Raw genomic sequence first — 261,556 nt, 5'->3', positions numbered from 1 at the left:
CAGTGGTGTTTGTGTCCATGGGGGGAGGGGGTTAGCCAAGAGCTTTTTTTTTATTTAAAAAAGGAGCCAGTACTCATATATATATAGTTGCACTGATTTCTACCAATTCGCTTCTCCCTGTGCAAATCCCCAGTAGGCTGTTTCTGAGGGACCAGTGTGCCTTTCTCTGGCTGAATGGGCTGGTGCATGAGAATCAGAACTTGGGAGAGCCCCCCCACCCAAAAGGTGACTGTACTCAGTACAGGTGAGTACTGTCACACACAAAAAGCCCTGGTTTAGCACATAAACAGTTCATCATGTGGTAGAATCCACCCCATGAAACCATTTAAAACCACATGGCCGGTAAACAGGCCCTAAAGTGCTGATGAATAACTTTGGAATAGAGGTGATTGGAAAGTTAACTAGCCCAAACGTAAGGTTCCCATATGTAGTTAAGCAGAATCTGTTAGCTGTTTTGTTAGGGGCTCTTCACAATGGGCCCAGGTTGCCCCACACAGCAGACCAGAAGATCTAGTGAAGTTAGAGTGGTGATGAAGCCCAGTAGATGGATTGCACTGCCAGTCTTCTTCAGGTCCTTTTTGCTCCGGTCCTGTTCCCCCCATCTTCAGTTTATCAAAAGCTGTAATCCTATGTACATTTAATTGGGAGTATTTGTTGGGAGCCTGGACCTGGCTAGGCCAAACTTGTCAGATCTCAGAGGTTAGGCAGGGTCAGCCCTGGTTAGTACTTGGATGAGAGACCACTAGGGAAGACTGCCGCTGCTATGCAGAGACAGGCAATGGCAGGAACCACCTCTGTTCATCTCTCGCCTTAAGAACACAAGAAAGGCCATGCTGGATAAAACCAAGGCCCATCAAGTCCAGCAGTCTGTTCACACAGTAGCCAACCAGGTGCCTCTAGGAAGCCCACAAACAAGACAACTGCGGCAGCATCCTGCTTGTGTTCCAAAGCTCCTAATATAATAAGCATGCTCCACTGATCCTGGAGAGAATAGGTATGCACCGTGACAAATATCCATTTTGACTAGTAGCCATGAATACCTCTCTCCTCCATGAACATGTCCACTCCCTCTTGAAGCCTTCCAAGTTGGCAGCCATCACCACATCCAGGGGTGATTAAAATCCTTGAAAACTCTTAAGGGGTGGCCATAAGTTGGCTGCAACTTGACTACACTTTCCAGCACCATTCAGTGGGACTTGCTTTTATAGATCAAGCCTGTGAATGGCCACTGTGTGAATGCCGCCTGCTTTAGTCCCTGTAGAACTTCAAAACATGTCATTTTTATTTAGAAATTAAACTTATTTAGTAATTAAACTCTAAAGGCACTCAAGTTACCTTGAAAACAACCCCACAGATGCACTTTTCTCTTACAGTCCTATTATTTTAATGAGGCTAACAATCAGCAAGTGTATGTTAAGCCCAAACATGCGCTATGATCAGTTCGTATTACTCTCACTGTAGAGCACTTTGCAACACCAAGTGGAAACAAGCAGCAGAGTAGGATTCCTGCTCCAGTTGCAACATTAGTACAAAGATGCTATAAAACAGGAATTGCATTAAAAACAAAGCCCAGGTTCACCTGCTACATCTGTACTCAACCATTGCCCTTCATGTTGTTTAACCAAAGAGAATTGGCCATCTGGATCCAGAAGTAGCAAATGTTACATTTCATTGTCATCTGCTTTGAATGAAGAGGTCATGAAACCTCTCCTGAAACAGGTGTCTCTGGATCCAAATGACTGTAGCAACTACTGGCCTGTATCCTACCACCCAAGTAAGCAAAGATTGAAATCTTAAGCTGGAAGAAGTCTTCAAATTTTGCTCATTGGAGTGGTAGAATACAGGCCAGTGTCTGGAAGCTGATAGAAGCTAACCAGCTCCAGTATTTCTTCTGTGAGACAAATTAGATGTACTTTAATCTTGCTTCAGGACTAGTTTTGGAACAGACAAGGTCATACAGTGCAATACAAGGGGGGATAGTTGTAGGACCTCCTGAGTGGCTTGCTGGCCCAAAAATGCAAGCCAAAAAAGAAATAGTTGCAAAACCCCGTTAAACTGCTCGGGGGCTAAGCCTCCCTTTTTGCTGGTGCGAGCCCTTGCGCCAGGGAAACACTGATGGGTGGCTGAGCTAGTGCCCATGCATGGCAATCCTGCATGGCTCCCTGGTGCGGCATTAGTGGCCCTGCACCGGTGTTAGTGCCAATTTAGCTAGCGCAAGTGGCACTAATGCCGGCGCAGGGGTCACACTGGCTCCAAAGACCTTTCAGGATCAGAGGAGCATGCCTATTATCTTGGGTGCTGTGGAACCCAGGCAGGATGGTGCTGCTGCAGTCGTCTTGTTTGGGGGCTTCCTAGAGGCACCTGGTTTGCCACTGTGTGAACAGACTGCTGGACTTGATGGACCTTGGTCTGATCCAGCAGGGCTTTTCTTATGTTCTTATGTTCAACTTCCCCTTCAGGATTGCTCTGCCAGTTGCCCAATTGCATGGGGGACTGTAACTCTGTTCATTCTTCTGGACTATTTAGCCGATAGGTACTGGGTTGCCTACCAGGTGGTGACATCCTATCTGGAGGTGGTGCTGAGAGACACCTGCTGGTATTTGTGCTATCGGTCTACAGGGTTCTATTCCGTCTGCCATGCTTTTGAATGTCTACATGAAACCTCTGAGAGAGGTCACCAGGGGACCTGACGTGAGATGTCACCATTATGTTGGTGACTCCCAGCTTTGTTTCTCTTTTCTGTCCACATCAGGTGGGACAGTAGAGGTTATGAATGAGTTCCTGGACACAGTAATAAGACTGAAGTGCTCTTGGCTGATAATAGTGTCAACCAGGGAGTGAGAAGTCAGCCTGTTTTGGATGAGTTTCAGAGGGTAGCCATGTTGGTCTGTGCTAGTACAGCTGGATTCAAGTTCAGGAACAACTTAGAGACCAACAAGATTTTCAGGATATAAACTTTCGAGAGTCAAAGTTCACTTTGTCAGATCTGCCGAAGAGAGCTTTGACACTCAAAAGCTTACCGTATATACTTGCATATAAGTCGAGTTTTTCAGCCCAAAAAAAGGGCTGAGAAAGCCCAACTCGGCTTATACGTGGGTCAATACAGTACTTAGAAGGGAGGGGGGAACTTACCGCCGCCGCCTGCCCGCGTGCCTTCCCTGCGGCCTGGGAGCGGCCTGTGGGGCCTCCTGCGTGCAGGGAGGGGGCCGCTGCTGCCTGCCTGCATGCCTGGAGCCCGGTCAGGTAAGCCTGCGGGGGGGGGGGGTGCATTTTCCCCTCGGCTTATACGCGGGTGCCTAATTTCCCCCCATTTTTGGGGTGAAATTAGGCACCTCAGCTTATACTCGGGTCGGCTTATACCCGAGTATATATGGTATACCCTGAAAATCTTGTTGGACTCTAAGGTGCTACCGGATTCAAATGTCGCTGTTCTGGATGAGGTTGCTCTTCTCATAATGGAGCAGGTCAATATTTCAAGGATGCGACCAATGAAAGCTCTGGTTTCTTCTCTGGCTCATAGCATCTTTAGCCAGTTTCGATTGGTTCAGCAGCTATGGCTCTTCCTTGAGAGTCATGATCTAGCCACAGTCTACCAACTGAGATATTTGAGAGCCTTGATGTGTGTACCTCTCATTGACCCCAAGGGACAGGGCTCTTTTTGTGGTGACTCCTTGACACCAAAATATCCTGACTGCAAATATTTGCCTGACTGAGATTCTGTTGGAGTTACGGCGCCAGGAAAACGAATTTCCATTTGCTCAAATGTGTTGCTCCAGATCAACACCATTACTGAAAGCATGGATCTTTTATATTAATGCTGTCTAATTTGAATAAGATGTTAACTGGCCTTTTTATTTATTGCTGCTTTTAACTGTATTTATTGCTGTTTTAATTGCTTTGTGAATTATTTTACCCTACCTATTCTTGTGTAACTAGATTATTATTAATAGTGCTGCTTTTTAAAGTTGCTGCTGGTTTATATATATGTGTGTGTGTGTGTGTGTGTGTGTGTGTGTGTGTGTGTGTGTGTATGTATATTGTTATTGCTCTGCCAGTTGCCCTATTGCATGTATATTGTTATTCAGTGCTTCGATTTTTAAAAAAAACAATATGTATATTGTTATTCAGTGCTTTGATTTTTTTTAAAAAACTCCATTGTACGGGACCATGGTTTCTTAGTAAACCACCATAACACTCATTGATTGAGAAAGTGGGATAAAAATATTTTCAATGAACAAATAAATATTTTAACAATCTTGATATTGCAGCATAGGAATTCTCTGCATATTCATATCTACCGCCTTAGTTCTTAAAAGCTTGCTACCTTATCGGATTGGTTGTAAGGATTACCAATTTATGTGAAGTGATTTGAGTACTCAGATGTACAGTTGCTCTTATGTTTGTTTCAAAGGTGTTGGCAGCTTCCAATGGTTTTAGCTGCATTCTATAAATATGTCCCAAACCTGGAGTTTCAGAGCAATGTTATTCCTTCATAATGCTCTGGGGCCAATCCCTGGCACCGGAAGCACAGGTAACTTCGGCTACCCAGCTCTGTGAGCACAAAGGACCAACAGCGGGGATTTTATGTTCGCACTTCAGGCTCCGGGTGAGGAAAACGTTTAATTTCTGTTAATTCGCCGTATAAGCGAATGCTCTTAACATGGAGAAATTGTGCTCTGGAGACGTCTCCGGAATCCTTCGGAAGAGATGAAGTGCGAACATGCAAGGAAACCCCGTAGAAATTGGAGCTGCAAACGCGAAGTGCGGACATGGTCCTTGTTACAGTCTATCACAGAGGAGACTCCAGGAAGGGAACAGAAGGCTTTTCTCAGATGATCTTGCCAATACGTACATTGGGTCTCGCCGGGGGGCCAGCCACCCCTGGGTAAAAAAACATACTCAGACAGAATGTTTGCTAGAGATGGGGGTCAATTAGTTATGACTTCTGTTCCTTCTTCTTTTGAAACTGCATTTTATTAGAAACTGGCAATCCCCTCTTGTGAATATAGCTTTCAGCAGGAACTCACCTGAGATTGATTTATTTACTTTATTTATATCCCAGTTTTCTCCCCAGTGGGGACCCAAAAGCGCCTTCCAACATTCTCCTGTCCGCCATTTTATCTGTCCGACAACCCTGTGAGACAGGTCAGGCCAAGAGTGTATGACTGACCCAAGATCACCCGCCAAATTCCCATGGCAGAATGGGGATTGAATCTTCTTCACTGGGGCTTACTCCCAGGAAATTGTCCTTAAGATTGCTCATAAATCATGGAGAGCCAGCATGGTGTAGTGGTTTGGAGTGGTGGACTCTGATCTGGAGAACCGGGTTTGATTCCCCACTCCTCCACATGAGCGGAGGAGTCTAATCTGGTGAACTGGAATTGTTTCCCCACTCCTCCACATGAAGCCAGCTGGGTGACCTAGTCACAGAGCTCTCTCAGCCCCACCTACCTCACAGGGTATCTGTTGCGGGGAAGGGAAGGGAAGGGAAGGTGATTGTAAGCCAGTTTGATTCTTCCTTAAGTGGTAGAGAAAGTCAACATATAAAAACCAACTCTTCTTCATTGTGGCAGGATCTTATTTTCTAGCCACAGACAGCCTTGGTCTTCGGGTAGAATATAGATAAACCTGTTTTAACAGCTATTTATGGGTGACAATAAAGATTTGTCTAAATATAATTTAGCATTCAGGGCCTCCTGTTTTACTCTGTATGTTCTGCTACCAGAACACAGCTTTTCCCTGCCTGGCATGCATTTGTCCTCTCTACCCTCCACTTAATTCCCATGTTTTATAGCTATTCTGGAGACAGACAGGATTCACAAATGCCCTTAGCACCCTCATAGCAAACTCTTTCAATCTGCATTAAAAAAAATCCAAGGCTTATGATTTCTAAGTGGCCTCAGCAGTGAACCTTTACAAATTACTACTGCAAATGGCAATTTAACATCTGCACATTTCTCCATTAGCTAAATGGGATGTTCAGATCATTTTGCAAGGAGAAAGCCACAACTCTGGAGCAATTGGATCTTGGCACGTGATGGGGGTGGAGTGAGAGGTATCTCAAGGATTCTGTCTGTAGCTCTCAAAGAAGTGTTTGTTCCAAGTGGACCATTTATTAGGGTGGCCAACCTCCAGGTACTAGCTGGAGATCTCCTGCTATTACAACCGATCTCCAGCCGATTAGAGATCAGTTCACCTGGAGAAAGTGGCCGCTTTGGTAATTGGACTCTGTGGCATTGAAGTCTCTCCTCTTCCCAAACCCCGCCATCCTCAGGCCCCACCCCAAAAACCTCCCACCGGTGGTGAAGAGGGACCTGGCAACCCTAACCATTTATCCACCTCTCTCTCTCCATCTGCATGAAAAAGGATGACCCGACTTGGATCTCACAGCAGAGGAAGAGAATTCTGGATGAATTAACTGTTCAGGCAGCAATTGAGGAACGCTGCTGCTGCTGTATATGGAGATCCGGGTGGCCATCCTGCCCCTTTAATAGAGGCTTAACGAGTGGAAATACGCCACTGAAACTTTTTATGGCATGGAGGTCAATAACATCATCTGATAAAGAGCACTCGATTGAGCCTCATTTATTTATTTATTTATTTATTTATAGTCTGCCTTTCTGTCTGGGACTGGAGGCGGATTACACAGGAATGCCAATACAATCAACAGGATGGGACAGCCACCAGACAATGCAACAGGGTTTGGCTTGTAGAAACCTGGAAACCAACCAGAGGTGAAGTGAAGCAAAAGTATTAACAGGTTAAACAAATACAGACCTTACATGGTAGAAACCTACTTACAGCCACAGATAGTACAAATGATACACAGTGGTATGGTCTACAGTCCCTAACATTTTACCCCAGGCATCTTTCTGAACCATATTGTTACAGTGCAGCCCTTTTTCCGGGGAAAAAGTTGTTTTGAATAATTTAATTGAATATTTAATTAAATGAAATAATTAAAGGGTCAGGATATTTTTTTTCTCCTGGTAGTTGGCAATCCTAAGGGAGATGCTGTCAAGAGCTCATAAAGCCAGGATCTCTGAGTGGATCTGACATCCCTATAGGGGAAAGGGATACCAGCAGGCCAAGCCACCCCTTGTCCTCAAAGCTTCTGGTATTCAGAGGTACACTGCCTCCAAACCTGGAGGTTCAATTTTTCTATCATGGCTAATAACTATTGATGGATCTGTCCTCTAGAAATTTGTCTATGGTTGGCAGTTACCTAGAGAAAGACATGTCCTATCCTGTCAAAAGAGGCTTAATGGGTTTTTTTTAACCTATTTACCTCCATGCCTTGAAAAGCTTCAGCTGCCCATTAAGTCTCTATCAAAGGGGGGGTTTCTCTAGGCCTGTTGGCAACCCTTAATGTGTCTATTCCCCCTTGAAAAGCCATCTAAGATTGTGGCCATTACTATGTCTTGTGGCAGTGAGTTCCATAAGTTACTTATGCATTGTGTAAATTCTTGAGCCCAAAATATTTTGGTGCATTTTGGCAGATAACCAGATGGTGTCAATGCACAGTGGTAAAACAGAACAGTAAAGTTATTACCTGGAATGGTAATTTGAAATCTACCGCCAGTAGAGCCAGCCATGGTGATTCCCATCCCCAACACAGTCTGCGGATGAGTGAGTGGATGTAATGTGGAAGAGGAAATTGAAAGCACAGGAGAAGAAAATAAAATTATCCCCCCCCCATCCCTACGAAGAACGTCTGTCAGATTGATGCATGACTGTCTAATTTTAAAGGAAAGAAAGTGGGGTATCATAAAGTATGTTTTTGTGGTTCTTTCATTTGACTGGTACATCAAGGTTACCAACTTGCATGTGGGATTTGGGGATTTCTCAAAGTTACAACTGACTTGCAAACTACAGAGATCAGGTCCCCCAGAGGAAATGACAGCTTGGGAGGGTGGAAAAATAGAACTCCTAGAGTATCATCACATTCCTACTGCGCTCCCTTCTCTCCCCAAACTCTGCCCTCCCTAGGCATGGCTCCAAAATCTCCAGGAATTTTCCAGAGCAGGCAGCCCTAAGGCAAGTTCAGTTCAGGGACCAGGATATTTGAGGGACTGCCTGTTCCTACAAGTACCTGCCTACCAAGTAAAATCTACTTCTGAGGCCCTGTTCTGGTGCTCTGGGTGTCCTTTCTGGTGCCTGCAAAATGGGTGAGCATGAAAGGCAGGGCCTTCTCAGTTGTGGCACCTCAACTGGTGAGCTCCTACAAGAAATCTGTGTGTGTGCGTAAAGTGCCATCAAGTCACAGCTGACTTATGGCAACCCCTTTTGGGGTTTTCATGGCAAGAGACTAACAGAGGTAGTTTGCCAGTGCCTTTCTCTGCACAGCAACCCTGGTATTCCTTGGTGGTCTCCCATCCAAATACTAACCAGCGCCGACCCTGCTTAGCTTCTGAGATCTGATGAGATCAGACTAGCCTGGGTGATCCAGGTCAAAGCACAAGAGATCTACCAGGTCTTAAACCTAGCTAGTTTTGGGCTCCAGATGAAAAACATTTTTATTTTTCCAGATGTTTTCTTGATTTCTGCCTTCCGTGCCTTCCTTTTGCCCTGTCTTGGTTAGCTCTGAAGAAATGCTGCTGGCTTTATTGTACTGCTTGTACCTTGTGCCGTTGGGCTTACAGCCAAATAGATTTTGTGCTGCTTTTAATGTACTGGTTTTTATGTTCATCCTATGCTGCTGCTGGATATTATTTTTGGTCTTTTATGTTCTAGTACCGAATGTTAATTCATGAATGTTAATTACATGAATGTTAATTAATTATTTTTAATTTTATTGACATGAAATTCGCCTCAGGAGTGGAGCGGGGTCTGAATACTTAAGAGAGAGAGTGTGTGTGTGTGTGTGAAAGCACCAAAATTCACTAGTGGCTAGCCTGCCATGTCTTTACTAGGCACTAGAGGGAGACAGGGAGCCACACTGTCTTCTATGAAGGAGCAGAAAGATTCTGCAGTTCTAAGATTGTAGACAGAAAGGAAAACCGTCCGCTGGCTTTTCACCATATTACAGGCATTACAGCCGACCCTACCCTTCGGGGGGGGGGGGGATCCACCATATGTTATCCCCTGAAATTAATTAGTATTTTACAATAACCATCTCTGCAGGAAAAAGAAGTGTGATGCTTTGAATAACAAGTGGGATCATAAATAAATGATGGCAAATCTTATAAAGCTTGGCCTTAAAAGGCTGCTTCTGCTGCCGTCTTCGTTCTGGGTGGGATTACATCTGTTCGGCTCCAGAATGCCTAAATCATCCTGTGAACCAATTAGTGCGTGCTGCAGGCCTTCCTTTGCGCACGCACAGGGTGAAGACGCGCACTCCTGTGCAAAGACACGGTGCAGGTGGAATGTTATAGCAAACAGATGTGCTTAGTCATGGAAGCCTTTTCATGGACTGCGATAATGTTGGTGAGAAAGACAGGCACCCGTGGCGCTGTGGAAGACCAGGCAAGCTTAATAGACAGGTTGGAGGGTTGCCCTCTGGGCAACTTTGGACACTGACTGTAGGGTGTTTCCCACAAGGAAACAGGCTGCTGTGACTGCCAGGAAAGGAGCAACAGTGGGGCTTCCATATGGCAGGTTTCCCTTGTAATTTTCCTGCCCCACGGACCAGGTGGGGTCTGGAGATCTCCCGGAATTACAACTGCTCTCCAGACGACAGAGATCCGTTCCCCGGGAGAAAATGGCTGCTGTGGAGGGAGGCTTCTTTAGTATTATACTCCACTGAGGTCCCTCCTCTCCCCAGACCCCACCCTCTTCAGGCTCCATCCCCAAATCTCCAGGAATATCCCAACCCAGAGTTGCAACCCTACCCCAATGCCCTGGCACCAGCCATTCCCCTTCCTCCAAAGCCCCCAAGGCATTTCCAGTTTTTTAAAACTGGCAATTGGATATTGTTATAATGCGATAACAATCTGCCTGTTGCATTCTCTGATTCCTCAGCTTTCTTTTTTGTTTTTTGTTTTTTAAAGTAAAGTCTAGCCTTTTTTTCTTGTGGAGATCTTGTCCCATTTGTATGGTACATATGCTATTTTATTCCCTCTTTTTCATCCCATCCCTGATGTAATTTGGCCTCTAGCCTATTCTAGGCAGAAGCCCAGTGCTGGCAAAACAGGTAGCAGTCTGAGGATGACTCTACATAAAAACTAGGGCTAAAGTTCAGATAAGTTCCTTTTAAGGTCATAGTGAGAGAAGAATTTTTTTATTATTAAAAGCCCACCACCTGTAAGGCAGTAACATTTTAAAATAAAAAAATGCATGCCAGTAAAAACTACTGAACTTCCATAGTTACCCAAAAGAAAGATGACCTCAAATGTAAGACAATCGCACTAAAAAAAAAGGTTATGTACAAAAATATTGTGATTACCTGTAACTTGTACACAAATGTAAGATGACTCTCAATCAATTGGGGGTGTGTGTAAATAGGCGGTCAGGAGCCCCGTGGCGCAGAGTGGTAAGCTGCAGTACTGTAGGCCAAGCTCTGCTCACGACCTGAGTTCGATCCCGACGGAAGTTGGTTCCAGGTAGCCGGCTCAAGGTTGACTCAGCCTTTCATCCTTCCAAGGTTGGTAAAATGAGTACCCAGCTTGCTGGGGGTAAAGGGAAGATGACTGGGGAAGGCACTGGCAAATCACCCCGTAAACAAAGTCTGCCTAGTAAACGTCAGGATGTGACATCACCCCATGGGTCAGGAATGACCTGGTGCTTGCACAGGGGACCTTTACCTTTACCTTTAAATAGGAGGCATGTTTAAGTGGGAGAGGGATTTGGGGCTTGTTATTTTATCTTTGAGTTGAGCTGGGAATGTTTTAACAATTACTGTAAGCAGCCTTGAACCAAGGGGGGGGGGGAGATAAATATTTTAATGAATTAATAAACAGAGCTACACAGAGATCTTGTTAGCAAAGAGGGTTGTGCTGACAACCTTTGTTCCCAAAGTGTTTCCACCCATCATATTGCCAGTTCACAACTCTGGAGAAGGTTTTAGTTTTATATAGGCAGTAGTCCCTGGTGCCTCCCTGTGATTCTGTTCTCTGGTGCTACGCTTGCTACGGTAAATGTTTTGCTCACCTATTTGGTAAGGGGAAAAAACCTTTTAATGTCTATAATACAGTGATTTCCCCCACCCCCCAGTTTCCTGAAATTTGCCAGGTAGGATCGTTTGGTTGAGACTTTCAATTCCAGTGGGTTTCAATCCCCCAGCCAGCAATAATATTTCCACTGAAACTAATGAAATTGAAAAGCAAATTGAATAACGAAAACAAACGGTTTTATTAATAGTTATTGCAAAATAATCAAGGTTTTAAAATAAAAAGGAGTCAAAAGATGAAAAGGGAATTCTTAATTGTGCACATCTGCCACAGAACATATTTTAATGCCCATTCAGAAGAACAAGTGAGCACACCCAAATGTAAGAGATGATGTCACATGGAACTTGCTAAAACAATCTGAAAAGTTAGAAACATAGAGCTGGAAGGGACTTCAAGGGTCATCTAGTCCAGCCCCCTGCACAATTCAGGAAATTCACAACTATCTTCCCCTCCCCACTCCCCCAGTGACCCCTGCCCTATGCCCAGAAGAAGGCAAGAGGCAGTCGGCATTACCCAGGGCAGGTAAAAAAGAGCCACGAGAACCAAGCACTGACTCATCCCTTCCTGCCCTCCCTCTCGGGATCTGCCTAGGTTCACAGAATCAGCAATGCTGTCAGATGGCCATCTAGCCTCTGCTTAAAAACCTTCAAAGAAGGAGAGCCCACCACCTCCCAAGGAGGCCTGTTCCACTGAGGAACCGCTCTAACTGTCATGAAGTTCTTCCTGATGTTTAGCCAAAAAGTTTTTTGATTTAATTTCAACCTGTTGGTTCTGGTCCAACCTACTGGGGCAACAGAAAACAATTCCACTCCAGCGTGGTGTAGTGGTTAAGAGTGGTGGTTTGGAGCGGTGGAGTCTGATCTGGAGATCTGGGTTTGATCCCCCACTCCTCCACATGAGCGGCGGACACTAATCTGGTGAACCGAGTTTGTTTCCCCACTCCTCCACACGAAGCCAGCCAGGTGACTTTGGGCTAGTCACAGTTGTCTCTGAACTCTCTCAGCCTCACCTACCTTACAGGGTGTCTGTTGTCAGGAGGGGAAGGGAAGGAGATTGTAAGCTAGTTTGATTCTTCCTTAAGTGGTAGAGAAAGTCAGCATATGACAATATGACAATCAACTTTTCTTCTTCTTCTTCCTCTTCCTCCTCCTCCTCCATCCTCTAGATGACACTCCTTCAAATACTTCAAAGAAGTATCGGTCTTTTTTGTAGTATTATAGAAGAAAGTTATCTGCTCAGAGGCAAACGATTTATCACAAAAGATGGACATGAGGAGGTGGGGGGCAGCCAATGGGGGGCTTTCAATCTGAACAAGCCCTCCATATGGGGAGGGGCCATGGCTCAGTAGTAGAGCATCTGCTTGGCATGCAGAAGGTCCCAGGATCAATCCCCGGCATCTCCAGTTAAAGGGACTAGGCAAGTAGGTGATGTGAAATACCTCTACCTGAGACCCTGGAGAGCAACTGCCAGTCTGAGTAGACAATACTGACTTCAATGGACCAAGGGTCTGATTCAGTATAAGGCAGCTTCATGTGTTCACGTGTATAACAAATGGCTACAGTTACATAAAATCTGTGATCTGGCCTTAACGTACCCAATTATCAACTATCCCCATGAAGCTGTTTTTCCTGTGCAGTCATGCCTCTGGATCATTTTTAGCTATTTTGACTTTAAGTTAGCATGAGTATCATTAAATATTTACTCTGAAGAGCAGAGGATCCACCCCCCCCACCCGCAGTTATTTCTTTTCTGCAGTGGGCAGGGCATTACATTCCCCAAACCAATAATTCTACAGCATTACTGAGAAACACTGACAGAAGGCAAATGCTATTACAATTCCGGAGCAAAGCTTCTGCCCTCCTCTGCTTGCACCTAGCTAGTCTGGGAACGGCCTTCCTCCCACTCTTAAAAGTCTGAAGTCATTACACACTAATAGCAAGCTACCCTATCTCCTGTTTAATAGAAAGTCAGCTGCCATCAATGTGCCTGGAGTGCCAGAGCCCTTGTGCCAGCTGTCAGCTCTTGTTGGTCAATATTCTTTTGAACTAAACGTCAAAAAGTTGTATGAGCAGACCACTGTTTATTTACAGATATTTACCACTGCAATAGAAGAGCACTGTGGTGCAGAGTGGTAAGCTGCAGTACTTCAAAAGCTCTGCTCACAACCTGAATTCGATTCTTACAGACGTTGGTTTCAGGTAGCCGGCTCAAGGTTGACTCCACCTTCCATCCTTCCGAGGTTGGTGAAATGAGTAGCCGACTTGCTGGGGGTAAAGTGTAGCTGGGTATGTTTAGCCTGGAGAAGACTGAGAGGTGATATGACAACAATCTTCAAGTACTTGAGGATGGTGCCGAGTTCTTTTCTGTTGCCCCAGAAGGTCGGACCAGAACCAACGGGTTGAAATTAAATCAAAAGAGTTTCCGTCTAGACATTAGGAAGAATTTTCTAACAGTTAGAACGGTTCTTCAGTGGAACAGGCTTCCTCGGGAGGTGATAAGCTCTCCTTCCCTGGAAGTTTTTAAGAAGAGGTTAGATGGCCATCTGTCAGCAATGCTGATTCTATTACCTGAAGCAGATCATGAGAGGGAGGGCATCTTGGCCATCTTCTCGGCATGGAGTAGGGGTCACTGTGTGTGTGTGTGTGTGTGTGTGTGCGGGGGAGGTAGTTGTGAATTTCCTGCATTGTGCAGGGGATTGGACTAGATGACCCTGGTGGTCCCTTCCATCTCTATTATTCTACGACTGGGGAAGGCAATGGCAAACCACCCCGTAAACATAGTCTACCTAGTAATCGTTTGTGATGTGACATCACCCCATGGGTCAGTAACCTTTACCTTTTTACCACTGCAATGGACTACTTTCTCCAGAGCTGAGACTTGGGGTAGATTTATACGTGGCAAAAGAATTCCAGCTGCAATGCTCCCTGACTCTTCGGAGGGAGACAACTGCACGGAGAACCAGAGTGTACTGATCCACCCACCTACAAATACAAGCTTTGCAAGAGGAAAAGCGGGTACCATTGCTATGTGCATATTGCCCTGATTTAAACCCTACCCCCCACCCCCAACACTTTAGGATAAAAATGTGAGAGATCCTTCCAAGAATTCAGATGCCATCTAAATGCCAATCCATTCAAAAAACTACTTATGGCAGCTGGGAAGGGGGATGCGGATTTGCACAAAGAGCTGACTCCGATGGTGCTTTGCAACACTTAAGGGCCATTAGCACGCCAGATTCATCTTCATTAACGACACTAAATACATTGGGCCTCTTTCAACTTTTCCTAAGAAGAAAAACCGCCCTGGCTATGTGTAAACAGCTGCACAATGAAGAAGACTCTGAAATGATATTAAAGAAGAAGAGACACGGGTGTTAAAAAATGTTTTCCTGTAACTTCAATTAGCAGTTCTTCTACTTTTAAAGCAGGGGTGGGGAATGTCAGGCCATTTAAGGCCCACAAAATCATTTGGTCTGGCCCTGGGTCCAGGCAGATCTCTAGCTCAGAAGGATCTAAGACTGGCGATCTGCCACCTCCTGCGGACAGGAATAGCCTCTTTTCAAGGTGGATGTGAGTTTGTTTTGCTGAGAAAAGGAACCTTTTTCCCCCTTCCAGAAGAGTCGTTAGCTATGGAGCTGCTAGGACTGCCCAAGAAACTGTGTTAACCCTTTCCCACCTGGGCCGTGGAGAAATGTATTCCCTCTGTACTACAAGAGGGCTGGGGGTGGAAGTGGCAACGATGGGTTAAAGGGGGCAGAGACCGAATGCTCGGGGGGGGGCAGTTCTTAGCCAGTGTGTCCTCATTTCACCCCTGCAAGCGGAGGTAGCAGGAGCCATCTGTAGAATCCGGCCCCGACCATGCGGAGCAGGAGCAACTCCCGTGTGTGGCTGGACGGCTACACCCGGCTGGTGCAACAGACCATCCTGTGCCACCAGGTGGGCAAGTGTGCCATCAGTTGGATGCCTACCTACTTTCCCGCGCTGGGGGGGGGCATCTGGGGCAGCTGCCTGCTTGGGGCTTGGTCGGTTAATTTTTAAGTTGATAATTTTGTATGGCCCACAAATGACATTATAAATATCCAAATGGCCCTTGGCAGAAAAAAGGTTCCCCACCCGTTTTAAAGTCAGCATTCAAATAGGATTTCTTTGCAGGTTCTCTCTGCAAGCTAACAAGATCCTAGCCTGGGGTAGCATGGCTGAGAAAAAGCATTTGAAATTAATTTGAGCGATGCATTCTTTCACAGTGGCTGCTGTGGCTACAGGGGAGGGGCCGTGGCTCAGTGATAGAGCATCTGCTTGGCATGCAGAAGGTCCCAGGTTCAATCCCCAGCATCTATCAGTTAATTTTCTAACAGTTAGAACGGTTCTTCAGTGGAACAGGCTTCCTCGGGAGGTGATAAGCTCTCCTTCCCTGGAAGTTTTTAAGAAGAGGTTAGATGGCCATCTGTCAGCAATGCTGATTCTATTACCTTAGGCAGTTCATGAGAGGGAGGACATCTTGGCCATCTTCTGGGCATGGAGTAGGCATTACTGGGTGTGTGTGTGGGGGGGAGAGGTAGTTGTGAAATTCCTGCATTGTGCAGGGGGTTGGACTTGATGACCCTGGTGGTCCCTTCCAACTATATGATCTAGAGAGCGGCAAATCCAAGGCAAATCCTCCTATGCACATTGGGCATCCTCCTTAGACAGATGATGAGAGGGAGGGCATCGTGGCCATCTTCTGGGAGGAGGGGGACATCTTCGCCATCTTCTGGTCACTATGTGTGTGGGGGGGGGGAGGTAGTTGTGAATGTCCTGCATTGTGCAGGGGGTTGGACTTGATGGCCCTGGTGGTCCCTCCCAACTCTATGATTCTATGATCTAGAGAGCGGCAAATCCAAGGCAAATCCTCCCATGCACATTGGGCATCCTCCTTAGACAGATGATGAGAGGGAGGGCATCTTGGCCATCTTCTGGTCACTAGGGGTGTGTGTGGGGGGGGAGGTAGTTGTGAATTTCCTGCATTGTGCAGGGGGTTGGACTTGATGGCCCTGGTGGCCCCTCCCAACTCTATGATTCTTATGATCTAGAGAGCGGCAAATCCAAGGCAAATCCTCCCATGCACATTGGGCATTCTCCTTAGACAGATGATGAGAGGGAGGGCATCTTGGCCATCTTCTGGTCACTAGGGGTGTGTGGGGGGGAGGTAGTTGTGAATGTCCTGCATTGTGCAGGGGGTTGGACTCGATGGCCCTGGTGGCCCCTCCCAACTCTATGATTCTATGATCTAGAGAGCGGCAAATCCAAGGCAAATCCTCCCATGCACATTGGGCATCCTCCTTAGACAGATGATGAGAGGGAGGGCATCTTGGCCATCTTCTGGTCACTAGGGGTGTGTGTGGGGGGGAGGTAGTTGTGAATTTCCTGCATTGTGCAGGGGGTTGGACTCGATGGCCCTGGTGGCCCCTCCCAACTCTATGATTCTTATGATCTAGAGAGCGGCAAATCCAAGGCAAATCCTCCCATGCACATTGGGCATCCTCCTTAGACAGATGATGAGAGGGAGGGCATCTTGGCCATCTTCTGGTCACTAGGGGTGTGTGGGGGGGAGGTAGTTGTGAATTTCCTGCATTGTGCAGGGGGTTGGACTCGATGGCCCTGGTGGCCCCTCCCAACTCTATGATTCTTATGATCTAGAGAGCGGCAAATCCAAGGCAAATCCTCCCATGCACATTGGGCATCCTCCTTAGACAGATGATGAGAGGGAGGGCATCTTGGCCATCTTCTGGTCACTAGGGGTGTGTGGGGGGGGAGGTAGTTGTGAATTTCCTGCATTGTGCAGGGGGTTGGACTCGATGGCCCTGGTGGCCCCTCCCAACTCTATGATTCTTATGATCTAGAGAGCGGCAAATCCAAGGCAAATCCTCCCATGCACATTGGGCATCCTCCTTAGACAGATGATGAGAGGGAGGGCATCTTGGCCATCTTCTGGTCACTAGGGGTGTGTGGGGGGGGAGGTAGTTGTGAATTTCCTGCATTGTGCAGGGGGTTGGACTCGATGGCCCTGGTGGCCCCTCCCAACTCTATGATTCTTATGATCTAGAGAGCGGCAAATCCAAGGCAAATCCTCCCATGCACATTGGGCATCCTCCTTAGACAGATGATGAGAGGGAGGGCATCTTGGCCATCTTCTGGTCACTAGGGGTGTGTGGGGGGGGGAGGTAGTTGTGAATTTCCTGCATTGTGCAGGGGGCTGGACTTGATGGCCCTGGTGGTCCCTCCCAACTCTCTGATTCTATAACAAGCGGCCGCTGAAACCCCTTTCCCCTTAACAAGGGCTTCTGCTGCTGCCTCTCCTTTGCAGCCGGGGGGGGGGGGGAAGCAAAGCGTTAACGGCGCCCGTAACGCCGCGTCCGGACTGAAGGTGTCGCGGCGGCTCCCCTGGCCGCCTCCTCGCCTCCAACTTCCCAATCTGCTCCAAGCAAACTCCGGGACCGAATCGCAGGGGGAGGGGGGGGGTCTGAGCCCCAGCGGCTCAGACCGGACTTGTTGATCCCCATTAAGAAGAGACAAGGCGAGGGAAGCGGGGCCTTTGGGCGGCGTCCTCCTCGTGGATCTCGGTCCCCCCTCGCTGCAGATCCCGTTCTCGGCTTGGGTGGCTTGCAAGGTGGGGCTCGGGGAAGGGAAGCGCGGAGACGAGGGCCTCGGAGAAGCCGCTTGCAGCAGCAGGAAGGCGAGCCCGGAGTCCGCGGCGGGTTGCCGGCCGTCGCTTTTCCTGGACGCCCCCCCCCTACCCCCGCCTCGCTCCGGACGCGCACACGCCTTTCCGACGGCGGGGTCCCTGGCCATCGTGGGGGTCGCGTCCCCGGCGGGGTCCCGGCTGGGCGAAGGGAGGATGCCCGCAGCGACGCCCGGCCGCTGAGCTGGCCCTCGCCGTCTGAAGCAGGATGTAGCTCCCCCCGGCCCAGGCTCGCCTCTCCCTCGCAAGCCCGCCGGTGCGTGCTCCGGGGTCTTGGCAAAGGAAGTAAGTGGCCGGATTTGGGGGGAGGGGGGAGGCCGGGCCACCCTCGCCGGCCAGACTTTGCAACCAGCCAGCGCCGGTTCGGTGTGAATGCGCAGGCTTGCTTCGGAGGGGAGGGCAGGATCGCGCCCCAAGGCGATGCTTCGCCCCCCCCCCCGGGATCCGATCCGACCTTCCGCGCTGAGATCCTGGCCGGGGCGGGGGGCGGAAGGAGCCGTCCCCTTCCCCCCGGCTCCTTCCCCAGGGTTTCTTTCCATGCCATCTTGGGCAAGCGAGGCTGCAAAGGGAGCTGTTTCTCTCCGGGCTGCCTTTTGTTGGTTTGTTGTTGCTGCTGTAATGGCGATCCTGTTCATCATTCCGGGGGGGGGGGTTAAAGAAGGCGATTTTTCAAAAAGCCCCCCCCCCCAAAACAACAACAACAACAGTGGAGTGGAGCATTCTGGCTCAGGGAGAGAGCCTGACAAACCTGGAGTTTATATTCTGTGACGCCTCCCCCCCAACCATGAACAGACGGATTGGTGTAGCCTTTCTCATCGGCTTCAATGGAAGCGTCCCCCCCCCCCACTCCAGTGCGTTGCTGGGAATAATTGCCATTATAACTCTGTGCCTCGCCTCCATGATATTCCGTTTCAATGGAGACCTTTATGAGCCCGGAGCTTATTAAAGACACACGCACACTTTCAAAGCCTATCGCCAGTGCAAGCTCTTCTTAGCTTGAACAGGAGTCATCGCAGGCTGTCCCCTTGGCAAAAAGAAAAAGAAAAAAGTACATTCGTAAAATGAATAATAATAACTTTCTTTCCCCCCTTCACCTATTTCAGATCGCTTTCGAAGCCAAAGTTATTTTGAAAACCCTCCGCTTCTTTGATTCAGTTTCCTGTAATACATACACATAACACTGGTGTGTTTTCTTAGGACCACAGAGTTGGAAGGGAGCCGTACAGGCCATCCGGTCCAACCCCCTGATCAATGCAGGGTCAGCCTAAAGCATCCTCGACAAGCGTTTCTCCAGCCGCTTCTTGAAGACGGCGGTGAGGGGGAAGCCCTACCCCCTCTTCCTTCTGTAACACAGCCATCCATCGTAGGCCTATTGATTCATTCATAGATCACCTTGTTAAACGGCCACTGAACTGGCCCCATGTGAACATTAACCTGCCCCTTAGTTTAAATGAGTTTTTGGTGGAGAAAGGGGAAGAGGCTGACGGGTTCAATAAGGCAGCTTGTTTCACCCAGGGCCGTCCCTTGGGAACAACTCTCAGTCCGGCAGGGCAGGAGTTTTTCCTCTCTGAAAATCAGTTCTGGCTTCGCTCCACATTAAGCGGTGTGGAAGGGAAGGCTCTGCGCTCCAAAGTAGGATATGTAATTAGGCGTCCTAATTAGTGTCAGCTTGTGCCCCTGACGTCTTTGAGTTAAATTTATAAACAGGTAGCACATGGGGAGCGTGGATGATGACACCAGCGGAAGCATGCAGATGCTCTGGAGAGACAATAAAGAGGAACACACCCTTTGCTCTTTGAAAGTTCACCATTGACCTTTTAAGGAGGACAGCAAAGGCAGGGGGAAGCCTGGGAAAATGGCACATGAAACAACAAATGACTTGGTATAATAATAATAATTTATTAATACAGTCACTGACCAGCAGAAAAAACAACAACAGCCATAACAGATAACAAGAAAACCACCACAACAGCTACTAAAATGACTTGATATTTTTAGGGCCAAAATATAAAAATGCCACATGGATACTCCAATCCTAAAATGACCTTTCTTGGAAATAAGTCCAGTGGGTTGCAGTTGAGTTTACTTCCAAGGGCTGGTTCCTAGTCTTAATGCCAGTGTAGTTTTCATGCCCATGGGTTGAAAAATGCATGTATAGAGTTGACATCTGGCCTTTTTTATAATTTATAGCGTGTTGCATTTTGGGCACTCGTGCCTTTCCAGTGCGCAATATTGAATGTAAAATGCCACAAGAGAAAGTGTGTGAATGCAAGGCCCCTGTTCTGATTTGCATTCTGGTGAGTATGTACCTGATTTCCCCACTAATGTTCCTGAGGTGCACACCGTTTATAGAAAAGCAATGCAAAGAGCAGTGTTTTGTGTGTGGGGACCTCAGTTATCACTAGAGTGACTCTCAAGCCCCCTCCAACTAAGACATCTGTCTGTGTTTATGCATGAGAGGTGGGTGAAGGGGACAAAGTGGGTAGTTACATACAGTGTCGTTTTTTAAAAGCACCTTAAACCTTGAAAACGTTTTTAAAAAACCATTTTAAATGGGGAAATATTAATGTTTTTTTATGATTGTTCAATGTACTTTACGTGGAGCTCAGTTCAGTTTATTTAGTCATTTGACCAGCAAGCTTTATGTAGAGCTGTTGCTAAGTATCCGTTCAGAAACAGAACTTGTCCCTCGCTCTAAATGAGAGCAGGATTCGAGTCCAGTAGCGCCTTAAAGATCAACAAGATTCCCAAAGTATAAGCTTTCGAGAGTCACAGCTCCCTTTGCCAGATACCATCCAAATAAGAGTTTCTCTTCACAGGAGAGGGTAGAAATGGGGAGAATCTGAAATTTCACATCGGTTTGTGGACAGATAAATCAGTTGAAGGGGGGGCTGCCCACATGAGCTGCCCTTTGCTGCGCCGTAGGTTGGCTAAGCTCAACCAGCCGCTACTGATAACACATGACGTGCAACTACTGGCCCAGGGGCTGGAAACCACGTGCACGAGGGAATCCAATTCAGCACCTTAAGGCATGGACAGCTCAGAGGGTTCCCTCCTGTTTGAATGGGGTCTTCCCACGCATGAGCCTGGCAGGGGTTGCGCAAAGAGCCCTGTTAGCTGTCGCCTCTCCCTCCCACTTCTTTCAACGCGCTGCTCTGTCTGTTCAGTTTCAGCACCACCAAACTGAACAGCGACCTGTGCTCTCGCAGCCCGTCTGCTGCTGCCGCTGCTTCTGCAAGCAGACCGAGACGAGCGATTTTTGTCCGTCTGCCTGATTAATTCCCAAGCCGGCAGCCCTCAAGAAAAGGAAGAAAGAGCCTTGTTTGATTTGTGGAGGCCACCATGGGTTCCGTGGATTCTCTCTCTTGCAGGCATGGAGGAGAAGGATAACAGGTGAAGAGATCCTGTTCAGAAGCTTGATTACCCTGGAAGCTTTCGCCAGCCTGTTACCGCCTTATAGAGACAAGCAATGCCTGCGGGGATGAATAAGAATGGATCTCGATCTACTACCTCTTTGCCTCCAGATCCCATGGAGATTGTCCGGAGCAAGGCCTGCTCCAGAAGGGTCAAGCTTAATGTGGGTGGCTTGGCCCATGAGGTCTTATGGAGAACCTTAGACAGGTTACCACGGACAAGGTTGGGTAAGCTCAGAGATTGCAACACCCACGAATCCCTCATGGATATATGTGATGACTACAACTTGGAGGAGAACGAGTATTTCTTTGACAGGCACCCAGGGGCATTTACTTCCATCTTGAACTTTTACCGCACGGGCAAGCTGCACATGATGGAGGAGATGTGCGCTTTGTCCTTCAGCCAAGAACTGGACTACTGGGGGATCGACGAAATCTACCTGGAGTCCTGCTGCCAGGCGAGGTACCATCAGAAGAAGGAGCAGATGAACGAGGAGCTCAAGAGAGAAGCGGAAACGATGCGCGACAGGGAAGGCGAGGAGTTCGATAACACCTGCTGCGCAGAGAAGAGGAAAAAACTCTGGGACCTTCTGGAGAAGCCCAATTCGTCTGTAGCGGCCAAGGTAATGCCAAACTACAAGTTCTTTTTATCAGTTGTGACTAAGACTTGTGTACGGGAACCAGAATGATGTTTGGAAGATGGGGGTTATGGCTTTTCTGGCTTTTTATTGTATTGATCTGGCTGTTGCCTGTCACTGTAGTGCTTGAGTCTCTACTGCAACAGAAGGGATTATAGGAACCTAATTATGGCTCAGTGCTATGAGGTCTCCAGTTGCTATCTTTTTCTAAATCTCCGTACTAATGGATAGGTATATTTTTAAGGGAAAAGTAAGTGAGACGTATCTTACAATATTTTGTATTCCATACATTTTTAATGACACAACAGTGGAAGATAAGGGATTGCAGCGAATTGAGACTGGAGGGAAAAGTAATAGGGCTGGATATCTTCAGAACAGTTGAAATCTGGCTTTTTACATGTGAGATGTTTACATAACATGTAATGTTATCTTAATTCCTGGACTATGTGGCTGTACCTTTGTCAAATCTCATGGGAAAATACATGGGGTTAATAGATAAGAATAGTTTTGCTAATAGTTTTGTTGCTGTGGTGGCAGATATGTTTGGCCCTTTAATCATTTGAAACTGTCATGCTTTTATTTGGCAATGGTTGTGAATAATAGACTATACAAATATGAAAGATCGATTACTCTCCATTAGGCAAATCTCAGTTATCCAAAGTCCTTCTTCATTCATATTGATATTGTGTGTTTCTCTTCCCTCCCGTCCAGATAGGGCTGATCGATCCCTTGAACATGTGTACCAGATGTTCTGTTTTCTAGAGGCTGGGCACTAGCTTCTGTGGTTATTTTTATTTGTTTTGGGGGGGCGGTTTAGCATTTCTTATTTCCAGCATTAATGTTTGTGTGGCTAATCTGTAAAAAATATTTTTTTGCTTTACATATAGTCCATAATCAGTCTTCTGTCACTATATCTGCAAAGGAAGTACAGATTCTTGGGAGTTTCCACTTTAATGTCCCCAATTTAGGCATTAAGGAAGTTTTGACCACAATGTTCTGAATGCTTCTTAAGAGGATAATAGGCAACCATAGAGTGTGGGACATAGAAGCCAGTCTTGTGCTGACATCTATGTCTGATGGAACTGATGGAAGGTAGCTTTGCTTTGTCCTTCAGACAACAGGTGGATTACTGAGAAACTGAAGTTTTGTGTGGAGTATAGTTGGCTTGGCTCATGATTTGGGTGAAGAGGAGAGAGAGAAAGAACTCCTGCTGCTCTGAGTGGAGGTCAGCATGGAGGCCCCTGGGCTCAGAGGTGGTGCTCGTATTTGCCCCCAGGATGTTGTGGGTTCGGTCCCCAGCCACTCCAGTTAAAAAGGATGTCAGAGAGCACAACTGTGAAAGACTCAAGGAAACCATTGCTAGAACAGACCATACTAGGAAACATGGACCAGAGGCCTAGGGTTGTTCCAGATTTGCAGTTGAAATGCTGTTTCTGCACTGCTCCAACCTGACCATCTAAGACAGTGGTTCCCAACCTTTTTTTGACCAGGGACCACTAGGACTTTTTTGTTCGGTGCAGGGACCCCAAGGTTCAAAATAAAAATTCTGAGAATTTGAAAATAAACTTTAATCATAACTGTTAGTTAAACATTAAACTTAGAATAATATTTGAATATATATTTTTATAATAGAGAACTTTTAATTGAAAATATTAATTTATTATGGGTTTATAACTTTGTTTCGCGGACCTTAATTTAGTTCTTGCGGACCCCTGTTTGGGAACCAGTGATCTAAGAGGTAACCTGCTCTGTTCCAGTAAGCAGAATTTATTTATAAAGTAATGGAAGCATATTTTCAAATAACGTCTTTGTTCCCAGTTCCCTGTATAGGAGTCTTCATATTGGGAGGAAACAAAACACTTGTATCCTGCATTCCCACAAGTTGTATTCCGCATTTCCCAAAAACTAACAATTGTAAATGAGACCATTCATCCGCAGTATAAAATTAAGAACAAAAAAACCCCCCAAAATTGCCATGGACAAGTTGAGGCCATGATGCTGCTATCTAAATGCACAGAGAAATAGAGCTGTTCATTCTTGGAGCCTAAATTATGACAAGCAAACATCCCAGAGGGAGGATATTCTCAAGATGGGGTGTCAGGACAGAAAAATAGGTGAGAGCACACAGAGCTGGTTTTCTGAAGAGGGTCTAAGGCCTTTTATGCAGGGACATTTCCCTGTGGTCACCCCCGCCGACTGCTTTGGGGCTTCCTGTTGATTATGCATGCCTTTTCCGCCCATCAGAGGTCGCCTTGCTCTCCCCGCACGTTATGCCCGCATTTTCCAGATTCTGGCTAAAACAGCAACAGGAAAACACGGGCAAAATGCATGGAAAAGGCATTCATAATCAAAAGGAAGCCACAAAGCAGTTGGCGGCAGTGACCACGGGGAAACGTCCCTGCATAAAAGGCCTAAGTGAATGGGAAGGATCATCTGGGAGGGGGTGGTCCTTCTGATATCCTGGTCCCAAACCATGTGGACAGTTAGAGGTCATGTGAACAAATGAAGCTGCCCACACCGAGTCAAACCATTGGTCCATCTAGCTCAGTAGTGTCTACTCTGATGGCTAGCAGCAGGGCCAGTTCTGTGCCCACAACCAGGACCTCCGCTTACACCTCCCCTCCTACCCACATACCCCTACCTGCCTGTGAATCCTGATGCCAGCCCTGGCTAGCAGCTACTCTGGGGTCACAGACAAAGAAGGACTTTTTCTTAAAACTTTCTGACTGAGATCCCTTAACTGGAGATCCCCAGGGGTTGTGCCTGAGACCTTCCGCATGCACAGGTTGTGCTTTGCCACTGAGCCACAATCCCTTTCCAACCCAAACCCACCTCTTTGAATTGCTCCTGGAAATGTACTGAAAACTGCATCAGTGTCACACTGATGTCCTTTCATTGATGTGTTCTTATACAACTTAGAGCCAAACTAGAATTTACTGTTTACCCAAGTTCACCATGGGGACTTGCAGCCATACTGCTGCTATCAATCTTGGTGGCAACTCCTGAGTAGTAAGTGCAGACAGGCCCAAATCTGATTGGGACTGCAGCGCAGGGGTAGGAATTCCTCTTGCCTTCTTCCTCCACACCATTTTCGGCAGCCGATACGACCCGTAGGCTGCAGAAGTGGGTTTTATTCACTGCATCGGAGGCTGCAAGCACGCACATGCAGCCTCCCAAGTGAGTAAATAATGCCCCCTCCGTGGCCCCCAGATCATTTTGGTTGATAAAAACAGTGTGGAACAGAATCGGGCCAGTCTGCAGTTTTTACACAGGAGTTGCCACAGAGGCTTGTAGCTGCCGGATGGCTGTAAGACTCTATTGGGAACTCATATAAAAAAGTAATGTCTAGTTTGGCCTTTATAGGCAAGGCTGCAGGGTTTGAATTTCTGACACCCAGGTCAAGCTTCTTACCCTACCTTTTGTCCTTAAGTAATGGAAATAGATGAGACAGGTTGTGGGTTTTATAGACAAGGACACTATCTTGAGATACCCTGCTATATAATACTTGTCATTATAACAAGTAGTCTTTATATTTCATTGTGTAAAACCTGGGGTAGGTTTTTTGACATTTAATTTGTGGAACTCTGGCACAGGATGTAATGATGGCTGTTGGCATAGATATCTTTGGGGGGATTCGACAGTTTCATGGAGGATAGGTCAACCAGTGGCTGTTCTCCTGTGTTTGAGGCCATAACAGTTGCTGGGGAAGAGAAACCACTTGCTTTGGCCTGGAAAACAGAACGCCGGGCTAAATGGACCCTTGGTGTGATCTGGCAGGGCTTCTCTTGCGATTATCACATTAGTATTCTGCTTAATCATGACAGGCTCTTCCTCAAAATAATATATAAAGTTTCTTTCGAGTTCTGGGAAGTCATTTCAAAGACTGGGGGAGGGTTGATGTGATGTCTCAGGAAAAGGAACGGCGTGCAGCAGTCAAACAAGAATTGTCATTTTTGGTTTCTTACAAGAGAGGTTCAGGCTGCCTTTTTTAATTATTTCGGATGGAGCAGGACTGAATGTTAATAATTCACAAGGGTAGTTTGGCGCGCAGGCAGGATCCAGCAATGTCGGCCTCTAGCTTTGGCAGTCTGTGGCAGAGACTCAAAATCCATTAGAGGCTGTTGATGTTCATGATTTATTGTATATGAGGATGGGTCATCCTTGCCAAAGAAGTGTCTTTGGTGATTTATCAGTGAAATCCATTCTAAGTTTGTATTCTGAGGAAAACAGCCAGAGTAAATGCATTTAGCAATTGCAGACCTTCCTGTGTTCAGCTGCCACTGTTGGGATTTTTGGTTTGGAAACAGAGACAGGGCTGGAATTTGTCAGTTTTCACATTTCAGTAAATGCACAGACTTGTGTGCTCTTTAACGGCTTCCAAGCAGAACGGTTGCATTTAAGTGGCAGTCCAATCCTATACAGAATTACTCCAGGATTGAAGTTTACCGAAATCAGAACGCTCAGACTAGGATTGTACTCTTTCAGGGCAATCCTGAACAGAGTTGTACCCTTCGAAGGCCATTAAAGTCAGTGATCTTAGAAGGGTGCCACTCTGCTTAGAACGGCAGTGTTAATGTACTAATCTTCTTCTCCAAACGCAGATGTTTGTCTTTCACCTTTTTTTTCCTCTGTGACTGTTAGTAGAACAAGTGACAGAGCACATGCTTTGTATGCTGAAGGTAACAGAGGTTGGTAAAGGCCTTTCTGTGCCCTAGAACCTGCTAGGGGAGCCAGTGTGGTGTAGTGGTTAAGAGCGGTGGTTTGGAGTGGTGGAGTCTGATCTGGAGAACCGGGTTTGATTCCCCACTCCACATGAGCTAATCTGGTGAACTGGATTTGTTTCCCAACTCCTACACATGAAGCCAGCTGGGTGACCTTGGGCAAGTCACCCTCTCTCAGCCCCACCTACCTCCCAGGGTGTCTGTTGTGGGGAGGGGAAGGGAAGGTGATTGTAAGACAGTTTGAGTCTCCTTTAAGTGGTAGAGAGAGTTGGCATATAAAGAACAAACTCTTCTCCTCCTCCTCCTTCTTCTACTACTACTACTGCTACTAACTCAGTGCAAGCAGTATGGCACTTATGGGCCATTTTAATGTATTGTAACCATTCATGAGAAATCACTTCTGCAGTCTAACGGTTACAGTAGGGCAGTATATACTGGGCTATTCTTCATAAGATCACTTTAAATGGGCCACTTACCTGTTAGTACAATTTAATTCTCCTGTTATCAAAATGAATAAACTGGACAGTACAGGTAGAAGCCGGCCAAATGTAAGAACTTCAGAGTGCAATATCCTAGGCAGAGTTACTATAAGCCTGTTGATGTTGGTGGTTTTAGACTGGGCTAACTCTGCATAGGATTGCAATGTCAGGGTCCCATTGGTTTTGGTGGAAACTGAAGTTTCCCCAATGTCTTGAATTTTGCATAGATTTATCTCCCCATCTCCAAAGATGATCATATTTATGTCATCCAGTCATCATGGAAACACTCCAGATTGATTTAATCTATAACAATAAAAGGACCCGTTTGTTTGTTTGCCTGTTTGCCTGTTTGCCTGTGACAGGCATAACTCATCAGAAAGTAAAGCTGTGAGTCTCAAACTCGTCTGATGGTTTCAGGGTGATTGTGAGAGTTGTGGTGCCAAACATAAAGGGTTTCAGAGGACATTGGCCCACATTATTTTTTAGGGAAAAAACCGTTCGCCCCCATAGTATTTTCAGTAGAAGCTTGGGTTCTTTGAGGCACGCACAACACATCAGAAAATGAAGCTAGGCATCTCAAAATTGGTCACCTATTTCAGGATAATGATGGGACTTGCAGTGCCAAAACTGAAGGAACGTTCTGGCACAGGTTAGCTCCCAAACATTGCAATGGAAGCAAAGGTTTACTTACAAGAAGCCAGGATGGGCAGGAAGCACAGACAGGGAGGGTGGAAAATATTCCCTCTGTTACAAAACAAAGGAGGTTTCAAAAATGTCACAGGTTTACCCTGGAAGCACTGGGGACACTCTAGCATGCCTCTCAAAAAACTTGATGATTTCCATAGAGTTTTTTGAGGGACGGGCTAGAGTGTCCCTGTTAATTCCAGGGTAAACCTGGAAGGGACATTATTTCGCCACGCACCATCATGCACGCAGGCAGATTGCCCCCCCCCCTCAGCTGCCCAGCATCCCCATGGCGGCCAGCTGAGGGGCAGCGGTCAGACCTGTTAACTGGCAGGCAATTGCCCGCCATTAACAGGCACCTGGCAACCCTATGGATCTAGCAGACCCAGCTTGCTGGGTAACCTTGGGCAGGTCACACATTCTCAGCGTAACCTACTACACAGGGTTGTTGTGAAGATAAAATGGAGGAGAGGAGAGCAATGTAAACTGCTTTGGGTCCCTGTTGGGAAGAACTGAGGGGATAACAGCGTGGTGTAATGGTTAAGAGCAGTGGACTCTAATCTGAAGAGCCAAGTTTGATTCCCAACCCCTTCACATGAGCGGTGGATGCCAATCTGGTGAACTGGTTTGGTTTCCTCACTCCTACACATGAAGCCAGCTGGGTGACCTTGGGCTAGTCTCTCCGAACTCTCTCAGCCCCACCTACATAGAATCATAGAGTTGGAAGGGACCATATAGGCTATCTAGTCCAACCCCCTGCTCAATGCAGGATCAGCCTAGAGCCGTGTTGGCGAACCTATGGCACGCGTGCCGACACTGGCACGCGTAGCCCTCTCTGCCGGCACGCGCCCGGTCGCCTCCACTCAGCCCCCGGGGAAGCAGCCTTCCTTCCCCTTCCCTTCCCGGGCTGGAGGCGAGGGGTCGAGGCGCGGCTTTGCCTGGCCCCGCGCCACGGGCGGTCCACAGCGACTACGGATTGGGGGCGGGGACAGCAGGCGAGCCGGCAGCAGTCGCCCTCAGGGCCCGCCTGCCCGCCCGCCCGCTGCAAAAGGCCCCTGAAGGCCGGGCCGCCACCTGCGGCGCCTCCCCCTCTCGGCCAAGAGGAGCCGCCGCCGCCCTGGTTCTGCCCAGCGCGCAACCCAGCCGAGGGCCTGTGAAGCGGAGCCGGGGAGCGGGAGCGGCCCGTGCGGTGGGGGGGGGGGGCGTGCTGCGGTGGCGGCCGGCGGGACTTGCGCCCAAGCAGCCCCCGGAGCCTCTGGGAGGAGGAGTAAGAAGGCTCCTGGCCCAGACTGGGCTCCGCTGCAGCTGCCAGAGAAGCGCAGCGCAGCACGGCCCTTTCTGAAGCCGCAGCGTGCAGGAACGCTGCGGCCCCTTTAAACCCCCTCTCGCCATCGGCAAGAGGAGGCGGGAGGCGGGAGGGAGGAAGACGCTTCCCCCAAGCCGGGAAGGCGAAGCGTCCCTGCACGCCGCGCGGCACAGGGGTTGAAACCTCTCTCGGCCGCCGCAGAGGGAGGGAGGGGAGGGGAGGGGGGGGAAGAAGAGGAAAAAGCCAATCGCTCCCTCCCGGGGCCGGAGCATCCACGTGGGAGCCGATCAGGTGGAGGACTTTTGTGGACTTGGGGGTGGGGGGGGGAGAGGTGGGAAAGCTGAAGCCCGGTCGCAGGGAGCCGGCTGTGTGTGTGTGTGTGTGAAGGCTTTTCTCTCTTTTCTTCCTTTTTCAGTCACTCTCCTATTCTTTCTCTCCTCTTTCCCCTTCTCTTTCCCCTTCTCTTTCCCCTTCTCTTTCCCCTTCTCTTTCCCCTTCTCTTTCTCTTTCTCCTTCCCCTTCTCTTTCTCTTTCCCCTTCTCTTTCTCTTTCTCTTTCCCCTTCTCTTTCTCTTTCCCCTTCCCCTTCTCTTTCTCTTTCCCCTTCTCTTTCTCTTTCCCCTTCTCTTTCTCTTTCCCCTTCCCCTTCTCTTTTCCCCTTCCCCTTCTCTTTCTCTTTCTTTCCCCTTCTCTTTCTCTTTCCCCTTCCCCTTCTCTTTCTCTTTCCCCTTCCCCTTCTCTTTCCCCTTCCCCTTCTCTTTCTCTTTCTTTCCCCTTCTCTTTCTCTTTCCCCTTCTCTTTCTCTTTCCCCTTCTCTTTCTCTTTCCCCTTCCCCTTCTCTTTCTCTTTCCCCTTCCCCTTCTCTTTCTCTTTCCCCTTCTCTTTCTCTTTCCCCTTCTCTTTCTCTTTCCCCTTCCCCTTCTCTTTCTCTTTCCCCTTCCCCTTCTCTTTCTCTTTCCCCTTCTCTTTCTCTTTCCCCTTCTCTTTCTCTTTCCCCTTCTCTTTCTCTTTCCCCTTCTCTTTCCCCTTCTCTTTCTCCTTCCCCTTCCCCTTCTCTTTCTCTTTCCCCTTCTCTCTCTCCCTCCCTTTCCCTCTCCCTCCCTCCCCCCTCTCCCTCCCTCTCTCTCCTTTCCATGCTTCCTTTCTGCCTTCTTTCTGTCCTTCATTCTTTCCTTCCTTCCTTCTTTCTGTCCTTCCTTCCTTCCTTCTATCTGTCCTCCTTTCCGTCCTTCTTTCCTTCCTTCTTTCCGTCCTTCTTTCCTTCCTTCTTTCTGTCCTTCATTCCTTCCTTCTTTCTGTCCTTCATTCCTTCCTTTTTTCTGTCCTTTCTTCCCTTCCTTCCTCCTTTCCTTCTTTCTGTCCTTCATTCCTTCCTTCCTTCTTTCTGTCCTTCATTCCTTCCTTCTTTCTGTCCTTCATTCTTTCCTTCCTTCCTTCTTTCCTTGCTTCTTTCCTTCCTTCCTTCTTCCCTTTCTTTCCTTCTTTCTGTCCTTCCTTCCTTCCTTCTTTCCTTCTTTCCTTCCTTCCTTCCTTCTTTCCTTCCTTGCAGATCGACCGCAGGCTGCAAGCTGCGCCCCCCTGGCACCTTGGTTGCCTGGGCCCACCGCTGGCTGCCTTCCCACCTGGGAGGAGGGGGAAGACCTGGGGGAGCTGAGACACCCTCCAAGCCTTCTCTGCATAGCCTCCCCTACGGTTGCCAACCTCCAGGTGGTGGCTGGAGATCTCCTGCTATTACAACTGATCTCCAGCCAATAGAGATCAGTTCCCCTGGAGAAAATGGCCACTTTGGCCATTGGGCTCTATGGCTGTGCAGTCTTCCTCCCCAAACCCCGCCCTCCTCAGGCTTCACCCCCAAAACCTCCCGCCAGTGGTGAAGAGGACCTGTCAACCCTAGCTTCCCCCCACACACACACCAGGAGATCTACGCCCGGTATGGCCCCCGAACGATGTTATAAATATGCAAATGGCCCTTGGCAGAAAAAAGGTTCCCCACCCCTGTTCTAAACTAAAACCTCACTATTCAGGTTAAATTGCCACATTGGCACTCGACGATAAATAAGTGGGTTTTGGGTTGCAGTTTGGGCACTCGGTCTCTAAAAGGTTCGCCATCACTGGCCTAGAGCATCCCTGACAAGTATTTGTCCAGACTCTGCTTAAAGTCTGCCAGTGATAGGGAACTCTCCACCTCCCTAGCTAGCTGATTCCACTGACGAACTGCCTCACAAGGTGTTTGTTGTGGGGAGAGGAAGGGGATTATAAGCTGTTTTGAGACTCCTTTTGGTAGAGAAAATTGGGTATAAAAATCTTCCTCTCTTATAAATCTAATTTTGGCTGCAGTTAGGAAAAAGGGATAATTGCTCTTGCTGTGGCTTCATCAGGTATTGCTGCAACTCTTGCGTCAGGAGGCACAGAGCACTCGTTCAGTGTTCAAACTACTAAGTATTGTGAGCACAGTGAGCTAGGGGCTAGCGAGCAGAGAGAGGGAGCTCTGGTTTACTATGAAAACATATTTGTTAATAATTCAAGTGTCTGTCTTTCTATCACATTTTTCTCTTGCCCTTCCACCCAGGAGCTCAGGTGTAGCATGCAATTTTAATTTATTTGATACATTTGCAGACCACCTTTCTTGCTGAGACGCAGGGTGGGTTACGATATATCAAAGAAATGCCGTTGGACAGCATAAGACATCCAGTGAACAGTGCAGTAGGGCAAGGATTACAAATTTGGAAGACAATGCAATGCAGACACAAACCCCCCCCACACACACACAAATACCTGACATACCGCAAACCATGCGGAAAATGGGTTACAGAAGTGGAAGGCAGAGTAGGGTGGACAGGGAGAAGCTTTTCTCCCTTTCTCATAATACTAGAACGCAGGGCCATCTGCTGAAGCTGGAGGGTGAGAGATTGAAAACTGATAAAAGGAAGTATTTCTTCACACAACACATAGTTAAATTGTGGAACTCCCTGCCCCAGGATGTGGTCATGGCTGCCAATTTGGAAGGCTTTAAGAGGGTAGTGGGCATTTCATGGAGGAGATGGCTACTAGTAAAAATGGATACTAGTCATGATGCATACGTATTCTCTCCAGGATCAGAGGAGCATGCCTATTATATTAGGTGCTTTGGAACATAGGCAGGATAATGCTGCTGCAGTTGTCTTGTTTGTGGGCTTCCTAGAGGCCCCTGGTTGGCAACTGTGTGAACGTACTGCTGGACCTGATAGACCTTGGTCTGATCTAGCATGGCACTTCTTAGGTTCTTAAGGAAAGGCACACAACCAAGATCACAATGCGATAAAAAGTGCAATAGTCTACAATCCTACTCCCTTTATGAAGACTCCAAAACATTCCCTTCTATTATAACCCTATACCCTCCTGAACACTTCTGTTATATACATCTGACAGTATGATAGAACTGTGGGAGCCTTCCTGATCTCCTCAGGCAGGCCAAGCTTTCTTCCCTTCCTCCATTTTAGCCTCGATTAGGCTGAGCAAGAGAGAGTAACTAGGCCGAGGTCATGCGGTGAGCTTCATGTCAGAATGGAGATTCAAAGAAGAGTTGGTTTTTATATGCCGACTTTCTCTACTGCTTAAGGAAGAATCAAACCGGCTTACAATCACCTTCCCCTCCCCACAACAGACACCCTGTGAGTTAGGTGGGGCTGAGAACTCTAAGAGAGCTGTGACTGGCCCAAGGTCACCCAGCTGGCTTCATGTGGAGGAGTTGGGAATCAAACCCGGTCCTCCAGATCAGAGTCCATCACTCCTAACCACCACCCTTAACCACAAACCCAGGACCAGCACTCTAACCACAACACCATCCTGGCTCACCATGTGCTGGGGGAAATAAGAATAAGAGACAAAAGCTCAGAGTTAAGGAATTTGGGAAGTGACTTTCTGCGTGCCTCTTAAACCGCTGGCTCATTTATCCGAGCGCTCTTCTTGTCAGAATGGAAGCCTATGACATTCATTCCCCAGATTGGCTCGCCTCGCCTCGAAGAATTGGATCATGTGACCGGGCCAGGCGGTTGCAAGGAGTTCGGCTCTTCAAAGGGCTGAATATAGATTTGAGACCTTGCTCGGTTGTTACGAGCAAAACAGCTGCGCCTGATTATAATCATTTGGTGAGCACGAATCCGCCAGCCCATTGTATGCAACCGCTTCATAAAGATAATCCTTTGTATGGAGCAGGTGGCGAGGTCTTTATGGCCAAAAGAGCAACTCTGTATTATTATTTTTTGTCTCCTTCTAAGGAAGGGCTCTTTTTTTATATTTTCTCTGCCAGCGATGCATCACGCTCTCCTGGGAAACCCAGTGTCTTACCAAATCACGGAAACGAATACAGGAGTTATATATCCGTCACCAGTGATGTTGGAGCAGTCAGAGGGACTCATAATTGCTTTGGTGACCTAAAAAAATAAAATCTATATGTCTGCGAACTACTGTCATTAAGCCCTCACGAATCCTATTCCAGCATCTTCTTGCATGCCCATTTTTCCTCTCCTCTCCTCTTTCTTTTTTCAAAAAGAGACCAATTCGTTTTTAACCAGAACATGGATTTTGAATGTGAACGAGCCAATGCAGAGTGCCATAATAGGTAAGGTAAAGGTCCCCTGTGCAAGCACCGGGTCATTCCTGACCCATGGGGTGACGTCACATCCCGACGTTTCCAAGGCAGACTTTGTTTGCGGGGTGGTTTGCCAGTGCCTTCCCCAGTCATCTTCCCTTTACCCCCAGCAAGCTGGGTACTCATTTCACCGACCTCGGAAGGATGGAAGGCTGAGTCAACCTCGAGCCGGCTACCTGAAACCAACTTCCGTTGGGATCGAACTCAGGTCGTGAGCAGAGCTTTTGACTGCAGTACTGCAGCTTAACACTCTGCGCCACGGGGCTCCTCATGCAACGTCTTAAATTTCACTGGGTGCCCATAGTACATGCTTAAGAATTCGTGCACTCGCTGCAGGGTGGCACCTTTCAGAGGGGAAAGAGAAGCGCAGCAAGCCCCCTTACTCCTGAGTAGACCACACACTGCCCCCCCTCTGTTGATGCTTTGCTAAGTCCTGCCCAGTGTTTTACTGAATGGCCACGCTGGTGCCTCGTTTCCAGCCCACGAGGCACAGTTGGTAGCCTGCATCCTGGAGTACTAAGCAATGTGAACCAGCTGTGAGTTAAGGGGCTTTGTGGGCTTTTGCTTAAAAGACTGTGTTCCAAATCTAGTTTCTGAGAGAAACAGGAGCATTGGCATGCATGACGCATTTTGGGTTGCAACCATAGATTCCTGTATTATTCTGAAATCTGCTACTGAAATTGGGAGGTGTGGCCACAGAATCACCTGTTCCCTTACCTAGAAGAAAAAGAAGAAGGTTGGTTTATATGTGCCGGTTTCCTCTACCACTTAAGGAAGAATCAAACTGTCTTATGATCACCTTCCTTTCCTCTCCCCACAACAGACACCCTGTGAGGTAGGTGGGGCTGAGAGAGCTCTAAGAGAGCTGTGTCTAGCCCAAGGTCGCACAGCTGGCTTCATGCAGAGGAGTGGGGAAACCAACCCGGTTCACCAGATTAGCATACGCCGCTCATGTGGAGGAGTGGGGAATCAAACCCGGTTCTCCAGATCAGAGTCCACAGCTCCAAACCACCGCTCTTAACCACTACACCGCGCTGGCTCCCCTTCGAATTCATAATTGCACCCTGCCACCGTGGCCATTGTCACACTGCTTGAAGCTGCGAACATGGAAATTGCAGGGATGGTGGGAAAACCAAGGGGAATAGTGGCTCATTCTCCCCCCTCCGTATATAAGGTTGCATGAAGGATACACACACCCCATTCTTGAGGAATCAGAAGTCAGCCTCCTTATATAAGGTTGCATGAAAGATACACCCCCCCCCCAATTCTTGAGGAATCAGAAGTCAGCCGTGATGACGGAAAGCTCAAAACTGGATTTGCATTTGTTAATTGGCCCTCGTTAGAAAAGTAAGCCGAGATGTGTTATCTGGTTTAGCTTAATGGGGCGACTCTGTGTCATAAGCTCAGTATGCCAATATTTGTAATATTCCATTTGCTGGGCCTTTGTATTAAAACAAAAATGGATAGAAACATCTGCACCGCCTGACTCTTATCACATGTGTAGGGTGCTTACCGATGTCTTTAGCAGATCATTGTTTTCTTTCTGCTGGCGAGATGCTCACAGAACTCCGAGATTTTTGAAATGATCCCCCTTGTGTAACCCCCGGGAGACACTTCTTTCAGCTCCGCGCTTCTGCTGGCTTTTCTGGTGCCCCCAATCCTCCTTTCCCCCCTTTGTTTATCTTTGCATAAGCCTCCTTCTGCACATCGGCTCCCTCATTGGCCGTGTCTTTACTTAATCACGCTTGCCTCTGTTGCCCTTGCAGCGTTGGATTGGATTTAGCCAGGATAAAAATTGGCTGCAGGTTGTCAGATTGTCTCCTAAATACCCTCTCTCTTATCTGTAGAGGGATATGGATTTTCCAGTGCAGGTTTCCTCCGAGGTGCTTTGCTGTGGTGATTAAGACTGGCGCGACTTCCTTCCCTGCCTCAATTCGGTTTTGAATATTGAAACTACTCTTCTCCCACAAATGGTCTCCTGTGAATTTTGATCTGAGTCCCACCCCCCATCCCCAGATATTCTCTAAATATTCAGTTGATTACTAAATATTTCCCAGCTCTATGCAGTTGGTATCTGATTCTTTTTCATTAGAACATTTGAGTGGTCCTTAGCATGCAGCTGTGTTTGATTATATCAGATTTTTGATAAGAGTTCATGTCTTAGCGCCTGTCAAAATCAAGGAAATCATGAAAATGGTGATAGACCTAAAGCACCTGTTTTGAATGTCAAGGGGAAATGGTTGCATTTAAAAATCCATCATTCAGGTTCAGAAGGATACCTGCTTCAACATTTGAATGTTTTGAAATGACTACATCCAAAAGCGGGCCTTTAAAATCTCCCTTGTCTAAATAACTTCCAGGGAACTGTATGGTACTGTGGCTCAATGTAGGTTGTCAGGTCCCTATTTGCTACCAGCAGGAGGTTTTTGGGGTGGAGCCTGAGGAGGGTGGGGTCTGGGGAGGGGAGAGACTTCAGTGCCATAGAGTCCAATTGCCATGCGGCCATTTTCTCCAGGTGAACTGATCTCTATCAGCTGGAGATCAGTTGTAATAGCGGGAGATCTCCAGCTAGTACCTGGAGGTTAGCAAACCAAAAACAGCACAAATTAGCTAGACACAAAAATTATGTAGTAGTGGTATTTAATTACATAACCACCACTAATACTATATAGGCAAAAACAACTGATACTGGTTATAGCCTTCAATATACAATGCCAAAAATAAGGCTGGCTGTTATTAACAAGCCTATGTGTTGGTCCCTGAGGAAGGCTTCTACAGCCAAAACAGAAAGATTACCTGGCTTCTGTTGAATTACTACTCTCAAGAAGCATACCTCTAGAAGAAAGGGAGGTGCTGTACCCCCTTTAATGGACTTACTTCTAACGCTGTTACTTGATTGTTTTTTGGCATTGTATATTGAAGGCTATAACCAGTATCAGTTGTTTTTGCCTATATAGTATTAGTGGTGGTTATGTAATTAAATACCACTACTACATAATTTTTGTGTCTAGCTAATTTGTGCTGTTTTTGGTTTGCTAAGTATCGTACAGCATGCTAACCTTTGTTTGCCACAGTACCTGGAGGTTGGCAACCCTACTCAGATGTGACCCCTTTCATGCAGGCCAGGCTGCTGAGCAGGAAAGATTTTCTAGAATGCCTGATCTGGACCCACGAGTAGTAAAACTGAATAATGTACCTGGAGTCATGAACCAGTCCATTACCATTCTGATTTTTATAAGCCTTCTTAAAAACATCCATTAAAAAACACTCCTTCTTTCAAGCTGTGGGCATTTTTAAAAAGCACCTCTTGATATTATATTATTTCTTCTCCTGCTTTTGTCCCAGCCCCACTGACTTGCAGCTGTTCCATACACTAGCACATGAGCTAGCACACCATGCTCTAGGACATTAGCTGTGTGGAGTATATATGCTTCCAAAAGCTTTGTGGCTTGGTTTCACACAGGCCTCAGGCTCATGTGTAAATTTCTCCGTATAGTTAGCTAGGTCCATTTCTGAATCACATTCAATTACTGCCCATGTTGTGATTTGGTAATAAGGTCTGGTGGTTAATGCATTTCCTCATAGTTTGCGGCTTGCTTGCCTGATTGATGTGGTGCCGTTTATTGTTCACATGTTCTTCTTGCATAGTTAGTTTATGGATGTGCCTGGGGCCCCTGATTTAGATGGCTTTAAAACAGAAACCCATGGTGTATTAATGACTATTCTTTGTAATAGCTAAATCTGAAATGAAAATTATTCAGGATATATCGACAGATCCTTCTATAATTTGCATGCCCGCGGATAAGGGCGGGGCTATAGTGTTCCTCGACTCCTCCTCATTTGACAACGAGAACAGAAGGCAATTAAATAATGACAAGTTCTATAAACCTTTAACATCAGATCCTACTTCTAAAGTTATGACTATTGTTCGAACAGTGGTCTTCGAAGGACTAGCTTTGAATTACATTGACAAAGCCACTGCTGACTTTTTGATAGTAAATTTCCCTAGGGTCCCTATCTTTTATTCTCTTCCTAAGATTCACAAAACCTTAATCAATCCACCAGGTCGCCCCATAATATCCGCGATTGGGAGCATTCTAGAACCTATTTCTCGTTTTGTTGACTTTTTCTTGCAACCATTTACCAAGTGCACAAGTTCATATATCAAAGATACTCGGGATTTTATAGGGAAAATAGAAAATCTGCCCATTTCTTCTGAATCAGTGTTTGCCACCTTTGATGTAGCATCTTTCTATACAAACATTCCTCTGGAAAATGTTAGATTCATCATTGAAAAACTATTGGACACCAGGTCAGACACTACAGTTCCTAGTCACGTCCTTCTTTCCTTAATTGATATTATTTTTTAAAACAATTTTTTTAGATACTCAGACTCTTTCTTTCTCCAAATACAAGGAGTGGCAATGGGAGCCGCTTGCGCCCTGTCGGTGGCCAACATCTATATGATCGCATTTGAAAAAGATTGTTTTACTTGTCATAATAAGTTTCAGAACCATGTGGTATCTTATTTTAGGTTCATTGATGATTTGTTTTGTATTCTAGACTCTGCTTCCGTTTATGAAGATTTTTTGAAATGGCTTAATTCTTTAAACCCGCTGTTACAATTTACCGGTCAGATGAATCAACATGCCATTTCTTTTCTTGATGTTTCGGTCTTTAGGACCCAGGGAAACTTATTAGCAGTCAAGCCCCATCGAAAGCCTACCGATGTGGGATCAGGTCTCCATTTTTCTTCGCATCATCCACTTCATTTATGGCAGAATCTACCTTAAGATTGAAAAGGAATGCCACGTTTGAACAAGATTTCATGGACTCAGCTTTGGATCTTAACAATAGATTATGTGCCAGGGGCCAATTAATGTCGCCAATTAATGTCGCCAATTAAAATTACGCATTGGCTAACACCACGCAAGAATATGTTCAAGAACTTTTGAGGCACCGTTAACAAGTCATTACATACAGAAGGGACATTCAGACACGGATCTACTCTTCGCGCTTTGGCAGCATTAACCTCGCAGATACCAACAGGAAGATGTAGCTAAGATTTTGCATAGACACGAGATGAAATTTGTATACTTATTTAAAACGCTAGCCCCCGCTGGTCTTAATAGTGAGTTTGATCTCACGAGTTTCCTTTAAAAAATTGGTTGAGCTTTATGAGTTTTGATGGAAGTCAGCTGGGTTCAGCAGAATTTAATCATGAGCCTCTAGTTTCTCTACCAGTTCTCTGAGACAATTAGGAGCCAGATAGGACGGCTGGTCAATTTTGGTGAGTATTGTTATAGTCTGAGGCTGTATGTATATTATTAGAATTTTCTGTTCCTAGATTTGGTGTTATTGGCATTTATTCTATTTCACAGAGGTCTATGTACCCTTATGAATTGTGTATTTACATTAATTGAGCATCAAAAGAAATATTAAATCAACTGAAGAAGCTTTCACACTGTGAAACGCACACGGATCCGGAAGTGTCGTTTTGGATTTTCATTTGGATTTTCATATAGTTTGGACGCTTAATGTGCATTGAAATTTGGACTTTGGACTTTGCGTTTTGGACTTTGGACCCTGGATCTTGGATTATGAACTTTGAACCTTCAATCTTATTCTAAATATACAATGGAGTAACCAGGTTTAAGAAATTCTTTTTCTGTGCGTTTTCAGTTTGTTTGAAACATTTGTGGAATTTGAGAAATATAATTTATTATTGTATACTTACCTTAGTCTGGTTCTGTGGAAGTTACCACTACTCTATTTTGGACAATATATTTTCTTGATTATGTGCTGTGTACTTGAGCCTGGGTGCTGTATTTCCCCTTAACTAGTGTTGTCTCAGCACATGTAGCAATTTACTGAGCACCTGGAGGTTGGCAGCCCTATTCAGTAGTGGCACCTCACCTGTGGAATGTTCTTCCCCTTGAGGCTCGCCTGGTACCTACTCTACTATCTTTTAGGCACCAGGCCAAAAACATTTCTGTCCACGCAGACTTTTACTTAGCAGGTTGATTTTTTTAAACACCATTTTTATAGTGCTTTTAATGTGGAACTGTTAAATTTATTTTAAGGGTTTCTGTGCGTTATGCTGTAGCTGGGCTTTTAATGATGGATTTTAATTAATAACTCTTAATGTTTTGTATTGTATTGTTATATTTTATTTTATAAGCCTCCTCAGACAGGTTCACTGGACAGGTGATATACGGTAAACATTTGCTAAATAAATAAGGGAAGGCCATCACATTTGAGCAGAAAGGCGGTGTTTATTGACATAGAAAGTAGTCCAGATGCTTTTCTTCCACTGACAAATAATTTAATCCTTCCTCTCTAGCTGAAGAGACATAATGTTTTTTCTTGTGTTGGAGTATTGTGGGAAGGCTGTCATGAAGGAATACTATGCACACTGGACTTGGGTTTTGCAAGAAATATCCTTGAATACAGGGTCTTGTGTTCTGATAAATCTTCCCTGCTGATTGACACTTCAACATGCATAACCTTGTACTTTGTGGTTCTATTTCAATCAGCTGCCTTGGTGTAAATTACTGTGCTGTTTCCCAGTGTCATAAGATGACTTTATGTGAAGACAGTATATGGCAGGTGTATGGCCTTTTGGCTTGGCTTTCATCACTGGGCAATTGCTAGAGAGGCAGTGTGGTGTGGTGGTCAGAGTGTCGGGTTACCATCTGTCACTCTGTCATGGAAGCTCACTGGGTGACCTTGGGCCAGTCCAACATTCTCAGCCTAGCCTACCTCGCAGGGTTGTTGTGAGTATAAAGTGGAGGAGAGCAGAATTATGTGGGCGTGTTTGGGTGCCTGTTGGTTGAGAAAGGCAGGGTATCAATGAAGTAAATAAAAACACCGCCTGACTTAATAAGAAGCAAAGATCCATGATGACTGACTGCATTAGAGATTTTGGCATGTTTAGCCTATCATATGCCCATTTGCTGCCACTGTGGCAACCTCTTTATGCGTATTTTACAATTTGCATGCAACCATTCTGCTTATAGTCAACTGCTGTTCTCACTGCTCCCCCCCTCCCCCCCGTGTTGTGTATGGGGTAATGTAGGCTTGAATAGTGTGTTGTGAGCATAAAACCATAATATCTGTCCTTTAAGCTGCATCTGGCCACAAACATTTTTCCTCCTGTGAATGGGATGGGTGAAAGGCTTGACTGTACAGGCAGTGGGTAAACTGATGGCCACTTTAAAAAGGGGACTTGATTCATTATGTAGGGAATGTCCGCCAATGGCTACCAGCCAAGAAGACTACAGTTAATTCCCAGAGGTGCTAAACCTCTGAATAACAGTACTAGCAGCCAGCACCAGGCGAAGTCCTTGGCTTTTGTGCCCTGTTTGTTGGTACTCCATGGCAACTGGTTGGCCACTGTCTGAAACAGGATAGGGACTAAATGGACCATTGGTCTGGTCTACCACAGTACTTCTTCATATTCTTCTGTGTGAATCAATCCTCAGCATGTGTATACTAAACCAAATGGTGTTAAGTGCCTACAAATCACATTTTTCATGACCTAGGTCTACTGAAAGTAGGCATCTTTGTAAGTATTAACTGTATACTGACAAAAAGCATTTGCCAAGCTGAGCCACTAACATTAGGGTTGTCAAGTCCGGGTTGGGAAATTCCGTGATATTTGGGGGTAGAACCTGGAGAGGGACTTCAGCAGGGTATAACACCAGACAGTCCACCCTACAGAGCAGCCATTTTCTCCAGGGGAACTGACCTCTGCTGTCTGGAGATCAGTTGTAATTCTGGGAGGTCTCCAGGATCTACCTGGAGTTTGGCAACCCTGCATTCCAATTCAGACCTTAATTGGTTCAGCAGGATGGGGAGGGGGAACAGTCTCGTGCTTTCATTTCTATTTCACAGCAATGATCAGAAAATGCAGATGAACTGCACCTCTGTGTTGCACTGCATGAAATGTTATTCTCAGCAGGTAACCATGCACAGAAAATTAATTCCAAGATATGAATCTAAATAACTATGCAGATGACTCTGATCAGCACAGGTGTTTGGAATCCATAATAAAGTGTATCAGTCATGGTTTACAGGATTTCAAAATCTAATTCTGTTTCCTATCCTCTCATTTACCATCTTATATTCTACAGCCAAGTCCGCCAAATCTTTGGATACTTAAATCTGATGACTAGAGCTGTGGACAACTCAGATCTTTCCACAAACCTGAAAAGGGTCCCAAAGTTTCAGAACAATGTGAAATTAAAAAAATAATTGAAGGTTTAAAAACCCAAAAATAATAAAAGGGGCACCTGTAGCTTTAAGCAATGGATTCCCTCAGTGGCTGTTGCTAAGCAACCACACTATTCCAGGCTGGGTTTCTGTGAATAAAAAGGCAGGGGGAAAGGGCAGGCTTCTTTTCCAGGCCTATTTTGGCTTTTGAGGGAAGACTTACTGGGGGCATGCCTGGCAAGGGCCTGGAGATTTTGTAGTGGAGTCTGAGGAGAGCAGGGTTTGAGGAGGGGAGAGGATTCTGCTGAATATAATGCCACACAGTCCACCTCCAAAGCAATCATTTTCTCCAGGGGGACTGATCTCTGAGAGCTCTCCAAGTCCCACCTGGAGGCTAGCAACCCCAGGCCTGGCAGCAACATCTGGGTGACTTGATACCACCTGACTTGCATGACTCAACTAGGCCTTGCTGCTTGCTACTGTTCAACAGCAGCCAGCCACTCTATGAAAGCCAATATGATACAGCAGTCAGTGGAAGCTCACTGGGTGGAAGCTCACTGGGTGATTTTGGACCAGTCACAAACTTTCAGCCTACCTTACAGGATTATTGTGCAGGTAAAAGGGAGGAGAGGAGAATAATATAAGCTGCTTTGGTTTGTCACTGAGGAGAAAGGTGGAGTAAAAATAAAATAGATAAATAATAAATATAGCTGAAGAAGAGAAGCAGATCAAAGGTAGGTTGGTGAATGGCTGAGAAGGAGAGAATGAGGCCAGGAAAGGAGAGATGATGTGGGGGTTGCCAGGAGGAGGGAAAGAGGAAATAGTTTGGGGAGGGGATACAGGGGAAAATGAGATGCTCTCCCACAAATCCTTGAGGGTTTTCGTATCATGCAAGTGGGCCTGGCCCAGCGGCCAGAACCACACAACTGGGCCACAGGTTTCCTAGGTAGAGGCTGTCAGGGTAGGGGGAGAGGGAAAGCTTAAGGCAGAGGAGCAGATAAAGGTAGGTTGGCTGTTGGTCAGGAAGGAGATAAGGGTGCCAACTGGTTAGGAAATTCCTGGAGATTTGGGGGGTTGAGTCTGAGGATGGTGGGATTTGAGGAGGGGAAGAACCTCAGAAGGGATAATGACACAGACTCCACCATCAAAAGCCGCCATTCCCTCCAGGGGAACTAGGGTTGCCAACCTCCAGGCAGGGACTTGAGATGACCTAGAATTAATACTGCTGTTGAGATGACAGAGATCAGTTGACCTGGAGAAAATGGCTGCTTTGGAGGATGGACTCTGTGGCATTATACCCTGCTGAAGTTGCTTCCCTCCCCAAACTCAGCCTCCCAAGGCTCCACCCCCAAATCTCTAGGAATTTCCCAACCAGAATCTTGCAACCCTAAAGGGGAACTGATCTCTGTAGTTGGAAGATCTGTTGTGATTCCAGGAGAGCGCCAGAATTCACCTGGAGGTTGGCAACCCTAGAAGTAGAGAAGGAAGCAGGAAAAGGAGAGGCTAGTGTGGCTGTCATTAAACGGAAAGAGGTAATAGCAGGGGAGGGGGAACTGAGTTGCCTCCTGCAAGTTGTTGTGGGTTCCCACCTGTCCTCTTGGGTTTAGGAAAGCCTGCCCCGTTATATAAATAGGTAAGATGCCAAATAGACACAGCAATTTGTTCCAGTGGCTAAAAATGACACCACCAAAATAAAATGGTTTTGCATGACTGATGCACTGTACCAAGGCACTTAACATATTAATTACTTTGTCAATCAAGTAGTTGATCAGAGATGGATTTGCCACTCTTCAACGTCTTCTAAAAATGCTGGACGAGTTTCAACAACTTTTATTTTGGATGTCATGTTGTATGCACTCTCTCAAATTTGTGGGGGAATTAATCAGCCAATAACATTGTCATTTCCTCCAGTGTGGCTGCAATCCTGCACTCAGTTGGGCTGTTTAAGAGAGCAGGTCTACTTAGAAGCCTCCTATCCAGGTCGGTTCAATGGGGCTTACTTTCAGGAAAGTGTTTTTTTAGGATGGCACTGTAAATCACACTGAAGTCAATTGGATTGAAGCTGTCTAATTGTCTAAAGGATGGTTTTGTTTGGAGGGCCGCCATATTGGCACCTAGAAGTATTGTCACTTTTCCTGTCATGGTGATGTTATGTTTTGCCATGAGAACTATGTCATCTGTGTTGGCCACCGTGAGGGGGAAAGTGACAATATTTCTGTTATGTCAAAAAAAGGTGGGGGAAATTGAATCCCTATCCACCCAAGATATTATGAATCTCTTTTGGAGAGATTGAATTCTCACATGATTACACAGCTAATAGGCCCAAGCTAGGCCTCTTCACGTAGGCAGAATGAGGAGGTACATACAAGCAGAATGAGGTGGTAGAATCACACAAAAGGTAAAAAAAGGTAAAGGTCCCCTGTGCAAGCACCGGGTCATTCCTGACCCATGGGGTGACGTCACATCCTGCCAGTGCCTTCCCCAGTCATCTTCCCTTTACCCCCAGCAAGCTGGGTACTCATTTTACCGATCTCAAAAAGATGGAAGGCTTAGTCAACCTTGAGCCGGCTACCTGAAACCAACTTCCGTCGGGATCGAACTCAGGTCATGAGCAGAGTTTGGACTGCAGTACTGCAGCTTACCACTCTGCGCCACACAGTGATAGAATAAACTCAATAATTTCAAACGGGAGGTGAAGGATACCATTTTGAACTTATTCCTCCATGTACAAACCACCTTGTAAGGGGAAAAAATATAGAAAATCTTGGAGAAAGATTCTACTCATGCCCATTCCCTCTCGTGCTCGTTGGTTTTTTTTTTTTTTTTTTTGCCAGGCATTTGTTTGGGTGGGGGCCCTTCTCAATGGTGATACTCCAACACGCTGCATGCAAATATTCACATGCTGTGAATACTGCAAACCTTTGGGTGAGGTTGTGTGGACGGTTCTTTCCCATCTAAACTGAACTCTTCCTCTAAAAGTGTGCTGATTTGGTGGGGAAAAGCCATGTGGTTATTTCATATGGTTGGATCGTTAGATTTCCTCTGGAGATTAAGTCTGTCAGTACTGCACCTGGCAATCGCGGGAGCTTTAGGGCATGGGGAGCACCACACTAAACTCTAGGAATCCCACCAATCTGTATGATAAAGACCATAGAGACTGGGGAAATTCCTAGAGCATCATGGACGTGGCGACTAGAATTGATGCTGGGTGAGTGGGGGAGAGTCAGTGGGTGCGGGAGGTTGCCCGCTGCAGTGGACAATGTGGTGAGCGTACCAGGGAGAGATGTAGTTGCAAAGCCAGTGTGTGGACAAGAAAACGTGTTCTAGTGTGAGGCTTCCTTGGGCGAAAATGCACGGTCGCTTTAGTCTCCTTTATTCTCTGTTTCAGCTAGGATTCAGCCAGGATCGAACGCACGTTTGGCGAAATGCATGCGTTCGATCCTGGCTGAAACGGGGAATAAAGGAGGCTAAAGCGACCATGCGTTTTCGCCCATTATCTGGAGTGCTTCTTTCATATTCCTAGTCAACCATAAACCTTTGCTATGGATGGGAAATGGCTGCCGTTCATTCTCCATCTTGCCTGTGCCAAGTGGTACATCTGGCTCAGTGATATATTCTGGTGGGTAATATTTTTCCAGGCTTTTCTCAGCACCTGCTGCCTAGGCTCCTTTAACAGCCAATGCCAAGGACAGAAACTGGGGGCTTCTGCATGCAAAGCCTGTTCTATGTCACTGAGCTATAGCCTGTCTGGACTTACCTGGGGCCGGGAGAGATGGCCAGGAATATGCCAGCATAGCCCTAACGTCTTTTGTTCTGCTGGATTTTAATTGTTGTATGCTGCTCTGGAGCCACGCATGGTTGAAAAGAGGGTATTTATTATTAATAATAGTCTAAAATGAGTTTTGCTTGACCTCCCTTTAAAACAGCAAGCCAGGCCAAGTATGGGATCGAACAGTCCTGTATAGCAAGAAAATTGGTGTCTTTGGAGATTTCTAGTTGTGCTGGTTTATATATGCACAAAGACAGGTTTTAGGTAAAATGTGATGGGTGGTTTTGCAGTTCTGTTCCCAGCAGATCTTTGTGCCTGGGCTTGGCTGCAGCCCAGGGGCTTCTGCTTGGGAACGGTAGGCTTTCCCCAAGCATCTGGCGGTGTTCTGCTAGGGAGGAAAAAAAATTTCTCATCAAAGGGAAATGTAACCCTTGCTCACCCTATGGAAAAAAAGAATTGATTTTTTTTTTCATTCTTGTTGAAGCCTTGCATGGGGTACAATTTCGGATTGGAGGGAGGGGGTGGGGCTAAGGGATCGGAAGAGGGCTGCAAGGACCAAGGACCTGCTCCTGAATGGAAATCTAAAGCAGTATTTTAAGAACTTTTGGTGCTTGCTTCTTTATGTACCTCATAATAACTTTGCTATAACAAACCATCTGTCAGCAATGCTGATTCGTGACCTTAGGCAGATCATGAGAGGGAGGGCATCTTGGCCATTTTCTGGGTATGGAGGAGAGGTCACTGGGGGTGTGGGGGGAGGTAGTTGTGAAGTTCCTGCATTGTGCAGGGGGTTGGACTAGATGACCCTGGTAGTCCCTTCCCACTCTATGATTCTATGACAAACCGTATCAAAACAGTTTTAGGAAACAGTTGATTCCCCCCCCCCAATTTAGCACTGGTGCTCCTATTGTATTTATTTATTTACTTCGTGTGGACCCCACCTTTCTCCCCAATGGGGAGCCAAAGCGGCTTCTATTGTTCTCTTCTCCCTTTTATCCTCACAAAACCCCTAAGATGTAGACTAGGCTAAGAGAGAATGACTGGCCCAAGTCACCTAGAAAGCTTCCTTAACAGTGGGGGAATTCAAGCCTGGGTCTCCCAGATCCTAGTCTGACACTCTAGCCACTATACAACACAGTCTCTACGGTGACTGATTCTCCTTGGACAAATTGTAGGATAAAAATGCAATAAATAAAAGATGCTGGTAATTGAACTCAATGGCACCATGAGGGCTGGACTTGGGGTAGGGTTGCCAACGTCCAGGTACTAGCTGGAGATCTTCTGCTGTTAAAACTTCTCTCCAGCTGATAGAGATCAGTGCACCTGGAGAAAATAGCTGCTTTGACCATTGGCATTGAAGTCCCTTGCCTCCCCAAATCCCACCCTTCTCAGGCTCCGCCCCAAAAACCTCTCACCGTTGGTGAAGAGGGACCTGGCAACCCTAACTTGGGGGCAAAAGCCCACTTCCCATTTCACAGGCTCATCAGTAGGGTTGCCAGGTCCCTCTTCGTCACAAGTGGGAGGTTTTTAGGGCAGTGTCTGAGGAGGGGAGGGTTTGGGGGAGGGGAGGGACTTCAATGCCATAGAGTCCAATTGCCAAAGTGGAATTTTCTCCAGGTGAACTGATCTCTATCGGCTGGAGATCAGTAGTAATAGCAGGAGATCTCCAGCTAGTACCTGGAGGTTGGCAACCCTCATCAGGATCCTCTCAAATGTTGGGTGCAACTTGCACACCCCTGAAGGACAGTGGAGTAAATATGCAATGAATCAGGTTTTACCAAGTGTGTTTAGCTGAGGAGACAGTGGGATGAGCTGAGACAAGCTTGCTGAAAGTTTATTCAGTGCTTTGCGTTTGAACTATAGGCTTACCGAGTGTGTGTGTGTTCCGTCAATTCACAGATGACTTATGGCGACCCCTGGTGGGGTTTCCAAGGCAAGAGACTTTCAGAGGTGGTTTGCTATTGCCTGCCTCCGCGTGGGCTTAGACAGTTCTGAGAGAACTGTGACTGGCCCAAGGTCACCCTGCAGGCTTCTTGTGGAGGAGCGGGGAATCAAACCCAGTTCTCCAGATTAGAGTCCGCCACTCGTAACCACTATACCACGCTGGCCCTTAGGTTTACCGAGTAACCGCTTCCAATGGGCAATGTTTAGCCGTTATGCTCACATTCCCGCCGCTGCTGATGTTCATGGCAGAAGAAAAGGTGGGGAGGTGGCGTCTGATGTGGAAGTGACAATACTGGTAGGTTTTTACCATAGAGATGGGAGTTTCCTAGAGTGTCGTCTGGAAGTGACGTCACTTCCAGGTCCGATACAATGATTAGCACATTACCTTTGATACTTTTTGCAGGACAATGATTCAGCTCAACCACCACCCCCTTTCTGACTGTACATTACTCTTCCTACACACTTGACACTGAGAGACACTGTCCTTCAGTGTTACTCCTCTGAAGATGCCTGCCACAGCTGCTGGCGAAACGTCAGGAAAGAAAATACCAAGACCACCGTCACACAGCCCGGATAACCTACAAGAATCAGATACAACCATTGCCAGGCCCAACCACAGAAATCTTCTGGAGGTTGCAAGCAGAGGCCTGGCACCCCTAAAATATCATTGAAAAGGGAGACCCAGAAGACCATTAATTACCTAATGGCACCACTGGGACCTTATGCATGCAGTGTAGTTGCCCTGCCACTAAGCTATGGGTTGAATAGTTGTTCAGTGAGATCTAACATTTCCTGAAAAGTCACTCTACCTGCAGAATGGTGCCTGAAACTAGGGTTCTCCCTGTCTGTATATGTAAAAGAGGACAAATGCCACTTTTGGGGTTTGCAAAAACTGTTGGATCCAGTTGGTTCATAGGGGGTTGTGGAATCCACATGAAATATTCAGTTGGTGGGCTGCAGTAGTGGGAAGGGGACAAAACTGCCCTTGCTACCTTTTCCCTTAGCGGAGCTCTGCTAGGCGAGAAGGGAACGAGTATAGCCATCTTCCTTTTCTGTACTGCAGCCTGCCAACCTGCGTGGCTTTCAGGCACCATTCTGCAGGTAGCTTTTCAGGAAACATTAGATCCCATTGGTGAAATATCAGCAGAGCATCCCTTTATCCACTGCAAGCAAACCAAAGCTCACCAACCCAAGACCCATTACACTATTAAAAAAAAAGCAGTCCATTGGATTAAATCTGCTTTCCTGCGTTGGGATTTTTTAAAATGATGATTCAAGGGCAATTGCAAAGGGGGGAAAAAAACTCTGCTGTGTGACAGAATCTAGCAACAAGAACCTTTACCTAAAAATAGCAGTTCAGGTTGATTGGGAATTTTTTTTTGTTATGTATCTTTGCAGTTGCCTTTCATGTAAAGCCTTTTCATGCAATCTGCTTATCGGTTTAACAATCTCGTTATCAATGTAATTAAACTTGGAGGCCTGGGTGAAAGATGGAATCTGGTTTTCATTATGCCCTAGGAAGTATTATTGCTGGTATGAGGAAGGGTGTCTTTGTGTGAGTGTGTGTGTGGAAATGGAATTAACTCTGGAACATATGCCAGAAGCTTCCTCTTTTTCTTTCTTTTTTTAAGGTCTGGCAGCAGGAGGGTTTCCTGTGAGGGTCTGTAGATCTGGAATGTACTCTCACCTTTTGTGCAAACCGTCTGACTTTAAGGAACCTTTAGAGAACACAGCAGAATTTATCTGTCTTGTCCCAGTTTTGCTTTAAGAGGCATAAGGTGGCCAGAATCAGCCTCGGGATGCAGGAGTGGGTGGCCATTCTAAAATCCAGACCTGGAGCCAGTGTTTTCCAGTCCAGTTAGGGTTGCCAGGTCCGCCATTGGTGGGAGATTTTTGGGTTGGAGCCTGAGGAAGGTGGGGTTTGGGGAGGGAGGGACTTCAATGCCATAGAGTCCAATTGCCAAAGCGGCCATTTTTGCCAGGTGAACTGATCTCTATTGGCTGCTCTCTAGGGTCTCAAGCAGAAATCTTTCACAACCTACTTGCCTGGTCCCTTTAACTGGAGATGCCAGGGATTGAACATGGGACCTTCTGCATGCCAAGCAGATGCTCTACCACTGAGCTACAGCCCCTCCCTTTCCTCACAGGGCTTGGTCTCCAAGCCCCTGATTATCCTTGTTGCCCTCCTTTGCACCCGCTCCATTCTGTCCACTCTTTTTTCTAACTTTCCTCTACGATTGCAGTGCGTCAGAATTTGTTATATTAATATATCTTTGGAAAATACAGCAGGGTAGCAATGTTGGCTTGAGCTTGGGAACTGCCCGTTTCCCCACTTTCCCCCTGAGACTTCAGAGTGTGATGCAGTCCAGAGAGTTACAGCATCTGCTTTATCTTGCAGCGAGCAGAGGGTACCGAGGGGTGGGAACAAATGGCTCTCCGTTAAACTCAACAGCTCGATTTGTGAGCTGTTGAGTTGGCAAATCAGGAATCCAATGTGTTTAGTGGATTTCATGGCCACATAGCCATATAATTCAGATTGCAACGTCAGAATTGCATACAGCATAAGGCTGCTGAAAGGAAGGGGGTGGGAAAACAGCCAGACCTCTCTTTCACAACCCTTGATACCAGCCTTTCACTTTTTATAGTTTTTAGCCACCTGCAAACAAATCCCTCAGGCTGGTGAGTTGTGAACCAACTCTACCAGCTGGGGAGGAGGTGTGGCTCAGTGGTGGAGCCTCTGCTTGGCATGCAGAAGGTCCCAGGTTCAATCCCCAGCAACTCCAATTAAAGGGACCAGGAAATATTCGATGGGGAACACCTTTGCCTGAGACCCTGGAGAGCCACTGCCAGTCTGAGTAGACACTACTGACTTTGATAGGACCACCGGTCTGATTCAGTATAAGGCAGCTTCAAGTGACGGATGTCCCTAGCACTGGAGAACAGCAGCCATATGAAAACAAAACTCACTCTCAGCCTAACCTACCTCACAGGGTTGTTGTGAGGCTAAAATGAAAGAGGGGAGGGTGATGTTGTATGCCACTTTTGGGTGGGGAGCAGGACTATGAAAATCTAAATAAAGAAATATTTAATGGAATGTTTTTTGTAAGTTTCTGTCTGGTGAGAAATTTTAAATAAGTAAACATCTGCATGGCTATTGATAACTATGTGTCAATTATTTACTGAAGGGCAGCGGTGCAGTTAATGTTTATAGACATATCTCCATGGCTTAGTTCACAGAGAATAAACTTGATAATGGTAAGGGGGATAGAGAAGCTGTTGGTAAAGAGGCATCATAGCCGCAAAGGAGAAAGTGGCCTGCTTTTTTGCGAGGGGGGAATCCAAGGGGATGCTTTATAAGCTGCCTTATACTGAGTCAGATAATTGGCCTATCAAAGCCAGTATTGTCTTCTCTGACTGGCAGCCGCTCTCCAGGGTCTTGGGCAGAGGTCTTTCACATCACCTCCTACTTGAGCCTTTTAAATGGAGATGCCAGGGATTGAACCTGGGACCTTCTGCATGCAAAGCGGATGCTTTACTATGGAGCCACTGAGCCCTGTTCTGTGACGCTGCTCTCCAGAGTAGTGCAGACTGTCTCCTCACCTATCTGCTTTTCCATGCTCAAGGTATATGTTTATAAATAAGCAAATCTCACAAAAAAGCCTGTCTCTGTGAGGGGGATAGTGAAAGTGTAGGCTGCCCTTGAACATTTCACTGCTCAGACAAATGGTACATGTATAATAATTCAGTTTAGGTGGTGTGATAACCTCCCAATTTTGTATTGAGGATGAGGCAAAAGAAACCACTGGATGGTAAATGCTAGGAGAGGTCTTTGCTATCCAGTTAACTGAAAACGTATGCTGTCTTGTACAAAGTTCAGCCAAAGTTAAGTGCATTTAAATCCTATTGATTTCAGCAGGAGAGAATCCAATACAAGGGTTTGGATCCAAGGCTTCTGCAAAAAAGATGGACTCTGTGGAAGCAATTTTTGTCTCCTTCCCATTCCCTTGCAGCCCCCTTCACCTCTTAAATGGCACCTGCTGTTGATTGGAGAACCCCAGAAAAATAAGCTATGTGGTGTGCGAAGCTGTAGGAAGAAAAAGGGGAATTGGATGACCCCCCTCTCCACCCACTCTTGTGTGAACCTGTGCTCTGTGGAACTTGCTGTACTTTCTCAAGAGTGTGAGGGGATGCTTTCAGCCTATTTGAAATGTAGGCAGGGGCCATGGCTCAGTAGGAGCATCTGCTTGGCATGCAGAAAGTCCCAGGTGCAATCTCTGATATCTCCAGTGAAAGGGACTAGGCAAGTAGGTGATGTGAAAGACCTCTGCCTGAGACCCTGGCAAGCCGCTGCCGGTCTGAGTAGACAATACTGACTTTGATGGACCAAGGGTCTGATTCAGTATGAGGCAGCTTCATGTGTTCACGTGTAGCCCCACAATGCATACTCTTCAGGAAGTCAGCAAGGTGTAGTGGTTAAGAGCGGTGGACTCTGATCTGGAGAACCGGGTTTGATTCCCCACTCCTCCACATGAGCGGAGGACACTAATCTGGTGAACCAGGTTGGTTTCCCCACTCCCACACATGAAGCCAGCTGGGTGCCGTTGGGCTAGTCACAGCTCTCTCAGAGCTCCCTGAGCCCCACCTACCTCACAGGGTGTTGGTGGTGGGAGGGGAAGGGAAGGTGATTGTAAGCCGGTTTGATTTTTCATTAAGTGGTAGGGAAAGTGCCTCCAGCCACCTGCGCAGCCCCTTCCCTCCGTTATGGGCTTTTTGTGTGTCCCTTTGATTATGCTCCTATGTCAAGCGACCGGCTGTATCAAGAGGCAACCATTTTCTTGATCATGTGGCACAAATCACCAGTTTTATAGGCCTGGGTTTCAAGTCTGATGTGGGAGTTCTAAATATAAAAGAAAACAGTGAGTGTTTCATTGCTCTCATTCGACATTGGAAGGTCCCTGTGAGGATGATGTAACGGAGTATAGAAGCAGCAGAACTGTTTGGAAGAGCTTGTCCTAGCACACACTCTTCTTGTTTCAAATGTTCTATATGCCCAAGCCTTTATGGATAGTTTGAGGTCACCTTGCCCTCTCTTTCTTGCCAGGATCTTAGGGAAGTGTTTCAGGTAGCTTTACAGCATCCGCAAGGAAATTACAAACTTATTTTGCTGATGAGCAGGTACACACTGTGTGCCTGTCTATGTTTACACACACAAGGTTATTGTGTAGAAGTAATTTAAACCTCCTAACAATCCCACCAAATGCAAATGAAACATGATCGCCTCCGGTGGCTGGATGACTAGCCAGGAAGCAACCTTGGAGTATTAAATTTGCCTAATGCAACTCAATGCTTGATAAGAGATACAGAGGACTGATCTCTGAAACGACTTGATTTCATTGTGGACTCTTATTTATTTATTTGGTTGCAAAATTTGTACATCTCCTTTCTGCCCAATGAGGGCCTCCGAGGCAGCGGAGGGTTAAAACAAAGCATTTTAAAGACGTATTAAAAAAAATTCATACAAAACATATAAAAACATACCACAAGTGCATAAACCACCATTAAAACAGGGCAGGGAGGAGAGATTGTTAAGGGAATGCCAGAGGAAATGCAAAAGTCTTCGCCCGTTGAGGGAAGGTGGTGACAGAAGGAGGCAGATGAATATCGCAGGGAAGAGAGCTCCAGAGTTTTGGTGGCATGACCAAGAAGGCCCTGCTCCCAAGTTGCCCCCTGCCTAATTTCAGAAGGCAGGGACAACTGAAGGAAGGCCTCAGAAGATGATCTTAGTGGTCAGGTAGTATTGTATGGGAGTAGGCAGTCTTACCTAATGACCCTTGCTTATCGGTAAAGTGATGCTTTCCAGGATGCATATGGATGGGAGCATATAAGGCCTCCCTTTGCCCTCTGTATACCCACCCCTCATTTCTAATAAGGAAGCAACACAAAATGAAGAGTCAGTAGGGTTGCCAGGTCCCTCTTCACCAGGTTTAAGAAGGGGAGGAACTTCAATACCAATTGCCAAGGCGGCCATTTTCTCTAGGTGAACTGAGCTCTATTCGCTGGAGATCAGTAGTAATAGTTGGAGATCTCCAGCTAGTACCTGGAGGTTGGCAACCCTAAGACGCTATATATATTCTTTATTCTGGAATTTGATATCAGTGGACTGCTTCCCAGGGTACAGCTAGGCTTTTAAGAATGTACCTGTTTGCTCCGAAACCCCAACAGAAAACTGAATCTCACCTCAGTTTTAGCCTTTTTTGCAAAATTAGTTTACAGATTTTTTTTGTCTTTACCATTTAATAGCAGCTTTAAAAACCTGCATATGCTTTCATTCACTTCTTTTGTTCTTCTGCATGCTATAGAAACCCAGATTTATTTCTAATTGCACTTGTTTTAAAAATTGTGCAACCCTTTATTCCATTTGCTTGGTGATTTGTGTGGGTGGACTGAACTGATTTATTTAGTTAAACCAGTGCAGGACAGTCTTAAATCAATTTACTAGGGACATCACGAGTTATCATGATTTTGTATGAAACTTAATGTATTTTTGCTTTTCTTAAACAATTTTAGTTCATCTCAGGCTACTTCTTGCATACGTTAGGCACAGGGAAACCGGTTGGGAACTTGCATTTGCTTTTGTAGAACAAGCGTTTTAATTTGCCGTTGGAATTATTTCGACTGTACCACAGTCAAATAAGAGAACTGTAGCTTAAAAATCTATCTTTCCCCCCCCTTTTCATGAGAAACTGCCTCAGTTGCATAGTCAAAATACATGTAAATATATACTATCAATGTTCACTTGTCTTTGAAAATCATGGCCAGGACATGGGTTTCTCGAATTTTCAAGTACATCAGCATGTTCTTCCCATCAGATCCCTGATCCTAATCCTCAGTGACAGGTAATATGGGAAACATTAACCACTGATTGGCAGCACAAGGAGCCTAAAGCTGCCTTGTACTGAATTAGACCCCTGGTTTATCCAGGTCAGTATTGTCTACTCCAGGAGTCCCCAACCTTTCTGAGCCTGCGGCCACATTTGGAATTCTGACACAGCATGGTGGGTGCGGCAACAAAAAAGCTGCCAAAAAATGGCTGCCGTAGGAGGTGGAACGAGCCACAAAATGATTCCCACAGCTTAATTTCTGCTGCCAAAGCAACATTTTAAAAAATCTGCACAGCCCATCAAATCTCCAATAGTCAATGAAAAGCTTTGCTGGGCAAAAGCCCTACCTGGCCCCACCCACTTCTAAAACCACTTGGCAGGGACCAGGCACCCGCGGACACCATGTTAGGGACCCCAATCTACTCTGCCTGGCATCAACTCTCTAGTGTCTCAGGTCTTTTACATCACCTACTGCCTGATCCTTTTAACTGGCAATACTGGGGATTGAACCTACAAGCTTTTTGTGTGTAAAGCAGATGCTTTACAACAGAGCCATGTCCCCTCCCCTAGGCTAACCCACATTTATTTGTTTGTTTGTTTAAATATGTAGGGAAAACTACTTCTCCCTACATGGTAGGCCCAAAACAGTTTACAAAAGTGTGCTTGAATGTATATATAATAACAATAAAGTATAAAACCATGATCCACAGCACCATTACAACAGCAACCCACGCTTATCTCCCGGCCAGGATTAGTCTTTCAAACTTTCAGCATCTCCATCTTATCTGGCTTCCACTTCAGATTGTCCCCTCTTAGCCACACCATCCAGGCTAAAGACAGCTGTTTCTGGAGGCTTGGTTAATGAAATATAGAGGAGAAGAAGAATTGGTTTTTATATGCTGATTTTCTTTACCTTTTAAGGACAATCAAACTGGCATACAATCTCCTTCTCCTTCCCTTCCTCTCCCCATAACAGACTTTGTGAGGTAGGTGAGGCTGACTGAGCTGCAACTGCCGCCAGCCTAAAGGTCACTCAGCAGGCTGTATGTGTACGGCTGGGGAAAACAACCCGGTTCACCAGTTTAGAGTCTGCAGGTCATGTGGAGCCGTGGGGAATCAAACCCGGTTCTCCAGAGTCCACCACTCTTAACCACTACACCATGCCGGCTATGGGTTATCCATGTGTTGATACCACCCAGTATCAGTACTACAGATGATCTCATTACGTGGCCTAACATAGATATCATAGGGGCAAGTACAGAACCTCAAGATATCCCTCATGTCATTTCCCAGGAATGTGACTTAGTCTCCCCAACAACACTCTGAGTCCACTCTAATAAAAATCACTGCAGGAAGAAGAGGAAGAAATAGAAGAAGAAGAGTTGGTTTTTATATGCTGGCTTTCTCTACCTTTTAAGGAGAAGCAAACCATTTTACAATCTCCTTCCCTTCCTCTCCTCACAACAGACACCTTGTGAGGTAGCTGAGGCTGAGAGAGTTCGGAGAGAACTGTGACTAGCCCAAGGTCATCCAGCAGGCTGCATTTGGAGGCATGGGGAAACAAACCCTCTTCCCCAGTTAGAGTCGGCCGCTCATGTGGAGGAGTGGGGAATCAAACTCTAGAAGACAGCCACCCTCTTTGCATCTACTCCATTCTCCAACCACGTTTGGGAAAACAGTGCGGTCTACAGTATCAGAAGCAGCAGAGAGATTCAATAGAATCAACCCCAGAGCATTGTCCTTGCCCCACTGCTGCTAGGGACCATCTGCCAGAGCAACCATTGCTGTCTTTGCCCCATGGCCAAGCCTGATGTCATATTGCGATGGGGGTGGGGTCAAGGAATTCCCAAAGGTGTTGTGCCATTACATCTGTTTGTTTGTTTTTTGCAAAAAGGCAAACTAGAAACTGTAAATAGCTAGACTTTTCTTTCTTTGTTTATTTTATTTTATCAATCTTATATCCTGCCCTCCCCAGCAAAGGCCGGGCTCGGAGCGGCTCACACAGTAACACAGATTATACAATAAAACACGATCAGAATGTACTGAAACAATGATTAAAGTCTGCCCCATAAAAATCAATTAAATAGAGAACAACATGCATCAGGTGGCATGCTTATCTGCGACAGATAGGCCACAGTATGACCTGCAGGTAGTCCTAGCCTCCGCCCCCCCCCCCCCAAGATAGAATAAATTCAAGAGAGGTGGGACAGGGTAGGGAGGCAGCATTGATGGAAAGAAACCGTAGCTGGCCTCAACCAAAGGCCTGGTGGAATAGCTCTGCCTTGCAAGCCCTGCGGAAATGCTTAAAGTCTCACAGAGACCTTTGATGCAGGGATCGTTGATGCAGAAGGCCTTTTTAATATAGGTCTAATAACTGCCCCTTTCAACAACAAACCAGGAAAAAATTGCTCTGCCAAAGAGAATTTCACAATTCAGGGGAAAGTGGTCTTAATTTTCTTTTGATTCCGCCAGCCAGGAGTGGTGAGGACCCAACTGTCAGGAAATGGCCTTTACAACTCTGAGAAACTTATCAGCATCCATTACAAGGATCATTCTGAACCTATCCGGAAGCAGGCCGAGTTTCTGACACACCGAACACCTGACCTGCATTCTAATCTGGAGTTTAAATTAGATCAGATGAGATAATTTTGTCTGCAAAGAATCCAGCAAAAACGTCCTGGCTAAGAACCAAATCCTTTTTCATCCTAGGAGACTGTCTTAGGAATCAAAAGAGTTGTGACTCCCCTTAGGTTTCCAGGCAGTGCCTGGTAGCTGGTGGGAGGGCTGTGGGAGGGGATATGAGGGGGGTACAATGCTGGCTTTGGTGTCACGTCACTTCTGATAAAAAAAACAAGAAGGGACATAGCTGTAGGAGAGTTTCTGGCAGTCCCTAGAGCTGCCCCATGTCTCTTCCAGGTTCTCACCAGAAATGGTGTGGTGCTGCAGCTGGTGTCATAGGAGAGGGGATGATATTTTTCTTGGCAGCTCTACTGAAACAATTTGGCCAAACAAGATCCAGTAGATAGGAAACAAAGCCTCCTTTGCCACTGTCAGCACCACCCGATAAGCTTTCAAGTGAGCTCCATGGCATGCGTTGCCTGATTCAGCACAAATCTTTCTCCGGCAGCAGGAGTCCTCGGATCCTCAGTAAACCCAAGAGCCAGAGATCTATTTTGAGAAGGAAGAGGATGCCAGGATGCCACTCCATCAATTATGTAGAGTCTGCTATTCCTGATGCCCTCTAGAGCCTCTGTGGAGTTACTGCTGAGATGCTCAGAAATCCCCAGAACATTCTGGAAACTGGCAAGAGTCCAGTAGCACCTTAAAGACTAACAAAAATATTTTCTGGTAGGGTATGAGCTTTCGTGAGCCACAGCTCACTTCTTCAGATACTTCAGATTCTTCAGAAAGCTCATACCCTACCAGAAAATATTTTTGTTAGTCTTTAAGGTGCAACTGGACTCTTGCCCTTTTCTACTACTGCAGACAGACTAACACGACGACCCACTGTGAATTATCATTCTGGAAACTGTTGCTCTTTGGAGACAGGCCATTCTAATTTGTCCTTTGCCCTCATAAAAAGCATGACCGGTGCCTTCAACAAAGGATGACCTGACTGCAGGAAGGCCTTTGTTTCTAGCAACCGGAAGTGCTGTCTCACGAGGGACCTTATACCACTCAAACTCCCAGTTTGGTAAAGGGCCGCTTGCGATGCAGCACTTCCGGGTGTAAACCAGAAGTGACGTGCTGTGATGTGTACGCTCACATGCACGTTTGCCCGCCGACCCTCAGCTGGTCGGTGGGCAGAGGGGTGAATTGCCGGGAGTTTGCCCGCCGCCACCGGGCACCTGGCAACCCTAAGTGTACAACTGAGGGTCCAATCCCTATTAAGCCTTTTCAGCATATTGACTACCAACAATTCCTTACCATCGTAATCTTAGGCCAGTTACTTTCTCCCAGGGTATTCTATTGTGCAGGGTTGCTTAGAGCATAAAATTGGGTTAAGGACCATATTATGTATGCCACACTGAGGAAGGGCTGAGATAGAAACAATATTTTTTTTTATTTGAATACATTGAACATATTGGGAGAGACGGTCACCCCTGGCTACAGCGCCCAAACACTTTGCTACTCTGGCCTGACCCAATCACAGTATAGTCAAGAACGGGTTGTCAGAATATCCCTTAGCAACAGCCAGGGCCTCTTCAGAGAGATAAATTGTGGTGGTGGTTCCTCTGCTGAGGAAAAAAAGAATATCAGCTTGAAGAAATATCAGGAAGATACTTCTGGGCATGCATTTAGTCAGGTTTCACATCTCCTTCCCCCTCATTTTCTCTCCTGCCCAATCGCTGTCCTCTTTACATCACCAGAGCCAAATGTTCTCATCCAAAATGCCCTTCCTGTGGACAGACAGCAGCATAAATTCCCTACAATAAATCCTGCTTCTTTGACAACGGGCTTTTGACTGTGCTGATCTCTTGGCTCACTGCAGTCCTTCATGCTTGGATTATTTTTGGTGCGTCATTTCATATCTGACCAAGTTATTTTGCCATCGTTCATCATCTGCCTCGTTCGTGTCAGGATAGGGTGGTTTATGTGGCCGTGGAGCGGGATTTGATTATAAGGACTCTTGGGAAATCAGATACCAGCATGGCTGCAGCCTGTCTTTGGGATTTTTATTCATGAACAATAGGGGGGTGAAGCTTTGCCTTTTCTTACTCTCCACCAAAAAGTGAGAACTTGTATAGACCCATGGTCTAGGAGTGGGTGAATCCTTGCCCAGTGAGCAAGAGTTGGGAGTTCCCTCCTGTTTAGCCAAAGAATGTGCTTTTCCCAGTTGTTTCCCTCCAGTCTCAGCATCCAGATCCATGTTTGGAATAGATATACAGGTCTGGAATCTGGGCTGGGTAACAGACGTTGCTTCAGTTTGGAGGTGCAGTGGGAAAGCCGTGGATGGAGGAGAAGAGCTGGGCACCATTCTCCCACCCACCAGTCTTTGCTGGAGTTAGCACACTACTAGAAAAGAGAAATGCTGTGATTTGGCTTGAGAAACAGGCATTTCAACCTCAGTTGTGGTTCCAAGCCATAGCTCTGCTGATAATTGCTTGCCTCTGTGTGGCCATATTTGTTCTTGAACGCTCTGTTCATGTTGTAATTGCTCCTTGCCTATGGTCTCTGAAAGCATGGATGGATGGTTCCTTGCTTCTTGCTCCTTGACCTGTGAGCATATTGATCACCAGCAGTTCCTCACCATCCCCGTTTGTCTTTCTAGCTGCTGTTTTATTAGGACCATTGAAATGCCAGTCATTCACGGCACACATTTCTTTGGGTGCCTCAAAACTGGTCAAAACTGCATCGCTTCCTGCATAGCCACTGTCTGAGGTGAGGGGCAATCAGTTGCTAGGGCACCTCGAAAATTAAATAAGCGGAGCACCTGATGGCTAGTGCTGGTGGAGAAAAAGTTCTCTTTGTCAAGTTTCTCAACCCTGTGCATAATTTTACAAACCTTTATCATGTCCCTCCTCCTTAGTCGTCTCTTTTCTAAACTGAAAAGTCACAGACTCTTCAGCCTTTCCTCAAAGGTGGGGTTGCCAGGTCCCTCTTCGCCACCGGCGGGAGGTTTTTGGGGCAGAGCCTGAGGAGGGCAGGGTTTGGGGAGGGGAGGGACTTCGATGCCACAGAGTCCAATTGCCAAAGCGGCCATTTTCTCCAGGTGAACTGAGCTCTATTCGTTGGAGATCAGTAGTAATAGTTGGAGATCTCCAGCTAGTACCTGGCTGGAGGTTGGCAACCCTACTCATAGGGAAGGTGTTCCAATCCACTAATCATCTTGTTTGCCCTCTTCTGTACTTGTTCCAGCTCTGTATTGCCATCAGGAACATCCTCCCTGAGAGGCTAGGAGAGCTCATACGCTGGATTGGTTTCATAGGACATCATAAAGCCATTCTGATTAAAAGGGCATTTGATGGAGGCTGTTGGTCTTGCAGCCTGTTGGTGTTTGAGAAACTGCATATCCGGCATTTTCATGAGAATATTTTGATCGGTTTTGTGTAGTGCTTTATTGGTGCTGTTTTTTGAAAGCTCCTTTAATGTCACTTTGGGCAGTGGGACAAACGAGGTATAAACATTTTAAGAAATAAAAGTGTTGGCTCTTACACAGGCATCACTGGTCTGGCCTTTTGCGATAGGATTCATATAGTTGAGGGACACGAGGGGAACCTCTCACAGGTAGGAGGTTCTGGGGCAGGACAGTCCTAGACTAATAATTCTGGTGTTCCTGCCGGTACATCTTCTGCTTCTCCTGCCTCATCAAGCAAAGTAATGCTTAAGAAGCAGGCAGAAATAGAGACTTTATATAGACAGTGAACATTATATATAGAAATATGACAATGGAAGGTAGATTGGGGACAGCAGAGCATTGCATGATTACAGCTGCTTGGCTGTGGCAGCCCTTGACATACTACAAATAATTACTGTTACTTTAGGTAGGCCTAATTTGTAAGGTAGGGAAGGAAGGTGGCATGGTATAGCCTGACCCCGTAAAACTTTGGAAGCTACTTTGGGTTGGTGCTTGGATGGAAGGAAGGCTCTGCAGAAGAAGGCACTGGCAAACCACCTCTGCTTCCCACTTGCCTTGAAAGGCCGTTGCAGGGGTTGCCATAAGTCGGTTGAAACTGGATAGAACTTACATATGTACTTTGTAAGGTAAGTAGCTGGTTTATCCCTTGTAACACAACGCAGGTTTACTTGGAACTAAGTGATTTCAGCCACATTTATTGCAGGTAAATGTGCATAGGATTGTAGCATTCAGACTTTCCCCAAGAATGGCTGAAACATCCAAGCACTTGCTTTACGCACAAAATGTCCCACGTTCAGTCCCTGGCATCTCTGTCAAAAGGACCTCAGGTCTCAAGTGTTGTGCAAGCCTAAGAGCTTGGAGAACCAGTGCTAGTCAGAGGATATAATACTGGTCTGACTGTGTATAAGGCAGCTTCATCTGTTCTTTGACAAACATCAGTTTATGTCAGATTCTTGCTTTTGCCTTAGGCTCAGAGCAGAATGAGGTGGTAGGATGCTGAAGATGCAGAATAGACTGTACAATTGTGGATGGGGAAGACCACTTCTGAATGCTTCTCTATGGGGGGGGGGGAACTTGCAAGAAGAAAACTACTTCTTCAGGGGGGGATCTTAACCATCCTTTTTCCTGCTGGGCTGGTTTTCTACTTGCAGGGAGGTTTTAAGAGCCAGTGTGGTATAGTGGTTAAGAGTGGTGGGCTCTAATCTGGAGAACCAGGTTGGTTTCCCCACTCCTTCACATGAAGCCTGCTGGGTGACCTTGGACTAGTCACAGTTCTGTCAGAACTCTCTCAGCCCCACGTACCTTACAAGGTGCCTGTTGTGGGGAGGGGAAGAGAAGGCGATTGTAAGCCAGTTTGAGACTCCTTAAAAGTAGAGAAAATCTGGCTATAAAAACTTCTTCTTCTCCTTCTCTTTCTCCTTCTCCATAATAGCGTAGCAATCAAAGATGTGATTTCTCCTTCCCATTGCAATTTGAAGGATTGTGATCCAGTTTACCATCTGAGCATTCTACAGTCTCATTTTGCTGCATGTATAGACTAGGCCAAGGAGACTTGATAACGTATCATGTGTCTTCTACCATTTGTATTTTAGTATAATGGGCCTTTGATTGTGATCTTTCAGGGGGCTTTGAGGGTGGTGACTGAGGGCTACAGACTAACTGCTTAATAGTCATCCTTTCTTCTTGGGGAATCTTGGGAGCTGTAGTTACAAGGAAACCAGGTATCTCTTATAGGGAAATCCTTATTCAGCTACAATTCCTTGGATCTTTGAAGTAAAATCCATAACACCTGGAGAAATATAAAACCAAGTTTGTGGTCCTGTCGCTAATGACCAGTCTCACCTCTTAGTCTTCCTTTAATGGCTGCTTCCTGAAATTGTTCTGATGATTTAATAGCTTCACTACAAAGTAAAGGCAAGTTTGCCAAAGTAAAGGCAAGTTTGCCAAGCACAGAAAACCAACGTGGCAGCTCTCCAAGCCTTGTACCTGTTGGCATTTCAAAGTTATTTTCTTTCATTAGCTGTCTGCTAAATTGTGGTACGGGATGGATTAAGAGGTCTAATGAATACGGATTATTTTCTATCTTGGTTTTTTTTTCCGTTTACTAAATCCCTAAGGAAAAAGGAGATTATGGATTTGTCAGGTGCAGAGAACAGATTGCTTTTTAAAAGGAGAAACCTTCCCCAAAGTGCTAATATTAAAATGGACAGATAAGGTATATTTGATCTTATCTTAGTATCGCAAGCTGTTCATGTTGCTGAAATTCCTTCTACCCCCCAGAACGGCGGTGCTTTTCAGACTTGATTAAAAGCTTTGTGTGAAAGATATTGTACTATAGCAAAGCATATTTCAGAACCTCGAAGATGCACATTGTCTGCTGCTCTGATATGTCAGCAGCCCTGAAAAATCCCTTTCCTCATACTTAACTTGTGGGGGAATTTGGCTTGCAAATACCACATGCTAAGATTGCCAGATACTCCCTGGCAACTGGCGAAGGGGTTGGGGTGAACTCACCAGCAGGTAAACTGAGGCTGAGGTCTCTGGCGTCAGAACACAGCGACATCATTTCCAGTATGCATCAGAAGTGATGTCATCATGACGCCGATGACAGCGTGGTCACTCTCGTATTGGGGCAAAACTCTGTGGTAGAAGCCATTTTTATGCACATATGCTTCCTTTATTTAGCTCCTTGGAGGAAGGATGAGATAAAAATATACTTAGTGACTTGATCCCCATTTCAGCCACACAACAATCCTGTGAGGTAGGTTAGGCAGAGAGAAAGAGTAAGTAGCCCAAAGTTGCTCATCAAGCTTTATGGCAGTGGAGGTATTTGAACCAGTCGTCCAACCACTGCACCCCACTGAGTAGGGAGGGTCCCTGAAGGGTGGAATTAAAACATGATAGAATATTGAAGGGAACAGTCTTGCACACAGTCTTGCACACTCTCATGCTAGCGTTAATGTTGTAATTAGCACTATTTTCTGCCTTGCTGGGTATTGCATAAAGTTTTCTATCTTGGCTAATTTAGATACTGCTTTATGAATGTGAACTGAGTCATGATCACCATTTTGAAGTTTAGTGTGAGTGTGTGTGTTTAGTAATGCGTCGCCATAGTTATAACAGCAAGCCCCCTGCCTGTAGGGTTTCTTTTAAGGGGATCTGTCCTCTTCAAGGCTTTGTGGACTTGGGCCTGGTCACCAAGTCAACTTCTCTCATTTCACTGACAAAAACACCGCAAGTTAAAGAGTGCAGAGGCAATTCTTCCAGGGAAGAAAGAGAGATCGTTTCAATCTGAAGTGAAAAGCCCCCACATAACCCTGCCTTTTGAATTCCGTTGAGAAAAAGGGAACTAACCTAATCACAACTGCAGGAAAATCTGAAGGCTCTGAAATTGCTTTTGGGGAGCTGAGCTTATCATTGAGCCGTTCCCAACTGTATAAAGTCAGGTTTCATGCAAAGGACTGAAAACAGCTTCACACTCCCAGGATTCTGTTTAATCCCCTGTGTCTGTGATCACCATCTATACAACCATGCGTACCTGAAAACACCTGGAAATATAAATTTCCTGATGTGTGTGACACCACAATTTCAAATAGTGGTAGAGTGGACTATACTGCTGTGCTGTGTATTGCGCATACTGTCACTGTAAGTAGGAGCCTCCTATGTATTTTCTGCATCATTGGTTGGGTCACGTTAATGCTTATGCTCTGTTTCAGCTCCCTTTTCAGATTTCTGCTTGGCTTCCGATTTCTGCAATCCCTAATTCCTATTGTATTGTTCATTTATTTATTTTATTAAATTTATACCCCGCCCTCCCCCCAACACAAGTCAAGCTCAGGGCAGCTTCTGACAATGAACACACACAAGTAATTCTATATCGAATATTATACATCCACAATAAAAATACCATTAGAAGCGAATAACACAGATTCCCATTAAAGCCTATAGATCCATTTCGTTATCGTTTGGCACCCCCAATAGTTGTATTCAGATATGGTTGGAGGAGGGATAAAAATGGGGGACCTGGGGGGAAGGAGAAGAAGAAAGAGGGAGAGAAGGAGGGGGGCCAGTTTAGATGCATAGACCGCTGCTGTCCTCAACCATTGGATGCCCCATCCTGTTGGTTGTATTGACATGTTGTATAATCTACCTTGAGTCTCTGAGAAAGGCAGACTAATAATAACAACCACAACAACAATGTTTTATATAAGCATCTTTATAAGCTTTTGAGAGTCAAACCTCCCTCTTTGTCAGGTATCTACCGAAGGGAGATTTGACTCTCAAAAGCTTTTATACCCTGAAAATCTTGTTGGTCTCTAAGGTGGGCTCGAATTTAACTTTTCTACCGCAGACCAACATGGCCACCCTCTGAAACTATCTCCAGTTTGTATTAGCGATCTGGATGTATGAACCGATGCTTATGTAAAATGTTATCATCATCATCTTCATCATTGTTATGCTACTTGACTCGAATCTAACCGTACAAACTGGAGAGAGACTCTGGAATCTCCAGCAAAAGGAACTGGAGTAGCTCTTTTTTCTTAAATAAGGTCTTGCCTCGTATTTTAAGCTCTGTGGCTAGATAGCTGCTATTGGCTAGAACAGAACAGAATAGAAAGGTGGCCTGGAAGATGTCAGAATTCCAAACCCTACTACGATGTCAAAATCAGAACACCATCTAAGCCTGATTCCTCTCAGCGAAACACAAGCAAGCGTGTGTGTTTAAACATGCACTTACGTATGCATGAATAGTCTAGGATATATAACCTTGAAAGAGATTGAACAAAAGTTTCCTAATTTTAAGCCCTGCATTCTGCTACTCTTTATGCCAGACGACGAAGACAGGACACTCGTTGTTGTGGCTTTCCCTTTGGGAGGTGGGTGTGAATGGCTTTAATTCAGTATCTGGGGGCACTTTTGTGTCGGCTGATAATCACAGTCATTAATTGGCCACGCCACAACACAATTCTTCTGCAGATGAAGAATCACATAGTCATAAAAGTCCCGAAATATAAACAAGGGGGACAGGCTCCGAATCCTATTTGGACAGATTTATCACTTGATTATGGAGAAGAAGAACACGCCTGGGCTTTGTGCCATGAGGGATTAATATGCAACTCGGGCTGTTTTCCCTCTGGATAATGTAACTTCCTCATACACTGCCATTTTTTATACTGTAACGATGAAAGTTTTCTCTCAGTGCAGACAAACACATTGTGCTGTAAAGCCCCAAACTCCCTCTTAGCAAGAAATAATCGCTTCACCAATATGGCATTTATTGGCAAGTATTCTACCACTCTGCCCCACACCATTTAAAGCCTTCCTCCAGCCTAAGGATCCTTCCTCTGATCGAAATGGTCCTTCCACTTAGCTGAGGGGAAAGGTAGGCTACAGGCCATTGACTTCTTTCAACGGTGGCTTCTGTCTTCCCATTCAGTCTACAGAGCTCTTGTCTTAGAGTCTCCAGTTAGAATTTGCACCACCACCCCACCCCAATCTTTGGTCTGCTTTTGTCCCAGAGCTCCTTTTTTATTGGAAGTGGCGTGACACCACAGCCAGTTCTCCCCCCCCAATATCCCTGCCCACAGCCCTCCCACCAGTAAGAAAGGAGCCCATAACACATTGCCTGGGAAGTCAAGAGAGGCTTCTGAGGCTACAGGAAAACCAGTGCAATGTAGTCAGACTGTCACAATTTCAGTTTTGTGTTGCAGTGGCTCCATTGCCTCCCCTCACAGCGCAGGGCCATACTAGAGGGACCGTATCCTCCTGTTGCCAAGCCAGCCCAGGCTGTGTTCCCTCTCTCCTTGTGCTGTTTTGTAGCCCTTCTGATTTGCTACATACCAGCATGACATCGTAATCTAATTCATTATGTGAACCCTGCTTGGCTAGGATTGTGCAGTCAGAAGAGAAAATGGCACCTGAGAAAGAGCAAGGGGAGAATACCATGGCTGAGGAGTGAAATGTAGGTTTTGGTGGGGGGAGGATCGGGGGGCATTTTGTCCCTCATATTTTCAGCAGTGTCCATTGACATAGAGAAACGCTGGAATAGTCTTCAGAATAATTCTCCTTGCCCATTCTGAATCAAACCCGAGGAAGGGTGAATTTCATCACCTGTTGAATTTCACCATGATTTGTTTAATACAAGGGATTCCTCTGGTCCGAACGAAGTGATGCAACTATTCTTTTCCCTTCATTTGTAGAATAGTCTCCCTCTATATGCATACTTGGTGAGTCATGAGCCATATCCTTGTAGTGAGAGTCTACGGTCTTTTATGCATGGCTGTTTCACTCGCCGCCGTCACCCCTCTGACGACTTCGGGCCTTTGTGTGGATTATGCATGCTGTTTCTGACCGTCAGAGGTCGCCTCACTCCCCTCCTGCATTTCCCCACACTTTGCCCGCATTTTCAAATTTGAGAAAACATCGGCAAAACGTGGGGAAACGCAGGGGGAGAGCAAGGTGACCTCTGACGGTTGGAATTGGCACGCGTATTCAACACAAAGACCCGAAGTCGTCAGAAAGGTGACAGTGAGTAAAACAGTCATGCATAAAAGACCTACTACTGCTGAGGAGCATATCTGAATTAAGCAGCTCCATGAAAGCAGCTGAACTCAGCGGTTTTCCCCACCCTGTTCTCATTCTCCCTTCTAGCAAGTTGGTGATAATCCATCTGTATACATCTGTTCTCCCACCTGTCCATCAAGGAGCTCACAGCAGAGTCCCTTTCTCCATTTTATCCTTACCTCAACCCTGTGAGTGGCCCAAGGTCACCCAGTGAGCTTCATGGCTAAACAGGGATTTGAACCCAGGTCACCTCCCATTCTAGTTCAATCCTCTTATCTGCGCTACAGCGACTGATTCACTTTTTAACCATATTTATAATTCTAAAGTGCTTGGAGCCCTTCGCTCACACACACACACCCAACACACATGCACACGATCCTGTTGTCATCCTTACAACAATCCAAAGGCAGGTTAATATTATTGTCCCCATATTGCAGATTGTTGGGGTGTGAACACATGAACACATGAAGCTGCCTTATACTACATGCCTTGGTCCATCAAAATCAGTATTGTCTACTTAGACCAGCAGCTGCTCTCCAGGGTCTCAGGCAGGGGTCTTTCACATCACCTACCTGCCCTTTAACTGGAGATGTCAGGGATTGAACCTGGGACCATCTGCATGCCAAGCAGATGCTCTACCACTGAGCCACAGCCACTCCCCTGGCTAAGAGAAAGGCTGAGCTGGTGGGACCGCCTATGCAGCCAACACACTTCTTGTGATGGCCACATTCCTACAGGTACAGCTGAGTTGGAACTGCAGCATGGGGAAAAATGGCTCCCTTGCTGCTCTGTGTGCTGTAAGTAAAGAGGTCCTATGCCTAAGATAACTGCACATAGAGCATGGGGGGAAAGCACAGGTGTCTTGCATGGCCACTGAGGTGGCATACAAGCTGAAGGTTGCAACAGATTACAAGACCTTGCCTCTGTTGATGTGTGCATTGTGTAGCTGCAAGAAATTGTCGGTGACAGAGGTGTAGCTGCAGGTTACTGGAAGAGAGTAACGCACGCTGTATTAAAAATGACCCACTTGTTCTAATTATAGAACTGGCATCTGTGTTATAATTGATGTTTTCAAGCTCAGGCAGAATCACCGAGCTGTAAGAATGGGGGTGGGGGGAATCCTGAAATACTTTTACATATTTTGTGGCAAGGAGGAAGCATGGTCTCGCATTAGCAGGCAGCAGAAAGTGCCAAGGTCACCCATAACATGGGTATGTTTCAAGACAGGTGCTGATTACCAGATACCCTTCTGATGTCCAACATCTGCCCTCTTGTCAGTCTATCCCTTTTGACAATCTGCACACGTTGGTACATTATTAATTTGTTTCTTGAAGCCGTCTTCCTTTTTCATTCTGCAGATTTCCCAAGAGCATTAAAATCAAATGCCAGGGAAAGAATGCTCAGATGTTTCTTCACTTTTTAAGAAGCAAGAGGTCTTCCTTATCGAAAGCACTGTTGTGTGCAGAGAGCTACTGGGAGAGTCCACAGTTTCCTCATTTCAAATGTTTATTTCTTGCCTTTCCATCATTTAGGTCTTCAAGTAGGGTTGCCAGCCAGGTCCCTCTTCACCATTTGTCTCTCCCTTTCGGGGCACACTAGAATGCCATTGCCAATCCAACATGAAAACACAACCAGCCTTATTTGTAAGGCTCCATCATACAGCGTCTTTTTAGGGGTACACCTAAGCTTTAAAGTTTGAAAGCGTATGTGTGCCACGTTCATGCCTACACTTACTACAGAGCCAACACTAGCTGCTGTTTCCTGTGGACTGCCTACCTGGCAGTCTCCCTAGGTTTGAACTAAGAAAATGTGAAATGGCTCTATATTGCTTCATATTTGAATCCCTCTCTTTCTGACCTGCCTGCCTGGTGTTTTATATCCAGGATTTTGCAAGCACATGTGGACAGCTGCAGTTCAGAGATCAATCAGGTGGTTGGTGTACTGTGTATGAGTTTTCAACTGAGGATGTGATAAAAGAATTAACTCTTTGTGGCTGCAATCCACCTACTGTCTAACTCATAGCATCTTTCTGCAATGTATTTTGCCAGGCATTTGAATTTCAGAGGGATAGCCATGTTAGTCTATGGTCGCAAAATAAAAGAGACGTCTGGTGCCTCTTGTACTTAAAAGGATTGAGTCTGTGGCTTTTTGGCAGCAACTATTTTGTACACGGAAGTGTCTATTTTTGCCAACTAACCTCCAGGTAGTAGCTGGAGATCTCCTGGTATTACAATTAGAGATGGGAAGGCCTGGAAAAACAGGGTTTTTTTCCGGAAAAAAACACCTTTGGAAAAAAAAGGAAAAAACTGTTTCCCCCCCAATTTTTCCGGTTTTTTTCAAGGCCTTCCCATCTCTAATTACAACTGATCTCCAGCCGATAGAGATCAGTCCACACCTTGCTTTATTGCGCTTCGCTTTATTGCTCGCTGCATATATTGTGTTTTCAAGCAAGTCTGTCTGTGCCATTTTTTCAACAGCATGTGCTCACTTTGTGTCTCTGTGTCACACTTTGGTAATCCTCACAATATTTCAAAAAATTTCATTATTGTTACAGTACTTTTTTTAGACATAATGCTGTTGCACACTGAATAGACTACATAACTTTTATATGCACTGGGAAACAAAAAAAATCACGTGACTCGCTTTATTGCAATATTCGCTTTATTGCAGTGGTCTGGAACCGATATCTCCAAGGTATGCTTGTAATGGATTCAGACTAACAAGTACCATATTTACCTGCAAGGAAGATGACCCCAAATGTAAGGCCATAGCCCCAGAAAATCTTATAAACAAAAGTTTTTTTGTTAATATATGTTAATGTAACTTGTATGCAAATTTAAGATGGGCCCCTATTTTTCTTGATAGCATGCATGGGGGGACCCATAGTCTTCCTTTCAGGTAAATAGGACATGTTACTTGGAAAACAGGCTCATGTGCATCAGGGCTATTTGCCAATTTATTTTAGGCACCAAACTCAAGTTTTTCTTAATGTAGAGTTTTCTTTATCCTAATGAGAATCACTGCCATTCAATAGGGGAGCTGGTCGCAGAATGGAATAATAGGTTATGTAGAAATAATCATCCCTGGGTGAGGATTGGTCATAGAAGTAGTATGACATCTTCAGTTGGCTTTAACATTCTGAAATAGTTATGCATGCTGACAGCCTGATGTTTATTTATATACTGTAAGCTTGGTAATAAGGCTATTAAAATATAGAATGGATAAACTGATTTGCTTAAAGCATGCCCCTATTTGTATTATGTTATGATGCACATATGTGCTTCTGCAAACATCCCAAGTAATTTAACAACCCAATTTTAGGATTTGCTCTGCTTAGAAGAAGGTATTTAGGATAGGCACTATTAACCACAAATCTAGCACAGGGATGCAAACCATGTTGCTACACTTTTTCTGTTGAGGCTGCTGGGGGGGGAAGATATAGTTGCCAACCTCCTGGAGATCTCCTATTACAATGGATCTCCAGAAGATCAAGATTAGTTCCCCTGGAGAAAATGGCTGCTTTGGGGGATGGATTCTATGGCATTATACCCTGCTGAGGTCCCGCTCCTCTGAAAACGCTGCCCTCCCTAGACTCCTCCCCCTAAATCTCCAGGTATTTCTCAACTGAGAGCTGGTAACCCTCAAGGAAGCTTGAATACCCCTCCTGGAGCCAAAACTGAGGATCAATCTTTCAGCAGCCCTCTGCTGGCATCACCCCACTCTCTTTGGTGGGGGGAGATGTGATTCTAGCAGTAGAGTAACAAAATGGAGGGCTGAGCGAAGAGGTGCTGGAAGCCTATTTAACCTATCATCCTGTACTTCTACAAAGGAGCTCAGAGTGGGGTCTATAGTTCCCTTCCCATTTTATCTTTACAACAACCGTGTGAGGTATTCTAGGCTGAAATCGCAGATTGGCTTAAGATTGTTCCATAGGAAATTGGGGATCTGAACTTCTGTTTCGGAAATGGTAGTCCAAAATTGCTTTAAACCCAGGTACGGGGGAAAGTGATGCCTATTTTTGTGGGTCTTACAACATATGATCCCAAGATTAACATACCCAAGTTTTGAGTATTGAATTGAATCTAGAAATGTAAATCCAAGACCCTTGATTGGTTCAGGGAGTTTGGATCACAGCCTATATTTTTAAGCATGACTCAGCACAAAGATGCCTGACCCAGTACGACTTCATGCGTTCTAGATGTAGCACGCTCTGGGTCCTGGTTACAGAGAATCCCTTACGCATGTTGAACCTGCGACGCATATGCAGCATCTTGTTTAAAAACTCCTTGCCACGTTGTTCTCATGTGCTGCGACCATCGAGGGCATAGAGTACTGGGACAACAAACACCATAGATCACAAGCTTTTAAACATTATGCTCCCCACATAGGTTGCCAGGTCCTTCTTGGCCACCGGCGGGAGGTTTTTGGGGGTGGAGCCTGAGGAGGGTGGGGTTTGGTGAGGGAAGGGACTTCAATGCCATAGAGTCGAATGGCCAAAGCAGATGAACTGATCTCTATCGGCTGGAGATCAGTTGTAATAGCAGGAGATCTCCAGCTACTACCTGGAGGTTGCCAACCCTATCCCCACACAAAACTTCAAGCCAAAGAAGGCCTTCCCACAACTTGTGGGGGTATGAGCATCATTTAACCAGGCCCTTTGATAAAAGACTGAGGAACATGGCATTGCCTCATTGGGTTCATCAGCTTTACTTTGAATGTAATGGCTTTTAAAAAAAATTAGGACTTTTCCTCGTGGTTTACTAGTGGTTTATTTCTGATGAATAATGTATTAGCTGTTTTGAAATGATCTACCAACACTACAAGTGGGCCTCCCCCCCTCTTTGATCATCACCCCAAAGTCTCTTTGGCTTCATTTACTTCTTCCATCAAAAATATACAAAAAAATGGCTCTTTTTGATTCCCAGCTGTCAGACTCCTTTTTGTTCCCCCTTAAGCGTGTTTTCTTTTTTGAAAAGCAGGTGCATAAATTATGGCCAAAAAAATGAAGTCAGGGAAAAGAAAACGGCGGAGTCTGAAACCTGCTGACGGATTACAGAGCCTGGAAAGTATGAGTCATAAGATGGTTTCTTCATTTAGACTTGGCTAATACAGCACCAGGCAGCCCTTGGAAAAGCACTCGCAGGGAATGTTTGTGTGTTTCTCTCTCTCTCTCTTTCTCTCAATTTATATAAAATACAGCATTTGGAGACTTGTAACTGTTGTCAGCATAACTGTAAGGTTAAAGGGTGACATTTTACATCTCTATGTGTTGTTTTTCTCAGGGCAGATACTTAGCGAATTCTAAACGGCACAGTGCTCCCAAAGCTGGTGTAGAGCCATAACGTTCAATGGGGAGGGGAGGCAGAGAATTCCCAGAGACCGGGGCTTGCCTATTAATGGGTACAGCTGTGTGCCTAAGGATTGTGCCGGTCCTCCTCTCAAAAATACCCCAAGCGCTTCCAGATTAAACGTACGTTGGCTGGTGGGTGGGAAGGAGAAATGGAAGCAGGGAAAGGGGGAGGAGATACGGGGGCTGCCACGAGGAGAGAAAGAGGAAATAGCAGGGGAGGAAATAGAGGGGGAAATTAGATGTCACCCTGTGAGTCCTTGCAGGTCCCCCACTTGTAACAACAACAACTCTGGCCCAGGCCTGGTGGACCTCCCTGTCTAATGAGACCCAGGACTGCAGGACCTAGCTCAGTTCCACAGGGCCTGTAAGATGAAGATGCTCAGCCAGGCCTATGGTTGAGGACAGTGATGGTCCATATATAAACTGGCCTCCCTCACCTTTTTCCTTTCTTCCCTTTCCCTCTCCCTTTCCCTCCTCCCCCCCCCCGTTTCCTTCCCCCCCATCTTTCCCCCCTTCTTTTTCCCCTTCCTCTTTTCCTTGCTGGACCCACAAACAAACAAATAACTATGGCCCAGTCGTTCATTTTTGGGTGCCCCATTTTTGTCCTTCCTGTAATCTTATTGGATGGCACTGGGGACAAAGGAGCAGAATCCTAGATTTTAATTGAACTGATTTTCTTTTAAATAAATGTGATTTTATTATTATCGATTGTATATGACTGTTGGATTCTAGTCTGTTGGAAGCCGCCCTGAGCCCAGCCTTGCTGGGGGGGGGGGGTTACAAATTGAATAAAATAAAAATTATAAAATAAAATAAACAACAGATTATTGCTATCATATGGGTAGAAAACCATTTTTCCCCACATACTGCTCTGGGGAATGTTCCCAGTTCCAAAGGAGATGCATGTGGTTCCCTACATTTCTCACAGTTAAACCAGGAAGAGAAGAAACTATAATGACCACGGGCTGATCATGTGGAGCACACAGCTGCGGTGTACTTTGCAGTGGGCTCTCATGCCTGTAATATAGATTTTGTAGAGGAAGGATTGCTTCCCTTTAACATATTTCCTTGACAACGTCTGTTCCTTGGCTTCCTTTTTACAAGCATATTGATGGCCTGAGGCACAGCTTCAGGGAATCCCTAGTAAGAGAGAGTGGCTCCGGAGCCCTTATTCACCTACAGGCATGCTTCTAAAGGAGATTCCTTCCATTTGCATCGGAAAACTTTGGGGGAGGGAGTGTGCATTTCAACCTTGGTATGGCTCCGTCAACAAGCAACTTAATTTGGGCAAGAGAATGGTATGGGTGTCTATTACTGCTCTCTAGAAGCTGATGCAGATGTAAGAGAGCCAACAGGAGGGGATCACTGATCGCACGCACACCCCAAATAAAAGGTATTCACCTCCTCTCCCATAACCATTGCTAAGTAATATATCCATCATTAAGAGTTTCCCTGCCTGCCCAGTATTCTTGGCAAGAATTTGAAGCTGGTTTATAATTACGAAGCTGGGAATAATGGTGCCGATGTATCCATTCGCTGTAGTGGTAGCCATTGGGAGAGTTTCCTTTGGAGAAGGACAAAGCTACGGGCACAAGAACCTGGTTCTGCAGCTCTCTTGATCTCTTAGTTTTAAACCCACTTTTTTGGTATGAACTAGGACCCAAAGCCTTTGTTGAGGACCTGCCCAATCTGGCAGATCCTTGCCAGCAGGGGGCACTGTGTACCCTCCCACAGGCCTTAGTGTGAAAGGGAAGGGGTTTTCCTCCAATCCAGTTCTCCACTGCTCTCCTAACCTTAACTCTCTCTCTCTCTGCCTCTCTCTTTCACCCTAAGCAGCAAGAGTTGGCGTGTCCTGCTTGGCTGATTTCCCTTTGCCTTGTGAAGGTCCTGGGCCATCCAGGGGCTGGTCCCTTTGGAGGCTCCACCCCTCTGGAACTCCCATAGGATCTGGGCAAGGGGAAGATGCTGCCACCCCTGCTTCCCACCTGTCACTCATCTCCTTGTTTCTCTACCCCTGACTCAAGGTTGCCTCCCAGCTGATTGTCAGGCTGTGGGCTCTTAAAGGGCCAGTCCCAATCAAACTATGGTGCAGCAGTCTATGCCTTAAAGGCGTTCACTGAGTACCCTCGGAGCTGTGGAGCCTGGGGGCAGGGGTCCCTCAGGTCAGGAACAGTGACTAACAACAATAAAAAAACTGCAAGAATCATAACTCTAAAAACAATGCAAATTCAAACAACTACCGGGAGAAAAGCAATCGTCTTAAGGAGCCAATGAATCTTCTAAAGAGTTCTGTTTTTCAAGCTCTCTAAAAAATTCAAGAGAGACATAGATCTTCTGATTTCCTCTAGACGTCTCTTCCGTAACAGTGGAGCAGCCACAAAAAAAGCCTACAAGCAGACATCAGGAAAGCATGCTCATGCATGCACAAAAGGACCCAAAAGCATTGCTGCGCTGTGCAAACCTGCCACATGGGTAGTTACCAGGAGAGGCGGTCCTTCAGTTGCATCTTTGCTGGCCTTTCACCTGACTGAGCTTCTCCCTATGTATCACTTGACAGTCTAAAAGTTTGTACCTTCAAGCTTAAGTCCACAACCTAGAATTCCTTGTTCCTTTGCCCCCTCCAACCCAACAGTCCATGCTAAAAGTAAAGTTTAAAGCCCAACATCAGGGAGTTTGTTAAAGTACCATTGAAGCCTGACAACAACATAGAGGAATCAATTCCAGCCTGATGATTTGTTTAGTTTTCCATCTCACTGAATTTGTAACTGTTATTGATCTTACTGTATAGCAACAGTAGGCCTTTATAAAAGAAATAATTCCTGGCTTCTGCGACCACTTAGAAGTCCATATATCAAGAGGAAAGCAGCTTTTGTGCAAAAGCTTTTGGTGCTTTTGCTTCCAAGAGAAATTGACCTCAGTGCTTTGGCTTGAGTAGAACTTGCTTATTTTGTTGCTGGGGACATCTGCATACCTCTAGATAGATTTCAAAGACAATTGAAAGGTTTTGTAACACTTGAGGCTAAGTGATTAGCATGGGGCAAGCCTGATGTTGATTACAGAGCTGATTCTGGGGGATCGTGTAGAAGATGGTTCATATGATGTCAGGAAGAATACAGGGAAGCAGGAAAGAAAAGGCCGGATTTTAGGAGAATGAAATGGGTTAAAGGAAGGCTTTCAAAGTGGGGTCATGGAACTCTCAACAGGAGCCACAGACCAGACTGCCAACTGTGTTATCCAACTTATCCAGTGTGGTGTAGTGGTTAAGAGTGGTGGACCGGGTTTGATTCCCCACTCCTCCACATGAGTGGCAGACTCTAATCTGGTGAACCGGGTTGGTTTCCCCACTCTTCCACATGAAGCCTGCTGGGTGACCTTGGGCTAGTCACAGTTCTGTCTGAACTCTCTCAGCCCCACCTACCTCACAAGGTGTCTGTTGTGGGGAGAGGAAGGGAAGGTGTTTGTAAGCCGGTTTGAGACTCCTTAAAGGTAGAGAAAAAGCAGGGTATAAAAACCAACTCGCCACCTTCTTCTTCTTTTCCAGGAGCGTCCGGGAAGCTAGGGGCAGAGCTCAAGGAAGCTCAAGTGGTATCATGCTCAGAGGTAGAAGACTGGAGTGATGCATTTGAGACAAAGTGCCTGCAATGGAAGGGCGGTTTAAGTTGGAGGAAGGCTTCTTAAGCTTCAGAAAGGCTTCAGATTTTGCTGAGCAGCATGGCAGGATCCACCCTATTGCAATAAAAAAACACTATCCTAGAGGCCGCAGACAGAGCCAGTGTAGCGTAATGGATTGTGCACAGATCAAGGCCACCTGTGCCTCTATCCTTGCTTAGCCATGAAGTGCACTATGGTGTCCTTGGGTCTACCATTCAGCCTAGCCTACCTCACAAGTCTGCTTATGAAGATAAAATGTGTTAATCCCATGGAAGCTATCCTTAGCGCCTTAGAGGATAAGCTTGGATACAAATGTGGTCAATAAATGTGAAGTGTTCACCTTTTTAAACAATATATTCTTCAAGTAATATTGAAAACTAGGAGTTATAGATCTCTGGGGGAAACTCCGTAGCATCCAGCACATACTTCAGGTGGAAATGCAGTTATCTGAGGAGGGAAGAACTTTCACCCAAAAAATTATACATTAAGATGTGAGAAGTTCTGTGGATATTCACAAAATTTTGTTCCTGGCCTATTTTTGTGTTGAATGATAGGGAGATTTTTCTCTCTCTCTCTGCCCTTTGGCAAATCTTGCTTCGCCTTGCTTTCAAGGTCCCACTGGCAGAGGCTTCCCTGTCAGACCATGAAAGTCTAAACTAAATAGATGCAACCTAATGTTGGTACTGAAAGGCCAAAGCAGCGATATTGAAATGGCATAAATGCCTGATAAATGAAGTTACAAGGTGGAGGAAGAAACAAAGATGTTGATGGAAATCTGTTCAGATGATGTTACAAGGTGAATGCAGATGGAGATGTGATCTCAAGGGACGGAGCAAAGGGTTATGGCCATTAATGGAAAACAAAGAGATGTCTCCTTGAAACTGATTAAACAGATTTAAAAAGAAGGGAAGGGAAGCAAAATCCTGCATTGTGGGTAGCCATACTGGAATCCTGCATTCAAATTCCTACAACATACCCCACCCTTGTAAGGTAATATTGTAAGAGCTCTGAATTTTAAAACTTTGCTTTATTTTATCTTTTTTTAAAAAAAAAAAATAAGATTTTTCTGCAAGCCTTGGGGGTTCCCCCGGAATTGTCAAAATATCTCCTGCATCTGTACCTATCCCCATTGTGCAGATTTTCTGATCCACACTCTTCTGCCAGGTTCAGAATTAGATATATAGAAGCTACGTTTATATAACCTTGGCTGCATGCTTAATTTTCATGGCTGTGACATTAATAAGTGGCTAAGGAATGTGGTAGAAATATTAGTGGGAAATGGACTATGGTTGAGGAATGTGGTAGAAATATTAGTGGGAAATGTGAGGACCTGTGCAAGCATAAGAGGAAGCCAGTTAAACATGGCTCAGTTGTGTGTACTAATTAATTCACATGCATGCTGATAAAATCACACCTGACTGAGCACAGAGACTAGATTTAAAAATAGTCTGGAGGTAGAAATGAATTAAAAGAAACCTGCAAGGGCACAAGTTGCAAATAAGCTAAAGCCCCGCTGAAATGAAATGGTGTTAATTACATGGATAAGCATTTTAAGTTCCATTGATTTCAGTGAGACTTAATTACTTTCTGCTGCTTTCTGAACTGTAACTTTTAAATATGCTCCAGTGGTCGCTGTTTACAGGATGGTCCCTATTGTCTGGTCGCTGTCCACTTTAAATCACTCTCCCTATTCTGGCCTGGGGGGAATGTCTTATGAAAATTTTATTACTGATTGTTGCTATAATTCACAATGGGTAGCCATGTTAGTCTGTCTGTAGCAGTAGAAAAGAGCAAGAATCCAGTAGTACCTTAAAGACTAACAGAATTCCTGACAGGGTATGAGCTTTCATGAGTACCACCACACTTCTTCAGATACAGCTTTTCAATTGCTGCAGTTGTCATTCTTCAAGCATTAAGATCTTTCCTAGCAGCATTCAGACTCTGTACAGTGTGTTGGTTGCATCTGGTGCATGTAAATGCATGTGCATGAACACTAACGCACTATGCGGTTCACACACTGTCATTTCTCAGTGCAGCTGATGTGGTATTCTTTGAATGATTGTTATCACCCAACCGAGTAAATTAATGCAACATACAACCAATGGAGTATACATTTCAGCAATGTGTAGTGATGGCTGGCCTTGGATAGTAGTCTTTGCTAGGGGAACAGGGATATGACAAGCATCTCCCTGCCTGCCAGCACAAAATGTTGGAAAGTTGAGCCAGTTTTAAGAATCTACCTTAAACTGTGCTGTGTTACCTCCTAATCCTGGATGTTCTAAGAACAATCTGAAGTCCTGGGCTCTGCGATTTCTGCTCATTTCAATGGGATTGCCACCAAAGAGGTACTGGCAGGATTCCAAATAACTGTTCTTTGAAAACTGCCCAGTCTCTTGGAAGTATTCCAGCTGTGTTGAACTCTCTTTAACCATGTTCCATGTCATGGCTTATTCCTTGACATTCTGATCTCTTAATCCTAAAAGAAGGTAAAGAGGAAAATAAGCTAAAAGAGGTAGGCAGAAGAAGATGGGCTCGTGGTTTATTGAAACACTGTGGGCTGCCACAGATGCTCCTAAACATCATGGATCCACCATCCCATGAAACACATGTTCTTTGTCCCATGCAAGAAACAAGAAAGATAATGATGGCTAAAAACAGGCATTCTAATTCTGTTATTACCTATAATAGGATAGATCCAGACTTCCAATGTATCACAGATAAAAAGAGGGACATGTGACCTTGTAATGCGTCTGTGAATTAATGCCCTCAGCATTTTCTCTCTCACCTGCCACTAATTGCATTGAAGGCTCTTCTCTATGCTTTGGGATGCTTCTGAAATCCCTTTTGCCAAGTTTTTCCCTGGAATCTGGGGATCCAGATTTCCCCATGTGGATTCCAAAGAGGAGCCGATGCAGTAAGGATCCTCCATTCTGCTGGTGTTTTTTTTTTTAATTTCCAAATTTTGTACATGCACAGGTTTTCTCAGCATTCACTTTTTTTCAATTCACCCATGCCTTGCTTTCTCCTGTGTATATTTCCAATGCACACGTGCACATTGACAGACCACTGTCAAAAAAGTAACATGGCTATAATTGTATGCACGATTATCTTTTTGGGTGGTGTTTTCCCCATACACAAGAGTGCCAGTGTGCACCAAGAAAACAGCACATGCAAATAGCAGAGTCCCACGGCATCTTAAAGACCAACTATTTTGTGGTATGCAATATGTTAGTCTTTAAGATGCCACAAAATTATTTTGTATTTAGGCTGCGGCAGACTAACACACCCACCTCTCTGAAATTTGTCTTTATGGATTGCAAAAAAAAGAAGCTAGATGTAATTGTATGTGGAATCCTACCGTGATTGCTTTTTTGCAGTGTTTTATCATGCCAATTAGTAACGTGGGCGAAGAGATGCAATGACAAGAAGTGAAAACTGCACCATACCATACATTTTTCAACTCCAGAATGAAAATCAGAAATTCTCTTAGTTGATCTGGAACTCCAGAGGAGTAGAACGTAGGGCAGAGTGAAATTTTGGAATAATTAAAGAAAAGGGGAAAATACCATAATTCTCATCTATATTAGGCTGCCCTGTGCTGGTTTCTCAAGCTGTGTATATCTGTAGAGTGATCGTAATAGTGTCCTTTTCTTAAAAGTTAATTTTAATTGGCCATTCAATTTCATAGTGAATATTGTGGTGTTTATTCTAAAAGAGCTGTATCTCAGAAACATTCAGCAGCATTTACTGTCTGGACAGACTGTATATGTGTCATGATAGAGGAAAGCCAGCTAGTGCAGAGGTGAGTGCTAACAATACGCACCCCTATCATTTCCCCCCAAAGCAAAATAGGGACATCGTCCCTAGTACGTGAAGCACATATACATCTATTCTTTTCCCTCTCTGGGCTTCTGTGGTTCTCACCAATCCATTAATAGGCCTTGTTTACAATTCTGTGATCGTTGCTGAAGACTGTTATAATTAATATTTCTGTCACTCAAGGGACAACCTCAGACAGGAAGATTGTAGGCAGAGAGGCAGCACTTCATTATGAGCTTGCAGCTGCAGAGTCAGAAATGCCAAACGGGGTACTGTATGATCTCTGTACCCACAGTAGCCCTCGCTACTGAGCTGCATATATATTATCCTGAACTTCCCTGACATAAAAGCTTCCTTTTGCATGCTATAACCATTGCATGGGATTCATGGGAGTTTTCAAGCGGCCATTAAAGGCTGTGAAAAGTAAGTAATTTTAAAATTCTCCCAGGGGGCATTTTTCGAGGTAGAGTCACCAAATTTGTACCGTAGCTTCAAGGAACTCTCCTTGCATGAACCCCAAAGTTTGATAACGTTTGGGGCAGGGGATCCGATTTCATGGGGTCCCGAAGGGGTAGCCCCCATTCCTCATAGAAAAACATTGTAAATGTTACCATGCATGGAGGAGGGGGCGACCCCTTCCAGACCCCATAAAATCAGACCCCCTGATCCAGTCTTCACCAAACTCTGAGGTTCATGCAAGGAGCGTCCCTTGAAGCTACTCTGAAAATTTGGGAACACTGCCTCCAAAAATGTATCCCCAGAGCTCATTAAAAAAATTCCCATAGAGAAAAACCTGGAGAAAGCTGAAGCCGAAAAAAGCTGAATATTCGGCTTCGGCTTTATTCCCGGGTTTTGGTATCTGGTAAAACTGAAACCCAAATATTACCAAAACTGCTAATTTGGGGTTTATTTTAGATTCCTGTTTATCAATATGCACAACCCTATAGCAGGGTTCTCAACCTGCATTTGCATGCCCAAAGCCAACTTTGTCACGGCCGGAAAATTCTGCTTCTTTGTCGTGGTCTGCATGACTCTCCAGCGATTTGAACAAAGCAAAAATTCAAAGAGCACATCTGTAGAGCATATCTGTACATCTGCGATCATAACTGTTTGTGAGAAATGTACACATGACCAAAACTTTGTAATGTTTTCTTGAACATTTTTCTGTACTTCAAAATTATTCCAAAGAAGAATTGCATGCATTCTTAAGAAGCTATTTGAGCAGTTTTGTCATTTTAGCTTCTAGGACTGTTCCCAAGCATCTGACAATCAGAACCCCAAATGCTTACCTTTCTTGCATTGTGTGTGTGTATTGCCTTCAGATTAATTACTATACAACGTATCTGGTATTCATTATTTATTCAAGTGCTCAGTAAGAATCCCTGGTGTAACTAAGAGAGCAGGCTCACTTGATGCAAATAAAATGACACAGCAATCCAGAAGGAATTATAAATAACCACAGCAGGTAGCAGAGATTAACACAAGAAAGAGCATTGGAAAACAACTCGCCCTTCAGGAGACAGGGTCAGATACAGGAGTTAGCAAGAGCTAGCATGGTGTAGTGGTTAAAATCAGTGGTTTGGAGCGGTGGACACTAATCTGGAGAACGGGCCTTGATTCCCCACTCCTCCACATGAGCGGCAGACTCTAATCTGGAGAACTGGGTTTGATTCCCCACTCCTCCACATGAGCGGCGGAGGCTGATCTGCTGAAGCAGGTTGGTTTCCCCAGTCCTACACATGAAGCCAGCAGGGTGACTTTGGGCTAGTCACAGCTCACTTAGAGCTCTCTCAGCTCCACCAACAACAGGTTTCTGTTGTGGGGAGGGGAAGGGAAGGTGATTGTAAGCTAGTTTGATTCTTCCTTAAGTTGTAGAGAAAGTCAGCATGTAAAAACCAACTCTTCTTCTTCAACCAATACTAAGCTCTTGGCCCTCTGCTGTTAACCTGTGGCTTGCAGTCTGGGACTTATAATAGCCAGCCTAGAGAATCAGGACCCACCCAGGATATGTCCATTTTGTTTGAATTCATGGCATAAACTGGTTGGTTTGGAAACTTCCGTAAGCCCCTTTGGGTCATAAGAACATAAGAAAAGCCATGCTGGATCAGACCAAGGCCCATCAAGTCCAGCTATCTGTTCACACAGTGGCCAACCAGATGCCTCTAGGAAGCCCACAAACAAGATGACTGCAGCAGCATCCTACCTGTGTTCCACAGCACCTATTATAATAGGCATGCTTCTCTGATACTAGAGAGGATAGGCATGCATAGTGACTAGTATTCATTTTGACTAGTCCATCTAGAGAGAAGCAGAGCATTAAAATGCCCAAATAAATAACTTCATTTAGTACCATGGCATATACCCTTCATGGCAGACCCAGGTAGAGTAAGAGTGCAATGAAATTAAGCAGCTGTGAGAGTCAGCTAGAAGATCAGCCAGGTGGTTAGATGACCAGTTGTTCATGTTGATCAGCCTAGCCCCTTTCTCCTGATGACCTTATTCCCTGCCTGGAAGAGTATTGATTAGAGATGTGTGATTGCTGGCTTGAAAGACTTGCCCCTCCTATCAGCTGACCCAGTTAAAGAGCCAGGGCTAGACTCCTGGGGCTCCTGATCTGACACCACAAACTTGTGTCAGGAACAACACTGCCGAGTGGTGCACACCCTCCCTTCTCCCTTCTGTTGATTTGTAAAGGGGGGCTTTGTGCCTTCCATGTCTGTCTCCTTCTGCCTTGGCGAGGGTATCTGACTATTCTGGGAAAAGGCATTCACAGCATTCATCCTCTCACGTGCTCTCCAGGAAACAGGAGTTCACCCGGGTTCTGTCATCCTGGAGAGAAGACATCCATTTTGCAGACACCCACACACGAGCAGAACAGGAAATAAGTGCGGAATCGCAGGAGATGCTGGCAGTTCCGAGCTGTTTCATCGAGCAGAGAGGGTTGCCTCGCATATGCTCTCGGCTGCCGCTGCGGTCTAGCAAAAATGGAAAGAGAGATCAGAAAGCCTCAACTACGACTCTTGAAAATGAGGAGCCAAGCTCATTATCTTTAATGGGCAGAGCCTAACTAAAGGCAGTGGTTCTTTTGAGGGAGGGTTTTTTCTGCATGGCACAAAGGACAGTTCTCAGACTGTTCAGGCACTCATTCATCCAAGAAATTGCTCTCCGTCCCCCCACCCCAAAGTGACAAATTATATTCCCCGTGAAGAACAGACTTCCCACTGTCAGGAAGAGAAATAGGGTGCTCTTTCCAGCTACAGATCCCTTTGCAGCAACACAATTCTGCAGTCTTTCTGTGCTCCCTTCCCACCTCCAAGAAGCTGTGCCATCACACATGCAACTTCACAACAGCTATTTAGCAGATTTGTTAGCAAACCACCAACAGAGAGCTTCCAAATCTTTATTCATCATGGTCTACCCACATAAGATGTAATCTGTAGAGCTATTAGCTCTAACCTTCCATTTAGGATACGTTGTGATCTTACTTTCTTCATGATCTTTGCTCCATAGTACTTACGAAGAAGAAGAAAAAGCGTTGGTTTTTATATGCCGACTTTCTCTACCACTGAAGGGAGAATCAAACCGGCTTACAATCACCTTCCCTTCCCTTCTCCACAACAGACACCCTGTGAGGTAGGTGGGGCTGAGAGAGCGTGACTAGCCCAAGGTCACCCAGCTGGCTTCGTGTGTAGGAGTGGGGAAACAAATCCAGTTCACCAGATCAGCCTCCGCTGCTCATGTGGAGGAGTGGAGAATCAAACCCAGTTCTCCAGATCAGAGTCCACTACTGGGCCTGTTCCAGGTGCGTCTGCCTCTATCAGGGAACATGACAGTGGAGGTGGGGCAGGACCTTTCTTGGGTTGTTTTGGCTTCCCATTCCACTCCTGCTCTCCCCTTCCCATGGCTTTGCTTTACAGAAACCAAGTCTAGGAAGGCTTGGCAATCATGTTGTGGTTGCCTAGCAACCCCCAACAGCCACCAAGAGTTCCGCAGGCATTCTTTTCTTAAAGCTACAGGCACTGTTGCTGCTATTTTGGGGAGTTTTAATCCCTGGTTTTAATTTTTTTAGAATTCAGATTGTTTGCAACCCTAGGACTTCCTTCAGGTTAACAGAGAAATCTCCCCAGTCTGTCCCTTGCTCTGTTTTGCAGCTCTGCCAATCACTTCCTCTATGGCACAGTTTGAAAGTAAATATACTTATTGGATTTAGGGACTTGGTCTTTTTATGCTGTACCATTGATACTATTATTCTTTTATATTTGAAAAAAAACCCAATACATGCTTCATTTAAAAATACTTGGTCGTTATTCTTCCTTTACTGCCCAGACTTTCAAAAGTCCAGCTCCACCACATCTCAGCTCTTTTAAGAGTTCCACCATGAGAAGAAAATCAACAGGTTTAGCTTCTGCTGCACCAAGTTAATGGCTCACCCAGCTGCCAGATGTCAGGTATATAACACAATATAAAGGCCAGAGGCATTTGCTTGTATCCTACCCAGGGATGCTAGCCTCCAGGTAGGGCCTGGGGATCCCCCCGAATTACAGCTCATCTCCAGATTACAGAGATCAGTTCCCCTGGAGAAAATGGATGCTTTGGAGGGTAGGCTGTGTGGCATTATACCCCACTCCCAGTCTTCTCCAGGCTCCATCCCCAGATCTCCAGGAGTTTCCCCAAAGTGGATCTGGCAGCCCTGCCCCCCCACCTCCCACTGGTGACCAGGTGAACGTGGCAACCCTATTCTTACCACTCTGCGCAGCAAACCCCTTTTCCCCCAACAACCAGATGGTCCCACATCCCCTAGTTCTTTGCAGTCCTTCTAACTACTGAGAGTTGTGGGACCCATGGGAACACTGTGGAATGCAAGAAGGGAGGCTGCATCTTGAGTGAGAAGTCCACAGAATTGCAGACCCTTCACTGTGCAAGCAGATGTATGTTCCATTTGTACAAGGGTACATTTGGATCCAATCCTTTGAGATTATCTATGGTTCCAATCAGTTGCATTTGTTTTGGCAGTTCTTAAGATTTTTATGCTAAAGATTTGCTTGGAATAAATTCACAGCAGGCTAGTTTTGTTATGGGTTTATTTTGAAAGCATCTCCTAAGCATCCATATGATACATAGCAACAGACATATATTGATAGTATGCCAGGATAGCCCACATGCAGAATGCCTTGGGAGATATCTATATTACAATTTTATATTGCTTGTATACCAGTTTAACTAACATTTGGCTTTTCTCCAAAAGCCTGGGAGTTTGTTGAAAGTGTTAAGAATTTTCTGTAAGAAATCAGTGCTGCCTCCCAAAGTTACAGTTCCCTAGATTCCTTTGGGAAAGAGAATTATATTAACTTAGTAGGGCGCTCTTTGAATCTGTGCTCCCAGAATAATGTATGTATTTACTGTAGGCATTCAGATTCCGTCCTCCAGAGCTGCTATTTCCTCCAGAGGAACAGATCTCTGTATTCTGGAGATTAATTTTAATTCCCAGAGGATTCCATGCCTCACCTGGAGGTTGGCAACCCTGTGTGTGTGTGTGTGTGTTAAGTGCCGTCAAGTCGCTTCCGACTTATGGCGACCCTATGAATGAAAGTCCTCCAAAATGTCCTATCTTTGACAGCCTTGCTCAGATCTTGCAAATTGAAGGCTGTGGCTTCCTTTATTGAGTCAATCCATCTCTTGTTGGGTCTTCCTCTTTTCCTGCTGCCCTCAACTTTTCCTAGCATGACTGTCTTTTCCAGTGACTCTTGTCCAATGTGATGTGACCAAAATACGATAGCCTCAGTTTAGTCATTTCAGCTTCTAGGGTCAGTTCAGGCTTGATTTGATCTATAACCCACTGATTTGTTTTTTTGGCAGTCCACGGAATCCTAACACTCTCCTCCAACACCACATTTTAAAGGAATCTATTTTCTTCCTATCAGCTTTCTTCACTGTCCAGCTTTCACACCCATACATAGTAATAGGGAATACGATGGCATGAATTAATCTAGTCTTGGTGGCCAGTGACACATCCTTACACTTCAAAATATTTTCTAGCTCCTTCATGGCTGCCCTTCCCAGTCTCAATCTCCTTCTAATTTCTTGGCTGCAGTCTCCCTTTTGGTTGATGGTGGAGCCAAGGAATAGAAAGTCTTGAACAATTTCAATTTCCTCATTGTCAACCTTAAAGTTGTGTAATTCTCCTGTACTCATTACTTTTGTTTTCTTGATGTTCAGCTGTAGTCCTGCTTTGGCACTTTCTCTTTCAACTTTCAGCAGTAGTCGTTTCAAATCTTCACTATTTTCTGCCAATAATGTAGTGTCATCAGCATATCTCAAATTATTAATGTTCCTCCCTCCAATTTTCACTCCACCTTCATCTAAATCTAATCCAGCTTTCCTAATTATATGTTCTGCATATAGATTGGAGAGATAGGGAGATAAAATACATCCTTGTCTGACACCTTTGCCAATTGGAAACCATTCAGTTTCTCCATATTCTGTTCTAACTGTGGCCTCTTGTCCAGAGTACAGGTTGCGCATTAAAATGGCAACCCTAGACTCAGAAAAACCCCTCTGCATGCATGTGAATTAAAACCAGATTTAGTTCCCTAGCTACAAGCCTCGATATCCACCACCAATATCTCCCACACTTCATAAAATACAAAGGGAAAATTACACTCAAGATGTATCACTTTCCCACTCCAGTAAAAATCAGTTAAAAGAGCTTTTGGATGGCTTCTTTAAACAGCAATTTAGAAAATATTTGGCATTGGCTTCAAATAGCTCAATATCTGAGAAGATCTTTACCACTGTATTTTTCCCCCAGTGTTAAAAAGCACTGTTATCCTCCGCCAGTGCTTTATAACAAAGATTTGAATTTCAAAGCCTTAACCAACCTGACTCCCCACCCCCAATGTTTACTGCGAAAGATCTCTAAAGGAAGAAATGGATGCTTTTTCATCCTCAGTGTTGCTGACAGAAATGCCATCTTTAGAGATGCAACACCTCTGAGGCCTTCAGAAGCACCTCACTGACATCCGTATCAGGCCGTATGTGAAACCTAGTTAAGGGCTGTCAGCATAAACACTCAGCCAGAGTTTCAAGGCACTAAAGGGAAGGCAATTGTGTTTCTTAAACAAGATATGAAGCACTCCCGTAAAGACAGAGAAAAGAAATTGTGCCTGAGATTGCAGCCGTAACGGGGGCTAGATTCAGAGGGGAGCCAAGTTGGTCTGCAGTAGAACAGCTAGATTCGAGTCCAGTAGCACCTTAGAGACCAACAAGATTTGGGGGGGGGGATATAAGCTTTCAAGAGTCAGAATTTTCATCTGATGAAGGGAGCTTTGACTCCCGAAAGCTCATACCCCCAAAATCTTGTTTGTCTAGCCTTAATGGGGTTTGCCTTCAGTGAAATAAAGCCAAAGAGTTCCCATTTTATTGATGGGTAGCTGAATCTGATAGTGACTTTCCAGTACACAGAATGAGTAAATAGTGGACTTAGTCAGTGACGCCCTTAAACCCTAATCCAGATGTGGCTTGTTGTGACATGAGCTGTCACAAGCATACCTCATACTTACTATAGAGTTTGATGGATGGCTTGGATCCTGCCTAGATTTTCACAGGCAAAGGAGGAGGGTGATATTTTTTTTTTCTCATTTCTCTTTCCAATGGCACCCCAAAATAACCCTGTAATGCTGCTCCTGGGGAATGGGCATTCCCCGCCCCCAGAATAGTTTAGGAAGGGAATCAGAGGTCTCCCACAAGATGGGGGATTAGCAAAATCACACACACACACCCCGGTGCCTGTGGAAATCTAGATGGGATCCAACCTATGTGTGGACTGTAAATATGGTAATATGTGTTTTTGTGTGTTAAAGCACAGTGAATAAGGCTCGTCACACTAGTTTAAAATATAGTTATCCCCCACTTTTGGCCATTGGTATGGAGCTGGTGTTCAGGATTTGGCAAAGATTGCATATGTCTCTTGGCATAAATAATGCTCCAACCAATTTATGCAAGTGCAGACTGCAGATTATTTGCTGAAAAACACGGTCACTCTAGAAATAGTCCAGGAATGTCTGGTGCATTCTGGCACATCTTACATTGATAAAACCCTTCTACACATCATTTACCTTTTGTGCATAGAATTGGTACTGAACTATGACTGTTGTAGGTCACCAGGTTCATTGAGATTTGACAGACGTTTCCATTTTTGTATTTTTTGCCTTCAAGTCGCAGCCTTGAATAATGACCCTGCAGGGTTTTCAAGTCAAGAGACGTTCAGAGGTGGTTTGCCATTGCCTGCCTCTGTGTAGAGACCCTGGACTTCCTTGGTGATCTTCCATCCAAATGCTAACCAGTGCCAACCCTGGTTATCCAGGGCTATCCAAGTCAGGGCACTTTTCAATACCTCATGATTTATTTGTCCCAGCCAAAGGCATTTCGTAATGAATTTAAACAGTTAAATAAATAATTTTCTAACAAAATTGCTTTTGGTTATCTCTGTTTACATTGGCTTTAAGACAACAAGTCTACACAACAGCTCTTTTCAGTCTGTGCGTACCACAAACCACAGTTAGATAATCCCAGCACGCACCTTTACTGTATTGTCTGAAAGGGCAATGAGTGGGTTTTCGGCTACAGCACAAAAGAACCAAAATTCTGGAAAATCAGGGCTTGGAGTAATGTGTACAGAGGCACATGGAAAATCCACACATGGTCTCTTTCAGACAATATGGCAACTGTGTGTATCAGAAGTAGACTTTATCATAACATCTGAGAAAGGATAATCTCTTCAGCAATTTAGCTGTAAATATGACAGCAATTTATCTATAAATTAGCTGTAAATAGGTCTCCAGCTTTATGAGATTCTATGATAGATTTTTATTCCTTGGGTTCCAAACGCTATGTGTGTGTCCTGTTTTATAGATGGTATAGTTAGGATTGCCAACTCCAGGCTGGGAAATTCCTGGAGATTTTTTTTTGGGGGGGGGGACCTTGAAGAGGGCAGGGCTTTAGGGAGAGGAACCACAGCACGGTATAATTCCATACGGTCCAACCTCCAAAGTGTCCCTTTTCTCCAGGGGGATTGTTCTGTATCATCTGGAGATCAGTCCTAATTCCAGGGGATCTCCAGGTCCTATCTGGAGACTGATAACCCCAGGTATGTTCCATATTGTCATATTTGCATATCGTGTCTGTGCCATTATTTATTGGATATGTATAAGCTTTCTGGGGGTAAAGGGAAGATGACTGGGGAAGGCACTGGCAAACCACCCGTAAACAAAGTCTGCCTAGTAAACGCTGGGATGTGACGTCACCCCATGGGTCAGGAATGACCCAGTGCTTGCACAGGGGACCTTTACCTTTTCTAATGCATTTGTATTTATTATGCATTCATTTAGTATCATTACATCCTTTTCATATTTTATGGACAGCTAGACTATCTTGGTCAAAATTACTGTCACTGATCTTCCAGTAGTTTTTCTCAGTCAGTTTTCCCAGCCATCTTGCAGCCTCAGTTACTACATTTGGAAAAAGAAAACAAAGTCTTTTTAAAATTATCATGGAAGAAAACAAAAGGTGTAGTCTGAGCCTTGGCTGTTTGGAAATGATGCCTAAAATGGTACTTTTAACATGAACAGAAGAGCTGCAGGCTGCTGCACATCTATTACAGTTTATTCTGTTTTATTCTCTCTGTCATTTTTACCCATGGAATCTTCTAAGTGTCTCCAAAGGTTTAGTCTCCAATGGGAGGGAGGTCTGACCCTTCTAACATCCCCAACTCTGCAATCCTTCAGTCAAGGGGTTCTGCTTTTCTTCATCCTTGTAGCGTCTCCTGTTCTGCTTCTTGACTCTTGTGCTGACAAGACAGACAGTCAGATTTCTTTTGACTGGCTTCAGCAGCAGGGGTTTTAGAAGAAGAAAATCTGTGAGATGAAAAATCTGCACATCACTACAGGTTTTTTCTGTAGGCACTTACTGTAGATATTTTGTCTCGCTCTCACCCAAACAATCTTCCATTTTTTAAAAAAAACAAAACAAAGTTAACACATGGGAAAACATGAATTGTTAAATGTATATTTAATAAGTTTTTCTGGTCAAGTTATTGGATCCAGGTTAGTTTAAGGGGGGGGGGGAAGAGACAAAATGGACCACCTTGTTCAACAAAACAAAGTGCCAGACAGATGCTAGAAGAAGAAGAAGAGTTTTTACCCCAATTTTCTCTTCCTTTTTAAAGGAGACTCACACCGGCTTACAATTGCCTTCCCACAACAGACACCTTGTGAGGTAGGTGTGGCTGAGAGAGTTCGGAGAGAACTGTGACTAGCCCAAGGTGCTGTGGAACACAGGCAGGATACTGCAGTCATCTTGTTTGTGGGCTTCCTAGAGGCACCTGGTTGAACAGATTGCTGGACTTGATGGGCCTTGGTCTGATCCAGCGTGGTTTTTCTTATGTTCTTATGTCACCCAACAGCACTTCATGTGTAGGAGTGGGGAAACCAACTCAGTTCACCAGATTAGAGCCCACTGCTCATGTGGAGGTGTGGGGAATCAAACCCAGTTTTCCAGATTAGAGTCCATGCTCTTAACCACTACACCGCGCTGGCTACTTAGTACCTTATCAAGCACACATGCATTAAAATGTTCCTCAATCACTCATCTCTGTTGGAGGCTGGTTGGAAAACCATAGGGCTGGGTTCTTTTTCAACAGTAGCACATGATTATTGAACTCGCTCCCCAGAGAAACTCACCTTGGTCCATCCATAATGGCACATTGATACCAGGTCAAAATGACAATGGGGCTCCCAGCTAGATTTCTCCCTCCTTCCGCAGCCCAAAATACAGCAGGGACCCCCATCAATAGCCTTGGGAGAGAACTGGAGGTCTAACAGATTGGGGGGGGGGTATTAATGTATTTAAAACACTTACTGTATTAGCCACCTTTCTTCCATATGCAGCTCAAGGCAGCTTACAACATAGATAAAATATGTAAAATAAAGTACATTAAAAACATAAAAGCCAAAATTTGAAATCACATTTCAGAATGGCTATTAAATGTAACTAAATACAGTCCTAAATAAAACTTTCAGCTCCTAAAGATCAAAAGAGAGGGGGCCAGGCATACCTCCATGGGGAGGTTGTTCCATAGACATGGGGCTGCCACTGAAAAGGCCTTCTTTTGTGATTGATGTGAGAGGAGGACTTCTCCCTGTGAGCTTAATTCCCAAGCAGGAATGTACTGGAGAAGACAGTCCTTCAGATACCCCAGTCTCAAGCCAATTAGCAGAATTTGCTAATTAGTAAAATTAGCAAATTTTGCTCTCTCTGCACCTGTGGAAATCTAGATGGGATCCAACCTGTGTGTGGACTGTAAAGATGGTGATATATGCACTTGGACCGGTGGGTATTCAAGCATCCCTCATTTATTTTAAGGAAGTAAAAGGCATTTCCTTTGAAATGTGGTGTTGGAGGAGAGTGTTACGGATTCCGTGGACTGCCAAAAAAACAAATCAGTGGGTTATAGTCTTTAAGGTGCTTCTGGACTCTTGCCCTTTTCTACTAGGAAAAGTTGAGGGCAGCAGGAAAAGAGGAAGACCCAACAAGAGATGGACAGACTCAATAAAGGAAGCCACAGCCCTCAATTTGCAAGATCTGAGCAAGGCTGTCAAAGATAGGACATTTTGGAGGACTTTCAATCATAGGGTCACCATGAGTCGGAAGCGACTTGACAGCACTTAACACACACAAACAAGCTTGACCTAAATGCATAGGATCCAAAGACATGAGCCCGTTAGAGTTATTTTTCAAAACCGTTGAGTCCCACCCCTATTCACCATGCCGCTGAGCTAGCCATTTTGAGATGGAGGTGAGCTTTACAATGGTATGATAAAGCTTGGAACGGGAAGCTATCTGTTATTCAGAGGTCACAAGTAAATACACAATATGCCAACCCTGTGTGCGTGCGTAAAGTGCCATCAAGTCGCAGCCGACTTATGACAACCCCAGCAAAGGGCTTTCAGGGCAAGTGAGAAGCAGAGGTGGTCTGCCATTGCCTTCCTCTGCAGAGTCTTCCTTGATAGTCTCCCTTCCAAGTACCGACCCTGCTTAGCTTCCAGGTTCTGATGACAGTGGGCTATACCATGCTGCCTTCCCTCCCATGCCAACCCTAGCTGTGTTTTAAAGATGGAAAAGATAAAAAGTGAAGAGATTGGGGGGAGACTGACAGTTGCCTGAGGTGTGTCGGTTCAATAACTTGAAATGGACTTGTTTGTACCATACTCTGTTTTTGCTCTCCATTCCCCTTTAGATTTTTTTCTAGTGTACAAGGTCAAGCACAGATTTTCCACTCATCTGCATGGTTTGAATGATGTGTCATGTTTATGTGAACCTCATGAAAAGGAAAAAAAATTGTAGCCATGTCTGTTTTCAGACATATCCCTTTTCCCTGTACTTATCTCTGTTTAGCAGTGATGAGATGCTAATAGCATGCAAAGGTCTCTTCTCCTCTGTTGATAAATTAAGCGTAGTTATCTTACAACAGAGGGCTGCCTGTGATTGACAGCCAAAGGACTTAGAAACAACCAAAAATAGTTAAGAGTTGGGCAATTAGAACTTAGAAACAGCATCTCAGATGAATGGTGGATAATTTGAAATGATTAAAGGCAGATTAGGCAAGCACAACAAGAGAATAATGAGATGCGCAGGGAGAACGCGCCCAGAATGCTCAAAGTGCTTTGCCATAGAAAAAGTTCATTGTGATCATTAGGAGATGAATGGTAGCGTTCAAATATTTGGTCATCGCATGCTGGGCACAACACTGTGGAGTAAACAAAACATGTCTAGTGTGGATCTCTTTGGAAAGACCACAGAATGTAACAGATATCGTTTTTCCGCTGAAACAGAGCAGGACTTATTTGCAAAAATCAGAGCCCTTCTTCAGACATGGCCACCTATTTATCAATGCTTATTGATTTTTGTCAGCTTGGTTCCCAAGTTTCGCTGGCATGGCTACATTTATACTAGCGGAACAGCAATTCCATTGGTGGAGATGGGGTGGCAGGCTCCCACTTGGCCCCTATATAGTTCGTGCGATCCTCTTAAGAGCACAGTTTATTTATTTACATTATTTCTAGCCCACCATTCCGTTCTCCTGTTCTATGAGTTTTGCTCTGCTGCCAGGGCTTTGGAACCAGCTCTTTAAGTTTGCATATCTTATCTCTCAGTGTTTATTATCCCCATATAGCAGATGTAGCTGAGAGAGGGCCACTCTCTGAAGGTTATCTAGCAAATTCATGGTTGAAGTCAGATTTGGACTCCACGGCTCATTATCTTAACCAATGTTCCTCTCTCTCTTTTGTGCATTTCCACTGATCTGTTAATCACTATGAAACCAAAGGGCTTGGGAACCAGAATATTATGCTTTGTTTCTTACATTGTTGAATGTTTCCATTATTACATATTATGGGTTTAACTACTGACCTCTCTTTTCTTGAAGGCTCAAAGCACTGTCTTGAAAGCTCAAGGCAATTTACAAGCATGACATGAATGTATAGGGTTGCCAACCTCCAGGTGATGGCTGGAGATCTCCCGCTATTACAAGTGATCTCCAGGCAACAGAGATCAGTTCACCCAGAGAAAATGGCCACTTTGGAAGGTGGATTCTATGGCATTATACCCTATTGAAGTCCCTCCCCTCTCCAAACCCCACCCTCCTCAGGCTCCATCCCCAAAATATCCAGGTATTTCCCAGCCTGGAGCTGGAAACCCTATGAATGTACCATGAAACATTTGTAAGACCAAAAGGTAATGGTGTATTTTGGCATCATATAAGGACCTAAAAAATGTCTGGCTACATCATCCAGTCCAGTGTTTTATTTCCAACAGAAAGCCTGATGCCTTGATGAAACTTATAAGCAGGGCATGAGGACAACTGTCCTTGTCCCAAATTTGACTGGATCCAACCCACAGAGGTTTTCCTGGCCGTTTTGTGAGTTAAAGAGTTTAGGGCAAAGACTGGGGATTTTAAGGTGTCAGCCACACGGCAGCTTGCAACCTCTCTACGTAGATGTTTCAAAAATGTTGGCTCGTTTCCAGAAGCAGGGTATAAGAACCAGGCTTCCAGCAGCTCAAGGTTTAAGGACATTTGCATTAAAGGATTTCTTCAGACCGTCTAGAGACCCAGACAAGGGGAGTCTTTTGTGTCCATGACCATATGTGGCTAAACCCTCTCCAGTCCATGTTCCTAAGCCTTTTATCTTAACGTTGCAGCCACATTAGATCCAGACGTACACAAAAAAATAATAATTCCATGATGACTGAGAAGAAGGGTAATGGCAAAGTCATATTCTTACAACAATGCCAGGAGATGATCTTCTTCCACAGTGTTTGAGGAAATAACGGCAAGAAAAGGGCATTTGCAAGGTTTCCATGGCAGCTGTTTCCTGGTCTCAAAGCAAAGAGCTGTGACTGGGGATAATTAAAGCGGGGGGTGGGGGGAATGAGAACACAAAATACCTCTCATATATATATCAGGTCCCAGAAAGTACCTCCTCCATCCTTTCCCTCTTTCTCATTTGGGACCATTCTTCTGAGAAGCTAAACCATAGCCAGTCTCTCCCTAAATTTCATCCAGGGTAAATTTGCATCTTCATAGGGTTTAGATACCCACCAACATCTATCTGCCATACTTTCATATGCACTATAAACACTTGGGAGGGAGGGGGAAGTATTATAAGACTGTATTCCACCAATGGAAAAGACAGTCATGCTAGGAAAAGTTGAGGGCAGCAGGAAAAGAGGAAGACCCAACAAGAGATGGATTGGCTCTATAAAGGAAGCCACGGACCTTAGTTTGCAAGATCTGAGCAAGGCTGTCAAAGATAGGACATTTTGGAGGACTTTGATTCATAGGGTCACCATGAGTTGGAAGCGACTTGATGGCACTTAACACACACATTCCACCACAATCCTTTGTGTGTGTGAATGTGTACGTACCTTGCTCTTTCAATGATTGTATCATGTTGCAGTCCCTATCAGTAGTTTTCAGATCCTGGGAATGGTAGCCTTGCTCAGTTAATCAAAAAGGGGCATGCCTGTCAATTCTAAAAGAAAAAATGGCTATGTGGTGAAGTGGAAGGGTGTTTGTTCTCATCTTCCTAACCGTATCTGATCAAGACCTGCCTAGCCCAGTGTCCCAGAAGCCAACCAAGTGCCTCTGGAGTCTCTCAAAACCCAGACATCAGTCTGATCAAAGAATGGATGGATTCACATGATCCTGGAATCATGATGTTGCCTATATCCCGCTAAAGTCTCAGATAGTAATACGATTGTATTACCATGCACACAGATATACATTTTTTAAATCACAAACTCATTTTTAACCTTTTTTGTAGGGGAATAATAGAATATGCAAGCATACTAAGAACATTGCTGGGTCAGACCCAAGATCCAACTAGGTGCACACTCTGATTCCCGCAAAGGTATCCTGCCTCTGAACATGGAGGTTCAGTTTAGGTTCCACCTGTCCCTTGTGTTCACTCTCTTCTTTCTTTTACAAGCTCCTGTTTCCTCTGGACCGCCCCTTCACCCAACCTTCTTTTCTTATGGACCCCTTCTCGGGCTCTGCAGCCTCCACCTCTCCTTTCCCCAAACTCTTCTTCCTAAGCTTTGCCACTCTTTAATATCAAAACAGCTCAGGGTTCTGCCAGCCTTTCTGCCTGTCCTGCTTCTCTGTGACAGTAAAGCAGTTCAGCCAATCACAGGCCAGAGGCTTCCATGCCCCCACCAGTGGCCACTGCTGCAAATGTCCCTTAGTGCATGAAAATATCATCTTTTAGGAATGTGCATGATGCCAGTGGAGAACCTGTTAACAGAGAGCGCTGCAACCAAACACTTGTAGCAGATGGAAATGATAACAAGCATCCTGACTTCTTCCTCCTAGACTTCCTACCAAGGGAAGCCTCTGCCATTCGAAGCGGTGCTAAATTATTAAGTGATTGTTTATTAAATGGGCAGTGTGCATTCCATGTGCAGTTTGCTTTGGACGGTTGAAGACATTTTGTCAGTGCAGTTGACATCTAGCCATCAGCAGAGATCGGAGCTAGAAGGGAAAGCCTCCTGCACCAGGCAGTAGCAATGGGTCACTGGAGCATTATTTGCCACTCATATTTTGTTAAAGAAGCCCCCACGGAACACCTTTTGCTGCTGTGAGTCTGCTCGAGACTTCTGCTGTGTTGCCTTTCTGAAAGACATTTTGATTGCTGGTTTACTTAGAGCAGATAATGAGCTTCAGCCTACAACAAGCCAAGGCAAAGCTGCAATTTACCACATTGTAGTTATTTACAAGCTGGAGGACAGTGTGCCTTCGGAAGGCCTTTCCCAGAGAATGAACAGGTTGTTTTCAGGACGACTGATACCCTGTGCAAGCAGGGAATGCAGCATCTGGTACAGCATCTGCAGCCATCAGACAGGGCACTTTTTGCAGAGTTACTGGTTGTGGGGGGTCTCCTGTCCCCCAGGAGCAGCACTAGGGGGTGAGAACATCAGGCTCTGTGGACAGAAACCCTTCCACCCAGGGAAATGCCCTGCTAGATCCAAGCCTAGGGTTGCCAGGTTTCTCTTCGCCACTGGTGGGAGGTTTTTGGGGTGGAGCCTGAGGAGGGGCAGGGTTTGGGGAGGGGAGGGGAGGGACTTCAATGCCATAGAGTCCAGTTGCCAAAGCAGCCACTTTCTCCAGGTGAACTGATCTCTATCGGCTGGAGTTGTAATAGCAGGAGATCTCCAGCTTGTACCTGGAGGTTGGCAATCCTATCCAAGCCATAGTTTCTTGCATGTTCCCATGGCTTAGGGTTACTAACCTCAAGATGGGGCCTGGAGTTCCCCTGGAATTACAACTGATGTGCAGACTGTAGAGATCAGTTCCCCTGGAGGGACGTAGCGACTTGAGAAGGGTGGCTTGTATGGCATCACATCCCCACTGAGTTCCCTTCCTAAGCAACATCTCCCAATTTCCATGAATTTCCCCAGCTGGTAATCTTACCATGGCTACTGTTCCTTGGCTGTTCAAATCTTTAGCATCTCCATGTCTTTCTCTTCCTTTCTTTTGCCATCACCATGCTGACTAAACATTCGTTGGAAAGCCTGTATTTCAAAGGCAGAACAAATGTAAACAAATCTAAGCAAGTGCACATAATTTGCAGGATGTACACACACCATAGCATTTTCAGGTTCCTTGGCGTTTTTTCATCACAGCATGTGTGCTGTCCAGGTGAACAATTTGGCGGCAGTTTCCCTGGTTTTCCAAGTACTGACAGCAGGTCTCTCCCAATACGTTTATCCTGCTGCTTTTAGACTGTAGTGCTTCTTCCCACAAACATACTCTTATTACTGTTAATTGTTACTGGCATATGCTGTATAGTACCGAATGCAAGTCATTAAAGGCATAACAAAAATGCAGCCATTCTGGATTACTATTGACATGCCATTTGCTGCTGGCAGTAGGATGAATACGTTTGCGTTTGCAGTTAAAATGACACATATGTTCAGATGTACCTAATGTGAGTTTCCTTGGGTTGCCAAAACATTTTAAGCCTTCTACAGATGCATCTTGTAAGAATCTTAGAATGGAAATAAAACTACTAAATAGAGGTCAGATTTCAACCCACATTTTATAATTCTGCCAACTGCAGGTTGTTAGGTTAGAACTAAACTTCATTTGTACCGCACAGTCTATTGTTTGCAGAGATGCAGAGACCAGTTCTATTTAAAAATGGGTAGCAGTGAGAGGGCCCTGACCTGGATGGCCCAGGTTGGCCTGATCTCATCAGATCTCAGAAGCTAAGCAGGGTCAGCCCTGGTTAATACTTGGATGGGAGACCAGCAAGGAATACTAGGATTGCTATGCAGAGGAAGGCAATGGCATACCACCTCTGTTAGCCTCTTGCCTTGAAAACCCTGCTGGCTTGCCATGAGTCAGCTGCGACTTGATGGCACTTTACACACACACAAAAGTGAGAGGTCAAGTGATCCCTAGAAAGCTAGGGCAGGGAGAGGAAATGTCTTTGGGTTAGATCCAAAAGTGACGTTATACTGGAGTAATGGCATTTCCATTGGGGAAGGTGCATTTTGCTGGTTCCTCTCTTCCATTACAGACTCTAGTGTTGCCTTTCTTGTGGTCCTGGGAAGTCCCTTGACCCCGAGGACAGGAATTTCATGGTGCTTAATGGGCTGCCAGAGCTGGAGAGGCAGGGAAGTTCCACTCAGCCATCCTCACTCCGCAAGTGATGCTTTGACTAGTGTTGCCAGGTCCCTCTTTGCCACCGGCGGGAGGTTTTTGGGGTGGAGCCTGAGGAGGGCGGGGTTTGGGGAGGGGAGGGACTTCAATGCCATACAGTCCAATTGCCAAAGTGGCCATTTCCTCCAGGGGAACTGATCTCTATCGGCTGGCGATCAGATGTAATAGAAGGAGATCTCCAGCTAGTACCTGGAGGTTGGCAACCCTAGCTTTGACTCCAGCCCATTTTGTTGATGTGTAAAGTCCTAAAAATAGCAAGGCTTGAAAATAATCCTCAACTATTGGGCTTTTGTTTTCATTTTGTGTTTCTGAGCCATTGGAATTGTCAGTGTGTTTTAATCGTGTTTTGAATGTTGCTTCATCAGGATTCCTCCAGCCCTTCTCTCCATTGAAAGCTGTATTGTCTAGGTTGAATGGCCAAACTCCTTGGAGATCAGTGTAGCTTTCAGTTAGTAAAGACCAACCCATTCCAAACTGGTTATATGACTGCGGATGTTTGTGAGCGTGTTCTTTGTAGCAAATGAAAGGAAGCTGTTCTCAGAACGCTAATGGCTCATCACCTGTTAATTCTGAGGCCTGTTTGACTGTAGTCCGCTATGATCTTGGTTATTCAGATATCAAGATAGTTTTGATCACATCCTTCATGTTCTTAGCTGCTAGCTACCTCCTAAAAGGTGCAGGTCAAAATGCTTTCAGCTTGTATTCCTTCCTTGGCAGATCGATTTTCACAGAAGCTTTTTACACTTTTCCCTATCAGGCAATGTCAAGATGAGGTTAGCGTCTACATAAAAGGATGAGATTTAAAAAATAAATTCTGTGGCAATCAAGCATCTTTGCTAATTTAATTGTCCCCAATTATTTTCGTATCTCTCAAGCATCTCTCAGAATGCAAAAGTTCCCCTTTTCATCAACCGTTAAATGATTTATAATGTAGTCTTAAGCAGTGTAACATTCTTCTAAGTCCATTACAGTCAATAGACTTGGCCGGGTGTAACTGTGCTCAGAATTGCAATATAATAGTGTTGTAGGACTGAAACAAGAGTTCAAAATGTATGTTTTAAAGATTACCTTAAATATTTCAATTTTAAAACTTATTGTTGGTAGGCACTTGGTTATTTGAGAGCCAGCGTGGTGTAGTGGTTAAGAGGTAGTTGTGAATTTCCTGCATTGTGCAGGGGGTTGGACTAGATGACCCTGGTGGTCCCTTCCAACTCTATGATTCTATGATTCTAAAAGTGGTGGTTTGGAGCTGTGGACTCTGATCTGGAAAACCGGGTTTGATTCCCCACTCCTCCACATGAGCAGCAGACGCTAATCTGGTGAACTGGATTTGTTTCCCCACTACTACACACGAAGCCAGCTGGGGGACCTTGGGCTAGTCACAGCTCTCTTAGAGCTCTCTCAGCCCCACCTAGCTCACAGGGTGTCTGTTGTGGGGAGGGGAAGGGAAGGTGATTATAAGCTGGTTTGATTCTTCCTTAAGTGGTAGAGAAAGATGGCATATAAAAACCAACTCTTCTTTTACTTACCATTTTGTTTGCTTTTTAGTCTGGTTGCAAATATCAAATACCATAAGCTATCTTTCTACTTAGGGTTGCCAGGTCCCTCTTCACCACCGGCGGGAGCTTTTTGGAGCAGAGCCTGAGGAGGGCGGGGCTTGGGAAGGGGAGGGACTTCAATGCCATAGAGTTCAATTGCCAAAGTGGCCATTTTTGTCCAGGTGATCAGATCTCTATCGGCTGGAGATCAGTTGAATTCTCAGGAGATCTCCTGCTACTTACCTGGCAGTTGGCAACCCTATTTCCACTCCGTCTGAATTCCAAGCAGCTGTCAAGTACCATTTGCGTGTCAGCTAACAAATACTTCCAAACACTAAATATCACTATATGGCAATTGTGAAAAAATGTGAAAGCTTCCAAACACTGAAACCAGAGTTCAGTCGATCATTAATGCTTAAATAATCATTAATCAGAGAACATCTTGAGAATACTGAATATCAGTGCTTAGAAGAAGAAGAAGAGTTGGTTTTTATATGCCAACTTTCTCTGCCACTTAAGGGAGAATCAAACCGGCTTACAATCTCCTTCTCTTCCACTCCCCACAACAGACACCCTGTGAGGTAGGTGAGGCTGAGAGAGAGTGACTAGCCCAAGGTCACCCAGCTGGCTTTGTGTGTAGGAGTGGGGAAACAAATCCAGTTCACCAGATTAGCCTCCGCCGCTCATGTGGAGGAGTGGGGAATCAAACCCAGTTCTCCAGATCAGACTCCACCGCTCCACTTACTGTTTGGCACAGCAATGGTTATTTTCTTCTGTACCTAAAACAGCAGGAAGAAGCTGGGGGAACAGCGTGTCCTTCAGAACCCTCCTCTACTGCTATAATTTTTAAGCTTTCCATGCTGGTTGGTACCGGTGACAGACCAGCTGGGTCCATAAATATCCCTTTGAATTATGTCCATGAATCATTTGTCAGGGACCATCCAACTCCCTGGCTGGTTGGATGTATGCTTGATTTTTATATCAGTGAAATGAAGAGCAGCAGAACTGATGAATTAAATTTGCTACAGTGAAGTAAAATATGGATTAAGGTCCTCTTCTCTCACCCTGGCCCTGGTAGCTCTATGTTCTTTCAAACTGCATCGTGCAAGACATTTTTCCCCCTCTGAGACAGTAAGAAAAGAACACATGGAGACAAATAAGAGGGTGTCGTCCTCTAAGGAGCCTGACTGAATACTTCTATTGTACTTGGAATCCATCTTGAGTCCCAGTGAGAGAGAGAGAGAGAGAGAGAGAGAGAGAGAGAGAGAGAGAGAGAGAGAGAGAGAGAGAGAGAGAGAAGAAAGAAAAAGAAAGAAGAAAGAAGAAAGAAAGAAAGAAAGAAAGAAAGAAAGAAAGAAAGAAAGAAAGAAAGAAAGAAAGAAAGAAAGAAAGAAAGAAAGAAAGAAAGAAAGAGTGTTCAGAAGTTAGTTACAATTTAAAGTGACCCAAGCTTTATAACTAGGGCTGCCAGGTCCCCCCTCTCCTCCGGCGGGGGCATTTGGGAAAAAGTGGTAAAAGGCCCCTTGCAATGCGTTTGCTTCCGGAAGTGCTGCATCGCAAGCGGCCTTTTACCACTCAAACTAAGAGTTTGAGTGGCATAAGGCTCCTCGTTTGCCCACCGACCCTCAGGTGGTCAGCGGGCAGAGGGGCAAATTACCGGGGGGTTTGCCCGCCACCAGCGGGCACCTGACAACCCTATTTATAACCACTATAGAGCACAAGAACCAGGCTTTACTTGTCCATGCAGAAAATTAATTTAATGTATTGCACATGCACTCCTGATGTTTAGCAGAAGTCTTGCCTGAGCCCTGGGGTGACCAAAGCCCATGGAATTTTGGCCTACTAGTCCTGATCCCCTAGCAGCCCTGCAGCACTGGTAGCAGAAGAAGAGTTGGTTTTTATACCCCGATTTTCTCTACCTTTAAGGAGTCTCAAACTGGCTTACAATCAGCTTCCCTTCCCCTCCCCGCAACAGGCACCTTGTGAGGTAGGTGGAGCTGAGAGAGTTCTGAGAGAACTGTGACTAGCCCAAGGTCACCCAGCAGACTTCATGTGTAGGAGTGGGAAAACAAACCCGGTTCACCAGATTAGAGTCTGCCACTCACGTGTAGGAGTGGGGAATCAAACCCTGTTCTCCAGATTAGAGTCCACCGCTCCTAACCACTGCACCATGCTGGCTCGCTTAACTTAAAAATCTGTATTATTCTTTCTGCCTTTTAAGTGTCTAGAATTGCTTCAGTGTCTCCTGTGTGTGTGCCCACCAGGTTGCTTCCAGCCTGTGGCGACCCTATGAATCAATGACCTCCAAAATACCCTGTCTGTTAACAGCCTTGTTCAAGACTTGCAAACTGAAGATCATGGCTTCCTTTATTGAATCAATCTGTCTCATGTTGAGTCTTTCCTGCTGCCGTCAGCTTTTCCTAGCATGATTGTCTTTTCCAGTGACTCTTGTCTTCTCATAATGTGACCAATAGTACAATAGCCTCAGTTGGGTCAGTTTAGCTTCTAGGGAGAGGTCAGGCTTGATTTGATCTATTTGTCTTTTTGGCAGTCCACTGTATCCATAAAACTCTCCTTCAACACCACATTTCAAATGAATCAACTTTCTTCTTCCTGTCAGCTTTCTTCATTGTCCAACTGTGGTATGAATTATCTTGATCTTAGTCGCCGGCAACACCTCCTTACACTTCAGAATCTTTTCTAGCTTCTCCATGGCTGCCTTTCCCAGTCTGTCTCCTTCTTGTTTCCTGGTTGCAGTCTCCATTTAGGTTGATGATGGAGCCAAGGAAGTATCTCCTACAAAGTCAAATGTACTTTAACCAGCATCCTATCGTACAAGATAACATTGAAGCACATAAGCAGACACAGAGGGTTAAAAACAGATTTATTGTTAAGCGATTAGTTCATTTGAAATTCAAAACATAACAGAAATTAGATAATTGAATTAGATAATTTTAACAATACCTTGTTCAAAAAGTCCAAGATATCTCTGACTGCATGGCTAGGGTTGATAGGTCCCTCTTCACTACCAGCGGGAGGTTTTTGGGGCGGAGACTGAGGATGGCAGGGTTTGGGGAGGGGAAGGACTTCATAGAATCATAGAATCATAGAGTTGGAAGGGACCACCAGGGTCATCAAGTCCAACCCCCTGCACAATGCAGGAAATTCACAATTACCTCCCTCCTCCACACCCCTAGTGACCAGAAGATGGCCATGATGCCCTCCCTCTCAATGCCATAGAGTCCAATTGCCAAAGAGGCCATTTCCTCCAGGTGAACTGATCTCTGTCGGCTGGAGATCAGTTGTAATAGCAGGCGATCTCCAGCTATTACCTGGAGGATACAGAAATGTGCGGCACAAGAGGCTCAAAAATAAAAGCCAAGCTGGAGATTCACTACAGAACATATATTCAAAATAAAGCATTGTATCATGCAAAAATCAACAAATTACAGTCATGTTCGACTCAAACAAATTATATCATGCAGAAATCAAAAAATTACAGTCATGTTCGACTCAAACAATAGCCATAAGCCCACAAGGAAACTGGCTAGTAGAATGGGGCGGGACAAGCCCGTCTGGCATTACATCATGCAGAAATCAATAATGGGCTTGTAGAATGGGGCGGGACCAGCCCGTCCAAAATGTCTCTGCTTGTAGAAGTCAGAAGTCCAATAAAATACCAACAAAAAATACCAACATAAAAATATGGTCCAAAGGAAAAAGGAGGAAGGAGAACGCGTGGCTAGTCGCTGATGCGCGTTTCAAAAGGCTTTCTTCAGCTCCAATAAAGCAAAGCAACCTAAGCTTTTTAAGTCCACTTGGTAGTAAGCCGGTTGTCAATGAGACCGTCAGCTGTGAAGTATACAAGCATTGTATTAACAAAATACATACAATAATAAAGCGTATATAAACCTTATGCAGGCAACAGGTAGAAAGAAAAAGGGAAGGGAGAAAAGCATGCTGCACGCCCCACCTCTTCGGAAACTTTAAATGCCCACCTTGGTAATAAGGTCACACCTCCAGGACCCCAGAACAAATAGAGCTGGGCGGATCATGAATGATATCACTTACGAAAGTTGAGTAAATATAAATTTATTTAATACAGTCCAAGACCAATAAAAATAGAATCAGTATAATACTTGAACCACATGTCTGCTGCGAGACAAACTGATTAAACCTTAGAATTCACAGTTCTTTATAGAAGGGCCTGGTCAAGGAAAGGGGTGACAAGCTACTCACCGTGAGGCAGGCAGAATTAAATAAAGGAGTCACAACCTGCACAAATAGTCCTGGCTCACAGGATAGAGATTTGCCCTTGTAATGGAATCCACTCATCAAATTGGACAGACCTTGTGTGTGTGTGTTAAGTGCCATCAAGCCGCTTTCTGCCTATGGCGACCCTGTGAATTAAGGATCTCCAAAATGTCCTGTCGTGAACAGCCTTGCTCAGGTCTTGCAAAGGAGGGCCATGGCTTCCTTGAGTGAGTCAATCCATCTCATGTTGGGTCTTCCTTTTCCCCGCTGCCTTCAGAGCTTACCATGGCCAATATATGAGTCTCATGAGAGGCAAGATTCAAAGGCCTCATCCTAGATGCATTGAAGGCAGATGTATCTGTTAAGAGCATCTTTTATTATCCCTAATTAGAAAGAGATAGATGCTCCTGAAGAATTTTTGGTGTGAAACACGTGTGTGAGTGAATGAAAGCGCTCTCCCTGCATCTCTGATTTGCTTGCTGTGACCACCTGTCTGTATCTTCCAGTGTCGAGAAGTATCTTGAATATGTGAAATCAGAGATATCCACAGGTAAGAAAGTGACACAATGATCGGTAACTGTTAAGGGAATTCATTTGCGACAACGCCCCTTCTCCACAGTGAAAATCAGTAGATATAAATCAGAGCATCCGTGAGCCTTCCTGGCACAGCTTTGTAAGAGGAGTCAGAGGGGATTAACGCATGGGCAGAATGTTCTTGGTTCGCTCCTCCCTTATCTCACAATATTTTATTCCGAGACAGGATAGTCAAATGCATGACGCTAGTCCATCCCACTATAAGTCAGAAGCAAGTAGCTGCTGGAAGCTCCCTGTGCGTTTGAGCCACCCATATAATGTGGGATAGTAGTGGAGTGACCGCCGTGTCATTGCCCAAGGATTGGCTGAGGGGTTATCCAATCAAAGGCCAATTCTCCCCCTTTTTTTCCTTGGGACACCAGCGTTCCGGTATACCATCGTGACGGTGTGAAGCACCCCCCCTACAGGGCTGGTCAGGGGGGCGTCTGTCTGGCCTGGAGAGGGTTGAGGTGCCTCTTCAGCCTCAGACCAGTCCGAGGGAGACTCCCTCGGAGGCTACCCGGGTGGCTCTATGCTCAGCCAGCCTGGGTCGCAGCCTGCTTCCTCCCTGGCTACTCTTCAGACCAGAGAAGCTCCGCCCCTTCCACCCTCTGCCCTCCCCCGGGAAGTCCATTAAAGGAGCTCTCCTTCCCCGTCACGTCACTTCCCTTCCTAACCAGCAGCGCGGCTCGCACCTGCCTTGCCCTTGCTCACCCGCAGCTCCGCTGTTTGTTGGGGCTGGGAGCTTGAACAGAAGGAGGTTAGTAGTGGGCTAGTCATTCCGGTAATGTAGCGGGCGGGGGGAGTAGCGGTTTAGCACCGAAAAGATCGCTAGAAACCAGGGATTGCTTAACCCACCCTAAGGTGGGTCCGATGCGCTGCCCTCGGACGGTCTTGCGTTTAGACCACGGGAATTCGCTACTTTTAAGGCACAAAGGCGAGACAAATTGGCCATGTGTTAAACCCCAATGTGAACAGTAAGAATATCTTAATATCTTTCTGTGCTGTACGGCTTCAATTCGCGATCTCTGCCTCATGAATAAATCTTGCACCTCTCTCCACTTATCCTGAGAGACAGAGAACAGGGAATCCTAAGCAACCTTCTCTTGGACTGCTTCCCTGACTTAGCCTCAGGAAATCCCTCCACTCTAAAAGGGAAGACTCATCTGTGACTCAGAAATCCACTTTGGTCCTATCTTTAGAACTAAATTATACAGGATTTTGGTCTGCATTAACAGCATCCGTGTGCCTGAGGTGCAAGGGAACCTGAGGTGCAAGGGAACCTCACGCACACATATTAAGGAGCCACTGGAACACCACACAGTCCCAGTACTTGAAAAGGGGCGTCTTTATTGTGAGCTTCCCACTTATCGGTCTATCTCACTCTTCTCCTTCGGTTCCTTTTCCTCAGAGCTGGCGGGTTTTCGGATTGCGTTACACTGTGTTCCTCTGGCAAGAGTCAGGGCTGTGTCCTTTTGACCAATTTCTAAAAAGGAATTATTTATGTCTCATGCATATTTCTGGAGCCAACTGCCAAAAATGGCAAGCAGCACAGGGGCACGCTGATAGCACCAGCGATGGAAAGAGAGATGCATGGCTTTTGACAAGCAAACAAACAAAACGCAAAATAGCTAAGAACTCCAGCCTGCCCACCCACCCCCGTTTTTTCCTTTTCACTCTTTGAGGGAAGGAAAATGCAAGCCAGAAGCCATTTGCAGCCTGACAAAAAAAAAAAAAAAAAACGAAAACTTTAAGCTTATCTTCCCCTGTCTCAAAATAATCTTTGAAAGATCTCTGCAGTGTGCAAAAATATTATGTTGCAATGGAGACAAGGTTTTCCCAATAATTATGTGTCAGTAACAGCATCTTGGTAGATACGATATTAATCTGACATTGCAGAGTTTATTTTTGGTTTTTAATGTATTGTTTTGTTACCCAAAAATGAGCTCCCAAAGAAGCTTATCACCAGATGCAAGTAAAAAAAAATGACAGAAGTTGTTTGGGGAAGCAGTTCTTTTGGCGATGCCTGGGTAGAACCATGGTGTAGGGGTGCCTGACTCTTTCTCTATTCCCTTTGTACTCAGGAATGGCAACTGACAGGAATGTTGTTTTGAGTTGGATCTGGATCCAGATATGGTGCAGGGGAACTTGGCTGCTTCTTCTCCCTCTGGGGCGGTGAATGAACACTGGAATTTGGAGAGGGAGGGGTTGACCCAGAATCGCATGTGACATTTGTATTTTTTTTTTGTCTTAACAATACACAAATGTGCACTCTAACTCCCCCCCCCCATCATTCTTATGGTGATGTGGCGATTTATCCTATGCTCAGTGTTTGACAACATGGGACCAGAAACTGGGAAACAGGAATAGGGCTACATCCAACATATCCTACCTTTGAGCTGTCCTGTATAGGCTTCCCAATTGCCCAGGCCCAACAGGGAATTCCTTGCCCCTAACCCTAATCTCCCACCCTCAAGAAATTGAGGAGTTGGAGAAAAAAATGGCTTCCATAGTGATGCTATAGGAATTCTCACTAGTCACTATGGTCTTTACTATAGATATTTGGGGAAATTGCTAGAGTATCACTTACAAGTGACATCACATCTACCTCAAACTCACCCTCCCCAGGCACTGACCCCAAAATCTCCCAGTATTTGGCTAGGCAGAGTTGGGAACCCTAGTCCTGTAGTATTCGTTTGGTCACTAGGGGAGATAGATGACCACTTAAATAGTAATACAGGTGACTATTTTCTGTATAGAGACTAAACGGTGTACATTTCAACCTTTGATGAGCTAGAGTAGACTTTTGTATTGTTTTGCCAAATGTTGAGGAGGATTTTTAAAAATTATTATTTTTTAAATTATTTTAATAATTTTAATAATTTTAAAAAATATTTTTGCTTGGTTCTTGTAGGTTATCCGGGCTGTGTGACCGTGGTCTTGGTAATTTCTTTCCTGATGTTTCACCAGCAGCTGTGGCAGGCATCTTCATCTTGACTTGAAGATGCCTGCCACAGCTGTTGGCGAAACGTCAGGAAAGAAAATACCAAGACCATGGTCACACAGCCCGGATAACCTACAAGAACCAATGAACTCTGACCGTGAAAACCTTCGACAATATTTTTTTTTTCCCGTTTGCAGGTTTGACTCATGTTAGGGTACAATACCCAAAGCATAATTTCTTTTGCAAATTTAGATTCTTTTTGCGAAAGTTACACTCCACTAGGGGGAAAAAATGTACATGCTTGTAAGCATGTTCAGGCACTGGAGTCATGCTCAGGCACTGGAATCTCAATGAGAAAAGCAGCCTGTAAATAAAGTAAGTAAATAAAGTCTTTATGCAGGGTTTCAGTGGAAGATCTCCCCCATTATGTCCTGGCCTGCCCTTTATACACTGAGCCCCGGAACAAGTTTCTAGCAAACATTCTTTTAGGGTCACAATTGTCATCTGATGCTGACAGATTAATCTATTTGTTGTCAGATAGGGACCCGTATATTTCCCAAAGATTGGCACTGTATGGTCTGGCGGCCAAGAAAATTAGAAAAAAGCAAACCATGACGGGTGGCAAAGTTGGTTAGAGCCAACTGGGGGTATTTCAATTTTTTTAATTTTTGTATTCTTTTAATGATTCTGCTTCTGCCTATTTTAACCTGCTACTATACTGTTTTAGATTGTAATGGCCACGGCCTTATACAATAAACTTGCCGGTCTGAGTAGACAATACTGACTTTGATGGACCAAGGGTCTGATTCAGTATAAGGCAGCTTCATGTGTGTTCATGTGTTCAATAAACTTGACTTGGCTTGACTTGAAGTAAATAAAGTAAATGAATAAAACAATGACTCCTTTAGTATCCCAGGCTTCTGAGCCTACTTAAAGGGAGTAGAGATTAGATGAAGGACTCCAGTGCAGAAAAGATGGACCATGCAGCTGAGGAATGGTGGAAGGAAAGACATTGGTCAGATAAGAGGAGTCAAAAGTTCCTGTAGAAAATTCAAGCAGGAGCCTCTAGAAATGGGGGCTTCAGGAGCCAATGAAGGGGATCATTCAGAGCCCCTCTTTGCCAAGGATGCTAAAAGATCTGTGCCGCTGGGGGGCAGATTCCTTGCTTTCATTATTTAAGATGTTGTATGAATACGGAAGGGATAGATTGTTTGACAGCAAAGACTCTTTTCCTCCTCTTGTGAATAAATGCAATACAATTTGGAACAGGGGCAGAGATGGCTGTGCATTGAAGCCTTCCTGAGAAATAAGTCTTAATGAATCCATTTTTTCTCTGAAACAAGGTTGGGGAGATAAGAGTAGAACAACTACTTATATAGCATATAACTTTTCCATGTCTGAGATTTCGATCTGAAAGGTGATTGTGTGTGTGTGTGTGTGTGGAGGGGGGGGTGATGTGTCTTGGAGAAACAAATCGATTTTCTTCTCAAAGACAGCAGAGATATCGCTGTGGGTGGGTTTGGTGTCCTAAAAGAAACCAGTCTTTCAGCAAAAGCAAAGCAGATCAATCTTCATTTGTTTCACCCCTGTTCCAAGAAAGTCAAGTGCTTTAGCCTATAATATGTTATTGCCAAGTCCTTCTATCTGTTTATGGAGGCCATGGGAAACTTCTTCTTTCTTCTTCTTCTTTTTTTTACCATCAGCAGCCAACAATGGAGAAAATATATGTTTGTGGTTTAGGAGGCCAGTTATGGTCGATTTCACCCTGGGGCTCAAAGTTTTCTGTCTTTAGGATGCTAGAGAAGTCACATACTAATGGCATAACTGCCAGCCTTTTGACTTGACCTAGTGCCCAGTTCATAAACTGGCATGGCAGCTACTTCCCAAGGGTCCAGACTTCATCCAATCCTGTGGCACACTTAAGGCTGCAACCCAGTTTGTTGCCCACTGGCACCTGAAGAGCCAGCTGGAGGAAATGGGATGGGAAATGGTGGTGCTCGCCAAAATTGCACTGGCACGCTGATGTCACTTTCAATGAAAACTGGAAGTGAGGTCCAGGGGCACTCTAGGATATGCAAAATCTCCATGGTTTTGCTAATCCCAGAACATCTCATGATGTCACTTCCAATTTGTACTGAAAGTGACATCAGCACGCTGGCATGATGTCAGCATGCCAGTCTCTGCCTCCTAATTGCTCCCAGGGTAAGTGACTATAGAAAGGAATTAGATGATCCAGCACAATAACACAGTTCCTTTCCATACTCGCATTGTTGTTTTTCCTCCACAACAAAGTGTCCCCCATACTTGCAATATGGACACATGACAGAAATATGAGGGTCTCCTTGTCCTAGAGCTATGCAAAGTAACCTTAATATTAATGGAGATTGTTCTTTTTTCATAGCATCTGAACTTCTAATTACATTGCTATCTCTTTATCAGAATAAACAGAAGACAGGGTGAATCTAAGTAACTTTGTTCTTCCTTATTTAGAGGACTTTCCAGTTGTACCCTGAGGCTGCCCCAATCAATAACAAAATTAATTAGTAAAGCTTTAATTAAAGGTTAACATTTGTCTCTGATACTTTGAGCCAAAATGGAATTGAGCTAAAATTGAAAGATACCCCGCTACCCAAATTTGTTTGTTTATTTAAAAGAATTTCTCCGCTGCCTTTTCACCCAACTTGAACATTAAAACATTTCAAGCATTACAACATGCCAAACGTGTTGGCTGCCTCTCTTTCTTAAAAGGGGTAGAACTCCAGCTGCTTAATATATGAAATCAACAAAAAAACAAAGCAACTCAGGCAATTGCAACAGTAACTAGTAGCAGTAACTAGACTTTCATAAAGAGGAATTCATTACGCTCTAATCACAATTAGGAAGCGTGGCTGTCTATGGCAGTGCCATGAAGGAGCAGTGCTCAGTTAAACAAGTTTAATTTGGTACAACGTCCATGGGAATCTTCTGATGAAGACGAATTCTTGAAAGAGGATAAATTCTCCCGGAGACCTGCTAAGGAGCATGAAGAATATATTAGACATGGACATGTACTTATAATGTGTTAAATAACTGGATACTTACCTTTTACCGCATGGAACAGGTTCTTTTCTGTGTGAACATGCCCTAAGTGGTTGCATATGGAGATATTTGTACTCGTGTGTCACATGTGACCTTTGTTGGTATATTTATGTTTGTGGAAACATTGTAAGAGCTTAATGAATTTCTCTTTATGAAAGTCTAGTTACTGTTGCAATTGCCTGATTTGCTTTGTTTTTTGTTGATGCCTCTCTTTCTTGCCAGATTTGATAAAATAAATTTATATCTGGCTACTTTGTATCAGGCAGCCCATTCCTGGGGTGGAGGGGGGGTCACAGTGGAGAAGAAAAACCTATTTTTAATAACTAAAAAATACTAAAAGGGCAGCTGTCATGCCGAGGGGAATTCCCAGGGTGAAAGGCGTGAGGGAGCTGCCTAAAGGCAGTTCCGCCCCTGGGAACACCCCCCACCTATGCCGGCCTATGCTGCCTCTTCCAGAATTTAGTTCCTGGAGTGGCGACACAAGCGGGAGAGGCTGACGTAGTGCCACGCTGCTCAGGCACTGCCATAAATACCCTCCGCATTGGCGTAACTGCCCCTTATCACATGATAAGTGGGCACTTGTGCTAGGGTTTCAACCTTCAGATAGTTGAAGATCAACAGCAGTAAAGCCTGAACACATATATGCAATAGTAATCGTTGTTGTTTGAAAATACGAATTCTCACATTACATATAGACAACTGGCATAAACAACCCAGGATCCTATCACAAGAGTCCTAAATGAAACAGTCCAAGATTAGAGACCATATGTTTCCTGTAAAGTCGGTCTTCATATTAAGCCATATATTGTTAATTGGCTTTAAGTCTTGGTTTTTTGGTTCCCTTGATCTGTGACAAAGGCATTACAATCATACAGGGATCCGGTATTCTTCCTGTTTTGATTGAAAAATCTTCTTCAGAACACACTAACAAATACAAGGAACAAAGTACAAGGAATAATATAACATCAGGTACTGTATAAGATCTAATCCTTATCTAACAAAAATAGTAATGTATTCATTATCCACTATATACTATTACAACTGATCTCCAGCCAATAGAGATCAGTTCACCTGAAAAAATGGCTGCTTTGGCAATTGAACTCTATGGCATTGAAGTCCCTCCCCCCCAAAACCCCACCCTCCTCAGGCTCTGCCCCAAAAACCTCCCGCTGGTGGCGAAGAGGGACCTGGCAACCCTAACTTACGCCAATGCGGTGTCACGTCAGCTGCTAAGGAGCTTTCTCCCCCAGGAATGGGCTGCAGGTGTAGTAAATTATCACTTCAGAGTGAAACCACTTTTGTTTTCCTTCAAAAAATTATCAGTGTTCAAAGGAAGCCAGTCTTGCTCAGCAGAAATTAGTGTCCATATATTTTTTTTATGGTGGTCTTCTGCAGTGCTGATAGGATTGGGATTTTTTAGTTTTCCAAGTTGTTTTGGCCGTGGCATGCTATTGTGGGAGGAAATGTTTTGTAGATTTCAATTTTTCATATGGGTGAAAAAGAAAACATTAGCTTTTCCCTTTTTTGAGTGCATGTGGTACGGCGCAGCCAAACTGCATCCTTTTGGCAGTATCTGAAATGCCCAGGCAAATACACACACCACCAAAAAAAATGCACAATAGAATCTGGTTTACAAATGATTTGGGGGAGTTTTGAAAAAAAAATTAATTCCCTGACTTTGATTTTCCCAGAATATTCCAGAAGCACATAATTTCAAATCAGTGAATCAGCAGATAGAAGGTTTTCTAGTTTATGTGCAAAAGCTTTCATACATTAGCCTTGAGTATGGATTAAATTAGTGCTGATACCTCACTATGGCCTCGTTCTAAGGTGATAGATCTTACCATCACCTTTGCTCTGTGCACTTTTTTAAAAGGCAGTATTCTGTGCTGAAATAAACTGAATTATGTGGCCTGACTGTATTTTGTAAGAAGTATATTTGCATAGATTATTCGTCCACATCTTGTTAATCTTGTGATTTTTAATTTTTTTATCCTACATTGTGGGAAAAGGGAAGAACTTATATAGGACATACAAACAGGACAAAAGCATTTGTTGGTAGTGTTGCCACCCCCAGGTTGGGACATACCTGGAGATTTTGGGGGTGGAGCCTGAGGAGGGTGGGGTTTGGGGAGGGGAAGGACTTCAGTGGGGTATAGCGCCATAGAGTCTACTTTCCAAAGCGGCCATTTTCTCCAGGTGAACTGATCTCTGTCACCTGGAGATCAGATACAATAGCAAGAGATCTCCAGCCACCACCTGGAGGTGGCAAGCCTACAGCAAGATCTAAACCCAAAAGCTGTCTTTATTAACACTAGCTAAAACAGCAAAAAACATATTGTGCAAGTTTTTGAGTTTTAAGCTTGAATGCTTGCACAGATTATTGTGTCATTTTTAGGGGTGCCAGGTCGCTCCTTCGTCAACGGTGGAAGGTTTTGGGGGTGGAGCCTGAGGAGGGCAGGGTTTGAGGAGGGACTTCAATGCCATAGAGTCCCATTGCCAAAGCGGCCATTTTCTCCAGGTGAACTGATCTCTATTGGCTGGAGATCAGTGGTAATAGGAGGAGATCTCCAGCTAATACCTGGAGGTTGGAAACCCTAGTCATTTTGGTTGGTCAGATTAAAGTGGTAAAGTGCCACAATGCCCCTCTTTGCTTTTGCTGCAATATACTATTACTCTTCTGGAGTGTATTCTCAAGAGTCTGCATCTGTCGCCCTCCCTGAAATAATGTGGAATTGCAGCAGACACGTAAACCCCGTCTGTCTGTTCCCTGCCTTGCAGCTTTGTATTGCAGGCCCTTTCCTGCATATCTATACTAGCGCAATTTGGTTTGTAAAAGACTTTCTGTGGCACCAGCCATATCTCTTTTACGTGTATGTCAAATGAGATAAATTGGAATTTACCTTTGAATTCCATTGAATATCTGACATGAGTTTTTTCCTTATTTGGTGAATTCTTGGGTGAACAAATGGTGTTGGACGAAGATGCATCATAATCTCAGCCAAGCCTCCTCTTTTTCCCCACACAGTTGAGGCTGTAAGCATTTCACAATACGAGGGCTGCTCTCACTTGATAAATACATCAGTCTTGCTTGGTCATTCATGGCACCTCTTTCCCAGGGTCAAAAGAAAGCTACTAACCTTGTTGTGAAGCAGTCTTATTGGCAGATATAGTCACTAGTTAATTAAGCAGAAGCTATGAATGTTTGAAGTTGCTTTATACTAAACTGGATGGTTGGTCTGTTTAATTCAGTGTTTTCTTCTTGGATTGGCAGCAGTTTTGCAAAGAGTCTCATACAGAGTAGAGCTGTGCATATCGGTAAACCCGAACTGAAAATAAACCCGAGAATAACTGTTTCAGCTTTTTTGGGGTTCAATTTCAGCCAAATACTAAAAACTGGGAAGCTGAACAAAGCCAGATAGGCGATTCCCAAATAGCCGAATAGTTATTCAGCTTTTTCAGGTTTCAGCTATTCGCCTTCGCGCAATGCATGGCTTTGTGCCTTCTCCCATTTTTCTGGTTTTGACTGGTTTTGACCCCATAGTTGGGGTCCTTTTGGGGTAGAGGTTGTGTAATTGGAGCCAACTTGGTCTGACCAACTTTCCAGGTACATCACCCAACAGAAGACTAATCTGCATAACAAAAGGGTCATTTAAAAGACGGGGATCACCTAGTTCTATTGGGAGAGATATGCCCTCCAACTAAACGCACCAGCTTTAACAACTGCTGATCGGGCTTCTGAAGAAGACTTCCTCACCCACGCGGATGAGCAATCTCTTTCAGAAGAGCTGCCTTAGTCAAGACTTTGGCTGGCTCCAATATCACCCCCCCGCCATGAAAACCTGCTTTCAAACTGAAGGTTGCCCTGAGTAGTGACTTCATTTACCAACACTGTGACCATCTCTTGAAATCAGATTTTTTTATTATATTAAAGGACTGTTCATTTGCCACCAAAAGAAATTTTTGTGCTTTATTTTTCTTGCGTTTAAGCCATTTTCCTCAGTTCGGAAGCTAATTTGCATGGACATCATGCAAAGCGACTCAAATACGAACGGAGCCCCCAGACTCAGAGGCACCAACCTGCCAATTGGCTCTTTCTGCCAGTCCTTGGCAATGCTGACCTTCTGAACCTGAAAATCAACTGACAGCTCGGCTCTCACAAATGCCTGGAGGATGGGGGCGACCCTTTTGTGGGCTCATATAATTGGACCCCCTGTCCCAAACTTCACCAAACTTTCGTGTTCATCTAAGGAGAGTCCCTTGCAGCTATGCTGCAAATTTGGTGACTCTACCTTGATAAATGCCACACACCCTGGAGCCTTGAAAATAAATTTCGTAGACTATAATGAATCCAAACTTTTTCGGGAAGCACGAAAATAAAGCCGAATACCCATTTACTTGCACAAGGTCTTATGCATGACCTTCTGCTTTCCTCCCTATATCCCACCATGGGGACCCTAAGCTGAGTAGAAAGGGGGTTTAAATGTTTCAAATAAATACATATCTTGCAGTGCCCAGAAATTTATTTATTTACTTTATTTATACAGGTAATCAGCTTATTTCGGTTTACCCGGGGGAAAATGAGGCCAATAAACCCAAACCCAAAATTTACCTGATTTGTTTTTGCACATCCCTAAAACAGAGGAAGACCTTTCGCTTGCTTCTTGAGGCCCTTTAGCTGCATGTGCCAGGGAGTGAACATGGTACCTTTTGTGAACAAACGAATTGAATCATCGTTCATCCCTCCTTGAAACATGCTGGAGAATTTGTTGTCTTAATTTGCAGAACTGGAAGACTAGTTTCAGCCAGGTGTCTGATGCTGTTTGCTAATATAGCAAGCCGTTCTTTTTAATTAAACAAAACTTTAAATACTGACTTGTATTTAGTGAGGCACAAGCGAAAACATAAACAGACTTAACACAGTCTCACTTGCACAAGGTCTTATACAAGACCTACTTTCTTCCCTATATCCCACCATATGGACCCTAAGCTGAGTAGAAAGGGGGTTTAAATGTTTTAAATAAATAAATATCTTGCAGTGCCCAGAAATTTATTTATTTACTTTATTTATATCCCACCTTTCTTCCCAACGGGGACTTAAAGTGGCTTATATCATTCTTCACTTTTTCCATTTTATCCTCACTACAACCCTGTGAAGTAGGTTAGGCTGAGAGTATATGACTGGCCCAAGATCATCCAGCAAGCTTCCGTGGCAGAGTGGGGAATCAGGGATTCAAACCTGGGGTTCCCAAAACTTAATCCGACACTTTTACCACTATGCAATGTTTGCACATGTAAGGATACTTTGTGTTAGTACAAGGGGCTAGCATGAAGGTGTTTTCCCCCGCACTTTGGATTATGGAAGGATCCTGGCCCAAGCAGATCTTCCAGTGGATACATGCCAGGATAGTAGCCTTGAATTCCAAACGCATCTTTCTGGTGTTAGCATGTTCTCTTGACGAGCTGTGTCCTGCCATGCCGCTTGACAATGAATCAGGAAGCGTTAGAGAGTCCCATCACATCATTCAATGCAACCTGGTGTGATGGAGTACAGTAAACCAACTTAATGACAGAAATAACGGCAGTGTTTGTATTCAGTTGACGCTAGTTGCTTTGCTTTTGCTTATTTATTACTTAGCTCCCATTCTTCCTTCCAGAAACTCAAAAAAGCTTGCATGGATCAGCCAGACCACCAATCATGTTGAAACCCGCTTAGCTTTCACAGTGCAACCCTTTCTTAATCAGTCTTCTGGGTCCAGCGTGGTGTAGTGGTTAAGAGCGGCAGACTCTAATCTGGAGAACCAGGTTGGTTTCCCCACTCCTACACATGAAACCTGCTGGGTGACCCTGGGCTAGTCACAGTTCTCTCCGAACTCTCTCGGGGGGGGGGAAGGGAAGATTATTGTAAGCCGCTTTGAGACTCCTTAAAAGTTGAGAAAAAGCAGGGTATAAAAACCAACTGTTCTTCTTCTTCCATTTTATGGCTTCTTGCAAACTCAGTCACTGTTGCTTGGATCCACACAGCTTCACTGACTCTCCGTTCGTTTCCAGGCACAACTCAGGATGACCTTGAAAGCCTGGGACCAGAATATTTTGTGAACTGCCTACCCATCATCAAAGATGTTCTGGAAAGGCCCTTCTGTGTGTATCTGCCACCTTCAAAATTGTGGTTGGGGCACAACCAGAGACTGGGCCTTCTCTGTGGTGGCACCTTGCTTCTGGAAGCTCTTTTACCTCAGGGATACCCCTGGTACCAAATTGGAAATGTTTCTTTTAACCCAAGTTTTTGTTTATTGCTTTCTCTGATCCAAAGGTTTATGTGTCATTATTGCTAAGCCGAGGCTGGGATTCTGCATGCTTCCTTCAGTGAATGCTTCAATGTGGGGGCAGAGCAAATACAAAAGGTCGAGTTAAAGGGGCTCTTAAGAAATGCAAAGCAGGTATGTGCCAGAGGTCTAGAATGACGTTTCAGCGTGAAGAAATAAAAAAAAAAAATATGCAGGGCACTTCAGCCTGAAACGAGCTGCTAAATACCAAGCATAAACAGCCAGTGACTAAATCTCATACACATTGTCTGGTGTCCAGAAGAATGGCAGAACTTCAGTAGAAGCATGAATACTGATATTTTAAAGAACTTGACTACTTTTATATAAATAAATAAATTAGCATTCTCCACTGCAGCAGTAATAATAAGAGTATGCTTTCCTCTTCTGGCCTCTATTTAAAAAGTATTTCTTTTTATTTAAATAAACCTCAGCTGATGCTGTGTCTCATACATCCTTTCTGTGCTCCGGGCATGATCTGAATAAAAAATGGGACAGTTCTGAGTCATTTATAATGTGATGATTTAGAAACATTGCACTACCCACAAGAAGTAGTGCCACATTGTGCCAAATCATATTTGGAAGCAAGCAGAACTTTTATTGAGCCTTTTGTCCTCTGTACTTAAGCAATTTGGATCTTTTGTTAGAACTGAAATATTGGTGGAGATCTTTGTTTGCTTTAACAGTTACTCACCACAGGATACTTTATGCACATTTGAACATACAATGTCAATAGCACTGTATATAAGGTAGTTCTTCACTCTTATAGCAACTGGCATTTTAGTTTATTTATTTCTTTAAATATTTATACCACCTATTCTACCATAGGGGGATCCAAAACAGATTACAACATCGTTCTCCTCTCTTCCACTTTATCCTCACAGCAACCACCCTGTAAGGTAGGCTAGGCTGAGAGAGAGTGACTGACCCAATGTCTCCTAGCGGCTTTCCATGGCAGAGTGGGGATTCAAACCTGGGTCTCCCAGATGCTTGTCTGACACTCAAATCACTACATCATGCTCATTCTGTAAGGGATAATCTGTGGGGTTACCTCTCTTTAAAATGAGAGCTTTGGACTGCCCAACTGTAGGGGATCCTCATATCTAGAGGACTATCTCTTCCCACATGAACCTGTGTGCCAACTACATTCCTCAGACTGCCACTTACTGGCTGTTGCCCCACTTAAGTTACCCAGCCTGGTGTCAACCAGAGCCAGTGCCTTCTCCATTGTAGCTCTCAGTTTGTGGTTTGGGCTCCCTGAGGAGGTGAGGGGCCATTTTGAGGGGCCATTTTGAGAAATTTTCGGGAAGCACTGCAAGCCTGTGTTACCTGATGCGGATTTTAATGGAGTATTAAACTGCAGGCATCTTTTGGCTGGAGGGTTTTTTCTGGGGTTTTAAATTGTGGTGATTTTAATTGTGATTTGTAAGATGCCTTGCGCAATGAAGAAAGGCAGGAAACAAATATTCAAATTAATAAATAGGTAAGATTAATGTCACACCACTGTTCTTGGGTTAATGACAAGAGTTTATTTGGGGGCAGTTACAGAGCCATTGGCCCAGACCTGGATGGTCCAGCCTAGCCCGATCTTGTCAGAAGCTAAACCGGGGATCAGCCCTAAACCGGGGATCAGTAGGTACTAGGGTGGGAGACCACCAGGAAAGTCCAGGGTTGCTAGGCAGAGGCAGGCAATGGCAAACCACCCCTGTCCGTCTCTTGCCTTGAAAATCCTACTGGGTTGCCATAAGTCATCTTTGACTTGACAGCACTTTCCACCACCACAGAGCCATTGAATGGCATATTATTGACATTTCGTTAAATGCAATGTGGCAATATCCAAGATAGCAGCAAAGAGCCTCTTTTTACTGCCATGCAATGTCTTCTACCTTAGTAACCCTTCCTGCATTATGGTATGTCAAGCCTTGCTCAGTTTTGCTGCCTTAGAAAGTTTTTTGCTTCCATTATTTTCAAGTCTGTAATCCTAATCCCATGGCATTGTTTTGTTTATTAGAGATCTTTACAGTTTGATTGATCTTGTTTTTGATATTTAGTAATCCGTCTTGAGTCTCAGTGGGAAATGTGGGCTATAAATGAAGTTAACAATAACAACAATAATAATAATCCATCTTGCTCTTCTCAAAGATAGATTGCCCTTTCATTTGATCAAACTCAATCCACACTCAGTCAACCCTCATTTCAAGACCATGAGGGGCCAGCTCACATGCCTTTGGATTAAGTCATTTATTTCCCTTCTAGAACAAAATTTTAGCTTGTCCAGCAACAGTTTGTTATGCCCACAGACAAGAGGCTGCCTGAGTACCATTATAACCAATGCACACAGAATGGCCAACTGTTCACCGGAATGGTGAATCCAAGAAAGACACCCTAGCTGTGGTTTCATTGCTGTGGCCAGCATTTGAATTCAATCCAGTTCTAGTGTCTCAGGACAGGTTTAAGCATGCTGGAGGATAGTGTTAGAATAGACCTCTCCATTGCAGCCTGCAAATGGAGGGTTTCAATTCTGAATGCTGTTTCACATGAACAAGAAGAAGAGTTGGTTTTTATATGCCAACTTTCTCTACCACTTAAGGAAGAATCAAACCGGCTTACAATCACCTTCCCTTCCCCTCCCCACAACAGACACCTTGTGAGGTAGGTGGGGCTGAGAGAGCTCTAACAGAGCTGTAACTTGCCCAAGGTCACCCAGCTGGCTTCATGTGTAGGAGTGGGGAAACAAATCCAGTTCACCAGATTAGCATCCACCGCTCCTGTGGAGGAGTGGGGAATCAAACCCCGTTCTCCAGATCAGAGTCCATTGTTCCAAACCACCTCTTTTAACCACTACACCACTCTCTCTCTCATGGACAGGAAGGAAGGAAGGAAGGAAGGAAGGAAGGAAGGAAGGAAGGAAGGAAGGAAGGAAGGCTGGCTGTCGATTCTGTTTGTCCGAACTGAACAAACAGCCGAATTTCCCCCGATTCGGGAGTTTTCAGTTCGGATGGAACCGAACTAAAAAAAAGGCGGGAAAACAACGCGCCGAATTCGGCGAGTTTGGGCGATCGCCTGATAAATTCGGGAGGTTCGGCGTTCCCCGAACCTGCCTTTTCCCACATTTGAAGACCCCCCGCCCGGTTTCCCGGGAGTCCCTTGAAGCAGGGCGGGGGGGGGGATTAAACTGCTCCGCAGTTTAAAGACCCACCGCCCCCCTTCCCGGGAGTCCCGGGAAAGCGGGCGGTGGGTGTTTGAAGTGCTCTGCGCTGCCTGCCCAGGCAGTGCGGAGCAGTTTAAAGACCCGCCCATCAGCTGGTCATTGGGCAGTTTAAAGACCCCCCTGCCCGGCTTCCCAGGAGTCCCAGGAAGCCGGGCGGGGGGGTTAAACTGCTCCACGCTGCCTGGAAGCGCGGAGCAGTTTAAAGACCCCCCCCCCCGCCCGGTTTCCCGGGAGTCCCGGGAAGCCGGGCAGGGGGGGTCTTTAAACTGCCCGATGACCAGCTGATGGGCGGGTCTTTAAACTGCTCTGTGCTGCCTTCCCAGGCAGCATGGAGCAGTTTAACCCCCCCCCTGCGCCCGGCTTCCCGGAACTCCCAGGAAACTTCCTGGACTCCCAGGGGGGGTGTCTTTCAACCGAATTTGTTCGGTAATGCAGAATTTCCTGCCGAATTCGGCATTCCCAAACAGGGGGGGTTCGGAATTCAGCCAGACCGGACCCAAGTCGGGCCGGGTTCGGCCGAATCCAAACCATACCGAATTTTTTTTTCAACAGCGAAGGAAGGAAGGAAGGAAGGAAGGAAGGAAGGAAGGAAGGAAGGAAGGAAGGAAGGAAGGAAGGAAGGACATGAACAGAGCTAAGGAAATTGTTCTAACCCATTCTTCTCTTTGCTTGCTAGTCTGGTTTTTCTTTTATTGCAGGGAGTTTTTAACATAGGGGAGTATTCCATCTTAGCCCCTCCCCTCAGGATTTTATCACTTCGTTTTCACCTGGTTCTCTTGGATGTGTAAATCAGGCCTCGCATGACCAAACTGGCACGCACACAAGTTGGCTTGAGTGTGGAATTCCACCGTTCTATCCTCCTTTCAACCAGAATCTATCATGGGCAGGATTCCAGTTTCTGTATGTGTCATAACTGTCATACAAGCCATCGCTGTGTGTACAAATCGGCAGCCTCTGCACACAGAAATGATTGAATGAATCAGCCCGTAATCAGGAAGAAACGAACTAATAAGAGGCCTTCGTCCCTGTTAGGAATGGTTGCTTTTCTTACTAGGCAACATTCTCGTCCACTTCAGGTGGTGTTTGCTTTCTTTCTTTGTTGTGAGAAGTCAAAGCTCTGTGGCTCTTAGGTTCATTCTCTGGTTTGAATACACATCAAGATGCCCGGGAATAAGAGCTGAGCATCCTCCCCAGTCTACTTAATAAGCATATGCAGATTGCGGTGACTCAGATCAGCCCACAGGAACCAAAATGTGTCCAGCTTCTCTTTTATGTTGCTTTGGCTCAATCCACCTCCACATTCTAAGAACATATTTACACAAGCTATTTTCAGCATCACAAGGTAACAAGACAAATATCAGCCAACAGTTGCCATTTCAGCAGACAGTTTCAGGTTAGGGTTTGTTTTTAAAGCAAGGTCTCAGCTCTTAAACATAGAGCACAAATTTTAAATGGCAGTTCATGACTTCAAAATATTGTTTCGTGGTGTTCCACAAAATGGGTTTAGACCTTCTACACCAGTAATTCCCAAAGTGTGTGCTATAGGAGAGCTGTTAGCCAGCCATGAGAAATAAATGCATTCTGCAAGCCCAAAGAAGCCATATGTAGAGGCGGTGACCCTCTGTATCTCTATGAGTCACTGCTCTGACCTTACCCCTTCCCATCAGTGTCTGATAAGGGAATGCAGTTCTGCCCTGTTCCTGCTTCAAGTGTCATTGGAGTGTTTACTCACTCCTTTCCTGATACATAAACCTGTTCTCATTGGCTGCTGTTTGGTGTGTTTCTGCATGAGACTCTATTCAGGATTTACCTGGATTTGTGAGATTGGGATTGTTGCTGCAGGTGTTTGGGAATGGGTTAAAAACAAGCCTTTGTGTGCAATGATTGGAAATACATGAATGTTATTTTTTTTAAGCTGAGACTTGAATATACTTATTTCAAGGAATTTTGAAATACTCCTGGCACAGTTCAGACATAACACAAAGCCATGGCTTATTTAAACTGTAGCTAGTTTGTGAAACCAGGATTCAGCTCACAGACAGTCACTTAAACCCCCAGTTGGCCTCAACAAACTCTGGTTTCATTGCATCATCTTTGTAGCCTGGGAAGGCATAGCTGGGGAACAAGCCAGAATTAGGTTGGGGTGTCCGTATTTATACAAAACACAAAAGGCTAACTGTACTTAATAAACCAACTTCAGATCCTAAGTGACCGTAGTGGCGTGACTTTCATTCAGACATTCACACTAACCACAGGTAGTTTCATTAAACCTTGGTTTCTTGCAATGTCTGAATGGACCCACTGTATTGATTTTGTACCATTAGACACCTTTCTGCCTCGATGAGAATTACCCGGCATGAAGGAAACAGCATGTTGCAGAGAGGCTGAACTATTCTCCTTGAATTAGGGTTGCCATCAGGCCTGGAGAAAAACACCTTGTACCTTTCATTAGACGCTTAATGTGTAGAAATGGGTGGGTGAAGATTTTCATGGTATGGAGGTAGGGTTAGAAGTGGAAGAAAAAAAGGAGGTGAATAAAACCCAACCTGGAGATTTTGGGGGTGGAGTCTGAGGAGGGTGGGGTTGGGAGAGGAGAGGGACTTCAATGCCATAAAGTCCAATTGCCAAACTGGCCACTTTATCCAGGGGAACTGGTTTATACCACCTGGGTATAGGGTTGCCAGCTCCAAGTTGGGAAATACCTGGAGATTTTTGGGGCAGAGCCTGAGGAGGGCGGGGTTTGGAGAGGGAAGGGACTTCAATGCCATAGAGTTCAATTGCCAAAGAGGCCATTTTCTCCAGGTAAACTGATTTCTATCAGCTGGAGATCAGTTGTAATAGCAGGAGATCTCCAGCTAGTACCTGGAGGTTGGCAACCCTACCTGGAGATCAGTTGTAATAGCAGGAGATCTCCAGCCACAACCTGGAGGGACTAAAGAAGACGTGGGTTGAAACAGGGAGATACCCGGACCCCTATAGCTTTGCAGCACTGACTTGGCTGGTTTGTGAGAGCTTTGGTCTGTCCATGAAGATGTGTGCATCTGTCAGGATACTACTCCACGAATGTACCATGTGAAGAATTTCCTTTCTCAACTTACCTGAGGCTTAGAAAACATGATACTTTGCAAAAAGGAAGTTGACTGGCTGATAATAATATTCCAATGTGGACTCTATTAGCTGGATTGATTTAGACATATATATGATGTTATAGGATTGTTTATGCGTATTGGTTGGTGATGTACACTATCTTATAAGTTATTACAATTTTAGTTATTTAAAAAAGCTGGGCAATTTTCTGCTTATTCATTTCACCACCTGGAGGATGACCACCCTACATGGAGGTGCTACAAATAAAAAACCCTGGTAGATAACATCCCATCTCTGTCAAAGGTACAGGCCATTTTTCGCCAAGACTGTTATCAACCTTATCTCTGAAGGATTTTAAAAATGTGAATGGGTATCTGCAAACATGCCATTCCCCCTCCCAGAAAGCTTTCCCTGTTGACATATCCCCCCTCAGCTTGTTTAAAGTGGGCCCTAAGGGCTATCTTCGCACAAACAAAATCTGATGTGTAAACACGCTAGAAATGGCAACGGCCCTCTTTCCTGCACACACGACTGGGATATGTCTGGAGATAGTCCACTTGGGACTTAAGAGGCTTCCCCGGAGCACTTAACAAGTGTCACTCCTAAGCATGGCAAGACGCTAGAAGAGATAAGATTCTGTTAGAGTGGAAAGACTGGGTTCGGATCCAAGGGGGGGGGGGAATTGGCTGCTAGTCAGATTTTCCTCTTGCCAGTCTTTGAATGATGATGATGATAATAATAATAGTATAATAACGGTAATAAGCTGTGGTTATCTACAGGGAAATGTTAACCATTTATCTACGCTGTTTATTGGATCATGCCACAGCAAATCCATCATCACAGTGAGAAAGTACAGAAACATTCTTAGGCCATTAATTCCATGTGGAGATAGACAGGACAATTCTGGGTGGCAGGACGGGGATGGTCTGTGAGAATCCTCCCCCCCGCCCGCCACTCCCAGCACTTACTAGCAGATTAAATCAGCAGGGCTATTTCAGAGACTGGCATGATGAGTCCCTGGCAGGGAGTCCTCAACCATCCTTGGAGCCCCCAACCTTACTGTTGTCAGTTGCTGCTTGTGGCCTGCCATATTTCAGAGACAGGAATGAGGAGAGTTATAGATGGTTGCCATTGAGGAGGAGTAGGAGTTGGTTTTTATACCCTGCTTTTTCTCTACCTTAAGGAGTCTCAAAGCAGCTTACAATCTCCTTCCCTTCCTCTCCCCACGACAGACACCTTGTGAGGTAGGCAGGGCTGAGAGAGGTCGGAGAGAACTGAGACTGGCCCAAGGTCACCCAGCAGGCTTCATTTACCTCAACCTCTCCTTCAGGGTGTGTCAAGGGGAGGAAACGTCTAAACCTCCTCCCTAAGTCCCAGAGGGGAAAAGGCAAGTTCTGGCAAGGCTGGTTTTAATTCACCTCCCTGCCCAATGTAGGCAAAAGCCATGGATAAATGCTAGAGGGGGCTGAGACCACTTAGCTTCCCCTAGGTAGTACTGCCACCAGTCCCGATTAGGGACACCTTTTCCCTGTTGCCTCAGCAACCACACGCCAAACTTGCAGAGTAGGACCCTTGCAAGCTGGGTGACAAAATATATACAAATTCTTGATAGTGGGATAAACCACTAGAAACAGCTTAGAGCTGACAGAGTTTAAGGAGCCAGTCACCTTATACTTAAAGGAGTTTATTTATAACTCAGCACGTAGTTCCATAACACAATGAATAAAAGTTGGAGCGTTCAGAAAACAACAAAACTACATTCAGCCAAAGGTTTAAAGCAAAAGCAAGGACTTTCTGAAAATACACACGGCTATCACTGAGACCTTTTCTGGCGCCCACCAGGTGTCCTTAGGAAGTGGGTGGGGCCAAGTAGGGATTTTGCCCAGCAAGGCTTCTGATTGACTATGGGAGGTTTGATTGGCTGTGCAGATTTTTTTTTTAATGTTACTTTAGCAGCAGCTGCCACTACACCACCCAGAACTATACTGTGTCACCAAAGTTAATCATTTTGTGGGGGGCTCCACCTCCTGCGTCAGCCATTGCATGGAAGCCGTTTTGTTGCTGTGCCCACCATGCCATGTCAGAATTCCAAATGTGCCCACAGGCTCAAAAAGGCTGGGGATCCCTGTCCTAAACTGTTCAGTTGTACTGCAGTTCTAATCCCTTTCTATAAATGCCCTCCTGAGCATGTTTACTTTATACCTTCAGCAAAATGATACAAGTGTGGGGACACATGAACACATGAAGCTGTCTTGTACTGAATTGGACCCTTGGTCCATCAAAGTCAGTATTGTCTACTCAGACAGGCAGCGGCTGTCCAGGGTCTCAGGCAGAGGTCTTTCACATCACCTCATTGCCTAGTCCCTTTAACTGGAGATGCCAGGGACCTCCCTGACCACCTCTGGCAGACCTTTCCACAAGGTGGGAGCCATCACAAAGAATGTGCATGAACGGGCAGTTGCCAGTCTTATCCATTTGCAGCATGGCACCTTTAGAAGGTTTTGTTCAGATGGATGAAGCTGTCACGGTGGAGCATAGCAGGACAATACACCAGCCCTTGTCGCTAGAAATACCTTGCTAAAGCATTACATTAAGTGCATTTACAGATTAACTTGGTTTAAGCACCGAAGAGCTGCTACTGAGTGGGGTAAATTGGTTTCATCAGACAACATAGCAAGGTAAAACTACCCCATGGAGTGTTCAGTGGAGACAGAACATGAGGTTGGAAGAGAATGTGGGGTCAGTGAATTCCACCTTCCCTTATTTTGGCTCCTTGTGAGAAAATAAACCTGACATCCTGGTATGCAACTTCTGCTTTATTTCTGCGTAATTGTTTGAACCCTGATCCTGCCAGAGGGGGGGAAATAATCCAATATTTTACAACTCGACCTTAACATACCACTGAAACTGTCTCCTTCATACTCCCCTGATGCCGGCCCTTATGTGAGAAACTATTCTAAAAACCTTAAGACTCCCCAACAAAGTACATCAAAGAACGCTAATCATGAGATAATTATGGGGCAGCTTATATCTATGGTATGTTGCAAATGTGCACTTGCCTCACAAATTTACTAGGAACATTGGGATGAGGAAGGCAAGGGAGGGAGTTTATCTCAAAGCTTGTGTGATGGACCTTGGTTCCAAGCCCTGGCTAAGCAAGTGAGGGGTATGTGTCTTCTTTTTATTTGAAGAACAGAATGGAAAGATCATACAGTTCCCTGGATTAAAAACATGGAACACATCCATAGACATTACCTCACAGATGCTTTTTAGGCAGACATACCAAAAATGTCCAGATATGGATCGTTGATCCTGGGAGCCCAATTTTAAAATGGAACCCATTCTACATAAGAAGAGCCCTGTTGGCTCCGGCCACTGGACCATATAGTCCCCCATCTTGTTTCACACCGCAGCCAACCACCTGACTTGGAGGGCCAACAAACCGGGCACAGAGTCCAAGGCCTTTCCCTTGATGATGCCTCCCAGCACTAGCATTCAGAGGTTTGCTTCCTGTTTTATTTCTTTCTTTGTTTTTGTTTCTTTCATTGTGTGTTTCTTTCTTTGGTTATTGGGTTTGTTTGTTTGTTTGCCCTCAAGTTGCAGCCATAGGGTTTGCCATTGCCTGCTTCTGCATAGTGACTGTGGTGTTACTTGGTGTTATCCTATCCAAATATTAACCAGGGGCAACCCCACATAGCTTCCAAGATCTGACAAGATCAGGTAAGCTTGGGCTATCCATGTCAGGGCAATTAAAACTCTTATTTTGGATTCCCCCAGTCATTTTCCCAGGGTTTTTTTGTCTGCTAGTATTTACAAAGCATTCACAAAATCAGGAACACATGATACAAGCGCACGTGAGAGTGTCTATCAATCCCATTCCTTCCAACCCATGCTATAGCTAATATTCTGATTATGACGATGTTGCCTAAATTTTATTGCCTCCTAAAAATGTGACCAATTCAACATCTGAGCCTTCAGGCCCTCTCTCTGAAAAGATTCTTCTGTTTAAGGATGTGTCGCTGGCAACCAAGATCAAGATAATTCATATCATAGTATTCCCATAACTATGTATGGGTGTGAAAGTTGGACAATGAAGAACCCTGGCAGGAAAAAAGTTGATTGTGATTCATTTGAAATGTGGTGTTGGATGAAAGTTTTACAAATACCATGGACTGCCCAAAACACAATTAAGTAGGTTCTAAATCAAATAAAGACTGAACTCTCCTTAGAAGCTAAAATGACTAAACTAAGGAGGTTGTACTTTGGTCACATTATGAGATGACAAGAGTCATTGGAAAAGACAATAATACTAGGAAAAGTTGAAGGCAGCAGGAAAAGAGGAAGACCCAGCATGAGATGGATTGACTCAATCAAGGAAGCCACAGTCCTCAGTTTGCAAGACTTGAGCAAGGGTGTTAACGATAGGACGTTTTGGAGGTCATTAATTCATAGAGTCGCCATAACTTGGAAGTGAGTTGACAGCACTTCTCTCTCTCTCTCTCTCTCTCTCTCACTCACTCACTCTCTCTCTCACACACACACACACAAACACACACACACACACACACACACATGTCCTCTGTAGAAGCTGACTGAGATGAGTTCACAAATATATATATTTCTCATCCCATGGGCAGCAACAGCCATTGCCCCACAGAAAGACCCTTATTTGCTATCTGACCTGAATACCCCAGGCTAGCCTGATCTCCTCAGATCTCAGAAGCTAAGCAGGGTTGACCCTGGCTAGTATTTGGATAATACACAGTGGATAGCCATGTTAGTCTATCTGCAGTAGTAGAAAAGGGCAAGCATCCAGTAGCACCTTAAAGACTAACAAAAATATTTTCTGGTAGGGTATGAGCTTTCGTGAGCCACAGCTCACTTCTTCAAATACAGCTAGAATGTGAATCCATCTGTCTTTAAGTAGAGGAGAGTGAATTCAGACAAGCATTAGTATGTAAATGTTAACAGTATGTAAATGTGAATAGCAGGCGTGATGGGATTAGGTGTGGTATGCAGATGAGTCTGTGATGTCCAGGGGAGAGATGGGTGTGGAGAAATCAGCATTGGTCATGAGCCATGAATGCAAGGTCTTTATTCAGCCCAGGTAAATGCATTGTCTTTAGTTTGAATATCAACTGTAATTCAGCAGTTTCTCTTTCCAATCTCCCTTTGAAATTCCTTTGTAAGAGAACTGCTACTCTTAAATCTGCAACAGAATGTCCTGGAAGGCTGAAATGTTCTCCCACTGGTTTTTGAATATTGTGGCATCAGACTCCAGGCAGGCAGGCAGCAAAAGGGGCGGTATTCATGTCCGAGCACGAAACTCCTCCAGCCAATCACCGTTCACAGGGGAGGAGAAATTAGCCGGCATGAGTGGGGAAAATTGATGCGAAGTTCGAACCAAGAAAAAATTTTCATGGAGCCCTGCGCACGGCAAAATCAAAGATCGCACCAACACAGGTTTGAGAAGACGCTGGGATGACACAATTTTTTTGGCCAAATCCGAAGCTGTCATGAAAAATCAAAAATTAGCAGCGCGGTAAAACAGACATGAAACCGCCGCAAACCTCCGTGAAAAAAACCCCAGAATATGGAAACTTGAATGCACATTTCCCTTTGGAGCACACAGAGGGGCACTTAATGCGCAGTGGGTGCAGAGGCTCTGATCAAGTGGAGAACTGATCATTTTGGCTGATGTAAGAAGAGCGGTAGGGTAAAGTTTTAGCTAGCTTGAGTTAGGGTTTGGTTTGGTTTGGTTTCTTTGGACTATTTTGCATGCTCAAAAATTGTGGTTATACTCTAAGAAGAAGAAGAGTTGGTTTTTATATGCCGACTTTGTCTACCACTTAAGGCAGAATCAAACTGGCTTACAATCACCTTCCCTTCCCCTCCCCACAACAGACACCCTGTGAGGTAGGTGGGACTGGGAGAGCTCTAACAGAGCTGTGACTAGCCCAAGGTTACCCAGCTGGCTTCATGTGGAGGAGTGGGGAAACCAACCCAGTTCACCAGATTAGCATCCGCCGCTCATGTGGAGGAGTGGGGAATCAAACCTGGTTCTCCAGATCAGAGTCTACCACTCCAAACCACCGCTCTTAACCACTACACCACGCTGGCTCTCTGTGGCTCTACCCTTCCTTTTCCTGCTCCGCCTGCCTTGCCAGTCAAGGTATAAGAAACCTATATGTAGTAGTCCTGAAAATGCATTCTTTCCTACTAAGAAGATAAGAAGCATCTTGGTTGGATCAAAATATTTGCAATAATGGTAGCAAGCATCAACCAGGTGGGCCACCAAAAAGAAATCATCAGTCCCCCTCCTTGTCTGCCTTCTGCCCCTCCCCCCATTGTCCTGTGTCAATCTGAACCCATATGAATCTAACCCATTTTTAGATTCATCCTAATTTCACCAGGCTGGCCAACATTTAGAACGGCGCTGCGTGAAATTGCTTTGCAGATCCAACACAGAGAAAAGCTATTCTCATTTACAACCCTCCTTTCAGTTCCAGACCCCCAAGGTGCTAAGCAATATAAAAATAATTAAAAACACATTAAAACAACACCATACATTGAGAATTATCATAAATGTTCATATTAAGGCAGGAGGAAAAGCAGTAGCTCCCTCATTCCTCAAATCCCTGGCAGAAAAAGAGGTCTTAGTCTGCTATATAAAAGTTGAAATGGATGTTGCCAAAGCGTTCTCTTACAGAAAAGGCATTCCGAAACACAGGAACCATAACAGAAAAGACCTCATCCCTGCAAATAATGGAACATCAAACATAGCCTAATTTGAGTATTTGATACAGCATCTGTATGTTTGCCTAATCAGGGCAAACATCAGCCCACAGGGTTCTTTCAAGTTGGGAAAGGCTTTTTTTTTTAAGTCTCCCCATTCTCTGGTTCCCAAATCCAAACAAGAGTCCTGTGTACCAGCTATTTAAAAATAAAAACCTGGGAACTTCATACACAAAACTCCAGTGTCTCAGCTAGTATAGCCCTGAGTGTATGGACCATAAGGAGAGCCCTGCTGGATCAGACCAGTAGTCCATCCGGAAGTGAACACATGAAGCAGCCTTATACTGAATCAGACCTTCGGTCCATCAAAGTCAGTATTGTCTACTCAGACCAGCAGCTGCTCTCCAGGGTCTTAGACAGAGGTCTTTCACATCACCTACTTGCCTAGTCCCTTTAACTGGAGATGCTGGGAAGTAAACCTGGGACCTTCTGCATGCCAAGCAGATGGTCTACCACTGAGCCACAGCCCCTCCCTTCATAAGGGTCGATACCTTAGAACTAGCCCATCTAGGGTCTTGAAGGTAGATGTTGGCACCTTAATTTGAGACTGGGAGCTAATGATGCTCAAAACTGGTATTAGGTGTTCCTGATAACAATGCAGGCATTATGGAAAAACATGCCACAGCTTTCCTCTGCTACCCCAAAACTCATCAGCCTGAGTCCTACCACTGCACTCAGCAAAGTTTGAAGCCATCTTCCAGTCAAAGGACCCTTTCCTCAAACTTGTAGCTTTTCCACTGGTGGAAGAGCCACCTAAATTGGAAGAAAGATGCCCAGGCTGGAGGACAGCTTCAGACAATGCTGATCCCCATGGTAGGATACAGGCCCATGGGCCACTGTGTTCCCAGCCTGCTGCATGAGTAAAATCCGTTAAATTGTGGAACTACGTGCCCCAGGATGTGGTGATAACTACCAACTTGTTTATGGACGATAGGGCTATCCATGGCTACTAGTCAAAATGAATACATTCATGATGTTTACCTATTCTCTCTGGTATCAGAGGAGCATGCCCATTATATCAGGTGCTGTGGGACATAGGCAGGATGCTACTTCAGTCGTCTTGTTTGTGGGCTTCCTAGAGGCACCTGGTTGGCCACTGTGTGAACAGACTGCGATGGGCCCTAGTCTGATCCAGCATGGCTTTTTTTATGTCCTTATGTTACTAAGGCTGTGTTTCAGTTTGTGTGTATGCCTACATAACATAAGACCAATTGGACCAAGGTTCATGAACATACACGCAAACACACAAATCACCCTTATACAGAATGAGATTGTTGGTCCTTCGTAATCAGTATTGTCCAGATCACTGATCCTTCATAATCAGTATATTCTACTCAGACTTACAACATCTCTCCAGAATCTCAATCGAGGTCCTTCACATCACCTACTACCTGGTCCTTTTAACTGGAGATGTCAGGGATTGAACCTGGGACCTTCTGCATGCCAAGCGGATGCTCTGCCGTTGAGCCGCTGGCCCTTCCTCCCATATTCTGTCTCCAGCAGTGGCAAGTGGCAGGGTATGAAGGCAGCAGCCCTGCTCTGTTTGTTTGCATATGTGTACAAGTATTAGAAATGCTGACATATGCTCTGCTTTGGCTGCGCACTCACACACGCACAAACAAACACACTCTATAGAGCCTCTGCCGATTTGAGAATATTAAAATAGCTTGGAAGCAGAATCCAGCACATTGCTGGCGTGTGTATGTGTATATATGTGTGTTGTGTGTGTGTGTTGTGTTAATAAGCCTCCTCAGCAGGTACGGGGGTGTTTTCAGACCAGTGACTCAGCCCCACTCACCAATTCTTTGTCATCCCAAATGATAGGTCCTAGAAATGCCACCGCTAGCCTTTAGGCGGTAACATCTGCTGAGATGATGGTAGGCTTAACATTTCTAAGAGCTCTGTCTGTGACACAGGTTAGGGACTTGTTAAAACTTGGGCAATATATTAATCTCCCCCCCCCCTCTTTCTTTGCTCAAAAACCAGATGGTGTCATTATGCTCAAAAAACCAGATGGTGTCATTATGGAATGTGTAGCATTCTTCTTGCGATGTCCTTGGTTGATATTTGCAGGTCGGGAGAGAGGGGACGGTATCTTTTTAGAGTTACAGCGTGCAAGGCACTGCCGAAAACAAAGATGGCAAGGTCTCTTCCCAGTGTCACTTGTGAACAGATGTGAATGTGTTAAACGTGTAGGCTGAGTGTGTCCAAGTAGTGTTCAGCGCATGGCAAAGTGGGAGTAGGATTACTTCATCATGCAGCAGCTTCCAACTCAGACCATATTTAGCATACCAATGCTCAGCTCACTCCTGGTCGCTTCACAGTGCAAATTCACATGATCAACTGTAACCTGGTATGCGTAACTGTTCTGGCATGAGCAAGAATTAGAGTTCTGCACAATGGCATCCAGGAGTGGGGGGAGCAACTTGGGGGCAAAACAGGCTGAGGATTTTGGCAGGACTCAAAAAGGTTATGGTTCTTTTCTTTTTGCAAAGCAGAAGTTCTGACTCTGTTGTTGGCAGATACAAAATACTGATCCATCCGGTCTTAACGCAGAAATGGGGATGAATGGAATCTGAGAAGTCTCATTAAAAGCTCTGCTAAGCCTTTATGTTCTACTTAATACCTGAAATTGTATTCTAACTTTGATAGCTTGGGTAACGATAAAAGGCTATGAGACAGAAGTTTCTCACTTCAGGTTTCTTGCATTTTGGTGGGGGCGGGGGGATAAGGGAAAGGTGTTTCATGCCTTAAAACAGCACATTTATACCTCTGGTGGCAAGGGCTCAGTAACTACAGATGATTTCATATCCATTTGAACTGAGGATAACGTATAGCTATAAACATTTCCCATACCTTGAAAGTTAGTATGAACCGCCTGCAAAAACTATATAAGAGGTTTTTGTACTGGCCAGGTTGTCACATAGTTCTTGGTGTCCCATCCCAGAGCCAGTGTGGTATAGTAGTTAGAGTGTAAGACTGCAATCTGGAAGACCCAGGTTAAAATCCCCACTCTGTCATGGAAGCTTTCTGGTGACCATGAGCCAATCACTCTCTCTCAGCCTAACCTACCTCGCAGGACTGTTGTGAGCCAGTGTGGTGTAGTGGTTAAGAGCGGTGGTTTGGAGCGGTGGACTCTAATCTGGAGAACCGGGTTTGATTCCCCGCTCCTCCACATGAGGGCGGACAGTAATCGAGTGGACTGGATTTGTTTCCCCACTCCTACACATGAAGCCAGCTGGGTGACCTTGGGCTAGTTACAGCGCTCTCAGTCCCACCTACCTCATGGGGTGTCTGTTGTGGGGAAGGGAAGGTGATTGTAAGCCAGTTTGATTCTTTCTTAAGTGGTAGAGAAAGTTGGCATATAAAAACCAACTCTGATGATAATGATGATGATGATGATGATGATGATGATGATAAAATGGAGGAGAGGAGAACAATGTAATCTCCTTTGGGTTCCCACTGGGGACAAAGGTAGAATATAATTGAACCAAATGCAATAACGATCCAATTTTTGTTGCTTGCCTTGCCTAGTCTGGATTTCTACCAGTTCTAGAAGGGATTGTCTAATGCTGTCATCATTAATTATTATTATTTATTCATTTGCACTCTGCTTTTCTCCCCAGTGGGGACACAAAGCAGCTTACAAAAATACAATGTAAATAAAGGAATAGGGCAAAAATTACAAAAGCTGCACCACAGAGAACAGCGGGGCCAGTGATAATAAAGACTTCAATAAATTACAGTAGAATACATCCTGGGCTGGTCCTGGATCCACTGGCCTGACTCACTCAGGTCCACAGAATGCAAGCTGTGCCTGAAAACAAGGGCTAAGTAAGACCCCTTTGGCTCCTGCCCTTCAGCTCACATCAGCAGTCTCAGGCTTAGATACCTGAAAGCAGGAAGGGAAGCCAAAGCCGAGCCCAGATCTTGCTGGTTGGCAGAGAGGTTCCCAAGAACTCCCAGAACAAGCGTTCATCCCACCTTACCTCAAGCAGCCCTCTCACGAAGGAGGAGGAGGAGTTGGTTTTTATATGCTGACTTTCTCTACCATTTAAGGCAGAATCAAACCAGCTTACAATCACCTTCCCTTCCCTGGGTGACTTGCCCAAGGTCACCCAGCTGGCTTCATGTGGAAGAGTGGGGAAACAAATCCAGTTCACCAGATTAGCATCCACCGCTCCTGTGGAGGAGTGGGGAATCAAACCCCGTTCTCCAGATGAATCCACTGCTCCAAACCACCTCTCTTAACCACTACACCACGCTGGCTTACTTCTACAGTACGCAGGCAGGAGGATACTGCAAATCACAGGATTGCAAGGGAGAGAACCTCCTGGCTAGATATCTTCAGTTCCCCGCCCTTGGCTCTTTGCCTGTGGTTCTGAGTGAGCCCAACCAGTGGGGGAAACTGGCTCGATTCACGCAAGCAGCATGAAACCTTAAAACTGTTCTTGTACTGAACCATTTCAGACTGCAGGTGAATCATCTGGTTGAAAGCTTCCTCTGGGGATTGGAATCCCTGTGCATACCGAATGAGCACACCACGGTGAGGCTCTGGCTCCATTCAGATATCAGGACATCTGTCCGAGATGGGCATGAACCTGGCTTGTTGCCATACTTGCATGTTCCCTTCCCTTGCACATGGTATACAATAGGAAGTGTCTTGGTTTCAAAAGCCTTGAATCAAACTCCTTTTCTGTGATGTCACATGAGCACACATGATAGGGTTGCCAAGCTCCAGGTGGCTCCTGGAGATTCCTGCTGTTACAATTGCTATCCCGGTGATCAAGATCAGTTCCCCTAGAGAAAATGGCTGTTCTGGAGGGTGGGCTCTATAGCATTATACCCTGCTGAGGTCTCTCCCCTCCCCAAACCCCACCTTCCCCAAGCTCCACCCCAAAAATCTCCAGGTATTTCCCTACCCAGAGCTGGCAACCCTATGCATGAAGCTGCCATACTGATTCATCCCACTGGTCCATCAAGGTCAGTATTGTCTGCTCAGACTGGCAGCGCCTCTCCAGGGTCTCAGGCAGAGGTATTTCACATCACCTGCTCCCTGGTCCTTTATACTAGAAATGCCAGGGATTGAACCTGGGACTTTACTACTGAGCCACACCCCTCCTGCTGTCCCCCCATACACACTCACATAGTGGGATTTTGATCACTGCCTACCTTGATTTATGCATTCTTGTGCTTTCCCTTATTTTTCCATCCATTGCAGAGAAATGGCACACAGCATATAAGTAATTTAAAACTGGCATTGAAATTATATCTCTGTATATATGAGATGATGTAAAAGATTCAAGCAAATCTTCAGCAAGAGCCACAAAAATTTAGTGAACTGTAACCAATGACCTGGATGGCCCAGGCTAGCCTGATCTCGTCAGATCTCAGAAGCTAAGCAGGGTTGGCCCTGGTTAGTATTTGGATGGGAGACTACCAAGGAATACCAGAGTTGCTGTGCAGAGGAAGGCACTGGCAAACCACTTCTGTTAGTCTCTTGCCATGAAAACCCCAAAAAGGGGTCGCCATAAGTCAGCTGCGACTTTACACACACACAACCAATGACAGCATACAGTGTAGGAAATCAAAAGGAAATGAAACAAGTCCTAATGGCTCAAATTTTAAATGACTTCTAATTTGTTGGAAGTGCTCAGATTTGGACCTCAGAACCAACTGTGGTTAGATCAAAGACTTTCTGAACAATGGAGTCTTTGATCTTGGTTCCGTGTGCGAGGGCAATGAAAGCATCCCAGAATAAACCAGACACTTCATCATGATGTCCAAATACAGCCTTTGTCTCCAATGGCTTCATTAGTATCACAAGAGAATGGGAGAGGAGAATTGGGTCCAGCTTTATTTATGGCTTTGTATTTCCTCGGAATATTAAAAGAAATTGCAATATTATCCTGTGGCATTATGGAGAGTTATAGGCTCTCCTGCTAGGTTATTTAGGGTAGCTTGGCTCCAAAATAGCTGTTTGCAGAGGATGAGATACTTAAGCAATACCTATAAGGATTCCAGAGGAATTCTATTAGTAAATGACTACTCGAAAAGGAACAAAATTATAATGATGATCAAGGAAACAGATGAAGAAGCCTTCCCTGTGATTTCAACCCTGTGCCAGGGAAAGCTTCCCCAACTGAATTTCTGCCTGGTGTGCAAGATGTCGAAGACCCTGGAGCCTTGCCAGAAGTGATGGTAACCCTAGTTGGAAGGGACTTTGGCACAGTGACCCAAGGAAACTTTGCTGACTGAAGTGGCATCTCCAGACTCTTCACTGGCAGCCTATGAGGTTCTGGGTTTAGTTCACGGTATTGCTTATTAAAGTCCTTCATGGTCTGAGATGCACAGAACCATCTCTCCCAGTATGCCCCTCTGGAGCAGCTCCACTCAATGGAACAAGACCTACTAAATGAGTGGTTCCCAGCCTTTTCAGTATGGTGGCCCACAAGTCCAAATTTGCTTGGTACGGTGACCCACTTAAAAACAAAAAACAAAGCATGCACAACTCAATAAAACTTCAGAAACCCAGAACTCCCTTTCACAGGTTGGGAAAAGCAGTCCTAAAGCACACCGCTTAAATCAGCTACTGTTCATTCCATAGCTTTTTCTGTTCTGGGCACCCACCTGGTGGGATGGTTTGCTGGTCAAGGGTATGACATTTTGGAGGACATTGATTCACAGGGTCAAGATTGGTCAGAAGCAACTTGACGGCACGTAACACACACATTTGTAGCAAGGGTCTGTGTTTCGATGTGATTCTTGTCTTAGAGGGTTTAAATGGAATTGGAATGCACCTTGGAGAGCCAGCATGGTGTAGTGGTTAAGATCAGTGGACTCTAATCTGGAAAGCTGGGTTTGATTTCCCACTCCTCCACATGAAGCCTACTGGGTGACCTTGGGCCAGTCACAGTTCTCTGAGAACTCTCTCAGCCCACACGAAGGCAGGCAATGGCAAACCACCTGTGAATGTCTCTTGCCTTTGAAAACCCTACGGGGTCACCAGCTGGCAGTTTGCAACACCAATCCACCTTGAGGCTGTTGGGGAGCAAGGCAGACTAGAAATGTTTTAAAGAAATGAATAATAAGTCTTGGGTCTTATGGGGACCTTTCTTTTCACATAGCAGCGGCTCCTTTTGATGGAGTGGCTTTTCCACTTGTGGAGGGGGATGAATTTTGCTGATTGCCCCCTCATGCTGTAGTCTCCCAATATGCCCCCTGCACTGTACCTTCAGATCCACTGACCTGCAGGAGCACATTTTAAAGGGGAGGGGGAGAGAGAGAGAGGCTGGGAAGCTCCATTCTTCTAGTGCAATTCCATTCACACTGCATAGTCTGCATATTGCAAGCCATAGTCTGTGTCCTATTAAGCAGAGGCTCCACTGGGGACTCCAGAGGTTAACAAAACCTGATGACAGCCAAAATCCCATCACTGTAATTGTGCCAATTAGGGTTGCCAACCTCCAGGTAGTCGCTGGAGATCTCCTGCTATTACAACTGATCTCCAGCCGATAGAGATCAGTTCACCTGGAGAAAATGGCTGCTTTGGCAATTGGACTCTATGGCATTGAAGTCCCTCCCCTCCTCAAACCCCGCCCTCCTCAGGCTCCACCCCAGAAACGTCCCACCGGTGACGAAGAGGGATCTGGCAACCCTAGTGCCAATGTTCTCACATTGCATTGAGCGTCTGAGACCGGTTCAAAATGCACATGCTTTGAACTCCAGATGGATTATCTAGCTCTGAAAAGCACCCCAGGTGAGATAGGGCTTAGGGCCATGCCACTTGGGGTTGGAGGCATTTGCACTCTTCTCTCTTTCCATTTCCCCAGTTGAAAATGACCCCTGGGTTGTCTGAAGCCTGATGGGGGGGAAAGCAGGTACCTGAATGCAACCCACCTGTAGAGCGAGGGGTCCCCAACCTTGCTGAACTATGGGGCATGTTTTTGGAATTTTGAGAACAGATATTGGGAACCACAACAAAACGCCTGCTGTGAGCGGGTGGGTCCAATCCAATCACGGACTTCTGGAAGGTTCCCAAATGGAGGCAGCTTGTTCCAAATTGGTGCTCTCTGAGGACAGGATTTGCTCTCAATTTTAGGAAAGAGATGCATTAGGGAAGAAGCAAGCGGGCACCACGAAACGCATCAAAGGGTGCTATTGGAGCCACAGGCACCATGTTGGGTTAAGAGATCCCTGTGGTAGTGTGGTGAGACAAATGTTTAGGGATCAAGCTATGGCCTTTTTAGGAAGAGAAAGTGTATCTTCATTTAAGTTTTCAGCCTAAGGAGGATCCCACCCTTTTACTATAACTCTGAGCGGAATGCAAACTGCCAGCTCTAATTAATTCCACTATTGACATCCTCACTAAATGACTTTAAACAACCTATTAAATGGCTCCTCCAAGAATATGATCTTTATTGAGAGGGTGATGGATCTACTGAACTTGTGTTATCCCACTGGGAAGCAAAAGGGCCAGTGAGTGCAAAGCACTAGTTGACTTTTAGGGTCACAATGATTACCTTTCTTAATGAAGGTACCTAGGAGAATTTATGCAAGATTGCTCCTTGGTGGTGCAGATTATCCTCATGCCAATTTGATTTCTTCCTGGAAACATCATTGTTCAATGGCTGCATTATATGTGTAGCTGGAAGTAAGCAAAGATCATCTGTCTGACCCCCTGCACAAAGGTCTCTGTGTAGGAGCATCAATTCTGCAGGCTCAAGCCACGCAGTCTCCAGCAGTGCGCAACAAGTAGAGAGCAGATGCAGCAAAGGACAGAAAACTTCCAGTGGTTTAAGCAAAGCCAGATACTGCAGCAGAGGGCAGTTTTTACACAGCACTGTAAACGCAGCATCATTTCTGATATTAAGTTTACAAATCCCCGCTCTGCCTTGAAGATCACTGGGTGACCAGGGGCCAGACCCTCTCTCTCCCAGCCTACCCCCCTCCCATTTATTTGTTGTGAGGGTCAAATGGAGGAAGGGAAGAGCTGTGTTTGCTATTATGACGCATCTCCTTTTGTTTTAATTATTTTTCTTTCCTCATCAACCACTACTATCACTCCTCAGACTTATGAAGTGTCTCTTGTTTTTCTATCTCAAGCTTAAGATGGTTGGGGGATCCGCCAAAGAAATATATAACTTCATAAAAGTCAGGAATATATGGTGCAAGAGAGGCTTATTGAAATAAAAACTCAGAATGGTTTTATTTGTCTCTTCTGGGGGAACTGGAAAAGTCAGGTTAGCAAGGAGGTTTCAGAAAATAAACTTGGGTGGTAACAAGAGATAGATTTCACTTGGCAGTCGCTCCTTTGTTAAATAAACATAAGCTTCTGATGTTGGAGGGATTAAGAACACACACACACTTTCCCCCAGTTTCCCCCTTAAAACTGGCTAGGGATCACTGTATTTATTTAGGCGCTATTACCCTTAGAACTGGTTAGGGATCACTCTCTTTACTTAAGAGCTATTTCCGTTAAGGAAGGACACTCAAATCACTCCCCTCATACACACAGGATCCTTCTTGATCCAAAACAAAAATGTGTTCTCTCACTCCAGCTTCCAGCCTCAACTATCAGCTTCAGCAGTCAGTTATCAGTTTCTTTAACTGTCTCTCTCAACTGCCACTTGTAGAATTCTCGAGAGGGGGGTTCCTGATGAATCTCCTGTCACTTAAGGTTCTATGACCAGGACAACTCATCATGATGCAACAGTCCGTCACAGCCATCCTGACCTTCTTGGAGGAAGGGTGGGATAAAGCTGGGCCAAAGAGATAGCTTTGTGTGTATGTCTGAGCAGGTGCACAAAGCCCAACAAAGAAGGTGCCACTCAGCAATGATATCTGGTGCTTTTCGGTAGACGGTAGGCTCTGTACTGACACATAGGTCCCGAAGTCTGACTGACTATGCTGACTACTGAGGCTAGGCCTGGAACTAAGGCTTGTACTCGATCCACATCATGGTCTGCAACTCAAATGCAGTTCTTCATTGTATTACCTGAACTTCCAGGCTGTGTCACTCTAGTCTTTCTAATCACTCTAGTCTTTCTAGTCCATTCTGCTAGGTATACACATACCCTCAAGACACTCTCTAGCTTTTTTCAAAGTTCCTCCTATTTTCTTGGTCAGTGATCCCCAACTTGGCTCCCAGTAATGGGTTTCCTGGCAACCTTTTCCTTCTTCCCCAAAGCAAAGAGCCAATTCTGGCTTTCCTCCACCTCACTGAAACAGGAGGAGCTTCAGAAGAACCCAGAAATCATCCATCCCCTTTGTGCTTGGAGGGAGTGGCCATTCAGAAGCAGCTGCCTCCATGACTGGACGATACTTGGCTTGGAACCTCCCAACATTTTATGATTGGCCCAAACCCCAATGTTAGCCATTTTGTGGTGGTGCCCACTCCCCATTCGCAAAATTCCAAAAGTTCCCATAGGCTTCTAAGTCACGATAAAAACCGAAATGGATTCAGCTGCGGATAAGATTACATCACAAACTAAAGCTACAGTCTCTTCCACACAATATATATATATTACTGATGGTGGAGACTGCCGTCAAGTCACAGCTGACTTAGGGTTTTCAAGGCAAGAGACTAAGAGAGATGGTTTTGGCATTGGCTGCCTATGTGTAGCAACTCTGGATTACCGTGGTGGTCTCCCATCCAAGTACTAGCCAGGGCCAACCCAGCTTAGCTTCCAAGATCTGATGAGATCAGGCCAGCCCGGGCCATCAAGGTCAGGGCATAGATATTACAATGTATGTAATTGCCACCAAATCACAATTGACTTCTGACAATCTTAGCAAGGGGCTTTCAGGGCAGGTGAGAAGCAGAAGGGGTTGCCATTGCCTTCCTCAGCAGAGTCTTCCTCAGTGGTCTCCCACCCAAGTCCTGACCCTGCTTAACTTCCAGGAACTGACAAAATCGGGCTATACTATGCCACCTTCCCTTCCATAGGTATGATTTCCATAACTGTAATGTTAAATATTGAAGTTCAGTTGTCATATATCAAATTGTTTTGACGAAGTGTTGTTTCACACATACATGCCTTCTCACTGGATGTTACAGCCTCCTCAACCAGTGAGTTGCTTGTGCAAAGTGGTCATTGCCACAAATAGAGCTTGCAGAGCTCCTCCCTTTACATCGTACACAACGCTGGAGTGCTGGCTGGATGCCAATCCAGCATAGCATTTCTTAGGTTCTTAAATAAATGTTTAGAATAGAGGTGCCGTACATGCAGCATCAACATGACAATGTCCTGGCCTGTATTGCTCAGGCACAGCAAGGTGGTTCAATGCTACTGCACCAAAGGCAGACAGCGTTATGCAAAAGTGATAAATGACTCCATAAAGTAGTACACCAAGCAGTGTGAAAGCTGGACATTGAAGAAAGCTGATAGGAAGAAAGTAGATTCCCTTGAAATGTGGTGTTGGAGGAGAGTGTTACGGATATCGTGGCTTCCAAAAAAACAAATCAGTGGGTTATAGATCAAATCAAGCCTGAACTGACCCTAGAAGCTAAAGTGACTAAACTGAGGCTATTGTATTTTGGTCACATTATGAGAAGACAAGAGTCACTGGAAAAGATGGTCATGCTAGGAAAAGTTGAGGGCAGCAGGAAAAGAGGAAGACCCAACAAGAGATGGATTGACTCAGTAAAGGAAGCCACAGCCCTCAATTTGCAAGATCTGAGCAAGGCTGTCAAAGATAGGACATTTTGGAGGTCATTGATTCATAGGGTCACCATGAGTCAGAAGCGACTTGACGGCACTTAACACACACACAAAGTAGTACAGATAAATATTTGGCCTTTTCCCCACAATTATACTTTTGAAATGTTCGCCTTTTTTTAAAAAAAGTCAATAGTCTAAGAAGGCGATTTACAGCACAATCCTATGTACATTTTACCCAGAATTAACCGTGCTAGGTACATTGGGGCTTACTCCCAGGTAAACGTGCATCAGATCGCAGCTTTATTACCAGTCGGATAAGAGGTGCCGACATTTTAAAGAATAAAAGCTTCAGCGCTGTGGCACTTCAAAGCCTTGTGTGCTTCCCTGAAGGGCTTTCAAGAGACACGAAGGGATAGAAAACTCTTATTCTGTAAAATTTTGTCGGAATATGCGGGGGAAGCTCAGCCAAATAAATAAAGCAGTCCTCCTGCTGAAATCTCATTTTTCAGCCTGTAGTTCACTTCTAATGACATACAGGGAACAACCCTAATCAATGCATATATCGTTTCTCTGAGCACAGTAGATGGCCAGCCTCTCGGTTACAGGGAAACACGAGTCGGTGATTGATATGTACTCTTCTAAAGGGATAAATTGATGCTGGCAGTGGCGCAAAGCTGTTGTTGCTAACGGGGCCTTCCTGAATGTCTTTCCTTGGTTAGAGAAGCCAAAGGGAATGTAGCAAATCATTTTGGCTGAGCTGGGTTGTTTTTTTCCCAGTGTCTGGGTTAGATGTAGCCTTGAGCGAGACTAGTCTTGAAGGTGACGAAATGGCCCGGCTGAGCCCCAAACACCATCCACGTCTTGAAGTTCAAATGATTGCTTTGTTAGAAACAGGTAGCCAAAGATGACAAGTGCCATTTGGAAATTAAGCTATCCTTTTCTCTTTAAAAAACAACAACTGCCTTATACAATAGCAAAATGTTCTTTATAGAGGATGCTCATGGGATGATTAGGTCAAACTACAAAAGATATAGATACATATTTAAGCGCCCAGGACATTGCATTACGCTCATGTGTTTTCTGAATGGTACATTGCATGTCAAAACGAACTTTGGGGTGGGGGAATAATTTTAACCCGACATTTTTTTTCATTATACAGCACTGAATTACAATATCAGAGCAGAGTTTTAACGAGCTGGTTGAAAGAAATAGTTCTGCTACTTCCCTAAAAGCACCTATTGGTGAAAATGCAAGAAATTAAAAGGATCGTTTAAATACCTCTGGTACACTGGCCCTTCCTTTATCCGTCATTACCTGGGGGCACCAGATAGCTGGGGGCAACCAACTTCCAGGTGGTGGCTGGAGGTCCTGCTATTACAACCAATCTCCAGGTGACAGAGATCAGTTCACTTGGAGAAAATGGCCGCTTTGGAATGTGGACTCTATGGCATTATACCCCATTGAAGTCCCTCCCCTCGCCAAATCCCATCCTCCTTAGGCTCCACCCCCCCAAAAAAACTCCAGGTATTTCCCAACCTGGAGATGGCAACGATAGAGATAGCAGATGATATCTTTCCATAGTAACTGCCAAGTGCTGGTCCCATCTTCACCCAGCCCTGCCAAACTCAAGTTAGTGGTTTTGTTTGAATTAAAACTGACCCATTTGTTTCTGTAGCTACTTGGAGAAGTCCTGGGGCAGGTTCTCCTTTGGCAAATGGCAATGTTGGTTGTCAATCCAAACAATTTGTTCTCTGTTGTCCCCTCTTCCTTTTGATCCAAACAATTTGTTCTCTGTTGTCCTCTCTTCCTTTTAAAAAAGAAAACCCTCACAGCGCTTTCAAGGCAATTTGTGTAAGGTTCGATTAAGCATGGAGTGCTAAAGTTGGAGCAAACTTGGTAACCTGGCTGTTCAGCGGGGGAAGGAACAAGAATCGTGCCGGAATCTGGGACAAGAAATTGAACATATTAGATTCTTTTTGGGGGCTTCAGCCAGCAGTGGGAAGTTTTGCAACTTCAAAGCAAGAAATTAGTTCCCTGGGGTGAACCCTCCATAATGTAACAGCATACACTGGGGACTGACTGTGCTGTCTGCATTTCACTTAAGGACTGGAGTTTTCTTTCCCATGCAGAATCAAATTGGTAGCAGTTAATTGATTTGTTTTTCAGGAAGGTGCATATTCCCACAGTTTCCCAGGAATTTCCCAATTCAGAGCCAGCAACCCTATGACCAGGCTCAATAAAAGCCAGGGTGGTGTAGTAGCTAAGACGGTTGAACTAAGTATCTGGGAGACCTGGGTTCGAATTGCAATTTGTGCTATGGAAGCTTGCTGGATGACCTTGGGCCCCTCACACTCTCTCAGCCTAACCTATCTCACAGGATTATTGTGAGGATAAAATCAGGAGAGGAGAGCAATGTAAGCTGCTTTGGATCCCCATTGGTTGGAAAGACGAGGTACAAATGAATTAAATTTTACAAAATAAATAAATAATAAATGCAGTTGATGCCCAGTGAGCAAAATGGTTGTGTGAACATAAAAGACATATGGAGATAGAGAGGGGGAGGTATTTGGGGTGAGCTGAACTGGCATTTTTTTAAAAAAGCTGGAGAAAGAAGGGTATTATTGACTCTGAATTCAAGGTTAATAGTGACCTCCATGTGCACCGTTCTCAGCAAATAGTTTGTGTCAATAGAATGGTTAGGGTATCATTTTCCAGGTCTCGTTGAAATCTATAATTGATGTTTACTATTCGATTTTGAAGTGATCTGTTATTAGAAGTTCTTAAGGTTAAGCTTGTACTGAGCCCTTCGGCAGGCTGCAGTTGTATCAATCAATTCTTTTTTCCCGCAACAGAAATGATGACAGAAACGCTTGCTAGATTTGCAATTGTGATGTGTGTGCGTGCGTGCACCCAATTCTTTTCTTCTCACCTCCAGGCCATTTAGCCTTATCTAAACAAAGTATCCCAGTTGTCATAGCAACCATTAAAATCCGCAGTCCGATATCTTTTTCCCCCTGGTAAATTTAATTTTCTGAGTTAACTGTATCAATTCAAAACCCAGTCTGCTAAAAAAAAATAAAAAATCAGCTTTTAGTCTCTTGGAGGAAATTAATGGGTGAAGAGCATTTGGAGACTGGGACCTCTAGACAGAGATTTGGTGAGTTATTTCAAATAGATAGGCACATTTTGGCATTTCTCGCCCCTTCAACTCCCTCCATCCCTCTTCTTGTTTCCAGCATTCCTTCCCCCTTTCAGATTTCTCCTTCTGGCCATTTCTTCTTCATTTTGTTCCTCTGGACCACTCTCTTGTCCAACTCCCCAATCTCCTTTTCCTTGGAACTTGCGGTCTGCATTGCCCTTTTGATAGAGTTGCCAACCTCCAGGTACTGAGTGAAACATCAAAGTGTAATCAATGCATACAATAGTGGAAAGGGACAAACATACAACTATATACAGTGGTATTTCAATAGTCCACAAAGGTATGTATACATACCTTTGTGGACTATTGAAATACCATTTTATATAGTTGTATGTTTGTCCCTTTCCACTATTATATGCATTGATTACACTTTGATGTTTCACTCATTTGTGTTGAGGTAACTATAGCCTAAGATTCCTGCACTATTTTCCTTATCCTTGATATTAGTGCAGAGGTGTTGATTTTGGTTTGCTCAACCTCCAGGTACTAGCTGGAGATCCAATTAATGGACACGACCTAGCAATTGTAAGTCTCGCTGTTAATTAGAATAGTTGTTTTTATTGCGTTTTGATGTGTTTTCCTCATTAAGGAGCAGATCCAATACATCTGTCTTTGGAAGGCCTCTGAAACAGATGTGTTTTTCATATACCCAAGCCTGCTGTGGGAAAATTAAAAATACACTAGAAAGAAAGGGGATTGCCCTTTCCTGGGAAGTTGCCTTGGAGGTCAGCGGGAGTCTCTGCTGTCAATAAAACATGAGCCACAGCACAGTGATGCAGAAATGGGAGCACAGATGGAAAGCGACAGAGCAAAGGATGGGCTGAGGCAGGGAGAGTCGGCATCTGCAGAAAGAGAGGGATGGTTACATTCTTCATGGACTGCTGGGGATTTAGGGATATGGTTAGGCCAGATTGGCCAGAGATCCTAGAGGGTTTTTTTTTTTTTTTTTTGCCTTCCTCTGGGCATAGAGCAGGGGTCACTGGGGGACTGTGGGGTGGAGGTAGCTGTGAATTTTCTGTGTTGTGCAGGGGGTTGGACTAGATGACCCTTCCAGCTTTGTGTTTCTATGCTGTAGGCTGCAATTTTGAACATCCCCCTTATTCTTCTAAAATGCTGTAGTGACCTATCAAGACCTTAACTGTTCCTGCCCCCACACATGGGAAATCAACCTCCGATCTCCAGGCCATCCATTAAAATAACAGCACAGAATGAAATGAAACCCAGGAGCATTCATAACTAGGAAGATTATCTCAGGATCTTTGAGTTGGGTTGGGGCAACATTTAACTGTTTGTTTATACAACGCAGGCCAGGAGAGTAAGATTCAAGTCCAGCAGCACCTTAAAGACCAACAAGGTGTCCAGGGTGTGAGCTTTTAGGGCTTTGAGGTGCTACTGGACTCGAATCTGGCATAGTAGTTGTAAACAGGATCAAATGGGGCTGTTTCCTCTTGTGAAGATAAAATGGAGGAAAGGAGAATGATATAAGCCACTGTGGAGAAAAGTGGGGCAACACTAGGGTTGCCAAGTCCCTCGTTGATACCAGTGGGAGGTTTTGGGGCGGAGCCTGAGGAGGGCGGGGTTCGAGAGGGGAGGAACTACAATGCCATAGAGTCCAATTGCCGAAGCGGCCATTTTCTCCAGGTGAATTGATCTCTATTGACCGGAGATCAGTTGTAATAGCAGGAGAGCTCCAGCTAGAACCTGGAAGTTGGCAACCATAGATACAAATGAATTAAAATAAGTAAATAATGTAAAGTAGTAGTAGTAAGAGGAAGAGGAGACGGTCTTTGGGACTGCCACTCCTGGTACACACACTCCCCGAAGGATGTTACATTCTGCTAAAAACAACTTGTTGGTGGTCCCCAGCCCTAGGAGCATGCGGCTGTCCTCAACAAGAGTCAGGGCTTTTTCGGCCCTGGCTCTGGCCTGGAGGAATGCTCATCCTAGTAACATTGGGGCCCTGCGGGATTTGTAAGACAGAGCTATTCCGCCAGGCCTACAACTGAGGGCAGCTGCAGGTGGTATTAATGCTGGCCACCCTACCCTTCACCCCCCTTTACTCTTTTACAACTAGTGTAATTGTGTGGGGGGGGGGGCTGCCTGCTTGGCCTTATTATTTATCATCATGCTGCAGCGTGTATCACATCATTTGGCATGCCTTCTTTTTAAATAATTTGTGAATTGGCATTTTATTTAAACGTTTTATTAGGATATATGTGTAAATTGTGATTTTATTGTTGGTACCCGCCCTGAGCCTGGCTTTGGCTGGGGAGGGCGGGCTAGAAATTCAAAAAATAAATAATAAATAAATAAATAGTAGTAAGTATAGCGTGATAGATGTGAAATTAGAAAATACCATTGGAGACATTCTTTTTTATATATAAAGAAACAGTCTCTTCTAGGCAACTAGCAGCTCCATTTATTTTTATTGGAATTTCCAGGCATCAGCAAGAAGCTTATCCTAAGTGAAGCCACTACATTATTATGATTAAATCAGAATAAATAAATGGGCATATAAATGCATGCGTTTTTATATACTGCAAGGCAGCAAGGAAGAGAAATGAGAAATTATTGTGCAGCTCCAGTTTCTTTTATGGCAATGTCCTATGATTGATAGTGATTCTTCTGCAGCTAGAATTTTTATGAGCGCTGCTTATTGGCCCGGGCCACACTTTGTGTGGGTGCAGCTTTCTAGAGGTATTTAAGATCTTTCAGAAGGCTTTGTGGAGTATGGTGTAATTTGAGCATTTTCAGTTCATCGAGTGGCATTACGGCGCATCCTTAAGCATGCTGATTGGGTGGCCATCTCAGCATGTGGAAGTGGAATTTTATTTTATTTGGGAAGGAGCTAGCTCACACAACCACTAAGGGCCTTTCCTGGGAGAAGGTCCCACTGAATACCGTGAAACATACTTTTGAGTAGATCTGCTTGGGATTCCTCCCCTAGTCACTTCCATGATGCTGTGTGATGCGTTTCATTGAAAAGCATTTCTAAAGGCTGGGTGGGCCATATATTTACCAGTTAGGTAATTAGTAGGGTCACCAGCTCCGGGTTGGGAAATACCTGGAGATTTGGGGGGCAGAGCCTGAGGAGATCAGGGTTGGGGGGGGGAGGGACTTCAGTGCCATAGAGTCCAATTGCCAAAGCTGCCATTTTCTCCAGGTGAACTGATCTCTGTCGGCTAGAAATCAGTTGTAATAGCAGGAGATCTCCAGCTAGTACCTGGAGGTTGTCAGCCCTAGTAATTAGGGCAACATGTCTATACCTTTTACTGTTTTTGCTATTTCCCAGTTTTTTTTCCAAGATGCTGATTTGGGCAATGCTTAAAGGATACATAGTTTCTCTTACCATCCAGGGAATGATTTGCACACAGCTCCAGAAACCACGAAGGTAGGCAGGATCTAATGAAATAAATTTTACTATTCTTTTTGTAGTCTTCTTTTCAGTCCCCAAAATAAGATTTCAGGTATGGTATTACAGTTGCCAGGTCCTTCTTCGCCACCGGTGGGAGCCTGAGGAGGGCGGGGTTTGGGGAGGGGAGGGACTTCAATGCCATAGAGTCCAATTGCCAAAGCAGCCATTTTTTCCAGGTGAACGGATCTCTATCAGCTGGAGATCGGTTGTAATAGCAGGAGATCTCCAGCTACTACCTGGAGGTTGGCAACCCAAGGTGGGAGGCATTCCACCAACAGCCATAGTTGGCTGCAGGATGATAGTATATGCACTGCTGCATCACAGCCAGGTAATACCACCTCTCCATTTCTCCTGCAGTATCCCCGCATGCCTCTGGATACCCGACCCTAAGAATTATGGACCTTCAGAAATAGAATGGGATGTCGGGCAGGCTAGGGAGGCTGTAGCTGAAAGGGGCAGCATTCATGGATATCACAGACACGCCAACCCTTGTATCAGCACCACTCCCTTCCACTCCCCCAAGACGGCAGAATTGGATGTAACCTGTTTTGGATGGCATTTTCATTGTTGTTTTGCATTACAGTTGAGGGATATGAGCAGGAAGCACTTACTGATCAACTCACTGCAATTATTAAATAATCTTGGAAAGAGTTATTCTTCAAAATAATGTCTTCTGACATGTTAGGTTTGGTCGGACGGTAGTGATGGATTTCAGATGGCGCCGTTTGTTTCCTTAAGATGTCTTGAACATTTGTCATCTGTAGAAATACTTAGAAAATGCTTAAAATTTAGTCAACAGTATTCATTATAAAATAAACAGACCGCTCGCTAAAGAAGATGGATGTTAAAGTATGGGCATAATCATAGATCTGTTTATGTCTCCAATTTCCTTTTTTTTTTCCTGAACTCCTCAAATTTAACTTTGGCATAGCCTATACAATGGCTAAGATAGCCCCAGCTAGCCTAATCTCATCAGATCTTGGAAGCTAATCAGGGTTGGCCCTGGTCAGTATTTGGTTGGAAGACCACCAAGGAATACCAGGGTCTCTATGCAGAGCCAGGCAATGGTAAACCACCTCTGAAAGTCTCTTGCCTTGAAAACCCTACGAGGACACCTTAAGTCGGCTACAACTTGACGGCAAAAACCCCCGCCAAAAGTGGCTAAATATCAATGCAGGCATTCTGAAGCCAGTCTAGTCAATTAAAGCAAAACAGCCATATGCAATGCAGGTGAGGTCCAAAAACAAATATATATTTTTTCCAGAAAAGGAAAACGTATGATTAATTAGATGTGTTATTAGGTCTGTGGAGAACTCCGTAATGTTGGGACCAAATGATGGTTTATTAGTTTCATAATGAAGGCAATTCATCAGTCGGCTTCAAAGCCCTTTAATTACAGATTTTAAGATGGAGGGGGTGCTATTTTAGTGCACAAAAGTTCCACATGGTAACTCCGTAAGGTTTTTAATCCATACATTATTCAGAGAGTTAGCCGGGTACATTATCGACCAGGAACAATGAGAAGCATGATCCTGCTGCACAGTGCGGGCAGCATCAAAAAAATCATCAGGTTAGAGATTTCTTGGAAACCTGCTGCTTTGATATAGGTAGTTTTAGCACCTGTGGTGCTTTTGAGGGTGCCTTTTGTAGCGCATCAGGAGCATAAAACCAGTACAAAATAATACTGGCATAGATAAGAAGAACATAACAACATGAGAAAATATTGTCGAAGGCTTTCACGGTCAGAGTTCATTGGTTCTTGTAGGTTATCCGGGCTGTGTAACCGTGGTCTTGGAATTTTCTTTCCTGACGTTTCGCCAGCAACTGTGGCCGGCATCTTCAGAGGAGTAACTCCTCTGAAGATGCCGGCCACAGTTGCTGGCGAAACGTCAGGAAAGAAAATTCCAAGACCACGGTTACACAGCCCGGATAACCTACAAGAACCAACATGAGAAAACCCTGCTGGATCAGACCAAGGCCCATCAAGCCATAGAATCATAGAGCTGGAAGGTACCACCAGGGTCATCCAGTCCAACCCCCTGCACAATGCAGGACATTCACAACTACCTCCCCCCCTCACACCCACACCCCCCAGTGACCAGCAGTCTGTTCACACAAGCTTTGCAGCTTGCCTTGTTGGTGTAAGAAAAGCTAAACTTGCTCAAATTCTCACCTCTATTGTGCTATTAAAGGAACAGAAGCAACACCTGCTCATTGTATACTATGGTTATAAACTCTGGGCAGAGAAATTCTTGGCGATTTGGCAGCAGAGCCTGGGGAAGGTAGGGTTTGGGGAGGGGAGGGAGCTCAGCAAGGTTGTGATGCTATACAGTCCACCCTCCAAAGCTGCCATTTGCTCCAGGGAAACTGATCACTGTAGTCTGAAGATCAGTTGAAATTCCAGACCCTCTCCAGGCCACATCCAAATTGCCCCAAAGTGCTCAAGGCAATTTATAAAATAAAATGGACAACTATTTCCATAAAACATAGTTACTGTGGATCTGTATGTACTATACTTTGTGCTAATTTCCACAAGGTACATTCTTCCCATAGCCTTCCACATTTTTAAGGGGGTGACTCATCATTCAATCTGCCTTGCCCGCTCCAGGAAGTTTGCCACTCTCCAGAAGCTTTGTCTAGAAACAATACTGGCAAAATACTAGATGCCAAAGACCTACCCCCCTTCCACTCCAAGTCATCTGAAATTACCATAGTATGCTGAAATCAGGTAGCAAAGCTTTATGTACAACATCTGTGACTATACAAAATGCAGGGCTTGTTTGATTTCTTTCAGCTCCACAATTTGCTTCCCATTGATTTTATTTCATTTACTAAGCCTTTTTTTCCCTCTTGCCATTGTTTGAAGCAACATATGAAATGATAAAATAGCAACAAACTAACTTAACAACCCTAATGAATGCTTTACATATTTTGTGCAGGGCTTGGCTTGTTCTTAGGTGCTTCGTACATATTCATCCAATACGATCTTACAGAGTATCAGTGGAGAAAATAGCAGCAGAAGCATCAAGAGATCATAGCCAACACTTCCCACGTTTCCTTTTCTAGGCACTGATAACCCTGCAAGGAAATTTGAGTCTTGCCGTTCTGGGAGGAAAGTCAATAAAGAGAGGTGCTGATGAACCTCACCAAGGAGTTAGGGGGGAGGCTGTGGCTCACTGGAGCAGGCTCTGCTTTGCATGCAGAAGGTCCCAGGTTCAATCCCTGGCATCTCCAGTTTAAAGGACCAGGCAGTAGGCAATGTGAATAGAGTTGCCAACCTCCAAGTACTAGCTAGAGACCTCCTGCTTTTACAACTGTCTCCAGCCGATAGAGATCAGTTCACCCGGTGAAAAATGGCCGTTTTGGCAATTGGGCTCTATGGCATTGAAGTCCCTCCCCTCCCCAAATCCTGCCCTCTTCAGGCTCTGCCCCCCAAATCTCCAGGTATTTACCAACCCTAAATGTGAAAGACCTCTGCCTGAGACCCTGGAGAGCCACTGTCAGTCTGAGTAGACAATGCTGACCTTGATGGATTGATGGTCTGATTCAGTATAAGGCAGCTTTGTGTGTGTGTTCATGTCTGAGTTATTCTGCATCCCTGGGATTAATTTGGAAGAGTTTTCAGTGCCTCATTTCAATATGCCAGTTGGGATTCGGGGATTTAACTTCCAAGCCTGTCTTTATACCCAGGCCCCACTCACACTCCTTTAAGAAACCTCTCTGCATAGAAGCTTCCCAAGAGAATAGCTTCATCCTAATGCCATCTGAAACAATCTGCCATGTGTGCTGGAGACTTATTTATTTATTTTCATTTATATTCCTCATTTCTCACTGGGACTCAAGGCAGATATGCTGCAACACCCTTGGCCAATCAAAGGAAACCTGGATCTGGCCTGTAGCTAGATAGGGAGATTTCCAGGGAATCCCATGCCTTGAGTTCTATGGAAGAAAATTAAGGAATAAATGAAATAAATACTGGTGGACATGTTGTGCATTCTGCTGTGTATTCTGTGCAACTTGCAAGCAGCCTTCATCCCAGTCTGTATCACTAAATCAGGGCCAGCCTTCCAAAGCAGGTGGGATCACCACATTTCCAGGGAGGTAAACTAATTTTCCATAGGGGTAGAACGCATGCTGGCCCAATCCTGGCTATGACCTTGAGTCCCAGCCAAGCATCCCTCCATCATTCCTGGATCCAGATCCAGCTTAGAGTCCCCAGTTGCCAACTTCCGTTCCTGAAGCTCAGAGCCAGGCTTGGGGGCCCCATTCTGTAGAAAGGTTGGGTATAAATGAAGTAAATTATTAATATAGCTGAAGATAGGGGCAGATAAAAGGTAGCTTGGCTGGTGGATGGGAAGCAGGGAAAGAAAAGGCTATGGGGATTTTCAGGAAAGAGAAAGAATCTACTTTGTATGAAGAATATACCAGGTTCGATCCCTGGCACCTCCAATCGAAAGGATCAGGTAGCAGATGATGTGAAAGACCTCTGCCTGAGGCCCCGGAGAGCCACTGCCAGTCTGAGAAGACAGTACTGAACTTGATGGACCAATGGTCTGACTCAGTATACATTTTATGAGTTCAGCCTGGTTCTGCACTGGATTGTGGCCTGCTGGTCAAGGGCAGTCTTGGCTAATGCACAACTGGGGCAGCAGCCCAGGATTCCACACCGGGGGGCCCAACTGCCCACAGCTCTGTCCTCCTTGATGGAGGGAGAAGAAGAGCAGGCTCCTGCCACCCCCGCTACTCACATCCTCCCCATTTGGGGCTCAGCAGTAGCTCCTGCCTTCCTCCCATGGGGTCAGGGCCACCTCTCACTTGTCTCTAGCAGGGGGGTGGCCCCAGATGGCAGAAGGCAGTGATTCTGGTGCCCTGAGATTTTGCCCAGGGTCTCAGAATTACTAATACTGCCACTGATTATGGTTGCTAAGTAACAGTGCAAGACTCCTGATTTTTTTTTATAGCTACATCTTTGAAAGTCTCTATTTTCTTTGCTCATGGAATGGAAGCCTCTCTGGACAATTCTAGAGCATGAGGAAATGTAGAGCTTCCCTTTAGTGCTATTCTTGTACTAGACCTGATTCAGCAACTGTAGCTCATCTTCTGATCCCCACATAAGTGGCCAGAGGTGCCTCAGGGTAGGGCTGTTGAATTTAAAAAAATTCAGTATAGTTCGGATTCGGCCGAATTCGGCCCATTTAGATTCGGGATATGCCGAAGTCCGAACTCCCCCAATTCGGGTCCGTTCAATTCGGCGGGAATTCAAAGTTGGGGGGAAAATTCGGCCGGATAAAGCCATTAAAAACACAATCGCGCCTTTCCGCGGCTCTGGGGGGGCATTTTTGGGTTTAGAGGTCCCAAACTTTCAGCAGAGCTTCAAAGGACGTTTATTGAAAGACTCCCCAAGTTTTGTAAAGATTGGGTCAGGGGGGGCTGAGCTATGGGCCCTGAAAGGGGTCCCCCCACCCTTAATGTGCATCTCTCAGCAGAGCTTGCCGCCCACGCACAAAGCTCCCAGCCCCGACAACAGTTTGCAAAGCAACTGCAAAGCAACACAACCTTGTAAAACAACACCTTTGCAACAGGGAAAACCAGAAGACACACAACTGAAACCTCCCCCCTCAAACCAGGGAGCGAGAGACTCGAGGGGGAACACACACCCCAGGCAGAACTGACGAAAGCCCCCTTTGGCTTCCCCCCCACCCACAGAAACTGCTCCCTCCCCACACACACACAGACTCTGCTTTCCCCACACACACACACACACACATACACAGGAGGAAAATTATAGATTAAAGCCCCCAAAGGGGTCTTACTGTGGCTGTTTTCTGTTCCATCAGGAGGGGCTGGGGAGTACTTGTAATCCAAGATTATTCCAATTAGGCACGGGACGTTTTGCTCTGGAGAAGATGCACAGGATCGGCTGATCCATTCATCCCAATAGGGGAAAGGGGAAAGCCCATATCTCGGGACCCCCTGACCCAATGTTCACAAAACTTGGGTGGTCTCTTAAGAACACTTGTCTGAAACTCCACTCAAAGTTTGGGATCTGCACCCCCAAAAATGCGCCCCTGCAGCCACGGAAAGAGAAAAGGGGGGAGGCGATATTTCTGCCCCCACTGAACCCATCTTTACAAAACTTGGGTGGTATCTTAAGAATGATTGTCTGAAGCTATGCTGAAAGTTTGGGGGCTATATCCCCAAAAAAGCGCCCCCTGCAGCCACATAAATGGAAAAAGGGGGGAGGGAAAAGGGGGAGAGCCCATATCTCGAGACCCCCTAACCCAATGTTTACAAAACTTGGGGGGTATCTTAAGAAGCTTCATCTGAAGCTCCACTGAAAGTTTGGGGTTTGTACCCCCAAAAATGCGCCCCCTGCAGCCATGGAAAGAAAAAGGGGGGAGCCCATATCTCGGGACCCCCTGACCCAATGTTTACACAACTTGGGGGGTATCTTAAGAAGCTTCATCTGAAGCTCCACTGAAAGTTTTGTGTCTGTACCCCAAAAAATACGCCCCCTGCAGCCACAGAAAGGAGCGAATGTGCACAAGCACCCCCCCACACACACACACACGAGGATTTCGCTCTCTCTCTCTCTCTTTCCCTGGCCGGGCCGCACATCAGCTGATTCCTCCAGTACTCAATCCTGACTGATTGGCCAAAAGAAGACCCAGCTTGGCCACCGATTGGCCGGGGGAGGAGAATGCTGCTTACTGACGGTTATGCTGCTTACTGACGGCCCCGAATTTGCCGGATTTATTCGCGAACTCCCGAACTCGCTGAATTCGGCTCCCCGGTTGCCCGCCAGTTTTGAGTTCGGTTCCTCCCGAACTAAAAACCACCGAATCAGGGGAAATTCGGCTGATTTTCAGTTCGGGCCGAACCGAATCAACAGCCCTACCTCAGGGTCACTGGGTGTGTGTGTGGGGGGGAGGTAGTTGTAAATTTCCTGCATTGTGCAGGGGGTTGGACTAGATGACCCTGGTGGTCCCTTCCAACTCTATGATTCTGTGATAAGAGATACTCATGCTACTACTTGAAGCTTTAAAGAAACACAGAAGCCTTCTGTAAAAGATGTTATACATAAAGCCGGGAGAAGGTTGTGACGAAAAACAGACTTGTATTCCTGAAAATGGCCCAGCAATGCAACATATACCTAGTGGTATGTTAAAAAGCCTGAAAATTATTCACTTTTTGCAGGCCTTTGACTGTAATCAATAATGCATTTGTTCGTTCATTCACAAGGCCTGAGAATGTATGGAGCATTTGATGGATACAAGCATACCTCGAAAATATTGCAGGTTCAGTTCCAGACCACCACAATAAAGCAAATATCCCAATAAAGCGCAGCACACGATTTTTTTGGTTTCCCAGTGCATATAAAAGTTATGTTTACTCTATACTGTAGTATGTTAAGTGTGAAAGAACATTACGTCTAAAAAAAATGTACCGTAATAATAACGAAAAAATTGCGATATTGCAAGAATATTGCGAAAGTGTTACGAGAATTACCAAAATGGAGACACAAAGTGAGCACACACCTCTGGAAAAATGACACTGATAGACTTGCTTGAAAATGCAATATCTGCGAAATTGCAATAAAGCAAAGCGCAATAAAACAAGGTATGCCAGTAGTCCCTTTGGAGATGTGAGGTCTAATGTTGGTAGCAGGAAATGGCCAACTTTCCATGAAACAAATTACAACATCCATGGGGAAATTCACAAAATGGCAAAGCATTGCTGCTTAGATGGTGCAAGGGGATGGGAGTAGCCTTGCTGATACATAATCTTTTCCCTTGCTTCAGTCCTATGGGGCAGGAAGAATGGCCAACTACGTACTATTTATACCCTGCTCTTCTCCCCAACTAGAACCTCAAAGAAATGTACAACACTGTTCTCCACTCCTCTATTTTATCCTCACAACAATAGCCCTGTGAGGTAGGTTAGGTTGAGAGACAGTGACTGACCCAATGTCACTCATCCAGCGAACTTCCATGGCAGAATAGGGATACAAATCTGGGTCTCCCAGATCCTAGTCTGACTCTCCTCATTACTATACCACATTGGCTATCGCAATATAGATGAATAAGAACAATGTCACAGGTCCTGTCCAGTAGTTGCGTGCGATGCACTCATAACCACAATCCACATGACATTCACATTTGCAAAAGGGATTAGCTGGAGCAGGGAAAGAGAAAGAGAATGAGACTGAATTTCCTGCAGTACAATGTGAGAAAAGATATCTACCTCCTAGACAATAAAGGAATAAAAATGTGCACTTACTACACGCACGTGCGGGAGGGTGGGGGGGAGAGAGAGAGAGCCTCTCTCTCAGTCTTTATCTTCCTTCTTTCTCTTTGAGAGCACTCAGGCGTCAACTAGAAAGCAAGTGCAGCAGCATGCATGGAATAGTTTTTTGATTCCTTCTGTGCCACAGGCAGAGAGGGTTTTTTTTTTTTTTGTCTTTGCCGTCATTATATTACTTAGACTCTTTTCAGGTGGTTCTTACAAAGCAATATTCAGGGTGATTGCTTTTCAATACCTGCTGAGTATCCAATCCTCTCACCTTAATTTTTCTTCTTCTGCAAGAACAGTCGCTAATGGAAGGCGAGAGGGAGAGCTAGCAGGGGTCATGTGGATGCTTGTTTAAGGCGAGGTCTCCGGCTCTCAAATATGATGGCTAGGTTTATTGGGAGAGAGGACTTCTCTGCTCTTGTCAGGTGTGGAAGCAACAGGTGGGTTGTGAGCGGACTGCTGAGTGGGAAAAAAATTCAGAGCTAATCCAGATGTTCAGACAAAAACACAGGAAAGTCCTTGGGGAAGTGTTCCACTTCAGAGTGTAGGGGTGGGGGTGGGAAATTGCCTGCTTGAATGCTCTTCCGTGTCAAAAATGTGTAAAAACTGGAACTTTGGGGAGAGTTTCAGGAGGGTATCCATGCTGATCTGCAGTAGAAGAGCTAGATTTGAATCCATTAGCAACTTTCTTACTTGTATCTGATGAAGGGAGCTTTGACTCTCGAAAGCTTATACCCCGAAAATGTTGCTGGTCTCTAGCTGCTACTGGACTCAAATCTAGCTCTAGAACAGGGGTGTCAAACTCAATTGTTACAAGGGCCAGATATGACATAAATGTCACTTGGTTGGGCCGGCCATGCCTGGCCAGCCCAGATTGGGGGGGGGGTGGCTGCCTCAGCTGTCTCACGGGCCAGAAAAGAGCTCTCAAAGGGCCAGATCCAGCCTGCTGGCTTTATGTTTGACATCCCTGCTCTAGAACCTTGGGGAATTTCAGAGCTAATTTAGATGTTCAAATAAACCACATCATATAGTCCTTCATGGACTGCTCCATTTCAGAATATAAGGGGTTTTTTTTGTTTTTTTGTTTTGCACATTTTTGCATGTAAAAAAGGTGCCTGCATGTAAAAAACTAGACCTTTGGGACAAGGGGATCTGGGCTAGTCTTCTTCCTGACATAGTAGCTTTCCATATGCTAAGCTCTTTTTGATGTGGGGTGGAAGGAGCCTAGGTATAAAGATGTGTTTTCGTGTGTGTGTGTGTGTGTGTGTGTGTGTGTGTGTGTGTGTGTGTGTGTGTGTGAGAAGTGCCGTCAAGTTGCTTCCAACTCATGGTGGCCCTATGAATCAACGTTCTCCAAAATGTCCTTATCTTTGACAGCCTTGCTCAGGTCTTGCAAACTGAGGGCCGTGGCTTTCTTTACTGAGTCCATCTCTTGTTGGGTCTTCCTCTTATCCTGCTGCCCTCAACTTTTCCTAGCATGACTGTCTTTTCTAGTGACTCTTGGCTTCTCATAATGTGACCAAAGTACGACAGCCTCAGTGTTTTCACTTACATGTACTGAAATGGTACTGTTTGTCATTAGTTTTTGAAACTTTTGGATAATTTCCCAGAATTGCTGGTTTAAGGCACAGGACTGGATTTCATTTTGACATAGATCCATATTATTAATGTTGCTAATTTTATCTAATTCCTGTCTCCACTCCTCAAGATTTCAAAGTGATGGAAGGCTTTGTGCTTAATCAGCCCTGACTATTAATAATTGATTTCTGGAAGGGGGGGTGTTGACTGGCAGAATCCTTGGAAGAATGTCACAATTAGGATATGTGCCCGGGGGTGGGGGGTGGCAGCTTCCTTCTGTTGTTCTGAAGACTACTTAGCATATTCCTGTTCAAAGCATTTCCTGAAATGTCCGCAAGCTGATAACACAAAAAGTAGGTCTCTCGGAAGGTCTTGATTTTTAATAAGGATCATCTTGGTATAAGACTTGATGGGTGTAATTATACAGCAAGCTGACTGAACTTCAGAGCAATTCAAATAGCCAAGCACAGAAAAGATTGTTTGACTTAACACCACTATATTTTAATTCCCAAATGCTGTTGTTGAGCATAGAGTAAGCACACCACCGGGGACTGGGGAAGGCATAGTGGTTAAGAGCGGTGGTTTGGAGCGGTGGACTCTGATCTGGAGAACCGGGATTGATTCCCCACTCTTCCACACGAGCGGCAAAGGCTAATCTGGTGAACTAGATTAGTTTCCCCACTCCTCCACACGAAGCCAGCTGGGTGACCTTGGGCTAGTCACAGCTCTCTTAGAGCTCTCTCAGCCCCACGTACCTCACAGGGTGTCTGTTGTGAGGAGGGGGAGGGAAGGCGATTGTAAGCCGGTTTGATTCTTCCTTAAGTGGAGAGAAAGTCGGCATATAAAAACCAAGTCTTCTTCTTCTTCTTCTCTTCCTCCTCCTCCTCCTTCTCCTCTTCCACTGCCTGCTGGGATCAATTCCCTTTGCAGGCCAACCTGCAGGAACAAACTGGTGTGCTGAAAATGTGGGCTGACTTTAGTCATCCAACCCTGCATTGTCCTGGTCCAAACTCATAAGGAGTTACCTCATTTTAGGGTGGTAAGGCTGAGACACAATAACTTGCTTGTGAGCTTCATGCCTGAGCAGGAACTGCAATTTATTTCTCCCTGCTCTGCACTGAGCTCTCGATCTGTGACGTTGCTCTTGCCCAGCTTACACAGTACTGTGCAGAATGATAATCATGTGGCTGTTTCAGTAGATGCCCAATTCAAACTACATTTGCTGTCTTGGATCCTGTGGAAAATCTCCACTAATAGAAGGCATTTCTGTCAGAAGAATAGGACTTTCCCCCCCACCTCCAGCTGTGGTCTGAAATGATCCTCCAGATGCTACTTCTGGGGGATAAGGGATCCCCAGAAAGACCATGAGGAGGCAGTCTGAAGTCTGTCAGGGGAAGGAAGAACCAGGAAAAAATCAACCTCCCCCTGCTTCCATTAGCGGACATTAACTGTAGAATCCAAACTAGTAGGCCATCCTGTCTCCTAAGAGTCATAGATTCTTTTTTCTTACTGTTGGCCAGTACAGTTCCATGACACCCTAGCCCAGTGTCCACAACAGTCCTACACATTCACTATATGCACAGAGCGGGGGGTGATCACAAAGGTCCTGCTGCCTCGGCACCAATCATCTGGTTGTGTGTAGGGGCAACCGTACAGAGGAAGTGGCCACACAACAGAGTTTGGCAGCCACTTCCTCTTCTTGGTCACCCCGCCGATGACCAGGCGGCTATGGAGGAGGAGTTGGAGTTGGTTTTTATATGCCTGTTTTCTCTACCATTTAAGGAAGAATCAAACCAGCTTACAATCACCTTCCCCTTTCTACAACAGACACCCTGTGAGGTAGGTGGGGCTGAGAAAGTGTGACTAGCCCAAGGTCACTCTGTGTGTGTGTGTGTGTGTGTGTGTGTGTAAAGTGCCGCCAAGTCGCAGCCCCTCGGGGAGGGGCTGTGGCTCAGTGGTAGAGCCTCTGCTTGGCACGCAGAAGGTCCCAGGTTCAATCCCCGGCATCTCCAGTTAAAAGGACTAGGCAGGTTGGTGATGTGAAAGACCCCTGCCTGAGACCCTGGAGAGCCGCTACTGGTCTGAGTAGCAATACTGACTTTGATGGATCGAGGGTCTGATTCAGCATAAGGCAGCTTCATGTGTTCATGTGACTTATGGCGACCCCTTTTGGGGTTTTCATGGCAAGAGACTAACAGAGGTGGTTTGCCAGTGCCTTCCTCTGCACAGCAACCCTGGACTTCCTTGGTTGTCTCCCATCCTACTAACCAGGGCTGACCCTGCTTAGCTTCTGAGATCTGAAGAGATCAGGCTAGCCTGGGCCATCCAAGTCAGGGCAGCTTCATGTGTAGGAGTGGGGAAACAAATCCAGTTCCCAGATTAGTGTCCACTGCTCATGTGGAGGAGAGGGGAATCAAACCCGGTTCTCCAGATCAGACTTCACCACTACAATCCACCACTCTTAACCACTACGCCACACTGGGCCACCATACTCACTGCCCTCCCCACATGTTAAGCGAACATGTGGATCTGTGTGCACTGAGCTCCTTTCATTTCCCCATTCCCTCTAGGTTGTTTAATAACCTTTACATCCTGTCCAGCAACCTGGCAGAAACTTATTGACCTGAAAGTGCACTCCTAATAGCATCTAGGAGGCAAATTTCAGAAAGTTACTGTCTTATCGTCTCTCATAACAAAACCAACAAAGAGTTGTCTGGCACTCTAACAACTCACACGTTGGTTGTTACATAACCGTTCATGAACGAGAACCCACAGATAATGTATTCATCTTTATTTAGCACACCCTTGGCAAAAACCTACCTGTCTGTCTTGAATTTTCTTTGCCCTTCGGTCCCAGGGTTTAAATACTGTGATTCTAACCCATTCTCGTTGACATGTACATACCATTTCATGTGTCTGACAGGGGAACCTCTAGTCCACCACCATTTATGCCACACTGTCCTTCCCAGATTATGCAAACGTACATGCATGTCCAACCTGCATCATGTGGGATAAACAATGAGGGTGAATCCTCATCCACATGATCACCACATCCCAGCTACCCCATGTGGTTGAATTTTGTCTGATTATTGACCTAGTTTCTCTTGTGGGCCATCCAGCCGATTCAGAAATAGCCTGAGGAACAAGTGAGCATTGCAAAAACAAAGGACTGTGTCCTACAGGCGTATCCACTGAGAACTAGGCTATAATGGCAGAATACTTTCTACAAAGAATTTCAAACCAATTCAGCTGCATCAGTGTGAGACAGACTCATATATAATGGGTCTATAACTCAGTGCTTATAAATGTGCTTTCCCAGTTTCAATCCCTGGTTTCTCTAGATCAGAGTATCTCAGATAACAGATTATTATGCTGGAGAGGAGCCCCGTGGCACAGAGTGTTAAGCTGCAGTACTGCAGTCTAAACTCTGCTCACGACCTGAGTTCGATCCCGGCAGAAGTCGGTTTCAGGTAGCCGGCTCAAGGTTGACTCAGCCTTCCATCCTTCCGAGGTCGGTCAAATGAGTACCCAGCTTGCTGGGGGTAAAGGGAAGATGACTGGGGAAGGCACTGGCAAACCACCCCGCAAACAAACGTCGGGATGTGACGTCACCCCATGGGTCAGGAATGATCTGGTGCTTGCACTGGGGACCTTTACCTTTATGTTGGAGACCCATGGCCTGCTAGAGTAAATAATTCTGAAACAACCAAAGCAGCTATTAATTTTTGGTATAAGTGGGGGCATCTTCCTGTGTTCTACATACTGGATGGGCTACATACATTAGAGAAAATGGCATGCAAACTGCTTAAGGTGGGTTGGATCCAACCAGGTTTTCAACTGGTGAAAAAGGGAGGAGGCTGAGGATCATGAGATCTGAGGATCATGAAGAGGCTGAAGATCATGAGACCTACATGGACAAAAGCCATGTGGGACAGGGGTTGTAATAGGGAAGACAATGGAGCCAGATTGAGTGAAAAAGCTGGCTGGATCCAACCCGATGCGGTCCATTTCCATGCTGTCCAAAGCATCTTCTCTGAAATCCGTCTCTTGCAGATACAAGACTGATGGAAATATCTGAATTCTTCAGAAGAAAATAATACATTCTGTGAATTGTTTTGCACTTTGCAAAATGACTCGCACTTGTTTCCCTCAGGAGAACCATTTATGAGGCCAGCCCATCACTCATTGTTTACCTAAAAGCTGGAGCAGCTCTTAGTGCTTTCAGATACATCTGCTGTCATAGCAACAAGGCTACTTCCTCCTTCCTTAATGTGCACTTTAAAAAAAAGAGTGTCCACAGTTGCCAAGTGAAGCTTGGAGATCACCGTTTTCTACAACAGCTTTCCGGTGAGGGGCTGGAAAGCGCCTTCACTTACCACCTCGCTTATCTATAACTATAGGGTAAAGGCGTATTGCCATGCTATTTTCCACACAGACGCTTGAGGGCAAGATAGCCTTAGGCCCTTTGCTAATTCCCCATCTCCATTTCCTGTGGAGCATCAAGGAAAATGGCAATGAAAGGTTTGATAGCAGTGATCGTCTTCTGTACCTTTCAACGGTTTGATGGTTTCCGGGCTATTAACAACTTTTGTAAAACCTCTGTGTCTTCGAAAGAGGAATCAAACTGAAAAAGCAAGAGGATGAAGGTTTTGTTCCCTCTATGATGACCATTCTGGCTACTTGCAAATGGTGCCTTATCATAAGGACAGGAATTGCTCTTTGTAATTTGTCTCCTCACAGTGCCTTCCAGGTAGGGTTGCCAGGCCCTGCCCAGGGCAGGGGATCACCCGCTTTGGGCAAAAACTCTATGGTAGAAACTGTTTTTACCATAGAGTTTTGCCCAAATACTAGAGCGTCTCCCATGTTGTCTGCAATGGGATGACGTCCCTACTGGAAGTGATGTCATTGTGCCACCTGGGCTGAAGTATAGGCCTCGATTTGCAGCTGTTAAGACCCACACCCACACCAGTTTTCAGGGGGTACTTGGCAAGCCTACTTTCAGGACAGAACTAGGTATGCCTTAGGGTTGCCAACCTCCAGGTACTAGCTGGGGGTCTCCTGCAATTACAACTGATCTCCAGCTGATAGAGATCAGTTCACCTGGAGAAAATGGCCGCATTTATTGTGGGTTAATGCAAACATCTGTCATCACAAAAACAAGGTTAGTTGAACCTGTTCTGCATGCAGCTGTTTGTCACAATGTGTAAAATGTACTCACTTAAGGTGATTCTGATATTTACAAAGGCATTAGAATTGCCATGATGACTCAAACAGAAGATCCATCTAAGCCAGCACAATTTACTTCAGCAGGGCCTCAGGGAAGTCTACAAGTGAAGCATCAAAGCCACTGCCCTATTCTGAAGTTTCTTTGGTGTTCAGAAGTATAGGCTGAACACAGATATTACAACAAGGTGCAATTAACCTCTGATCAGGAACAGATATACATGAAGCTGCCTTATACTGAATCAGTCCCTTGGTCCATCAAAGTCAGTATTGTCTACACAGACTGGCAGCGGCTCTCCAGCAACTCAGGTAGAGGGCTTTCACATCACCTACTTGCCTAGTCCCTTTAACTGGAGATGCCAGGGATTGAACCTGGGACCTTCTGCGTGCCAAGCAGAGACTCTACCACTGAGCCACAGCCCCTCCCCCTATAGATGCTCCTGTATTTGTACACACTCCTTCTACCACCTCCCCAACTCCTCCCTACTCTGATATGTGGAGCTTGGCACACTAGAGAAGGAGGGAGGTGGGAGAAGCAAGCAGCAAGTGTGAACACAACAATGAGGGTGGCCAGCTCAAGGTTGGGGAATTCCTGGAGATTTGGGGGGTAGAGTCTGGGGAGGATTGGGCTTGGGGATGGAAGGGACCTCAGCAGAGTACAGTGTCATGGACTCTACCCTCAAAAGCTACCCTCTCCTCCAGGGGAACTGATTGCTGTTGTCTGGAGATCAGTTGTAATTCTAAGAGATTTCCAAAGCCTACCTGAAAGGAGGCAACTCTGACAACCTATGCTAGTAATCAGCACTACATGCACTGGCAGTGAATTCCACAGTTTAGTTCTTAATTGAGTAAAGAAATACTTCATTTTGTCTGTCCTGAACCTATTGCTGTTCAACTTCACTGGTTGCCCTCGAGTGCCAGTATTATGGGAGTGAGAGGAAGAGTTCACTTGGTCCATTTTCTCCATACATACATAAATTTAAAAACCTCTGTATGTCCTCCTTTACAGCACATTCCTGACTGGAATGCCTGCGCCGGGCTTAGGAGGCAACCTCCGCCCAGCGCAAAAAAAAAAAACGTGCAACCCTATGAGGGTTGCATGGGAGATACGCCATCTAAAAGGTGGCGTATGTCGGGGGGGAAGGGGGCGTTCATGAGCCAAAACGGCTCAGGAGGCTGCCTAATGGTGGCCCCACCCCCTGGCCGGCACCGTAACCCCTCCCGGGACGCCGTTACGCCCAGGAACGCCTGCCAGGTTGCCACCGCCCCCAACCCTGCCTTTGTAAACCTCCCGCTGGTTGGGAGGAGGGACCTGGCAACCATAGTTATAATGGGAATTTAGGAATATCATCCAATGAACTGATCCCAGCCGCTTGTGAAGGAACTCAGCAGGTTTATCTGCATATAATATAGACCCAAACTGCAACAATTCCAGCAGCCATCTTAACAATCACACCGAGATTCTTCTTCCTTCCAGACATTAATCCTTTCTTAATTTAGCATGCTTTATAACTCTTAACCATAGAACAAACCTATGCGACAGATTGCATAAGACTGAGAAATTTATGGTGTGTGTCCTTTTAATAATTTTATTGATGATATACACACTAGTTATTGTATATGTCACTTGCTAGTCTAACCCCCTTTTTTGTCTGTAGACCATTCTCTTTGCTTTGCCTTGTGCTCAAGGTAATAAATTGCTTCCAATAAAATACCCAAGAACGATGTTAGGGAGGGGTTGCCAAGAGGATAATCTGGGCAAAATACACAATTTCTATTCCCTTTCGCCCCCCATTGGGGTCATTTCCTAGCCACAGGATTACTTCCATTTCCTAGCCACAGGATTACTTCCATTACTTCCACAGGAAATATACAAAATATGTCCCCATATACAAAATATGCTACAGACCCGCTTTTAGAATTTAGGATCTATAATTTAACTCCATAGCAGAGTCGAGCAGGCAGTTTCAAAATAGTAGTAGTAGTAGTAGTAGTAGTAGTAGTAGTAGTAGTAGTAGTAGTAGTAGTAGTAGTAGAAGAAGAAGAAGAAGAAGAAGAAGAAGAAGAAGAAGAAGAAGAAGAAGAAGAATTGGTTTTTATATGCCGACTTTCTCTACCACTTAAGGGAGACTCAAACCGGCTTCCAATCACCTTCCCTTCCCCTCCCCACAACAGACCCCCTATGAGGAAGGTGGGGCTGAGAGGGCTCTAACAGAGCTGTAACTTGCCCAAGGTAACCCAGCAGGCTTCATGTGGAGGAGTGGGGAAACAAATCCAGTTCACCAGATTAGCCTCCGCCACTCATGTGCAGGAGTAGGGAATCAAATCCGGTTCTCCAGATCAGACTCCACCGCTCCAAACCACTGCTCTTAACCACTACACCATGCTGGCTAGTAATTGCAACACCACTATACCCTTTTAAACCTTTTATCCAGGACCCTGTGTGCAAATTGGATAATCTGAAGGTCCTTCTTGCAGGAGTGGATTTTAATACTACACTGGCAGGTGCCAAATTTCTTTCCCAGTCAATTAAAATTAAAAAAAAATTAATTCTTTTATTGTTTATCTAGATATCTATATATATATATAAAAACATAAAAATACGTAGTTCCTTTTCCTTTTGTTTCAGTCTCAGTGTGACACTGTTCAGGGCCGAATTGGCTACATGAGCAGTATCATTAAAGTAAGTGTGCTACACCCTTTTTGGGAGCGTTCTATAAAAAATATCTAGCCTTGATTTAATTTAGAGGGGGGTGGAAATGCTGTTAAATTCAATCTATATGTAAAAGAGCAGGAGAGCACAAGTAATATTTGAAGCAGATTTTTAAAACAGCGGCCCCTTCCTCCAGATTGCAGAAATAAATAAAAGGGTATAGTTAAAACGGAACTTGCCGTTCGTTTTATGTTTATACGCATTCAGGTATTGCCCTGACGTGTTGACATCACTTCCAGTTTTGCACTGGAAGTGACATCAGCATGACACGGATGAAAGTGTCCCTGCCTGCTATGCTTCCACTGGGTTGTCCGCAACAGCTAGCAACTCTGTTTTTAGCAGGCGTAGCAGGTTCTTCTCTCTTTTCTTCCCACCCATGACCTTCAGTTGATCCTTCTTTGATGGATCAAACACCAACGTAAGGCTGTGATAATGTTATTAAAAGGCCTTAGCATCCCTTTTTATATTGAACTGGAAATCCTGTGATATTGACGCAAAGCCAGCTCATGAGGCACCGTTCAGAAATAAATCTCCTGAGATCGCCCACTATTCACAAACTCTATTTAAATCAGTGGGCAAATGTATGACCGATCAATAACACTGTTCCATTATGCTGGAGTCATATGAGTCAGAAAGGATTAAATATTCCCTCCTATCAAAGCCAGGCCTGTGAACTAGAAACTGCATTGACCACTTCAATTTAGTTAAGTTCCTCTTTCGACCATCTCTCCATGTTGACTGTTCATTTCCTTTCAACATTCTACTTTAGCGGATTAGCCCAGTTTGCAAAAGTTTTTACAATTTATTTTTAGACGGAAGAGGGTGAGGGGGAAGTCAATTTATTGTTAATTTAGAAATTTTAAGTGTTTTTTTTTTTTTTTTAGTAATTGTAGTCTTGGATAACGTTTAATATGTTAACGTCATATTAAGAAAATTAAAAAAAATATTAAAAAACAACAGCAACATATAAAGCGCACTTTTCTTTTTTTGTATGTTTTACTATATAAAATCAATAAAAATTAAAAAAAACTAAAAAAAACTGCAACATTCTACTTTAGTGAGGTGACTTTATTTCCGCTGATTGAGGGCCAACAGAAGTGGCAAAGACCCTTGAAAGTTTGGTAACCTTCCTTTTGAAAATGCTGATGCTTTAGCCTGTTGAGGAAGTCATAGCCACTGACCTGGAAGGGCTGTGAGAAGGAACATAAAGTTCCATCACGTACTGTGGCTATAGCCACTCACATCTACAGTGGGGGGCCTGAGGACACATTATGCTTTTGTTTGGGTCTTCCCTGGATCCCTGCAGTTCTACACATGCTTGTGTGTTCCCTGCTTGGGATTCAGTTTGAAAGCATGTCCCCGGAAGTGACATCACACAGTCACCCAACAGCGATCTTTTTAGTTTATTATGCTCCCGCTGGCCACAGGAGTGGTGGCAGGAAATTGGCAAGTCTGGTTAGCATTCCTATGTACTCTGCCACCATCATGGTGTAGCAGTTAAGAGCGGTGGTTTGGAGCGGTGGACTCTAATCTGGAGCACCGGGTTTGATACCCACTCCTACGCATGAGCAGCGGACACTAATCTGGTGAACCGGGTTTTTTTTCACACTCCTACATATGATGCCAGCTGGGTGACCTTGGGCTCTCTTAGAGCTCTCTCAGTCCCACCTTCTTTACAGGGTGTCTATTGTGGGGAGGAGAAGGGAAGGCAATTATAAGCCGGTTTGATTCTTCTTTAAGTGGTAGAGAAAGTCGGCATATAAAAACCAGCTCTTCTTTTTTTATTCTATATGTCTGTTTTGTATGCATTGTCTATGCATATGTTCAAAGGATAAGCATTAGCATTTTTTCTTTTTTTTTTAAGTTCTGGACAGGTCTCACAAACAATAATTCAATCTGATAGCCTAGTTCTAGACGTCTACATTTCTGAAATTCAGGCAATATTCTGAACCTGAGAGCTGGGGCCTGCCACTATCTTGTTTCAGATGTTCTAATTACATGCAATGAGCATGTGTGTCTGTGTCGGGGTGGGGGGGAGCAGGATGGCAGCAATAAGTTCCAGCCAAGTGAAACCCTTGGTGCCACTGGCATGCATGCCATGGGTGATTGGGGACAGTGGAATAACTTTTCCTCCATCCTTTATTCTTATTTTGTTTTAATCATAAATCATCACTTGGGGAAGGATTTTAGATAGCAGGATTGGCAAAGGCTGCTGATCACACTTGCTCCATGCTATGTGTGTGTGAAGTGCCTTAAAGTCGCAGCCGACCTATGGCAACCCCTTATGGGGTTTTCAAGACAAGAGACTAACAGAGGTGGTTTGCCATTACCTTCCTCTGCATAGCAACCCTGGTATTATTTGGTGGCCTCCCATCCAAATACTAACCAAGACTGACCCTGCTTAGCTTCTGAGATCTGACGAGATCGGGCTGTACCATGCTGCCTTCCCTCCCATTAGCCCATTTACCCTTCTGGAACTGCTGTTTTCAAGCAGTTTTATTATTTCTATACTTTTTTGGCTGTTTTGCCCATTCAAAAAAAATAAGTATGGTGGTAAAACCATAAGAGTTTTCAGGCAATGCTAGTTTTCAGATCAGTCCAGATACGGGATGTCTGGATAAGGGATGCTCTACCTGTACTAAAATACCAACCTCTCTTGTATTCTTTTATTTTAAAAAACAAAGCGCACTCTTCTAGCAACCAGCCAGAAGGGGAAAATACTGGTCCTACTGGTGGGAAACTGGCCAGTTGGCAACATAACTCCTGCTGCATTTGAGCTGTAAAAGCCGCTTCTATGTCCTTATGCCTCTAAAGCTTTATGAATAAAATCTTCCAATTTGCCAGTCTGAATTATTCCAAATTAATGAACTGTGCAGGAAATTGCCATAAAATATCCAAGAAGAAGCAGTGGGTTGAAAATACCGCTCAGCTTAGCTAAGAGCAGTGCATTCTGTCCACGCAAGGTGTATTCTGCCAGTTGAGCAGAAGATCCTCCTGCCTGGACAGAAACATATGTTGTACCAGTGGGAAAAGTTGTTAGATACAACCCTATATAGGAGATAGGTTGGATTGGATTGGATCCTGTGCAAGATTCTGACACAAGCAGAAATGAAAGGAAAAGACTGCAGTAGCTGCTTGCACTATGTCAAATTTGTTCTATCCCCATTTGCATTTCAGCTTTCACAAGTTCTGGCATAACCTCTGAACATCTTTTGCCCCAGAGGGTTGCCATAACTTGGATGAGACTTGATAGCAACAGGGGTGGGGGGAAAGACCCACCTTGGCCATTGGTAATTAGGTAATTAACTAGTGTTCCAGGCTGAAGTGCCCCGCATATGTTTTTTAGTTTTTCACGCTGAACCGTCATTTAGGAAGTGACTGGAAAGCCGGTGCATACTTGCTTCAGATTTCTTATGAGCCCCTTTAATGCGACCTTTTGTGTTTGCTCCACCCTCGCATCATAGAATCCCCTCAAGGAAGCATGCAAAATCACAGCCACGCGTTAGCTGTGCAAACGACGGTTGCCAATGGAAGGAACGAAGGAGCAGGCGAGTGGGGAGGTGGAATTTCTCTTTTTGCATCGGGACAGTGAATAGGCATTTTAAAGGTCACATTTTAAAAAAGAGCTTTGAGCGAGCATCAAAATTGACCCTGCGTAAATGGCCCTTGAGTCTCAGTGAGAAATTCAGGCTGTAAATAAATAAATCTACACTGAACACCTAATAAACCTATTAAGAAGACGTGAGACCTTTTCCTTTGCATTGCTACCGAGGCTTTCAGTGTAGCCCTCTCTCCATTTTACCCCTGTTGTTGTTCTGAGGCCTTAAACTACTTCAATTCCAGTACTGAAGTCTGACCTGCTTCGATCGCTGATAGCCTTAATTACATGGCTAAAGGCCTTCTTGTAGAACTAAGTGGTCTGAATTAATTATAGTGTTGTTGAATTATGTAACGTGTGTGTAAAGGACTGTTTGGAATTTACCTTCATTTATATTCTAACACAACAGTCGGAGTTTTCTTGATACATTCCTTTTTTTTTTTCCATCCAGCACTTTCCACTGAACCAATTTTGCAGGGAGTGCAAAGCGTATGATTTATAAATCTATTTGTCCAAAGCAAAGTATTGAAAAGAAGATAAGACGAAAAGCCGACAGCATTTGCTAAAGCTTGGTAAAGGCATGCATACCGACCCCACTGTCCATTATGTTGCTGCTAAATGTTTAAGTTAAGCATTGACAACATGTTTGAGATACAGAATGCAATTTGACCTTAGAATGCAAGCTTATCATAATCTAGGTGTAGACCTTAATCCACACAATGCTAGGGTTTGGATCCTGAGCAGCCCCAGCGCGGTTGTGCTAGAGCAGTGGTGGCGAACCTATGGCACACGTGCCAGAGGGAGCACGCAGAGCCGTCTCTGTGGGCATGCACGCCGTCGCCCCAGCACATCTAGAGAGTTGCAAATCCAAGGCAAAACCTCCCATGCGTTTTGGCCATTCGGTCCCTCCCCTCGCCCGCCAGCCGCACTAAGACCCTGCGGGATCTGCCTCCCGCCTTCCTTTCCCCCCTGCTTCCCGGAGCCTCCCAATGGGCCTCTGAGTGGCTAAGTAGCTCTGGAACAGCAGCAGCAGCAGGCGGCAGTGGGGGGGCGGGCATGGAGTGGCGAAGCCGGGGGCTGCTGCTGCTGGCCGCCCTGTCCGGCACGCAGTACGAGAAGTACAGCTTCTACAGCTTCCTGGCAGCCGAGCTGCTGCTGCTGCAGCGCGCCTATGCACTGGAGCATTACAAGGGCGAGGGCTGGAAGGAGAGCGTCTGCGCCCTGGAGGCCAGCCTTCGTCTCCGCCGCCTGCTGCATGACAGCAAGGTGCACTGCCACCAGGAGTGCGCCGGCAGTGGCGAGGCACCGGGGGAGCCCTAACACTCCTTTCTTTACAAGGAACATCACTAGCCAATTCTGTGCCATGTTAAAACCCTGCACATCAAAACATGAGGGCATGTGGCTCAATAGTAGAGCATCTGCTTGGCATGCAGAAGGTCCCACGTTCTGTCCCCGCCATCTCCAGTCAAAGGGGCTAGGCAAGTAGGTGATGTGAAAGACCTCTGCCTGAGACCCTGGAGAGCCGCTGCTGGTCTGAGTAGACAATACTGACTTCGATGGACCAAGGGTCTGATTCAGTAGAAGGCAGCTTCATATGTTCATGTGACTGCTTTTAGTAAAGGAGGCACCAAACCCTCCTGCTGGCTTTCAGTGAATGGATTATAGCAGCACAGTCGCTTAGAAGCCACTGAGCCATCCTGAGCACAAGAGTAGGATAATATGAAACTGAGGCAGAGAAGTGGTTGGCAAGATGGCCCAAATGCCATTGACAGAGAAAGTACCAAAGTCTATGCAATCTCTCTCTCTCTCTCTCACTTCCCTTCCAAATTGGTTGCTCTTTCCTTGCAAAAAGAAGTGGAAGCTTTGGAAGCACAGTAGTGACAGCCAAATTGATAGACTAGTGAAGAAAGAAGAACTTTAAATTATGTTTTGATCTTTGGATAGCTGTCAGGAATTTCTTTCTCAGATTCTCATGTCATCAGCCTGTCAATCTCAGGTCCAGATCTTATTTCTGAGGTCTCTGGATCAGCATCTGATCTTCCCTGTTGCTGGATCTCTAGAAGCATTTGGTAGGACTGCCAGGAAGATCTGTCCTTCATTAGACGTTCATACAAGAATAATCAGCTGCCGTTGAAAAACTTCAGCATGGTATAGTTGTTAAGAGCAACAGACTCTCATCTGGAGAACTGGGTTTGCTTCCCCACTCCTCCTCATGAGCAGCAGACTCTAAGCTGGTGAACTGGGTTGGTTTCCCCACTCCTCCACATGAACCCAGCTGGTTGGCCTTGGGCTAGTCACAGTTCTCTTTGAGCTGTCTCAGCCCCACCTACCTCACAGGGTGTCTGTTGTGGGGAGAAGGAAAGGCGATTGTAAGCTGTTTGAGTCTCCTTAAAAAGGTACAGAAAATCGGGGTATAAAAACCAACTCTTCCTCTTCTTCTTTGCCCAGTCTTCAACATCAGTGCCGTTTTGTTTTTATTACCTTCACTGTGCCCATTAAAGGCAAAACAGAATACAAATGCAGACATGCAGTGAACTAAGCAGGGAGGGAAATGTATATACAATCCAGCATTCAGAGGAATATTAACATGGAATTACACACTGAGTCACCAAATACTTTTCATCTAATGAACTTTGGGGGGGGGGATATGGCATCGCTTTCAAAGCTTTGGAGATGCTAATCATCCCACAGTCGGTACATGGTATATACTTTGTAACGCTCAGAGGAATTAGAAAGGTTCATTCTCAGGCCCGACTTATGCCCTTGGTTAAGGTGGTAATTATCGAGTGATAAACTCCTTCTAGGTAGGGAATGGTGATGGATTCTCAGTATAAGGAGGCAGAGAAGTGGAATACACTGGCTTATAGGACTCGGCCAGTGATCTGAAACTTTAGGGTTGGACCCTGTCAAAATTGACAGTTTCCATGCTGATTTCCCCCTTCCTGCTGCAGAACCCTCTCACGATACTCCTCCAGGTCCCTCATATCCCCAGGAACGACATTTCATGGAGATCAGCAGGCTGAAGTTGGAAAGAGGAGCCAGGAACGTTCCATTCTGGCATTGGAAAATTTAGCCTGGATCCTACCTTCTGTATTAGAAACCAAAAAATGGATGGTCCTGATCCATGAGGGGAAAAGCAGCCAACAGAATCCTCAATCAATTTGTCAAACTCAGTGTGGTAGATTATGTCATAGATACAATCATTTAAAATGTGTAGTTCATACTTTTTTTTCTATGACAGTTATGTTTGATATATTAGGTATTTATACCGTATGTTTGTCCTCACCGGGGCCCCAAAGCAGCTTACAGCATTGTTCTTACCTGCTCCATTTTATCACCACAACACAAACCCTGTGAGGTAGCCTAAGACAGTGTGACGGGCCCAAGGTCATCCACCCAGCGAACTTCACATCGGAATGGGGATTCAAATTCAGCCCTCCCAGATTCTAGAGTGACATTTTAATCTCTCCATCATGTCTTATAGCTGAGAGCAATGAAACGTCTGACTATTCTTCAAGGGTGAGGACAGTCCTCAGAATTTCGTTTCCCCTTCTTCCTTTGGAGCAGTGGACTCTGATCTGGAGAACTGGGTTTGATTCCCCACTCCTCCACATGAGAGGTGGAGGCTAATCTGGTGAACTGGGTTAGTTTCCCCACTCCTACACTTGAAGCCAGCTGGGTGATCTTGGGCTAGTCACACTCTCTCAGCCCCACCTACCTCACAGGGTGTCTGTTGTGGGGAGGGGAAGGGAAGGTGATTGTAAGCCAGTTTGATTCTTCCTTAAGTGGTAGAGAAAGTTGGCATATAAAAACCAACACTTCTTCTTCCTTCCTCCACTGTTCACTAGTCATTATCTAAAAAGTACAGCAACATTAGTAAAGCTGATGGCTGCTAAATGGCCTTTCCCTGAAATAATAATTAGCTGAATTTAATAATGAATAATAATAATGAATTAAAAGTCATCAGCTGAGAAAAAAATTTTTTTGCAATGCCTTTTTTTAAAAAGTCACAGTAATTGGTCCTAGATAAATGGCTCGGCATTGCCTGTCCTTCCTAATTATATTAAGTTGCTATCATCCATAAATAATATATCCCAGCACGTCCTATTCCTGCCTCAGCTGGGCCAGGGGCAAAGAAGACCATTAATGTATTCCGTGTGCTTCTCTATATAGGTCATGAAACAACACTGCTTCTTGATAACCTTTTGGTATATCACCAGTGCTTAGAGGTATGCAGAGTCAGTCTACTAAAGTCATTTATGCCTGGGGGTTTTATCTGAAGTTAGTTGCTCGCTGGACCCACACTTTCCTGTTGGGAGTCTATGTTCCAGCTGTCTCTAAGCTCAATTCAGGAAGTACTTGAATCCCCGCCCCTTGAAATGCTGCTTTGTAATTGGCTGTAGAGAGATAAAAGTTCCCTCCTCCCCAAACCCAATTGCCGCACAAAAAAGCATTTTAAAAACATAAAATAAAAACTGAGCAATTTGAAAAGAAGGGGAGAGGGAATCCAAGCCTTGGTTTTAAAAAGCTTTTCTTCTGCTCAGAAAGAGCTCAGAGGAAGCAGGAAGTATTTGAATCCCTGCCTCTGGACATGCTGCTTTGTAATTGGCTGTGAGTGAAACTAAGGTGGCATGTCCCACACTTTGCTTTATGCATAGGGATTTCACCCAGGCTAAGCTCAAGGGGAGACAGAAGGATTGGGTTAACAGAGGAACGAGAAGGTCTGGGATTTGTAACGGCTGGCAGCGAGGTCATCTCTAATGGAGGGCAAACTCATGCATAACTCCAAGGAACAACCGAGACAGACGGGGAGGGGGGTGGGGGGTGAACGTGAGTGAAAGTACCCATGCATCAACGACCAAAGAGGGGTTATGTGCTGCCAAATTAATCCATGCATTATGGTAAGGTAATAACACTGTGGCATGATATGTCCAGTGTTAAGCACTGTTAACTCCCGTTCACTTTAGTGAAAACATATTAAGCATATGTTGAAATTCTGATCAGATGCTGTGCCAAGGGAGGATCAGAAACAAGACATAGGCTCCACCCTCATCCCATGCACCATCCTCTTTAGCACCAACCATGGCACTTGCTGCAATGTCCTAACCAGAAAACTGTGGTTAATGCTTTCCCTTCAGTGCAGACGGCTTTTCTGAATCTACACAGAAGAGAAAATGCAAGTTTTCAACTCTCTCTCCAGAGGAAGGCTCTGCCCTGAGCTGAACAGAGTGGGACAATATCGTGGCAAACTATAGTGATCACTAATAAAGGGAAATGACTGGTAAACTGCCCATGATGGGGGCAGGGGGATGCTTTAATGTCACTTGTGGTTTGGCATGTCATCTGACTGACAGTTCAATCCTTTGCAGAGTTACTCCAGTCTAAGCAACTTGAAAGGCTTTAAGAGAGGAGTGGACATGTTCACGGAGGACAGGGCTACCCATGGCTACTAGTCAAAATGAATACTAGTCATGATGCATACCTATTCTCTCCAGGATCAAAGGAGTGTGCCCATTATATTAGAAGAAGAAGAGTTGGTTTTTATATGTCAACTTTCTCTACCTTCTAAGGAGAATCAAGCCAGCTTACAATCTCCTTCCCTTCCTCTCTCCACAACAGACACCTTGTGAGGTAGATGGGGCTGAGAGAGTTCTGAGAGAACTCTCAGAAGGTCACCCAGCATGCTGCATGTGGAAGAGTAGGGAATCAAACCCAGTTCTCCAGATTAGAGTCCACTGCTCTTAACCACTACACCACGCTGGCTCAATACAGCTATAGTAGCATCTTGTGCGAGGCAAATGCATGCCGTTTACAGCTCTGCCGCCTGTCAAGTACAATTCATCCAGTTAGCTGCACTGTGAAATCACCAGGAACATAAGAGAGAACTGGGGAATTCGTTCTCATCAAAACTCTTAAACAGCACTGTTAAGTCCCGTTCACTTTAGTGAAAGCATATTAAGCATATGTTGAAATTCTGATCAGATGCTGTGCCAAGGGAGGATCAGAAACAAGACATAGGCTCCACCCTCATCCCACTTTAAAGAATAACTTTCGACATACACGTTCATGGTCAGTGACAACTTCATTTTATTTAATTTTATTTGTATTTAAATTATTTGTCTCTCGCTTTTCTCCCCAATGGGAAAAAATAGCTTTCAATATAAAGGCAGCTGTCAGTACAAAAGGGAAAAATAGAATAGAAATTAACAAGAGAAAGGGGGGAGTTCAGATCTTTCTCTCTCTCCTGACAGATCTTTCTTCCTGCTTAAGCCTACATGTGTGCGTACATGCATGTAAGGACAAGCCCTTCCCCACACTTCTGGGCCAGCCCAGGCCTTAAATTCCTTTGGAGAAGGAGGAGAACAAAGCCGGCTAGATGTTGTTCAGCTGCTGCTAGCCAGCTAGCAGGCTGTTCTCTATCCCATCCATCAGAGTAGGATTACCATAGACTTTTGGAAACCATAGAATTTGGGAGAATGCTAGAGCATCCACCCCAGGGCAATGCTGGCACTTCCGCAACATGCCGGAAGTGACAAAATCACACACTGTCACAGACCACCGCCCCCTGAACCCGCCTCCCAACATATCCCACCAATTGTCAGGAGGGACCTGGCAACCCTACATCAGAATCCTTTGTACCTGACAACATAGGCCTATGAAAATTGGCATAATACATGTATTAGTTGTTGAAGTGCCAGACGACTCTTTGTGCTGTAACAGTGTCATATGGCCACTCCTCTGGAATAAAAACTCTTCTGACTTGCAGTTATTTTCATCAGTTAATTTTTCTACCGTAATTCATTCAGTTTACCAAATGAGCAACATGTACACAACTTAAGGCTGCCAAGCCTTGAGGTTCTGATGGGAAGAGGTTCCGGTGGGCAGAATAGGGGGAAAGAACGTCACCACGATGCCATAACAGCATTTCCAGCCAAAAAAACAAAAAAACCCAACAACCCAGAAGTGACGCTCTAGGAATCCTGCTGCTCTCTGTGGTTTGATCGTAAATATCCAGGGGGTTCACAGTGATGTCACTTCCAATTTTTAGGCCAGGAATAACATTGCAGCATTGCACAATGTCACTAATTGGAGCAGCTGTGGGGACTAGGAAGGATCAGCGGGAGCCCACCTGCTGGAAGTGGGGAAGTGGTATCTCTAACACAACTTACTATGAAAAATATTATCAGAAGGATTTGATCAGTCATAGAATAGAATGCTTAGATTCCAAGATTTGTTTTAGTCTCATCAGGTTATGATGCCCAGGGAGCCTTTATAGCAACATTAAGCTAAAATTGGGCAAGAACAATTATATAAAATAACAGAGCATGTTTTTATCTCGAATTCTCCCAAATGTATACCACCTAAAAAGTAAAACCATGCCCTTTGTGTGCCTGGGACGTTTAGCTCTTTAAAGTTATCCACCGCCTACTAGGTGGCATCTAGAACAACCTGTACCCATACAAACAATATCCATATTGACTGTTCCATCTTATCATGAAGAATAGTTGCATGAACTTAGATGCATGCATTTTTTCTGTTTCTGCTAGCCTTAAAAGAAATCATCTCAATCTGCTCTATAGTCTTAAAAAAAATGTTTGTAATGTGCTCTGCATGGGGTTTCGCTTGAAGACAGGTCAGAAACTACAGCTGACATAAAGCATACCTGTAAGAGTTCTGACTGGGGCATACCAAAACGAAAGCATAAAACCAGATCTGAGTTCCTATTTATTTCCTTGCTCAGATGAAAACACTGGATTTGATAGGTCCAGAGTATCTGAAGAACTGCCTTCGTTGATATCAGTCTCTCATAAGAACATAAGAAAGGCTATGCTGGATCAGACCAAGGTCCATCAAGTCCAGCAGTCTGTTCACACAGTGGCCTACCAGGTGCCTCCAGGAAGCCTACAAACGACTGCAGCAACACTGTCCTACCTGTGTTCCACAGCGCCTAATATAATAGGCATGTTCCTCTGATCCTGGAGAGATCCTAGAACTCTCCAAGTTCTGAGTCAATGGATGGTGGTGTAGTGGTTAAGAACAGTGGTTTGGAGTGGTGGATTCTGAACTGGAGAACCGGGTTTGATTCCCCACTCCTACACATGAAGCCAGTTGGGTGACCTTGGGCAAGTCACACTCTCTCAGCCTCAGCTACCTCACAGGGTATCTGTTGTGGAGAGGAAAAGGGAAGGTGATTGTAAGCCGGTTTGATTCTCCCTTAAGTGGCAGAGGAAGTCGGCATATAAAAACCAACTCTTCTTCTTTAGTGCAGGTACCAGCCCTAGGTTAAGTTAGACTGGGACCCATGGGAAAGGCTTTTTCAAGTGCTGCCCAGACTTCCCTCCTCCAGGAAATGAACCAAGTGCCTTCCTTCTGTAATAAATCGAAGACTTTGTTATTCCAGAAGGCCTCTGAATTTAGATTAAGGGAATTGGACAGCACTTGATGTTTTATGATCCTTGAGGCGGTTGGTTGGTTGGTTGATTGATTGAGTGACTGATTGTGGCACTTCCCCCCCCCCCCGAAAAGGAATCCAAGGCAGCTTACAGAAATGTCCAGAACACACAATTTAAACAGTATACTTTAAATAAACAAATAAAACAAACACATTTAGGTGGGTCCTGATGCACTGGGTGGCTATCATAGGCCCCAAGCCAAGAACCCCTAAAGGATTGTTCCTCTACCCTGGCCCAGGCAAAATACTTGCAAAAACAGGACCTCATAGGGTTGCCAGGTCCCTTTTCTCAACCGGCGGGAGATGTTGGGGGCGGAGCCTGAGGAGGGCGGGGTTTGGGAAGGGGAGGGGCTTCAATGCCATAGAGTTCAATTGCCAGAGTGGCCATTTTTCTCCAGGTGATCTGATCTCTATCGGCTGGAGATCAGTTGAATTAGGAGGAGATCTCCTGCTACTACCTGGCAGTTGGCAACCCTAGGACCTCAGGCTTGTGCCTAAGGGCTTGTGCTTCAGGCCATGCCCAGGATTAAATACCTGGAAGCTGAGGAGAAAATAAACTTAGCCCACATGGCCGCTGCAAGCAAGCTAGCAGAATCTCTCCAACCTCCTCCCCTGCCCGGAGGTATTCGATGTAGGGCTACCAGTTCTGGGTTGGGAAATACCTGGAGATTTTGGGGGTGGAGCCTAAGGAGGGGAAGATTTGGGGAGAGGATGGACTTCAATTGGGTATAATGCCATAGAGTCCGCCCTTCCAAAGAAGCCATTTTCTCCAGGTCAACTGATCTCTGTTGCCTGGCGATCAGTTGTAATAGCGAGAGATCTCCAGCACTACCTGGAGGTTGGCAACCCCTAATTCGATGGTTTTGTGGTAGTTTATTTGTTTTTCTCGTATATACATTGTGATTTGTTGATATGTTTTAAATGAGATCTGTTATCTAGCTTGAGGTCACTTACGAGAGGACAAAGAGCATCTAAGGGCCCTAAACAAATAAGCAACTATCCAGTGAATAGACAAAAAGATGCTGCCTTGACCTTTAGTTATTTTTCTAAAAAAAACTGCTAGTGTTAAACAGCAATAATACATTTGTTGGCATGGGGGAGAGCAGAGCTGGAATGCCGCAAGAGTAGAAACGCCTGTAAATGATTACATTGTGTACCTTTTCCCCGCATTCGTCATCCCTACGATTTGAGTTTTAAAAGGGAGATTTTCTGTTTCATGCGAAGAATAATTGAAGCCAACTATACTGAAACAACTTGCACTATAAACACAATTATGGGTCAGATTTAATGAGAACAAAAAGCATCATTGCCTCTAGCACAGGGCATGTGGTAGAATCCAGTTCATCCGCAATACATGGAACTGAAACATTTTTGTCCAATTAAAGCTCTGAATCCATTTCTGCCTGATCCATGAATATCAAAGACAGCAAATAGAAGAAGAGTTGGTTTTTAAACCTCACTTTTTTCTACCTTTAAGGAGTCTCAAAGTGGCTTAAAATAGTCTTCCCTTCCTCTCCCCACAACAGATGCCTTGTGAGGTAGGTGAGGCTGAGAGAGTTCAGAGAGAACTGTGACTAGCTCAAAGTCACCCAGCAGGCTTCATGTGGAGGAGTGGGGAATCAAACCCAGTTCTCCAGATTAGAGTCTGCCGCCCTTAAGCACTATACCATGCTGGTTCTCAAATCCAAGCACTTCTGTTTCATCAGGTTTTGGCTTGGCTAACAGATGACTCTTGATAGGGGTAGAAAAAAATGAAAGGAAGTATCCATGAGCAGAGGAAAGAAAAGATGAAAAAGACACGGTCTTGAGCACAAAGCCAATGTATATAGAGTTATATGAGCATCAGGCTGCCTATTGACATTTGGAAAAACTTGGGGATTCCAGGAATTGGGCCAACAAACACAATCATGCTCCTTTCTGTACATTTCCAGCATAATTATTTTTGAATGTCTGCTTAGCCCTATTGTGGTCCTATGAGTTTTGGTTGGACAGAGACTTCTTAATGTATTCAGTTCAGTTATGAGGGGCTGCCATTTACGCTCTCTGGTTTCCTTTGTGGTTATAGGTAGTCCATCCTTCAGAAGCAAGAGACTGTGAAGTATTAATAATTCATTTTCTTCCCACATTACTTTGGAAGCTAATGTCACAAATCCATCAAAAGAGGTGATGGAGGAAATGGATCGTATCCTACCACTCTGCTAAGTGTGCTGCCCTCCACCAAAGAGAAAGGCATTTCCTCCAAAAGGAGGTTTCTTCTGCTGGAGGAAGTTTCTGCAGGAACCTGAGTATGTCTTAGAAGAAGAAGAGTTGGTTTTTATATGCTGACTTTCTCTACCACTTAATGGAGACTCAAACCGGCTTACAATCACCTTGCTTTCCCCTCCCCACAACAGACACCCTGTGAGGTAGGTGGGGCTTAGAGAGCTCTAAGAGAGCTGTGAAAAGCCCAAGGTCACCCAGCTGGCTTCATGTGTAGGAGTGGGGAAACAAATCCAGTCCACTCCATTACTGTCCGCCGCTCATGTGGAGGAGTGGGGAATCAAACCTGTTCTCCAGATCAGAGTCCACAGCTCGAAACCACCGCTCTTAACCACTACACCAATTAATTTGTCCATAACATTGTCCAAATCACATGAACGTTCTGGGCATCGGCTGTTGCCAGGTTTTTTTGGGATGTACCTTTTCCACAAGAGGGAGGGGCTGTGGCTCTGTGGTAGATCATCTGGTTGGGTTGCAGAAAGCCCCAGGTTCAATCCCTGGCATCTCTAGTTTAAAAGATCAGGTGACAAGTGATGTGAAAGACCTCTACCTGAGACCTTGGACACTGCCAGTCGGAGTAGACAATATTGACCTTGATGGACCAACAGTCTGATTCAGTATAAGGCAGCTTCATGTGTCCTTGTAGATTGTGCCCATGCTGTACGGTGTAGTATTCATTTGAGGAACTGAATTTCTAATGGCTTAGAAGTGGAGGAGGCGCACCAACATTTAGCCTATACCTCCAGCTTCAGTAAAGAGCCTACTTAGAAAAGCAGTGGGAAATCATAGTGCTTTACAGCTCATTCCTGAGCCTTGCAGCGGTTGGGGATGGCTTGGCCAAGGTATCGCTGTGGCACCTCCAAAGTGGTTTCCCGGCCACTGCAAGGCGAAAAAATGCCTTTAAAAAAAAAGAAAAATTAGGAAATGTGGAAAATAGCCCCATTGAAAACAGCGATGGGGCGCCAACAAAAAGCTGGTGCAGCACCGCTGTTTCTGCACGGGGTGTTCCCAGGCTGGAAGGGGTGAGGAAGCTGACTAAAGTCAGCTCTGCCCCTGGGAAGGCCCCCCCACGCCAGCGCTAGAGTTCTCTTCTCTGCTGCTGATGGAAATGGCCCCCACGCCAGCGTAAGTGCCCCTTATTCCATGATTAGAGGGCACTTATGCTGACGCAGGGGTCATGCCTCCTCCACACCACTTTCAGCCCCAAGCTCAGGAATGGGCTGTCAGTTGTCTTGTTTTTCAGGGGTGTCTATCAATGCAGTAGTGTTTCCATCGCTGATACTTTCATAGGAGCACTCCGTGTTCCTCACTGGGTGTAAGCGTAAATTGGCTGTTTGGTCTTTGGGCTATTTACAGCTGTAGAACTTTGTCCCTTATAGGAAATCTCGCTTTAAATATTGATGGGGTGAACTATTCATGTCATAACAGGATGAGCTGTTCCATAAGATGAAGCTTTGCAGGTATGGTTCTCCTTAAAAGCACATATAGGTTTTCCTTTCCAAAGGAACATAAATAGAAGCCTAAGCAAGTGACCTAAAAATAAAAAATATCATGCTCCTTGGGGTATAGCAGTCAAGACTGATCTATGCTGGTCGTTCACCCAAGCAGTAGTCCATAAAGCCAGTCTACAAAAGGCATATATGTACCATTTGTTAATAAAATGAATATCTTCCCTTTACTATCTTGTTAGTTGCGCCTGTCATCAAGTCCCAGCTCTGCCATGAACTTGGCAAATGACTTTGAGCAATCTCTACCTTGTTCCTAGTTTCAGTTTCCTATATGTTAAATAGTAACAATACTGATCTATCTCTTATACTTAATGATACAAAAGGAAATATGTATTATATCTGAATTTACAACTAATGTGCATACTCAAAGCATTAAATGGGACAATGGCTCAGTGGAAAGGTGTTAGAGCGTCTGTTTGGCATGCAGAAGTTCCCAGGTTCAAGCCACAGCATCTCTAATTCAAAGGATAAGGTAATGTGAAAGAGCTCTACTTGAGACTCTGTAAAGCTGCTGCCAGTCAGAGTAGACAATGTTGATCTTGATAGACAAGTGGTCTGACTCAGTATAAGACAGCTTCATGTATTCAAGAGGTGCTTGTATATTGTATATTGAGAGCCAGCATGATGTAGTGGTTAAGAGTGGTAGTTTGGAGTGGTGGACTCTAATCTGGAGAACCGGGTTTGATTCCCCTTTCCTCCACATGAGCAGCGGAGGCTAATCTGGTGAACTGGATTTGTTTCCCCTCTCTTCCACATGAAGCCTGCTGGGTGACCTTGGGCTAGTCACAGCTCTCTTAGAGCTCTCTCAGTCCCACCTACCTCACTGGGTGTCTGTTGTGGGGAGGGGAAGGGAAGATGATTGTAAGCCTGTTTGATTTTCCCTTAAGTGGTAGAGAAAGTCGGCATATAAAAACAAACTCCTTCTTCTTCTTCTTCTTCTTCTTCATACTACCCTAATATTCTGAACTATAAGGATGAGTTATTGTTTTCTGTTTATTAAATCCAGAGCAGGGCAATTTACTGTACTGTCATTTCCTTCACATTGAAATACTTTTTTGTGCCATCAAGTTGTAGCTGACTTATGGCGACCTCATAGGGTTTTCAAGGAAAGGGACGTTCAGAGGTGGTTTGCCATTGCCTGCCTCCGTGTCACAACCCTGGTGTTCCTTGGTGGTCTCCCATCCAAATACTAACCAGGGCTGACCCTGCTTAGCTTCTGAGATCTGGTGAGCTCAGGCTAGCCTGGAGCTATCCAGATCAGGACACTGAAATATTACATGGTCTGAAATTATCTGCAGACATCAATAAATCCAGAGCCTCAGATATCACCGAAATGGGAGCCATCAGTTAAATATAACTGCATATTTCACAGTGAATTCTCCCTGTAACTCAAGAGATGTCATGGGGTCAACATGTGCCATTTTGCATCAGCTGGAAGGGAACTCTGTGTAGTTTTATGTCCCCCTAACAAAGACTGGCTGAAAAACTAATCATACAACACATTCATGTCTGTGGCAGTTGTCTGAGACACAGAAACTTCTAGAGAAGCGACTGCCACACAGATCTCAACAGGTATTCCAAACCCTTACCTACTCAAAACTCTCCTCTACCTTGTTTCATTAGGAGGAAGAAGTATGACAGGTCCTAAAGGGGAAAAAGAATGGCCTATATCCTGGAAGGGAAATGAACCCATGAGTCTCAGAAGAAGGAATAGATGGCCAAGTCCCCAAAGCAAAAGCGGTGTAGGTCATATATCAGATAGGACACAATGAGGACGTATGTTAAGTGACCAAGCATCAATGCCCATCTAGGCTTTCTACAGTCCGCTTCTCTTCTTTTCTCTAATTCTTTCTCCCAGTTTTTCCTCTTCCCTCTGCTTCAGGGTTCCTTGGCTTCTTTTCTTGGAGTGCCACCAGAAGCCAGTAGTTACATAGCCTCTTCTTCCATCGTTGCCTGATGCAGTTCCCTGACAGGAAGGATGTATCACTTCATCACAGCATGTACTCCTTATCTGCACTGCTTTCAAAATAGATTGTTAGACTTTTGCTATTCACGTTCGGGCATTAACATTTTGTACTCTTGGAAATAGCATGCCTACAACTTTCTAGTGCAACTGAGGCCGCACAGCCCAGGGGGAGACTCCACATGACCATATTGGATAGGGTTGCCAGGTCCCTCTTCACCACTGGTGAGAGGGCTTGGGGGCAGAGCCTGAGAAGGGCAGGGTTTGGGGAGGGGAGGGACTTCAATGCCATAGAGTCCAATTGCCAACCTGGAGGTTGGCAACCCTAATAATGGACTATTGAGTTGATTCTAGTGATCTGCCAATGGAAGGTGCAGATGGCCTTGAGATCTTGCCCACTTTCCAAAAGACAGAAAAATGGCAGCTGTTTGTTTTTTGTGTGTTTTTGTTATTTTAACCAAACCAACTATATTTCCAATTGGTCAGCAGATAAAATTACACATGTATGTCAAATAATATTTATAAAAGGCACAGTGATAGCAATCTCAAGTTGTGAAAGGACCTCGTAAAAAAATTTTGCTTCTTGGTTCTGAAACTACACTATATAAGGCCAGGATCCAAATGCAGAGTTCAACATGCCACTGATTTCACTGAGCTCTACACTGGAGAGGGGGGAACATGTTATGTTACGGAACTTTCTTATGTGACTGTAGGTTGTCCTTTGCAGAAAGAGCCCATGCAGATGTGACCATTTCATCTTCTACCAACGCAGCAATTCCACTAGTTGCTTTCCAATAAAAATAGCAGTTGTTTTAGAAGCTCATGACCAAGCAAGAAGGGGTCTGCGATCCATAGGTAGAAAACCACTCCTGTAGAGTATGTGTGGCATGTGCCCTTGAAACGTGGGGCTGACAGATTTTTATATTGTGTGTTTAGCCTTTTTCTAGTAAAATTATATTGGGAGAGTTATAATTAAATCTGATCTTAGGGGTGACAATAATCATACGTTACTGCAGTCTGGCCAGTCCAAACACAACAAGGAATGCCTGGGATCTTTCCAAGGTCAACAGAATGTTATGTGGGCTGCTTTGCTCAATACAACAGTCAAAGGAAGACGATCAAAAGATTGTAGGGTAACTGCAAAATAAATGGATCCCAGCCTGCTCTTTTGCAAAACAAACATTGCTACAAATCAACGTCCAGTTGTGATGAAACGGCAATACAATAAATACATGAAATAGTCACTAGTAGGATATGCAAGGGGGGAAAGAACTGTACGTATATTATAATGCCAGCAAAAACAGGTGTCCAAACAAGAATTAGATCTGTGGGGTAATGAGATGCTAAACCTATGTTTGCATCTTGTTTTCTCCTGTGTTCTGCAAAGCAAAGCAAGGGGATGTGTAACTGTCTTGGATTGCTGGTAATAATTTCCTTCACTCCCTGCCTTCCTTCTGTCTGTACTTTTGTATATATTTTCTGCTGACACTTCTGGCTCAAGCAAGTTTATGCCACAGTAAATTTGTCAGTCTTTGTGTGTGTGTGAAGTGCCCTCAAGTCGCAGATGACTTATGGCGACCCCTGCAAGGGGCTTTCAAGGCAAGTGAGAAGCAGAGGTGATTTGCCATTGCCTTCCTCTGCAGAGCATTCCTTGGTGGTCTCCCCTCCAAGTGCTGACCCTGCTTAGCATCCAAGATCTGATGAGACTGGGTTATACCATGCTGTCTTCCCTCCCTGTCAGTCTTTAAGGGGCCATAAAAATATCTGTTGCTTTCATTTCAGACTGTAGGTATGGACCCATTTGGTTGAAAGTTTCTTCATACCAAAACAAAACAAAAATATTTGTCCACATTTATTTGTTTCACTTACTTTTAAAATCTGGGTCAAAAATGATTTTGTGTTCAGAATGGCTTGTATAACAATCAAAAAGCATTAAAAAAAAAGCATAAATGAAGCATCCCATTGAGTTTCCCAATAAATATTTCCAGTGTCCACAGATAAAAATTGAACAAACCAGAGTGAGCAGAGTGTCTGACCTGGGATTTAAGGCATTGCCTTTTCTGGATGGGGGTGCACCCCATTGAAGGGACGGGTCCGTAGTCTAGGGGTGATCTTGGACCCAGGCTTACTGCTGGATAAGCAGGTGGCAGCTTTGCCAGGAGTCCTTTTTACCAGCTTCAACTGGTTAGTAAGCTGCAGCCTTTTGTGGCCAGAAAAGATCTGGCCACTGTGGTACATGCCCTGGTTACATCTAGGATAGATTACTGCAATGTGCTGTAAGTGGGTCTGCCCTTGAGGAGGAGGAGGAGTAGCAGTAGTAGTAGTAGCAGTAGGAGAAGGAGGAGGAGTTGGTTTTTATATGCCAACTTTCTCCCACTTAAAGAAGAATCAAACCGGCTTACAATCACCTTCCCTTCCCCTCCCCACAACAGACACCCTATGAGGAAAGTGAGGCTGAGAGAGTTCAGAGAGAACTGTGACTAGCCCAATATCACCCAGCTGGCTTCATGTGTAGGAGTGGGGAAACCAACCTGGTTCACCAGATTAGCATCTGCAGCTCATGTGGAGGAATAGGGAATCAAACCTGGTTCTCCAGATTAGAGTCCACTGCTCCAAATCACTGCTCTTGACCACTACACCACTACACCAAGTGTTTGGAGACTTCAGCTAGTGTAGAATGCTGCAGGCAGGATGTTGACTGGAATTGGTCATAGGGACCATATCATTTTAGCCCATCTACACTGGCTGAGGAGCTAAAAAATGCAATGTTTTGAATCAGTTTGGATCATCCTTTTTTTCTATAAAAGAAAACTGTCCTGCAGGCCATACAGAAAGTAGCTACTGATAGTTCTGTCCACTCTTCCTTTGGCAGTCCGTTCCATAATACCAGTGCTGTAGGACCACCTCACCAAGAAGGTGCAAACATGACAGATGGTTGGCACCACTAAGAGAGTCTGTAATGAAGATCTAAGCTAATGCGCAGGGAGAAGCAGACTTTCAGATAAGTGGGTCCCTGTACATTAAGGACAGCAACATGACCAATACGTTTTCGACATCTGCTTTGTATGCACACATTCTCAATATCTACTTTGCACCAATCGAAGCTTCCATGCTGTCTTCAAGGATTGTTCTACATAGATCACATTGCAGTAATCCATTCCAGAGGTTACAGAACCATGACTCAGTGTGACTAGTGTGGCCAAAATGATTGACATCCAGAAAACTAGGTTCCAGGGACCAAGTTCTAATCTAGATTTCTCTCTGGCATTCTTGTTCTGTAAGCACATGAAATTTTTGGTATGGAGCCATTTAGCCATATGAGTTGCCATCTATAGTCTGAAATGGTGCAGTTGTCACGAGGGGTTGCTAATTCAGCAGGAACTAGGGTTGCGAGTTTTTCTGCCCTGGGCAATTGCAGGAAAATCAGCATCAATAAATACTAATTCTCCAGATTCTCCTGAGTCAGAAAGCTAGACAGCAGTGATTCCTGTGGTCAATCTAGTCCACCAGCAAATTATCTGCTACTGCTTTACAGTGCCATCCTAAGCATAGTTAAACCCTTGAAAGACCTTTTACATAAGTGGATTTAAACAGGTGTAATGCTCCTTAGGATGGCACTGTTAGGAACTGTTTTCCTTACCAATTTGTGAAAAGATGAACATTTAAAAGTGTACTGATACAAAATCAAATTTCTGATAGGCCTTTTAAAATGAAAATGGTGTAACAAAACATTTCACCTGAGGCATTTTCTTCTGATTATTTTTATTACAGGTTAATGCTCTTGCTTGCTTGCTTGCTCTGTCTGAAACTAAGTAACTTTATTTCTCTTTTCTCATTGTTGATCGTTCTTTCATCTCCTAGGTATCCCTTTGCTATTTTAATTTCACTTTGTCGGCCTACTCCTTCTCCTCCACCTTACCCTTTTCTTTCTCCACACATTTGTGAATAAAAATTTCTTCTTTCCACTCTTAGAATCATAGAATCGTTGAGATGGAAGGGGCCATACAGGCCATCTAGCCCAACCCCCTGCTCAATGCAGGATCAGCCTAGAGCATCCCTGACAAGTGCTTGTCCAGACTTTGCTTAAAGACTGCCAGTGAGGGGGAGCTCACCACCTCCCTAGGTAGCTGATACCACTGTCGAACAACTCTTATAGGGCTGTCAAAAAAAAAAATCCGGTACAGTTCGGATTCGGCTGAATTTGGCCCTTGTGGGTTCGGTACGTGCCGAAGTCCGAACTCCCCCACTTCGGATCCGTTCAATTCGGCGGGAATTCAAAGTTCGGAAAAAAAATTCGGCCGAATAAAGCTATTAAAAACACAATCGCGCCTTTCCGCGGCTCAGGGGGGGGCATTTTTGGGCTTAGAGGTCCCAAACTTTCAGCAGAGCTTCAAAGGACGTATATTGAAAGACTCCCCAAGTTTTGTAAAGATTGGGTCAGGGGGGGCTGAGATATGGGCCCTGAAAGGGGTCCCCCCCACTCTTAATGTGTATCTCTCAGCAGAGCTTGCCACCCATGCACAAAGCTCCCAGCCCCGACAAACAGCTGATGAGAGCAAGGGCGGGGCAGGTGCTAAGAACTTTGCAAAGCAACACAACTGAAAAGCAACACCTTTGCAAACATGCAAAGGGCGGGGCAGGTGTGAAGAATTTTGCAAAACAATACAACTGCAAAGCAACACAAGCACGCAATGCAGCACCTTTGCAACAGTGCAAAGCAACACCTGACACCTGGGAGTTTGCATACCATGGAAAGGGACAGAGGCAGCTAGCTATGCATAATGAGCAGGAGGGGGTGGAATTTCTCCTTTTGCATTGGACTTGGGACCAGGCAGATGCATTCTTTAAGTCACCATTTGAAAACCAGTTTTGAGCAAGCATCAAAATAACCTAACTGATCTTATGAATGAGGAAAAACCTGAAGAATAAAAATGAAGTCCCCCCTCAAACCAGGGAGAGAGAGACTGGAGGGGGAACACACACCCCAGGCAGAACCGGCAAAAGCCCCCTTTAGCTTCCCCCACCCACCCACAGAAACTGCTCCCTCCCCACACACACACACAGACTCTGCTTTCCCCCCCACACACACACAGAAAAGAAAAATTATAGATTAAAGCCCCCAAAGGGGTCTTACTGTGGCTGTCTTCTGTTCCAGCAGGAGGGGCTGGGAGGCTGGGTAATCCAATATGATTCCATTTGTATCCAATATAAGATCCATATGTATGCATCTCTCGAGGGTGATCCATTCATCCCAATAGGGAAAAGGGGAAAGCCCATATCTCGGGGGGCCCTGACCCAATGTTTACAAAACTTGGGTGGTCTCTTAAAAAGCCTTGTCTGAAGCTCCGCTGAAAGTTTGGGGTCGGCACACCCAAAAATGAGCCCCCTGCAGCCACGGAAAGAGAAAAGGGGGGAGCCGATATTTCAGCCCCCACTGAACCCATCTTTACAAAAATTGGGTGGTCTCTTAAGAGGGATTCTCTGAAGCTATGATAAAAGTTTGGGGGCTGCACCCCCAAAAAAGCCACGAAAATGGAAAAGGGAGAGGAAAAAGGGGTGGAGCCCATATCTCGGGACCCCCTGACCCAATGTTTACAAAACTTGGGGGGTATCTTAAGAAGCCTTGTCTGATGCGCCGCTGAAAGTTTGGGGTCGGCACACCCAAAAATGCGCCCTCTGCAGCCATGGAAAGAAAAAGGGGGGAGCCCATATCTCGGGACCCCCTGACCCAATGTTTACAAAACTTGGGTAGTCTCTTAAGAAAACTTGTCTGAATATCCCCTGAAAGTTTGGGGTCTGTACCCAAAAAAATGCGCCCCCTGCAGCCACGGAAAGGAGCGAATGTGCACAAGCACCCCCTCACACACACATGAGGATTTCCCTCTCTCTCTCTCTTTCGCCGGCCGGCCGCACATCAGCTGATTCCTCCAGTACTCAATCCTGACTGATTGGCCAGAAGAAGACCCAGCTTGGCCACCGATTGGCCGGGGGAGGAGAATGCTGCTTACTGAAGGTTATGCTGCCTACTGACGGCCCCGAATTGGCCGAATTTATTCGCGAACTCCCGAACTCGCTGAATTCGGCCCCCCCGGTTGCCTGCCAGTTTTGAGTTCGGTTCCTCCCGAACTAAAAACCGCCGAATCAAGGGAAATTCGGCTGATTTTCAGTTCGGGACGAACCAAATTGAAAGCCCTAAACTCTTACCATAAAAAAAATTCTTCATTCTCACCTTCTTCTTTTCCTCTTTTGTTTTCTCCTCTGATTATTTGTTACCCTACCAACAGATTCTTATTCTTCATTTATTAGATCTCTCCACTTTTTCTTTCTTCCCTTGTTGCTGTAATTGTTTTGGTACAATTTTCCTTTCGATAGATAGATAGATAGATAGATAGATAGATAGAGAGAGAGAGAGAGAGAGAGAGAGAGAGAGAGAGAGAGAGAGAGAGAGAGAGAGAGAGAGAGAGAGAGAGAGAGAGAGATAGTTATAGACAGACATAGTCCCATCAACTTTCCCTTCTTTACTCTAGATTTACAGTTATTTTCTGTTGTCTTTTCCTTCTTCCTTTTAATCTGTCCTGGTTACTCGATTCTTTTTTTTCTTTTTTTTAAAGAACACTCTTCTTATCTCTAAATTTATGTGTCATGGCATCTTCCTTTCCTTCCACCTGCTTCTCGGTCTTTTTTACTATTGCCTTTCTCTTATTTTTTTGACAATGCCGTTTGTTCTTCTCAGATTTAGAATCTTGGGGTACTTCTTCATTCTCTTTCTTTTTCATACAACATCAAACTCTTGTGAAGTCTTTTGGCTTTCAGTTGATCGATATATCTAGAATTAGTTCTTTCCTTTATATTAACAATCCCACATTTTTAGTTCATCCTCTTACTATTTCCATGTTGATCGCTGTAATATTCTTCTCCTTGCCCTTCCTGCATTTACTCTTGAGCCTCTCTACTGTGTCATTAACACGGCTGCTCATTTTATAATTTCTGTTCTTCATTTTGGAGCATGTCACCCCTTTGTATCACTCTTTTCATCAGCTTATCCTTTGTTCTCTTAGAGTGCAATCTGGAAGGGGGAGGGGTTTGGAGGAAGAATTATCCCTGCAGTGGCGTAAGTGCCACTTGTGCCGTCCAAACGGGCACTTACACCACCGCAGGGCCACTTGCGCCAGTGTTGGGAGCTGCGCAGCAGCGTGAGGCATAGGCACAGTGCAGCCTTGGTGACAGCATTTTTCTGGCACAAGGGCTTGCACCATCGCCAAAGGGGGCGTTCCCAGGGGTTGGACTATCTTTGGTCCGCTCCCTAAGTCCTTTTGCTCCGGGAACTCCCATTTTTGTTGGCGCAAATTTGCGCCTGCAGAAATGGTGGCGTAGCCCTGTGAAACCGCGTAGAGCAGTTTCACAGGGCTTAGGAGGATTTTCATTTTCGGCTTGCTGTGATCGGCGCAGCAAACCGCTCAGAAGGCAGCATGGCTATGACATCCCCGGCTACCCCAGAAGTATCCGCCTTAGGACTGCTGTGCCCGTCTTGTACTTACTTTCAAATGTCTCCATGATATTGCTCCTCTCTATATATGCTTCTTCTTGGTCCTTCATTATACAGGTACCAATCTTCTATTCAAACCAAAGATTACCTTCCTTCTCTGTTTCTCAACAGTATCTCTTTTGCCTTGCAGATCCTCAGTGTTTAAATTCCCTTCCACTTAACATCTGAATTTCTGCATCTGTTTTAAAAAAAAAAAATCAAGCACACACCTATCTAACTTGGCTTTCTTGGGCTGACCTTCCTTCTCTTTGATCTATTTTCTTTTCCTCACTAATGTTTCTTTTATACTCCATTTGCAGGATTGTATTTTGCTTAAAAATTTAGATAACCGCAAAGCAATCTTGGGTGCCTTATAAATAAATAATAACAATAATTTTATCCCACAGGTAATATAAACTTCGAATGCAATCCACCTGCTTTGTTAAGGACATTTCAAACTATGAACATGGATTTTATGTAATTTCTTTTGCTTCCAGCTTCTGGTTTTTGGCTCTGTTTAAATAATAATGATCAATGTCTAAGGAATTCTGTGAACAGTAACAATCAGTAGGGCTGTTGAAAAAAAAATTCGGTATAGTTTGGATTCGGCCAAATTCGGCCCATCTGGATTCGCGATATACTGAAGTCCGAACTCCCCCGCTTCGGGTCCGTGCAATTCGGCGTGAATTCAAAGTTCAGGGAAAAAATTCGGCCGAATAAAGCCATTAAAAACACAACCGCGCCTTTCTGCGTCTCCGGGGGGCATTTTTGGGGGTAGAGGTCCCAAACTTTCAGCGGAGCTTCAAAGGACCCTTCTTGCAAGACCCCCCAAGATTTGTAAAGATTGGGTCAGGGGGGCTGAGATATGGGCCCCGAAAGGGGTCCCCCCACCCTTAATGTGCATCTCTGAGCAGAGCTTGCCGCCCATGCACAAAGCTCCCAGCCCCGACAAACAGCTGAGCTGTGGGGAGCAAGGGTGGGGCAGGTGTGAAGAAGTTAGCAAAGCAACACAACTGCAAAGCAACACAACTGCAAAGCAACACAACCATGCAAAGCAACACAACCATGCAAAGCAACACGTTTGCAACCATGCAAAGCAACACCTGACACCTGGGAGTTTGCAAACCATGGAAAGGGACAGAGGCAGCTAGCTATGTATAATGAGCAGGAGGGGGTGGAATTTCCCCTTTTGCATCGGACTCCAGTCGGGACCAGGCAAATGCATTCTTTAAGTCACCATTTGAAAACCAGTTTTGAACAAGCATCAAAATAGACCTAACCAATCTTATGAATGAGGGAAAACCTGAGGACGCACAACTGAAGCCCCCCCCCTCAAACCAGGGAGAGAGAGACTCGAGGGGGCACACACACCCCAGGCAGAACGGGCGAAAGCCCCCTTTGGCTTCCCCCCCCACCCACAGAAACTGCTCCCTCCCCACACACACACAGACTCTGCTTCCCCCACACACACACACAGGAGAAAAATTATAGATTAAAGCCCCCAAAGGGGTCTTGCTGTGGCTGTCTTCTGTTCCATCAGGAGGGGCTGGGAGGACTGGGTAATCCAATACGATTCTATTTAAGCACGGGAGGTTTTGCCTTGGATTTGCCGCTCTGGAGATGCATACAGGATCGGGTGATCCATTCATCCCAATAGGGAAAAGGGGTGGAGCCCATATCTCGGGACCCCCTGACCCAATGTTTAAAACTTGGGGGGTCTCTTAAGAAGGCTTGTCTGAAGCTATGCTGAATGTTTGGGGGCTGCACCCCCAAAAATGCGCCCCCTGCAGCCATGGAAAGAGAAAAGGGGAGCCCATATTTCTGCCCCCACTGAACCCATCTTTACAAAACTTGGGGAGTCTCTTAAGAAGGCTTGTCTGAAGCTATGCTGAAAGTTTGGGGGATGCACCCCCAAAAAAGCGCCCCCTGCAGCCACGGAAATGGGAAAGGGGGAGGGAAAAGGGGTGGAGCCCATATCTCGGGACCCCCTGACCCAATGTTTACAAAACTTGGGGGTCTCTTAAGAAGGCTTGTCTAAAGCTATGCTGAATGTTTGGGGGCTGCACCCCCAAAAATGCGCCCCCTGCAGCCACGGAAAGAGAAAAGGGGGGAGCCCATATTTCTGCCCCCACTGAACCCATCTTTACAAAACTTGGGGGGTCTCTTAAGAAGGATTGTCTGAAGCTATGCTGAAAGTTTGGGGGCTGCACCCCCAAAAAAGCACCCCCTGCAGCCACGGAAATGGAAAAGGGTGGAGCCCATATCTCGGGACCCCCTGACCCAATGTTTACAAAATTTGGGGGGTCTCTTAAGAAGGCTCATCTGAAGCTCCTCTGAAAGTTTGGGGTCTCTACCCCCAAAAATGTGCCTCCTGCAGCCATGGAAAGGAGCGAATGTGCACACGCACCCCCCACGAGGATTTCTCTCTCTCTCTCCGGCTGGGCCGTACAGTAGCTGATTCCTCCAGTACTCAATCCTGACTGATTGGCCAGAAGAAGACCCAGCTTGGCCACCGATTGGCCGGGGGAGAATGCTGCTTACTGACGGTTATGCTGCTGCGCCCCGAATTTGCCGAATTTATTTGTGAACTCCCGAACTCGCTGACTTCGGCTCCCCCATTTTCCCACCATTTTTGAGTTCGGTTCGTCCCGAACTAAAAACCGCCGAATCAGAGGAAATTTGGCTGTTTTCGGTTCAGGCCGAATCGAATCGACAGCCCTAACAATCAGGACAGCTTCTTACTCTAAAAATTTGATGGGAAGGAATGCAGGGCACAGCAATTATCTAATAATTTCCAACAAATTTCATGCTCTCTAGGCAATATTATAATCTAGTATGGCAGACCTATTTTGATTATATGCCACTTTAATGGTAACGCAGTGTGCTCTGTCAGAGATTTCCAAATCCTTCTCACTGAACTGAAAATAGTTCTCAGGAGAGGAAAATAATATTAAGCTCTTCAGATCTGCAGTTTGAGTATGTCATAAACAGGGACAGATCAACCTCTTCAGTTTGGTGGTGGTGGAAAGAGCCATCAAGTCACACCTGACTTAAGGCAACCTGTGGAGTTTTCAAGGCAAGAGAAGAACAAAGGTGGTTTGTCATTGCCTGCCTCTGAGTAGCACCCTTGGACTTCCTTGGTGATCTCCCAGCCATGTACTAACCAGGGCTGACCCTGCTTAGCTTCTGAAATCTGACAAGATCAGGCTAGCTCTTCAGCTTGAGTGACCACAGTCAAGCTTTTTTGCTAGGTGGGGCAGAGGGATAATACAACGATGTCATCACTGCCCAGCTCCAGTTATGTCCAGGCTGAAGAACCTAATGGATCCCCTTTACCTCCTGCTGGCAAGTGACCCTTCTATCCGGATATGACAACTTATCCCTGAATCCCATGTGTTTATTGCAAAAGTGGGGTTCTTGTCAGCAGGCAGAAAAGCTGCATTCTACTTTGGGGTCAAGGTAAAGTACTCGTATGGGCTTCACATTATATGTGAAGCACTTCTGTTCTCTCTGCTGCCTTCCATTGGGGAAACGGGACATTGTCCCAGAGGACTAAGGGCAGATCCAGAGGGCTCTAGGATGAGCTTCCATATCCCACTAACAATGCAATCCTGTGCACAGTTTCTCCAGTCTAAGCCCATTTAAATGAATAGGCTTAGACTAGAGTAACTGTCCTTAGGATTGCACTGTGAGAGTTAGGGCTGTTGGGGGAAAAAAATTGGTAAAATTCGGATCCGGCAAGATTCGGCCCGTTTTTATTAGGGAAATGCCAAAGTCCGAACTTCCCTGATTCGGATCCGTGGAATTCGGCACGCAATTCAGAGTTCGCGACTAAATTCGGCCATTTAAAGCCATTAAAAACACATTCACGCCTTTCCATGACTCTGGGGGGGGGGGCATGTTTGGAGATAGAGGTCCCAAACTTTCAATGTAGCTTGAGGGGACTCTTCTTGCAAGAACCCCCAAGTTTTTTGAAGATTGGGTCAGGGGGTCCAGAGATATGCAGTCCCCCCCCCATCTGCCCATTGGAATGAATGGGAGCAGGCGATCTGTAATGTGCATCTAGAGAGTGGCAAATCCAAGGCAAAACCTCCCATTGTTTCTGGGGCAGCCAGAGAGAGACTCACCACCGACCCACACTGACCTCCAGATGAAGGTGGCAACCAGTGAAAACAGCAACAATCACATTCACAAATAGATCAAGCCCCCCCCCACCAGGACAGGTCACCCCCCTGGCTTCCCCCCCCCACACACACACACACACACAGTAGAAGCCAGTCCGTGGCTTCTAAGAGCCGATGTAACTACGTCGAAAGTGCATCCCACTCAAAGCGTAACTAAACTGGGCACAGTGATCCATGCCTTAGTTACATCTAGACTGGACTATCTAGACTGTGCTGCACTTGGGGCTACCCTTGAAGAGTGTTTGGAAGCTGTATCTAGTGCCGAATTTTGGTCAGGGCTAGCTACTGGGAGCATATGTCTCCAATACTACAGCCATTTCACTGGCTGCTGATCCACTCCCAAGCCCAATTCAAGGTGTTGGTTTTGCCTTTTAAATCCCTACATGGCTTGGGACTGGGGCTAGTCACAGCTGTTAGAGCTCTCTCAGTCCCACCTACCTCACAGGGTGTCTGTTGTGGGGAGGGGAAGGGAAAGTGATTGTAAACCAGTTTGAGTCTCCCTTAAGTGGTAGAGAAAGTCGGCATATGAAAACCAACTCTTCTTCTTCTTCTTTCGGCCTGGGAGCACCCCCTGAAGCAACAGCGGTGCCGCGCCACCTTTTTGTTGGCACAGCATTGCTGTTTTCAATGGGGCTTCCCCCCTTTTTATTTTTTATTTTAAAAATACCCTTTTTTCCCCTTGCTGCAGCAGCCAAACCTCTTTGGAGGCACTGCGGCGGTGCCTGGCCCACACCATCCCCGGCCACTGCCGCTCTCAGGAATGGGCAGTAAGTTGTCTGTCATCAGCTGATGACATCATACTATAGTCCTCCATCGAGAGCACTCCTGTTTATCTGAGCATACAAATCAACACTTTATTTCAAACTGAACAGTACCTATTGTGATCCACAGGCTGAAGTTTTTAAAGCCGATGGCATGTACAGCTTGTCTGTGTAAGAGCTCCATTTGCGCATTGCATTCATCATACTAATTTTTATTCAATTATGTATACAGAAAGGAGAAAAGAGCTCCTTGTGGACGTCAAACGTTCTTGCCAAGGATTTAAAAATATAGTCCGTAGAAAAAACACCAGTGTGCGTCCACATCCCTCTGCCAAAAATAACGAACCTCAGTAGGAATAACATTTCATTCCCCACCCCCTGCAGCTAATAGCTCCTGACATGCTGCTGTCAAAGACTGTAGAATGGCTATGGTAACTAAATCATGGACACAATCCCCCATAACCCTGTTTTGTACAAAGCTTATGAAAATTAACAGGATATGCATAAAAGCATGGCTGTGAACCAAGCCTGAGATAATTTGGGGGGGGGGGTTATCTGTCATGTGTGTATTGTAGCTCCAATCCAGCAAAGCCTTTTTTGAAAAGCTGAAACCCTGCTAATCAATTATTTGGCAGTGAAGTAGTAAGGGGGGATGCAGAATGGTATAGTATAGCCCGATCTCATCATATCTTGGAATCTAAGCAGAGGGGATACTAGTTCGGGAGACCACCAAGGAAGACTGCAGAATAAGGTTGCCAGCTCCAAGTTGGGAAATACCTGGAGATTTTTGGGGTGGAGCCTGAGGAGGGAAGGGGAGGGGCATCGATAGGGTATAATGCCATAGAGTCCACCTTCCAAAGCTGCCATTTTCTCCAGGTGAACTGATCTCTGCCACCTGGAGATCAGTTGTAATCCCAGGTGATCTCCAGCCACCACCTGGAGGTTGACAACCCTACTGCAGAGGCAAACCGCCTCTGCTTAATCACTTGCCTTGAAAATCCTAGTGGGTTGCCATAAATTGGCTGTGACGTGACAGCACTTTACACACACAGTAACAAGAGTGGATTACAGACACACACACACACACACATACACAGTGCTTGCTGCCCATAATTCTGACTGGTGAAATTTCCGTTTATATAGATGAAGCCTCCACCCAGCTTTTTCTGTGTCTTCCTTGATGAGAACTTTTGCTTCTGTTTATGTCAAAATGTCACTGAGAAAGCCCACTGGCATCCATTTGTTTTTCCAAGGGACGATTTTGTGTTCCTTAAAGATTTGTCTATAAGAAGGGGGGAAACTAAAACAGGCATTTTGAATTGTGATGCAGTTTGCAGACCAGCTTTTATAACTTCTTAGAGATGTTTGGGTCTGAAATTCCACAGACTTCAGAAGCGGAATACAGACCAAGTTCTGAGTTCTTTAGTTTTCCTCTCAAAAAAAGATAATGGTGAAACCTTTAAGGCTACTGTTATGTGCATGCTTAACTGAGGAGTACACCTCACAAAACGGAGTGGGACTTGCTTTCAAGTCAACATATAGGGGGTTGTACTGAATGGATTATGAAGCCCTGTTTACCTGTAGCATGAGTAAAGCTATACAAGAAGGCATTATAAAGAAGTTCCAACATTTGGTACTCAGAGACAAATTATGTTCAGTGTAATTAGAACAGGAATAGAGAAATGCCCTTATACACATCTCTGGTGAGGCCACACTTAGAATATTGTGTACATTTCTGGTTGCCACACCTGAAAAAGGATATGGTAGAGCTTGAAAAGATGCAGACAAAAAGCAAACAGAATTATCATGGGGCCAGAATAGTTGCCCTGTAAGGATTGGTTTAACTTTTTTTAAAAAAAGCAAGTAAGAAGAAACATGATAAAGGTCTATAAAATTATGCATGTTGTGGAGAAAGTGGCAGGGAGGAGCTTTTCTTCCTCTCCCATAATAATAGAACCTGGGATCATCCACTGAAGCTGGAGGGTGGGAGATTCAGCACAGACACACGAAAGTACTTCTTCACACAGCACATAGTAAAATTGTGAAACTCGCTGCCACAAGATATTATGATGCCTCCCAACTTGGAAGGCTTTAAAAGGCAAATGGACAAATTCATGGAGGACTAGGCTATCAATGGCTACTAGTCATGATGGATGACTAGTCCATCATGGATGACTAGTTGTACTCCCTCCAGTACGAGAGGCAGTATGCCTCTTTTCTATCAGTTGCTGGAGAGCAACCTGCTTGTGGGCTTCCTAGAGGCAGCTGGTTGGCCAATGTGTGAACAAAAAACTGGACTTGAAGGGCCTCTGGTCTGATTCAGCATTGCTCGCTGTATGTTCTTATGGCTCTCATAACCCGCTCAGCCTACAGCAGCTATGAGAAACATCTACTCCTTCATGTGCAGAAATCAGCCTGCATTAGCTATTTGGCATGTCACTAAAAATATCTTTTTATAAACATCTGCAGCTGCATGTCTAAAAGCTAGATCCTGTGAATTCATATGGATTCTCAGAAGCATTTTATTGTAGACTGATTGACTTGGAAACTAGACTTCCTCCCAAGGTTCTTTGACCATGATCAATTAATTATAAATACCACTGCTATCAGACTAGCCTCCCAAGGTTCTTTATGGGGTGAGAAGGTCATGAGAAAAGCAGAAAGCAGGCAAAGTATTTATTTGTTTGCTTTGATTTGATTTCTATTCTGCCCTTTCTAGGGTTTCTGACTGCCAGGTTGTGGCGGGCAATTGCCCGCCAATCAACCAGGCTGCCCGCTGACCAGCTGATGGTCAGTGGGTGGAAGCAGAAAGGGGGGAGCGATCCTCCCAAGCGTTCCCGGGAACACTACAGCCTCCCATTCCAAACTGCATGCCAGATCAGTTCCACAGAGTGGGTGCACAGAAGGGCTAAGAAAACGGAAGCAGAATCAGGAGCGCACAGTAATCCCTCCACCCAGCCCTGCCCATAAGAAGCTCCCGCCCAAGATAAGTGGGGACCTGGCAACTCTAGCCCTTTCCCATCAGTGTTGGGCTCAGGGCGGCGAACAACAGTACATTCAACATACATATAAATAATCTTAAAACCAACACATATCTATATAGATAATTAAAACCAGTTACCTAAACTACTTAATGCCCTAAGAAAAAGAATTCCCCTTACATTTTTGCCAGCTGGTTCCAACAGCATGATAATGCACTCCAATAGGGTCCAGCAGGGGGAGGCCAATTGGTATAAAACCATCGCTGTCTTACAGGCCCAGCAGAACTAAGCCAAATCCCGCAGGGCCCAGGTCTCATTTGAAAGCGAGTTCTACCAGGCTGGGGCCAGGGCTGAAAAGGCCCTGGCTCTGGTTGATAACAGCCAGATACTTCTTGGGACAGGGACCACCAGTGAGTTGTTTCCAGATGAGCACAGCACACTTTGGGGGGTATATTGGGAGAGACAGTCCCAAAGATACGGTGGTCCCAGACCATTCAGGTCCCAGACCATTCACATTGACTGTATGCTGACTGGCAATCAAAAGGGCTGGCTAGATATGTAAGGAGAAGTCTTCTATGATCACAAAAAGGATGGTTAATAACACAGCCTCTCTCGCCTTACGCAGTCATCCAGGGCGGGGTAGGAGAAGCTGCACAAGGAATTGTCTCCCATCTGCTTAGCAGCTGCTATCCAACCCTTGACTTATCTCTTAAAATAAGTGATAACTTGTATGTTTTTTTAAAAAAAGTTTTGTGCTTTCTTTCATGAGCATTTCACAGTTGCTAATACTCTCAAGGTTACTGTGACCCAGGTTTTACTGTCCCCTCCATAAAAACTCTGAATATTACATAGAAGGTTTTTGACAGCACGGACTGAGTAACATACATTCACCACACCAATATCTTACAAAACTAGATCCTATATTACCAGGGCTGTGTTCAGCATAGGGCTTTCCGCTCTGAGCAGTAGTGTGTGTGTGGGGGAAACGTGTTTGTTTGTTTGTTTGTTTGTTTGTTTTAAACCAGCAATATCTGCAGCACTGTGTCACTTCCAAGGAAAGCCTAGAACTGATATAGGTTAGTTCTAAGAATCCCCCAAAACTGTATGGTAAAACTATGGCTTTACCTGGAAGTAACGTAGCAGTGCCCAGGTCATCGCAGGGCCCCTCCATGCCCCCTCTCCCAAGCCTGCTGCTGGACCTGCAGTTGCGCGGAGTAATGTGTTTTGTGCACGGTATCCAGCATCTTGCCAGCATGGTGTAGTGGTTAAGAGCGGTGGTTTGGAGCAGCGGAGTCTAATCTGGTGAACTGGATTTGTTTCCCCACTCCTATACATGAAGCCAGCTGGGTAACCTTGGGCCAGCCACAGCTCTCTTAGAGTCTCAGCAAGGAGCACAATAGAATCTTCCTCAATGCCATAGTCAATTGCAGCGCTGCTACCAGTGTGGTGTAGTGGTTAAGAGCGGTGGATTGGAGTGGTGGAGTCTGATCTGGAGAACCGGGTTTGATTCCCCACTCCTCCACATGAGCGGCGGAGGCTAATCTGGTGAACTGGATTGGTTTCCCCACTCCTACACACGAAGCCAGCTGGGTGACCTTGGGCCAGTCACAGCTCTCTTAGAGCTCTCTCAGCCCCACATACCTCACAAGGTGACTGTTGTGGGGAGGGGAAGGGAAGGTGATTGGAAGCCGGTTTGAGTCTCCCTTAAGCGGTAGAGAAAGTCAGCATATAAAAACCAACTCTTCTTCTTCTTGTGACTATCGCTTTCCTTTTCAAAAAATGAAAGGCCCAAAGGTAGCACTGATAGATTAGAAAGTGTGCAGTATCAGAAAATGCCTGGTGGAGTGTGGAAAATTAGAGGGGTGACAGAATTCGATTTCCAAGTGTTAGGAGCGGGAGTTCAGTGCTCTATGTAGCTCCTTGGCACTAACCTGTAAATACCAGTGCTGGGAGGTAGCACCAGAATAAGGCCCTGGCCTCTAGGTAGGGTTGCCAACCTTCAGGTAGTAGCTGGAGATTTCCTGCTATTACAACTGATCTCCAGCCGATAGAGATCAGTTCACCTGAAGAAAATGGCCGCTTTGGCAATTGGACTCTATGGCGATGAAATCCCTCCCTTCCCCAAACCCCGTCCTCCTCAGGCTCCACCCCAAAAACCTCCCGTCGGTGGTGAAGAGGGACCTGGCAACCCTACCTCTAGGCCCTGTTTGTTGGCCCTGCAAGGCAACTGGTTGGCCACTGTGTGATACAGGATGCTGGACTAGATGGATCACTGAACTTAACCGTGAGGGCTCTTCTTCAGTTCTTGTATCTAACGGATGCAGAAAAACTGTGGGAAATAAGCAACAAGAATGCTCCCAAAAGGCCTCGGTTTACATAATTTATAAAGGCCCTGGCTTTTGATGGCACAAAATCTGGAATTTTAAAAAGCACAAAAGCACATGTTCCTGGTTACTTCACAAGCATGACAGGAAGAGAATTGAGGCCAGCATGATTTACAATTGTTTGCATCTTCTTTGCACACAGAGCAATAAAGACTATTTTTAAAAAAGCAAGCCAACGCTGGTAATGCATGAAAAAGAAAAAACGGGTCCACAAGATGGCAGTCATAAATATTTCACAATACGTGGACTTGCCTAAACGTCTCAAGGCAAGAATTTCAGGTGTTTGTTTCCAATGCAGATCTGCCTCCTTTGATAAGACGAGGAGGAGTTCTGGAGCCTGGCTAGGGGGGGAATCCTGTTTTATTTGGGAATGTTGTCAAATATCTTTTTGCATTTGGGAAATTAGGCTCTTCAAGCAAAGAGGATGCTACCAAATTGTGTAGCTTCAACAACAAGACTCTTGATAGAGGCCAAAAAACAGCAAATTTTAATAATTAACATTTTTAAAACTAGCTGAAATCATTCCGGGCAGCAGACATTGCCATTCAGCCCCTAAGAATCATAGTGCTGAGCGAAGGATCTCCTCGTGTGCTTTTAATTGTTTGGATAATGTAGCTGCCACTTCTCCAGAGCCCTGCTTGTGACTGCTAAGATTATAGAACTCCCCCTCCCTCTGTTTTCTCTTTAGCTGTGACGATTTTCTTATTCTGAAAGCCCTCTGATAGCATATAAACGTTCTTGTTTTCCTGGGGCTTCCAATTACATTTAACTATATATTTTGTGGCTTTACTATCTGTAATATTTTATTGCCTGGAATGTAAGCCACTTTGATAGATGGAAAAGCAGAGTATAGTGTTTCTAAAATAAATACAACTGTCTGCATTTTTTTTCTCATTTGGTAAAGCTGCTTTATACCAACTGAGACCCCTGATCTATCAAGGTCAGGACTGTCTACTCTGACTCGCAGCAGCTCTCCAGGGTCTCTTGCAGAAATTATTCACATCACCTACCACTTGGAAAACTTTAAGAGGGGAGTGGACATGTTCATGGAGGATAGAGCTATGCATGGCCACTAGTCAAAATGAATACATACATGATGCATATCTATTCTTTACAATATCAGAGGAGCATGCCTATTACTGTGGAACATAGTCTGGATGCTGCTGCAATTGTCTTGTTTGTGGGCTTCCTAGAGGCACCTGGTTGGCCACTGTGTGAACAGACTGCTGGACTTGATGGGCCTTGGTCTGATTTAGCATGGCCTTTCTTATGTTCTTATGGCCCTTTCAACTGCATTCAATTTGGGACCTTCTGCATGAGAAACGGATGCTTCGCCACTGTGGTCCCATTGGGTCAAGCTATATGAGATGCTGGCAGATGCATGAGCAGATCTTCAGTGCACTTTTGTTGTTCAATAGCAGCTAAGGGTTCAGGATTTGCCTTGGATTTGCCGCTCTCTAGATGCACACAGGATTGCCTGATGCTGTTCATCCCAATAGGGAAAGGGGGGACCCCATATTTCGGCCCTCCCTATCCAATCTTTACAAAACTTGGGGGTTCTTGCAAAAAGGGTCCCCTGAGGTTACGCTGAAAGTTTGGAGGCTCTACCCAAAAAATGCCCCCCCTGCAGCCACGGAATGGTGCGAATGTGTGCTGTAAATGGAATAAAAATGCACATTAAGGGGAGGACCCCTTCCGGGGCCCATATTTCCCCCCCCCCGATCCAATCTTTACAAAACTTGGAGGTTCTTGCAAGAAGGGTCCTCTGAAGCTACGCTGAAAGTTTGGGGGCTCTACCCCCCAAAATGCCCCCCCTGTAAATGGAATAAAAATGTACATTAAGAGGAGACCCCTTCCGGGACCCATATTTCGCCCCCCCCCCGATCCAATCTTTACAAAACTTGGGAGTTCTTGCAAGAAGAGTCCCCTGAAGCTATGCTGAAAGTTTGGGGGCTCTACCCCCAAAAATGCTCCCCCCGGAGCCACGGAATGGCTCGAATGTGGGTTTTATGGCTTTATTCGGCCGAATTTTCCCCCAAACTCAAATCTCGCACCGAATTCCACAGATCCGAAGTGGGGGAGTTCGGACTTCGGCATTTCCCAGATCAAAACAGGCCAGATTTTGCCGAATCTGAATTTTACCGAATTATTTTTTTTCAACAGCCCTAGTCCCCCACCCCAAGAGCTGCTAATTGCCTGCTGGATGAAAAGTATTGCGAACGTGAAGTTAACCTCAGTGTTTTACACTGCAGATAAAATAGCAGCTGAGGGGAGGGGAACTGTAACCTAGTTTGGTCCTTAGACCCTTATGTTTAGGGAGTGGAATCTTGAAGGTGTCACCTGCCAAAGCTGGGTAGCACATCACAGTGTTTTAAATTTTTTTAAAAAAGATTTCAGTCTTCTCCTTCAAACTGATGCCCACTGCAGGGTTATTGCATTTTACCCTGAATATAGGAAGGGGTGACAAAGGATAAAATTCATGTGATGCCCACCTCTCTCTCTTCCTTCATACCCATCCTCAAACCCAACATTTCCCATAAAGCCTTTGTGGCCACCCTTTAGTTCCCCTTCCATACTGAAACTAAGCCTAAACTTGGATAACTGGAATCAACCCATGTCCTTTGACTGTTTGTCCCTGCCTCCTCCTCCCTTGCTCCTCTTTTGTTGTCTCCTTTATGTCACATTGTAAGATCCTCAGGCACCTGTCTTTGTATAATCTGTAAGGGCTGTCAAGTTGCAGCCAACTTATTTCAACCCCAGCAAGGGGCTTTCGAGGCAAGTGAGAAGCAGAGCTGGTTTGCCAGTGCCTTCCTCTTAGGGTTGCCAGGTGCCCGGTGGTGGTTGGCAAACCCCCACCAATCCACCCCCCTGCCCACCAACCAGCTGAGGGTCAGTGGGAAAACGCGCCTACACACCACAGTACGTCACGGTTTACTCCCGGAAGTGCCGCATCATTGAGAGGGGACTTATACCACTCAAACTCCCAGTTTGGGTGGTATAAGGCCCTTTGCAATGCGTTTACACCTGGAAGTGCCACATCGCAAGGGGCCCTTTAGCACTCAAACTCACAGTTTGAGTGGTATAAGACCCCTCGTGATGCGGTACTTCCATGTGTAAACCGGAAGTGACACGGCCGCGCACATGCGCGCGATCCCCTCAGCTCTGCCCCAAAAGCCTCCTGCCGGAGGAGAGAGGGGACCTGGCAGCCCTACTTCCTCTGCAAAGCCTTCCTTGGTGGTCTCCCATCCAAGTACTGACCTTGCTTAGCTTCCAAGATCTCACAAGATCAGGCTATACTACACCATTTCCCATCCCCTATTCACATAAATAAATAAATAAATAAGCAGTTTGTGTATAGCTATGGCCACAGTGTGAGCCCTAAGACTCCTTGTATTACTTCCAGGCAATGCCAGGGTTTGAAAGGTTTCCTAGGAAATGAGGCTTTACAAACGCCAAGCAGAGCAGTGGAAACAATTCTTTGCATGTCCTTTACTCACAGATTTGGCACATGGAGGACATGAAAACTGACATCTCCATTGTTACTACCAGAGGTGGAAGCTTTTGTAAAAGAAAGAAGTTCATTTTTTAGTTGTGTGCTGTTCTTTAAGCCCTGGAGGGTTTTGCTGCTTTGTAGGTCAAATTCAGCATTTTAAATCATGCCTGGAAAGTTACGGGGAGGGGCGGGGGACAGAGATACTAAACCAGTGGTAAAATGTGCCCGGAGACAAGATGCCATATTCAGAACCAGCTGCTGCATCTGAGGCATCACCTAAGGCTGCTTTCTATGCAAAGCGTGTTGAAGGACTCCAGTCTCCAGGTTACAAAATTCTGACCGACGGGGTCAGTAGGTCTGCATTCTAGAGGAAATCTCACAACCCTCTCAACTAGGAAAGGACGGTCGTAGCGATCTGATGTTCCAGGCACACTGACATATCTGGGATAACCCCAAGGCTGTGACCCCTAAGTGAAGAGCGAACACAAAGGATGACAGGTGTGCCCTCAGAAGTTCAAAGGCCAGCTGGCCCTCATTTGCCTTGTCGGTTTCAGTTGCCTCGCTTGCATCTACTTCCTCCACACAAACTACAGGCCAGTTCACACAACCAGCTTGGTCTACAGCAGCTTGACAGCAGCAGATGCAGCGGTTGTCTGTTGTTGAAGCCGTCCTTCGCCTAACTCAGAGGTCATGGCAAACCGACAAGCCCTGTGCAAAAATATATATATATATTTATCAGTATTTTTCGAGTTCAGTTTTATTAAACCCAGAAATTTTCAAAAAATCCGGAAAACCTGGATTTTTTGAAAATTTTCGGGTTAATAAAAAATGGCTGTGGGGCCAAAGCGGCCCGAATAATGCTGAAAAAGTTGGCATTATTCGGGATCCGCTTCTTTGGCTCTCTTTATTGCCGCCTTTTTTCATACTGGTAAAAAAAAAAATACTGAAAAGGTATTTTTAAGTGTGTTTTTTTTTTACTTTATTAAATCAATATGCACCCCCCTGAAACCAACCGAAAGTGGATTGAACAGTAAATGGGATTATATGAATAGCTAGCATGCCCTCCTATTCACTACACCAAACTGGTTGTGGGAATTGGCTGTTAAGGAGAGATGTCTTATTTACCAAGAAAGACTAGGAACTGAAGATTTTTTACGACCCTTCAGACAAACAGACTGAACATTTGGCAATCCTTGCAGAAGTTTATTTTCCCAGGGACTGGGTGTGTTTTGTGGCAATGAACAAAATTGTTCTGGCTAGGACTTTTATGTCCCTGCTAGTGTCAACAATAATAACAGTAGTCATTTTCCGCCACCTACTACAGTTGACAGCTTCAGTGATGTAAGTAAAGCAAACAACGCAGATGCTAGCGTGAAAGCAAACGACGCAGTTGTGCTCCGCTAAGGATAATCTGGGTTATGAGCAGACCAAGGCAGGAACACAGAGTATTTTTCAGGATTCTCTCCACTACACCAGCCTGCAACTTTCTAAACATGCTGGTATCTAAAGGGGGAGAGGAACTTTTGGGAGGAGGAGGAGGAGGAGGAGGAGGAGGAGGAGGAGGAGGAGGAGGAGGAGGAGGAGAAGGAGGAGGAGGAGGAAGAAGAAGAAGAACAGTTGTTTTTTATAGGCTGACTTTCTCTACCACTTAAGGGAGAATCAAACCAGCTTACAGTCACCTTCCCTTCCCCTCCCACAACAGACACCCTGTGAGGTAGGTGTGGCGGAGAGATCTGTGACTAGCCCAAGGTCACCCAGCTGGCTTCATGTGCAGGAGTGGGGAAACAAATCCAGTTCACCAGATTAGCCTCTGCCACTCATGTGGAGGAGTGGGGAATCAAATCCAGTTCCCCAGATCAGACTCCACCACTCCAAACCACCGCTCTTAACCACTACATCACGCTGGCTCTCAGAAATGCATAACCCATTGCATAATCTATTGCCTGACATCAAAAGAAACACCAAGGTATCAAATGCCTACCTGTTACATACAACAGATGTTTAGCAGTACTTTGTCTGTCTCTTTTTGTCCCAGAGTACAAGGAACACATGTAAGGTGATACCTTTTATTAGCTACAGGATGTTGGCTTCACAGGGTTCTTCTAAGATGTAATTTCAGTAGCCAGAAGCCAAGTGAAGGCTATTATCTATAGCCATGTGTAGATTTTTCAGAACAGCCACCAAGCCTTTTCCCCTGTTCCGGGTATGTGAAATAAGCACATTTCTAGCTCTGAGGCACATGAAACCAAAGAAGGACTTGGATCCAGAAGAACATTTCCACCCACGATGCATGACTTTCTCACCTCTCCCCTTTCTGCTATTGCTCAAAATGCCTCCTGGCATGCAGTTCCTGGGAAATAGGGAGCAGGATTGGCATGGGGGGCATTTTGGGCTGCAGAAGGAGAGGGAAGGTGAGAAAGCACAAATTCGTCCATCTGCAGAAACGGTGAACACATGAACACAGGAGTCTGCCTTATACTGAATCAGACCCTTGGTCCATCAAAGTCAGTATTGTCTACACAGACCGGCAGCGGCTCTCCAGGGTCTCAGGCAGAGGTCTTTCACATCACCTACTTGCCTGGTTCCTTTAACTGGAGATGCAGGAGATTGAACCTGGGACCTTCTGCATGCCAAGCAGATGCTGTACCACTGAGCCACAGCCTCTCCTCCTTGTGATGGTTCCAGCCGCATTGGTTATAATCATGACACATGTTATGCAAGGACCCCAGCATCCCCAGTTCTATTCAAGCCCTGACCCTGTTGACAACCAGATTTGAAACAGGGGTAAGAGTCTCCCACAGATCTATTAAGTTCCTCCATCACAAGGACCCTTCCACCAATGCAAGAGTCTCATCTGCTGGAGGGGGGGCATCTTATGCCACAGGAAAGAGCTCAGTTACCGGAACAGATCTATAGGATCAAACTGCTACTTGGAATCCTGCCTTGCGAACAATAGGCATATAAGAAAACAAGGAGTTATTCCTGCTTACAATATGGAAACTTCAGTTTCACGGTATTTCACGACAGATTCCAAAGTGGTACTTGTCAAGAACACGTTGTGCAAATGCTCCTTCACCAAAAGGATTGGTCCAAAGATAAAATTAGACAAGCAGGCCCATTTAGTGGCACTTTTCCTTGTCCGTGTGCGCATAATCTCCATTCATGCTGAGCAGGCAACAGGCGCATTTAGAGGCATTTCTAAGCAGATTAACGTATAAATAAGAAGGGATGAAGTGCCAGGCATGCTGTAGAGCATGACGAAGCACAAAGACTTCTGTGTAATGCTGAATTGAAAACGAGACCGCTGCTGTGTGCCGGGCTGACATTTGGCCCAGAGAGCTGCACGGAGCATGCAAGGCAGGCAGGAATGAGCAACACCGCAAAGAAAGTGTCAGAATTGTGAACAGAAAGCAGTCAACCGGGTTGGCCTTTGGGATAGTCGTCACTTCCCTGCTCTGCATCTGAGCTGACAGAGACATCTGTTGAAGGCAGATTGCAGGGCTGGATGGGGTTTAGGTCTGATCCAGCAAAGCAGGGCTTGTGCTCTCGTGATGGTACGCGAGACCAAAAACGTGGATATGTAATTCCTCCATATGCTGAGAGCAGGTGTAGGGAGGTGGCAAACAGGTGCCAGATGTTTATTGCGAAGTTTCTGGCACAGTCTTTCTGCCAAAGAATATATATCCCTTTTGCAATAGGGAAATCTACTTTACCAGATAGTTGCAAGGATAATGTAAGTGAAATACCTTAGAATGTTCAGAAGTGCTGTCTCTCTATCTATCTCTCAATCAATCTCGCTCTCTATCTGTCTGTCTATCTGTCTGTCTGTCTATCTATCTATCTATCTATCTATCTATCTATCTATCTATCTATCTATCTATCTATCTATCTATCTATCGGTTTGTGGACCGCCCTCTATCCTCAGCCAAGTCCATGCTCAAAGCGGTTGACATCAGACAATCAACATTTTAAAATATACAAAGAGATCTAACCTTAGTTAAAATTGCTAATTTCAGTTTTAAACAATTTAAACATTTTTAAATGATGGCGCTCAACTATCTGCGCTCAGGACCAAGAACCAGCCTTTAGTAGCATTAATGTGCAGATTCAGGGGAATTCCCTGAGAGCAGAGGCTATAGTCCCTGAGGAGGTCCGGTTGTAGAATCCATTGTCCATTTTCCTTTTTCTGTAAGCTGCATGCTGAGCCCAGAGTCAAAATGTTAGTTCCTCTTATGGCTAATTTCCCTGTTCCCTTTGCTGAATACCATCCTTTAAATCTTATTTTTGGGGACTGAAAAGAAGACTACAGAAAGAATAGTAAAATTTATTTCATTGGCGTTGTAGCTTCATGACAAAGTTGTAATGGCCTGTTAACTATACTAAAGGGGAGAGCCTTTTAGTAGAGTTAACAGGCAGATTCGGGAGCATTCCCTGAGGGAAGACGTAATGGCCCCTGTGGACTTCAGATTTTACAATCCTTTATACATTTCTCTTGTTCCTGCAAGCTTTGTGCTGAGTGAAGAGCCAACATGTTAGTTCTCCCATATGGCTACTTCCCCTGTTCGTTCTGCTGAATACCATCTTTTAACTCTTCTTTTGGGGACTGACAGGGCTACAGAAAGAGTCATAAATGTATTTCACAGGCACTAAAAACTTCATTGCAAAGTCTTGAAGCCATCTTGACAGACTGGATTTTGTGGAGTGTGACTTTAATTTTTATAATAGTTGTATATATGTGGTATTTTAATGCACCGGGTTATTTTAAAATGTAACTGTATTCCTCTTTTATTGAGGTAATCTTCTCAGGTTTTTTTATTTGTATTTGTATGTGCATTGTTGTTTCCTCATTCTTTGTAGTGAATGAACAGGTTGGGAAAGTCTAACAAGCTGTTGTTTTTTACGGACTGCTTCGTTGAAAATAAAAAGAAGGATAAGATTTTTAAAAGCTCTTGCCAAACAAAAAACAAAAGAACACTAGCACACAAATAAAGAGATTGTGCAGATTCCAGTCTTTTCTCAATTGTACTATTTCTTCTGCCTGTAGGGAATTTTTTACATAGGAATAGGGCTGTCGGGTCACCTGCTATGGCGGGAGACCTCCCATTGGCAGCCCTGGTTGCCCGCTGCCTGAGTGGGGGCGGGGAATGGGTATTGTTCTGACACTGAAACGTCACGTCTGGTGCCTCCCCGGAAGGGACGTCATCACATTGGAGCAACGATCTAGGTAAAACCACAGAGTTTGGGGGGAATCCTGCATCATCACTCCAATGTGATGTTGTCACTTCCAGAGATCACACTGGAAGTGATGTCATGGTGCTGGAATGATGCCTATTTGCCCGTCCCCCTAAACCTCCCACTGGTTGCCAATGTTGGGTTGGCAACCCTACATGATAGGAAGCATTCTGAAACAAAGTAGCACAGTCCATTCTGACACCTCATTCCATCCTAATCGGGCTGCATGTGTATATCCCCAAGTCTGCACCTTCATCTTCACCTGTGCCATGCCCTTCACTGAAGTCGAAGTCTTTGGCTTACTGATTGGCATTTCCTTGTCCTTCTTCATTCTTTAATTCCTTATATTCATTTATTTACTTACCTCTCTTATACCCCATCTTTCTCCCCAATAGGGACCTGCTTACATTGTGCTCTTCTCCTCCATTTTATCCCCACAGGTTAGGCTGTGAGTGTGTGGTCGTTTATGCATGGGAGTTTGACCTGAGGCTCATTGCTCGCTGGACCCACACTTTCCTGTTGGGAATCTATGCTCCAGCAGTGTCCAAGCTCAAATCAGGAAATATTTGAATCCCCGCCCCTTGAAATGCTGCTTCGTAATTGGCTGGAGAGAGAGAAAAGTTCCCACCCCCCAACCCAATTGCCACATTAAAAAGCATTTTAAGAACATAAAACAAAAAATGGCAATCTGAAAAGAAGGGGAGGGGAATCCAAGCCTCGGTTTTTAAAAGCCTTTCTTCTGCTCAGAAAGAGCTCCCAGGAAGCAGGAAGTATTTGAATCCCCGCCTCTGGATATGCTGCTTTGTAATTGGCTGTGAGCAAAACTAAGCTTGTGTGTCCCGCACTTTGCCTTATGCACGGAGATTGCACCTAGGCTGAGCTCAGGGGAGAGGGAAGAATCGGGTTAACAGAGGAACGGGAAAGTGCAGGATTTGTGAGGGATGGCAGCGAGGTCATCTCTAATGGAGGGAAAACTCATGCATAACTCCAAGAAACAACTGAGACAGACGGGGGGTGAACATGAGTGAAAGTACCCATGCATAAATTACCTGTGACTAGCCTAAGATCACCCTGAAAGTTTCCATGACAGGGTGGGGATTGGAACCAGGGTCTCCCATATCCTAGTCCGACACTTCTTTGCACTGGTGTTTCTGAGCAGGCATGAAAACATGCACTGAAGATTCTTTTCTGTCTTCTGCAACCACAAGTATACTGCCCCCTGCCAACGGTTGCCCGGGTGGTAACAGATGCAATGTCAGTAAAAGAGAACTTACTGTTCAGATGGTCAGTGTAATCTTGATTGGAATGTCTGATAATTGCCATGTTTCATCCTTAGGAAATTTAAATAATGCATAGCAATATACATAGTTCGTTTCCAGACTACCTCCTGGGGATTTAAACGACATATGTTCTTTGTTATTAAAATGTCAGGAGAAATGTTATTGTGCTTTTCTAAACAAGACACACTTAAAATTTTAAAATCCTGGACATATGGATTTGGCTGTTGCCTTCGGCAAAGCAGAAAGCTAATTAATCAGTGATCTATTCAAGAGACTGCAAAGTGAATAAATGACAATGCTCAATTAAAGTTTACTGTTAAATTCATTGTTGTGGAACTGTAAATATATGTACACAAGTCAGAAGGTATGAGGGACAGGAATGGCCCGTCTTTTTTACCCTTCCTGACTCTCCGATTTCTCTAACTTCAGGCCATACCCCTAAGAACCTAACTATCAGTTAAGATCCTCTTTCTATGTTCTCACCAGAGATGGGAAGACCAGGGAAAAATTGGAAAGAGGAATAGGTTGGTTTTTTTGCCAAAGGACTTTGGAAATTTGGGGGGGGGAGCACTAAAAAGAACTCCTACGAAATCTTTTCTCGCTTTTGGAATGAGTGGAATGTTTTTTAAGACAAGATTTTCTTTCCAGGCTGACTTCAACTGCAGGGCCCAGATTTATAGGATCGATGCAGTATCTGACAAAGAAGTAATACTAGGATCCAAATTTTCATCTTAATATAAATTAATAAAAGTAGATAATTGTAGGGCACACTACCTGTCTGTGATTACATTCTTTAAATTATGCTCAGCCTATACATCAATCCATTTTCAAACAGTGCAAATGGCTATGCTTGAAGGGTGCTATTCCCATCGACCAGTTGCCCAGACTACATGCATTTGCAGAGGCTCAGAGCTGGAAGTCCTATGCCATTACAGGTTGGTTTGCCCATCATATCACGCTCCAAGGCAAAAATTCTTAGGAACAACCTTGGCCAAGTTAGATCACTGTACAGGGAAGGAGAAAGTTCTATTTCTCCTCGATGACGAGAGCCAGCCGTCTCATATAAAGTTGCCCTCTTTGCTCTAGCGGCAAAGAAAATGTGGGCTAGGCTGACCCAAAGTTTTATAAGCTATCAGAACTGAACTGCATATCTCATCTATAAGTGTTTGACATGGTAAGAAGCGAGATTCTCTGGTTACAAAAGTGAGCTCTATTCAGGCAAGCGCTAAAAGCTACAATTTCAAGTTATGAGCAGTTGTGGTTTTTGTTAGTTAATTTTACATAACGTCAAGTGTCTTATGTTCAGTACTTTCATAAGTTTCAGCGGTCTAGAGAAACCTTTTTTTTCCTTCCTCCTTGAGTTTTAATATGCTACTAAAAGGTAAATGTAAATGTCAAAGATTGTCATATGAACTTACAGTGTTTTTAGCATAATTTTTGTAACGGCCTTTGGCCATATGCAATAAGCTTGAACCAGTGAACCAGTGACAAGATTTTACTTAGAATATGTATTAAGAAGCCTCTCATGTAAGACAATCTCTACAACCCAGGTTCAAATTCCCACTCTGCCATTGAGGCTCACTGAGTGACCTTGTGCCAGTCACACAGCCTAGCCTATACCACAGGGTGGGTGTGTGGATAAAATGGAGAAGAGCAGAATGCTATAAGCCACTTTGTGTCCCCACTGGGGAGAAAGGCAGGGTATGCATGAACTAAATAAATATATATACATACATGTTGTAAAGATATTTAACACTCAGGCCCATAGGGTTGCAAACCTCCAGGTACTAGCTGGAGATCTCCTGCTATTGCAGCTGATCTCCAGCCGATAGAGATCAGTTCACCTGGAGAAAATGGCCACTTTGGCTATTGGATTCTATGGCGTTGAAGTCCCTCCCCAAACCCCACCCTCCTTAGGCTTCGCCCCAAAAACTTCCCGCCAGTGGCAAAGAGGGACCTGGCAACCCTACGTTTGTGGTTTATGTTTTCATGAAACACGATCATTAAGCTCAAAGGCTTAATTAAGCTTCTGGTGTCCTTTGCAAAGTTCATGTGACTTCTTGGCAAAGGGCATCTTAGGATAAGCCTAATGGGATTACCGTGGCTATATAAAGTTGCATAAGCCAGGAAGTCCTTCTAATGGGCCTTTACACCATAGCAAGATCTTTTCCATGGGTGCTTTTTATACCTACCACAGAACTCTGGGAAGGGAACAACTTTTTCTTAATGTATGACACTAACTACAAATCCTCCTGCCATTCATAATATTTCCATCTTTATCTGAAGGGAAGCCTCCCCCCACCCCCAGGTGTGCCAATAAGAACAAATGGAAATTCATGTACAGATTTCTGCAGTAATTTAAAAAAAAAAAAAACCTTCCTGTGTGTAGCCTTTTTCTTAGGGGGGAGGTTGTTTTACATTCAGGGTCATCTCTCTTTTTGGTAAATACAGTATATAAATTCCAATACAGGAAACCTAGGAAGGCATATCCTAGTGGCATTACCAGGTAAGGATAGACTCCTCCACATAACTTACTTGGAAATGAAACAACAGATCTATTATGAGATGAACTTTAGTGGCCCAGAAGCATGAAGTGAGTCCTCATTTGACAGATCCACGGGCACAGAGGAAAGACATTTAAACATCAGTTGGATTCCCCCTTGCTTTTAAAAAACTTTTATAGTCTGTATAATTTGAATGTAAGTCTCACATTTATATATAAGCATTCTGACAATTTACAATAACACTACTAATTGACTATACACCTATCCTAGAGTAGAGTCGCCAAGTGCCCGGTGGTGGCAGGCAAAATCCCACCAATCCACCTGGCTGCCCATCGACCAGCTGAGGGTCAGCGGGCAGCACTTGCACGCACACCCACATACTGCGCCCACGTCACTTCTGGGTTTACCCGGAGGTGATACGGACGCTCTAGCAACCACTGTCGAAACTCTATGATAGAGTTTCAGCAGAAATTGCTAGAGCATCTGTGTTGCTTCCGGGTAAACCCGGAAATGACGTAGGTGCGGGGCACAAGCACACATCACGCCAGGTGGGTGCGCACATCGCGCGCCCCAGCCACACCCCCGAAAAGCTCCCTCTGGTGGATCTAAGGGACCTGGCAACCCTACCTAGATGTCCTAACCTAATTTTACATATGTAGTATGAGAGGAACCCAACCTCCCTATGAAGGGTTGCCAAGACCTGCTTGGAAATTCCTAGAGATTTGGGGGGGGGGGTGCCTGGAGAGGGCGGAGCTTGGGGAGGAAGCTAAGCTGGGATATGATGCCATAGAGTCCACATTCCAAAGCTGCCATTTCCTCCAGGGGAATTGATTTCTAGTCTGGATGTAAGCTGTAATTCTGGGGAAACTCCAGGCCCCACCTTGATTTTAGTAGCCCTACACTACTGAGACATTAACAAATTCTAATTCAACTGTTTCACATGGGAATCTTACTACAAAGTTCTTTTGTCATGTAACAGTAAGGACACAAGGTTGATGATAAAACTATTTTAGACTGGAAGTGGTTTGACACCCATTCCTCTTTATAGGGAACCCTACAAACTGTTGGGGGGGGGTCAAACTGTTGTGAAAGTTCCCAAATTCAATCCAAGGCATCTCCAGTTAATGGATCTTGGGTAGTAGGTACTGAGAAAAACCTTTCTGTTCCTGAGATCCTTGGAGATCACTTTAGACCAAGGTCTCCAACATAGCATCCATAGGTGCCATGGCACCCACCAGTACCTTTCAGGGTGCCCACTAAGTGTTTTTAGAAAGTGGGTGGGGCCAGGTGGGGCTCCTACCCTGCAGGACTTATGATTGGCCATTGGACATCTGATTGGCTGTGCAAATTAAAATAATGTTTCTGCAGCAACTGCCACCGCAGTGTTGGTTGTATTCTCTCTCACATCTTTGTTCATGATACTGGCTAACAATCTGCACAGGCAGCAGCTCCCGCATCAGAGCTGGTTGTGCAAACAGGCTCTTACTTCCAAGTTAAATATGTGCAGTATTCATACTAAAAAGTACAGCGAGCAATTATTGTACCATTTTGGAGACCTGAAAGACAGGAGGTGGGGATCAAAATTACATACTGTACATTTCTAAATGCCAGAAGTAACCATGCAGATCTAAACTAACGGAGGCACATTTCCAAAGGCCGTGTTCAAAATGATCTAATACTGACCTTAAAGCGGAAGCTTTCTCATACCCTACAGTAGTGTTACTGTATCGCCCGCTGGGGATGTCATAATTAGGGATCTGTCAGCTTTCAGCATTTCCCTTTTCACACACTGTGATTTTTTTCAGGACTGTATAATTTAACCAACTCTGGCAGAAAATTCCCCCTGCCTGGGTTTCTTAAAAATACATTTAGATATTTTCAAACTGTTGGTGGGGGGGGGGGGCAATAACTCCAATGTCACATTTTCAAATACAGCCATCCAAAGTGGTCTGATAAAATGTCCAGGGGGCCTATTGCATAGTCAGTGTGTACCCAAATGTATAAAATGGATGGTTACTCAGTTGGCATAGGACCACTTCACACATGTGTTTGTCCCATGATGAATGAACTGTGATGGGAATGCATTTATGAACGAGCCATCACAGCTCAACCACCAGTGACAGAACTTCATCGCTTCTTAACCTGCTTTTCAGTGCTAGAGGAGCCTGCGTACAAATTCAGCAATGAATCGTCACATGTAGGATAACAAGCAAAGATACATTTTGCAAAATACATGCGTGAGCAAGATAACCTAATGAAAGCTTGTTGCCAGATAGATAACTAGGGGTGAAGTTCATCCTTTCAGTATCTGTGCTTTAAGGTTGTATGGTTTGGAAGATAATAGGATGTCACAGCTAATGTGTGAAATCTCAACTATTATTAGGGTTGCCAGGTCCCTCTTTGCCACTGGTGGGAGGTTTTGGGGGCGGAGCCTGAGGAGGACAGGGTTTGGGGAGAGGAGGGACTTCAATGTCATAGAGTTCAATTGCCAAAGCAGCCATTTTCTCCAGGTGAACTGATCTCTATTGGCTGGAGATCCATTGTAATAGCGGGAGATCTCCAGCCACTACCTGGAGGTTGGCAACTCTAACTATTACACATACATATTAGACATGTTAACTAGAAATGGCAGGCCTCTGCTGGAGGCAGAAGATCTCCTGCTCCCCAGCTCTTGTTGGCACAACGACATTACATCACTTCCAGAGAAAACCGGAAGTTACATCACTCCACTCTAGGAATCTGGAGTGATGTAACAGAGTTTGCTGACACTCAGGGTTACCAGGTCCCTCTTCGCCACTGGCAGGAGATTTTGGGGGCGGAACCTGAGGAGGGCGGGGTTTGGGGAGGGGAAGGACTTCAATGCCATAGAGTTCAATTGCCAAAGCAGCCATTTTTCTCCAGGTGATCTGATCTCTATTGGCTGGAGATCAGTTGAATTAGCAGGAGATCTTCTGCTACTACCTGGAAGTTGACAGCCCTAGCTGACAGCTCCTCTCCATATCCCTGCACACACACACCCCGCTCCCACTGGTTGACATCCACTGGCTGGCAATGCTAATGTTAGCCCTTATGGGCATAATAACTACCGGGTGCTTTATAAACTACCTACTATTTCAAAGGGGCAGTTCACAGAACTATATATTTATAGATTGTATGTAGAAGGATCTGGTGTGGTACAGGTTTGAAGACAGGAAGGTGTGCGATAATTAAGCCTTTGCCCTTTATTCATTACTCCGAAGTACCCCAATCTTTGGTTTCATTTTCAGAGACCACAGTACCGTCTACTCATGAGGCAGTGTTGCAAACCAGCCTGGAGAAAAATGTCCTGACCCTTTAATGGAGGCTTAAGGTGTGGAAATGGATAGAAAACTTTTTGTGGCATGAAGGTCAATCACATCACCTGGTAAACAACGTCCCATTAAGCCTCTGTTAGAGGGACAGTCCTCCAGGCATCTGGCAACCCTGCCCATGAGCCAATAATTGTTTTCAACACCATTGTGCAGTGAACTGAGCAGGTAAGAAAACCTGTTATTGACTCCCTCTGCAGCCCATTTTCTGCACTGCAAGGCTCCCTTTTATTAAAAAAAAAAAAACATTTGTCAACCATGAAGTCATGCTTGTTCCTTCCAAACCACAGTGGCGAGCTTCAGAACCACCGGTACTTGGTTTCTCAGGGGGGAAAGGCTTTATGCATGACTGAATGAAAAAACCAAGAGACATCTGCATGAGACATAATTTTATTATAATATGGTTTAGATTTTGCTGCACCATGAAATCCCTTAATCGTGCCTCCCAACCTATTTACTCAAACCACAACAGCTGCTCTTCAAAGGATGGCCAATGGCAAAATCAAATAAGGCTCCTGTACCATTTGATGGTTTATTTTTGGCAGGTGCAGCTTGTCATGTGTGGGGAAAGCTAGAAGGTCATTTGTGTCTGGTTCCAGACAGACACAGAAGAGAGGGCAAAAAAAATGTGAAAGTGAACCTTTATAATTATGAACAGAACTTAAACTAGAGCCATTTCCATACAAGGATCATTGAGATGCAAAAGGGAAGTGGGATGGAGGAGGAGGTGATGTTGGAGAAGACTATGTTGGGTGTACTCTTGGAACTAGTTATGCCATAGAGTTGCCAGGCAGTGCAATCGGCCACTTACAGGAAATTCTGACCTTAGAGTTCCTGGCGATTCCTAGAGCTACCAGGACGTGACAAAGGTAGCTCTAGCAATCACCAGAAATTCTGTGGACCATTGAGTTTTAAATATTTTCTCTCCAGGATGATCATGCCCCTGTCCTTTGGCCCCAGTTTCCACCCGCCAATCAGCTGAGCATCGGCGGGCAAGGGCTGCAATGGCCTGGAGGTCCCCCACCATAAGTAGGCAAATGGGAACCCTGCGCTACCAGTGGAGGTTCAGATGGTAGCCACGGTCAATAGCACAATGTACAAGCTTAGGCTGTTGCCTGGGTGGCGCAAAGCTGCACCAGCCTCAGCCGCCAGCACCACCAATCCAGGAACTAAATCCTGGAAGAGGGCGCATACTCCGGCATGGGGGTGGTCCCAGGGGCGGAGCTGCCTTTAGGCAGTTTCCTTACCCCTTTCAGCCCAGGAACGCCCCTCGGCATGGCGGCGTGGCCACCTTTTTTGGTGGCTTAGCCCTGCTAAACTCAATGGGTTTTTTTTTGCCCTGTTTCTATTTTATAATATTTTAAAATATGGTGTTTTTTTTTTCTGCAGTGGCCAGGAAGCCTCTTCGGCAGTGGCGTGGCTGCACCACTCCCAGCCACCATGCAACCCCCACCCCCAGAATGGGCTATTCGTGATCTATACACACAGAGATCCAAATCCAGCCCAATCCAGATCCAGATCCCACCTATTTTTCTGTGTGCATCTCACTTCCTGAACAGTGTTGCAAGCTTGTGGATGATATCAGGAATTTGATGTCAACAGACGCGCACATAGAGCAACAACACATTTTGTCATTTTGTTTTTAAAACAGAGTTCTAAATTTTTTAGGGTTTCTTAAGCAGAAGCATTTACTATACGTTTTTTGGCAATTTGTGAAAACTCGTCTTTGAATCACTGCCAGTTTTTGACAAAACAGCTATTTTCCCATGAAGAACATTAGAAATGTTTTGGCATATTGTCTCTGCTCAGTCATTCTGTTCATCCCTAGTCTTCTCATAAGCTTGTGAATTCATCTTAGCAGCCAAACATGAGGTCCATAATTATTTTCAGTTTCAGTGGTGGCCCATGACACCAAGTAAATCCTACTGTTCTAGAAGGTTCTCTGTTCAGCCCATATCTTGGTGCTATAATACTTCCATGCCTTGAAAAACCTGCAGTTTGTTAGGTCAAGCTAGTAACTCCTTATCCACAAGACTGCGTACGCATATAGGGTTCTCTTCACAAGCCCCTAAAAAAGCAGAACGTTGATTTAATGGAGCTGTGTATGCTCATAGACTCCATGCAGACTTCTCAAAGAACATGTGGACCTCTTAGGAGTGTAATTTGTATACCACATGCTTAAAATATGTGAAACTTAAGTATCATTGAGTATCATTAAGTAGTGGTTAAGAGCTGTGGTTTGTATTGGAAGAGCTGCAATGCCAACAGTTTGGAGCGATGGACTCTGATCTGGAGAACCGGGTTTGATTCCCCACTCCTACACAGGAAGCCAGCTGGGTGACCTTGGTCTAGTCACAGCTCTCTTCTATCTCTCTCAGCTCCACCTACTTCACAGGATGTCTGTTGTGGGGAGAGAAAGGGAAGGAGGTTGTAAGCCAGTTTGATTCTCCTTAAAAGGTAGAGAATGCTGGCATATAAAAACCAACTCTTCTTCTTCTACTTATCCTTTGAAAAAGGAATTCCTCAACTGGGGTTCATGAAGGACCACCTCCTCCTCTATACTGTCCAACCCTCCTGTGATGCTCCTGTTCCTGAGCCCTGCTCCCTTGCTGAGGTGAGACTGGTAGTGGCTATAGACAAGGCTTTTTCAGTGATGGCCGTTGCCTTAGGAATGTCCTTCCCATGAGACTCACTGGCATTAGTCGCAAGGCTAAAACAATTCACTTCACACAGGCTTTTAACTGAGGGGGTTCCATATTTTTAGCTGTTTTTATGGTCTGCTTCTAGCCTGAGGATTCTTTTATGATATCACTTCAGGCCGCTGAATGTTGTTTTATGCTCTTTTTATGCCCCTGGCTTGTGTTTATGGCTTATTTCTCAGGTCTTAATATTGATTATTCTTAATTTTGTTATGATTTTATTGCATTGTTTTTTCTTTGTGAGCCACTTTAAACAGGTTTCTGGGAAAGTGGTATGTAAACTCTCAGAACACATAAGTTGTTTATTTCCTGGGAAATGTTTTTTACTTAGACATTTATACCTCAATATCATTCTTCCCTCCTACATTTTATCCTCACAATAAACCCCCTGTCAGGTAAGCTTAGACTGAGAGAGAGAGACTAGACCATGGTCACCCAGATTTCCTATTAATACATAGGCTGCACAAAGATTAAGCCGTGTATTAGGAAAGGATAGGATTGCCAACTCCAGCTTGGGAAACTCTTGGAGATTTAGGGACAGTGAATGAGAGTTTAGAAAAGAAGGATGCTCAGCAGGGACGTGACGCCATTGATTCCGCCCACCAAAGCTGCCATTTCCTCCAGGGGAACTGATTCCTGTAGTCTGGAAATCAGTCATAATTTCAGGAGAACTCCAGGTCTCAACTGGAGATAAGTGACCCTGGGAAGGGAGTTAGGCCATTGAATAGTACGTTCCTCAGGGCCCCAAATTTAACTGGAGGCCTATAGTTGCAGAACTAACACTACATATCCTATGCAAACCACTTTGTTTTTGTTCTGTTTTAATAAAGCAGGAGGGGAGAATTTGAACAGGAAAAGCAGTCAGGGCTTAAGTCTTCCACAGCTTCTTCTCTCCAGATCTCCCTCAACAAGCGGCTATTTGCACCCTGCAGTGTTTGTGCAAGGGTGGTAGACAGTGGTGCCAAGTCATACCTGACTTATGGCGACTCTCTAGGCAAGACACAATCCGAGGTGGTTTTGCCATTGCCTCATTCTGCACAGCAACCCTGACCTGCCTTGGTAGGGTTGCCAGGTCCCTCTTCGCCACTGGTGGGAAGTTTTGGGGGCAGAGCCTGAGGAGGGCGGGCTTTGGGGAGGGGAGGGACTTCAATGCCATAGAGTCCAATTGCCAAAGCGGCCATTTTTCCAGGTTAACTGATCTCTATCAGCTGGAGATCAGTTGTAATAGTAGGAGATCTCCAGCTAACACATGTTTTTGCCTACATACTATCAGTGGTGGATATGTTATTAAATACCACTACTTTATAATCATTGTGTCTAGCTTGTGAAGTGCTGTTTCTAGTTTGCTGAGTACCTGGAAGTTGGCATCCCTATGCCTTGGTGATCTCCTATCCAAGTACTAACCAGAGTCAACCCTGATTAGCTTCCAAGATCTGACGATATCGGGCTAGTTTTGGCCACCCTGTCATCTCCAGCTAAAAGGACCAGGCAGTAGGTGATGTGAAAGACCTCTGCCTGAGACCATGGACAGCCTTTGCCCATCTGACTAGACAAAACTCTTAATGGATCAAGGGTCTGATTCAGTGCAAGGCAGCTTCATGTGTTCATCCAGGTCAGGGCAAGGGATAGACTCTCATTTTAGATCATGCTGCTTTGGGAGGCTAGGTTGGAATGGAGGTTCTTTGGAAAAGAAGAGGTTGAGCATCCTTCCCTCCATTACTTCTTCAAATTCCCGCCTCCTAAAGCTGCTTTTCTTTAAAGCAAACAAGAAAAACCCTGACATTGGAGCTATTTTACCTATTTGCACCTCATGTGTAGTTATTCTTTCGGCTCTCTCATTATCCTGTGGTTACCTGAAAGGGCTTGCTGTTTCATAGTAATTGGGCGTGAGAAAGAAAGGGACCGGCAGAGGCAAGGAGAAACCAAAGGGCCGTATTCCATCCATCCAGTCCTGCGAGTGAGTGGCAGTTCTAATGATGCTGACTGCAGTGCAGTAATGCATAGAGTTTGATGCCTCTCAATCACAAAGAGACCCCTACCGGCATATTGCTGTGCGTGTTAACAGTCTGGCTGCAAATCTTCAGCAGTTTGGACCGGGGGGGGGGGGAGGGGAGGGCGGCGGGAGAGAGAAAGAAATGCAAAAACAAAACCAACCTGATGACATTGAAATTTCCCCCTGTTGTGGTCTGAAGTGCAAGTAGGAGCCTGTGTGTTGGTTTACCGTTTGAGGTTATCTTGCTTATTCATTATCAGGCATCTTCTGTTGATAATAATTGCTACTCTTAGCATCAACAGGCAACGGAGTGCAATCTAGCGGGGCAGCAGGAGACCGCTTTGGGATGGAACTCCAGCTGCAAGCCCTTTGGAATACATTTCTTTTTCTTTTTATTTTATTTTTTTTCTAAGTAGCTCTCTGCAGAACTTGGCTGACTCTTTTTGCGCCCAGCTCTTTCTGGAATTTGTTCTTTCTTCCGCGCGAAACGGCGCCATCGAAAAGGCAAACATGTCTGCCCGGGCAGAATGCTGCCAACTAACCGTTTGGGGGATGAGTCTGTGAAGCAACCCCCACGCAACCTGACCCGGGTTGCGTGCATTCAAGAGGTTGTCATGACAACGCCAGGAGTCACCGCAATTGCACTTCTGGACTTCGTGGCATTGTTTACGTGCCCCAACACGTCTTCCAATGCCAGGTATAAAACTGCAAGATTTAGAATTAGAGCAATATCAATAAATAACCATTTAACAGCCAGCTAATATAAATAATAGCAAATGGCCAGTTACCTCAAAGAACCGTACATGAGGTTACTGTTAGAATGTCACCCTGCAATAAATTCAGGGCAATAAAATTAGCATGGCTGGAGCGGGGAAGACAAACAAGCCGACAGCCTGTTGTCGCCCTTATGAGCATCAATTCTGTACTGCAATAACTGCAGGTTCCCCTAAAAAAGCCCCTTGAGCGAAAAGCGTAGGGAATTTTTATTCTGAGTGATAAAGAATCTTTTAAACTATTTTGCACCATTGGTCTTGGCCTTATTTTTATTTCTATTTATTATTTTTATTTCCTATTACTGGTTTGGCCCTTGTATTAGGGCTAGGGCTAGACATTGCCGGTGTGATGACATCACTTCTGGAAGTGATGTCATCACACCGGAGATGTCAAGGCCTAGGTCTCATTTTAAGCCTGGTAAGATCCCTACCCCACCCTCCCTCCCTCATTGATGACGAGGGGGAACCTGGCAACCCTATTTTAGGGCAAATGAGAAGCAGAGGTGGTTTGCCATTGCCTTCCTCTGCCAGAAGTGGCATCATCACACCGGAGATGTCAAGGCCTAGGTCTCATTTTAAGCCTGATAAGACCCCCGCTGACCAGCTGGGAGGACTGGGGTAGGGTCTCAAAGTGGGGAATCTCCCTCCCAAGGTGGGGGTCTGGCAACCTTACCTTAAAAGTCCCTTGCTGGGGGTCGCTGTAGGTCAGTTGTGACTTGATGGGGCATACGTACGTAAAGGTGTAAATTAATTTATTCACGTAAATAAGCAGAGGCATTCCTATCTAGCTGCCCTGAGCCCTGAAGATGGAGGGCAGGGTATAAATTAAAAAATAAATAAATAAATCTCTTCTAGGATTTGGATATTCTTCTCATATATGCCATTCAGAAGGTGGCTTTGCACGTCCAGGCTGGTGAATAGATCTCTGTAAAGAGGATATAAACCAGTTGTAGACTTTGCTTGGAAAGAAACCAAGCACTGTTCACTTAATAGTGAATTTATGTACATTGAAGAGCATCACTGAAGCATCTGACAGTATTAATTAGAGAAAATTCAATGGGATTGTACACAGAGTATAATTCACAGTGCAATCCTAAACAGAGCTACACTGTTCTAAACCCAATGTCTTGCCCAGCGCCGAAATTCAAATGGGCCAATAGGGCCCGGGTGGCCAAGGGGCAGGCGTGTCAGTGCGCCGGATTTGGGGGGTGTTTTCAGTCAGGTCCGGCAGCACCTTATTTAAAGAGGGCCTGCTCAGCTCCAATGGCATTCGGCTTCGGAAGCCAGGCCAGGATAATCAGTGGACTGCCTGGTGGGTGGAGCACCAACATGCAGATTCAGAGGGTTCTGAGTAGTGTCCACTAGGGACAGTCTTAGCCAATAGGCAACAGGCAGCTGCTCTGGGCCCCACACTGGGCAGCCCCAACACCCCTTACCCTAGGGTTGCCAACCTCCAGGCAGTGGCAGACGATCTCCTGCTATTACGATTGATCTCCAGCCGATCTAGATCAGTTCACCTGGAGAAAAATGGCTGCTTTGCCAATTGGACTCAAAGGCATTGAAGTCCCTCCTCTCCTCAAGTCCCGCCCTTCTCAGGCTCTGCCCCAAAAAACCTCCCGCCAATGGCAAAGAGGGACCTGTCAACCCTACCTTATCCCCCACACACTCAAAGGACAGGAGAAAGAAGAAGAGCAGGCTCCTCTGCCCCCTTGCACCTAATTTGTTTAGGGGTTGGGCAACTGGATTCCAGTGGCAGCAATGGTTCCTACCCCCCTCACACAGGGGGAGGGCCATGTTGTGCTTGGCTTTGGCAGGGGTGGGGGGTGCTTGGCAGCGATTCTGGCGCCCCATCCTGAACTTTTGTCCAGGGTTCTAAAAATTTGTGGGGAGGAACTGTGGCTCTGTGTTAGAGCATCTGCTTGGCATGCAGAAGGTCCCAGGTTCAATCCCTGGCATCTCCAGTTAAAGGGACTAGGCAAGTAGGTGATATAGAAGACCCCTGCCTGAAACCCTGGAGAGCTGCTGCTGGTCTGAGCAGACAGTATTGAATTTGATGGACCAAGGGTCTGAATCAGTAGAAGGCAGCTTCATGTGTTCATGTGAGTCACTAAGACTTGGTATCATGCTATATCCTAACAATAGTTTACCCCATGATGGAGGCCAGCATGCACTGAAATTTGAAAACACCCACCATACAAAAATGAATCTTGTTAAGGAACCTTCCTTTCAAGTAGGATGAACTAAGGGTTAGATGCAACCAGATTTTTGCCTGGTGCGGAGGAGGGTCCCCTTTAACTATCATAAAGGTTATACTGGGGAGCATGGCAACTTTATGGACAAAAGCCATGCGGGACTGTAGTAAGTAAGAGAACTGGGAAAGAAAGAGCACAAAAGATGGCTCAATCCAACCCATGGGGGCATAGTACCAACAGTACTATGCCTGCAATAAAGGTGACTGACTCATGAACTCTACTCTTCTGTGAAATGAAAGAAGAGCCTCAGGATCTTGAATTCCAATAGGCAGTGGATGAAATGAATGAAGCTTTGCCCTCATTCATTGTGACTCACAGCTCAAGCTTTAATAGTGGCAAAGGGAGTGAGTCATCAACACGGGCCCTGAAGCCTGAATGGGACTCTCAGAGATCTAAGTGCCAAACCACCGACTCCAGCCAGACATATCCTTGGGCCAAGGCACTCTTGTGATAAGGTCGTGTTTCGCTTCTCCAAGAGGAAAGCTCTTGACAGTATCCAGCATGTCAGCACACAGTCATATCCCCCCTTCCCGACACCCCCACTTGATCCCGCTTGACATCTCTGTGCCAGAACTTTGCAGGATTAATGCATTTTGGAATCATGGCCAGGAGGACTATTGCATTAGCTACTATCAATTAGTTGCTGGCTGGGCCCTATACCACTTCTCTGTTGTGGGCTCATTAACACGTAGTGTGATATATTAATTCCTGAGGTCTTTTGCGTTTTTAGGATTAGATATGATGCCAAGTAGCTTAGTAAGCTGCACTGCTAGTTCTGCTGCTGAAATGAGATAGCCACGCTTTACAAAGCAAAGGAGCTTTGTTACTCTCTACATTTCCAAAGAAAAGTGGAGGGCTGGTGGGGGGGGGCGTTATCACATTTAGTATCACCACTCAGCTGGGAAATCAGAAGACACAGCAATAAAATACAGCCCTAGGCTTTCTAGTTTGATCAGGAGATGTATTTAAAATATCTTCTGTGGAAGCCTCATACCAAAGATATTCAAAAATAGTACTTTTTGGTGCATGAACAGTGGTCCAGATCCTTTAGATCCACCCAAAGCCCTGGTGATCTTGGGACTGCATCGACTACCCAGAAAGAGGGGAGCAATAGGGGGGGGGGATTTGGGTGGGATCGCTCCCCCTGCCTATTGTGTCAGCAGAAAAGTTTCTTGCCTGAAGTAGACAAGCAGATGAGAAGTTAATGTGCACGTGAATCTTTGTTGTTGTTTTTTGCTGTTGACATATGGTGACCCAGTAGGGTTTTTAAGACAAGAGACTAACAGAGGTTCTTCACCAGTCGAAAAGCTGGTTGGATCCTATACGACCATCTCTATCGGCTGGAGATCAGTTATAATAAAGGGAGATTTCCAGCTAGTACCTGGAGGCTGGCAACCTTAAAGATCACCCCTGAGGAAACCGAAGGCCATCCCTTCTTCCTCCTGCTCTTCCGCTCCCCCATTTCTTTGATGCTGTCCTAGCCGGCAGTCTGTACAAGGGGACCTCTGGATTGGGACCACAGAGCTGGATTCATAGCGCTCTGCTTATTTGATGTGAGCTCAATGCGGCGCTCAGCGATTGCCTGTCATCGTGTCTGCTGGAATGATGTACAACGGCTGTGTCCCCCCCCCATTTGCCCTTTGAATACATTGCAAAGAGCAAACACAAGAATAATAAATGGTCCAGGACCCAACAATGTGAGCAGGCTTTGGAAATGGCAGCCTCTTCTCATTTGAATAAAATGCTGACTCAGAGAGCTTTGATTGGATGACCGAGTGCATGTGTTCTGTTAGTTATACCTTTTCCTATCAGCACTGCAGAGCTGCCTTAACTGATAGGTGCAGAAATTCAGATCATCCCTTGCTGTTGGAGGTAGAAGTCTGTGGCCGAAAACGCACGGGCACTTACTCCAGTCTCTGCCCAGTCTCCTCCCATTTTATTTCCAGTTCCAACCAGGACCAAATTCTTGCAAACGAACGACACCTCAGATGCTGCTGGCTGAGCGTTGTCTCGACCCAAAATGAACCCGGCTTTGCAAATGAAGACCCCAACCGTTAACCCTGGCTCACCTCAGATTAACAGGAGCCTATTCTTCTGGCGTCATGACGTCCCGCACGCCTCCAAACCCCTCCCTGCACAACCTCACCCCCTTTTGTTTTCAAATTTTTTGAAAAGTGGAAGCGCAGGGCTGTCATTGGTCAGTGAGTCGGCCAATCACAACTGGGAGCATGCTTTGCTGAACGGCCAGGAAGTGCGGGTCTCCTGGGTTTTCTGTTTTGACGGGCAGATCAGCACGCTGACTCGCCACGGATCAAGAGAGGTTCTGCGTACAGATTGTCCCCCCGCCCGGTTTGAACTGATCCTGGCTGGAACGGGGAGGACACTGGGAAGAAACAGGAGTAAGTACCCGTGCGTTTTTGGCCTGTAACACATGAACACATGAAGCTGCCTTATACTGAACCAGACCCTTAGTCCAGCAAAGTCAGTGTTGTCTACTCAGACCAGCAGCGGCTCTCCAGGGTCTCAGGCAGAGGCCTTTCACATCACCTACTCACATAGTCCCTTTAACTGGAGATGCTGGGGATTGAACCTGGGACCTTCTGCATGCCAAGCAGATGCTCTACCACGGAGCCACAGCTCAGTGGTAGAGCCACATGTCTTGAGCTACATATCTTGGCATTCGCTTTCATCTGCCAAACCTCTTAGCCCAGATGACAATATTCACTTGTGTATGGTCCATTGATTTCAATAGAAAAGGAGATTTAGCTCTTGGGGGCAGGCACGGAGCTGGGGGAAGGAGGGCCCGGGGCGGGGGGGGAAAGGGAGAGAGTGTGCCACATGCACGCTGGAGCTAGTCGCTGGTGGCCCCGGGGCAGAGAGAAATGTGCTGAGGGAGAGCAGTGGCCGGTATGAGCTGTGGGCGGGCGGCACGTGCACCAGCTGGGCCTCAGGCGGGCAGCTGCGCTCATGCCTCAGCAGCTTTCCTTCTCCCCATGCCCACACTGGCACCCTCCCTCTCCTTGTTCCCGGGGCAAGTGCCCCCACCAGACCCCCAAAGATCCAGCCCTGCTTGGGGGTTCATAACATAACGGCCAGTTTTGTATATCATTTCTTATACATCCAGAGATACTCTACTAAGGACTGTATCGCTTTTCTTGCTAGTTACTAAGGCAGAGGTTCCTAACAATTTTGAGCTTATGGGTACTTCTGGAATTTTGAGAAAGGCTAGTGGGTGCCACCTCATAGTGGCTGCCATGGTAGGCAGGAATGATCATAAAATGGCTGCCATGGTGGGTAATTACAAAATGTTGGAGGTGTGCGAGCCAGGGATCCTCCTAAAATGGTGAGAGCTATTTCCAAATGAGCATTCCCTGTCGATGCAACGGTAATGCCTTCTAGGGCCTTCTGCTATGACGAGGATGAAAGCCAGGACTAGCTCTTTGCTCTGGGGAAGAAGCAAGTGGGCATCAGAAAACCAATTGGTGGGCACGGAGGTACCCGTGGGCACCACATTGGGGATCGCTGTACTAAGATATCAATTGTGGATGAGATCGAATTCTAGCATAGGCATGAACTCACTTGAGCGGCCTTGGATGGTCAGGTCCATCTTGACTAGAAGCCCCTTGGTATACGGAAAATGTTGGCCTGTGTTACAGGGTCGTTGTGAGGGAAATAAAATAAATGTAGAGCACTTTGCAAAATTCAATTAAATAGGCAGGAGCAAATGTTCACTTTGTAGCCTGAATAAGAAATGCTAAAGAGTAAGGGAATATGTCACACTATGCACTACTGCGGTCGTTTCAGGATATCCACCCGTTCTCTGACAGTTCTCTTTGTTTTATCCACACATTTTGCAGGTCTGTTCATTCATCTGTACGGTTCATGAATATTCCATAGCAAATAAATCTTTCAACATGCAAAGCTCTGCCTTGCCACTGCCGTATAAATTCCCACCATGCCACTGGGCAGGAAGTGATTTATTTGTACTGGTTAAGTACACAGGATATTCAGTCCAACTGATACTCTTTCCCTTCCTTTTTCTGCAACATTCTACTGACAACATTGGATTAGATTTCTGCACAGTACAATGCCCAGTAGAGAGTACTGTTTTAAAGCCATGTCTCTTGGTGGAAAGTAGTGGTTGAAATAGGGTTGCCAACCTCCAGGTACTACCTGGAGACCTCCCGCTATTACAGCTGATCTCCAGCCGATAGAGATCAGTTCACTTGGAAAAATGGCAATTGGACTCTATGGGAAGTCCCTCCCCTCCCCAAACCTCACCCTCCTCAGGCTCCACCCCAAAAACCTCCCTCTGATGGCGAAGAGGGACCTGGTAATCCTAGGTTCAAAACACTGTCAAGTTGCAGCCAACTGATGGCAACCTTGTAGGGTTTTCAAGGCAAGAGACAAACAGAGGTGGTTTGCTATTGCCTGCCTCTGTGTAGCGACTCTGGACTTCCTTGACGGTCTCCCATCCAAGTACGAACCAGGGATGACCCTGCTTAGCTTCTGAGATCTTACAAGATCAGGCTAGCCTGGGCTATCTAGGTCAGGGCCCCTGTTCCAACTAGCAATCTACAAAGTCTTGGGGACTTCTATTTCACTTTCACAGCACCACTAATAAGAACCTTAACTGGGGAAACTGTGGATTGAACCAGAGTCCTTCTCATGCAAAATGCATGTCCTACCATTGAGCTACGACGCATAATTTGTAAACAGACATCTCCTGTATTGTAAAATTATAACTATCTTTGATGCTTCAGCTAAGGTTTTAAGAGCATTTTTGTTTATTTTGATCTGGAGGGGTTTTAGTTTTTTTTTTGCATCATGAATATAATCAGCCTGCTGTCCCTATTTTCTAACAATTTGACAGTCCAATATCACATTGGCAACTGCAGCAAAAATAATTATAACTTTTAGCTGGTGTGTAATGATACAGTTTCCCTCCTTTTTTAAAGGAGGGAAAATATACACTGTCATATGTGGTGATAATATTAGGTCTCTCTCTTTCTTTCACGTTCACAGACACACAGACACATGCTTTCTCCCTGCCTTTGAAACAAACATCAATTATTTCCACGCAGATTCAGGAAAGGAAGGCTTCTTCAGCAATCAAGCTTATTTGCTTAATTACACTTAGCTGATTTCATGCTATCTTGGCACGTCGCTGACTGAACTAAGCCACCAAAAAGCCACCAACCATAACATTTTGTTCTCAACGAATGAAAGGGGGGGGGGGAAGAGACTTGGTTGAGGTCCAGCAAAGCAGCTGGGTCTAGCAAGCCTTTAGAAGTGTCATCTTTTGGTGTTAAGATGATAAAAGCATAGGGGACCTTGACAGGGATCCTCTTCACAGCTACTGGATGGAGCACAGCCTTTCATATGTTGCTCCTGGCCCTCCAGAGACATGACCACTGCAACTATGGAAAAGTCTGAGCCAAAACAGTCTCAGTTTCCTTCTTTGTGTGTGTGTGTGTGTGTTTTAAAAGCAGCTGTGCTTTCGACAGCCCTTTTGAAGTTCCATCTGTTTTTCACCCAAGACCTTTCCCCTTGGGTTCATTGCCCAGGGTTCAACGTTGTTGGGAAGTAAGGTTTTCCCCCACTTCCCACAGCACTGTGGTGTATTCATAGGGTTGCCAGGTCCCTCTTCATGAGGTTTTTGGGGTGGAGCCTGAGGAGGGCAGGGTTCGGGGAGGGACTTCAATGCCATAGAGTTCAATGGCCAAAGCTGCCATTTTCTCCAGGGGAACTGATCTCTATCAGCTGGAGATCAGTTGTAATAGCAGGAGATCTCCAGCTAATACCCGGAGGTTGGCAACGCTATGCATTCATGCACCTTTTGGGTTTTCCCTGGCTTTTCTCCGCACTTTCCCAAACCTGCTTTGTTTTGACATTTTGGGAAAGATCACAGCAAAACCTGGATGGCTGCCATTGGAGTGGGAAAATTTTCCCAGTACCCCTTGCACAGCAGCCTCTGAATGAAGCATCACTTGCAAAGCAACGTCCCAGAAGCTGTTGCAGCTGCCAGTCCTTGAAATAGCTTTGCTACCTCCATATGAATAGTTGCTTGAAATTTTTAAGTACAAGCCACTGGTTTATTTATAGGCTTGCCAGGCCCCACAGCTCCACCAGTGGGAGCTTCAAAGGGGCCGTGGTGTTAGCTCTAGCGATCGCTCTAGCGATCCCGGCCCAAACTCTATGGTTTCTATAGAGTTTTAGCCGAGGGTGCTAGAGCGTCCGCGTCACTTTCAGGTTTACCCAAAAGTGACGCGTGTGCTGCGTCTGCGCGCGCGTGCGCCGCATCTATACATGCGTGCCCGCAGTGCCCGCATGCATGCCCGCAGTGCCTGCCGGCCCTCAGCTGGCTGGCGGGCAGCCCGGTGGATGGGTGGTAGTTTACCCGCCACCACCGGGCAATTGGCAACCCTATTTATTTACTATGTGGATATTTTTATGCTTAGCCCTCCTTTTCAGGGCTTTTCAAAGGGGAGGTGGGAGGGATCTTGACTGGCATTGCCTTCCAGTTTCAGCTAGGCTTTTCAAACAGGCCCATACATTATAATGTGTCTGGATGTAGAACTCTGCTCGCTGAGGCCTGAACACGTCAACTCCTTTGGTGATTTCTGGTTTTCAGCCATTCTACAATCAGCAGCCCTCCCCCCCCCCCATACTCTGAACGGCACATGGATACCTGGAAACACCCTGTGAGACAGCTTCATTCATTTATTAATGTTTCTATTTTTACCCCATGAAAAATGCCAGCCACAAAACTAGACAGAAGGAAGATTGTAATTCAGATGACATGCACATCCCTACGTTCCAGGTCTTGGCATCTTCCTCCTGAACATTTGTTTCCATTTCTTTTTTTAAAAAAATGTGCCCCAGAAAAACAAATTGCAGCCAGGGCTCAAAGAGCTGCTTAAAAGGGAAGGCAGATAGGATTTCTCACTTAATGGACCGCAGCAGCTCTTGGACAGCTAAGCATGTCCTTAATGCTATTAAGGAATTTGCAAGCAAGCCTGCTTGAAGAAGGGTCAGCTGTGATGGCACACTTTGGGGCTCCATGTTTATGTCTTGGACAAAGGCTACAAGGAGAAGGCAGACAGACAGTCTGCCCTTTGGACTACTGTCTTGATCAGGGGTTTCCAGTGTGGAGCCTGTGGGTGCCATGGCGCCTGCTGACTAAGGTTGCCAGGTCCTTCTTCACCACCAGCGGGAGATTTTTGGGGTGGAGCCTGAGGAGGGCAGGGTTTGGGGAGGGGAGGGACTTCAATGCCATAGAGTCCAATTGCCAAAGCGGCCATTTTCTCCAGGTGAACTGATCTTTCTCTATCGGCTGGAGATCAGTTGAAATAGCAGGAGATCTCCAGCTAGTACCTGGAAGTTGGCAAACCTACTGCTGACACCTTTATTGGCACCCACCAAGTGTCTTTAGACCAGTGGTTCCCAACCTTTTTTTGACCAGGGACCACTAGGACTTTTTTTGTTCGGAGCAGGGACCCCAAGGTTCAAAATAAAAATTCAGAGAATTTGAAAATAAACTTTAATCAGAACTGTTAGTTAAACATTAAACTTAGAATAATATTTGAATATATGTTTTTATAATAGAGAGCTTTTAATCGAAAATGTTAATTTATTATGGGTTTATAACTTTGTTTCGTGGACCTTAATTTAGTTCTCACGGACCCCTGGGGGTCCACGGACCCCCGGTTGGGAACCAGTGCTTTAGACAGTGGGTGAGTCAGGTGGGGCTGTTGCCAAGAAAGGCTTCTGAATTGCCATTGGAGATCCAATTGGTTGCGCGCATTGAAAATAATGTTTTAGCGGCAGATGCCACCACAGTGCTGGTTTTATTTGCCTTCATTGTTCTTTCCCAATGTATTTTTTAAATTACCCCTCTTCTCCTTGGCACTTGAGCTTCCTTAGTGTGTGTGGTTCTGCCCTTGTGACAGCCATGTTGTGATTGTCTTCGCCTCCTGCGGCAGCCGTTTTGTGGTTGCCTGTGTCAGAATTCCAGAGGTGCTCACAGGCTCAAAAAGGGTGGGGACTGCTGGTCTTGATTACAGCTGTCTCTGAAATAAAATGATAAATAATAGCTCCACATCATTACAAAGATGAGAATATTAAGTCAACATGATTGGGGGGGAGATATAACATTGTCGCAGCTGTTAATGTAGAAAAAAACTGAACAGGTAAAGCAAGGGGAACAAATTATTTAAGAACCAGGTTCAAAAAAAAATCCCAGTGTATTCTGAATGGATGCATTCCTTCTCTGGTGGCAGTGAAAATAATACATGGTAATTAAACGTGATATACTTTTACAAAACTTAAAATGTAGGGTATACCTTTGTAATGTGATCCATGTAAAATATAACAAATTACATTTAAGATTATTGTTTAAAACCCTGCTTTAAGCATTATATTCAGAATGCCAGGCATTCTTGTAGAAACTACCAAGGTAGTGTAATTTTATGCTGCATTGTCTCAGCCAGTTTGCCTAACATATCTTAATTTATACTTCTGAGGTGTTAAATAACTTACCTACCACAGAAAAAATATATATTCAGCGGTTTGTAAGCTCCCAACTTTTCTGTTCTTTCAACCCAAGTAGCATTCTAGGTCCTGAACTGGAAGTTCCTGTAGATTTGGGGGTGGAACCTAGGAAGGGCGGGGTATGAGGATGGAAGGGACCTTAGCACCATATAATGCCGTGGAGTCCATCCTCCAAAGCAGCCATTTGCGCCAGGGGAACTGATCTTTGTCATCTGGAGATCAATTATAATTCAGGGAGATCTCCAGGCTCCACCTGGCAACCCTACCCTGAACAGCAGACACCGTTGACAGTGTTGCATCCACACTATAAGTTGTACCATGGGGTCCAGTCTCATTTAAATCCAGAGCTACACACGTGGAGACCTTAAAATCAACTGTTTGTCCAGGAAGGGTGGGATTGCACATTAGGGTTGCCAAGTGCCAGGTGGTGGTGGGCAAATCCCTGCCTATCTTCCTGGCTGCCCGCTGACCAGCTGAGAGTCAGCGGGCAACGTGTGCACACACGCCTGCCCGCCGCGCCACATCACTTCCGGGTTACACCCGGAAGCGCCGCATCGCAATGGGCCTTTTACCACTCAAACTCCCAGTTTGAGTTGTAAACGGCCCATTGTGATGCAGCTCTTCCGGATGTAAACACATCGCAAGGGGCCTTTTACCACTCAAACTGGGAGTTTGAGTGGTAAACAGCCCCTTGCAATGTGTTTACACCCGGAAGTGCCGCATCGCAACGGGCCTTTTACCACTCAAATGTGATTACCAGGTGTAAACTAGAAGTGATGCAGTTGCATTGGCGGGGGCGCGTGTGCACGATCTTTCCTTCAACTCAGCCCCAAAAACCTCCCGCCGGAGGAGAGGTGGGACCTGGCAACCCTAGTTCTGAACAGTGGCCTACAATCTGTTTTCCCAACAACTGATTGCCAGGATTCTAGTGTATAAAAAGGGCTTCAGTGATGAACAATCACCACTCATTGCAAATCAGGAGCAGCAGCCTCAATCACATGGGGAGAAAAAGTTTGCTTTTTGTGAATACTCAAGATGATTCAAAATTGTTCCAGAATTGAAATACGACTTGTGCATGCACAGTTTCCCACTCTCCCCCCATCCCTCCTCTACCAAATACTTGTTGTTGTTTATAACTTACAAAAAGAGGTGTTTCAATCCTCTTGAAGTGAACGAGAGAGAAAAAGCTGCGTGGTGGTTTCCGTAGTATTTCAGTCTTGGCCAGTGTGCTTGATAGATGTAGTGTTTATTCACAGAAGCAGCTGGGCCCAAAGAGCAAATACTTAGTAAGTCATATAGGTTCTCACATTGCTTTGCCATGGTTTCCCCATCCCCAACTAGCAGCTACTGCAGGAAGCGAGAAAGGACACTGCAGAGAAGCTCTCCTTTAAAGAGCCAACAGGGCTACCACAACAGGTGATGGTGTCTCATGACGGCTCAAGAAGAGGTAGAGGTGGAGCAGAGCCACGGTGGTGGGAGCAGCTCCCACCTTCTCACAGGAGGGGGAGTCTGAGGGAAGCAGGATGACATCTTTACTCTGCTCTGGCTAGACCTCACCTAGAGTATTGTGTTCAGTTTGGGGCACCACAATTTAAGAAGGATGTAAACAAGCTGGAATGTGTCCAGAGGAGGGCAACAAAGATGGTGAGGGATCTGGAGACCAAGCCCTATGAGGAAAGGTTGAAGGAGCTGGGTATATTTAGCCTGGAGAGGAGAAGACTGAGGGGTGATATGATAACCATCTTCAAGTATTTGAAGGGCTTTCATATAGAGGATGGTGCTGAGTTGTTTTCTGTTGCAGCAGAAGGTCGGACCAGAACCAATGGGTTGAAATTAAATCAAAAGAGTTTCCATCTAAACATTAGGAAGAACTTTCTAACGGTTAGAGCGGTTCTTCAGTGGAACAGTCTTCCTTGGGAGATGGTGAGCTCTCCTTCCCTGGAGGTTTTTACGCAGAGGCTAGATGGTCATCTGTCAGCAATACTGATTCTGTGACCTTAGGGAGATCAGGAGAGGGAGGTCATCTTGGCCATCTTCTGGGCATAGAGTTGGGGTCACTGGAGGTGGGGGGGAGGTAGTTGTGAGTTTCCTGCATTGTGCAGGGGGTTGGACTAGATTACCCTGGTGGTCCCTTCCAACTCTATGATTCTATTCTATGCCACTCAAAATGACTGGGGAAGTGGGCAATGATGACACTTGACTGCACTTTCCACCACCACCAAATTTCTCACATTGGATGTTTTAGAATCCAACTCAGTAATAATCAAAATAATTGACAATTTTAATCAGAATATTTGCCGCCCTTTTAATCTTTTCCCAGATTTCTTCTATCAACTTCCTTACTATAAACTCAATTAAACTGTAAGCTTTCTTTTGGCATCTTTATACCCCAGCACCATAAAACTACACACACTATTATCTTCTAAGATTCCTTTCTTTTGTTCTATCAACAGCCACAATCGGAAACATTCTTTCGACGTTATTGTTCCCTTTAATATTTTACACCAACTGTCCCCAAGTTACTAAGCAGTAATAAATTCCTCGGAGTCACAGAAATTCAATCAGAAAGGACTTCCTCTGCATCTGTGGGAACAATTCAGTTTGGAAAAACTCTTCTGGAAGCAGCTTTCTCTCCTCTCCCTCTCTCTGTTCCTGGAATCCTGCCTGGGTATTTTGAGGCTTATGTTCCAAGACAGCAATATCATTAAGGGACAGTACCTTTTGGCAGCTGCCCAGGGAAGTATCCAGTATTGAACTACAAAATCGATGCTGCATTTGGGTAACTAAATCATAAAAGCCCATGGTTTAAACAAAGCCAAACAGCAGCAGAGTCTTACTCACTGGGAGCCAGCATGGTGTAGTGGTTAAGAGCGGTGGTTTGGAGCGGTGGAGTCTGATCTGGAGAAGCGGCTTTGATTCCCCACTCCTCCACATGAGCAGTGGAGGCTAATCTGGTGAACTGGATTTGATTCCCCACTCCTCCACACGAAGCCAGATGGGTGACCTTGGGCAAGTTACAGCTCTGTTAGAGCTCTCTCAGCCTCACCTACCTCACAGGGTGCCTGTTGTGGGGAGGGGAAGGGAATGTGACGGTAAGCCGGTTTGAGTCTCCGTTAAGTGGTAGAGAAAGTCGGCATATAAAAACCAACTCTTCTTCTTCTTCTTCTTCACTGAGGATTGCATCATACCCCTAACAAGACGTCTGTGGCAGTGCAAATATGTATGTGCAGTAAGCATCACTCTGGTGCCACTGACCAGAGGCGAGAAAACAGGCTGAGAATTCTTCTAACTACGTTTGGTGTGAATTCTGTATTTTGCATCCTAAGTTTAGGTTAAGAACTCTCCTTTTTAATTCTCAGGTTTTAGAAAGCATACATTGGGCAGTATGTATGCAGCTATTCTGGATACATACAGGAATAATCAAGGAAGTGGGATTTGGACACAAAAAATTATCTCCATGCTACTTTATTATTTATTAACTTCATTAATACCCTGCCTTTCTATAGAATGGAGACCCAAAGCAGCTTACATTGTTCTCCTTTCCTCCATTTTATCCTCACAACAACCCTATGAGGTAGGTTAGGTTGAGACCTTGGAGAGCCGCCTGAGACCTTGGAGAGCCGCTGCCGGTCTGAGTAGACAATACTGACTTTGATGGACCAAGGGTCTGGTTCAGTAGAAGGCAGCTTCATGTGTTCATGTGAGTGTGTGGGTGGCTAGCCAAATGTCACCCAGGAAGCTTCCTTGGCAGTGGAGATTAGAAGCAGATCCGACTGCAGCAGTTTGACCACGGCACTACGCTGGCTAGAAATAGAACAATAGGTTTCCATGATCAAGTTTTTAAAAGATGATTTGATACCTGCAAAGGATGAATATATTGGGCTGGGGTGATCTTTAAAAATAAATTGAGGGAAATGGTCTCTGTGTGAAATCAAAGATGGCTGCCACTAGACAGTAATTTATAGTGCAACTCTAATACTTTCCTGGGAATAAGCCCCATTGAGTAGTATTCTGAATAGACCTGTTTAGGATTGCTCCCTCAGCATATTTTCCCCTGCAGAATCCCAGGAATGTGTTTTTGGTATCCAAATAGGGGTATTTGGGGCCACGTTTTTGACAAAAAAACAAAACATAAATGAAGATTTCCACAATTCTAAAATTATTTTTAACGTTGACATGATTTTGTAAATATTTTAATTGGACGTTTTGGCAATTTATGAGATGTTATCACTAGCACTGAACAATCTTATCATGTTAGAACAGCAGGTTCTGTTGCAAAGGCTCTTTTTCAGTTTGTTCCATTTTAGATCTTGTCCTAGTAGGAAAATACACACAGGATCCAATGCCTCATGGCTGTCATGGAATCTCCATTGCAGGAAAGGTGATGAGCATTCACGGTTGCTTAGAAACGAGCCAACGTATCATAGCCTGAACTTTCCTAGGCAACAGCCTACATCATTAGATATATGAAGTGTTTTGGGAAAGGGTGATTGAAAGACTACACACATATAGGTTGACAGTAAACAAAATCCACAAAATGGGATTAAAAATAAAGGGGATATAGAAAAAAAAAACTCTTTTGAAATGTGGTGTTGGAGGAGAGTGCTATGAATACCCTGGACCGCCAAAAAAACAAATCAGTGGGTTTTAGATCAAATCAAGCCTGAACTGACCTGAATTGTTCTCTGTTGCTCCAGAAACTAGGACACGGAGTAATGGATTTAAACCAATAGAAAAGCGATTCCACCTAAACATTAGGAAGAACTTTCTGACGGTGAGGGCTGTTTGACGGTGGAATGTGCTGCCTCGGAGGGTGGTGGAGTCCCCATGTTTGGAGGTCTTTAAGCAGAGGCTAGATGGCCATCTGTCGGGAGTGCTTTGATTGTGGGATCCTGCATGGCGGGGGGAGGGTTAGAGTCACTGGGGATGTGGGGGGAGGTAGATGTTAATTTCCTGCATTGTGCAGGGGGTTGGACTAGATGACCCTGGTGGTCCCTTCCAACAATATGATTCTATGACCCTAGAAGCTAAAATGACTAAACTGAGGCTGTTGTACTTTGGAGATATTATGAGAAGACAAGAGTCACTGGAAAAGACTGTCATGCTAGGAAAAGTTGAAGGCAGCAGGAAAAGAGGAAGACCCAACAAGAGATGGATTGACTCTATAAAGGAAGCCACGGCCCTCAATTTGCAAAATCTGAGCAAGGCTGTTAAGGATAGGACGTTTTGGAGGACATTGATTCATAAGGTCACCATGAGTCAGAAACGACTTGATGGCACTTAACACACACACAGAAAAAAAACACCTGAGAGCATGGTGCCAAACATGAATGCAGTATACTTTCTAAACATTTTTTTAGAACCTCTATCCGTGACTTCTACCGAAAAGACTTAGCTTTTGAGAGTTCCTACAGCTGCAAATTCTGACAATTACACACAAATCATTACATCCATCTAGTGCATTTTAAAGGGATCACTTTATATATCCATCAGCCTTAAAAACCAGTATTTCTATATAGCAAACACAGAAGGTACTTCATTACAAGAGAGACTATTTTTCCTGACTGGACTTCGATCCTTTACTACAGTTTGGAAAAACAGAGGTTACTGACTAATGAATGCTTCTAATGCCACCACTGTATGATCCCAGTGTTGTAACAAGAACACACTAGAACATCAAGCTTTTGTCTTCCATTTTTCATAAAAACTAGAGTCCTGAATATGGATTCTTACATGTTTATAGCCACTTGTGAAAGTGAGGGCAAAAAGTCAGAGGCTTGGTGTTAAATACTTTATACTACTAAATAACTGAGTCTTGGTGTTAAATACTTTAATCTTTTCCATCAGTATTAACCCATTTCTCTTTCTTTGCAGATTTTGGCCATCATTTCCATTATGTTTATTGTCCTCTCTACGATTGCCTTGTCACTGAACACCCTTCCTGAGCTCCAAGGCGTGGATGAATATTCTAATCCCACAGATAACCCCCAGCTGGCCCATGTAGAGGCAGTTTGCATCGCATGGTTTACAATGGAATACCTTTTACGGTTCCTATCCTCACCTAAGAAGTGGAAGTTTTTCAAAGGTCCACTGAATGCCATTGACTTGTTAGCCATCTTACCCTACTACGTCACTATCTTCCTCACAGAATCAAACAAAAGTGTACTTCAGTTCCAGAACGTTCGGAGGGTGGTTCAGATATTCCGTATTATGAGGATACTCCGAATTTTAAAGCTTGCCCGGCACTCTACAGGTTTGCAGTCCTTGGGATTTACACTGAGGAGAAGCTACAATGAACTGGGACTGCTAATTTTATTTCTGGCCATGGGCATTATGATCTTTTCCAGCTTAGTTTTTTTTGCTGAAAAAGATGAGGAAGATACAAAATTCAAGAGCATCCCTGCATCTTTCTGGTGGGCAACCATAACCATGACGACAGTTGGCTATGGAGATATCTACCCTAAAACACTCTTAGGTAAGATTGTTGGTGGGTTGTGCTGTATTGCTGGTGTCCTGGTGATTGCCCTTCCTATCCCAATCATTGTAAATAACTTCTCTGAGTTCTACAAAGAACAGAAGAGGCAGGAGAAAGCCATCAAGCGCCGAGAAGCCCTAGAACGAGCCAAAAGAAACGGTAGCATTGTGTCCATGAATATGAAGGATGCTTTTGCCCGTAGTATAGAACTGATGGACATAGTGGTGGAAAAGAAGGCAGACAATGCAGGGCAAAAGGATAAAGTTCAGGACAATCATTTATCCCCAAACAAGTGGAAGTGGCCCAAGAGATCACCGTCTGAAACCAGCTCCAACAAATCGTTAGAGACAAAAGAACAAGGGTCACCTGAAAAAGCTCGGTCTTCTTCCAGCCCTCAGCATCTGAATGTCCAACAGCTGGAAGACATGTACAACAAAATGGCCAAAGCTCAGTCTCAGCCAAACCTTAACACTAAAGAATTAGGCCAATCCAACAAGCAAAAAGAAGAACTAGAAATGGAGGCAATTCCTGGCCCAATGGTTCCTTTGCTGACCACACGTGCAGATGGAATAATTGACATGAGGAGCATGTCAAGCATTGACAGTTACATAAGCTGTGCAACAGAATTTCCTGACTCTGGGAGATATTCCCACAGTCCCCTAACTACACTCCCGAGCAAAGGTGGCATCAATCCAATTCATGACCCATATCGGCTAGAAGGAAGTGGGGCTAAATTCATGGAGATAAAACCAAATTTAGAAAGTGGCCGTTGCTCTGCCTTTTTCATAGAAAGCCCCAAAAGGTCCATAAAGGTTACCAATCCTCTGAAGTTAAGATCTCTGAAGGTTAACTTTATGGAAGAGGATGTCAGCTCGATAGGATCAGCAGCATCGAATGTCCTGAGAATATATCCAGATTCCCTCAAGAACAGAGGAGTTACAGGTACAACTACAGATAGTTCCATACATTCTGATCGATCCTTGATGAGTCCAGAAACCTCTCTCTACACTACAGCAAGTACAAGAACACCCACAAAATCGCCAGAGAAGCAGGCAGCAATAGTTTTCAACTTCCATGACGCCGGGATACATAAATATATTGATGCTGACACTGATGACGAAGGTCAGCTGCTGTATGACTCAAGTCCTCCAAAAGCCCCACCTGGAAATACAAGTCCCAAATACAACATTTCAAACAGTGGCTATTTAAGGCAAAGGGATCATGTTTTTAGAACAGAGAAGAACCACTTAGAGACTGCTGCTTTAGCCTCCTCGCCCAAGCTCGTAGGGCAGAATTGCCTTTATTCAATGGAAAGTATCACTGGAAGAACCCGTGGTATCCAGGGAAGTATCAAATTAGAGAATCACATTTCACCCGAGGTTCACATATTGCCGAGTGGAGGAGGAGGACATAGTAACACACACGGTCAAAATATCTAATATGTGCTCCTGAACTTTTGTTGAAAGCTTAAAAAAAAATAAAGGGAATGCCTTTACACTCGACACACAAAGAAGAGCTTCTGCATGGCATGAACTTTTGACTGAAACCAGCCACCTGTTTTGTAAAAGCCAAGAGAATGCCCTTGAGGTGGGCTAGAGATGAGACCTCTTCTGGAACCACTGCAAATGTTTTGCCCCCAGTCCAGCAACAGTCATCAATCAAACTGAAGATTGTGCACCTTGGTCACACTTTGATCTCCTTTTACTTCCTCCATTGAAGCCAATGTGACCAACTATTTCATTTGCTCCCTCTTTTTGATGAATCTCTTTTTTGTGTGGCAATGCCAGTAACTTGATTTGCATTACCCCTTAAAGGAGGCCAGAGCAGCCGAATCAAATACTGGAACAAACTGGTAGATATGAAACGCTCGTCACTTTTTGCTTAGGGGCAACTGTTCCAAACATCCCCATCTAAGTCTTTTTCTCTGATGGATATACAAGGTCTAAAGGTAACAGGGTGGGCTTGGACAGGTTCATGGTTAGGTTGCAGTTTTAGTGAACTGAGTGTCCTAGAGAAATAAACTGTTCAAATTCTCTGTGTGTGCTTAATATATACTGAGACCTGCAGTTTTGTTTTTTAAGCATCAGCAGGGTGAGTTGCACCACTTGTATTCTGAACCCAAAACACCCTTCCATCCCATCAAAAATTATGTAAAATTTGTACTTAATACTGCTTGAAGTAACACCAAATCTGAGATGGGGAGGTTTTTTTAAAAAAACTGGGGCTAGGAAAGCAATTAAACAATCAAAGACAGTGGGGTGCATGAAGTAGCTGTCCAAGAATAGGAATCTCATGAAGGCATTTCTTGTGTTCTTATGAATGGCACAGGCTTCTGCTGGCCTTCTTGGAAGTGAACAAGCAACTTGGGTCTCACCCTTTCCTGTTTGTGCGGAGGGGGTATCCTTGTATGGTATTACCAAACACCAACAGATTTGTGGACAAAAGGCAAGGACAGCCATTGAAGATTCTCACTGGGGAGAGAAAAAAAATGACGGCATTGAGATGGGGGTCCATACTGGGTTGGCGAAGAGCTCCTGCACAAAGGCAGCTAAAATAAATAGCAGGAAAAGGCATCTGACGTCAGTGCTTGTACCCAATCTGTTCACCAGGCTAGAGGAATCCTTCTGCAACATTTTGCACGTAAATAGTGTAGAATGAAAAGATATGCAAGTGTTAAATAAATACATACATACATATGCAAGAGAGAGAGAGAGTTGTCCCTAAGCAATGAGCCTGATTCTCCTTTCATTTGGATTGGGATAAATCAAGATCAGCTCCAGTGGAGTTTTGCAGATATAAAAACAGGCATAAACGGGAAGCGGACATCTTAAAATAGTTTCAGCTGTTTCATTTTCAAACTGACCATTTCAATCAAAACTATAATCAGCACCAGCTTGGATTTATAACTTATACTGTTATATTAAATGTAGTACCATTTGATTCTGTTGGTATTAAAAAGCACTTTATGTTGATTTTATGATTGCTTTTGGGGGGAGAAAACAAGTGGAGTAGAGAATCAGAGAGAATGTATTTTTTAAAAAAAATCTAGCACTTTAAAAAAAAAGCACTATCTTGATTTGTGCCTCGTCACATCTGTGATTTGTTACCCACCTGGTAACGAACTACGATTAACTGTGATGATAACACTTAATGTTGTGTCCATTGTTACTGTAATCTATGTGTCATTGAAAGTCCGACTTCTCTTTTCAGAGTACAGTGCACTCCTCTTACACCAGACACATTGGCATGGACTCCAGTATGCAGTTCATACAGGCAGACAGTATAAGCAGAAACCTTAAAACCGTTGCCGTACAGAAACGAGCAGCCAGAAACACATTTGAAAGACGCAAGCTCACAAAATTGATGCAGTCCGAAGCACAGAGCATTCTGTTGAAAATCAGTGTAGGGGAAACAAAAAAACAACAACCACCTTTTGTGTTGCTGTTTTTTATCCCTTACAAAATGGGGCTCTATTCCATTCCTCCAGGAAGAGACCTACAAAGGTGCTTTTATAGTGGTTGCCTATGTTAGTACCTAGTTAAATCCTCAGGGGCAGATCTTTAAAAAGGGAAGCTCCTGAAAAATTAGCTTGTACACAAGATTGTCACTGACTGTTTTAAAGGACTGAAGATTTTCTTTTTAAAAATGGTAACAGTGAGGTTGGCTTCAATACAACTGATTAACTTTTTTTTTTAACCATGGGTGTTATAAGTGGGGTGCGTTGCACCTTCTGTAATGTGTAGCTACTTGCATGCAACAGGCCTTGGTACTTAATTCTGAAAAGAAACTCTCTAAGTAACACATTGCATTCCTGGAAAAGGCCACACACCATCTGGATATAACCCATTTTATAATATAGCTGCCTTTCCGGTGTCGAATAGCAGTTTGGTTGGTCCTGAATGTAACTGTTGTCCGTACAAGCTGTATTGTACTTCCGTCTCTAATGCACGCAGCATGCACGGACAAAAGCAATAAGCACATGTACATCTTAGAAATTGTTATGGGATTGATATCCTTGCTGTGTCAGTCAGTCCTACGGGGTTGTTATCTGTGCTTTGTCAGTCAGTCCTTTGCACAATATTGTATGTAGGTTTGGATTTTTTGCACTTTTGCTCAATTATCCAAATACTTTCTTATTCTGTTAGGATGTTTCCAGAGAGGCCCTTACACCACTACCATTTCTACTCCCATCAGAACAGAAAGAGGTTTTGCACATTGAGATGCCAGCAATATCAGATTAAAGAAACTTTAGGCCAGTTAGAGTGGCTCGATTTTGTCCCATGCAAAAAGTCACACAAAGTAACCCCCCCCAAATTACCTCTGCATGAAAAAGTATCACCAGAACACATTCATAAAGTACCAATTTCTGAAAATCATTTTGTCAGCCTTTGTTCATTTCACAGTCCAGTAAAGAGGAGTCCCATGGTAAATAAGTGTACCCAGGAGAGTTGAGTTAACTTGTAATAATCAAGTAACTTCCAGTAAGTAATAATGCAGCAAAGGAGGTTTGAAGCACACTTACTATGAATACATGAAGCTGCCTTATACTGAATCAGACCCCTGGTCTATCAAGGTCAGTATTATCCACTTGGACTGTCAGTAGCTCTCCAGTGTCTTAGGCATAGATCTTTCACATCACCTGCTACCTGAACTGGAGAAGCCAGGGACTGAACCTGGGACCTTCTGCATGCAAAGCGGATGCTCTACCACTGAGCCATGGTCCCTCTACCCAATTATGAAGTGAGTCTCACTGAACTCTTATACATGGTATTAACCTGCTTAAAGTTGGGGAAAGCATGATGGTATTGGCAACATTCCCATGGGTTTTAAGGTGGGCAATCTGTCTCAACAGAGGACTTGATAAGGAGCCAGTTGTTGTGGCCTGAGCCAGCAAAGGGTTGTCTCTGTGCTTAAGTGCATTGCAACACTGAAGCAAAACCAGAGTGTTTTATATTTTCAGGGCAAACCCCTCAACTGTTTGTGTTACTAGTCTGTCATGTCCATCATTAGCACAAATGTTTGTTTTTTAAACCAGAAGAATTCAGGGAAAAAATGATTTTTGATAAAATAATTAATTGCAACTTCTGTGCTGCATATTAAGACGAATCTTTCATGTAAAAAAAAGTTTTCAAAGGAATTGTATTTTTCATAATCAGGAAAGCAAACACATTTAAATACAGCCATATAGAGAGTTATTTCCGCTTCTCTATCCAAAGTGATACATTTGGTTTATAGGTGGCACTCACATGAATTTTATCATTTAAAAAAATGAAACCTGGAAAATCAATTGGTGCAACTCTCCTTGTAACCAAAGCCCCCCACCCCTCTCCTTTGCCTTGTATTGTCAAACGTGAAGGGCAAAGCTCTGGTACATCTAGTCAAGTAGCATTTTATGGGGTTGCTTTTGACAGCTCAGTTCAAAAGTATCATAAAAGATCTACCTTTTGAGTGTGAATCGCCAAAGTCCTACGAATTTCTTATAGAAAGAGAGTAATTAAAGCTAATATGCTTTTAAAAAAGCATTTCTTCTGTTTGTGATAGTGTAGTTTTAGCTCACATTTTGTGCCCGACTGCAAACAAATGTGTTGGCACAGCCCACCGGGAAAGGATTCCAGGGTGTGCCTTGCCGAAATAAACAGGGCTCTGTACAGATGCCGGTTGTGCTTCTGCGCAGTCCTCGTTCCTTTCAACACGTGGTGTGCCCGAGAACTTCCAAGTGGATTGTGCCCTGTAATTAGTTATAAATTAAATCATGCCTAACAGTTTAATCAGTATGTGTAAAATAAGCATCAATGTATGAGCACTGGGAAATCTACTCTGAACTGAAAAGTATTTGTGGCAAATGCAAAGAATGTCTGTACTCATCACAAAAGAAATAGTAGTGCTTTGAACAACCTTAACATTCACTAGTTGTCGGTATTTCAAGAATATCTCTACATCATTTGCTCACTTGTTGGGTGCATGGTCAGCCCTAGTGCCGGAATTCTCTAAGTCAGCACTTTTTCAGGAGGAGGGACCTGGCAAGTGGCAGGCGAATAAGGGGACCTGGTGGTAAAATTATCACTATGGGGTCATGAACTGGAGCAGACAAGTAGAAAGTCCATGTGAGGCCTTTCATGCTGAGCTGTACCATTTCAGGCAGTAAGTAGAGTACAATCCACTGTATTAAAAAAAAAAAAAAGACCTCCCTTTGCCTGAAAAACTAGGACATCGGAGACAAGGTTCTAGCCTAGCTTTCTCCTGACATGCTGGGTTTGCATGTGTGAAGACTATTTCACACACTGCCACATTCAAACATTCAGTATCCAATCTGCAGTATAAAATGGTATAATGCAGTAACTGGGGGCGGGAGGGAGGTTACCAGATCCAGGTTGGGAAACTCCTGGAGATTTGGGGATGGAGGCTGGGGAGGACAGGGACCTCAGTGGGGTACAGTGCCAGAATCCACCCTCCAAAGCAGCCGTTTTCTCCAGGGGAACTGATCTCTGTAGTCTGGAGATGAGCTGTAATTTCGGGAGATCCCTGGGTCCCACCTGGAGGCTGGCATCCGTAGCTGCACAGGAAGAAGGCACTAACAGCAGAAAGCAGACATCCCCCACCCCCGGCTTAAAGTTGTCAGCTCTGGGTTAAGAAATACCTGGAGATTTTGAGGGTGGAGCCTGAGGAGAGAGGGGTTTGGGGAGGGTAACAAATGTATCAGGGGAAGAATCCATTTGTCTGTTTTAGTTCCTTTGAAGAGAAGAAAGTGAGGGAGGAGAGAGATGGAAGCTAGTGATAATAAGCTTAAGAATTGAGAGAAGGTGGAGCCAAAAAAAAAGTCCTTTTTCACTTGAATAGCAAAGGGGGTTCATGAGCTCCCCCCGTGGAACCATATCTTAATACTTCACCAGAGGTGCCAGATACACTTAAAGCTAACCCAGGGTCGTACATTTTCTGGGTCCAATAAAAGTTCAAGGGCAGAAGGGTGGGGATGCAATATCTTGTTCTATGACCGTCATGCACCATGCATCAAGCAAGCAAGCAAACCAGTTTCCGTTTCTGCAGCAACGGGGCCATGTACCTGTCACATCTGTCTAGGTTTTTGCTCGCCTTTTACCACAACCTACACAGCTATGTAAACAAATTGGGCTGAAAGAATAAGTGAGGACACGGCTCTTAACTGGGAGGACAAAGATTCTCTCAGCTCCTACCTTTTTTTGATTTTGTTTTTTAAACCAAGGAAAAGTAACGGTTTTTGATTGCGGTAGATTTCTCAGTGCCTTTTGTCAGACGCTTCACCTAAGCACACTCCAGGGGAAAAAAAAGAAGAACGTAGTCTGTGCTGCCAACCTTACATTTTATGAAAGGCTCAAGAATTAATACTTGCAGAGGAAGAAAAAGAAGACCCCCCCCCCAGAATATATATTTCCTTTCTGAACAGACTGTGCAGCAAGAGGCCTGAGAAATATTTTTTTCCCATGCACAGAACGTTACGGCAAACCCAACGTGACATGTTTCCTTAGCAACTATGGCTGTCATAAAGTGTAGCCTTTTCTTCCCTTTGCAGCTAATAAGGTACAATATTTCTAAGGAAAACAGTATTCTTTCCTGTACAAAAAAAAAAATTGTAACGTATTGAAAACATTTGTACCTATTGTATATTTGTGTCTTGGCAGAATAATGACTGGTACTGACTTATGATTAATATAAACAGGGGTATTTCAAGTTCATGAGGAAGTCGCTAAAGCCACATTCTCTCTATCGCTACATTCCGCATGACATTTGGTAGATGAGTTTCTAAGACGCCCACGTTACACCATTAATAGAATCGCTGAGTAAAGCAAGATAATAGGAGGTACTCTGGGACCTGGCTACTACATTGTATATAGTGCAGGGTAGATTCTTGCAGTCTGTTCACATGGCCGTTATCAGATGATAAGCAGATTGTGCACCCATTTGCATTGGAGGGGGAAATTTAACAGGAACCGTTTTTTTCCTTCGCAAAACTAAGGAAAGCTGCATCTGTGGAATTCCTGTTTCACAACCGGTTACAATACAGGCACTTCTGCCAGGAGAAGGGCTGGTTAACTATTCCATGTTTGTCTCATGAAGGAGTTTGCCTCTCCAACCCCATATCAAAATTATCCCCAGAGAACATGAAAAAGCATGCAGTAGAATATGTTCAGGCTGGACGCTTCATAGAGCCTTCGCTTCATGTCCAAGATGGACATTATGCAATACGTTGCAATCCACTTGTCAAAAACATGGCTGTAGCAATCCATTTTAATAAGAGAGGGTTAGTCAAAGGTTCCTGCATTATCAATCATTATGGTTACAGAGGGTAACTGAAATAAGCAAAATAGTCATAAAGGTTGCTTTATAAACAACCTGTCAGGGAGAATATGGCTTTCATAAATTTCTGATTGAAAGTACAGATGTTCTCTGTACCTCCGGTTCGCCATTGTGTTGGCTCTGTAAGTAACTGATGTAGGAGAAAGTCTCGTGACTTTCATGCATTCCAGAGTAGTCTATTTTTCTGTTCTGATAAAGGAAAAAATTATATATAAATATATAGCTGTATTTTTAGCAAATTTATAATAGGGCAATCAAGTTGAAATTCTTTTGTATTACAGAATAATATATTAGAGGCTTTACTGTCAACCGGTTACATAGCTGAACTCCTGACTTCAGATGTTTTTGGTATTTTTCTTTTTCTTTTGGTGTGTCTGTTCTAAAGGAAGGTTGCAATACCCCTCATTGAACTCTGTCTGCAACAGATCAGAGTCCAGCGTCATCATGTTTTTGTATTCTCTTTGTTCTGTCAAATGTTTTTAAAATTGCAAATGGAAATTAATGTGGGGTTTTTCTCCTCCCAGGGGAAAAAATGTCAGAACATGTCAGACTCTGATCTAAGTGAAATACAGACTCCTAATCCCTTAATTTTGGCCTTTGACCTCTGTGAGGTTTTTTCCCCAGATGTGTATCAGTTGTAATAAGATAATAACCGGTCAGAATGTTTAGATGATGGAAGGCGCTCTTGAGTAGGATGACAGGCCTGTTGAAAAGATATTATCTACCCAGTGTGTGAAGTGAGGTACCATGGGGCAAGAGAGCCAGGAGCATGAGAATAGGGGCTGGATCTGGTGCTATTATGCCTGGGGAAACAGCTGTCTGCACATACTCAGAAGCACTGCATTCACCAGCCAGCTTACATGCATCATTTCAAAACAAGCCCCAGCCAAAACAAGATATGTGAAATATGAAAGATCTCCATCTCACTCACAAATCATTTGTCTATTCCAGATTCACAGAACTGTACAATCGGCATGTTCTCTTCCAGGGCTGTTCCTCATGCAGAGATAACTGGAGAATAGACCTGACACACAGAAATTTAGCAGGTGATGCTTTCTCCATCACTTTATCTCCATAGCTGCTAAATCACTATTGTTGTTGAAGCCACATGAACCATGCCAGAAAGGGGTTAACAACCTTAAAGAGGAGTAAGACAGGAAAGGCAGGTCAACTTGGTGCAAAACACATTTATCAAATAATGTGTGTTCAAAACTCTAGCGTGACAGAGGAAATTGCAGGGGGGTGCAGGAGTCTTTGAAGCACTCCCCTCCCCCAGGTGCTGTTTTGCAGTCTTACAAATGTCTTCTACCAGTCTTATATCAAACAAGGTACTTTCTAGTTTGTACCTGATGCTGCCAGATGCACCTCTATATGTGTTCACCCCAATAAACAAACATTGAAGACTCCAGAGGGATTTTCTACAGTATAAACTAAACAAGGAATTCATAACTTGTCCCAAGTAGCAGTTACACTTGTTCACATGTACTGGCATTTGTAACTAAGCAGATGCTGAAGACATATTACTAATTTTTTTCCTCTTCTTTGATAAAAAAGCACCAGCTCCATTCTTTTAATTGCTTATTAACCAAGTCCGGCAGTATGAAAATTTCCCATATATGCCTTTGAGGTCTTAAAAGTAAAACTGAGATGTGATCCAATATGAAAATTCATTATCTATGGAAATTCTATAACTAATCATAGGTAGTATTGGGGCCAGATATCTAGCAGTAAGAATGAATATGAATATATAAACCAGCAAGATGTCCACCTGAGACTGCGTAGAGTTTGAAGAAGGTACATGAAACATTTAATATCTTGAAAGTATGTTTCAACTGGTTTTCTGATTGTCCTTCTCAGGAACCTTTTTCATATGTCACGTACAGTTAAAACAAAAAGTCCATTATTATAGTGGTCAAGACGTGGGTGAAAAAAATAGCTTTGGGGGGAAAGAAAAAAAGACACTTTTACTGAACCAACTACTAAATAACTGTTAATTTGAGAATATAAATTCCCCCAAAGTTTTATTAAAACAACTGTCTGGAATTTCATTAATGGCTATTTGGTTTAGCAGAACTGGCTATTTCATTGGCTCTAGGATTCTCAGGTCTCCCTATGATCCATTTTTTAAATTAAAATGCAAAAATGTGACAAAACCATTTTGTTAGTCACCTTTGTGATTAGAAATAAAAAATTTCTCAACGGTATGCAAGACCTCAGACAAAGACTGAGTTTTCAGAAGAGATTACCATAGTACTTAGTACCTCAGTACTTAGATTCTTCAATAGTTACCAGATTGAAGAATCTAAGTGCTTAGTTCCTCAGTATTTAGATTCTTCAATAGATTAGGGTTGCCAGCTCCAGGATGGGAAATAACTGGAGATTTTGGGGGTGGAGCCTGAGGAGGGTGGGGTTCGAAGAGGGAAGGGACTTCAATGCCACAGAGTCCCATTGGCAAAGCAGCCATTTTCTCCAGGGGAACTAATCTCTGTCACCTGGAGATCAGTTGTAATAGCAGGAGATCTCCAGCTACCACCTGGAGGTTGCCAGCCGTAACTTAGATACTGTCATAGTTCACACAGGTATATTCATTAGCTAATGTCGACTGCCGTGTCAAGTGTTGTAAATGAACCTTTTAAAAAAACACTACTGGATAAAACTTTCATATTGCTTCACATCTCCTCAAGCAAATTCAGGTACAAGTGAAATGGTGTGTAATCAGATTAATGCATATATGCCTGTGAACAGCCTTTGCACAGGCCTTTGTAATCATTTCCACAATTTCTCTATGATTTTACATGGCCAATACTTCAAGCTCACTGAACTGTTTTTAAGTCGGAGTTAGCCTCCTTAAATTCTTGCTCTTTCTACTAGGTGCCCTTGCTTTCTTGCATTTATCTCTCCTGCTTTAGAAATACATTTTTGTAATGTGATTCCTTAGCCGCTGAAGGATTATTTTTAAAATATTAATTTGTTAAGACAGGGCACATTTGTTAAGCCTCCCCCTTTTTTCTTTTTTTCTTTTTTCTTTTTTAGTGTACAGAGCTGCTTACTTCATTAAAATGTTCTTTTGGTTTGTCTTCTGAGACCGTCTCCTTGTTGCTCTGGAATTTAAACAATGGGGAATGTTGAGACTAACCGTGACCCTTAATTTCAATATATTCTTGGGGGATGCTTGAAATCTCCACCCCTTCTTGGTACGGCTAATGGTCTGACCAGCTCCCATTGTCTGACTGTCTAACTGGTATAAATGGTATAGACCTGATTTGAGTGGGCTTCAAAATAGGGGTCGTAATAGCAGGACTTCTTAAAATACCAGATTGCTCTGGGTGAAAAGAGTCCTTGTTTACCTTCATAAGTTTGCACCGCAAATGTTCTAGCCTGTTGGTAATTTCAGCTTGTTCCTCCAGTGGTAGATCTGAAAATGATCTTAATAAAGCCCCCTCTGTTGAGTTTTCTAGAGAGAATTGCTATAAGGCTGGGCCAGACTGAGGAGGCCAGTCATCCCAACATATAAAATCTTGTCTGTGTACTTCTAACCAGCATTCATTGGGTAGAAGAGGCCAATGACACGGCTGGGTCACTCAATCAGGAAGATCAAAAGAATTGTAAAAAATTTGCAGCCACTACACCTCAGTTTTATTCATTTTGAATATGCCAGCCCTGTCCTATGATCCATTAAAAACATTCCTCAGTGGGTAGAAAATATCAAACTTGATACACAGGAATATACAGACATCACACTGCAGTGAGTCCGTATGGGAGTCACTTGCCCATTCAGAAAATCCCAATGCCAAGAGGACAATAGTTCAGTATGGCCTGTTTTGAAAGTTTGGGTCTCTGCTATTTGAGGTGGATGAAAAGGGTCTTGTTTAGGCTATGGATGCAATCCCCAAAGACAAGCATCTAGCTTGCAGGAGCTTCCTCTTGTCCTATGAACAAAAGTATTCCATGTGTGCACACAGACACACATGTCTCAAAGGCACAGGAAGCGCTAGTCCTGGCAGAGCCACTCAAGAGAATCATTGTCACTGAGTATCAGCCATCGTCTTTCAGCCTACAGACTGGTGATGTGACCATGCTCAGATAACTTGCAACATCTTCACTTCAGTGCAGCATTACTTAAGCCAGGGGTGTCAAACATAAGGCCTGCGAGCCGGAGCCAGCCCTTGAGAGCTCTCATCTGGCCTATGAGGCAGCCGAGGCAGCCGCCCCCCTTAAGGGTTGCCTGGTCCCTCTTTGCCACCAGCAGGAGGTTTTTGGGGCGGAGCCTGAGGAGGGCGGGGTTTGGGGATGGGAGGGATTTCAATGCCACAGAGTCCAATTGCCAAAGCAGCCATTTTCTCCAGGTGAACTGATCTCTATCAGCTGGAGATCAGTTGTAATAGCAGGAGATCTCCAGCTAGTACCTGGAGGTTGGCAGCCCTACCCCCACTATCAATCTGGGCTGGCAAGGCATGGACTGGCCTGACCAAGTGGCATTTATGTCATATCTGGCCCTCGTAACAATTGAGTTTGACACCCCTGATTTAAGCATTAAGTATATGCTGGTGCTCAGTTATGCACCTGGAGAACTGAAGGGCATGGACTCTGGAGCGGCCATGACATATCATTCTTGCTTTGAGAGGTACAATATATCTTGTTGGTTTTCCTGCCACATTGGAGCAACAGCAGTTCTAGCAGACAAACCGCAGTTTGGACCGCAGTTCTAGCAGAAAAATGGTTTGTGTTTCTGCGCAAGTCTTACTCTCTTTTATAGGAAATAGACATGGTTGTGAGAGACACTGCAAAGATAATGGCTTGTTGAACGAAACGAGGGTGTTTTTTTCTCTCTCTTAAGGAAAGAAATGGAAAACATAAATGTGATTGCAGATCTTATAGGAATGTAAAAGGAAGATAATAATAATATACATATTTGGATCTTTGCACTGTAGACTGTCCACCCCAGCAAACTGCAAAAGAGAACAGAAAGAAAGAAAGAAACTGAACCAATCTAGGAGCTGTTCTTGATATATAGCACTTAATGGTCTGGTACGTTGCAGATGGACTCTTCACACAAGTAGCCCATAATCTCAGTGAATCAAAAGATGTTTAACCATTGGAGCATTAACAATCCCCTTATTTTTGGGAGGAAATAGGATTCCATTAGCCATATACTAGTGCACTTAGAGTCTTACTTTTTTAATTTTTATCTTTGGTAACTGTTAATTTAATCCTTACTTGTTTAAGTTTATTGACCTCTCCAACTGTTTCTGTAAAAACAAAACAAACAAACAAAAACCCCAACTTTTAACAAAAGTGTCTTTATATGCATGTAGTGGTATGAAACTGTGATCAATGTGTGACATTCAAAAAAAATTGTACTGTCTTGTAAAATATGTCCAAATGTCTACAGATTTTAAAGCAATGGACCCTTCCTCCAGATTGCGGAAATAAATAAAAAAAAAAGTATGGTTAAAACTAAGCTTGGGATGTATTTTCTGTTTAGAACACATTCTTGAACAGCCCAGACTACACCAAGCTTGTGAAGGCTTGGGAGCTAAGCAGGGTCAATCACAGTTAATTCTTGGTTGGGAGACCGCCAGGGAAGACTGGGGTTGCTTTGCAGATCAAGGCAATGAGCTGTGGCTCAGTGGTAGGGCATCTGCCTGGCACACAGAAGGTCCCAGGTTCAATCCTCGGCATCTCCAGTTAAAGGGACTAGGCAAGTAGGTAATGGCAAAGACCACTGCCTGAGACCCTGGAGAGCTGTGGCCAGTTTGAGTAGACAATACTGATTTTGGTGGACCAAGGGTCTGATTCAGTATAAGGCAGCTCCATGTGTTCATGTGTTCACCGCTGCTCATCTCATGCCTTCAAAACCCCATGAAGGGTCACCATAAGTCAGTTGCAACTTGACAGCACTTAGTTATTATTGTATTGTTATTATTATTATTACATATTCTTGCAAATATGAAGCTCTTTTATACAGAATCAGATCTTCGGTCTATCTAGCACTGCACTGCCAACTGTTGCTGGCAGCCCCTCTCCAGGGTTTTTATGCAGAGCAAAATCTGCTACCAGAGATCTCCAGCCATAGCATCAGTAATGCACAGCAGTTCCCTTGTATTGCCAGGTTTACAGTCCCTGGCGGTGCCCACTGAATCATGCTACTTTTTTTTCTTGCTGGGAACAGGGCTGTCCCCACCCAATAGGAAGATCAAGCAGAGACCAACAGAGTTCCCAAATCAAACGCAAAGCAAAGGAAGGGGTGTTGCTGTAGTATTTTTATCTCTGCTTGTTCCCAAGTTCTCAGGTAAGATTGATTAAATACAGTCATTGACCAGCATAACAATAAAAAAGCAATCGCAATAGTACACAATTGTACCATAGAATCATAGAATTCAACCCCCTGCACAATGCAGGAAATTCACAACTATCTCCCCCACACACACACCCCTAGTGACCCCTACTCCATGCCCAGAAGATGGCCAAGATGCCCTCCCTCTCATCATCTGCTTAAGGTCATAGAATCAGCATTGCTGACAGATGGCCATCTAACTTCTTCTTAAAAACCCTCCAGGGAAAGAGAGCTCACCACCTCCCGAGGAAGCCTGTTCCACCAAGGAACAGCTCTGTTAGAAAATTCTTCCTAATGTCTAGACGGAAACACTTTTGATTTAATTTCAACCCGTTGGTTCTGGTCCGACCTTCTGGGGCAACAGAAAACAACTTGGCACCCTCCTCTGTATGACAGCCCTTCAAGTACTTGAAGATGGTTATCATATCACCTCTCAGTCTTCCCCTCTTCAGGCTCAACATACCCAGCTCATTAGCAAGCTGTTTCACATTGCAACAACTATCTCTGTATTCTGGTAGCAATATAGCAAAACTTTGCCACTATATGTGAGATGGTGGTATTCTTGTCTTCAAGCAGAAAATTCTCCATTAAAACACTATCATGACTGGAGTGGCTAGTGTATCTAGGGAACCTGGACAGCAGAGGCGAGATTAGGTGATTTCTGAGATCCCTATAAAATTCACAGCTTGGTAAAATATGAACAATTGACTCACTCGCATTTGCACTGCAGGAACATAACCATGCCACCATAGGCCAGCATTGGAATCTTCCACTAAGCAGGGCTGATGGAAAGGCATTAAACGGAGCTCTAGAGAAAGCCAATCAGTATTTAGAGAAGGTGATAGCTGTTAAATATGATGCAACCACGTTCTAAATACAAAACACTGCCCGGAACCTCAATGCCTTCTCTCAACTGTGGCAGCCGACTCAGGCTGGCATCTCCACGTCCAGGCCTGAGAGAGCAATCCTAAGCAGATAGACTCACAATCCTGAGTGTGTGTGTGTGTGTGTGTGCGCGCGCGCCGCCAAGTCACAGCTGACCCCGTAGGGTTTTCAAGGCAAGAGGTGGTTTGCCGTTGCCTGCCTCTGCGTGGGCTGAGAGAGTTCTGAAAGAACTGTGATTAGCCCAGGGTCACCCAGCAGGCTTTATGTGGAGGAGTGGGGAATCGAACCCGGTTCTCCAGATTAGAGTCCACCGCTCTTAACCACTATGCTATGCTGCATTCTATTCAGTGGGACTTACTCCTAGGAAAGCATTCCTAGGATTACACTGTTAACATCCCATCAGTGTTCTGAACAACAATACTGTGAAAGGATTGCTGGTACCCTGCCACCAGTTTAAGCTCACACAAACCCACGCACACCTGTGCAGAGATCCTTTCACTGGAGATTCCCCAGGTATTCAACCTGGGATCTTCTTAGGGTTGCCAACTTCCAGGTACTAGCTGGAGATCTCCTGCTATTACAACTGATCTCCGGCCAATAAAGATCAGTTCACCTGGAGAAAATGGCCACTTTGGTAATTGGACTCTATGGCATTGAAGTCCCTCCCCTCCCCAAACCCTGCCCTCCACAGGCTCCACCCCAAAAACTTCCCATCGGTGGCAAAGAGGGACCTAGCAACCCTAGATCTTCTGGGTGTAGAACACATGCTCTGCCACTGAAGCATGCCCCCCCCAAATTTCAATTTAGAGTGAATTATCATATAGCACTATGGCTTGGGTTGGTAACTGTGTTAAAAAGTCATAATGAGATTGTTCCTTGTTCTGAAAGCTCCAAGTCTTTAAAAAAAATTAAAGAAATAAGAAAATAAATATAGGACAAGGGCATAAAGTCATGAATGTCCTACCAAAACGCTATTTTGACCTCATGAGGACAGTCACCCGTCCCTGCCTAGGTGTTTTTCACATGAGGACTGGCTTGTGTGTGATTTCCCCCATTGTTGCTGTGGTAGCAGCAACAGGGGGGCATTCTTCATGGTAGATTTTGCTTCTCTTTTGCCACGGACAAAAAAAAACTGATTTAAATGTTTTTTTCATGGCTGCGATTTATCCCCGTCAATCTCGATGTAGTTTTGGTTTTTCACGGAACAAAGCACGCTGTATTTGACAACGGTTTGGTCTATCCCTTTTGCAGGAGGCCTCCCCTTCCAACAAGCTCATTGTTTATGCCTGCCCCCAACTCCGCCCCAACTCCGCCCAGCAGATTACCTCGTGCGGTTCACCAGCCCCAGCACAAAAAACATGCACCAGTCCCTCTGGTCTCCTCCATTTTTCTTCCACCCTCGCTCCGGCCACAGTGCATCATGAGAGAGAGGAGGGCTCCTGGCTTGTGCGCTGGCCCCAATCAAGCCAGTGTGCATGGCAGGGGGGAGAGGAAAGAAGGCCCCTGGCTTGTGCACCAGCCCTCATCTGGCCCCAGTGCATCGTGAGAGAGAGGAGGGCTCCTGGCTTGCGCGCCAGCCCTGATCTGGCCACAGTGCATTGTGAGAGAGGAGGGAGACCCAGAGCAGACTGGCCGCCCCTCTTCAGAAGAGTGATGGGAGGGAGTTTTGCCTTGGGTTTTCCGCTCTCAAGATGCACATTTTTTCCCATCCGAATTCTCAAAAATCCCCCCTCCCCGCTGGGGTAGAGGGGCCAACAGCTCCTTCCCTTGAACATCCCCCCCACGGGTCCAGCTGCCCTAGACCAAGCTGCCACCACCACCACCCCCAGCGCGCGAGACGCACATGGCGTGGCCCGCCGGTCTCCCCCTGGAGCCGTCCGTCCGACGTCCCCCTGGGCTTGGAGGTGTGGGCCCAGCTCCAAGGCCCATCCTGGGCGAGGGGCGGGGAAGGCGTGCTGCCTGCCCGCCTGCCAGCCTCTGGGACGGAGGGAGAGAAGTGCCAGGACTCTAGGCAGGCAGGCAGGCAGCAAAAGGGGCAGTATTCTTGTCCGAGCGCAAAACTCCCCCAGCCAATCGCCATTCTTGGGGGAGGAGAAATTAGCCGGCATGGACAGGGACAATTGTTCCAAACCAAGGAACAAAGGCATTTTTTTTCTTGGAGCTCCAAGCCAAACACTGCGCAGCAACAGGAAAGAAAGGCGCAAAAGTGGTTTGACTTGCCCCAGTTATAACACGGCTTTTATTGCTCAATCCGAAAAAAATCGGAGCAGCCATGAATAACCAAAGATTTGCAGCGACGCAACCCGGCTGTGAAACCGCTTCAAATCTCCGTGAAAAATCCCCCAGGGTTTCCATATGACAGGTTTCCCTGCATTTCCCCTGCTCTAGTTCCCCAGCAGCAGCAATCCCCCCAGAGCCCACCCCCCAGGATTTTTCCCGTTATTGTTTTTTAATTGGCAAATGAATATTGTTATATCATTATAACAAGCTGTGTATCCCAATTTCTGTGTTCCCGGTTTTCATTTTTTTTAAAAATATGTGTGTCCCCTTTTTGTTGTAGACATATTAGGGGAAAGGCATATCTGCAATGAAAAGGGCTACCAATTGACCTTTTGCAAAGTTCGGGGGGGGGGGAAATAAGAATATTCCACTTCCTGAGAATCTCTGCTTTCAAAAAGGAAGCCTCTAAGTTCTTACGGTGTGAGATTATGCTTGAAAGTATCTTGGCAGTGCCTAGGGAAGTTTTAGGAGAAACTTATGGAAATTTGCCTAGTTAACTCAGAATTCAGCTTTACTTGGCACTAGATGATCGGTACATAAAAGACATCAAAATTAAGTACTTAATATGAACTGCCCTGCTCTCATTCCAGCAGCAAAAAAGATGATGTGAACTGCTTTGAGTCCCCATTGAAAAGAAAGATGGGATATAAACAAAGGTTATTAATTATAATAATGAAGATTATTAATTAAGATGAACAATGACAGCAGAATCTGAAATATTTCTCCAGGACCAGAATCTACTCCTTAGCAGGTAAAGCCCCAGGAAAAAAAATATACCATGCAAATAGCAACCTCTGTGCTTATATAGAATCCTAAAACACCCCAAGGAGTGACATTTTGGATAGCACAATCCACTTAAGTGGCAAAATCTGTGCGTAACGCTGCTGACTGTTAAAAATCCCTGTCACTTACATATGTGTCAAGTCAGTCTCTCTTAACTCTCCTACCTTCATCTTGACCTCCTTGAACTTTAGGTCAGGGGTCCAAACGATACAAATATTTCCACCTGTTACCAACAATAAAAATTGGGGTGTGTGCAGTTCTAGAGGCCTCACTTCAAAAAGGATGTAGACAGAATTGAGTGGATGCAGAGGAGAGCAACGAGGATGATAAGGGGCCTGGAGACCAAGCCCTACGAGGAAAGGCTGAGGGCATTGGTAATGTTTAGTCTGGAGAAGAGGAGGTTGAGGGGGAACATGATTGCTTTCTTTAAGTATTTGAAGGGCTGTCACTTCGAGGAGGGCAGGGAGTTGTTCCCATTGGCAGCAGAGGATAGGACTCACAGTAATGGGTTTAAATTGCGGGCAGAAAGGTACCGGCTGGATATTAGGGGGGAAATTTTACAGTAAGAGTTGTTCAGCAGTGGAATCAGCTTCCTAGGGAGGTGGTTAGCTCCCCCTCACTAGCAGTCTTTAAGCAGAGGCTGAACAAGCACTTGTCAGGAATGCTCTAGGGCTAGGCTGATTCTGCATTAAGCAGAGGGTTGGACTAGATGGCCTGTATGGCCCCTTCCAACTCTATGATTCTATTATTAGAGAAAGGTGTGCATTCATTTTGTTTCTTAGTTAATGTCCATCTATATCAATAAACAACAGTGCAGGGAACAAGCACCTCTGGGGACGAGATGCCAACTCCTCCAATGGATCGAGCTTATTAATAAAGCCCAGCATCATTAGTTGTATTTTTAGGAGTTTTCACACTTCCTGCCCCAAATCTCTCCTCCTTTTTTGCGTACAGTGCAAAGACACAGAAATAGACAAATCGTTATCTTTACTAGGCAAATATTAAAGCTTCAAATTAAGAATCTTATCCCTCTGCATGTTCCATAATTTGATCCAGCTCAATGTTTATAATTAATCTGTGCTACTTTGTTTGCCCTTTTTTCTATTTCAAGCCTGAATTATTTTAATGCCTTTTATCTCTGGATTTTCTCAAGAAACTGTTATCAGAATGTGAAATGGATACAAAAATGTTGTTTACCTAATCATGCAGTTTCTGGTGTTAAAATCACAAGATAAGCAACCCTAATGTTGATCTACAAAGTGGTTTGCAACATGGTGGGTTGGATTCTAGAGTCTATTTCTGCTGGTGCAAGGGCATTGCGGCTGGCAAACATGGACGATTTTTGCTGATTACTCCTTCTTACACAATACCTAGATCCGTGTTGGCGAACCTATGGCACGCGTGCCACTTCCAGCACGCGTAGCCCTCTTTGCTGGCACACGTGGGTGAGCTCCAAAAGGCCTCCTGGGTCGTCTGTGCCCCTCCCTCTCTCAGCTGAGTTCCCCCCCCACACACCGTGCGTGCGTCGGTGGGTCAGCTTCCTGCCTCGCACGCACGCGGCTGGCTTCTTCCTCTTTCCCCCCTCTTGCCCCGCAACAGCTGATAGGCGGCGGGGAGGCCAGCAGCAATGAGGCGGGCCTCCTCCTCTAGGCTCCAGCAGCAGCTCCTCCTCACCGCCTTCCTCCTCCTTGTCCCCCTCAGGCGGCTCCCAGCAGTCCAGCTCCAGGCTGCCGCCGCCATCGTCCTCCTCCTCAGGCGCCTCTCCCCCTGCCATTTTCACCCACCTCCTCCTCCTCCTCCGGGCGCTCGTGGAGGGCCAGGCGGCCCCTCAACAGCCACGCGTCCGCCGGAGAAAGGCCCGCCATCTCCCTCCATCCTCCCCCTCTCCCCCGTTTGCGCTCGTCCCTGACTCCTGCGGTAAGCTTGTGGGATAGCCGGAGCCACCCTCGAGTCCTCTGGCTTGGGCGTGGCTGCGTGGCCTCTGCCTTCTCCCTCCCCGCCCCTAAGGTCGCCCGCAGGCTGGTGGGGTCGCAAGTGTTGGCGCGCTCGTCCTTGCCCTCGCCGCCTCCTCCTCCCCTGCCCCCGACAGCAGGTGCCCAATGCCGCCGCGCCGGGGCCCAACGTCTCCGCCGTCCCGCGCCGTTGCCTCGCTGCCTCCCCAGAGCTGCCGGTAAGGGATGGGGGAGAACTTCGGGTGTGCATCCTAGAGCAAGTCCTGGGTGGGGCTTGAGGCCCGACCCAGGACACTTCCTTCCTTCCTTCCATCCTTTCTTCCCCAGTTCCTTCCTTCTCTTTCCTTTTCCAGTTCCTTCCTACCTTCCTTCCCCTTTCTTTCTTTCTTTCTTTCTTTCTTTCTTTCTTTCTTTCTTTCTTTCTTTCTTTCTTTCTTTTTTTCTCTGTCCCTCCCCCTTTCTTCCTTCCTTCCCCAGTTCCTTCATTCTCTTTCCTCTTCCAGTTCCTTCCTTTCTCCATCCCTCCCCCTTCCCCTACTAGGGCTGCCAACCTCCAGGTGGTGGCTGGAGACCTGGCAACCCTAGCAATAATGTCCAGTATTCAGGTTAAATTGCTGTATTGGCACTTGGCGATAAATAAGTG

The 261,556-nt window shown here is 45.1% G+C and overlaps 1 protein-coding gene across 1 annotated transcript; it reads left to right on the top strand.

Annotated features, from left to right (window-relative positions):
• The first annotated feature begins 21,294 nt into the window (after nt 1–21,294).
• On the top strand, nt 21,295–241,995 carry KCNB1 (potassium voltage-gated channel subfamily B member 1). Its single transcript, XM_056844990.1, has 2 exons — nt 21,295–21,861; nt 239,745–241,995. The coding sequence occupies exons 1-2, from the start codon at nt 21,295–21,297 to the stop codon at nt 241,782–241,784; spliced, it is 2,607 nt and encodes an 868-aa protein (XP_056700968.1). The 3' UTR covers nt 241,785–241,995.
• The last annotated feature ends 19,561 nt before the right edge of the window (nt 241,996–261,556 follow it).

This window comes from Euleptes europaea, chromosome 2, assembly GCF_029931775.1.
Source record: "Euleptes europaea isolate rEulEur1 chromosome 2, rEulEur1.hap1, whole genome shotgun sequence".
NCBI classification, from domain to species: domain Eukaryota; kingdom Metazoa; phylum Chordata; class Lepidosauria; order Squamata; family Sphaerodactylidae; genus Euleptes; species Euleptes europaea.
This window is presented reverse-complemented; position numbering and strand designations above follow the sequence as displayed.

What these genes read in the sequence shown, in the direction of transcription:
- KCNB1 (XM_056844990.1), top strand. Translation starts at nt 21,295, where the DNA reads ATGCCTGCGGGGATGAATAAGAATGGATCTCGATCTACTACCTCTTTG. An exon ending in ATTCGTCTGTAGCGGCCAAG is followed by an intron (nt 21,862 to 239,744) that starts GTAATGCCAAAC and finishes CTTTCTTTGCAG; the next exon opens with ATTTTGGCCATCATTTCCAT.